The sequence below is a fragment of the Pongo abelii genome, chromosome X, assembly GCF_028885655.2.
Source record: "Pongo abelii isolate AG06213 chromosome X, NHGRI_mPonAbe1-v2.0_pri, whole genome shotgun sequence".
In the NCBI taxonomy this organism is placed as follows: domain Eukaryota; kingdom Metazoa; phylum Chordata; class Mammalia; order Primates; family Hominidae; genus Pongo; species Pongo abelii.
The window spans coordinates 72,245,212-72,533,569 of NC_072008.2; the positions used below are offsets into that span (position 1 = coordinate 72,245,212).

Below are 288,358 nucleotides of genomic sequence, written 5' to 3' on the forward strand. Positions count from 1 at the left end.
AGCACATTATAAGAAAGGAAAATTATAGAACAATATTTCTTGCAAACATACATGGAAAATTTCCAAACAAAATATTAGCATAATGGAATCAAAAATACATAAAAAGAATTGTATACCATGGTTAAGTGGGATTTATTCCAAGTATGCAATGTTGTCTCAAAATTTGAAAATCAATCAGTAAGTTCTACCATATCAACATGCTGAAGAAGAAAAATAATATGATCATATGAACTGATGCAGAAAAAGCATTTGATAAAATCTGATGTCTATTCATTAAAAAACCTTTCAGCAAACTAGGAACTTTCTCAACTTGATAAAAATAGGAACTAGAAAAGCAAGAGGAAACCAAACCCAAAAGAAGTAAAAATAATAAAGATCAGAGCAGAGATAAATGAATTTGAAATGATGAAAATAAACAGAAGATCAATGCAATAAAAAGTTGGTTTTCCAACCCCATAAAAAAATGGGTGAAGGATATAGACACTTCTCAAAAGAAAACATTTATGCAGCCAACAAACATGAAAAAATGCTCATCATCACCGGTCATTAGATAAATGCAAATCAAAACCACAATGAGATACCATCTCACGCCAGTTAGAATGGTGATCATCAAAAAGCCAGGAAAAAACAGATGCTGGAGAGGATGTGGATAAATAGGAATGCTTTTACACTTTTGGTGGCAGTGTAAATTAGTTCAACCATTGTGGAAGACAGTGTGAGGATTTCTCAAGGATCTAGAACCAGAAATACCATGTGACCCAGTGATACAATTACTGGGTATATACTCAAAGGATTATAAATCATTCTACTATAAAGACACATGCACACGTTTGTTTACTGAAGCACTATTCACAGTAGCAAAATCTTGGAACCAACCCAAATGCCCATCAATAATAGACTGGATTAAAAAAAAAAGTGGCACTTATACACCATGGAATAATATGCAGCCATATAAAAGGATGAGTTCAGGGGGGTGAAGCCAAGATGGCCCAATAGGAACAGCTCCGGTCTGCAGCTCCCAGCTTGAGTGACGCAGAAGATGGGTGACTTCTGCCTTTCCATCTGAGGTATCAGACCAGGCACAAGCCGAAGCAGGATGAGGCATTGCCTCACTCGGGAAGCACAAGGGGTCAGGGACTTCCCTTTCCTAGTCAAAGAAAGGGGTGACGGATGGCACCTGGGAAATTGGATCACTTTCACCCTAATACTGCACTTTTCCAACGGGCTTAAAAAATGGCACACCAGGAGATTATATCCCGCACCTGGCTCAGAGGGTCTTATGCCCACAGAGTCTCGCTGATTGCTAGCACAGCAGTCTGAGATCAAACTGCAATGCGGCAGTGAGGCTGGGGGAGGGGTCCTGCCATTGCCCAGGCTTGATTAGGTAAACAAAGCAGCCAGGAAGCTCGAACTGGGTGGAGCCGAACACAGCTCAAGGAGGCCTGCCTGCCTCTGTAGACTCCACCTCTGGGGGCAGGGCACAGACAAACAAAAAGACAGCAGTAACCTCTGCAGACTTAAATGTCCCTGTTTGACAGCTTTGAAGAGAGTAGTGCTTTCCCCAGCACACAGCTGGAGATCTGAGAATGGGCAGACTGCCTCCTCAAGTGGGTCCCTGAACCCCGACCAGCATAACCAGGAGGCACCCCCAAGTAGGGGCAGACTGACACCTCACACAGCCGGGTACTCCTCTGAGACAAAACTTCCAGAGGAACTATCAGGCAGCAGCATTCGTGAATTACCAATATCCGCTGTTCTACAGCCACTTCTGTTCTGCAGCCACCACTTCTGATACCCAGGCAAACAGGGTCTGGAGTGGACCTCTAGCAAACTCCAAAAGACCTGAAGCTGAGGGTCCTGTCTGTTAGAAGGAAAACTAACAAACAGAAAGGACATCCACACCAAAAATCCACCTGTACATCACCATCATCAAAAACCAAAAGTAGATAAAACCACAAAGATGGGGAAAAAAACAGAACAGAAAAACTGGAAACTCTAAAAAGCAGAACGCCTCTCCTCCTCCAAAGGAATGCAGCTCTTCACCAGCAATGGAACAAAGCTGGATGGACAATGACTTTGATGAGTTGAGAGAAGAGGGCTTCAGACAATCAAACTACTCCGAGCTATAGGAGGAAATTCAAACCAATGGCAAAGAAGTTAAAAACTTTGAAAAAAAAATTGACTAATGGATACCTAGAATAACCAATGCAGAGAAGCCCTTAAAGGACCTGAAGGAGCTGAAAGCGAAGGCTTGAGAACTATGTGAAGAATGCAGAAGCCTCAGGAGCCAATGCGATCAACTGGAAGAAAGGTTATCAGTGATGGAAGACGAAATGAATGAAATGAAGTGAGAAGGGAAGTTTAGAGAAAAAAGAATAAAAATAAAAGAACAAAGCCTCCAAGAAATATGGGACTATGTGAAAAGACCAAATCTAGGTCCCATTGGTGTACCTGAAACTCACAGGGAGAATGGAACCAAGTTGGAAAACACTCTGCAGGATATTATCCAGGAGAACATTCCCAATCTAGCAAGGCAGGCCAACATTCAGATTCAGGAAATACAGAGAACACCACAAAGATACTCCTCGAGAAGAGCAACTCCAAGACACATAATTGTCAGATTCACCAAAGTTGAAATGAAGGAAAAAATGTTAAGGGAAGCCAGAGAGAAAGGTTGGGTTCCCCCAAAAGGAAGCCCATCAGATTAACAGCAGAACTCTCGGCAGAAACTCTACAAGCCAGAAGAGAGAGGCGGGCCAATATTCAACATTCTTAAAGAAAAGAATTTTCAACCCAGAATCTCATATCCAGCCAAACTAAGCTTCATAAGTGAAGGAGAAATAAAATACTTTATAGACAAGCAAAGGCTGAGAGATTTTGTCACCACCAGGCCTGCCCTAAAAGAGCTCCTGAAGGAAGCACTAAACATGGAAAGGAACAACCAGTACCAGCTACTGCAAAAACATACCAAATTGTAAAGACTATTGATGCTATGAAGAAACTGCATCAATGAACGAGCAAAATAACCAGCGAACATCATAATGACAGGATCGAATTCACACATAACAATGTTAACTTTAAATGTAAATGGGCTGAATGCCTCAATTAAAAGACACAGACTGGCAAATTGGAAAAAGAGTCAAGACCCATCAGTGTGCTGTATTCAGGAAACTCATCTCACATGCAGAGACACACATAGGCTCAAAATAAAGGAATGGAGGAAGATCTACCAAGCAAATGTAAAACACAAAAAGGCAGGGGTTGCAATCCTAGTCTCTGATAAAACAGATTTTAAACCAACAATGATCAAAAGAGACAAAGAAGGCCATTATATAATGGTAAAGGGATCAATTCAACAAGAAGAGCTAACTATCCTAAATATACATGCACCCAATACAGGAGCACCCAGATTCATAAAGCAAGTCCTTAGTGACCTACAAAGAGACTTAGACTCCCACACAATAATAATGGGAGATGTTAACACCCCACTGTCAACATTAGACAGAACAACGAGACAGAAAGTTAACAAGGACACCCAGGAATTGAACTCAGCTCTGTACCCAGAGGACCTAATAGACATTTACAGAACTCTCCACCCCAAATCAACAGAATATACATTTTTCTCAGCACCTCACCTCATCTATTCCAAAATTGACCAGATAGTTGGAAGTAAAGCACTCCTCAGCAAATGTAAAAGAACAAAAATTATAACAAACTGTCTCTCAGACCACAGTGCAATCAAACTAGAACTCAGGATTCAGAAACTCACTCAAAACTGCTCAACTACATGGAAACTGAAGAACCTGCTCCTGAATGACTACTGGGTACATAAGGAAATGAAGGCAGAAATAAAGATGTTCTTTGAAACCAGAGAGAACAAAGACACAAAATACGAGAATCTCTGGGACACATTCAAAGCAGTGCATAGAGGGAAATTTATAGCACTAAATGCCCACAAGAGAAAGCAGGAAAGATCCAAAATTGACAACCTAACATCACAATTAAAAGAACTAGAAAAGCAAGAGCAAACACATTCAAAAGCTAGCAGAAGGCAAGAAATAGTTAACTAAGATCAGAGCAGAACTAAAGGAAATAGAGACGAAAAAAACCCTTCAAAAAATTAATGAATCTAGGAGCTGGTTTTTTGAAACGATCAACAAAATTGACAGACTTCTAGCAAGACTAATAAAGAAGAAAAGAGAGAAGAATCAAATAGATACAATAAAAAATGATAAAGGGGATACCACCACCGATCCCAGAGAAATACAAACTACCATCAGAGAATACTATAAACACCTCTATGCAAATAAATGAGAAGATCTAGAAGAAACGGATAAATTCCTTGACACAAACACCCTCCCAAGACTAAACCAGGAAGAAGTTGAATCTCTTAATAGACCAATAACAGGCTCTGAAATTGTGGCAATAATCAATAGCTTAGCAACCAAAAAAAGTCCAAGACTAGATGGATTCACAGCGAAATTCTACCAGAGGTACAAGGAGGAGCTGGTACCATTCCTTCTGAAACTATTCCAATCAATAGAAAAAGAGGGAACCCACCCTAACTCATTTTATGAGGCCAGCATCATCCTGATACCAAAGCCTGGCAGAAAAACAACAAACAAAAGAGAATTTTAGACCAATATCCTTGATGAACATTGATGCAAAAATCCTCAATAAAATACTGGCAAACTGAATCCAGCAGCACATCAAAAAGCTTACCCACCATGATCAAGTGGGCTTCATCCCCGGGATGCAAGGCTGGTTCAACATACGCAAATCAATAAATGCAATCCAGCATATAAACAGAACAAATGACAAAAACCACATGATTATTTCAATAGATGTAGAAAAGGCCTTTGACAAAATTCAACAATTCTTCATGCAAAAAACTGTCAATAAATTAGGTATTGTTGGGACGTATCTCAAAATCATAAGACCTGTCTATGACAAACCCACAGCCAATATCATACTGAATGGACAAAAACTGGAAGCATTCCCTTTGAAAACTGGCACAAGACAGGGATGCCCTCTCTCACCACTCCTATTCAACATAGTGTTGGAAGTTCTGGCCAGGGCAATTAGGCAGGAGAAGGAAATAAAGGGTATTCAATTAGGAAAAGAGGAAGTCAAATTGTCCCTGTTTGCAGATGACATGATTGTATATCTAGAAAACCCAATCGTCTCAGCCCAAAATCTCCTTAAGCTGATAAGCAACTTCAGCAAAGTCTCAGGATACAAAATCAATGTACAAAAATCACAAGCATTCTTATACACCAATAACAGACACACAGAGAGACAAACCATGAGTGAAATCCCATTCACAATTGCTTCAAAGAGAATAAAATACCTAGGAATCCAAATTACAAGGGACGTGAAGGACCTCTTCAAGGAGAACTACAAACCACTGCTCAATGAAATCAAAGAGGATACAAACAAATGGAAGAACATTCCATGTCCATGGATAGGAAGAATCAATATCGTGAAAATGGCCATACTGCCCAAGGTAATTTATAGATTCAATGCTATCCCCATCAAGCTACCAATTACTTTCTTCACAGAATTGGAAAAAATTACTTTAAAGTTTATATGGAACCAAAAAAGAGCCCACACTGCCAAGTCAATCCTAAGCCAAAAGAAGAAAGCTGGAGGCATCACTCTACCTGACTTCAAAGTATACTACAAGGCTACAGTAACCAAAACAGCATGGTACTGGTACCAAAACAGAGATATAGATTAATGGAACAGAACAGAGCCCCCAGAAATAATGCCACGTATCTACAACCATCTGATCTTTGACAAACCTGACAAAAACAAGAAATGGGGAAAGGATTCCCTATTTAACAAATGGTGCTAGGAAAACTGGCTAGCCATATGGAGAAAGCTGAAACTGAATCCCTTCCTTACACCTTATACAAAAATTAATTCAAGATAGATTAAAGACTTACACGTTAGACCTGAAACCATAAAAACCCTAGAAGACAACCTAGGCAATACCATTCAGGACATAGGCATGGGCAAGGACTTCATGTCTAAAATGCCAAAAGCAATGGCAACAAAAGCCAAAATTGACAAATGGGATCTAATTAAACTAAAGAGCTTCAGCACAGCAAAAGAAACTACCATCAGAGTGAACAGACAACTTATAAAATGGAAGAAAATTTTCATAACCTACTCATCTGACAAAGGGCCAATATCCAGAATCTAAAAAGAACTCAAGCAAATTTACAAGAAAAAAACAAACAACCCCATCAAAAAGTGGGTGAAGGACATGAACAGACACTTCTCAAAAGAAGACATTTATGCAGCCAAAAAGCACATGAAAAAATGCTCATCATCACTGGCCATCAGAGGAATGCAAATCAAAACCACAATGAGATACCATCTCACACCAGTTAGAATGGCAATCATTCAAAAGTCAGGAAACAACAGGTGCTGGAGAGGATGTGGAGAAATAGGAACACTTTTACACTGTTGGTGGGACTGTAAACTAGTTCAACCATTGTGGAAGTCAGTGTGGCGATTCCTCAGGGATCTAGAACTAGAAATACCATTCGACCCAGCCATCCCATTACTGGGTATATACCCAAAGGACTATAAATCATGCTGCTATAAAGACACATGCACACGTATGTTTATTGCGGCACTATTCACAATAGCAAAGACTTGGAACCAACCCAAATGTCCAACAATGATAGACTGGATTAGGAAAATGTGGCACATATACACCATGGAATACTATGCAGCCACCAAAAATGATGAGTTCATGTCCTTTGCAGGGACATGGATGAAATTGGAAATCATCATTCTCAGGAAACTATTGCAAGAACAAAAAACCAAACACCACGTATTCTCACTCATAGGTGGGAATTGAACAATGAGAACACATGGACACAGGAAGGGGAACATCACACTCTGGGGACTGTTGTGGGGTGGGAGGAGGGGGGAAGGATAGCAATAGGAGATATACCTAATGCTAAATGACAAGTTAATGGGTGCAGCACACCATCATGGCACATGTATACATATGTAACTAACCTGCACATTGTGCACATGTACCCTAAAATTTAAAGTATAATAATAATAAAACAAAAAAAAGAAAAAAAAAGAAAATGTGGCACATATACACCATGGAATACTATGCAGCCATTAAAAATGATGAGTTCATGTCGTTTGTAGGGACATGGATGAAATTGGAAACCATCATTCTCAGCAAACTATCGCAAGGACTAAAAATCAAACACTGCATGTTCTCACTCATAGGTGGGAATTGAACAATGAGAACACATGGACACAAGAAGGGGAACATCACACTCTGGAGTCTGTTGTGGGGTGGTGGGAGGTGGGAGGGATAGCATTAGGAGATATACCTAATGCTAAATGATGAGTTAATGGGTGCAGCACACCAACATGGCGCATGTATACATATGTAACTAACCTGCACATTGTGCACATGTACCCTAAAACTTAAAGTATAATAATAATAAAATTTTTTTAAAAAGAAATCTAAAAAAAAAAAGGATAAGTTCATGTCTTTTGCAGGGACACAGATGAAACTGGAAACCATCATTCTCAGCAAAGTAACACAAGAAGAGAAAACCAAACACCACAAGTTCTCACTCATAAGTGGGAGGTGAACAATGAGAACACATGGACACAGAGGGAGGAACATCACACACCAGGCCTGTTGGCGGGTGGGGGCCTAGGAGAGGGATAGCATTAGAAGAAATACCTAATGTAAATGACGAGTTGATAGGTGCAGCAAACCAACATGGCACATGTATACCTATGTAAGAAACCTGCACGTTGTGCACATGTGCCCCAGAACTTAAAGTATAATTTTTTTAAAAAGTTGGTTTTCTGTAGATAAACAAAATTGACAAATCTTTAGCCAGACTAAGAAAAAAAGGGAGAAGACTCAAATAAAAGCAGAGATAAAAAGGAGACATTAAAACTGATATTGCAGAAATTAAAAGAATCATTGGTGGCTGCTATGAGCAACTATATGCCAATACATCAGAAAACCTGGAATAAATGGATAAATTCCTAGACTCAACCTATCAAGGTTAAACCATGAAGAAATCCAAAACTTGAACAGACAAATAACAAGTAATGAAATCAAAGCCATAATAAAAAGTATTATAGAAAAGAAAAACCCAAGACCCTGATACAGTTTGACTCTGTGTCCCCACTCAAATCTCATCTCGAATTTTAATCTCCCATATGTTGAGGGAGGAACTTGGTGAGAGGTGATTGGATCATGGATGCAGTTTCCCTCATGGTGTTCTCATGATAGTGGGTTCTCACGATACCTGATGGCTTAAATGTTTCGCACTACCCCTTCACTCTCCCTCTCTCCTGCCACCATGTGAAGAATATGCTTGCTTCCCCTTCCCCTTCCCCTTCTGCCACGATTCCTAAGTTTCCTGAGGCCTCCCAAACCATGTGGAACTGTGAGTCAATTAAAGTATATTCCTTGATAAATTGCTAAGTCTCAGGCAGTTATTTATAGCAGTGTGAAAACAGACTAATACAGACCCCATGGCTTCATTCTAAATTCTACCAAACATTTAAAAAAGAACTAACACCAATCCTACTCAAATTATTGTGAAAAATGGAGGATGCAGGAATATTTCAAAACTTATTCTACGAAGCCAGCATTACCTTGATAAAAAGGACCAGAAAGGCCGGGTGCGGGGGCTCACGCCTGTAATTCCAGAACTTTGGGAGGCAGAGGCAGGTGGATCATGAGGTCAGGAGTTCAAGACAAGCCTGGACAAGATGGTGAAACCCCATTTCTACTAAAACTACAAAAATTAGCCAGACATGGTGGCAGGTGCCTGTAATCCCAGCTACTCAGGAGGCTGAGGCAGGAGAATGGCTTGAACCTGGGTGGCAGAGGTGGTAGTGAGCTGAGATCGTGCCACTGCACTCCAGCCTGGTTGACCAAGTGAGAGAAAAAAAAAGAGAGAGAGAAAGCAAGAAAGGAATAAGGAAGGAAGAAAGGAAGAAAGAAAAAGAAAGAAAGAAAGAAAGAAAGAAAGAAAGAAGAAAGGAAGGAAGAAAGGAAGAAAGGAAGGAAGGAAAGAAGGAAGGAAGGAAAGAAGGAAGGAAAGAAAGAAAGAAGAAAGAAAGAAAGAAAGAAAGAAAGAAAGAAAGAAAGAAAGAAAGAAAGAAAGAAAGAAAGAAAGAAAGGAAAGAAAGAAAGAAAGAAAGAAAACTACAGGCCAATACACCTGATGATTATTGATGCAAAAGTTCTCAACAAAATACTTGCAAACTGAACTCAACAACACATGAGAAAGATCATTCATCATGATCAGGTGGGATTTACACCTAGGATGCAAGGATGATACAACAAAGGCAAATCAAACAATGTGACATATTACAGCAACAAAATGAAGGATAAAAACCATACAATTATTTCAACTGATGCTGACAAAGTATTTGATAAAATTCAACATTGTTTCATGATAAAAATCCTCAAAAATTCAATTAGGAAAAGAGGAAGTCAAATTGTCCCTGTTTGCAGATGACATGATAGTATATCTAGAAAACCCCATTGTCTCAGCCCAAAATCTCCTTAAGCTGATAAGCAACTTCAGCAAAGTCTCAGGATACAAAATCAATGTGCAAAAATCACAAGCATTCTTATACATCAATAACAGACAAACAGAGAGCCAAATCATGAGTGAACTCCCATTCACAATTGCTTCAAAGAGAATCAAATACCTAGGAATCCAACTTACAAGGGATGTGAAAGACCTCTTCAAGGAGAACTACAAACCACTGCTCAGGGAAATAAAAGAGGATACAAACAAATGGAAGAACATTCCATGCTCATGGGTAGGAAGAATCAATATCATGAAAATGGCCATCCTTCCCAAGGTAATTTACAGATTCAATGCCATCCCCATCAAGCTACCAATGACTTTCTTCACAGAATTGGAAAAAACTACTTTAAAGTTCATATGGAACCAAAAAAGAGCCCGCATCGCCAAGTCAATCCTAAGCCAAAAGAACAAAGCTGGAGGCATCACACTACCTGACTTCAAACTATACTACAAGGCTACAGTAACCAAAACAGCATGGTACTGGTACCAAAACAGAGATATAGATCAATGGAACAGAACAGAGCCGTCAGAAATAATGCCACATATCTACAAGTATCTGATCTTTGACAAACCTGACAAAAACAAGAAATGGGGAAAGGATTCCCTATTTAATAAATGGTGCTGGGAAAACTGGCTAGCCATATGTAGAAAGCTGAAACTGGATCCCTTCCTTACACCTTATACAAAAATCAATTCAAGATGGATTAAAGACTTAAATGTTAGACCTAAAACCATAAAAACCCTAGAAGAAAACCTAGGCATTACCATTCAGGACATAGGCATGGGCAAGGACTTCATGTCTAAAACACCAAAAGCAATGGCAACAAAAGCCAAAATTGACAAATGGGATCTAATTAAACTAAAGAGCTTCTGCACAGCAAAAGAAACTACCATCAGAGTGAACAGGCAACCTACAAAATGGGAGAAAATTTTCGCAACCTACTCATCTGACAAAGGGCTAATATCCAGAATCTACAATGAACTCCAACAAATTTACAAGAAAAAAACAAACAACCCCATCAAAAAGTGGGCGAAGGACATGAACAGACACTTCTCAAAAGAAGACATTTATGCAGCCAAAAAACACATGAAAAAATGCTCACCATCACTGGCCATCAGAGAAATGCAAATCAAAACCGCAATGAGATACCATCTCACACCAGTTAGAATGGCGATCATTAAAAAGTCAGGAAACAACAGGTGCTGGAGAGGATGTGGAGAAATAGGAACACTTTTACACTGTTGGTGGGACTGTAAACTAGTTCAACCCTTGTGGAAGTCAGTGTGGCGATTCATCAGGGATCTAGAACTAGAAATTCCATTCGACCCAGCCATCCCATTACTGGGTATATACCCAAAGGACTATAAATCATGCTGCTATAAAGACACATGCACACGTATGTTTATTGCGGCATTATTCACAATAGCAAAGACTTGGAACCAACCCAAATGTCCAACAATGATAGACTGGATTAAGAAAATGTGGCACATATACACCATGGAATACTATGCAGCCATAAAAAATGATGAGTTCACGTCCTTTGTAGGGACATGGATGAAATTGGAAATCATCATTCTCAGTAAACTATCGCAAGAACAAAAAACCAAACATCGCATATTCTCACTCATAGGTGGGAATTAAACAATGAGAACACATGGACACAGGAAGGGGAACATCACACTCTGGGGACTGTTGTGGGGTGGGGGGAGGGGGGAGGGATAGCACTGGGAGATATACCTAATGCTAGATGACGAGTTGGTGGGTGCAGCGCACCAGCATGGCACATGTATACGTATGTAACTTACCTGCACATTGTGCACATGTACCATAAAACCTAAAGTATAATAATAATAATAATAAAAGAAAAAGAAAAAAAAAATTTATCTGAAAAATAAAATTAAATGTTGGTATAAAAAAAAAAAAAAAAAAAAAAAAAAAAAAAAAAAAAACCTGGGTATAGAAGGAACATACCTCAAAATAATAAAAGCCCTATATGACAGACCCACAGCTACTATCATGCTTAATGTAAGAAAACTGAAAACCTTCCTTTTAAGATTTGGAACACAAGGATGCACACTTTCACCACTGATATTCAGCATAGTACTGGAAATACTAGCTAAAGCAATCAGACAGGAGACAGAAATAAATGGCAGACATCTGAATTGGAAAGAAAGAAGTCAAATTATCCTTGTTTGCAGGTGATATAATCCTATATTTGGAAAAACCTAAAGACCACACCAAAAAATTATTAGAACTAATAAACAAATTAAGTAAAGTGGAAGGATACAAAATCAACATACAATAATCAGAAGCACCTTTATATGCCAACAGTGCACAATTGAAAAAGAAATTAAGAAATTCCATTTTAAATAACTTAAAATGAAATACCTAGAAACTAACTTAACCGAAATGAAAGATCTCCACAATGGAAACTATAAAACGCTAATGCAAGAAATTAAAGAGGACACAAAAGAATGGAAATATATTTCATGTTCATGGATTGAAAGAATCAATATTCTAAAAGTGCCCATGCTACCTAAAGCAATCTACATTTTAAATGCAATCCCTATTAAAATACCAATAACATTCTTCAATGAAATAGAAAAGAAATCCTATAATTTATATGGAACCACAAAAGATCCAGAATAGCCAAAGCTATTTTTAGCAAAAGAACACAACTGGTGGAATCACATTACCTGACTTCAAATTACACTACACAGTGATAATAAATAAAATGGCATGGTACTGGCATAAGGACAGATACCTAGACCAGAGGAAAAGAATAAAGAACCCAGAACCGAACCCAGAACCAAACCCATATATCCACAATGAACTCATTTTTGACAAAAGTGTCAAGAACGTACACTGGGGAAAAGATAGTTTCTTCAATAAATGGTCCTGGGAAAGCTGTGTATCCATAAGCAGATGAATGAAACTAGACCTCTATTTCTTGCCATATACAAAAATCAAATCAAAATGGATAAAGACTTTAATCTCAGATGTAAAACTATGAAACTACTACAAAAAATTTGGGGCAATTCTCCAGGTTATTTGGTTGGACAATGATTTCTTGAGTAATATCTCACAATCATAGCCAACCAAAGCAAAAATGGACAAAGGGAATCACCTCAAGTTAAAAACTTGTGCACAGTAAAGGAAACAATCAACAAAGTGAAGAGGCAACCCACAGAATGGGAGAAATTATTTGCAAACTATCTGTCGCACAAGGGATTAATAACCAGCATATATAAGGAGCTCAAACAACTCTACAGAAAAAAAAAACACCTAATAATTTGATCTAAAAATAGACAAAATATCAGAATAGATAGTTTTCAAAAGAAGACATACAAATGGCAAACAGACATATTAAAAGGTGCTCAACATCATTGAACATCAGAGAAATGCAAATCAAAACTACAATGAGATCTCATCTCATTCAAGTTAGAATGTTTTTTATCCAAAAGTGAGGCAATAACAAATGCTAGTGAGGATGTGGAGAAAAGGGAAGCATTGTATGCTGTTGGTGGGAATGTAAGTTAGTACAAGCACTAGGGAGAACAGTTTGGAGGTTCCTCAAAAAATTAAAAATAGAACTACCATATGATCCAGCAATCCCACTTCAGCATATGTACCCACAAGAAAGGAAATTAGTATATGGAAGAGCTACCTGTACTTCCATGTTTACTGCCATACTATTCACAATAGCCAAGATCTGGAAGCAAACTGATGTTCATCAATTAACAATGAATAAAGAAAATGTGCTACATATACATAAGGAAGTACTGTTCAGCCATGAAAAAAAAATCTTGTCATTTGCAACAACATTCATGGAACTGGAGAGCATTATGTTAAGTAAAATAAGCCAGGTACAGAGAGACAAGCTTTGCATGTTCTCACTTATTTCTGGGAGCTGAAAATTAAAACAATGAACTCGTGAAGACAGACTAGAAGGATGGTTGCCAGAGGCTGGAAAGGATAGTGGGGTGATAAGGGTAAGAGGCATTATTTAATGGGTACCAAAAGTGGTTAGAAATAATGAATAAGACCTAACATTTGCTAGCACAACATGGTGACTATGGTAAAAAATAATTTAATTGTACATTTTATAACTAAAAGAATATTATTGGATTGTTTTTAACACAAAGGTTTAAATACCTGGGATGGATACTTCATTTACCCTGATGTGATTTTAATGCATTGCATGCCTGTATCAAAATATTTCATGTAACATATAAATATATACACCTACTATGTTCCCAAAAAATTAAAAATAGAAACTTAAACATTAAAAAATAAAGAAAACCTGTTGTTAACACCATATTTAATGGTGAGAAACTGAGTGCTTTCCCTCTCGGATGAGGAAAAAAGCAAAAATGACTTCTCTCACTACTCCTATTTAACATTATACTGCATGTCCAAGCCAATGCAATAATGGAAGAAAAAAAATTAAAAGGTTCACAGATTAGGAAGGAAGAAATAAAACTGTTTTGCAGATGATATGATTACCTATGGAGAAAATCCCACAGAATCCAAAAAATAGGTAACAATTCCAAAAATTTCTTCTCAGTACATTAAATCAAGAGGTTCATGATGTCAATACTGGAGATGTTTACCTTGATCACTCAGTTGAATTGATGTCTAAAGGATTTATTCACTATATGGTTACCACATATCCCTTTGCAATTGATAAATATCTTGAGTAATGATACTTTGAGACTGTACAAGTTCTGTTTATCCTCAGACCTACTAATTTTAGCTTTCATTGGTGGACCTTGTCTGCAACACATTACTATGGTGGTTTCTAAATAATGATTGTCGTAGTCCATTTTGCACTACTATAAAGGAGTACCTGAGGCTTGGTAATTTATAAAGAAAATAGGTTTATTTGGCTCATGTTTCTGCAGGATATACAAGAAGCATGGTGCTTGCATCTGCTTCTAGTAAGGACTTCAGGAAACTTCCAGTTATGGCTGAAGGTAGAGGGGAGCAGACATCACATAGCAAAAGGAGAGAAGCAAGAGAGAGAAAAGAGAGGGAGGTACTAGGTTCTTCTTAACAATCAGTTCTCATTAGAATTAATAGATCAATAACTCTCTCATTACTCCAAAGATGGCACCAGCTATTCATGAAGAGTCCATCCCCATAATTCAAACACCTTTCACTAGGCCCCACTTCCAACATACTGAGGATAAAATTTCAACATGAAAGTTGGAGGGGACAAATACCCAAACTATATCATGGATGTTCTATTTCCTTCTTTAATTGGAATTTTACTCCAAGGAAGAGCTGTCTTTCCTACCCTATTTATTCAATTAGTTATTTATATATGTATGGAATAATGGAGATATATATTATATATATATATTCATATAATATAGTATATATATTACATGTAGTATATTATATATATTACATATATATGTAATATATATTATATGTAATAGAATATATGTAATATATTATATGTAATAGAATATATGTAATATATATTATATGTAATAGAATATATGTAATATATATTATATGTAATAGAATATATGTAATATATATTATATGTAATAGAATATATGTAATATATATTATATGTAATAGAATATATGTAATATATATTATATGTAATAGAATATATGTAATATATATTATATGTAATATAATATATATGGCTACCCATACTGATGTCCTCCAATAGTGGATAGTATGGAAAAGGAAAAAATGTAACTTGAGAAAATCTGGCATAAATCACCTCAAGGAGGTGATCAAAATTAACAGCATCAGTTAACAATATGTATCACTGGTATGATGTGTTGAGAAGGGCATTTCACCTATGTGGTCTTTCTTCCAAAATCCATACCCAAGTTTGACGACATGGACATAGAGAGGGAAATAATGGACACCAGGGGCCCCGAAAGGGGCGAGGTGGTAAAAGGAGAGAGAATTGAAAAATTATCTATTGGGTACAATATTCACTATTCAGGTGATGGCTATACTAGAAGCTCAAACCTCACCATTATGCAATATGCCAATGTAACACACCTGCACATAAACCCCCAGAATCTATAAAAATAAATTTTAAAAAAATTAAAGCAACATTGTTTTTCAAATCCAAATTGAGGGAAATTATAAAAATATGCAAATTATACTCCTCAAAATTGTCAAGGTCATCAAAAACAAAGAAAGTCCAAGAATCTGTCAAAGTCAGCTTTAGGAGACATGACATTGAATATAATAAGGTGTCCTCAATGAGATCATGGAACACAAAAAGTCATTACATAAAAATTAAGGAAATCTGATGAACTACAAATTTTAGTTAATAATAATGTAACAATACTTGTTCTTTGCTTGTAATAAATATAGCACACTAATATACGTTGTTAATAATAGTGGAAAGTGGGTGCAGGATATATGGAAGCTCTCTGTACTATCTTCAATTTTTCAGTAAATTTGAAACAGTTTTTAAAATAAAGTCTGTTAAGAAAAATCATAAGTTAACCTAAATCCATTAATAGGTCTTTCCCATGTAAATAGGTATTAAGTGCCTAGCATTTTTGAGGGCAGTAAGATACAATGCCTATCCTAAAGGAGCTCCCAAAATGGGATAGAAACCTGATTAATATATTAAGGCAGATTATAACAAGTTCTGGGAGCTCCCATGTTTGAGAGATAATATGCAGGCAGTTTGAGTTACACTGAACTTTAAAATATCTGTACCTCAAGAAACCAGAATAAGGCTAGCATCTTGCACAAAAAGAAATAAAACTAAGTAAGTGATGCCTGTTAAAATAAAACAAGACAAGTTAAACTAAACAAAATGAACAAAAACCTCTCCTTGAAAGAGCAAAAATTAAGTTGGAAATTTTATTTTTGCAAAGCAACTGTAGCATTATCTCTAGAATGGCTATTGGTAGTTTTTGTCTTAGTCATTTTTATTGCCAAAGTTATATCTAGAATAAGATGTTTTAGGAGGGAAGGAAATAAGTGAATATTCCCAAAATGGTGAGTAACAATTAGCATCTACAACTCAAGGTCTACAAAACCATCAGCCTACATTTGTGGTAGTTAATTGTCAAGGGCTTAATCCCAATGGTCTTGTGAGAAAGTGGTAACTCCAAGACAGTGGAGTCTTGTTTAAGCCAAGTATCAAGATTGAGAAATATCTGACCAGAGGTAATGAGCACTCTGGATCCTGGTTCTCTGTTCTAGCTAGCAGACTAAGTTATCTTCCCTGACACTCAGAACAAAACATAACAACCAAGTAAGAGAAATCTTCCAGTATACCAAACTGAGATACCTCAATTACTTAGCAGGCTTGACCCTGAAAAGCTCTTGGGGTAGTTCACAAACCTCCTCATTCAGACTAAGGAGAAAGAATGAGGAGAATAAGAAGTAGATTATCGAAATGGTATATGGAGATTTACAGAGTAGATTTGGTCACCTATGTTCATGCCATATACAGAAACCAGACTATTTATAAAAATTAAAAATGAGATTTAAAAGACAACAAATATTATTTCTTAAATAGTTTCAACTTTTTGATTTGGGGGGGTACATGTGCAAGTTTGTCACATGGGTACATTCTCTGGTGCTGAGGCTTAGGACACAACTGATCCCATCACCGAGGTTGCACATAGTATCCAATAGTTTTTCAACCTTTATTCCCTTCCCTTTCTCCCTCTTCTAGTAGTCCTCAGTGTCTATTGTTTCCATGTTTATGCCCATGATTACCCAACGTTTAGCCCCCACTTATAAGTGAGAATATGTAGTATCTGATTTCTTTTCCCTATGTTAATTCGCTTAGAATAGTAGCCTCCAGCTGCTTCCATGTTACTGCAAAGGACATAATTTTGTTCTTCTTCATGGCTGTGTAGTTGAATATAATTTTTTTAAAGTTCCATATGGAGCTAACAACTGAATTCACTGTACTCTTGTAACGATCCAAAGAAAAATATTTCAAATAAATATAGTTCATTATATATTAAGATTTATGTAATTCTGACATATTATTCATTTATAACATAGAAGTGGTACTATTTATCATCCTAACAAAATAATATTTTTAAAGGAAAAAACATTAACATAAAACCATAATCCTATGATCCCCAAATTTTAACTTTTTTTCCATATCTATTTTAGAGGGTTTTAATATTAGTGCATAACTTATTTTGTTTTACTTTTTTAAAAACCTAATGTCATATTGGAAGCATTTTCCTATGGTGTTGTAGTCTTCCTAATTAAAATTGTAATGGCTACATATTATTCCTTGGAGTTGGTATGCCATATGTTATTTATGTTGGGTATTTAGCTTATTTCTGATTCTTATAATTAGTAGTAGTAAAGAAGTAAGCAAAAATGAAGTTATTTCTCTGGTTAATTTAGTGAAACACACTCCATTATTCTGTCTTTCCCAGTGAATGCCACTGAAATTCCCATACAGTATGTACGAAAGAACTATCTGAGATTCTGCAAAGTAAATGGTAGCAGGTGAATTGTGAAAGAAAACTAAAATCTGAAGTACAGCCAATCCTCCAGAGTATTTGGCTTATTATTTTTCTTCTGTATCCCTTATCATGGACTAACAGGCAGTATAAAGTCCAAAACTGTGTAATGAATATTGACAAAAAGAACTCCAAGAGAAGCCCTACTTTTTTCAACCAAGGACAGGAAGGAGAATACCTATAGAGACAGAGGAAGCAGGAAAAATTTTCTGTTGTTTTGATTTTTATTTCTTTCTGACTCCAGCCTCAAGGCAAATCCATTCTCTAAGGTGTAAAATCTTCATGGTGACAACAGCAATGGTAGCTAAGCAGGAAACTAAAATTCTGAAAGGAGGTTTTTCTTTTTTCAATTTGAGCAAAGGAGTTCTAGTCTGAAGAATATGAGTGGAAACTATAAAAACTGAATTTTTTAAAAAAGAAAACCATAGATTTTCAAATCCAACTTGAGGGATATTATACAAAATGCCCAATAACACTCCTCAAAACTGTCAAGGTCATCAAAAGCAAAGAAAGTCTAAGAGTCTGTCAAAGTCAGCTTTTGGAGAAGTGACATTGAATTTAATGAGGATGGGATCTTGGAACAGAAAAAGACGTTACATTAAAAAAAGAAAATCTGATAAAGGGATCACATATGCAGGTTTTTCTTTTCTCTTACTAGTATGTTTTCCATGGCTTAGCTTGGAGGCAGGCCCAGTTCCAGGAAGTGCATGACATAGTGAGGAGAATAAAAAGCCCTGGATTTTTAACCAGAGGACCAAAAAGTGTGTCCCTTGAATCTGGAGAGTGCCAAGGTAACCACAAAGAGAAAGGAGTTTAAGGAAGGGATGCCATGAATTTGCTTGTGAATTTGTGAGTTTACTCTCAAGATGTACATGTGTGGATCCATCCCTAAAAAACACACAAAAGACATTGACAACTGAATTACAAAGTAGAATACTGCCTGGGTTCCAGACTGGATCCTGAGTGATGTACACATGGAAGAAATCTGAATAGCATTGCAAACGCTTTGAAAATTAAAATGACATTGGAATCACAGTCCACCAAATTGGGTTGGAAATTAGGAACTAAAGTCTGCAAAACAAACAAAAACTTATTAGCATTCTAAGAATTAGAACAAGACCTAAAATTTTATAATATATTTTAAATGTCCTGTCTACAATTAAAAAGTACTCAGCATATAAAGAACTAAGAAAATCTCAACCACTCACACTAAAAAGCAATCAACATGGCACATGTGTACATATGTAACAAACCTGCACATTGTGCACATGTACCCTAAAACTTAAAGTATAATGATAAAAAATAAATAAAAAGCAATCAAAATATGCCAACTCTAAGATGACCTAGATTTTACAATTACCAGAAAAATATTTAAGTAGTGATTATGACGAAGTAGAGAATAACACTCTGGAAATAAATGGAAAGATAGAAAGTCTTAGCAGAGAAATAGAAGCTATAAAATAGAATAAAGTAGAAATTTTAGACCTGAAAAATACAACAACTAAAACAAAACATTCACTGAAAGCACTCACATTAGAGATAACAGATAAATGTGTTAGTGAACTTAAAGATAGAGCAATATAAATCACCCAATCTGAAGAAAAAAGAGAAAAGTAAGCAGAGGCTCAGGTAATGTGGGACAATAGCAAAAGGTCTAAAATTTGTGTATCAGAGTTCCACAAGGGAAAAGAAAAGAGCAATGAGAAAAAATATATATCTGAATAAATAATGGCTGAAAACATCCCAAAATTGGTGGAAGACCTAAGCTTACAGATCCAATGAGCTCAGCCGAATATCAAATGAATAAACTTAAAAAATCGACATCCAGAAACATTATAATCAAATGGCTAAAAACCAAAGGTAAAGAAAAAATATTGAAAGCAGTCAGAGAAAAAAGATGCATTTCTTATGGGGTAACAAAAATTCAAAAGACTTCAAATTTCTCATCAGAAATCATGGAGGCAATGCAATATCATTAAAGTTATTAAATACTTGTCAACCTAGAATTCTATATTCAGTGAAAGTAAGCTTTAGGAATGAAGCTGAAATAAAGACATTCTCAGAAGAATGTCTAATAAAAGAATTATCACCAGAAGACTGGCTCTAAAAGAAATGATATAAAAAAATTCTTCACAGATAAGAAAAATAATTCCAGGGAGTAACTTGGGACATCAGGGATGGAAAAAAAGCAACAAAAATAAAAATATCTGTGTTAATATAATAAACTATTTTTCTGTTTTTAAGTTTATTAAAATATGTACTTTTTCTAGGTTTTTGAGGAACCTCCATACTGTTTTCCATGGTGGCTGCACTAATTTACATACCCACTAACAGTGTACAAGGTATATACAATGGACTATTATTCAGTCTGTTTTCATATTTTCACCAGCATCTATTTTGTTTGTCTTTTTGACAAAGTCCATTTTAACTAGAATGGGATAATAACTCATTGTATTTTTTATTTGTCATACCCTGATGATTACTAATGTTGAGAATGTTTTCATACACTTTTTGGCCATTTGTATGTCTTCTTTTAAGAAAATGTTTTTCAGATCTTTTGCCCATTTGATTTGTCCAAATTGATGACATGAATCACATAATTCTGGTTATTAATCATTATCAGATGAATAATTTGAAAATATTTTCTTGTAATCTGTAAGTTGTCTATTCACTTTATTGATTGCTTTCTTTGCTTCTCAGAAGCTTTTTAGCTTGATAAAATTCCACAAGTTTCTGTTTGTTTCTGTTGCCTGTGCTTTCAAGATTTTATGTGAAAAATCTTTGCCCAGACCAAACGTACTGAAGTGGTCTCTCAAAGTTTTCTCTCAGTAGTTTCATAGTTTCAGGTCTTCGGTTTAAGTATTTAATCCATTTTGATTTGATGTTTGTATATGGTGAGAGATAGATGTCTAATTTAATTCTTCTCTATATGCTTATTCAATTTTCATAGCACCATTTATTGAAGAGACTACTTTCCCCAATATATGTTCTTGGCACCTTTGTGAAAAGCCAGTTGGCTGTAAGTACGTAGATTTATTTCTTGGTTCTCTATTTTGTTCCATTGGATTATGTGTCTGTTTTTATGCCAGTACCATGATGTTTTGATTACTGTAGGTTTGTAGTATATGTTAAAGTCAGATAGTGTGATGCTTTCAGCTTAGTTCATTTTATTCAGGATTACTTTGGCTATTCAGAGTCTTTTTTGGTTCTCTACGAATTTTTTATTTTTTTTTCTTTTTCTATGAAGAATGTCATTGGTATTTTGATGGAGATTGTGTTGAATTTGTAAATTGCATTGGATAGTATGGCCATTTAAAAAATATTGTTTCAATCCATGAACATGGGATATCTTTTCATTTCTGTGTTCTCTTCAATTTATTATATCAATGTTTTATAATTTTTCTGCCAAAAATCTTTAACTTATTTGGTTAGATTCATTTCTGCTTTATTTATTTATTTATTTATTTATTTATTTTTAAGATGGAGTCTCATGCTGTTGCCTAGGCTTGGGTGCAGTGGTGCAATCTCAGCTCACTGCAATGTCTGCCTCCTGGGTTCAAGTGATTTTCCTGCCTCAGCCTCCTGAGTAGCTGGGATTACCAGCAAACACCACCACGCCTGGCTAATTTTTGTATTTTTAGTAAAGACAGGGCTTCACCATGTTGGCCAGGCTGGTCTCAAACTCCTGGCCTCAAGTGATCCACCAGCCTCGGCCTCACAAAGTGCTGGGATTACAGGCTTGCACCACTGCACCCAGCCAATTTATGGGTATTTTTTATTTATGTAGTTATTATAAATGGGATTTGGTTTTTGGTTTCTTTTTCAATATGTTAAGGATCAATATGTTAAAGATATATCAGAACTCTCATATTTGTTGCAGCACTATTCACAAAGCCAAGATATAAAATCAACCTAAATGTCCATCAATTAATGAATAAAGAAAATGTGGTATATATACACAATGGAATGTTATTGGGCCACAAAATAAAGAATGAAATCCTGTCATTTGCAGCAACATGGATGAAACTAGAGGTCATTATGTTAAGTGAAGTAAGGCACATAAAGACAAATATCACATATTCTTTCTCATATGTGAGAACTAAAAAAAGTGTATCTCGTGGAGGTAGAGAGTAGACTGATGGTTACCAAAGTCTGAGAAGGATTTGGACAGGTGGCGGAGTGAGGGAAGATGAAGAGAGGGTACAAAAATACAGTTAGATAGAAGAAATAAGATCTAGTGTTTGGTAGATCAATAGGGTGGCTATAATTAACAATAATTTATTTTATATTTCAAAATAGCTAGAAGAATTCAAATGTTCCCAACACAAGGAAAAGATAAGTGTTTGAGGTGATGAATATCCCAGTTACTCTGGTTAGATCATTACATCTTATATACTGGTGAGGGCTTTAGGCTGCTTTCACTCTTGGTGGAAGGCCAAGAGGAACTACCATGCAGAGATCACATGGTGAGAACAGAGAGAGAGAGCAGGGGGAGGTGCCAGGCTCTTTTCAACAACCAGCTCTCAGGGAACTATCCCAGGCACTAGTGTAGCAAGAATCCATTCATTACCACGAGGATGACACAAAACCATTAATGAGAGATTTTCCCACATTACATAAACACCTCCCATTAGGCTCTATCTCTAACACTGGAGATCACATTTCAACATGAGACTTAGCAGGGTCAAAAAAACATATATCCAAACCATAGCAGTGACCTTTTGAGACTGGCTTATTTTTTTACCCAGCATAATGCCTTTGAGATTTGTCCAAGTTGTTGTACGTATGCATAATTCATTTTTTTATTGCTGAGTGGTATTCTATTGTATGAATGTACCACAGTTGTTTATTTACTCACACATTGAAGGGCAGTATATTTACGCTTAACTTTTGCAGTCTGCTCAGAATTAAGATTTTACCACTTCGAATGCAATGTAGAAACCTCACCAACATATGAGTCTATATATCCTTCCTCTTTATGTTTCAGTTTTCATATATATTACGTATATATAATTCAAAACTCCACCGAATCATGTTATCATTTTTCCTTTCAATAATCATACATATTTTTATTGATACATAAAGGTTGTGTGTGTATATTTGGTAATACATGTGATCTCTGCATGCTGTCACTTTTTTGCCTTCCACTATGAGTGGAAGCATCCAGAAGCCCTCACTAAAAGCAAATGTCATGTCCATGATTCTTACACAGCCTGCAGAATCATGAGCCAAATAATCCTCTTTTCATTATACATTACCCAGCCTCAAGTATTGCCTTACAGCTGCATAAAAACTGATTAAGATGGTTACATACAGTATTATCCATTTACATAACACTCTTGAAATGACAAAATTATAGAGATAGAGGACAACTCAGTCATTCCCACATGGTGGCAATGGGGGGAAGGGTTGGGTGTGATTGTAAAGAGGTAACACAAAGGAGATCTTTACATTGATGAAATATTGAGTGCAATGATGTTTACACTAATCTACACATAATAAAATGACACAGAACTATATACATATATATGTGTTCTATCAATATCAAATTATTGGTTTTGATATTGTACTATAATTATGTAAGATGTAAACATTAGAGAGAACTGGATGAAGGGTACAGTCATTCTTGAAGAAACGTATCTTTGGAAGTGAATGTCTATCATAGTTTCAACATACACACACACATATAGGAAATCTAAAAAATATAAAATTAACATTAAATACATTAAAATATTGGGAGATCTGGCAAGATGGCCTAATAGGAGCAGCTCTGGTCTGCAACTCCCAATAAAACAAATGCGGAAGGCAGGTGACTTCTGCATTTCCAACAGAGGTACCCTGTTCATCTCATTGGGACTAGTTAGGCAATGGCTGCAGCCCAGGGAGGGTGAGCAGAAGCAGGGTGAGGTAACTTCATCTGGGAAGGGCAAGGAGTGGGGGGTCCTCTCTCCCCCAGCCAAGGGAAGCCATGAGGGACTGTCCTATCCAGTCCAGATACTACGCTTTTCCAAAGGATTTTGCAATCTGCATACCAGGAGATTCCCTCATGTGCCTACACCACCAAGGCCTTGGGTTTCAAGCAAAAAACTGGGTGGCTGTTTGGGCAGACACCGAGATAGCTGCAGGAGTATTTTATCATACCCCAGTGGTGCCTGGAACCCCAGTGAGACAGAACCGTTCACTCCACTGGAAAGAGGGCTGAAGCCAGGGAGCCAAGGGGTCTCGCTCAACGGGTCCCATTCCCATGGATACCAGCAAGCTAAGAACCACTGGCTTGAAATTCTCACTGCCAGCACAACAGTCTGAAGTTGACCTGGGATGATTGAACTTGGTGTGGGGAGGGACATCCACCATTACTGAGTCTTGAGTAGGTGGTTTTTCTCTGACAGTGCTAAGGAGGCCTGGAAGTTGGAAAAGGGTGGAACACAATACAGTGTGGCAAAGCAGCTGTGGCCAGACTGCGTCTCTAGATTCCTCCTCACTGGGCAGGGCATCTCTGAAAGAAAGGCAGCAGACCCAGTCAGAGGCTTATAGATAAAACCCCCTGTCTCCCTTGGACAGAGCACCTGGAGAGAGGGATGGCTGTGGGCGCAGCTTCAGAGGACTTAAACGTTCCTGCCTGCTGGCTCTGAAGACAGCAGCTGCTCCTGAGGAGGAGGGTTATCCCAGCACAGTGCTCCAGCTCTGCTAAAGAACAGACTGCCTCCTCAAGTGGGTCCCTGACCCCTGGGCCTCCTGACTAGGAGAGGCATCCTAACAGGGGTTGACAGACACCTCATACAGGGGAGCTCCAGCTGGTATCATGCCGGTGCTGTTCTGGGAGGAAGCTTCTGGAGGAAAGAGCAGGCAGCAATCTTTGCTGTTCTGCAGCCTCTGTTGGTGATTCCTAGGCAAACAGGGTCTGGAGTGGACCTCCAGCAAACTGCAGCAGACCTGCAGAAGAGAGGTCTGTTAGAACAAAAACTAAAAAACAGAAAGAAATAACATGAACATCAACAAAAATACCCTTCCACAAAAACCCCATCTTTGAGGTCATCAGCCTCAAAGATCAAAAGTAAATAAACCCATGAAGATGAGGAAAAATGAGCACAAAAATGCTGAAAATGCCAAAAACCAGAATGCATCCTCTCTTCCAAATAATCGCAACTCCTCTCTAGCAAGGGCAAAAAATGAAATGGAGAATGAGTTTGATGAATTCACAGAAGTAGGATTCAGAAAGTGGATAATAACAAACTCCTCTGAGCTAAAGGAGCATGTTCTAACCCAATGGAAGGAAGCTAAGAACCTTAACAAAAAGTTACAAGAACTGCTAACTAGAATAAGCAGTTTAGAGAAGAATATAAATGACCTGATGGAGCTGAAAAACACAGCACAAGAACTTCATGAAACGTACACAATCAATAATAGCCAAATCGGAAGAAAGGTTATTAGAGATTGAAAATCAACTTAATGAAACAAAGCATGAAGACAAAATTAGAGAAAAAAGAGAATGAAAAGGAATGAACAAAACCTCCGACAAATATGGAACTGTTTGAAAAGGCCAAAACTACATTTGGTTGGTGTACCTGAAAGTGACAGGGAGAATGGAACCATGTTAGAAAACACACTTCAGGATATTATCCCAGAGAACTTCCCCAACCTAGCAAGACAGGCCAATATTAAAATTCAGGAAATACAGAAGACACCAGTAAGATACTCCTCTAGGAAAGTAACCCCAAGATAAATAATTTTCAGATTCTCCAAGGTTAAAACAAAGGAAAAAATGTTAAGTTCAGCCAGAGAGAATGGTCAGGTTACCTACAAAGGGAAGCCCATCAGACTAAGAGCGGATCTCTCTGCAGAAACCCCACAAGCCGGAAGAGAGTGAGGGCCAATATTCAACATTCTTAAAAAAAAAAAAAAAAAAAAAAACAGAATTTTCAACCCAGAATTTCATATCCAGCCAAACTAAGCTTCAAAAGTAAAACAGACCTTTACAGAAAAGCAAATGCTAAGGGATTTTGTCACCATCAGGCCTGCCTTACATGAGCTCCTGAAAAAAGCACTAAATATGAAAAGGAAAAGCCAGTACCAGCCACTGCAAAAACACACCAAAATATAAAGACCAACCACACAGTGAAGAAATTGCATCAATTAATGTGCAAAATAACTAGCTAGCCTCATGATGATAGCATCAAATTCACACAAAACAATATTCACCTTGAATGTAAATGGGCTCCATCAATACCTGGTTTATTGAGAGTTTTTAGCATGAAGGGCTGTTGAAGTTTCTCGAAGGCCTTTTCTGCACCTACTGAGATAATCATGTGGTTTTTGTCGTTGGTTCTGTTTATGTGAGGGATTACATTTATTGATTTGCATATGTTGAACCAGCCTTGCATCTCAGGGATGAAGAAGACTTGATAGTGTTGGATAAGATTTTTGATGGGCAGCTGCATTTGGTTTGCCAGTATTATACTGAGGATTTCTGCATGATGTTCATCAGTGATATTGACCTAAAATTTTCTTTTTTTGTTCTGTCTCTACCAAGCTTTGGTATCAGGATGATGCTAGACTCATAAAATGCATTAGGGAGGGTTCCCTCTTTTTCTATTGATTGAAATAGTTTCACAAGGAACGGTACCAACTGCTTTTTGTACCTCTGGTGGAATTTGGCTGTGAAGTCATTTGTTCCTGGGCTTTTTTTGGTTGGTAGGCTATTAATACTGCCTCAATTTCAGAATCTGTTATTGGTCTATTCAGAGATTCAACTTCTTCCTGGTTTAGTCTTGAGAGGCAGTATGTGTTCAGGAATTTATCCATTTTGTCTCTATTTTCTAGTTTATGTGTGTAGAGATGTTTATAGTATTCTCTGATGGTAGTTTGTATTTCTGTGGGATCAGTGAGGTGATATCCCCTTTATCATTTTTATTGTGTCTCAAAATAATAAGAGCTATTTATGAAAAACCCACAGCCAATATCATACTGAATGGGTAAAAACTGGAAGCATTACCTTTGAAAACTGGCAAAAGACAAGGATGCCCTCTCTCACCACTCCTATTCAACGTAGTGTTGGAAGTTCTGGCTAGGGCAATCAGGCAAGAGGAAGAAAAAAAAGGGTATTCAATTAGGAAAATAGGAAGTCAAATTATCTGTTTGCAGATGACATGATTGCATATTTACAAAATCCCCGTCATCTCAGCCCAAAATCTCCTTAAGCTGATAAGCAAATTCAGCAAAGTCTCAGGATACAAAATCAATGTGCAGGTGGGAATTGAACAATGAGAACACATGGACACAGGAAGAGGAACATCACACACCGGTGACTGTTGTGGGGTTGGGGGAGGGGGGGAGGGATAGCATTAGGAGATATACCAAATGCTAAATGACGAGTTAATGGGTGCAGCACACCAACATGGCACATGTATACATATGTAACAAACCTGCACATTGTGCACATGTATCCTAAAACTTAAAGTATAATAATAATAAAAAAACACAAGCATTCATATACACAAATAATAGAGAAACAGAGAGCCAAATCACGAGTGAACTCCCATTCACAATTACTAAAAAGAGAATAAAATACCTAGGAATCCAACTTACAAGGGACGTGAAGGACCTCTTCAAGGAGAACTACAAACCACTGCTCAACGAAATAAAAGAGGACACAAACAAATGGAAGAACATTTCATGTGCATGGATAGGAAGAATCAATATCACGAAAATGGCCATACTGCCCAAAGTAATTTATAGATTCAATGCTATCCCCATCAAGCTACCACTGACTTTCTTCAAAGAATTAGAAAAAATTACTTTAAAGTTTGTATGGAACCAAAACAGAGCCTGCATAGCCAAGACAATCCTAAGCAAAAGGAACAAAGCTGGAGGCATCATGCTACCTGACTTCAAACTATACTACAAGGCTACAGTAACCAAAACAACATGGTACTGATACCAAAACAGATATATAGACCAATGGAAGAGAACAGAGGCCTCAGAAATAATGCCACATATCTACAACCATCTGATCTTTGACACACCTGACAAAAAAAGAAATGGGGAAAGGATTGCTTATTTAATTAATGATGCTGGGAAAACTGGCTAGCCATATGTAGAAACCTGAAACTGGATCCCTTCCTTACATGCTATACAAAAATTAACTCAAGATGGATTAAAGACTTAAATGTAAGACCTAACACTATAAAACCCCTAGAAGAAAACCTAGGCAATACCATTCAGGACATAGGCATGGGCAAAGACTTCATGACTGAAACACCAAAAGCAATGGGAACAAAAACCAAAATTGACAAATGGGATCTAATTAAACTAAACAACTTCTACTCAGCAAAAGAAACTATCATCAGACTGAACAGGCAACCTACAGAATGGGAGAAAATATTTGCAATCTACCCATCTGACAAAGGTCTAAGATCCAGAATCTACAAAGAACTTAAATTTACAAGAAAAAAACAAACAACCCCATCAAAAATTGGGCAAAGGATATGAACAAACACCTCTCAAAAGAAGAAATTTCTGCAGCCAACAGACATATGAAAAAAGGCACATCATTACTGGTCATCAGAGAAATGCATATGAAAACCACAATGAGATTCCATCTCACACTAGTTAGAATGGCAATCATTAAAAAGTCAGGAAACAACAGATGCTAGAGAGGATGTGGAGAAATAGGAATGCTTTTACACTGTTTGTGGGAGTGTAAATTAATTCAACCATTGTGGAAGACAGTGTGTCAATTCCTCAAGGATCTAGAATAGAAATACCATTTGACCCAGCAATCCCATTACTGTGTATACACCCAAAGGATTATAAATCATGCTACTATAAAGACACATACACATGTATGCTTATTGTGGCACTATTCACAATAGCAAAGACTTGGAACCAACCCAGTCCATCAATGATAGACTGGATTAAGAAAATGTGGCACATATACACCATGGAATACCATGCAGCCATAGAAAAGGATTAATTCATGTCCTTTGCAGGGACATGGATGAAGCAGGAAACCATCATTCTAAGCAAACTATCGCAAGGACAGAAAATGAAACACTGCATGTTCTCACTCATAGGTGGGATTTGAACAACATGAAAACATGGACACAGAGTGGGGAACATCACACACTGGAGCCTGTCAGGGAGGGGGGGCTGGGGGAGGGATAGCATTAGGAGAAATACCTAATGTAAATGACAAATTGATGAGTGCAGCAAATCAACACGGCACATTTATACCTATGTAACAAACCTGCATGTTGTGCACATGTACCCTAGAACTTAAAGTATAATAATAATAAAAAAAGAAAAGTCCACCCTCAGTGCAAATAAATCTAGAAAAAAAAGTAAATGGGCTAAATGCCCCAATTAAAAGACATAGACTGGCAAATCGGATAAAGTGTCAAGACACATTGGTGTGCTGTATCAGGAGACCCATCACACGTGCAAAGACACAGGCTCAAAATAAAGGGATGTAGAAATATTCACCAAGCAAGTAGAAAGCAAATAAAAGCAGGAGTTGCAAGCCTAGTCTCTGATAAAACAGACTTTAAACCAACAAAGATCAAAAAAGACAAACAAGGGCATTACATAATGGTAGAGGGATCAATGCAACAAAAAGAGCTATCATAAATATATATGCACCTAATACAGTAGCACCCAGACTCATAAAACAAGTTTTTACAGACCTGCAAAGGGTTATAGACTCCCACACAATAAGAGTGGGAGACTTCCAACACCCCACTGTCAATATTAGACAGATCAATGAGGCAGAAAATTAACAAGTATATTCAGGACTTGAACTCAGCTCTAGAACAAATGGACCTAATAGACATCTACAGAACTCTCCACCCCAAATCAACAGAATATATATTCTTATCAGCACCACATACCACTCATACTAAAACTGACCGCAAAATTTGAAGGAAAACACTCCTCAGTAAATGCAAAAGAAAGGAAATCATAACAAACCGTCTCTCAGACTACAGTGCAATCAAATTAGAACTCAGGATTAAGAAACTCACTCAAAAGTGCACAACTACAGGTAAATAAAACAGCCTGCTCCTGAATGACCGCTGGGTAAATTAAGGCAGAAATAATGAAGTTCTTTGAAACCAATGAGAAGAAAGAGACAATGTATCAGAATCTCTGGGACACAGTTAAAGCAGTGTTAAGGGGGAAATTTATAGCACTAAATGCCCACATCAGAAAGTGGGAAAGATCTAATATCAACACCCTAACATCACAATTAAAAGAACTAGAGAAGCAATAGCAAATAAATTCAAAAGCCAGCCGAAGACAAGAATTAACTAAGATCAGAACAGAACTGAAGGAGGTAGACACATGAAAAACGCTTCAAAAAACTCAATAAATCCAGAAGCTATTTTTTTTTAAAGATTAACAAGATAGACCACTAGCCTGACTAATAAAGAACAAAAGAGAGAAGATTCAAATAGACACAAAAATAATGATAAAAGGGATATCATCACTGATCTCACAGAAATAGAAACTACCATCAGAGAATACTATAAACACCTCTATGCACATAAACTAGAAAACCTAGACAAAATGGATAAATTCCTGGACACATACACTCTCCCAACCCTAAAGCAGGAAGAAGTCGAATCCGTGAATAGACCAATAACAAGTTCTGAAATTGAGGCAGTAATTAATAGCCTACCAACCAGAAAAGGCCCAGGAACAAATGAATTCACAGCCAAATTCTACCAGAGGTACAAAGAGGAGCTGGTACCACTCCTTCTGAAACTATTCCAAACAATAGAAAAAGAAGGATTCCTCCCTAACTCATTTTGTGAGGCCAGCATCATCCTGATACCAAAGCCTGGCAGAGACACAAAAAAGAAAATTTCAGGCCAGTATTCCTCATGAACATCCATGCAAAAATCCCAAATAAAATACAGGCAAACTGAATCCACCAGAATAGCAAAAACGTATCCACCACGATCAGGTCTGCTTCATCCCTGGGATGTAAGACTGGCTTAACATATGCAAATCAATAAACGTAATCCATCACATAAACAGAACCAATCACAAAAACCACATGGTTATCTCAACAGATGCAGGAAAGGACTTCTATAAAATTCAACACCCCTTCATGTTAAAACTCTCAATAAGCTAGGTAGTGATGGAACATATCTTAAAATAATAAGAGATATTTTTGACAAACCCATAGCCAATATCATACTGAATGGACAAGGGCTGAAGGCATTCCCTTTGAAAACCAGCACGAGACAAGGATGCCCTCTCTCACCACTCCTATTCACCATAGTATTGGAAGTTCTGACCAGAGCAATCAGGCGAGAGAAAGAAATAAATGGCATTTAAACAGGAAGAGAGGAAGTCAAATCATCTCTGTTTGCAGACGACATGATTGTATATTTAGAAAACCCCATCATCTCAGCCCCAAAACTCCTTAAGCTGATAACCAACTTCAGCAAAGTCTCAGGATACAAAATCAATGTGCAAAAATTACAAGTATTCCTATATAAAAATAATAGACAAGCAGAGAGCCAAATCATGAGTGAACTCTCATTCACAATTACTACAAGGAAAATAAAAAACCTAGGAATACAATTTACAAGTGACATGAACGACCTCTTCAGGGAGAACTATAAACCACTGCTCAAGGAAATAAGAGAGGACATGAGCAAATGGAAAAAAATTCCATGCTCATGAATAGGAAGAATCAATATCATGAAAATGGTCATACTCTCCAAAATAATTTATAGATTAAATGCTATCCTCATCAAGCTACCATTGACTTTCTTCACAGAATTAGAAAAAAAAAGCTACTTTAAATTTCATATGGAACCAAAAAAGAGCCTGTATAGCTAAGACAATCCTAAGCAAAAAGAAAAAGCTGGAGGCATCATGCGACCTGATTTCAAACTATACTACAAGGCTACAGTAACCAAAACATCATGGTACTGGTAGCAAATCAGGTATGTAGACCAATGGAACAGAGCAGAGGCCTCAGAAATAACACCACACATCTACGACCACCTGATTTTGACAAATCTGACAAAAGCAAGCAATGGGGAAAGGATTCCCTATTTAATAAATGGTGTTGAGGAAACTGGCTAGCCATATGCAGAAAACTGAAACTGGACCCCTTCCTTACACCTTATACAAAAATTAATTCAAGATGGATTAAAGACTTAAATGTTAGACCTAAAACCATAAAAACCCTAGAAGAAAACCTAGGCAATACCTTTCAGGACATAGGCATCGGCAAGGACTTCATGACTAAAACACCAAAAGCAATGGCAACAAAAGCCAAAATTCACAAATGGGATCTAATTAAACTAAAGACCTTCTGCACAGCAAAAGAAATTTTCATCAGTGTGAACAGGAAACCTACAGAATGGGAAAACATTTTTGTAATCTATCCATCTGACAAAGTCTAATATCCATAATATGCAATAAATTTAAATTTACAAGAACAAAAAACAACCCCATCAAAAAGTGGGAAAAGGGTATGAACAGACACTTCTCGAAAGAAGACATTTATGTGGCCAACAAACATACAAAACAACCGTGCCCCACTCCAATGTTAAAATGGGAATAAAGAGGTTCAGAGAGGGGAAGGGACTTGCTCAAAACCCCACAGTCAGTAAAATAATTGAATTCCATTTTTCTACCAATATTGCCTCAACTCTTTTTATATACACATTCTTGTTTTGTTTTTGTCTTTTCATTTTTCATTTCCATAGGTTTTTGGGGAATATGTTATATTTGGTTACATGAGTAAGTTATTTAGTGGTGATTTGCGAGATTTTGGTGCACCCATCTCCTGAGTATTACACAATGAAACAAAACTGTAGTCATTTATCATTCACCCTCTTCCCACCCTTTGCCCCTGAGTCCCCAATGTTCATTGTGTCATTCTTATCCCTTTGCATCTTCATAGCTTAACTCCCATTTATGAATGAGAACATGTGATGTTTGGTTTTCCATTCCTGAGTTACTTAGAATAATAGTCTCCAATCCCATCCATGTTGCTGCAAATGCCATTAATTCATTCCTTTATATGGCTGAGTACTATTCCATTATAAATATAAGTATAATGGAATGCTACTCAGTCATAAAAAGGCTTTATCCACTCACTGATTGACTGGCATTTGGGTTGGTTCCACATTTTTGCAATTGTAAATTGTGCTGCTATAATTATGCGTGAGCAAGTATCTTTTTCATATTATAACTTATTTTCCTCTGGGTATATACCCAGTAGTGGGATTGTTGGATCAAAGATAGTCCTACTTTTAGTTCTTTGAAGAATCTTCACACTGTTTTCCATAGTGGTTCTACTAGTTTACATTCCTACCAGCAGTGTAGAAGTGTTTTTATTCACTGTATCCATGCCAATATCTATTATTTTTTTATTTTTTTATTATGGCCATTCTTGCAGGAGTAAGATAGTATCTATTGCATTGCACTTTTGACTTACATTTCCCTGATCCTTAGTGATATTGAGCATTTTTTCATATTTTTGTTGGTTATTTGTATATCTTCTTTTGAGAATTGTCTATTTATGTCCTTAGCCAACTTTTCAATGTGATTGTTTATTTTTCTTGCTAATTTGTCTGAGTTCATTGGACATTCTGGATGTTAGTCCTTTGTCAGATGTACCAATTGTGAAGATTTTCTCCCACTCTGTGGTTTGTCTATTTACTCTGCTGACTGTTCCTTTTGCTGTGCAAAAGCTCTTTAGTTTAATTAAGTCTCAGCTACTTATCTCTGTTTTTAATGCATTTGCTTTTGGGTTCCTGGTCATGAAATCCTTGCCTAAGCCAATGTCTAGAAGAGTTTTTCTGATATTATATTCTAGAATTTTCATAGTTTCAGGTCTTAGATTTAAGTCCTTGATCCATCTTGTGTTGATTTTTGTGTAAGGTGAGAGATGAGGATCCAGTTTCATTCTCCTACATGTGGCTTTCCAATTATCCCAGCACCATTTGGTGAATAGGGTGTGCTTTCCCCACTTTATGTCTGTGTTTGCTTTGTTGAAGATCAGTTGGCTGTAACTGTTTGGGTTTATTTCTGGGTTTTCTATTCTGTTCCATCGGTCTCTGTGTCTATTTTTATACCAGTACCACACTGTTTTGGTTACTATGGCTTTATAGTATAGTTTGAAATAGATAATGTGATGCCTCCAGATTTTTTCTTTTACTTAGCCTTTCTTTGGCTATGTGGGCCTTTTTTGGTTCCGTGTGACTTTTAGGATTGTTTTTTCTAGTTCTGTGAGGAATTATTATGGCATTTTGATGGGAATTGCTTTGAATTTGTAAATTGCTTTTGGCAGTATGGTCATTTTCACAATATTGATTCTACCCATCCATGAGCATGGGATTTGTTTTCATTTATTTGTATTGTCTGTGATTATTTTCAGCAGTGTTTTGTAGTTTCCCTTGTAGAGGTCTTTCACCTCCTTGGTTAGGTATATTCCTAAGTATTGTATTTTACTGTATTGTATTGTATTGTATTATATTGTATTGTATTGTATTGTATTGTATTGTATTGTATTGTATTGTATTGTATTGTATTGTATTGTGTTGTATTGTATTGTATTGTATTGTATTTTTGCAGCTATTGTAACAGGAGTTGAGTTATTGATTTAATTCTCAGTTTGGTAGCTGTTGGTGTATAGGATAGCTACTGACAGTGGAATAAAATTAGAAATCCACTCCGAAAAGAACTTTCAAAACTATGCACATACATGGAAATTAAATAACCTACAACTGAATGATCACTGGGTCAACAATGAAATCAATATGAAAATTTAAAAATTCTTTGAGCTGAATGACAATAGTGACACAACCTATCAAAATCTCTGGGACAGAGCAAAGGCAGTGCTAAGAAGAAACTTCATAACCCTAAATGCCTATACCAAAAAGTTTGAAAGAGCACAAACAGACAATCTAAGGTCACACCTAAAGGAATTAGAGAAACAAGAACAAACCAAACTCAAACCCAGCAGAAGAAAGGAAATAACCGAGATCAGAGCAGAACTAAATGAAATTGAAACAAAAAAATACAAAAGAAATGCTAGCTAACAGAATCCAGCAATGTATCAAAAAGATAATTCATCTCGATCAAGTGGGTTTCATATCAACGAAGCAGGGATGGTTTAACATACACAAGTCAATACATGTGATATACCATGTAACAGAATTTAAAACAAAAATCACATGATCATCTCAAAAGATGCAGAAAAAGCATTTTACAAAATCCAGCATCCCTTTATGATTAAAACTCCTAGCAAAACCAGCATACAGGGGGCATACCTCAATGAAATAAAAGCCATCTATGACAATCCTACAGCCAACATAATACTGAATGGGGAAAAGTTGAAAGCATTCCCTCTGAGAATAAGATAAGGATGCCCACTCCATTTCTGTTCAACATAGTACTGGAAGTCCTAGCCAGAGCAATCAAGACAAGAGAAGGAAATAAAGGGCATCCAAATCTGTAAAGAGGAAGTCAAACTGCTGCTGTTTGCTGATGATATGATTGTATACCTAGAAAACCCAAAAGACTCCTCCAAAAAGCTCCTAGAACTGATAAAAGAATTCAGCAAAGTTTCCAAATACAAAATTATATACACATTCTTATATACTGACAGATTCTTTATATTTAGATGTTAATGGAATTCCCTGTTGCCTCAACCCCTTTTGTATACACATTTTTATATACTGACAGATTCTTTACATTTAAATGTTAATGGGATTCCCTGTTTAACCATTCTCTAACTTTAGCAAAAGATTTCCAGATGAGAACCAGAGACTCATAAAGGCAAAGTATCCTGTCCAAAATCTCACAATGAATTAGAGGTAGAGTTGAGACTAACTGCACAGTGTATTTGTAGAGAATGTCAAATGGTGACCTTTGGCCTAAGTGTGCCAAAAGAAAACCAGTAGCTCTCTGAGACCCACCAATATACCAAGTGAATGTCCATTTTTTACTTGATGTTAATGAACTACAGCTCTTAGTACTCAACCTGGCTTCTTGCCTCCTTTTGAGTATAGTAGCCAGGAACAGGTGGTTCCCAAGCCGCTTTTTCTACTAGGCATGAGTGAAACAGACAAGGCCTGATGACAATAGGAATTATGAGATGATACAAGATTACTACTGTTTCCTGTTTTTTCTAAAGCCAGGGATCCAGGCAAAATAAAAAGGCGTTTACAGAGTATCTGACACGTTTGTTTTGGGGCTTTGAGCAAGTCTGACCCTTCACTTTGTATTCCATTCTATGTGAACTTCTCACTCTGTCTCCATTTCATTTTTTTCTTTCTCTTTCTCTTTCTCTTTCTCTTTCTCTCTCTCTCACACACACGCACACACACACACAAACACACATACTCACACACAAGCTGTGCTGTCCTGAAGCCTTTATCTTTGCTGATGCTACACCTGCTCGTCCCACAATCCCGACCTGTACCCATCTTCTCCTGAGAAAATCTGCTCACTCTTCAATGTCAGAATGTCATCTCATAGTTTCCAGCTCCATGAAACCTTCCATGATTCTTTCAGCTGACAGCAAGCTCGTCCTCCTGTGATACTTCACAGCTCTTTCCTTGTATAATTCTTTAGCCTCAGTCCCTTTATGTTTAAGTTAGCATCTTGTACATTCAAGTATAAATATTTATTGAAAAAAACTAATGATCTTATTTGCTCAACACAACAGCTAATACTGTTACCCGAAAGAGGTCCCAATACAGACCACAAGAGAGGGTTCTCGGATCTCGTGCAAGAAAGAATTAGGGGCAAATCCATAGAGTAAAGTGAAAGCAAGTTTATTAAGAAGATAAAGGAATAAGAGAATGGCTACTCCATAGGTGGAGCAGCCCCGAGGCCTGCTGGTTGCCCATTTTTATGGTTATTTCTTGAGGATATGCTAAACAAGGGGTGGATTATTCATATCTCACCTTTTTAGGCCATATAGGGTAACTTCCTGATGTTGCCATGGCATTTGTAAAATGTCTTGGTGCTGGTGGGAGTGTAGCAGTGAGGACGACCAGAGGTTACTCTCATTGCCATCCTGGCTTTGGTGGGTTTTAGCCAACTTCTTTACTGTAATCTGCTTTATCAGCAAGGTCTTTATAACCTGTATCTTGTGCTGACCTCCTGTCTCATCCTGTGACTTAGGATGCCTAACTGATTTGGAATGCAGCCCAGTAGGTCTCAGCCTTATTTTACCTAGCCTCTATTCAAGATGAAGTTGCTCTAGTTTAAATGCCTTTGACAACACGGCAGGTAGAACAAGGATCAACATTCCCATTTGACAGATAATAAAGTTGAGGTTCTGAGAGGTGAAAGATCACATAGTTACTATACAAAAGACACTAGACACAAGTCTGGTCTTCTATTTCTTCCTTTCACTCTATCTGGAAGATCAACAGCTATAAGGTTTCTCTCTTCAATATAACTTTGTCAAGATGATCCCAAAGCACCAAACACACACTAGATCTCCTAAAATGTTGGAAATATGGCTTGGAACCCAAATAGAAAGACTTCGGTGTGGATTCAGGGACTTATGGAGCTGGGCTAAGCTTTCTCAGGATCATCATTTTCTATAGCTAGTAATCAGCATTGCATAGCCAGAAAAGACTCTCACATTTATCTAGGACAAGTGTGTAAATATAAAAACTGTAAGTTAAGACTAATTTTTAAAAATGAAAGCTGTGAAAGGCTTTAGGAGGCTGACTCTCCTCCCCTTCTCTTGTGCATAGACTAAAGTCTCTATTGTCCACTCCAAGGGAATAATGTTTTCAAACCTCCACAGCAGTTAATATTGTCATGCCCTTAGACCCTCATGCTGCTATTTTGTTACCCCAGGGAACGAGCCAAGTAGCACCAGTTTAATTGTCATGTTTAGAATGAGCATCCTCTGATGAAGAATTATTGGCCATCAAGAAGGCTTATGGTCAGGAACTAAACACTATGCAATTGGCTTCCCAGGGTCCTCTTTATTCTGAGGCTTGTTTGGAGTCAGAGCCGCATACTTCCCCAAAACAAATTTTGCAGCTGTCAGGAGCCAAGACAGCTGTGAAAGAGTGAGATGGATTGGGCTCTGCCTCCTGCACCACTCCGAATCTCTGCCAGCACCAGTTTCTAGAACCTTTCCCACTAATGAAAGTACAAAGGGGAAAAAGTCGCGTTTGCTTTTCACAGTGCTGGCAGGACCTGGAAGCTTGGCACTTAAGTACTTCTCCTTGTTTCAATGTGTACCCTGAGTAGTTCAAAATGGGAATGACTAGAGATTAAATATGAGGCACTGGGGTGGTTTGGCTTTTCACAGATCCTCATATCTGGCCATAACTTCCCTAAGCTGTATCTAAACTGAAATCATCAACACCTGTTCTCACTGCAGCACACGATCTGAGAGAAGAGTTTCATATTTGCAAGGTCTCAGACATGCCTTTAAAATTTCATAATACTTCTTCTTGTGTTCCCCATGCTTGATGGGGCTCAGAATTGACAGTGTACATTTTCAGTAATACAGAGATGAGAAGGGTCAGAGAGGAGGTAAAGTGGCTAGGACTGGCTATGTAAATTGCCAAGGGGTGCAGTTCAAATTAAAATGTGAGACCTCTAATATAAAATTATTAAAATTTCATGATGGGGATAATGGATCATGAAACTAATCGTGGGGCTTTGTGCGACACCACAGGTCACTTGCCTACAAAGCCATCCCTACTCCCTGCTTAAACAGACACAAGAACACATTGGTGATTCTCAAATGCAAACTGTCCCTTTACTGAAAACCTAATGAGTTTAATGCTTATTATACTATAGTCCCTTATGTGCTGATTACATTGTGGAATCTGCAGGGAGAAAAACAAATTCACCTAATGATGCTAAAGAACCATTAGGAAACTTTACTAGTTTAGGTCACAAGTGCCTAGAAGTACAGAAATGATCTTTGACCTTTCAACCATTTTTCAAAAGGACGCTATTTCTGTGATCCTCATTGACCTCTCCTGACAAAGTCCCAGATTTCCTTTGCCAAAGTTAACAACCCATCTTGGCTTCCTGCCATTTCTCATGTATTCACTAGATCAGTGCATGACTGCTGCTCTCAACCCACATGATGGGGCCAGAGCCTTCACTGGTTAATATTTATTAAAAAAAATACTTTGAAGATTAAATCCTTGGTCGGTAGAGGAAACACTAGACATGGATAGAACAAGAAATTGTGGGGTCTGGGCCTCCTCCCAGAACTGCCACCACCATACAATGTTATCTTTGACAGATTTGTGGTATCTGGGTGGCTGTACTTTTCTTTTGGTAAAATAGCAAAAGCCAAAAAAGGAGACTGTAACATCTGATGGGATTTTGCCCAGCTCCAATACTGAATTCCTGGGTTGCCTTAGAGGAAAGGTATTGACTGTTTCATCTCTTTGGCCCTCAGTATACTCCCCCAACCCAACTCCACCCCTCTGTCATACACACATCTTACTCTGGAAATGATTCTTAGCAGGAAAACATACTATTATGAGGAACATGCTTAGCAGTGCTCTCATAACCCTGCTGAGGGCTGGCATTTTGATTGTTTGCACACAGAAACCTGTTTGACTGAAATCTGAAAAAAAAAAAAAAAAAAGAAAGAAAAAAAAACAGACACGGGAGAAAAATAAAAATCACAATAGTTTTATATATACATTTGATTTCTAGGGCCAGATAACTGATTTTGTTACCATCTTCTATCCTGTTATTCTGGTGCTGTGAATGAACTAGCTAGAAGTAAAAGTTGTGGGGAAAGGAAGAAGTTGGTTCTGAGTTTATTTTCCCCAGGGTTTCTGAGGGAGTTCCACCCTCTCCCCTGAAAGGGAGTTGGAGCAAATCTATGTTTCTATTTCCACATCAGGTGTAACTATGGCCTGTTCAGAATATCCCTCTTTGAAACAGCACTTTGAGAACAGGGAGCTGCAGCAGTGCAAGACAGCTTGTGGTTGGCTTGGGACTTTAGCCTCAACCCAAGTTTGGGACTGGGAACATCTCCAGTCAGCTCTATGGCTAGTCTCACCTTCCTGATCAGCCACTTGGGCGGGCTGTAAGCCTGGCTAAACCAGGTCACCTCAACATTTGTGTCAGAGCAAAGAGTGGAGGAGAGAAGGTGTTTCTTCAACTCCTGGCTTTTAGCTGTACCTGGATGCCTGCATACTGTTAAAATTCAGCTGCCAGCCTTATCTTATCCGTAACCAGTTGAATTTATTAAGATAACCTGATTTTAGAAGCCCCTGAGGCATGGCTTGAGGTCCTATATTGACTTAGGCCCTTGGCTCTGAGGCATTAGAGTACTGAATTGATTTTAAAGAGGCATAGAAACATAGATGTCTACCAAAGGCTTCAAACTGGCCATCTCTCAGTCTATTTCAACATGCCCTACTGAGCCAATCACTCTGTGCCAAGCCAGTACTAAGAACTGGGGGGACAAAGTAGACTGAGTCTACTCCCTGCCCTTCAGAAGCTCAAAGGCTGTTTATGAAACCAGAGAAGGAAACAGATGCTTTCAATATAATGTGATTAATTATAGGCTAGAAATGAGATTGGATGCCTTGAAAGCACTGAGGGGGAGCATCCAACACAACCTAGGGACATCAGGGAAGACTTCCTGTAAAAGGGATTGCCAGGTAGGGTTAAAAGTAGTCAGGGGGAAAACAGTGAGAAATAAATGCCAAAGAAGAAGCAGAAAAAACAAAGGCAAGGAGGTCTCTTACAGCACTCTATGCTCAGGAAATTATAATGAGTCAGGGTAAGTAAACCTTAGAGTGCAAGGCTTGGAGGGATGGGAGATGAGGCTGGAGAGGAAGGTGGATGGGACCTAGCCATAGGAGTCTCAGATGCCACATTAAGAAGCTTAGCTTATATCTGAAGCTAATGGGGAGCTAGTTAGCAATTTTAAGCAGAGACAATTTGTCAGTTGAAAGATCTTTTGGAGTGCAGCAAGTACATCAATGAATAAACAAATCTATGTCACAATTTTACTTAAAAATGTGCAATGTTTTCCAGAAGGCTATGGAATAAAGCCAGAAGTCATTGGTTTGGTTCTCTACAAGCTGCTGTAACCTAAACTTTTCTTCTCAACTCACTCTCTGCTCTAGTCACACAAAACTCTTCACTCATTTAAAGCCCTAACCTTAACCCTAACCCTAACTCTAGTCACTTTGGCACTGGAGAAGTTTAATTGTTATCCAGTAGGAGGTATTAGAAAGAACACCAATCAGGGGTGAGGAGTGGAGGGGTGAGATAGGGCTTGGGATTTCAATCTATGTCCTGCTGTTGACATACTGCAGCCATCCTTTCCTGTTTCTGGATTTCAGTGACCCAAGCTATATATTAATCTAACCGATCTTCTAAAAGATTATCAATCTCTCTCCCATTTCAGATCCAGGTCTCTAGGATTATGTCAGTCATATGGTTCACATTCCTTGCCCTAGAAGGGTACAGAGGCTATGGCAAGGGAATTTATAAAGCATGTAGATATAGAAGAAATACCATGTCTCTGTGGTAGATGAATACTGCAAAAGGTATCTAAGAGACATTTCTGACTTCCTCATCCAGATTGAAAACACAGATCTTTCTCTATGTCTCTATTTCTCTGTATCTATCTCTGATTATATATGTGTGTGTGTCTATTTCTCTGTTTCTGTCTCTCTTTCTTTATATATAATATGTATTTATGATATATATGATGATAAAATAAATATTTATTTCGTATATACACATATATAATATACATACATATATAAATCGGTGTCTCTATTTGTCTCTATATATGTTACATATATAAACATATGAACATACACATTATTTATAAGCATGTATTTATAATCTATTATATAAATAATAAATATATATAAATATACATATTTCTCTGTCTTGGTTTCTATCTCTTTATTTGGAAAATAGAATATATATATATATTCTTTCTGTCTTCATATAGATACCGAGACAAATAGAGACACTTATAAATAGAAACACTTATTTATAGATGTATTTATATTATATATTTGTATATATGTATATTATATACATTTATATGTTATTATATCTAATATGTATATTACATATATATAATTTTTTTTCTAATTTGGGTATCCAAAGAATGGGGCAATAGGAGGACTACAGGGGCATTTTGGGTTGCATTGGTTTGAATTTGCCTAGCCTCAGTAATTCATGAAAGCCCATATAGAAGATTTCACAAAATGAGCCTTGTAAGTTAAACTCCATAGGATACATATTCATTCACTTCTAACTTTCATGTCCAAACAGATCTGCTGTATGATATTCTCCAGTCTAGGAAAGGTAGGTATTTTTCTGGATTTTTCTGTGAAACCAAAGTCACAATGGCACAAGCCAGGTAAGTAAAAGTATATATAGAGATATGGATAGGTATATGAATTAAAGATATTACCAGGACCTTTTCTAGCTGACTGGCAGCAAAAGGGAAAAGCTTAACAATGTTTGCAAAAGTGATGGCTAATAGAATATGTCAGTGAGTACTTAATTTGCATGTTTTTTATTTAATGTGAAAACAGAGCTTGGGTTCTTTTCTGACTCGTTTTTCAGTACCTTCAAATTTCTATAACCCTATCCCATTTTCCCTTCCAGGTTGGAAAAAACTGGATCAGCTAAGCCCAGAGAAATGAGTTGCAGGATTTCAGAGGAGAGTATGAAAATAAATAATAATGACTGTTTAAAATGATAGCATTTGCACAATGCTTTACTGTTCCAATCCTCTTTTGCATAAATCATCTTGATTCTTTTAATAACCATGCTCTAGTGCATTTCAGGGCCTTTACACATGCTATTCTTTTTGTTTTGAGAGTTTTTCCTACCTATCTTTGCCTAGTTCTACTAATGCCTCAAATCTTATCTCAGTGGTCATTTTTTTAGAGAAACCTCTAACTTCACTGTCCATAGCAAGCCTCCTTTTCATACACTAAGGGCACTGGTATCTTTCTTTGTTTCTCTTAACATAATTGCAATTTTATTATGAGTGGGCATGATTATTTAATTAGTACATCTCTATAATATAAAAATCCTTGCTGAGAAGTGAGGAGGCATGGCATATAATCAGTTTTTACCAATGCAATATGAAAAAAGTGATGTTTGTCACTTCCTGGCCACAGCACTTAAAAAGCAGGTGAACCTTTCTTATTCTCTCTTTGTTCTTCTCTTGCCTGGGTGTAGAAGCTTATGATACCACAGGACAGTAGTTATCAAACTGTGTTGAGACAGGTTCATTTATAAAGACAGCTTCATTATCTGGTGGGAGTCTGTCTCTGCTTCCAAGATGGCACCTTGAACACTGCATCCTCTGGAAAGGAGAAATGCTGTGGTCTCATATGGCAGAAGGCAGACAAGCAAGGAAAGGGGATGAACTCCCTCCATCAAGCCCTTTTATAAGGGTACCTAACCTAATGCGCAAGGACAAAGCCCTCAATCACCTCCCAAAGGGCACAGCTCCCAGTGTCTTTGCATTGGTGATTAAATTTCAACATAAATGTTAGACAGGACAAAAACATTCAAGCCATAATATTCACCCTATGAATTAAGTATTGATTCTCTATATGCAGCCATAAAAAGAGAATGAGATTATATCGTTTGCAGGGGCATTGATGGAGCTGGAAACCATTATCCTCAGCTAACTAATGCAGGAACAGAAAACCAAACACCGCATGTTCTCACTTATAAGTGGGAGCTGAACCATGAGAATACATGGACACATGAGGGGAATAACACACACTGGTGCCCGTTGTGGGGGTTGGGGGGAAGAATTCAGGAAGAATAGCTAATGGACGCTGGCCTTAATACCTAGGTGATGGGTTGATCTGTGCAGCACACCACCATGGCACACATTTACCTATGTAACAAATCCACACATCCTGCACATGTACCCTGGAACTTAAAATAAAAGGTGAAGAAAAAAAAAAGTGTTGATTCTGCATTTTACAAGGTATTTATTGGGGGTCTGCTACCTGCCAGGCACAGTGTAGGTAAGGTATTTCTAGCCTCTTTATAATGATGAGAAAACTGAAAAAAAAAATATATATATATATATATAGTAAGGTAAAGGGACTTAAGTTCACAGAGCTAAAAATGATTAATTTAGAGTTCCAACTCATGTCTATCATTCTACATTCAAGGTTCTCTCTATTACATGCTGTATGGAGTGAGCAATATGAGCAAGTGCAATATGAAAAAAAGTAAGCATTGTATAGTTTTTAATTGAAATAAATTTCATTTCCATACATTTGGAAAAATTCATGGTACATTACTGGGATCACTGGCAATATGATCAGCCAACATTTATTGAACACCAATTGTTTGCTGGATAGTAAGGATGTATACAAAATATTAATAATATTAGGCATACTCTGCTAAGTGCCAAGTGAGTGGTAGAAGTGTTCCAGGCCTTCTGAGAAGGACAAGAGCACTGTGAGTTGGAGTGGATCTGGTATGCTTCACAGAAAATGTAAACTTTGAGCTGAGCCTTGGAAGACAGGTAAGAGTCTAATAAAAGGAGCAGGAAGAGGAAGAAGGGCATTTCAAGGAGAAGAAATAATGTGAACAAAAGTTTCCCAAGGTGTTGAAAAACCAGGTCGGGCATCACTGGTTTTGGACCAATAGTCCAATACAAATACAAACTTCTGAACAAAATGTGGTAAGTGAAAACACAGCTGGTTTTAAGGATTTAAAAGAGTGATAAAAAGGCATAAGAGTGGGAGACGAAGGTCCTGAACTGAGTTACTGAAAGTGACAGCACTTTATAAAGTGGAAAGCACAATGCACATAGAAGTGATTAAAAAATTATTGTTGTTGTTGTTGTTGCTATCTACCACTGAGTAAATGATTTTATTTAATAATCATTGAGTTTCATCATTGAATGGTGGTTATTTCTATAACCCAATCAAAGGCATAACCTCTGTCCAGAAAGACTTTGAAAAAATATACAAATTAAAAACTTTCTTTCATTTCAGTTTATTAGAAGTTTAGAAGGGCCTGAGTCAGCAGGTGGGTGACTTGAGGCACTGTAAATCCTTCACACTTAAGGTGAGCTTCTTGGAGGAAATGGGTTTGGGAAAGGTAAATTTTTATCAAGGAAAAATAAAGTTTGACAGAATGAGCCAGCAATATTAATGATTGTCTCTCACTTTGGACAACATTTTGATCTCTTTGGTGACTTGTATGCATTCATTTTCCTCTCATTCTGACCCTGGGAAACTAGGGGAACTGATATTGCAATTCTATATGAATGCAGTCTTGAGGGCTATGGAGCCAAGATGCCTGGGTTCAAATATCAGCTCTGTAAGTTCCTAGCTGTGAGAAGCTACACCTCTCTGAACCTCAGAGAGAAAGAATAATCCCTACTTTGCAGAATTCTAATGAGGATTAAATAAAATATGTATATATAGAGCCTAAGGTGTTCCTCAAATATAATTTCTTGTTTGCTTCCCTGACAATATAGAGCATAAGTTTGAGAGTCAGAGAAGATGTGAGTCCAAGTGAAGAAAATTAATTTATTCATTCAACAAATCGCAATTGAGTTCCTCCTAAATGTCTAGCTTAGTGCAACGGGCCAGAGATAAGAGCAATAAACAAAGCACACAAGATCCTTATTTTGTAAAGTGAACAGGCTAGGTCTTTTTGACATATACCTGCTTTGTGCCTGTAATATTTAATTCAACTGATCCTCAGTTTCCTCGATGGAAGAATAGTCATTGCCCAACATACTTTATAGGAAAGTTGTGAAGATCAGATTAGATAACACACAGAAGAGTTCTTATGGACAGTATATTACTATACTGATGAAATTATTAGTAGCTGTGTTCCTATTTGATCCCAAGGGCAGGGGAGCTAAAAGGCATGGGTCGCTAACTATAGGTACCAGAGAGCATCTTATTACAGAATCCTGATCAGGAATCTGATAAGATTGAAGGATATGAGAATGTCATCAATAGCATTAGCCCAGTTGCTGGTGGTATCCAGGCACTTTGTACAGCCAGGAAGGTGTACCTCTGTAATGGTAAAGGAGAAAACCTTTGTCTTTTGAGCCTCCAGTCATTCCTTCTTGTTCTCAACTTTCCTGTTTTCCTTGACAGGAAGCCCACATTTTCATTGCCTTCCCAATGTTCTCCTTTTTCCCCCTCTCTAAGTCAATATGCTCTAAGGAAATGATCTGGTCAATTCATTCATATTGATGTGCCAACGACTGCAAAAACTTTATAGGTGACCACTCCTAAGGAAAGGGGCATTGAATTGAAGGCTTAGCCTTACAACAAACAGAAAACTAATGGTAGTATTCTGGAGAATATCAATAAAGCTCAGGTTCCTTGGAAATCATACCAGGTGGATGAAGGCTGTTGCCACTATAGGAGACTTACAATAGAAAAACCATAAAATGTCACAGCTTCTCATATTATGTCCCCTAGAACAGTAGTCATTCATCTATTTTTCTGTAAAGGAAGAAGATGACAAAGTGTTTATCAGTATCTCTGGAAATGCTGTTTAGCAGCCTCAAAGCATAGACATTTTATGGATCATTGATAGGGTTAAGAAAGAGCACAGATCTATTGATATACACAGAGAAACTCACCTCCAAATCTCACTAATAAGGTCCTCAGGCTGTAGTAGTTCTCAAAAATGTGTACTTTCTGACTCTGTAAATGAAATCTATTTATTTGATTGTCTTCTCAGAAAGTCCAGCTTAAGGAAACTATCCCTCAATTTTTCCAAAAGGAACCCCCTCATTTACATGGTTACTGAGGTCTAAGATGTTCCTACAATGAGATTCCACTCTATGGTGACAATTAATTGGCGAAAAGGTGGACATCTGATCCAAGCTTGTACAATAAGTCCTCACTTGGACTTTTGGACCAAGAGATTTCAGCTTACTTTGGTTCTTAATTTGAACTTTAGCAATGTTTGCAATGGTCATTTTCTCCCATGTGGACTTAGAATAAAGAAAGTGGTCAGTGGAGAGAAGACAAGACATGCCAAGAGGAGCAGAGAAAATGGAGGGAGAGAAAGAGTCCTGAGAGCATTGAGTCCCTATTCCAATGGCATCTGAAGCCCAGTAGAATTCTTGTTCTGTGAGACATCTTTGTAGGCTTACTTACAAACAGATCCATAGGCTAAGTTATGATATTTTTCTTTTTGCTTAAGCAAACTCAACTGGGCTTCTCTTGCAACCAGGATTCCTAACTAATAAAACTCCATATTTATGAAAACCAAAGACAAGTCATTAATGATCTTTTACATTCACACAATCTTGCTACTATACAAGTATTTTCTTTTTTGATTTGTGTTATTACTTGTTCACATATGATTTTCTAATGGCAGAAGTTGTAGGCCAGGTGCTATTTCCATCGTTAAGAAACCTGTAGAAACTGAGGCATGAAGCAATTCAAAGATTTATCAAGGATCAATATCAGACCTAAAACACATATCAAGGTATTATGATTTTCGACTGTTCATGACTTTTGTTGTCTCAGTCCAGTGTGGAACATCTTGACTGAGCTAGTAATTCTCACGGATAAAGACGGAAGGTTAAAGAAGACAAAATGTTTCCTCTAACCAACTAAAGCCAATGCCACAGTATTTGAGTATAGCCGTTCTGAGCCCAAGGTGGTTGAGACATTCATGCAATATGGCATACAGTAGTTCAGAGAGCACAAGCTGTAGAGTCAGAAGATATCTGAATCTTGAGCCGCGCACAGTGGCATGTGCCTGTAGCCCCAGCTACTTGGGAGGCTGAGGCAGGAAAATTGCTTGAGCCTAAAAGTTCGAGTCCAGGCTGGGCAATATAGCAAAACCCCATCTCTTAGAAAAAGTAAAAATAAATAATAAAGAAGATGGTTGAATCTTGTCTTTATCAATTTCAAACTGTGTGGAATTGAGCAAGCCATTTAAACTTCATGAGCCTCAGTTTCCTCATCTATGAAATGAGATTAAAAATACTTTCTTGGAGTGGCAGCAGTAGCTGCAGTTGCAAGTGTCCAGGCTCTGGGCTAGGGCAGTGGTGGCACCATCTTTTGTCCAGGCAGATAGGGAGGCCAGGATTGGGAATTGGAGGATGCAGTGGACTATGGGAACAACCTGGAGTCTGAGGAACTGGAGTTTGAGAGTTGCTGCTAAAGCCCAAGTCTGAACCAGACCCCAAAAGGGGGAGCCCTGGTCCTGGATCACGAACCTCTGGCAGCCAGGATGAGAAAGAGGAGCCAGGACTATTCGTGTATGACCTGGGGTATGGTAGCTTTGAGGACCCGGAGCTCAAGTAAGGAAGACAGAAGAAGATGAAAAGCTTCGGGAGCTACAGAATGAAGTAGACAAGCAGATGAATATAAGTCTACCTCTAGACAATGCTAGCCCAGTGATCATCCATTGAGGAGAAGATGAAGGCTGATGTCGCTTCCATCTATGTTGGCAACGTGAACTATGATGAAACAGCAGAAGTGCTGGAAGCACACTTTTATGGTTGTGGTTCAGTCAACAGCATTACCATACTCTTTGGCTAATTAGAGGCCATTCCAAGGGGTTTGTATATACAGAGTTCTGAAACAAAGAGTCAGAAAGGACTTCCTTGGACTTTCTATATAGAGAAAGAAAGATCAAGGTGATCCCCATATAAACCAACAGACCAGGCATCAGCACAACAGACAGGTTTTCCAGGAGTCCTGGTTCCTGGACTACAAACTACGACAGTTCCAGCTCTCAATTCTACAGTGGTTTTAGCAATCGGCCCTGAGGTTGAGCTACAGGGACAAGGCTAAAATAATATAATATTCCCCTTAGTGAAAATGAAGTGTATATTGGGAAAAAGAGAAAGGAAGGGAAAATGAATTAGAAAAATGAAAAGCAGATGAAAAAAGGAAAAACCTCCCAAGCTGAACTCATAAAGTGTATTAGGATTAGATGGGGGGCAAAAGCTTTGAAAAGTCTAAACTGCTGTACATGTACCAGTTGTTCTGATATTTCAACAAAATAGAAGTCTATTCCATGAATGTTGAAAAATGATGACTTTGGTTCTTCACTTTGTATTATGAGCTTCTTGAGAGCATGTTTAGCACATAGTAGGTGCATTTTGACTAAGAGAAAAGGCCCACACACGGCATACAAATATCATTTAGTAGTCAAGATAACGTAAGCTCTAGAGCCAAGTTCAGGGATTCCAATCCTGACTTTATTGTTTATTACCTGTATGACTTTCAACAAGTTACGATATTCTCTGAGCTTCTCTTTCCTCATCTGTAAAATAAAAATAATAATAGTACCTTTCTAATAGGATTGTTGTGAGGATTCAATTCATTCACATAAAGCAGTTATAAGAATGGCTGAGATCATGTTCATATTGAGTTAGTTCATGTGAGGCTCTTAGAAGAATGGCTAGGCTGGGCACGGTGGCTCACGCCCATAATCCCAGCACTTTGGGAGGCTGAGGCGGGTGGATCAGCTGAGGTCAGGAGTTCAAGACCTGTTTCGCCAACATAGTGAAACTCCATCTCTACTAAAAAGACAAAAATTAGCTAGGTGTGGTGGCACACGCCTGTAGTCCCAGCTACTCAGGAGGCTGAGCCAGGAGAATCATTTGAACATAGGAGGCAGAGGCTGCAATGAGACAAGATTGTGCCACTGCACTCCAGCAACCTGGGCTACAGAGTGAAACTCCATCTCAAAAACGAACAACCAAAAAAAAAAAAAAAAGAAAGAAAGAAAGAAAAGAAGAGAAATGGCTAGCACATAGTCAGTGTATAATAAATGTTAACTGCTATAATAGTCCATCACTTATATCCTATAATAGATAATAGAACCACAACCTAGTTATTCCTTGATAAGGCCCTTTCATTTCAATCTGAACACACAAGCTAAATGTCCTTGCAATATTGTACTCCTTTTGTGTCCATATCACTGTCCTGGTTTGCCATCTTTGACAGGAACTGCTTTTAACAGCTTTGCATCCAAGTTTTCTGGACACTGCCATAGTGCACACAATTACATTTTGGCCAGCATTGAAAAGCAGGTGACTAAGGGATGATAATGCTGAATGGGAGACAAAGGGGCTATTTCTGATAAGCTAGTATTTGATTGTTGTATCTGAATATGCTTTAGTCCCAGATTTCAGTTGATTCAGGAAATAATATAGCCAGAATTGGTATTCTATGAGAATGTAATCAGTTTTGGTCTGTTGAAAAATACTGTTTGTTTTTCTCTATGGCATTGATCATCATAATTCAAAATTTTAGTTTACAAAAGCTTGAATCATCTATCTAAATAAAGTAACAGATTTTCAACTGACAAATACCAAAGCACTGTTTGTGACTCATTAGGTATAGGAATTCCTACTGATAACCCTGTACTTTCCAAAATATGAGAGAATAACACCCTTTCTTTTTATTAACTTACATTTTTACTTGGCCAGAAATTAAGGAAACTTCCGACGTTCACAAGTTGATTCATGATATTCTAAGTAGTTATCTGCCCTGGATCAGAGTGAAACTAAGGGGGCTCGGGGCATTTCCTCAGGGGCTTCTGAGATATGTCATACTTCTCTGTTAGGCAAGTAGAGGAAAGCATTAGCAAGGAATTGTGGGATTCCACCTATAACACATCATCAGTGCTATTCCCTTGTGACTTCGCTGTCACCCATTCCCAGAAGCAACTGCCAGGAAATGAGTACAAAGAATTTGTCTTCAAGTCAAGATAGAGCCAGTCCAACCCTAACCAAAGTTTTCAGTTAGCAGCAACTAATTTGTATCTCTAGGGACCAGGGATCACTTGATGATTGGGGCTAATTTCTTAAAACCCTGGTGTGGAAGAAATAATTCTGACAAAGGAGAATGCGTGTCCCATATTTCTCTGCATCTGAATAGCTAAACGACCTTGGGTGAGTCACTTAAGCTTTCAGAGGCTCAGGTTCCCCTCCTGTGCAACAGAGATAATAGTGCATGCTGTGCTTAACTCCAAAAGTCTCTATGAAAGTTGACTGAGGTATTACATGCAAATGTTCTTTGTCTACCACAATGTCCTGTACAAAAGTCAGGTGGTATCACTGCTGCCAGAGAGTGAAGGTGCGAAGACAGGGTGAAGGCACCCCTCCTCATCATTTGTATTATTTCACCAGAGAAGTAATATGGATATGATAGCAATCATTTAGTACCTTTGAATTCTATAGCGAGGTTCTGTTACCGTGAAAGATAGCAGTAGCCGCAGTTGCATCTTTGGCCTCATTCTGATTTCCCCAGAATACTCCATTCTTAAAGGCCCAAAAGTGACATATATTCTTTGATTGGTGGTCATTTTCCCTTTTGGCAGCTACTGAGTCCCACCTCAGTACCTGGTGGAGCCTAAATGAATATGAGCCAAGATTCCCAGTATTTTGCCATCTACAAATATATGTTTTGCAGCAAAGAATGCTGCCAAGGACCTTTCTAGAGTAGACTGGGATAGGGCTTTTTTCCTGGGGAAGAGTGAAATGTGGGTAGGGAGGAAGAGGGACCTTGCTAAACTAATTTTCAACTGTTGACCTCTGCTTCACATGTTTTGAAATCTTTTAAATGTGGAGTTTAAACTTTGAATCCCAAATGTTATCCCTGGCACCTGAACTTGGGGTCAAATATCCTTAGGCATTTTGAAAAGCAAATAGCACTACACAAATGATACCAGTAATTAACTGTTGCCTAATGCCCGAGAAGTAACATGACAGTCAGTTTTGTGTCAAACAAACCAGGCTTCAACCTTTAACTCTGCCTCAATATTGTTACCTTTAAAATGGGAATAATAACAAACAATAATATTTCACTTGGAGAGATATTATAACAATTACACAATATACATGTTGTCACATAATAGATAATTAAAATAATCTTTATTATGCATTTTCTTTGCATTCATCATTTTACTAGGTTTTTCACAACAAATCATCAAGAAAGAAGTTATTATCTCCATTTTAGAAAAAAAGTAAAATGAGGTTTAAAGTGGTTAAGTGATTAAGACAGAGGTCACATGGCATATAAATAAGAATGGAAATTATTTTTATTTTTCATCAGATGTAGCTGTACAACTCTGTTACAAAATGCCTTGCTATAACAAAGATTCAATAATGTCCCTGCTTACCTAATGTCTGGTTGTTATATTATGGATGAACAGAGCACCACACTATAGCATCAGAGAGGTAGCTGAAGTAGAGTGGTAAGAGATCAGTTGCTTTCTAATAGAATACCTAGGTTCATAGTACTGGCCCTGCCTCTGATTAGCTGGCTGACCTTGGGCAAATTACCTAATATTTCTGAGTCTCAGTTAATCCCTCTATAAAGTAGGAATAAAACTGCTTGGTTTCTTATGCAAAAATATGTAAGTATCAGTGTTCTGCAATGCCAGTATATCACAGTGGGTTCCTAGTAAGTTATCATTAGGAGTAAAACAGCAGAAGTATAGACAAGCCCCTCTCTTTCTTATACTACTTTTGTAACATGTTTGAATTTAATTTTTTTTTTTGAGATGGAGTCTTGCTCTGTCACCCAAGCTGGAGTACAGTGGCATGATCTCTGCTCACTGCAACCTCCGCCTCCCGAGTTCAAGTGATTCTCCTGCCTCAGCTTCCCGAGTAGCTGGGATTACAGGCGTGCGCCACCATGCCCGACTAATTTTTGTATTTTTAGTAGAGATGGGGTTTCACCACGTTGGTCAGGCTGGTCTCGAACTCCTAATCTCATGATCAGCCCGCCTTGGCCTCCCAAAGTGCTGGGATTACAGGCGTGAGCCAATGAGCCTGGCCGCATTTAATATTGTATACCTGTGTTTTGGTTAAACAAAACATGTAGAGCTCTTAGTCCCAGTGTCTAGCAGAGTGCCTGGCATACAGTGAAAATTTCCACTTATTTGTTAACAAATTAGAAAAATGAAGGAATGGCAATGCACGAGGTGGGAGATACTGCCTGGTGGAGGAGAAAGATTTATTTCTATATCTATAGATCTCCATCTATAAAATTAGAATACATACTTGGTTGTGATAAGTATTTTAAAAGAGATAGAAATAAAGTACTATATAAATTAATTATGATTAATCAATCTAGAAAAGAATTCCCAATATTGAATCCCAAAGAATTCAACATTTGGGCTGTTGTTTGAAAGATAAGTTGAATTTGATCATGAAGGAGGTGAGGGGGGATAAAATTTCAGTAAAAGGTAACAGCAAGGTCCAAAGATAGTCAGGTCTTTAGTAGTATAGAGTATATTCAGAGGGAGCCCAAGATGTCTGATGTGGCTAAAAGGATTGGTGGTTGGTAGGAGGAAGAGGTGTGAGAAGAGACTGTAAAGAAAAATTGAAACTTGATTGTGATGGACTTTAAAGGCTAGGCTATGGGACTTGGACATGAATCTGCAGGCCAGTGTTTGCAGACTGGCAGCCCACAAACTGATTCTTATCAACAGACATGTGTTGTTTGGCCTGCAGAGGTTTGGCCTGCATGATGATTTTAAACCATCTGAATTAGTAGCCATCATTTTCAAAAATCAAGAGATGCCACATTAAAATATGGAATGCTGCTGTTCTTGAAAATAATGAAACATCTGGAACATTGAGGCCACGTTCCTGACTGACAGCAATCAGTTGGAGCTGCGTAGTGGCTGCCCACTTTACATGGAGCATCTGATCCCTAGTCGATTACAGCTGCCACCACTCCCCTTTATCTCTCTAATACCAAGCTCTTTTCACTCATTTTTGTTATTTAAGAGATATTTGGGTTTGAAACCCCTGATGCAGGTAATTGAGGGTTATAGAGCAGAGGACAGATGCTATCAGAGTTGTCTTTTAAGAAAGAACCCTCTGTTCTCATTTTGTTGAAGATAGCCTGGAAGAGGGCAGCCAAGGGAGAAGTTAGGGCTGGAGCTATGAGAAAGGATAAGATGAGATGATGGCTTCAACATTGAGGACAGAAAGAATATTGAGATGAGAACGTAGTCCTTTATAAGCATCTATGCAAAGGAAATAGCAGATGTCCACAAATCAGCAGAGGCAAGAATTCTGAAAGTTTATTCATAAGCCCCTCTTTTCATCTCCAATCCAGTTCAAATGTAATTATTTAACTTGTTCTTCACTCTCCACCTTGGATCATGAATGAGCTCCTTAAATGCAGGGTCCACAGTGTCCTATTCATCAGTGAATTCCAAGTGCCTAGCACAGAGCCTGGCAAATAGTAAATGCTTAACAAATATTCGTTCAGTGCATGGAGTGACTCTCTACTTTGCTCATAAGTTGAAAAAAGGTTTATTACATACCTAAATATGCTGAAATCACAGGGTATTTGGCAACCCCCCAAAACCAAACTCCCAGTTTGGAAACAGAATTTTAATTCTGCGGAAATAAAATCCATTCATTTATTCAAAATATATTTATTAAACAATGACCATGTCTCACACCAGGCTGAGTCCTAAGGATTCAATGATGAACAAAAACCAACATTCCTGCTCTTAGGAAACATACAGTTCAGTGAAGAAAACAGATTGTGAGAAGTCCTTCAACAGACAAATACTGGATGCTATTAAAATATATTAAAAGGTGAGTGGGTGAGGAACTTGAGCTAGCCTAGGTGGTTCAGGAAGTCTTCCTGGATGTGCTGATATGCACAGGCATTAACTAGATAAATAGAGAGAAGGATGAACCAACATTGCAGGTAGAGGGAACAGAATATGCAAAGGCAGGAAGGATTATGGAGTCATTGGAGGAACTGAATAAAGGCCAGTGTGAGTGGATCTCAGAAAACAGGAGGAAAGGTATATGAGGTGAGATCAGAGAGGCAGATCATGTGCGGTATGGTTAATGTTTTGGACTTTTCTATTAAGAGCAATGGGGAGACAGTGACAGGACTTAAATAGGGAAATAATAAGACCAGATTAAACCTTCTAAAAAACGCTCTGTGCAAATATATATTGAGAGTTAATTATTGACAAAGATTCAAAGGCAACAAAGTGGAGAGAGAATAGTACTTTCAAAAAATGGTGCCAAAACAATAGGACATCTATATTAAAAGTTGGGTATCTGTCTACAAAACTTTATTCAAAATGGATCACAGACCTAAATGTAAAACTGAAAGCTATACAACTTCTAGAGGAAAACACAGATGGGAATCTGTGTGATCTTGAGTTTGAAAATGATTTATTATATCTGACACCATAATCCGTAAGTTAACATAATTCATAAGTGAACAAAGTGATGAACTGGACTTCATCAGAATTTAAAATGTTTGTGCTTCAAAAAACACTGGTATGATAATGAAGACAAACTACAGATAACATATTGTTAAATCATATTTCTGATAAAGGAATTGTGTTCAGAATACATAACTCTAAAACCCCCATAATAAATTACAAGTAGCCCAATTTAAAAAAAAAAGAGAAAAAATTTGCAGTCTTCATCAAAGAAGGTATACAATTGTAAAATAAGCACCTGAAAAATGCTCTGCATCTTTATTCATGGGAGAAATAAAAATTAAATGGGAAAGACACCTCTAATTAGAATACTAAAATTAAAAAGACTGACCATACCAAGTATTGGTGAGGTGGAAATGTAAAATGATACAATCACTTAGGAAGATGATTTGGAAGTTTCTTACAAGAGTAGGTATATACCTACCCTGTGACTCACCCATTCCATGGCTAAGTATTTACCTGAGAGAAATGAAAGAATACATCCATACAAAGATGTTTATACAAATATTTACAGCAGTTTTATTTGTAGTAGCCCCAAACTGAAAAGAACCCAAATGTCCATCAAAAGTGAATGGATAAACAAAGCGTGGTACAGCAATGCAATAGAATACTACTTAGCAATAAAGAAGAATGAACTAGTGATATACATAACAGCTTAAATGTACATCAAAGGCATTGTGCTCAGTGAAAGATGTAAGTCAAAAAAAAGAGTACATACTGTATAGTTCCATTGACATAAAACTCTGGAAAGTGAAAAACAGTGTATACTGAAAGAAAGCAGATCATTGGTTGCCTGAGGAGGAGGAGTATGGGAGAGGTGGAGGGAAAATGTACAAAGTGGCACAATAAAAACTTTTGGAATCATAGATATGTTCACTATCTTGATTGAGTGATGGTTTCATGAGTGCACGCGTGTGTCAAAAATGATCAATTTATGCAACTTTAAATATGTGCAGTTTATTGTATATATCAATTATACCTCAGTACAGCTATTAAAAAGAAACCCTCTGGCTGCACAATGCAGAACTGATTCTAGGAAAGAGTGGAGGGAGGGTGACCATTTACAGCGCTCCTAGTGGAAGAGAACGGTGCCTTCTGGAAGTGAACTAGGTTGGCAACAGCAGAGATGAAATAAGTGGGCAGATGTGTGAGATACTTAGGAAATAAAACCCGATGGTCACCATTTTCCAAAGGTCAGCTCATCCTGGCTTTCCAGAGCAAAGAGCTAGGGAAGACTTCATTAATAAATCCCTCTTGAAGTTGCAGAGGAAGCTTATAGCAGAAACTTACTCTCAACCTGACTAATCTGAGAGAACACCTCTGGTTCCATTTGATTACTAAAAAACTGCAAAGAACAGGAGGAGAAAGAAGAAGAAAGCTGGTACAAACAGTGAACTTATATAATATTATTCAATAATTGTCTCTTGTTCTTAAAAGCAATGGGAAGAAAATGAGATTTGAGCTGGAAGATCAGAGTTCAAAATCCAAATAAAGTATACGGCCCTAATATGCTTATAATAGTTAACCTTTCCTGATAATGATATAATTGTTGACAGCACCATCTTTAAAAATAACATAGTAATCCTTCAGATTTGTAGAATGCTTTCCTGTTTACAAGTTTGTTCTATACACATTATGTCTTTTAAATGATACACTAGCCTTCTGAGGGTAACTTATATTGGCAACAGTTTTCAGTTGTGGAAACTGTGAAGACAATGTTGGTGATGTGGAAACAACATAAACTTTGGAGTCTTTCACACCCAGGTTTGAACGTCAGACTGCTTTTTATTCAGAGTAACTTCAGAGCATTATTTCTCACCTTAATTTTTTTTCAGGCCTCTTTGTGTCTATCTGTCTTCCTCACTCCTGTCCATTGTTCATTCAGTGATTTTTGCACCTTCCTTCACTGTTAATCTGTAGACAAATAGTTCTCCTGGCTCTGAGACTTATGTTAATTCCATTCTACCATCCTGCCAGCCCACTCAATTCCTATTGAGCAATGCTAGTTGAAAGTTGTGGTGGGATTAAATGTTGCAATGAGTATTCAAATAAGGTTGAAGTATCTATGCATTCTACTTACATATGGCTGAGGTATATTCAAGGAAGGCTGTAGCCATTAAAATCTCAGGAAATAATTTTTCACCTCCTCAAGTGAAAGGGTCTTCAGGCCTTTGTGTTCTGGAAGGTTCATTTATAGCCATTTCCCAAATGACAATGAGATTGATGAGTCTAGAGTCTAGCTCAAATAGCAATGGACTGGAAGACTAGTTTAGGTTTTACTAATGTGGAACATAGAACAAATTATGTCCTTGTTTCAGCCTGTTCATCTGTGAAATAGAGCCTATCATATCCAGTCTTCCTTGCCTTTAGGTTTGAGTTACCTTCTTTGGTCAAGGTAAGTAAATGCCTATGATGTTTGGCTGTGCACAAGATAAAGCTACAACAAAGCTACAACCCATCTTTTCTCTGTAGAAGACTGCAAAAAGCTAAAGAGATCCAGGCAAAAATCTCAGAATGACTTTTGGAACAGAGAGCCTCCCCAGAATCAGAAGTCAAAGGAATTTAAAACATAGGGAGGCCCAGGGTCTCTACTGACATAAAGGAAAGCTGTTTTCCTTATAGGTTTACTTTTACATTTTCTCTCTCTTTGCATTCCCACTTGCATCTCCACCTTTACACAGGGCTTATGGGACCTCCTCCACAAAAGAGCAGTTGCAGTAACCCACATCATCCTCCATGACTGGCTGTCCATCAAGAGGCGAAAAGCAGCCCTATATAGGTTCTATCCTTGGATAGTTCCAGTTGTAAAGTTTAAAATATGCAAAGGCAACTTGGAAAAGCAAGCGGCTGCATACAAAGCAAACGTTTGCAGAGCTCTGGACAAAATTGAGCGCCTATGTGTACATGGCAAGTGTTTTTAGTGTTTGTGTGTTTACCTGCTTGTCTGGGTGATTTTGCCTTTGAAAGTCTGGATGAGAAATGCATGGTTAAAGGCAATTCCAGACAGGAAGAAAGGCAGAGAAGAGGGTAGAAATGACCTCTGATTCTTGGGGCTGAGGGTTCCTAGAGCAAATGGCACAATGCCACGAGGCCCGATCTATCCCTATGACGGAATCTAAGGTTTCAGCAAGTATCTGCTGGCTTGGTCATGGCTTGCTCCTCAGTTTGTAGGAGACTCTCCCACTCTCCCATCTGCGCGCTCTTATCAGTCCTGAAAATAACCCCTGGCAGCCATTAGGAGCAGGTACTCCTATCGTCCTTTTCCTCCCTCCCTCGCCTCCACCCCGTTGGTTTTTTAGATTGGGCTTTGGAACCAAATTTGGTGAGTGCCGGCCTCCAGGAAATCTGGAGCCCTGGCGCCTAAACCTTGGTTTAGGAAAGCAGGAGCTATTCAAGAAGCAGGGGTCCTCCAGGGCTAGAGCTAGCCTCTCCTGCCCTCGCCCACGCTGCGCCAGCACTTGTTTCTCCAAAGCCACTAGGCAGGCGTTAGCGCGCGGTGAGGGGAGGGGAGAAAAGGAAAGGGGAGGGGAGGGAAAAGGAGGTGGGAAGGCAAGGAGGCCGGCCCGGCGGGGGCGGGACCCGACTCGCAAACTGTTGCATTTGCTCTCCACCTCCCAGTGCCCCCTCCGAGATCCCGGGGAGCCAGCTTGCTGGGAGAGCGGGACGGTCCGGAGCAAGCCCAGAGGCAGAGGAGGCGACAGAGGGAAAAAGGGCCGAGCTAGCCGCTCCAGTGCTGTACAGGAGCCGAAGGGACGCACCACGCCAGCCCCAGCCCGGCTCCAGCGACAGCCAACGCCTCTTGCAGCGCGGCGGCTTCGAAGCCGCCGCCCGGAGCTGCCCTTTCCTCTTCGGTGAAGTTTTTAAAAGCTGCTAAAGACTCGGAGGAAGCAAGGAAAGTGCCTGGTAGGACTGACGGCTGCCTTTGTCCTCCTCCTCTCCACCCCGCCTCCCCCCACCCTGCCTTCCCCCCTCCCCGTCTTCTCTCCCGCAGCTGCCTCAGTCGGCTACTCTCCGCCAACCCCCCTCACCACCCTTCTCCCCACCCCACCCCCGCCCCCGTCGGCCCAGCGCTGCCAGCCCGAGTTTGCAGAGAGGTAACTCCCTTTGGCTGCGAGCGGGCGAGCTAGCTGCACATTGCAAAGAAGGCTCTTAGGAGCCAGGCGACTGGGGAGCGGCTTCAGCACTGCAGCCACGACCCGCCTGGTTAAGGCTGCACGCGGAGAGAACCCTCTGTTTCCCCCCACTCTCTCTCCACCTCCTCCTGCCTTCCCCACCCCGAGTGCGGAGCCAGAGATCAAAAGATGAAAAGGCAGTCAGGGCTTCAGTAGCCAAAAAACAAAACAAACAAAAACAAAAAAGCCGAAATAAAAGAAAAAGATAATAACTCAGTTCTTATTTGCACCTACTTCAGTGGACACTGAATTTGGAAGGTGGAGGATTTTGTTTTTTCTTTTAAGATTTGGGCATCTTTTGAATCTACCCTTCAAGTATTAAGAGACAGACTGTGAGCCTAGCAGGGCAGATCTTGTCCACCGTGTGTCTTCTTCTGCACGAGACTTTGAGGCTGTCAGAGCGCTTTTTGCGTGGTTGCTCCCGCAAGTTTCCTTCTCTGGAGCTTCCCGCAGGTGGGCAGCTAGCTGCAGCGACTACCGCATCATCACAGCCTGTTGAACTCTTCTGAGCAAGAGAAGGGGAGGCGGGGTAAGGGAAGTAGGTGGAAGATTCAGCGAAGCTCAAGGATGGAGGTGCAGTTAGGGCTGGGGAGGGTCTACCCTCGGCCGCCGTCCAAGACCTACCGAGGAGCTTTCCAGAATCTGTTCCAGAGCGTGCGCGAAGTGATCCAGAACCCGGGCCCCAGGCACCCAGAGGCCGCGAGCGCAGCACCTCCCGGCGCCAGTTTGCAGCAGCAGCAGCAGCAGCAGCAGCAGCAGCAGCAGCAGCAAGAGACTAGCCCCAGGCAGCAGCAGCAGCAGGGTGAGAATGGTTCTCCCCAAGCCCATCGTAGAGGCCCCACAGGCTACTTGGTCCTGGATGAGGAACAGCAGCCTTCACAGCCGCAGTCGGCCCCGGAGTGCCACCCCGAGAGAGGTTGCGTCCCAGAGCCTGGAGCCGCCGTGGCCGCCAGCAAGGGGCTGCCGCAGCAGCTGCCAGCACCTCCGGACGAGAATGACTCAGCTGCCCCATCCACGTTGTCCCTGCTGGGCCCCACTTTCCCCGGCTTAAGCAGCTGCTCTGCCGACCTTAAAGACATCCTGAGCGAGGCCAGCACCATGCAACTCCTTCAGCAACCGCAGCAGGAAGCAGTATCCGAAGGCAGCAGCAGCGGGAGAGCGAGGGAGGCCTCGGGGGCTCCCACTTCCTCCAAGGACAATTACTTAGGGGGCACTTCGACCATTTCTGACAGCGCCAAGGAGTTGTGTAAGGCAGTGTCGGTGTCCATGGGCCTGGGTGTGGAGGCGTTGGAGCATCTGAGTCCAGGGGAACAGCTTCGGGGGGATTGCATGTACGCCCCACTTTTGGGAGTTCCACCCGCTGTGCGTCCCACTCCTTGTGCCCCATTGGCCGAATGCAAAGGTTCTCTGCTAGACGACAGCGCAGGCAAGAGCACTGAAGATACTGCTGAGTATTCCCCTTTCAAGGGAGGTTACACCAAAGGGCTAGAAGGCGAGAGCCTAGGCTGCTCTGGCAGCGCTGCAGCAGGGAGCTCCGGGACACTTGAACTGCCGTCCACCCTGTCTCTCTACAAGTCCGGAGCACTGGACGAGGCAGCTGCGTACCAGAGTCGCGACTACTACAACTTTCCACTGGCTCTGGCCGGGCCGCCGCCCCCTCCGCCGCCTCCCCATCCCCACGCTCGCATCAAGCTGGAGAACCCGCTGGACTACGGCAGCGCCTGGGCGGCTGCGGCGGCGCAGTGCCGCTATGGGGACCTGGCGAGCCTGCATGGCGCGGGTGCAGCGGGACCCGGCTCTGGGTCACCCTCAGCCGCCGCTTCCTCATCCTGGCACACACTCTTCACAGCCGAAGAAGGCCAGTTGTATGGACCGTGTGGTGGTGGTGGTGGTGGGGGCGGCGGCGGCGGCGGTGGCGGCGGCGGCGGCGGCGGCGGCGGCGGCGAGGCGGGAGCTGTAGCCCCCTACGGCTACACTCGGCCACCTCAGGGGCTGGCGGGCCAGGAAGGCGACTTCACCGCACCTGATGTGTGGTACCCTGGCGGCATGGTGAGCAGAGTGCCCTATCCCAGTCCCACTTGTGTCAAAAGCGAGATGGGCCCCTGGATGGATACCTACTCCGGACCTTACGGGGACATGCGGTAAGTTTTTCCTTCCAGAAATGTCGCCTTTCGGCCCAGGGCACAGAGTCGCTCTGTGTTCTCGGGTATCTAGCTGCTCCTACCTGCGCGAACACTCAGATTGCCCCTGGGAGAGCTCAGCAGGGTAAACCTCGAGCTCTCCCGTGGACTCCCGGCCTGCCAGAGGTTTAACCTGAGCTCTCCTAATTTCTGCTGCGTGCCCTGGGTGCTGATTCCTGCCCTACCATATTCTTCAACTCCCCCAACGGCCCCAAATTCTCACTACCTCCTGGTACTCGAGGTCCCAAACTGAAATCCTATTGTACGGGTCACCTTCAGAGATAAAGCTCCCAAGCCCTCCACTCCTCCTTTCCTCCTGTCCTCAAAGTCTGAGAACCTCGATCAGGAATTTGGGCAATTTCTCCTCTTCAGGTCTGTTAGGATTTCCCTTTCAGCCTGCGCAGATTAGAGTCAAAAAGACTGGCCCAAGAGCTTCTCAGCGGGTATCCTCCAGAGAGGTAAAGTGAAATTCTAGGTTAGGGAAAGAAAGTGGTCTCTGGGTGCTGAGGTCTGCTGTGTGAAGGGGTGAACTTCTTTCCCCGGAAGCAACTGGGAACTTGCTCCAGGGCTGGAGGTCAGTAGAGATAATCCAAACCGTCATGTTTAGAGTAGGCAGAGGGGCAACTTTCTTGGTAAAGGCTTCACAGGATTTGCACTCACAGTTTCTCAACGTTGGTTGACTATGTTGAAAGTAGTTGCTTGGGTCGGTTTTCTCTTGTAAAGTGTTAATTTTCTTTGTGGATTATAACAGATCCACAGCCCCCTACTTCAGGTTTGCATCAGATCTATAAAGAGGAGAATATTCTTTTAATGTACAATTTAATTAGGCTTGAGTCTGACTTACAAAAGTGTTGGAAAACATTTTTTTGTAAAGCATTTCCTGCTATTTCAGTGTGCTCCAAAATCTCCACTGGGGAGGGAGGAGTGAGGTTTTTTATTATATTCCTTCATTTTTAGGACATGTTTGCATTTTAGAATATGTGCTGTTAGCTCTAACAAATTGAATAAGAACTCTTAATGACCTATGAGCCATAATCTTACCCCAAAGTTTTAATTAGCATATGAGAAAAGTGGCAGGCAATTGCATCGTGCTTATTAAACATTATTCCTCACCGCAGTTGTTGAGCTTCTTGTAGACCATGCTGAAGATTTTCTCCCCCAGCAAATTAAGATATTAGTTTATCTGGTGAGGGAGGACAGACTGAATTGGGGAATTAACTCCTCAGGTAGGCCAGGTGCTGATGTCCCTGTCGACTTTTGTCTTATTCTTTGTTTCTATGGCTGTTTTCTTTTACCTGTGACTTCTCCAAAATTTGTTTGCCTTAACATCTTTGTTTGGGGACTTAAATCCAGCAATTTGCCTTCTTTCACTGATGCTTTCCTTCTTACAAGGTAGATAGCACAGTGTTAGTAAAGAAAGAAAGAGGAGGATAGGATTTCACATTATTTCGTGGGCTGTTGAAGAAACAGCTTCTTACCAGGCTTTACATTCCATTAGGTGTTTAATGTTTGACTTACAAGATTTTCAAAGGGTTCATTTGATATTGTCAAAGTCTTTTCCAGTTAATTTAGACTCTTTATTTTTGTAATGGGTTTATGCTATGGGATAAAAAAAAGCATTCTTCATTTTATAAGAACAAATTTACTTGGTAGGGTTAATTTTTTTCTAGGGCTGTCACTAGAGGGTGGAGCCCCTCTTCTACTGTAAACTTTTCTTGGGGGAAAATGTCTAAGGTGCATTTTGACCTGTCATGATACTAAACCCAGACATTGGAACCTTCCATCTTCTGCATGCCTCCCCCACAACTTACTTACTTAACAGGGAAAAAACTGGTGGTTCCACATATTTGCTAAAAAATGTGTGCCTTCAAAGACAAAACCAAAATTTTTAGGGAATAACCATAGAGAGCAAAATTTACTCCCATCAGGTAGACAACGAGCTTGGTGATTTTATTTCAGGTCTTAATGAAAAAAAGCTTCCTTATGAGGAAGATTACCATATCTTGGTGCCTCCTTGACAGTCTGCTTAAATTAATGACATAAACTAATGAGAATTTAGCAGTTCCTGCAGAAAGTACAAGATTTTTTTTTTTTCTGGTTTGTGATTGCTGCACTGATTATGAGGAGTCTAGTTAAAGGGAAAACTGGTGTTCCTGTCTTGTGAGTTGACGAAGACTTTCCATTTCTAGGATATAGAAAATCCTTAAGTCAGTTTATTGAAAATTAATCAATTTAATCAGAATGCCATCAATTCCAATCCAAAAGTTGATATTTTCTTTTTATTGAAAATTAATTTAATCAGAATACAATCAATTCCAATCCAAAAGTTGATATTTTCTTACTTTCTCTTTTTTTCCCTCATTTTGTAGGGGTACAATTTGGTGAAAAGCAGGAGATTTCTTAAGCCAAAGCAAGAGTGTCTTCCCTCTCTGTGTTGCATGTATTATGTGCCATTTTTGAGCTAAAAATCTCAAAATTGGGCAGGCTTCCAATGACCTGTTGGGTTCCTCCCTTTACCATTCATGTGTGTGTTTATGCACATAATTTTGTGGAGGGATTTTTTTAAACCTTAGTAACATCTGCACTCACTCTGTGTTCTTATACATTTACAATGTTTCTGCTGAGAGGAGGGGAGATGCAAAGGTGGTCTCTTTTACTTAATTTAGCATGTGGTTTGAACAGAAGGAAAAATAAAAAGTGATGGGGCTTGTGTGCAACCCTGATGATATTTTATGGAGCTGTCTGTCTTCTCTCTCTGAGATCAAACAGGACTACAACTTTGTTGATTGACCACTGGCTCCCTTGGCAGAAGTAAGGCTCCTTATATTCCAGCAAGCAGCACAATAATATGACAAAAATTTATTCTTGGGAGTTGGGTTCTAAGAGAGTGCATGCCAGAATTAGAGTTTGGGGTTTAGAGAAATTATCCAGATGCAAAAAGAACATTTTAATTTTTCTCTTGGTAATTTGTTCTGGTCTCCATAGTAGGTAGTATTTTAGTAGTGCTTTGATATTGACAAGTCTTGCTCCCTTTCTCTATTAGATTTTTCAAAATAAGGCATTTTATTAATTCCTGTTTCCTTCTCCTCTCTCCTCTCAGTTATCAAGCATTTTTATGATTATCTTACAAGGAACAGTTTGTCTTGTAAAGCAGAATTTTCCTTTGAAACCAAGACAGATTATTTCTGCCCATAGGCTTCAAGAACCAATATTTTGGCAAGAAGCATCTTTTCTTTGTGGTCAGCAAATAGGTGGTAAGTTCTGTCTGGATCCCAACAATCAACACCTGAGGACCAAATAGCCACACTGGGTGGCACCCCATTTGGAAGTATACACAGGAAGTAGCCCTCTTGCTTGTTCACAGCTCAAGACAGCCAAAGATTAACACTGGTGAGAGATATTTTCGAAGAAGTTTGCAGGCTTCCAATTGCAGGGTCATTTTGGGGTGCTTTCTTGCCTGTACTAATTTTATCTCATCAAGCTTCCATTCTTTGAGCTGTAAACTTTGAAATAATGTATTGGATTTGCTGGTACGTTTAATTTTCTTTGTTAAGTGTTTTCATTCCCATAGTAATTTTTCATCTAGTGTACATATATGCATTTAAAACAAAAATTCTTTGGTCTCCTTACACGTATATGCACTGTGGCTTGTACATGTACAAGCTACTTGGTGGGATTATGTGAATTGGAGTTAGAAATGTGGACAATTTTATTATGATTATTTTTAATGGTGATATCAAGATCACCAGTTTCATTCGGAACCTTGCATAAGCAGGGAGCAGAATGCGGACTGGGTGTGGCAAAGCAAGGGCTTATTTTATAGCCAAACCTGAAATCACAACTCTGAAAAATAAAAAAAAAAGCAAACAAAAAAATCAAGTTTTGTGAGCTTGGTCAGAGAAGGAAAAGGAAATCTCTCCCTACCCCCCACCTCTACCATTTTCTCTTTGTCTGCAGCTTCCTCAAGTGCTGCCTGTCCCCGATTTTCTTTTATTCCACTCCTTTCATGTTTTTGACATTGAAATACAGACTCTTCTTTCCACTTCTCAGGGTATTTTTCTCATTACACCTGTGGCATGCTCCTAAAGAATTTCTTTTTTAAAAAAAATCTGTAGAGTAGCAGATTAGATCAACCCCAGCATCTCTCCCTTAAGACTAGATGACATGAGGCGATTGCAAAATGAATAGCTGGGTTTTTTTTACCTTGAGGTTAAAGCCTGGTTCAACAGTTGCTGAGGGAGTTAACTAGATGGTTTGAGGACTTGGCAATTTCATAAAGTATTTTGTCTTATGCTGTCTCTGTCTCTGTCTCTGTCTTGATCTCTGTCTCTCTCTGTCTACTGTAATGTTGGCTACCTTCTCTCAGAGCCTGAGAGACAGCTTTGAGACCCTTCCCAGGTCTGTTCGGTTCAGACCTCAATAGCTGGATCACAAGCAGCACCTAATATGCATATGAGGGTGCGTGCTGCAAATGTCCGGCTGGACTAATCTGCTTAAGCTACATAAAAATTAATCATTTGAAAACAAAGAAAGATATTAAAGAAATTATTCTACCTCCGACTTCCCCTATCAGCATTCCATCAAATTCTGGGATGTTAAATTCAGAGAAAGTTAACCTTATCTTAAACACAAAGTTGACTTTTAAACAAAATTGCTTATAAAGTTCTGTACAGTTACCAGCATTGGTTGCCCTTTGTCATACGGAAGAGAATTATGAAATCTCATATTTACATAGCATTCTTCCGAAAAAAAGACACAGTGTTTTCCAGTTTATTCACTGCATTCGTGTGAGTTTGAGTAGGCCAGGAGGAGTGCTTAGTGATTACCCTTTTGCTAGGTAACAAAGTAGAAAGTTAGATTTTCTATGATGTTTGTTTACCACGTAGGGGAACCTCTCTAGAGCAATACTCCCAAGCTTTTTCTTCTTGAAATTTCCCACCTGACAGATAATACTTTAGATTGTTGCTCTTAAGGACTTCTCTCAGTAGCTGCTACATAGAGATGATTGTCCATGAATTATTGCTTGCACACTCATAGGTGATGCTACCCCCTCTCTCTCATGGCAATTCTTGCTGCCAACCTGCAGGCCACACCAGGATTGAGGGCAGCTCATCTTGATAAATTTATAGCATTAAAGTGCTGGGTCATTTGAGAATGTTGTCAATTTAGGTTACTTAGTACCTAAGTTTTATTTTTTAAATAACAGCTTCATTGAGATGTAATTTACAATCCATACAATTTGCTCATCTAAAGTGTACAGTTTCATGCTTTTTAGAATATTCAGAGTTGTGCAACCATTATTGCAATCAATTTTAGAACATTTTAATCACCCCCAAAGGAAACCGTATGCACCTTTGTGTTCATCCCCGTGTTCCCTCAGTCCTTAGCAACCAATAATCTACTTCTATCTATGGATGTGCTTATTCTAACATTTTGTATGAATGAAATCATGTAATATGTGGTCTTTTGTGACTAGCTTCTTTCACATAAAATATGTTTTCAAGGTCATCCATGTTGAAGCACGTATCAGTACTTCACTATTTTTTATAGCCTAATAATTTTCCACTGTATGGATATACCACATTTTATCTATCCATTTATCAGGTGATGAGCATTAGGGTTGTTTCCACCTTTTGGCTATTATGAATAATACTGCTGTGAACATTCATGTACAAGTTTATTGTGGACATATTCAGTCCACATATTTTGGACATTTTCAGTTCTTTTGGATACATACATAAGATTGAAATCTCTGAGTCATATGGTACCTCTGTGTTTATCCTTTTGAAGAACTGTCAAACTGTTTTCTAAAGTGTCTGCACTGTTTTACAATCCCATCAGCAATGTATGAGGGGTCCGTTTCTTCCACATCCTTGTCAACACTTGTTATTCTCTGTCTTTTTCATTATAGCTATATTAGTGGGTGTGAAGTGGTACCTCATTGTGGCTTTTATTTCTATTTCCTTAATAACGAATAATGTTCAGTTATCTATTCATGTTCTTATTGGCTATTTGTATATCTTCTTTTTTGAGAAATATCTATTTGGATCCTTTGCTCATTTTTTAGTTGGGTTTTTTATTATTGAGTTTTCAGATTTTTAAAAAATATATTCTGGTTACATGTCCTTTAATAGATTGTGATTTGTGGATATTTTTTCACATTCTGTGAGTTGTCTTTTTTACTTTCCTTTTTTTTTCTTTTTACGTTCTTAATGGTATCTAGATTGAAGCACAAAAATGTTTTTAAGTTTGATGAAGTCCAATTCATCTATTTTTTTTTCTGTTTTGGCTTATGATTTTGGCATCATATCTAAGAAGTCTTTGCCTAATCCAAGATCACAAAGATTTACATATGTTTCCTTCTAAGAGTTTTATAGTTTTTGCTGTTTACATTTAGGTCTTTCATCAGTTTTGATGTAATGTTTATATATGACTGAGGTAGGTAGGGGTCCAACTTCATTCTTTTGCACGTAGATACTCAGTTCTCACAATATTGTTGTTGAATCTTTCCTCACTTAACTGTCTTGGCACCCTTTGTGTAAAATCAGTTGACTGTAAATGTGAGGGTTTAATTGTGGATTCTCAACTATATTCAGTTGATCTATATGTTTATTCATATGCCAGTACCACATTATCTTGATTATTGTAGGTTTTTAGTGAGTTTTGAAATTAGGAATTTTGAACTCTTCAACTTTGGTCTTCTTTTTCAAGATTGCTTTGGCTCTTGTGGGTCCCTTGAACTTTCATATGAATTGGGATAAGCTTGTCAATTTCTACAAAGAAGTCAGCTGGGATTCTCACAGGAACTATATTAAATCTGTAAACCAATTTGGGGAGCATTGCCATCTCAACAACGTTAAGTTATTTTCATCCATAAATATGAGATGTCCTCCCATTTATTTAGGTCTTCCTTTTGTCAACAATTTTTATTGTTCTCAGATTATATGTTTTGCAGTTCTTTTTAAAATTTATTCCTAAGTGATTTATTTTTTGATACTATAAATTGAACTGTCTTATTGATTTTCTTTTCAGATTATTCACTGCCAATGTATGGAAATATAATTGTTTTGTATATTGATCTTGTATCCTGCAACCTTGCTGAAAATACCTGAGTTTTGAATACTTCTGGGACTTATGGGGAAGAGGGCTTCTGCTGCTGCACTGAAAGTTAAAGCTTACTTCGTTTCATCCTGTATGAAGGCTGCATGGGGACACTCTTCTCAGTTTTACTCAGCTATAAATTCGAACTGTTAATCCCATCCCCTTTCAGGATGAAGAGGAGAGTGTTTCTAAATGTTCGTCTCTTTAGAGAACAGCAGGAAAGAAGCCTAGTAAGGTTTGGGTAGTTTATAATCCCTTTCTTAGAATTTGGATTTGGGAACTATTAGCAAGGGAGTGAGTAATAATAATAATTTCTATATAGAAAACTAACATGTAGAGGTGACAGATGAAATCACTAGCTATATTTGGCTTATGTTTAGGTTCTTGGAAGCAGCTAAAATCATAATTTTATGTTTTTATATGTTGTCCTTTGGACAAAGTAAATTCCAATACTCCTTCTGATGTGCATTTCTAGATGGGGAAAAGATTCATTTACTCTCATATAATTTAAGCTTCTTTTTAGGGATGTACTCCATAGCCGTGAAGCAAAGATAAAATTCATCTATACAGAGATTGAACTTTGTCTTCATTAACACTCTAGGCTAAGGGTCATAGCTAATCAGCTACAACTGTAATGTCCTGATAATTGTGAATTAACTGCAGGGCACCCAGCAAAAGGTTTAGTTATAATCTAATAGCTGTCTGTAGAGATTACCCTGAAAAAGGAATTTTTTAAAAAAGAATCTGGCCGGGCATGTTGGCTCAATCCTGTAATCCCAGCACTTTGGGAGGCTGAGGTGGGTGGATCACCTGAGATCAGGAGTCCAAGACCAGCCTGGCCAACATGGTGAAACCCCATGTCTACTAAAAATACAAAAATTATCCAGGCGTTTTGGTGAGCACCCATAATCCCAGCTACTTGTGAGGCTGAGGCAGGAGGATCACTTGAGCCTAGGAGGCAGGGGTTGCAGTGAGCCGAGATCATGCCACTGCACTCCAGGCTCCGTCAAAAAAAAAAAAAATCTATCAATCAACCATTTTTCATTAAGCACCTGCTGTGTGCCCAGCATGTGCTAGGAAGAGATAAGGTGAAAGGGGACACAATTCAGACAGAATCTTCTTGAGGTAACTGCTTACAAGGAGCTTATAGCCACTAAAAACAAAAACAAACAAAAACCAAACAACCAAAAACCAAACAGAAATGCAGTATCATCATGCCATGATGCCTGTATGAGATCCTGGATTGTATGGTATGGATTTCTTAAAATGTAGATATTTTTAAAAAAAAAAAGAGAAATGAATCAATAGAGGCTGAAGTGGTCAGCAACGTTACCTGTGGCTGCTTTTAATCCTTCGTGGAAGTAAGTAGGAGCATGTCTAAACTCAAGCAATAGATTAAAGATCTTGATGTATATTTTAAATAACAGAAGTTAGTACTGCTGGAAAGAATGAACTGGAGGAATGGGTTGAAATCTATTTCTGCTTATTCAGTAGTGCACCCCAGTCAAGTTAGTTGCCAATTTCTTCTTCAGTTTCTTTGGCTATATCATTACACTTGGTGGGTACATGTTTTTGATGTCTTTATCTGAACAAGTCAGCAATAATATGAGTAATAAATTAAAATTGAAGGTGATTAATGGCTCTGAATTTGACATGAGTTGTTTTCCTGCCTTCTAAGTTTCCATTCATCCTGATGGATTGCACAGATCAAACAATTCGGGGAGTAAGGGGGCACATTACGATCTTATAAGAGCTTTGCTGTATTAGACAAGGTAACATTCTGAAATGGCCTACCACCTAACATGGGCTCTGTTCTCTGCAGGTTGAGTAGGTTCCTTGCTTGTGGAACTGTAGTCCCGCTATCTGGCCGCTAGGGGGACTGCAAGTGCCCCGTGGCAGGATTTCCCTGGGAATGGTGAGCCTCCATTGATGTTTTCAACACACAGCCAAGGCTCTATCGCAGGATAACTTGAACCAGAACTGCCTAGCACCAGACAATAAATAAGCTACTATGGTACTTACTGTTTGGGATGTTGTTTCTCGAAGTGGCAAGCATTTTTTTGTGATATTTTGACTTTTTAATACCTTTCTTTGCATATGGAGCAGAAAACAGTGACACTGGATATATTCAAGTAGCACTGTCCAGTTTATAGAGAAGTTTCATATTCCATTATTGCATTTCATTCTTGTTTCTACCTTTTACAAGTAACTAGAGTTTGGAGTATTATAATAGTATTCATACTATTACAGTACTATTATTCCCATTATAAAAATTATGCAAAGAGTGGTTAAGTTACACGTTTACAATCAAACAGCTTCAAAGTGACAGATCTGGAATTTCAGTCCCATTCTTTCTTCTCCAGGTCGTGTGTTCCCTGCTTTTATCTCACAGCTCTTTTTACCTTATAGATAGGAAACATGAGAGTCAGAGAGGCAAAAGAACCACAAGTGGTATCAGTACTAGAAATTTATGAATTTCTTAAGGCTTGTAGGTTTGTTACCCATCCACCAGACTGATGGATTTGGTTGTGTGAGAGTTCTGGGTGCCAATAACCTTGCCATTCTACTTTACAGACTGTATATATTCAATAAATGCTTATTAAGAATCTACTATATGACAAATTCTGTACTAGGCACCAATGATGTAGCCGCGAACAGAAAAGACAAAAATCTCTTCGTGGAGCAGACCATTTAATGAGAGGAGACATGTAGTATACATCTGAGCATGAAAAATGTCATGCAGAATAACTTCACAGAGTGTAGGGTATAGAGATTGATGGTGAGAGGGAATATTTTATATTTGCTGGCCAGGGAAAACCTTACTGGAAAGGTAAATTTTGAGTAGTGACCTGAAGGAAATTAGAAAATGAGCTGCTATTTGGACATCTGGAGTTAGAATATTCCAGGCCCTGGGAACCACAGGCGCAAAGGGCCTGAGGCAGGAGCACACTTGCTGTGATGGAGGACAAACAGGCCCATATGGCTGGTTTAAGTAAGTGAAGGATGGTAGACAATGAGATCAGAGTTAATGAGGTTGCATGGTAGGTCTTCCTTAGGACTTTGAATTTTACTCCTAAGCAGGGTGTATTGGAAGGTTTTGAGCAGAGTAACATGACCTGACTTACATTTTAACAGGCTCCCTCCTCTTCATAACATCTGTCACTCTGATATATTATACGTTTGTTTGTTTACTTACTGTATGTGTGGAGAAGAGACTGTGGGAGCAAGGGGGGAAGCAGGGAAACAAGTATACTGCAGTGATCTGGGTGAGAGGTGACCGTGTCTCAGACTAAGGTGGTATTGGTGGAGAAGGTGGGAAGTGGCTGAATTCTGGGTGAGTTTTGATGGTATAGCCAACGGCATTTACTGACAGATTGGATATTCACTGTGAAAAAAATAGAGGAGATGAGGATGATTGCCAAATTTTTGGTCTGAGTAACTGGAAAAATGAGATTGTCATTTACTGAAATGGTGAAGACTGTATGTAGAAGCAGGTGCATGGGCAGGGTAGAAATCAAGAGTTTGATTTTTGACTTATAAAGTTTGAGTTATCTGATGAACATCCTGATGGCTTCTTCTCAGTTAGTTTTCATGCAGTGCCCTCAGCTTTGCTGTTCTTCAAGAAAATTAAAAAGGAACTTAGAGATCGCCTAGGCTGTAGGTACCCTCTCCCCTCTTTCCTTTTACTTTATAGAGGTCTATAGAAGGGTAGGGACTTATCCAAGGTGAAACAGTGAGCTGGTGACAGAACTAGGGCACAAACCCAGTTCTCTTGAATTCTGACTCAGTAGATTTTTTTTTTTTAGTGTGAATCTGAGGACTCATTTGGGCAAGAGTGAGATTTTTGTTTTCGTTTTTTCTTTGTTTCTTTGCCCAAACCTAAAACCAGGTAATTAAACTAAATAGTGAATTAAACTGGAAAACTATACAAAATTGGTTGCTCTCCCTAATCAAACTGAAATATTATTATTAGGTTTTTACTGAACCACATACCAAAATATTTTTCCTGTAAAAACATAGTAAGTGGACTTTTAAAGGCAATTGAGCTTTTATCAAAGCTAGAATCTACAGAGGACCTGGACAGAAATGGCCTTAAATCCTAGGAAATTAGAGTTCATGGAACCTGGGAGACCATCTTGTCCAGCTAGCTCATTTTATGGGTGAGGTGCCTGAGGCACTGAGATGGAAAGGGACTTGGCTAAGCTCACATATCAAGCTAGTGCCTGAGCCTAGTCAGAGCCTGTTTTAAGGGTTAGTTGTATGTTGTTTTCTTGAAAAAAGTCTATATTGGAAAAGTGAAAATTCTTTGGTCCATACTGAGAACAAAGAATTATATATAATAATATATAATAATAATGATAGCGCTTACTGAATGTTTGCTGTGAATGTTTACACAGCATGAATTGATTCATTTAATTCTCATGTCAACTTTAGGAAGCAGGCCTAGAGAGGTTAAGGAACTTGTCCAAGGGTCACACAGCTAGGAAGTAGCAGAACTTGTGTGCACTCCCAGGAAGTCTGGCTTCTAACCACAAGGTTCTAACTACCGTGCAATACCAGCAGCTTCTCAGATTACCCTTCACCTTTACCATCCCAAATGACTGGTGACATAGGTGACTTCATTATGCACTGCCCCTATTATAGTCCACTGATTCTCACCAAATAGGTGGGTGGCCTAGAGGTTAAAGTAGAGGCAGAGTGGTGGAAAGGGGTGGTTAGAAGAAGTTGATAACTCATGATAGGGATTGGAAAACAGGACTGCAGTAATTATTGAAAAGGGCCTAGAGATCCCAAGGAGGTTGATCTCCGACTGCTACGAACCTGGGCAATTCAATGCCTGCTTAAATAGAGTTAAGGTAAGAAAAATAAAATTGCCAATTTTTACAGTCAGACATTGTTTTATTTATTTTACATGTATTAATTCATTTAATCCTCAAAATACTCCATGAGGTAGCTACAATGATCATTTCTATGTTGTAAATGAAGAAACACGCACAGAGCAATTAAGTAACATGCACAAGATTAGAGAACAAGTAAGTGGAAGTGCCAATATTAGAATCTAGGTAGTTCAGCTCCACAACTTATGTTATTTTCTACTACATTTATGGAACGAGGTAATTTTCATATAATAGAAAGTTTTTAAAATGCAAAAACATTGTGCCTGAACTTCAAACATTCAACAACTCATATCCTTAATATGCAACCAGTTTCTTTTAAGGACTCTTAAAAGGAAGGATACTTACCTAATGTCACGTGGTGAGTAAGTAGCAGAACCAGAACTTGAATTTGAGACTCCAGACTGCCAGACCTCTTTCCACTCTATCACTTGGGCTCCCTTCTAACATTGACTTGTCTCCCTCCATTCCTCCTCCATATTGTTCTGCCCTTCACCTTTTAATTACCTGTCTCCATCAACAAGATTGGACAGAGAATTGGGAGAGTGAGCTGAGTCAATTTCCTTCCAGAGACTGGACAAAAGGAACAAAATGTTAGGAAAAAAATGTCAGCATGTGGGATTTGTGGGATTTACACTAAATAAGAACAGACACTTCCCAGGACTGACAAGATGCTACCTCCATCCCTCTAGGCCCCAGTGTGTTGTGCAGAATCCCATAGGAAGTCATGAATGTGGTTGTCAGATAACCTTTTTGTTACTGTGGAACTGGAAGCAGGCTACTGCAAAAATCTGTCTCTCCAGGTTTTCTTTTAAAGAAGGTACAGTCTTGCTAAATGATAACTATTTCGGCATTTATTTGAAAATGGGCAGTGCAGGAGAGAAAGAATTTTTCCAAGCTTGTCACATTGGGCCACCTCTCTGAAGCATTGTCCAACTTCTAATTAGATGAGGAGACTGCATAAACCAAGAGTTGAGAGTAAAGATGGAAACACTTGATGTTTGGTGTTTGGGTGCAGAAAAGATTCCAAAACATGTTTTGGGTCTCTTTACTCTGCCCATCCCTCCTTCCCTTTCATCTTTGTTTAAAAACCATGGTTAGCAAATGTGTAGTCTGTTTGCAATTGTTCATCTGAAAAATTTGTTTGATCAGACTTTTGAATAAAAAAAGACCAAATTAGACTGAGATATTTCAGTCACCAACTATCTAATAATAGACCAAAAATTTTAACCATGCTCATACTTTCATATGGTGTGTAGTTTGCTTTAGACATTTTCTGGCTTCAGTGAGGTGCTAGATTAACTCAAAATATGGCAGGTCAGATGTGGAATTGAGCAGGGTGGACTCTTCTTTACCCTTCCAGATTCAGAGTTCCCCATCAAAGATGATCTCATAGTGTTTGAAAAACCAAGCTGAAGGCTTTGGGAATTAGGGTGGTGAAGGGATATGTTGTTTCCCAAAGCCTTCTCAGTCATTCCTTCTCCCCCCAGTTCAGATTCTTAACACCTCTTGCCAGGATTAGTGCAGTGATCCCACGTCCTTTCTCTGTAGCTCTCTCTGCTACTCTCTAATTCCTATTGTATTTGTGCCACCAGATCTTTCCAAAGTTTAGCTCCAATCTTGTCTGTATACTGCTTTAAATGTCTATTAGTCTTTAAGCTCCTTAAGGGTGGGAGTCCTGTCTTATGTTTTCCCTATTCTTCACACTTAATGCAAAGGAAGCCTTGCTGTATAGTTATGTAATGCATGATTACAATTTCAGCTTCTCCCCATTGGCTTATGGGTTGAAGTCCAAATTATTTAAATCTGGTGTTCAAGTCCTTTTATGATCTGCTTATTTTTCCAGCCTGAATTCCTGGAGTTCCCTTACAAAACTCTTAAAACCCAGCCAAATGGATCTAGTCACTGTCACTTTAAACCGTCCTCACTCTCTTGTTTTTTGAACATGTTATTTTTCTTATAATCCCTTTGACCTTGAAGGCTATCCCAATTTCAGTACTATCCATTCTTCTATGACAGCCCCCTACAAAATGAATATTCTCAACCTCCCAACCCAAGGAGAAGTGATCTATATGACACAATATGGTTGAAAGAATGTTGGCTTCACTTCTTTATCTGTAAACCCGGGGCTAGAAATCTCTAGTTTATAAGATTTTGTGGAGAGGGGATCATACGTGATTATGGATGTTAGGCACAAGTCAAGAGTGCATAAGACCTTTTGGATTTATCCCTTTTTTCTTTCTCCATCAATATGGTACTTAGTCCCTTAAATCATAAGTGCTTGTGTTAATGTCTGATAACATCTTTCTAAATATACTTCCAAACATCTGTCTCTTTTTAGGGCAAAGGTTGGATATATCTGCAAAGATTCTCTTTGGATATAAGATATCCACAGCACATAACTTAACAGTGGTGTACACAGTAGGTATTCCATAAGTATTTCTTTATTAAATGATTCAGAGCCAATAGTAGTAAGTGACTGCCGAAAACAACTGATGGATTGTAAGTTCCATTAACAGAAATACAGTCAGCCCTCCATATCCACGGGTTCCATATCCACAGATTTAAGCAACTGCAGATGGAAAATATATTTTAGAGACAGTAAAAATAACGATTCCACAGTAAAAAAATACAAATAAAAAAATTATGTAAAACAACTATTTACATAACACATTGTATTAGCTATTACAAGTAATCTAGATATAAATGAAATATATGGGGGATGTATATAGGTTAAATACAAATATGACACCATTTTATATGTTTTAGGTAAGGAACATGAATATTTTTGGATTTTGGTATTCATGGGAGTGGGGGAATGGAACCATGCCCCTTCAAATACCAAGGGACTATTATATGGGATACAGAATAAAGGAGTTGATTGTCTTGCTCTGTTAAATTCTGGTCAGACACATTTGCAATGTATTGTTCAGCCCCAGTATTCATGGAGCATCTCCTTTTGTAAAGCATGGAGGAGCTGTGAGAGAGACATGGAGCAGTGAACATAACTATTGTTTCAATGTACCTGAAGGATTATCATGGAATAAAGAAGTTACATGTTTTTCTGTAGTACCCCAAAGGACAAAAGCAATGAGGACAGATTACAGTTCAGTAAACGAAAGGGTTTTTTTGTTGTTGTTGTTTGTTTGTTTTTTTGTTTGTTCGTTTTTTGTTTTGTTTTTGTTTTTTTTGTTTTTTTTTTTTGAGATGGAGTCTTCACTCTTGTCACCCAGGCTGGAGTGCAATGGCGCAATCTTGGCTCACTGCAACCTCTGCCTCCCGGGTTCAAGCAATTCTCCTGCCTTAGCCTCTGGAGTAGCTGGGATTACAGGTGCACATCACCACTCCTGGGTAATTTTATTTATTTATTTATTTATTTATTTATTTATTTATTTATTTATTTTAGTGGAAACGGGGATTTCACCATGTTGGCCAAGCTGGTCTCAAACTCCTGACTGCAGGTGATCCGCCTGCCTCGGCCTCCCAAAGTGTTGAGATTACAGGCGTGAATCAATGTGCCTGGCCTGAAAGATATTTTCTTAGAATAGCTTCTTTCACCCTTCATCAGAAGTTGTCAACATGGACCATATGAGTTTTGTTTGGTCTATATGGTGTGTGTGTGTGTGTGTGTGTGTGTGTCTGTGTGTGTGTGTGTGTATGTGTGTGTGTTTATTGAATTACTTGCTAACATTTTACTTCAAAATTCAGATTTCCACCATAGGGAATGAAGATCTGGCAATACAGGACTTTCATTCCTACATAGTAATGACCAGCTATAGGTGAAAAGCAGCTGATCCTCTGAATGGGCCACGCACTTTGCAGTTTGCCCAGGCACCACTGACCCGCTTTATTCATTTAAGTTACCTGCTTGACTCTTCTAGTCATTCGAGTATGTCATCCCCATCAGATCAGAGACCTAAGCAAATCTTGGGTCCCTTGCTTACTCCAAGGGCTTTCACTCCTCATATAGGAGGAGCTAAAGAAATGTACAAGCAGCACCACAATAGGATCAGACCTGGCTTTCAATTCTAGCACGGCCACGTAACATAGTTGGATGACCTCAGGTCAGTAACATAACCCCTCTGAGCCTCTAGATCTTCATTATCTGTAGAACACTCTCCTTACAGAGTTATTGTAAGAATGAAATAAAACAACTAGGATAAAGGGCATGGCACTTAGTAGGTTCTGAAATATTAGTTCCCTTCTTCTAATTCACCACACCATATCTGTCTGTCTATTGGCCAAATCACATAAATAGTAAATTCACATTCACTGAAGACATTCAAGAAGAGTCTGGACCCTTTGGGAACCATGTATAGGGCAAAGGTTTGGACTCATAGTAGATGATTTTTACAGTCACTTTTTAACAATTTAAAAGCCTATAGATGACTCCAAAATGCCCAGTTGGATGATTTGAGGCATACTTTATGTAGTTAAGGATTTTAAATACATAACAGAGAGGCTGAAGGGCCTTTGGGAAAGAAGCTGGGGTAAGAGTCAAAGTGTAATATGTTGACCGATGTTCAGGAATAGGCTTTGGCATCTGACAGGTTTTGTTTTAAATACTGGCTCTGGGTCTTACTAGCTTCCAGTTCTGGGTCGCTTCACCTCTCTTGAGTTTCAGTTTCTTTATTTCTAAAATGAAGATACTAATGCTTCCTTTGTTGGGTTTTTGTGAATATAAGTGAGATAATAAATGCAAAATATCTAGCCCAGGGCCTGGTGCATAGTAAAAGCTTCATAAATTGTACCTATTATTATTAGTAGTAGTAGTAGTCCAGACAAACAGAGCTTGGGAAAACGCTAGACTCTGGCTGACATACATGGGCTTTTCCCCAGGCCACTGCTGCCTGGCTTCCCCTTCCACAAAGCTTTGAGTCTCCAAAATGCTTTGGCTGGAATGTAAGCGTGAGGTCATTGCAGATAACAGGGGAGCATGATTTGCTTCGGTAATGCAAGTTATTAAGTTACTTCCCTCAGCCCAGCTGAAATCTCTTATTGGTTGATGTGTGCTTCAAAGTGTGAGACAGAGCTAGTCTGAGGAGAGAGGGAGAGTGAGAAGATTCCTCTTCTTGGCCAGAGGTCATGGTCTTCCACAAGGAACAGAATGACTTAATACAAATTATGGGACCTCTTTGAGTTTGGGGCCCCTACATTTAAACTATTAACTCTGTTGCACATATTGGTACCCTTCCCCCAACAAAATTACTGGGCAGGAATTTTCTTGAATCCTTGCATGGCCTGGAATGATCTCCCTTCTCATCCTTGTGATCCACACAGCTGGCAAATGGCAGGCAGCAGAACAAAAACAAGCCTCTTAGCATACAGACAGAGAAAGAGTCACAGCAGTACTGAATTTGCTTGGGAACCTAAATGTTAACAAAGGACCTTCCTCTCAACACCCCAAACAGATTAAAACATTTTTTTAACAGCAAGTTGTGTCTCAGAGCAGCTCTTTGCTTGGGTATATTTAAAGATCTGCTGAGTCATTTAAGAGCAGGCTGGCATATCCTAAGAGGCAAGGACTATACCCCAGTCTATGGGGGAGTAAGTTGAGAGGTGAAATCTGTTTGGCTTTCTCCCATGGAAACAAACAAGGTGATCCACTTCCATCTCCCACGACTCTGGAGAGCATCTACTAAGGCTTCTTATTCTATCAACTTTGAACTCCTCAGTGTATAATAGAGTAAGGGTGAGAGGGAAGGAGCAGTTGTGCCAGTGGGTCTGCTGTCTGAAATTGTAATGCCCCTGCTATTGGTAGCTGAGAGTAGCATGGAAGTGTAGGTTGATGGGTTCATTTCATTCTTTTCTTTTCAGTTTCAGTCACATGCATTGTTACCATGGCATATGACAGTTGCTAGAAAGTGAAATAATTTTTTTCGTACTTTATTCTCCACTGCACTTCTAAATTTATTAGTGGAGAAATTAGCAGTTATCAACTGTTCATTATAGGTACACATTGGGGTTTCCTTAGAGCCAATTTTCCCCCTGGTTTTCATCTTGTAAATCTGTAGTCCTAAAAGTTAGCAAAACCTAGAGCTTCTCTTTGGTCCTGGCCTGTTTGAATCCTGTTCCACAGACCCCAATCTTCTTTCTTGTTTGAGACAACTATCCTTCTCTTTGCCCACCGCCATTTTCCTTCATCTACTATTCCCTTCTCTAGCACCTCAGACTGTCTTCCCACAGTGGCATAGCCTCCCACTCCACTTTCACTGTGCCATCTCCTTGCCATCAAAACCATCCTCACAGACCCTTACTTTGCTGAAACCGCTTCTAGGAAGGGAAATCACAGTGGATCCATGAAGGATGCTTTCTGGATGACTTTAAAAGATTGGTATTAAGATATTTTATCAGTGGTGGCAACACTGACTTATTCAGGCAGCCATGCCCCGGATCTATAAGAAATCACGTAAGCTAAAAGTTGCTTGAGCTGGCAGGAGACCTAGTTCTCTTTTTTCCTTTCCCTCATGCATTTTGTTTATTGATGGTTTTCAAAGGACTTAGAGGCTGGCTTTGTTATAGTTAGTTGGTAAGAGAAATGGTGGAGGACTGGAAAATGGGAGTGGAACGATTGAGCATGTTTGAGACTAAGTTATTACAATTCCTAGGATGTATAAATTGCTTGAAATCTACCAAGTACTTTCAGACACATTATCTTTTTTACTCTTCAAAATCAACTTGGAGGTAGGCACAACAGGGATCAAATCCTTAGTTCACAGATGAGTAAACTGAGACTGGAGGGAATTAAAGGACATTCCAAGGTAACTCAGACAATAAGCAACAGAACCAGGATTTGGTGAATTTTTTGGGGGGTGGGAGGTACAGAGTCTCACTCAGGCTGGAGTGCAGTGGCAAGGTCTCGTCTCACTGCAACCTCTGCCTCCTGAGTTCAAGTGATTCTCGTGCCTCAGCCTCCTGCATAGCTGGGATTACAGACATGTGCTACAATGCCTGGCTAATTTTTGTATTTTTAGTAGAGATGGGGTTTTGTCATGTTGCCCAGGCTGGTTCTGAATTCTTGGTCTCAAGTGATCTACCTCCATTGGCCTTCCAAAGTGCAGGGATTATAAGCATGAGCCACTGCTCCCAGCCCCAGACCATTAATTTTTGACGGTAAGTCCAACTTTTTTCAAGTTCACAGCTCAGATTTGCTATTGAATGAATGAGTATATATGTCATTTGGGAACATTATTTCCAACTTTTGGTTGAAGATTTGTTTTATCACTTGTGGAAAATTTTTTTCATTCTTAGCAATGTCAGTTTAGTTAAATGAACATTTCATTCGTGAATTCACTAATTAATTATTTTATTCATCAATACATTTCCTGAGTACCAACTTTCTATCAAACCCTGTGCTGGATTCTGAGGCTACAAAGAGAAAGAAGACACCATCTCAGGCCTCTAAAATCTCACAGACTGGGGACTGACATCTCAGTAGTAAACATATGAACAGCAACTTGTGAAATGCCATTAGCAAAATCTCAAGTTATATTCTTCAGTGACTATGGCCATCCTAAAAATGGGGTGTCTTTTATTTGGGGTAAATGAAGATGAAGCCTTATGAGAAATTGCCTTTTAATCTAATCTTGTCTTGCTAAGAACAGAAGTGAAACGTTTCAGCCTCTGTGTGTGTATTTGTGTGTGTGAAGGTTGAGTGTGTGATGATGGATGGGGCTGCGAGATTGCTAAGTAGGATCTATGGGGGGCCTTAAATGGTCCTGGTGAGTCCCAACTTTCTGGTTATGTATTTGAGTAGAGTATGGGGGTGACAAAGATTGTTGTTTAAGAGTTGATTTTAGATTTTTTCCAAGTAAATGGTCAGCTGACTTGGAGCATCATCATTCCACTTGCTTTGAAAACCTGCCACTTAAGGCTCCTTCCTGTCATAGGTTAACTCTTTCTGATCAAGTATTACTCTTTTTGAGCATTTACCTGTCAGTGACAGGTGCAATGTTAGATGTTGTCTCTCTGTTTTCTTGTTTAATCTTTACTTTGATCCTAGGTAGCTCTTATTAGTTCCACTTTGTAGGTAAGAAACTGAATTTCAGAGACTTTAATGACTTGTTCAAGATCACATAGTAAGTAACTTGGTAGTTTGGGACTTGAATTTTGATTGTTCATTTTTTTTTTTTTTGTTTCCTGGACTCTGCTGTTTTCACTATTCTACCCCACTTCAGCTTTATTTTTCATAGAGGCCATTAAATGTACCCTCCATCAGCCAAAGCCTCTTGCCTCCTTTCAACGTAACTCTTCTCTAGCGTGCTCTTAATAATCTTCTGAAAAGGTTTTACAGCCTTTCTGGGTACTGGGACGCAGAGTCTTAATCCAGGCTCTTAAGTGCCTTATTTAACTGTAATATGAAAAATCAAAGTCACAGCTAATTCAGGAAAAATGAGTTTGGGATGTGAATTTCCTGGGCAACTTGTCATCTCTTTTTTACTTCCTTAGCTTCATAAACTTACCCACAATGTTCCCTGAGGACTAAGAGTAATGGAGGGTGATGAGGAAAGGCTTTCCTCCCTTCCTTTCCAAGAGTCCTTTAGCCAAATGCCACACCTCCTCCTGTTTCCCTAGTCTCCATGCAGAGATGGAGGTGGGAGGTAGACATTGGTTCCTTTCAGCCCTGAGTTCATGCCAGGGTTTTCTTTCCCTCTAGCTAGACTGAGGTAGGAGGAGAGGTTGAATGTCTACCAAGAAGACCATGAGTGAAGAAGACTAAAGTACTTTAAAGAGCAGCAGACCTATGCTTAAAATACCAGGGTTTGTGTCCGGACTTTGTGGGTTACTACCTGTATAATTTTGGGCAAGTCAACAGTTCTGAGTCAGAGTTTCCTTATCAGCAGATTGGAAGATAAATTCTAATTATATAGATGAAACATTAAGTCTAGAAGTATTTTGTAAATTCAGAAAGGGCTTATAGATTTAAAGTGTAGCTGTTTTGATTACCACAAACTAAATCCTATACTTCAGGGATAAAATCTTCTCCTGTTTTTTCTAAAAGCCTGTGCATGTGTGGTGTAAGGGGTGGGTTTTCCCTTGTACCAGCAACTTAGCAATTGTAGTAACTGGGGACTGAGGGCAGTGGCCTGCTTCTTCATTGAGCAAGTGTGAAAGAGGGTTATGCATTCAGGGGTCAGCAGATGGCAGGCAGAGTAGCCCCTCCAAATCTCCCTCCCACACCACAAAGCCCTGTTATTTATTCAAACTTAACATTAGAAGCTCATTTCAAGTAGGCACGTCTGTGTCTGGGCGTCTATTTTCCTTCTTTGTGTATAGCAGGCATTTGTCAACTTGGTGAAAAGCATTACTCTTCTTTCCATTTCTGAGGGCTAATTGTGCTTCTTCGCTAGACACGAGTTCAAAACAGTGGGTTGAAAGAGGGCAAGTTTATGCTGAAGAATCAGAAATAGTCATAATTTAGAGAGAATTCTAGAGGTCAGTTCCCTTTTGTATGGATTGGGCAACTGAAACCCAGACAGGAAAGGGGATTAGACCAAGTTCACAAGCACAAACACTTTACTGGCACATTCAGATTGGAAATCAAGGGCTTCTGCTCCCAGGTCAGAACTAAATGCCCTTTCCAGCTAGGGTGTTCTTTGATCTCAGTGATTTTGACTCTTTCTACTACACTCTGGGGACAGTGGGTTCTGCGGTACCAACTCCAATTAAAGTGGGAATATGTACCAGCCCCTCCCCTTGGTTTTTTTTTTTTTTTTCAGAGGCCTGGCAGTCAGAGGGCTTGTGATCTCTATATGCAATATTTTCACACTACTGTACTTATTGAAATCACATTTGAATCTTGGCAATTAACAAGGCAGTAATTGGCATCAGGAGGGTATGTTCGTTTGCTTATTTGCCCCGTCCCTCCTCTTCCCAACCCACTGTGTATTGCAGAATGTTTTATCAGCTCTGATTTGCCAAGTTGCTCTCTTCTCCAGTAGGTGCTGCGAGCAGAGAAGGATTCCTCGGAGGTCATCTGTTCCATCTTCTTGCCTATGCAAATGCCTGCCTGAAGCTGCTGGAGGCTGGCTTTGTACCGGACTTTGTACAGGGAACCAGGGAAACGAATGCAGAGTGCTCCTGACATTGCCTGTCACTTTTTCCCATGATACTCTGGCTTCACAGGTGGGAGGTTCTTCAGTTGAAAACTTAGAACTCAGTTTCTAGGGTAGTGAGTGTTGTAAGGTTTGGACTGTGACCTAATATTATGCAGCCATGACATTATCTATTAGGCATCTAGACCAGCTTGTTTGAATATCTTAGCATGTTGACTAATTTGGGGCAGAATACAGTGTGGGTGGGGGATTGTGTGTGTGTGTTAGGGGGGTTGGGGGTTGAGCAATTCATTATTATTAAAATGCAAAAAGCACTTAATTCGCTGTGACAAGATTGCCTTTTTCATGCATATTGGCCTACCTGCAAGACCCCTAGAGATAGTAAGCAGCATACATGGTGTCTTCCAGTTTTCAGCCTTTGTGCAAGGAACAACTGTGGGTTTCTGCACATTTGTTGTGGTTTGATGTTTGTATGTGATTGTGTACCAGGGTATGTGTGTCTGTTATTGTGAGTTTATTTCTGAGCAGTTGTGACACACAGAGATCCAGAAACAGTGTCTTACCCTGTGTGCTTTGCTAGTGGGAACGTGTCTTTTCTTTTGTGCTCGTATCTCTGTGTAATAGAGTGTCTTGCTAAGTCAGTGTGCCTCTGTCTCTTTTTACCAGTTCTGTCTTTGTGTCTCTGTGCCTTCATGTATTTTTTCCCTGAGTTTGCACGTCTCTGTCTATGTGGATATCTCTCACTCCAGCCCACTGTATCACTGTGTCTGTATTACAGCTGTTTCTTTCTGTCGGTGTGTGGATTTCTATGTCTGTTTTCATCTTAATTTGTGTGTCTAAGCAAGACTGTTTTGGGGTGACTATTTCCGTTTATGTCATAGCCCTTCTTTGTGTGACTGCTTCTGGGTATGTCTTTTTCTATGCCCCTATTGTCCCCATCTCCATGTGTCTCTGTGTGTATATGTTCTAATGTATCTGCCTACTTATCTTAGTTCATATTTCTCTGGGCATATATCCCTCTCTTGCAGTTCTGGGCCTTTGCAGTTTTTGGCTTATGTTTTTGTATATATCCACTAGAAATGGCTTCTTATCTTTTTTGTGCATGTTTTAGTTTGCATGAGTGAGCATATCGAACTCTGTCTTTGAGAAGCAGAACTGTCTATGTTTGCAGTCAGTTGTGTTGGCTGTCCTTGTGTTTGTCCCTGTGTGTGCATTTCATTGTATGTGTATGCATCCATGTATCTTTCTGCTTCTCTGTGACCAGATATTTCTGTGTAGCTGTCTATGTATATTGGCTTCTGTCTGTGTCTGTGTTGTTGGCTATACATCTGTGCATATGCACCCACCGGGTTCATAAAAAGCTCACCTGCTCTCTAAGGAATCTACCAGATTATTTTGTGAAATAACTCAAGTCTCGTTTTTTACTTGCTTGGTTATCTTCTGGCTTGCCAGCTGCTATGGTACTTAAAAGTGTGTTGGTACATAGGTGTGCATAATTTATTCATGTAGGATGTCAAAAAGAGTCAGTTAAAAATTATACACAGTGTGTCTTTATTAACAGGAGAGTTGTGTGTAGAGAATCCTTGAGAAATGAGTGATTGGACGATAAATCTTTTCATATTAATTTCATGATGTCAGTGAAGTGAATTTGTAAGGTATGGGCTGCATAAGAACTATGTTCTTTTTAAAACTCAGCGTATTCATGGTGGAGAAAGCATTTATTTGTGCTGCAAAGTCAGAGAGATGGGCATATTCCTTATTTGAATGGAGTCAGCCAGGGGCTCAGGATGGAGTGCACAGGAAATGGAGAGGTGACGGTCATAGAGAGAAGCTTAGCAGGACGAGATCTTTCCTTGTCCTGGGCTGCTGTGACCATATAAGGAAGGCAGTAAGGGGAGGGGTAGGGATGAGGAAGAGACCAGCTCTCCTCTTTCTTTCTGATAGAAGGTTACCACCTCTATTTAAAACTTCTGTTCTTTTGGTTTCTCTTTCTTTCTTTGATTATATTATTTTCTGGACTTGTTCTGCCACAGCAAGAAGGAAATTCCACATGTGGCTCACTCATTTATTATACTTGTTTCTTTGCACGATATTAAAGAGAGCTTGTTAAGTGTCACTGCAAACATCATACACACTGATCCACTGATATGGGCAGGGGGGTCTTTATGCCAGTTCTGCTCTCTTCCCAGTGTATCTGTGGTGCTTAATGGGCACAACCATGATTTTGCTGATGTCAGTCTGTGATGTCAGTTGTCCAGTGTGTATGCAGGCTGCTTAAGAGTACATACAGTTCCTTCGCTATTGTGGTAGTCCCTGAGAAGGAAGTGGTCATTAATAAAAGACTAGGTTCAGTAGAAACATGTAAGTTGTCTAGGTGTTGGAAATTAATACAGTACTGTGCTAAGGGAACATATATCTAGAAGTTAACTGAATTATGCTCAATAAAAAAAGTACAAATGTTTTACAAATATTTAGACCTAATCCTCCTGTAAGATTAGGAGAGGGATATTTCAGATATTCAAATAATTTTTTTAATTGGCAAACACCTTAGACATACTATTTACATAAAATTGACATGATAAAATTAAGTCATTGTGTCTGTTTTATGATAAAACAGGCTCTTTTGGTTTAGTTAGAATTATTGAATGTAAAATAATGAAAATTTAAAAAAAACAGGAGGAATCTATCCTATTTTATAATTCAGACCGTTGAATTGAGTTTTTCTTTTGTTGTATTGATTTAAATGCAGAGAAGTCTAGGATGCTGGATTCCAGTCAGAAGATAAACATTTGTATCTGGGCTCTACATTGCAGCCAACCTTGGTAATTTCGAACCTCGATTTTCTCATCTGTATAATGGTAATAATAAAGCCTGTCTCAGTAGCTACCAAATGATTGCATATGACAAACTTCTCACTTATTTAAGGGAAAAAATAAGAAAAAGAAGGACAATAGGGTGGATTTTTCATATAGTAAAATTTATTCAGTTAGGATAAAATTCTGAGATTGTCTTCTGAAGCAAACCCTGCAAACCCTGGCCATTCTGTTTTGTTTAGGAAAGAATTCATCAGTTCTGATTCTGCCTTTTCTGGGGAGGGAGGCTGAGTATTGGATTGAAGAGGAGTCACTACTTTTCTGAGATGATATATCTATGGTAAAAATTATTAATGCTTTGCACATGCAACATACAGTGTTCAATTTTGTTAGTCAACAAATATTTAAGTGGCAGCTGTTATGACCTCAGGGGTGTAGTGACTTCCTTATTGTCCTTTAATTATTAAAAAAGAAATCTACATCAGAATATCAGGTAAACTCTTATTACATCAAATATTATAATAAATATACTTTTTATATTCTCTAAAAAAAGTGGAGATCTCAGATGTTGGTTCATTTATCAATATAATATTAGATTTGAAAATTCCAGTATACGAAAGGAAAAGGACAGCTTCTTAAAGTTTATAGTGATTTTCTATGAACTATCAATTCAGTTTTTTTCTGTTTTACTGGTATGATAGAAGCTAAATTTCGAGTTGTAAGTAGTAGATCATTAGACTGCAGGGTAAGCCTTGAGATTACTTCTTTTCAGGTAGGAAACTCTACTGTGTATTTGGCTAGTTCAACATATCATGGGTAGTCAAAAATAGTTACATATCCAAGTCAGCATTTTTTAAATTGTCCAGTTGTGCTTAAGATTGGTCCTTTCCAGGAACAGTCCAGCTTTATCAAAAAATTATTATGTACATGTAAAGTGTTCTGACATTTTAATGCTCACAATAGCTGAATGACATGGGTAAGAATCTTCGTCTTCATTTTATAGATGAAGAAATTAAGACACAGAGACATAAATTAACTGGGCCAAGGTACTACCACTAGGATGTGATAGATGATAATTTGAGCCCAGCACATAGTTATTTCCCTATAATACTTGTTTTATGATTGTATAGATGTCTGCTGACCAACCTTAATCTCTGCTCCCTAAGATTAACCATTCTACAAAGCAGAGACTGGAGGTTATTGAAATGAAAGCTCTACACTTTTAGAGGGCCATTAACAATGCTCAAGTTAAAGAAAAGCAATCAAAGACAACTAAAATACTGGTATCTTCAGACAGTACTTATGAATTATTTAACCTTAGATAATTTGGCTTTGAGTTAGAAAGACAGAGTAAGATGGAGGAACCAATTCATCCCTGGGTTGGTATTTATTTATCTTGCTCTTTTGAAGTCTAGGCCAATCGTCCTATTTGTTCTGAACGGCCCATTTATGTTTATCCATTTAGGGATGGCAGGTTTGGCACAAATGGATTGGTTTTCTGAGGTCTTATGTAGAGGGCTACACTGACTGACTTCTGAAAGTCCCCCCTAACCCTTCAAATCTCAGGATCATCTGTTCTCAAGCCTTCAATTATGAATACATTTCTATTGCCTTTTTGAGTAACAGCACAACACTGCAAGCTGACCCACTGGGTGGATGGAATGGGGCTCTTGCCCTACCACCCTTTGGCAAACAATTTGAGGGTGGCATTGGCACTACCTCATTGTATATAGGGTCTCTTGAGGCCCAGAATGGCAAAAGAATTTTCCCAGTGTCACACAGTGAGTTATTGTCAGAGTAAATATCAATTTTGAATTTGTTTACCATGTGGTTTTACCCCATCATTTCTGTTTATTATGAAAGTTTTAGAAATAATAATTAATTAGAAGTAGAAATAATGATTAAAATAAATGCATAACTACTAAAAAATAGTTTATTGCAGCACCACCTAAATTCATCTCACCACTCTACCAGTAGCATACATTTCACAATTGGGTTAACATTGCTCTGGATCTTATAGCTGTTGAAGAAGACAAAATTCTTTCCATTATCTAGCTTATATTTTCCCCATTTGTAAAACATAATGGAAGTGTACGGAAAATAGGAGTTGATAATTTTTAAGGCCCTTGCCAGCACATTAGCACATAGGATTCTTGTAAGTGGTGGTTTACTTCACTTCAACTATAGAAGGCCTATGCGACACCACCCATAGAGGGTAGTTTGAAAGAAAATGCTACTGACTACGTGTGTTTCCTTCCTGACATATTTTCTAGAAGGTGATGAGTTCCAGCATTTTTTCAGACTTGGATCTGGCTTTCATTCCCCTTCTCCTCCCATCCTCTAAAACAACAGAGGCAGCAACCATTTATACACTTTCCAGAAGTAAGTAAGTAAGACTCTATTCCAGAAACGCCCTATATCAAAATGGAAATATATTCAAGTGCCCCAATGACCCATTGGGCTAGTTTGAACGTGTGCAATCTCTGTGCTGCCCGTTTTAGCTTAAGCCTACTCCCTAACCTGTCATATGTCATCCAGCCATGGAGCCTAGGGCAATGACTGCCATCATATCTGACTTTGTGGCCTCTTAGCTTTCAATGACTAGCTTTGTAGCAGAAGTTTAGCCTCTCATCCCCAGAACTTCGGAAGTAGTGTTGACATAAAGAAAGGTTGAATTGAAGGTTGTGTTTTCTAGATTTCTTTCAATTGCTCCTTAGGCTTTAGAAGACAAATTCTCCCAAAAGAGAGGTGCTACAATTAATCCAAGCAAAGGGAAAGATGTCAGTAAAACTGCCCCTTTTCATAGAGGTGTGGCAACTGTTGGGAAGGAAGAAATTAGCCTGAGGCCATGTGATTACTAATAAAACGCAAAGCGGCATTTTTTTACTTCTCAATATGAGGTTGAAACTATAAGCTTAAATTGCTGACTTTCTGGCGGCACCAAACAGTAAGGAAACCACAAAGATAAACCCAAATAATAGAGCCAATTTTCTTTTTTTCCCGGGGGGGATGACTTCTAACTAGTGATATGAGGAAGGATAAGAAAATGTTTCTTTGTAGCACATATGATCTTTGCTAAGTGCACTGCATGTACGTAGAGGAGACAAGTCTACTGAGGGTATGAGAATTGGGCCAAGATTTAACACATTTTCAAAGCTCCATGAAGAAGCCTACTGAGCAGTGGGAGTGGGGCAGGTTGGGGATAGTGAAGTATTTGTAATTCATTTTTAAAAAGGAGAGGGAGAGAGAAAAGGAAAAACTGGGCCACCCATCCTTTGAAAAGAAACCTTGAAAGAGGTCCAAATATCCTTAGAAATCCTTGACTTCTTAAAAGTGATAAGTTTGTTTTTCCCCCTGACAATTATAGAGGTCAGAGAGTTTTTCTTTTCTATTACAAAATATTGAGAGTGTGTAGAAATAATTGTAGGTAGCTTAGCCTTGGCTGTAGTCAGAACTTTTGTACTGTGACTTTAGGATCTGTATGGAATTGTATGATATGCGGATATACCAAAAACTCTATGGGTTATCAAAATGGGATAGCATTAAAAGAAATAGTGCTTTTGTTTAGAAGAAGAAATGAAATGCTTGTGTCCAGATGCTTAAAGGAAGGCAGTGCAGACTTTCAGAAACTAGACTTTAAGAGCTATACTCAGATACTGAGAAGGGCTGATGGCTGAAGGAGGAACAATTTAAAAGAATAACCGTCTCTCCCCTCCTTGTAAATTAGACATAAAAGAATATCCCATTCATCTCAGAAATGTAATACAACAGTTTAGCTTGCTAGTAACTTCACATGCTATTTCCTTTACCTCTTATATTTGAGGTGTCTATTTGGAGTGGGCTGTGTTTCTAGCTATTCTGTTTATCTGATTTGTTTTTGTTTGCATAGGAAACTGGTGTAAATTTTATTTGGGTAAATATCACCTCAATTTTCAACTAAAGCTTTATTTAAGTTTCACATGAAAAAGACAAATGAGGCAAAGGAAGAGAAAAATGCATTGTCAGAATCAGAATTATGAGAAAAAAAGTCAAACAAACATATTTGAAATGTCCAGAAAACCTGTGAGTTTTTATGTATACTATACAGGAAAAATATTCTGTCATCTGGTTGCCAAACTATGGAGGGTGGGAGACTTAGAATTTTTGTCAAAAAGTATTCTTTCATTAGAAAGATACATGGGTGTGCTTCCATGTCAGCAACATGACTTCAGACCAGGAAGTCCTCATGGAGAGCTGGAATATGGGTATTTTGGACTCTTCTGGTTAGATGCGGCTTTTACTTCATATCCTCAGTGGTACTACTGTAAATTTTCATTTTCCTATGGAATACCCTATTTGGTTCCATTGTATATAGTTGACAACTAGAATTCGTTCGCTGTTGCTTGAGCCCAACTGTAACTTCTTGGCACTATATCTATCTTCTGATGTGCCTGTGGAAGAGCTACCATAATGAATGTGTACATGGACAAAAAAAAAAAAAAAAAAAAGAGAGAGAGAGAATTAAATCATGAGTTTGTGCCTTGGGAGCTACAGTTTAAACATTTGCTGTTTTTCTCACTTAATGAAAAATTTATTTGAAAATAACAGCACAGAAAGGAAGAAAGACAGGCTAGCAAGCATCCTCCTACTAATACACTTATCCACGTTTGGATACCTTGGTCTCAGCCTCAGAGGTCATATTTTTAGTAAAATGGCCACCAGAAGTAAAGGATTTTATTTTCCAGACTTTGGTGTTTGGAGCTGGTGTGCTGAGAGCTGGTAGAAAAAGCCCTACTCAGGTAGATGTACCAAAAGAGGATGGTTGCTGGTGGATATGGTGGAGTGCCTTTTATGTGGTTATCTCCTCCTTGTAATTCTTGGCTGCATAACCCTTATTTTCTTTTCTATTTTTATTCTCTCTCTTGGAAAAAAAAATTGGTGGCAAATTGTCATATGAGCCATATTGTCTTTTTAAATAGTTTTATTAATATAAAATGTACATACCATAAAGCATAAAAGCATACCCATTTAAACTGTAAACGTCAATGGGTTTCTCTCTCTCTCTCTCTTTTTTTTTTTTTTTTTTTGGATGCTCAGAGTTTTGCAACAATTATCAAAATCAATTTTGGAACAATTTCATTGCCCCAAAAGGAAACCCTCTGCCCATTAGCAGTTACTCCCCATTTCCCCCACCCCCTGTCCCCTTCAACCCCAGGCAAGCACAAATCTGCTTTCTGTCTCTATAAATTTAGCTGTTCTGGACATTTCATGTAAACAGAATCATGCAATATGTCACCCTTTGTATCTGGCTTCTTTCACTTAGCATGATGTTTCCAAGGTTCATCTGCATTGTAGCATCTGCGAGTACTTCATTCCTTATTTATGGCTGAATAATATTCCATTGTATTAATGTATCATATTTGTTTTTTCCAATCATCAGTTGATGGACATTTGGGTTGTTTTCATCTTTTTTTTAGCTATTTTAAATAATGCTGCTATGAACGTTCATGTACAAGTTTTTGTATGAACATCTGTTTTTATTTCTCCTTGGTATACACCTAGGAGTGGAATTGCTGGGTAATATGGTAGCTTAACATTTAACCTTTTGAGGAACTGCCAGATTTTTCCAAAGCAGCAGAATCATTTTACATTTTGACCAGAAGTATATGAGAGTTTTAGTTTCTCCACATCCTCAACAACACTCATTATTGTCATTGTCCTTTTCAGCTTTTTTGATAATAGTAATCTCAGTGGGTGTGAATTGGGACCCCATTATGCTTTTGATTTGCATTTCCTTGAAGACTAAGGATATTGATCATCTTTTCATGTGCTTATTGGTCGTTTGTATATTTTTTGATCCTTTGCTTATTTCCAAATTGGGTTATTTGTCTTTTCATTATTGAGTTGTAAGATTTTAAAATATATTTTGGATATGTTTGTCATTTTAGGGATGATACTTCACAGTTATATGATGTTTTCTAGCAAGCATTTGTGTTGTTCTACTGGTGTTACATATCTTAGCTGCATTAGCCACTTCGCTGGGTATGAATGCCAGCAGAATCTTAAGTGACCTTGGCTTTACTGCTGAGAATGCAACCCAAGAACAAAAATTTGTCAGAAATTTAGCACTGAAGCCCCCCCACTTCCCAAACTTATCTGGGACAAGGAGAATCTACATTTAAAGCTCTATATTTTGTGTTGTGATTTTTTTACTTTAGCTTGGTTGGGTTTAGGATCTTTTCTTTTTGTTTTGCCTTATGCATACCTAAGCGGAGGCAAGGGAGGAAAGGGATAGGAAACTGATAGAAAAGTAAGTAAGGTTTATTCAGATCAGCATATTCATCTTAATATGGTTCAATTGGCTGAAGAAGTGTTTCAACTAAAACTCTGGAATACTTTGAAGTACCAGCAATATGTACCAAATGTACATTTTATTTATGTTTCGTCTCTATGTACTTGTGTGTGAAACAATGAGCACAAATAATACCCTCCCTCTTTTTTAAGCAATTTATATTGGTGATTTAAAAATAAAATAAACTCAAGTGGGAAATCATGAAACCCCATGTAAAAACAATAGGAGCATGTTTTAAAATCCCACAGACTTTAGTTTCAAATAGTGGTTTTGCTATTTCTTAGCTGTGTGTTACTTTGCAAGTTACTTTGTTTCTCTGAGTCTTTATTGGTGATATATGTAAAAACCCACCTTCTCAAATTATTGTGAGGACAAAATGAAGTAATTAATGTAAAGTTCCTGGTTTATAATAAGTGCTCATATTTTGTATTTGAGCACAGGGCAACTGAGTTTTTGAAACTGCACATTAATGTTGCAGTCAAATCTGGCATGAAATTAGAGAGTGCATAGACAGAATGGGCTGGGAAAATGAAAGGACTTTGAACATTTATATTCTGCTTTATTTAGGCATAAGTGCTTAATAATTATTGATAGTTTCTTCTGGTTATCTGACATTTTGAAGAGACTATTACCTAGCAGTAATTTCTTGTAATAATAATCTCTTACACTTATATACTGTTTTATGCCTTTAGAAGTACTTAATGCTCTTTATTTCGCTATCTATTCATAAACATTCTCTGAAGCAAGCATATAGTCAGTATCAATTCAATTTTTCAGATGAGACAGCTGAGGCTGAAAGACATAGAGTTACTTGTCTCAGTTCATATAGTAAAGTGCCAGAGTTTGAACCAGAGCCCAGGTCTTCTCTCTCAACGTAGCTCTTTTTCTCTTTCATTATATCAGGCATAGTGGCAATGTATTCTTTTACTAGCTTTTTATCTTGAATATCCTTTTAGTGACTTGCCTTTGGTGTTAGTGTGCCTATAACATTGTCGTTGAATATCTTAATACATTTAGTGGTCTTGACAAGCAGTTTTGTTTTCAGAAGGACACTGAAATCTGTGGAAAGGACTGCAGAAGATTGGGTGGGCAGACACCTATCACTTTCGGGGCTGGTAGACTTTCTATTGAAGCAATTTGCAAGGCTACTTTATATTGTCTAAAAGCACTACTTCAGAAGAGGGTTGTGATGTCAAAATAGGCACTTTGAGTGAAGAAAGGGCTGTAAGCATGGGTGGAAAATGTGGTAGATGATTGTCTTGAGTTATTTTCTTTAATGTCAAGCAGGCAGTCCTTGGAATGCTACTTCAAAAAGTGTTGTATAATGTTGAAGATACAGTTACAGATTTCCAACACGAAGCTCATAAATCTGCAATTCCCTGTCCTCCTAGGCACATGAAGGAAAATTTATGAGCTTCAGGTTTCTATGCAGCTATTAAAGCATATTTAATCTGCTTTGAGCTCAAGCTCACTCTCGTTTGCTCTCTTCGTTTCTTCCTCTTACATGAGCAAACTGCCTTTCTTTTTGTTTAAAAGTAGTAAGTAGGTTTGTTTTCCTTGAGGTGTCATGAATGCAAACATTGTAATTTCTCATCTGTCAGTTCAGCCTTTTGCAAAACAAAATGGCAGCACCCAGGAGGTGGAAAGAGTTAAATTGTTCCCTTCTCTGAGTGGTACCATAAGTTGTTAGTCTACTACTCTTTCTCCCAGTTGGCACATGACCCTAACATCCAATCTCTAGTGGTGTGGCCATTTTTTTGTCTTATTTTGGCCTTTCCTCAGCCAACACTCATCAGTTCTCATGCATATTTGTCAGATCCTGCTTCCCCAACTCCACAGTTCTTAGTTCATCTTAAGCAAATGGCTGTCTTTTCTCTAAAGATCCTCAAGGAAAAAAAAAGCATCTCCAGGGGGGATTTACTGTCTCATAGCCCTGACAGAGATTTCTGACCAAACCCTAACCAAAAAATTTCTTCCCTCCATTTGTCTTTCATTGTTTTTACAGGGGAGATATGTAACATAATAACAATTATATTGCATATAATAATTACTTCTACTAATAATAATCTGTTGTCAAAAATATACACAGCTTTGGATTTCCTTATTACGGCCCTTCATTAAGTTGTGGTTTAAGAATAGCTATGATTATTACTTTTGTGATAATTATATTCCATAATATAGAAACTTATAAAACTACCTTTAAAGTGTTACTATTATTCTGGCCACAGGATGGAAAGTTGTTCGCTAGTTACTCATTTGTAACCTGAATGTACTTTTTACTGAATCTAAAGGTATCATCTTTGCTTGGCAATTCCCATGACTTGTCTTTCTGACTCTTCAGATCTCAGCTTAAAAGCTCTCCCTTCAAAGAAGCCTTCCCTGACCACTCTGGTTTTTTCTTCTTTTTTTACCTCTACTCCTTTTCCCATTACTTGCTGTCATAGCATTCTGTTTGTTTCCTTTGAAGTGCCTATTCCAATTTGTCATTATGAATGAGTTTTTTTGTTCTGTTGCTTATTATCCATTTTCCCCACTAGATTGTCAACTCTGTGAGGGCAGAGACCATGATACTTTGTTCACTCCTATATACATTCCCAGCACTATCAGACTTTTTGGCACATAGAAGATACTCAGTAAATATTTGCTGAATGAATGTCATAAAGAAGATTTTATATTTTAACTCTTAGTTGAATAATCTAAGACAAGAATTATCAACCTAGGTTGGACGTGAGAATCACTAATGAATCTTTAAAACAATGACAAGGCAATCTATTCATTAATTATCTCCAGGTCTAAACTTTAGCACGTATATACATTTTAAAAGCCCATAAGTGATTCTTATGCATAGCCAGTGCTATCTGTCTCTTCTCCTGTCCTTTCCCCTCCTCTCCTTACTCCTCTCTCATAGTTTTAGGATTAGCATAGCCCCACAACAAATCTTTAATTCACATGGCAATTTCTAGGGTTTATCATGGAAAATGAGCCAAATTGCCTTCAAGAAGTTTTTACGTACCTCTTATACAGAATGTGATATTTTATATGTACCTCTTATAGAATGTGAGCTTTTAAGAGGCATATCTTGTTGCAAAAAATTTCAATGTTAAAAAAATATTGAATATTTATAAAGTCAAAAATACAAACTTTTATATGATTCTCAAACCTATGAAGTTATGTCATGTTCAGGCCTTCTTTCCAGCATGCGGCTCTCAGCCCTGGTACTGTCCTTAACGATAAACCTCATTTTTGCCCTCTATAGGGAGAGGTTTATGGTTATAATTACTCATTTTAAATAATGTATATTAGTAATGTGCATTATTTGTATATTTGTTGAGTACCTCCTATACGCCAACCACTATGCTAGAAATTTTGCAATATTCTTCACGATATTCAAGATATTAACATATCCCCATTTTATAAATGAGGAAACTGCTCTCAAAGAGGTTAGTTTACACAGCCAGTAAGCTGATAAGCCTAGATTGGATGGAAGGTATGTGAGAAAAAAAGCAGCATCCGTAAGGTTTTCATTCTCCTACCCTGTACGACAGAGGTAATGGAAATTATTAGTTAAAGAAATAATAGAACTTTACAAGACTCTAGGAAGGGAGAATGTGAAGGATACAATTCTCAGTTACTGGAATGAGTGCCAGAGTACCAGTATATGGCTTGCCTTGGGGTTTGGACTACCTATCTTAACTCCTTTGCTCCTCCCAATCTTGATCTCATTTGTTTGAAAGATCATCTGCCCGACATAAAAATGCATTTCTAATTCTATAATTTAAGTCAGTGGCAAGATCAGATTCAGTTAAGGTTTACTTTCCTGACAACTTTTTAGGATCATATCTATTTTGCAAAACTCTAGTGATAAATGTATGCACATTTACACATACAGTATCTCTTCTGATTCTGACTAAGATATTACTGGGTTGTGTAGAAGTGATGGGCTCTTTAGAAGAAAGGTTTGATATACTACTAATCTAAGGACTGAATTTTCTCATCTTTGTCTTTGCACCTTTTGACTGATGACCAGAGCAGCAGCACATAACATTCTTTTGTGCTAACAGTATCTCTGCATCACATTGATCAGGAGAATTGGCATCTCCAGAGCCCTGGGATGGTAACTTCTCTGTTGATTTTCAGGAAAGATTAGGTGATACTTTCTCCATAGGAAGAGGATGTTTGATGTGTGTTGGCTTTAGCAAAAGGAAGCTTGTGGAGTCAACTGTAAGTAGATAGAATTGCCTTTGACTTAATCTGTTTCAGTCATTGTTCATACTCAGGTCCTCCAGAGGGCCTTTAAGCATTTTTATTGACTTTGTGGTCTATTACACAAAACTAAAGATACTGATTCTCAGTCATGAGTCTGCTCCAAAATTGCCTAGGGAATCAAAAATAATTGTACCAGTTCCTATTCCTGGACATTATGATTCATTTGGTCTGGTATGAAGGCCAGGAATCTGTATTTTTAAAATTCACTCAAGCAATTTTCATATATAGCTGTAATTGAAAATCTCTGGCTGAACTTGTCCACTCCCGTATCCCCTGCAATACTTCCCCAAGGTGGCATTTAAGATAGGCCTAGAAGGTTATATAAGATTTGAATATTAAAACATGGATTAAAAGTGAAGACTTTTCACATGGAGATAATTTGGAAGAAAAACTTGCAAAAATGTGAGAGCATTGAGAACTTTTCTTTCCCAAGGAAAGAAGTGGCAGCTTCATTTTTGGTCATTGCAAACAGCAATGCCATACATGAAAGGAAAGTGGTGGTGCTCATCAACTTTGAATAACTTTGTACAGAACCCTTGAGACTCCTCTCTGCTTATAAAGAAAGAGTGTCAACTATAAAGTTGATTTATTTATGAACCATAGGCTACTACGAAATCTCTGTTCCCAGCTAGAGGCCTGGGAGAGTAAGAGAACTACTTGTTTATTCCAAGGAGCCACTTATTAGCATTTTCTATAGCACATACCTCAAATGAAGCATTTCAATAAAAGAACCACATTCTATTCACATGCTTCATTTTATTCTGATTTATGTAAAAATTCCCAAACTCCTCAAGCAGTGTTTCTTTGTAAGGCAATAATCTTCAGTTCTGTTGCAAAGGTCAGGAGTGATAGAATGAAAATGGTACTAGATACAACAGCTCTTTGGTATTTGCATGGCCATTACATTGCCATGGGGCTGCAAGACTTGTGAGTGCTTGATATTTTGCTTGTTGTTGAATGAGTCTGTGTTTGTGCTAATGGAGTGATTTGAGAGGTAGTTCTCCACTGTCAGTCAAGAGGTTGGTTTTGAAAGCTGATTGCTAATGGTCATTCTGCTAACCACTCTGGTTCTCCTTTAGATAGAGACTTATTCAGATTCAAGTCTTCATGTACTTTGTGGCATAAACATTGTACACACCAGATGTATTGAACAACCACAAAGAAAACAATTAGGACTCAAGTAGTATGTCAGAGTGTAGTCATTGATGATATATAATTCTCCACTACCAAGAAGATGGAAGCACACTGTTGAGTAGCTACATCCTACATATGTTGGCCAGAATTTAGGAATACACATGTGATCTATACATTTTGAGGTATTGTCTGACCCCTATACAATCCTGGTGAAGTTCTTCTGGTGTCAGTTTGGTCTTAATGTTTAGGAAATGCCCACAGACTACTCCTGCTTTCTGCTTATTCACATAGTAAATGCAAAGCACAGGACTAGTTTGTCATCTGGATCAAGGAGAAATGAGTTAGCAGATATAAAATAAATCAGAAAGGAGGTAGTTCTCAAATATTTACCCCATGAATAGTTGCTGGATGTTCATTAACTCTATAGCATTTGTTACTACTTATTGGGGATCCTGGAAAGAAAATATATTGTCTATATCCACTGTTCACTGAGGCCCCCTCCCTACCCAGAAACTCCCTGTCTCCATCACTCAGTCTCCACATTCATTGACCCAGGGGAACAGTTCATGGATGAGTGAGAACTTGAGCTCTATCTTAAAGGATGGAGTTGGATTTCAAGGCAAGAGGTATAAGAGAAAGTTCAGAGACAATACTGGCTATGGTCTTTGTGAAGAAAAGTGAATTGAATAGGCTCCTGTGGAGATCTTAAGTAAGTACTTCTGGAGATAAGGTTGAGGAAAAGTAGGTTTGAATCTTCATCCAGAGGTAGCCCCTAAATGTGTTGACTCTATTGAAAGAGTACTTGACTTGGATTCAGACAGATCTGCATTTGACTTCTGTTTTGCCATTTATAAGAATTTGAGTAATTATTGTTTCTAAATAAGAGTTTATTGAGCCTAGCACTCAGTAAACGTCTGAATGGGAAAATTAACTGCCCTGTTTTTCTATTGTCAGATGCTCCTCTCCGATGGAAAGCTTGGTAACTGTTGATAACCTTTTCTCAGGAATCAGAAGGTAGAAAGGTTGGGAAAATATAAGAAACAAAAAGGCGTATTCCTATTTTTATTTTCATATTGTCTTCCAACTCTCCCAGGCTTCTTCATTTGCAAGGCTGACTTTTCTAATACTTTTTGGGTAGAGCAGGTCCTTCTTTGGTTTGGGGTTAAACTGTGAGTAACCTTATTTTCTAGTTCTCAGCCAACTTTGAAGGGCATGAACTCACAGTAGCCTCACTAGGATCACTTCAGCAGTGAGAATTTATCTTTCCTGTATAAAAGCATAAGAGTTGATGGCAGCCAGGCGCAGTGGCTCACGCCAGTAATCCCAGCACTTTAGGAGGTTGAGATGGGTGGATCACCTGAGGTCAGGAGTTCAAGACCAGCCTGACCAACATGGTGAAACCCCGTGTCTACTAGAAATACAAAAATTAGTTGGGCATGGTGGCACACGCCTGTAATCCCAGCTACTCAGGAGGCTGAGACAGAAGAATTGCTTGAACCCAGAAAGCAGAGGTTGGAGGTTGCAGTGAGCCGAGATTGCGCCACTGCACTCCAGCCTGGGTGACAGAGTGAGACTGTCAAAAAAAAAAAAAAAAAAAAGAGTTGATAGCAAAATAACTATCTGTATCATAAACCTCAATATTCTTTATCATTCAGTATCAACATTATTACTGAAAACAATAAGCAATATGGACTGAGTTTCTGTGGGGTGGAAATGTGAAGTGGATCATGGCATGATATAACTTGTCATTTGGCTTCCTTTATAAACATTATCAACTACCTCAGCTCTATCAATCACTTGGCAGTCCATAGTGAACATTATAACTCAAATGACTAGTCGGGTCTGTTCATTGCCTATGTAAAGGCATATACCTGAAGTGAGAAGTCTGAGGTAACTTAGCAATAAGTTTGCAGTGCAGTGTTTAGTGAAGCCGGGGAATTCAAGGATTTGAATCATGCCAGATTGGTCCATAACCATAGCCTGTCTCTGTCACAAGTAAGAAGGTTTAAAAATCACCATACCATTATTGGTCACAACGTTTGGAGACAGGGAAGAGTTTGTGGATGGATCATGGCAGTGCATGGACAGTGATTAGCCCATAACACAACCAGTGAACACTGTTGTACCCAAAGCATGTAAATCACCACATATACTATTAATATATTTATGGATGACAACAGACACTATAATTTTATGTCAGTGCTTTCTGCTGTGAAAAACGAAGAAAGTTAAGGGTACCTTTTGTATATTTGCATCTTATCTCCAGACCTTTTCCTTTGTCTCCTTCTTGCAAGCTCTTCTTTCTTTCAGCTGACTATCCGCAGTTCCTGCTATGGCTCCCAGTGGCTTTTCAAGAGGGTACTTGTTTTTTAAGAGAAGACCCTTGAAGGACAGAGAAAGCCTGAATCATTCAAAATAATGAATTACTCAGGATGAAATTTCAATAATTTGCAAGTTTGTGGAGATAGATATTTTGGGGAAGCATAATTTTCTATGTCCCCCTCAAATCGTGGCTGGAGATGACAGCCTCTTCCACCTCCATATAAGACCATTTCATTTCCTTCTACTTTCTTCTCCCTTCTTCCCCCAAACACACAAACATACACATATCCTGTGCTTCAGTCACACAGAACTTCTTACTATTTCTTTTCAATTCTCTGTGGCTTTGCATGTTCTGCTCCTTCTGCCTAGAATGCTCCTTTCCTTATTTCACCTGGAAACATCCCAATTCAAATGTCACCTTCCTTATTTATACCAACTTTGTCTGTAACTCCTTTATCACACTTCTTCCTGTGATTAGTCTATTCACTTGTCTGCTGTTACACCTCTATGAGAGATGAAAATTCTTTCTCCATCTCTGGAACTCATGGCCTTAGCATATAGTAGGCAATCTGTAAATGTTTGAAGGTTGGGTGAATTAATGAATGACCTTCAACCTTTCAGGCTTCCAATTTTCTCTCTGAAAAGGACAGCCAAATGAAAACTCATAATTTTAGAAGATGAGGTTAGACGGTTGGTAGGTGCATGCAAAGACCAGCTGTTATTTAGGTATTGTGGAAGTTTATAGTTCTTGTATGTTGAGTTCAGTGTAAGAGTGGCCCCAAACATAGTTAGTGCCCACTCCAGACCCAGTTGTTATAGAGTTGGCCCCAGCTGTATTTCTTCTATTTAAGACTAGAATAAGAAATGACACTTTCCTATTTTTTTACCTTATTGAAAGGGTAGAGGCTCACTGTTATCAATCTCAGTTCACTTGTTGATTGCACTGGCTTGCCAAGTGAGAATATTAGCACCTCTGCACATTTCTATAGCTCTGCCACTTATGAGATCTTTCCTTCCCATTGTCATATTTAATAATCAGGATAGCCCTGTAAAATATGCATTCTCATTTCCCAGATGAGGATACTAAGGCTCAAGTAGGAGAACTTACTTGTTTAGTAAGATCATACAGCTAGGAAGTGGGAGAGGCAAGAGTTGAACCCAGATCTTCCTAGCTTCTAGTCCATTGCTCTGTCTACTGGGTCACACTGGAGCAGCCAGGAGGCAGGAAAATCAGCTGGGGAATGTGGTGCCAACATGTGATGTTTGCCTAAATGTGTGCATCCTTGCTGGAAGTCAGCCATGATTCATGCTGCATAAGTATTCATTAATGTTCATTTCATTTATTTGGCTATCCATATGATTTCCAGGGTGAAGGCAAGCTAGGACAAGGGCAGACAAGCAGCCTTAAAGTTTGGGTGCTTTCCTTCAAAGTTGAGCTGCCTGTTTGAAAATCACACTTTTTGGTGATAGAAGATGGTTCCAGTACAGATTTTATTTATTACTGCATCTATATGGATAGACGTTTTCCAAAGCATAGCTGAAAATATGTGTAAGTCCCAGAATATTTTCTGATTTAGACACAGACTTTGAGCATGATAACCACGTTTAGCATGCTAGGAAATTCTGTCAGAATGCTTCTGGAAAGGCTACCTTTCCAGAGTGAAATGAAAAAAGAAAAGGATGGACTTTGAAACTGGCTAGATTTGGGTTATACTTCCTCATAGTGTGACCCTAGCAAATGATTTAACTTCTCCGAATTTCACTTTTCTTATTCTTTGAAGTGAAATTTTAAAATGCCATCTTGCCTGATTTTTGTGAGAATGAAAATGAGATCCCACACCAGGAATTTAGAAGCTACTCAGTAAATATTGCTTCTCTCCTTTCCCCTTCCCCAGTCCTGTTCCACCAGACATTCATTAGTTATTCACAGGCATGCATTCTGAAGTCTGCCTACTGCTCCATGTTGAAATGCACTGCTCTTGCAAGGACTGATTATCTATTTTTCTGTCTTCCAAGGCCCCCTGTGTTCCACTCCACCCTCCCAATTCTGGGGGCTTCCAAAGTGGGCAGGTACAGAATGTTCTGTGGAGCATTGGAGGCTGTTACTCAATATCTTGGCCAGCACTCTCAACTGCTCTTTGCACACACTCCATATGAAGGCAAACTCCAGATCTTGGAGCCCATGTGTGTGTCATGCATTGCACTGCTTCTTGTACCCAAATCCATCTCAAGGGTGAGTAGACCATGCTCAGACTTGTCCTGGGAGCAGATTTCTCAAGCTGCCCATGTCCCCACACTGTTTGATTAAAAGGAGGTGCTTCAAACTCTTTGGCTTTATATAGACTAGAATCAGAATGATTGGTGGTGCCTGTGTTCTCAAGGTATCCCAAAGCACTTTGTAAGGAAATATGACAAGCGCTGAGGCCATGCAGGCCAATACAATAGCCGCCACCCAGCACTTCACAATTAGTCATGCCCAGCCTGGGATCATCAAGCCTGTTTTTATTGGAAGAGCAAGAGAGGGAGAGAATGCTAGCTGGCAATTTCCCCGGGTACCCTTTAAGAAAGTGCCCTTGGCTCTTCCAATTTCATCTGAATAACCAGCTCAGGCAAATTTTCCTCTATCAAAAAGGAGAATGTGATAGTGACAAGCTGATGCCCGGCTGATGCCCCAGGACATTGACTAAATAGGCTTGGCCTCACAATTGGTTTTTATTCTCCAACTCCATTCTTCCCTTTTGTTCTTTTTCTATGTTTCTTTCCCCATTGCCATCCGCAGAGTGTCCTCATTCAGAAGTCAGCTGTGGGGTGGACAGTTTGTCATTTTAAGATCATCCCTATTCTGTCTACCTTTCTTATCCCTCATATCATTGCTTTTAGAGCAAGGACACTTCTGGAAGTGAAACTAAAATAACACTCTGGGCTCCTTTCCCTCTAGTAGTACTCAACACACTTGTAATTACACGTTCAAATTTGTCTTTCTTATTTCTACTTAGGTTCATGAAGACAAGGGACATGCCTGTGTTGCTTACTTTCTCTTGGCAGGCACATACAGCAAGTCTTCAAAAAATGCTTGTTAACTACAAATTAAGTGTTTAAGAAGTCCATTGTTAGTATCTTTTCCCCTGCCTTGTTTGTAAGCAACTGGCCCCTTCTATTTGTAAGTTACCTTGTTTTCATTTCCATATGCCCCAAAGCAAACTTTAGCTCACTGCCTTACAGAGTGTGTATGTTAGTATGTTAAAATGAAATCAACTCTCCTCTCCCAGGCCTTCTAATTGACATGAATTTGGGAGTAGACTTGCATTGGCCTTTGTCCTGACAGCCAACAGAGTCCTCTTCTGTTGTATTCACTGTTGCCTTCCATGAGGATCCCATGGAGAAAGTTTGTCATTGACATGCATTTTGAGGGCAGACTCAACCTGAGTAGACCTGATTGAGCTTTCCCCATCTGCCTCCCAGAGATCACTGCCTGTGCTTTGTTAAAAAGAGAATTATAGGAGTCCTCTCAAGGCAGAGAGGCCTAAAATTAGACTTGGCAGCCATGCCTTTGGTGTGCATGGGACTGGGATACAGGCAGCCAGTTTCCCCTCTGTTTTCTCCCTTGCTTACACAGCCAAGGAGTAGGAGCCAAGCCTCAAGGGGAGGAGCTGTATACTCGAGCATGCCCTGTGGTTCCTGGCCCTGACTGAGTGACTATTTTGTATATCCCAATAGAGAAGCGTAGAAGACATCTAGGTTGCCACTGTCATTTGAAATTGGATATTTTTAAAAGAGAAACCTGAAGACTTGAAGAAAGCTTTCTTTTGCCTCCCCTTACAGTTGATTTTTGAGCTTCTTAAAGCTACCTAGTCCAAAGTACCCACACTCTTATTCTGTCTTTCCTACTGGTTTTATTTTATTTTTTTTCATCTTCCCAGGTGTTTGATGATCACTAAGAGCTTCAACATTGCTCACCCTGACCAGGTATGAAGCCAAGAGTTTGGTTTAGGGCATAAAAGAATGTCGGAACTCAAGGACTAGGTTGAGGTGGGGAAGGGGGATGAAGGCTTCTTTTTTTCTTGGATTAAGCAGAAATAACTTAGATCTCAGAGTGAAAGCCTTGAATTGTCACATATATCACTGGAAAAGACTAGTTCTTTGCTATGATAACAATTGTTCATCTTCTCTCCCCTGAGGATTTGGGGTCAAGGCCTGGCTACACCTTTTAATGATCTCAGTCATGTGACTTAACCTCTTTAAACTTGGATTTTCTTCATCTGTACAATGGAAATGATGACAATAATTACTACCTCACAGATATTGATAATAATGATATCTCACTAGGAAGAGAATTAAGTAATATGAGGGATAAAAAGGCATTTGTAAATGGTAAAATGAGATTATGATTTTAAAAGCTATTATTATTTTCCTTTCACTGTCTATTATCTCAACACTTCTATTTTCTTGCCTTTTGTACAGCATGGATAATTTAGATGTGACTCTGGACAGAGGGATGGATCAGATGACTTCTTAAGTTCTCTTCCAGTTTAGGAGTTCGTAAACTATACTTTCTCCCCTTCCAGACTATCCAAGTAAGAAAATTATCTTTTAAGACAGAGTAGAAATCTGGAATTCATCAGTTTTGATAATGTTTCTTAAAGTGTAATCTAAGATAGTGCTCCTGTATTAAGTTCTGATGTCTGACCATTGTACAAATAAAGAGTAAAATGCAAATGACAGGAAATTGGCTGCATTCTGAATCCTATTTTTATTTGGGATAACAATAAGCCTGTATGGTCACTGTGACCTTTGATTTGCTGTTTCTGCAACCACACACTTGTCCCAGGATTCTTCTTCTACTTCTGCACTTTATATTGGGTTTCTTCCAGGCATCAGATTAAACTTTAAGCCAGCTATGTGTATATGCATGGGCTGTGGGCCTGAAAAAAATTAGCCCGAGAGAGAAAAAAATTTAAGTAGTGGGCTAGAAGTAAGCATGCTACTAGAAACAGAATTTGGGAACACAGCTCTGGGCCTAGAAAAGCGACCTGGCAACTTGTTACAGTTAACATCAATAAGTATAGGATGGGTTTGGTGGAAAATTATGCTGACCAGCAGGGTGGGAGAGAATAGGGTCAGAATGTATATCTCTGTAAGGTTGAGAAAAAAAGAAGTGAAAAAAAAGAAATGCATGAGAGAAAAAGGAGTTTAGAGGTAACATGTAAAAGTGTGAGAAATAAACTGGAGAGCTTGACTTCTCTTGAATATATTTTTAAATAAAGTACTCCTTTCAACTCCAAATGCAGTATGCTTGGTTCCCTTCTCCTACCTCCATTGCGGATGAAAGCTTAATCTTTAAGATGGGCTTGGGTTGGTAGAGTATGCCCCTTGGTGAGCACTGTGCTCCCTGCAACCCCAATAAGGCCCAACAGGGCTCTCCAAGGAGGCAAAATTCTGATGACACATTTCTGTTTAGTGGAAAATGGGTAGGGAAAATTATGTCTTAGAATCAATTAACCAAACATAAAATCCTCCAAGGGGCTTGGTAGGATGCCTAGGGAAGAGCCACGAAATAAAAACTCCAGGCTGGAAGGGCATTGTTGCAGCACTGTCATTCTCCAGTTTCTCTTGGAGTTGTCACCACCCTCTCCTTTGTTTTCACTGCTGACATCGTTTGTAAAATAATTTCTTCCCTTAAATAAACAAGACATACAATCCTCTAAATGACTAAAGGGCAGTTACCCAGAAGAAACCTTAGTGGAAAGTATTTTCTTCACCTAACAGATGATTGTCTTTACGGAGGTGGAGTAAAGGATGTGCGAGGAAGCATAATCAAGCTAAGAGATGCATGCTGACTTAAAAGGCATGATGTATGTGAAACTAAGATAATGTGTTCAAGAGTGATGCTTTGTTGATGCAGAACCACTGAATTCCTTACTATTATGTTTGACTGACTATCAGCTTCTTAATAAAGAACTTGCGATTTGAGTGTTCATTGACATTAGCCATATTAGGTTTATGTGGGGATGTGAGGATCTATGTCTACCAATTGCAGCCTCTGCTGCAAATTGGAGACAGAAATCTGGGCTGAACAATAGGTAAGAGTGTCAACTCTACAGATCTCTCACATGCTAAGCAAGCACAATCTAGGGCAATCCAGGTTTACACAAAGGATTAATTTGGGAACAATTATCCTCATTTTCACTTCCTTAAAAGATTTTGAATAAGGTGTCTTTTAAGTAAGAAGCTCCCTGAATGCATTTAAAATATGGTTTGATTATGTACATTTAAGATTTTTCTACCTTTCTAGGAGTATCTTTGTTGTATAAAAACACAAAATTCTGGAACTTTTGAAAGGAAGATGTGCCTCTCTTCATATATTTGTCATTCTTGAAAGATTGTAAAATGAAGTGACTGCATATCACATCATGTTCCCTATTGATTTCTTTTCTCATTTTAGGAATATTCCCAGAAAAAAAAAAACATTTTTTTTTTAAATCTACTAAGCATGCTAGGTAAGACTGAAGAGGAATCTATTTAAGTTATGTCAATATCTATTTATAAAGATTTTTGTGATATTCTTTTCACTGTAGAACTTCAAGCATATCCTAAAAGGAATGGTTAGATACCTCTACAAACTGTGGCAATGACTTACTGAGTAATTGCTAGCAACTGATTTTTGGTGCGTCTTGTTTTGATAGTATAACAGTGCGAGTAGGTTTCAGAAGAGCAAAACTAAGAAAATCCAGGGAAATGCCATTTGAGAATTTCTAACTTTAAAAAACAAGTAAAATATTGCCAAGAAAAAATATTACCTAACTAACCCCAAAGTCTAACCCTATCTACTTCAGTCCTTTCCCACCCAGCTGGTTTAGGAATCAAATTCCCAATGTTTCATCACTGTTAACATTACTGTTTTACTCTTCACTTTAGTTCTTAAATGGCATAGTGTCTTAAATTCCCTCAGCCTCTTTCACATTTGATTTCTTTGGAAACTTTTTACCTTTTCATTGAAGCCCATATGATCTTTTCTGAAACAGACCCTTATCTTTACCTTCTTCTTTGGAGTCTTTCTCCTACTTGAATTTCTGAACTTCTTAAAATGGCCGCTTTGGGTTGGTGTCAGTAATTCAGTAATAAGTTTTCTTTTCTTTCTTTTTTTTTTTTTTTTTTTTGAGACAGAGTCTTGCTCTGTCACCAGGCTGCAGGCTGTAGTGCAGTGGAGTGATCTTGGCTCACTGCAACCTCCGCCTCCCGGGTTCAAGCAATTCCCCTGCCTCAGACTCCCAAGTAGCAGCACCATGCCCAGCTAATGTTTGTATTTTTAGTAGAGTCGGGGTTTCACCATGTTGGCCAGGATGGTCTCAATCTCTTGACCTCATGATCTGCCCGCCTCGCCCTCCCAAAGTGCTGGGATTACAGGCGTGTGCCACTATGCCCGGCCAGTAATAAGTTTTCTTAAGTGCTTTCTTAATATTCTGATATTTTTAAAAAAGATCTGGACTATTTTGTCATACAGGCAACAGAATGTTAAACCTTTTCGTAAAACAATGACAAATATACATGAATTTTTCATCAGTCATAAATGCATTTCCTTTATAACATTGAACATGTTTTTGCAACTGAAATAAGTATGGTTTTCATTTTTAGAAGGCACATGATAAAGTTAAGGCAGTGGTTAATTTTTTCAGATTAATTTTTCAGAAAAATGACTGTTTCTGTCTCTTCACTTAACCCCAGGCATCAAAGGACTTTAATCAAAAAGAACCGAGGAATAATTTGGTTATTTTAGTGCCTTTTTTTGAGACAAAGTCTTATTCTGTCACCCAGGCTGGAGTGCAGTAGTGTGCTCATGGCTCACTACAGCCTCGATCTCCTGGTTCAAGTGATCCTCCAACTTCACTTTCCCAGCTAACTGGGCCCACAGGTGGGCACCACACTCTCTGCTAATTTTTTTTTAATTTTTCATAGAAATGGGGTCTCCCTATGTTGCCCTGGCTGGTCTCAAAATCCTAGGTTCAAGCAATCCTTCCACCTCAGCCTCCTAAAGTGCTGTGATTTCAGGCATAAGCCACTACACTCACCCTATTTTAGAGCTGTGTCAAGCTTTGGAAAGAGAACCATTTATAATATAATAGATAAATTATGGATATTTGAGGCAGTTTTTATCATAATATATGTGGTAAACCACAGCCCCCCTTTATAATATTTGTATTTAATAAAAATGGAAATATTACTTTTATGTTGAACAACAAACATAAGTTTTAACAAAGCAAACATATGTAGATTAGCACTAATTAAAACAAAAACCTTTATAATGATAGCTGTTTTTTATATGATTACAAAAAATTTACTATACAAATTTTTATCCTAATCATTGTGAAAAACTGCAAGTATTAGATTATAGGGCCAACTCAGTCTTCAGAGTCCTCTTCCTACCTACTACTGCTAATAAGCCAATGAAAAACTCTCTGATGTGTGTGGTGGCTCAGGACTGTAATCCCAGCACTTTGGGAGGCCAAGGTGGGTGGATCGCTTGCACTCAGGAGTTTAAGAACAGCCTGGGCAACATGGTGAAACCCTGTCTCTACTAAAAATACAAAAAATTAGCTAGTCGTTGTGGTACGCACTTGTAGTCCCAGCTACTCAGGAGATTGAGGTGGGAGGATCGCTTGAGCCCAGGAGGTCGAGGTTGCAGTGAGCCAAGATCACAGGACTGCACTCCAGCCTGAGCTACAAAGTGAAACCTTGTCAAAAAGAAAGAAAGAAACGAGAGAGAGAGAGAGAGAGAGAGACAGGCTTCTCTGCTTTTTCAGTTCCTAAATAATTTTCCAATCTAGAATGCAAAAGATTCTGAAGAAAGACAGTTACCATTTCAGATCGGCAGAAGTTGTGGCTTTAATCTAGACTCGAATATGTTTTACATCAAAGGGTTGCCTCAACAGTGCTCAAACCTGCCTCTCTGAAAACATGCTGAGCGCAAAGGTTACTTGAAGTCTTGGCTTGAGTACTTAAGAGAATGCTATGGAGGGATTGTTGATGAGAGCTGTGTCATAGCTAATTCTTCTTTAGTAATTAAAGGTTTGTAAAAATCTTACACTGTATATTGACAAATTTAGCAACAAAATGAGCTTGAGAAAAAAATCAAGACCTGCCATGGCATCTTTGTTTGTTTTTTTCTTAAAAAAAAAAAAACTTTTTAGAAAGATTATGTGACTATATTATCTATAACTACTGCAATGGTGTAAATCCTGATGTATAATTGGCTTTTTAAAGCTATCTTTACTTCAGTACAACTTAGATTAAATTTATTTTAAATTTAAATGATATTTTTCTCTTTGTTTATTATTTTATAATGTTTCCCATAGAATTCACAAAATTCATTAGAAAGATTTTTTTTTTACTTCCTTAGGTCATTAAGATTCTGATTTGTCAATGGATTTCACATAAACCCTGTCTTTCCAAAAATATACCAAAAAAAAAAAAAATAGCCAGGCGTCATGATGCGTGCCTATAGTCCCAGCTACTCAGAAGGCCGAGTTGAGAGGATTGCTTGAGTCCAGGAAGTTATGGCTGCAGTGAGCTATGGTCACACCACTGCACTCCAGCCTGGGCAACAAAGCGAGACCCTGTCTCCAATAAATAAATAAACAAATAAGTAAATAATTTTTCACCTTGAAAAGCTTATAAACATATGAAATCACCATGAGGGTCTCTGATATAGTTTGGATGTGTGTCCCCGCCCAAATTTGGTTTTGAATTGTAATCCCCAGTATTGGAGATGGGGCCTGGAGGGAGGTGATTGGATCATGAGGGCAGTTTTTTCATGAGTGGCTTAGCACCATCCCCTTGGTGCTGTTGTCGTGATAGTGACTGAGTTCTCATGAGATCTGGTTGTATAGCACCTCCCCCCTTGCTCTCTTGTTCCTGCTTTCACCATGTGACATGCCTGCTCCCCCTTCACCTTTTGCCATAATTTTAAGTTGCCTGAGGCCTCCCCAGAAGCCGAGCAGATGCCAGCACCATGCTTTCTGTACAGCTTGCATAACCGTGAGCCAATTAAACCTCTTTTTTTTTCTATAAATTACCCAGTCTCAAGTATTCTTTATAGCAAGGCAAGAATGGACTTACACAGTCTCTTTTGTATCAGGGAGAGGGTCTCCTTGGTGACTCCACTTCTTTTCTTTGTTTATGTATCCTTCCAGATGATGTATTTATTTCCTTTGTTTTTCAATTGATATTACTCTTAAATTAAACTAATTATTTTAAAAAGCATTTTAAAGTCTCATTTTAGATTGTTTTGACTATCTGATTTTTAAAATGGTTTAAAAAATCTACCTTGGCCTCCATATGCAATCAAACAAGAAACACATTTTAAGCATATTATTTGCCTTGTGGATTCTGCCTTCCTCGGTGTGTTCAGTCTGTGTATATTCATTTCTCCCACACTGTAAGAAGCTAGTCAGATGTATAATTGGATTATCATGCTACATAATCTTAGCACACTCATTTTAAGCATACATAGACTAGTGAGCACCACTCATTACATGTCATTTCTCTAGAGAAACTAGTTGGGCCATGGCTGCAGGACTCTCACTTGAAAAGACACGTGTGGTGATGTTTTCTCAGGCAGTTAAGCAATAAAGTGTACCCTGATTTGCACTGAAAATAAAGATTCCTTTAAAGGGAGCAGTTCTAGTTATCTCTCTCTTTAGATACCATATGCTGAACGTTTTTCTATGCACTAAAACAGCAACTAGGTTTTATACTCTGCCTTACAGCCTACTTCACACCCATTTCACAGGGAGAGGAACAGAGAGGTAAGTGATTTGCCCCAAATTACATAACTAGGAAGTTATTTGCTCAGTGTGGAAACTTGTTCAGAAGGTCATTTCATTGAAATGTAGGAAGAGTTTCTGGCACTTCTCTTGAGCAGGAGTCAAAAACCTTTTTTTTGTACTAGCCCAGATAGTAAACATTTTAGGTTTTGTGGGCCATATAGTCTCTGTCAAAACTCCTCTACTTCGTTGTTGTAGTGCAAAAGCAGCTATACACAATCCTGAAATGAATGGGTGTGGCCGTATTCCAGTACAACCTTACAGAAAAGGCGATAGGCTGGATTTGGCTCTGAGACTGTAGTTCGCTGACCTCAGCTCTTGAACTGAGCTCTTTAACTGACCTCAGCTCTTGAACTATGGTACAAGATCCCATGGTCCTGTTTGGTACCTCCATTTGCCCTCCTTTTCACTCTCTGGGAGCATAGCTAAGTTCAAAATTGAATTAGGTACTTGTAGTAAGAGCATACTTATAATCCTGGGATCTACGTGTTGCCAGATATTAACCTCTTGAAGTTTTTCACCACAACCTGGGCACTTTTCTGATTTGCTCACTTCTAGCCCCACCTTTGGGCCCCTTCACAAGCAAACATGCAGGTTTTCCAGATAGCTGTATGCTACTGAATGCAGAAAATTTGGCTCATACTGGCCTATGGACTATCTGCTCACTGCCCTGATAACTATTTTCCAAGGGAGTGGGTGCCCTACCTTTCCTACAGAGTTTTTCGCTAGTCTTGCCCTAAAAATTCTAGGTATCCCTTGCTTTTAGGATAAATATGTTTCACTGGGACCAGCTGGAAAATGAAAAATAGAACTATCCAACTACCACTTTAAAATTGGACAAAGATTTTTGTTGTTGTTGTTGTTGGAGGGGGTGGTAAACATCATTTTAGCAGACCAAATATACTTTTGGTGAAAGGCAGCCTGTTGCAAAGACACAACACTTGGACAAGATTTTGAAGCCCTGGTTGCCTTTACTACTGACTTAACTACAGTATTTGTGGACTTGGGCAAGTCACTTCCCTTCTGTGAGCCTCAGGTTATTCATCTTTGAAATGAGTATAATACCTGTGATTATAATTACTTATCTGGATTCTGCAGAGAACTGAAGGAGATAATGGGTGTAAAAGTACTTTAGCGCCCAGCGCTGCTCCTTATGAAAATGAGGAAATAATTGAGATGAATGAGCCATTGAGGCAACAGTACAAAAAGTGCTGAAAACTCACTGCTTAAATAAGCACCTCTTACTGCTTTTGTGGCACTTTGTAGCAATGTTTTTTTTTTTTTTTTGAGACGGAGTCTTGCCCAGGCTGGAGTGCAGTGGCATGATCATGGCTCACTGCAACCTCCGCCTCCCAGGTTCAAGCATTCTCCGGCTTCAGCCTCCTGAATAGCTGGGATTACAGGTGCGTGCCACCACACCCAGCTAATTTTTGTATTTTTAGTAGAGACGGGTTTCACCATGTTGGTCAGGCTGGTCTCGAACTCCTGACCTCATGATCTGCCCGCCTCGGCCTCCCAAAATGCTAGGATTACAGGCGTGAGCCACCGCACCCCGCCTCAGCAATGTGTTTTTATTCTGATTAGAAAAGTAATGTTTGGTTTTGTTTGGCTCTTTGCTTAATATACCTGTAATAAGGGCACCTATTTGCCCTTGGACCATTAGTTCAAATATTATTGTATTAATATGGAATAACTGGGCTCCAGAAGCCACAGTCTTCTTAGCTGCTCCCTATCCCCACTCTCACCTCAATTTTTTTTTCACTTTTGTTTTTCTTCTCAGGGAAAGGTTTGAGGCAAAGAATGTCTTCTTATGATCCAAAACCAAGCATGGTGGTGATTTATTCACCAACAGATTCCTAATTACCTGTGTGATGGACGTGGTAGAATCTTTGTCCTGAGGGAGCTGTCTAGATCCATTCCTTCTGATATGCAGCCAGTAGCCACTTGTGGTAATGGAGCAATAGAAACATCACTAGTTCAAGCGGAAACGTGAGATGAGAAGTAGGAGGTGGAGAGAACTAACCAGAAGAGGGTACCCAAATAAACCAGAAATATGTATGTGTTAGAGAAGGGGCCTATTGAGTGGGTGGCAGTGGTATGTGTGGCATTACTTGCTCCTGTATTCTCTGCTTTTTACTTAGTTGTGGCTTTGGTGGCATAGTCTCAAATCTAAGTTATGTAGGTAATATTCTTATGTATCATGTTTTGGCAATGTAGACTAAATACTTGCTCATAAGAGTACAGGACAATGAGGATAGTTTGGTTTTGTTTACTGCATGGAAAGTGCAGGTTGTTTAGTAAATAGATTCATGGCGTAGTGAGTTCACCACTAAAATCAGACTCTGAGAATGGGTTTGATTTAAATGGCTAGTTTAGAAGACTGAATTCAGGCCACTTGATTGAGAAAGGCCATTTTGGGTAATTATAAACCACCAACATTGTGTTTTGAATGTTAAAGCTTATATTTGTCTTCCAGTTACCAGAATGTAAGCTTCTTGAGGAGGGAGAGAGGAGTTTTATTAATCTCTGAACCTATACCTGTCTTTCTTCTGTGCCTAGCCCAGTGTCTGGCACCAAACAGGTGCTCAATCAATGTTGATTCTATGCTACCAACAAAAATGAGTCCATGATGTTTACTATTCAACAAATGAATACAATTTTGAAGTAAATTTTTACTACTTACACTACATGCAGATTTTCTTTTTAGAGATTTCACAATGCTGATTTATTTCAAAATAAGCTTGAAGCTAAGTGACAAAGCTGAATGATGATTTGTTTTTTATTTATTTTTAATTCCAAACTTACAATTTTACATGTCATTGACAGAAAAGTCATTAAATAAATTATGATATGTGCTTATGGAATACTTTGCAACCATTAAATCAACCATTAAATACTAAGCAATCATTAAATCAACCATTAAATATGTTGGTATATGCAAATGTGCATATACCAACATATTATATAGTTGAGTGAGAAAAGCTAGTTTCAAATGAGTATGTTAATATCCTCTGACTCTTGCAAAAGGAAAACCATACATTTGAATGTACATATATGCATATGTTTTTATGTGCATAGAAAAAGCTATGAGGAGATATACCTCAAGTTGCTAAAAGTGGCTCCACCTGGAGAGGGACATGGAAAGGAGTTGGCTAAAACCTGAGGTTTGTTATGTTATACACCCCTGCACAGTTTGATTTTTTAAAAACTGATAATAAATTACTTTTATTATATATAAAAATATTATTTAAAATTTTGGTACTAAAAACAGAGCTCCATCAACACATCAATGGATAAAGAAAATGTGGTACATATATACAACGGAGTACTATTCAGCCATAAAAAGATGAGACCCTGTCATTTTTGCAACAAAATGGATGGAACTGGAAATTATTATATTAAGTGAAATAAGGCAGGCACAGAAAGGCAAACATTGCATGTTCTCATTTAATCTGTGGAATCTAAAAATCAAAACAATTGAACTAATGGATATAGAGAGTAGAAGGATGGTAACCAAAGGCTAGAAAGGATAGTTGGTGGGGCAGGCGAGGGTGAGGTGAGCATGTTTAATGGGCACAAAAAAATAGAAAGAATGAATAAGACCTACTATGTGATAGCACAATAAGGTGACTACAGTTAATAATAATTTAATTGTACATTTTAAAATAACTAAAGGGGTATAATAGGATTGATTGTAACACAAAGAATAAATGCTTGAGGGATGTATACCTATTCTCTATAATGTGATTAGTACACATTGCATGCTTTTATCAAAAATTTTCATGTACCCCATAAATATATACATCCATTGTATACTCACAAAATTTAAAAAAACTGTGCATTAAAGAAAAACAAAAATAAAAACCATAGTTCAAGTTATAAACAAAATAAAAGTAATTTGGAGGAAAACTATCTTCAGTTATATTGGATATTTGGGGAACATTTTTGTATGTTAGTTAGCAAAGATCACTTGAAAAAGAAGATTCTTCCTTCTATGATTCAAGGGAGCCTAGCAAAAAATAAATGAAATGAAATAAAATAATACAAACAGAAAAGATTATTCCATAAATTCTGCTTACTTATTTCTGGCAAACTTGTTGACAGCACATTTGACCTTTTGGTAAAAAGACATATTTTTATGTTTTTAGTTAAGTTTCAAATATAAATTGTTTGTGTTTTTAAAATAAATTCAATGGATGATTTCTGCCAGATCATTGTGAAAACACATGAGATATTGGGTTATGCAATGACTAACAGTGTGTACCTTTTCTTGATATTTATTCATAAACTGGGGAATAAAAATACATTTTGGCCCATTTACTCCTTAAATAATTTTATGTCTCCCAAGGAGAGTTGTAAGTTGCTTGATAGTAAATACTATGTATTTTGTACCTTAGTGTATATATGGGATTTCAGCGTTAGAAGAGCTCTTAAATGCCGTGTTCATAGTCCAACCTGTCTTCTGATGCTTGAAATCCCCTTACAGTAGGAAATGCAAAGTAGAGAGTAGACACTCAATAATGTAGTTATTGAATTATTTAGAAAGAGGCATTTTGAGCCCATGGTGTATAATAGGTACTTCTAGATTTATTATTTTATTCTTTGCAGACCTGCAGAAAACTGTAAGAAAAAAGTTTATTTCAGATTCATGTGTTTATTGGATTAATCTCTTCATAGGTTTCATTTTTCAGCTCCTGTCAGAAAATACAGGTTCTTATAAGGTTCACCTTTTACCCATAAGAATAATAGTATAAAGGGGATAATGTGAAGTACAATCACTTCACAGACTGTTTCAATTAAATAAGAGCTTGTAGATAATTCAGTCCACCACACCCCATTTTACAGATGTTGAAATTGAAGCCCCCACCAAAAGGAAAAGACTTGCTCAAAGTCACACAGCAAGTCAGTAGTGAACCTAATTAGGCCCCCTGCCTTCCGTTTTAGTGAGATTCCTGTGCTGATAGTCATACCCATGTCAAATCCTCTTTGGCAGTTATGGCTTGCCCACAGTAATGTGTCCTGAAAAATATGACAATAAATTAAGTTGGAGACAGAACCATAACCTCTTTATAAAAATTTTCTGGAAAGTTTACATGACAGTAAGTAATATATAATTAGAAAGGATAATTCTTATTTTATATTTATCTTTTTGTTTCAGAATAATAAACTAAGCTATCTCTAACTCAGTCCATTTTAATACAAAAATATTTTTTTATTATTTAAAAAATAATAAAAACCCAGATTGAGCTTTTATGCTTTTTAGGAACTTTTTGTCTGCCTCACTTAGTTAAAATCCTAGCTGCACTAATCACTTACTGTGGTAGGCAGAATTCTAGAATGACCCTGAATACCTTGTCCTTGTATGATTCCTTCCTCTTTAAGTAAGGATAAAAACTGTAAATATGATATCACTCCCTTGATTAGGCTTTGTTGTATGGCACAGTTAACTTTAAGAAAGGACTGATCACACAAGCCGTTTGAAAGCAGAGGGTTTGGGTATTTTTTAACTGGTGGCAGAAAGCCACACAGAGATTTGAACGTTGAGGGGAATTTGAATTTGATATGCCAGTACTAACTTGAAGATAGAGGAGGCTGCATGGAAAGTGGCCTTTAGGAGTGATCCCTGGCTGATAGCCAGTAAGAAAATGAGGGCCTCAGACCTACAGCCATAAAGAATTCTGTCAATGAACTTGAACTTGGAAGTGGATTCTTCCTCTAGAACTTCCATATAAGAGTCCAGCCTGATTGACACCTTGATTTTGGCCTTGTGATACCCTGAGCAGAGAATCCAGTTGACTTCTGACCTAAAAAAAAAAAGTAAGATAATCAATAAGTATTGTTTTAAACTGCTAATTTTGTGATAATATGTTATGCAGCAATAAAAAACTAATATATTTACCATGCAAGGCAAGGCATTTATCCTCTCATGATTCAGTTTCTTTTTACCTGACATAATGGAATTAATTTATACTGCTGTGAAGTTGTAGTTGAGAAACATGACTTCCAAAGTAATAGAGGACATGTATTATTAATTTTAGTAGTATTAATAGTAATGATACTGATTCTCCCATGCCTATACAAATCCTTTGATACACAAATGAATAGTAAAGGAACATAAATTGTCTCTACGTAGACTTTCCCATAATGCAGTTTTAGGATACGGAGGTCACATGCCTGTTATTCTACTATGGCAGAGAAAATATGGAGCCTGGAAAACTGTTCATTTGCATCACATACATCTTGGGAGCTCACTCTGAACCTCGTACCATAATAAGCTCTGTAGACAGTATAAAGAGGAAAGGAATCAGACGTGGTGTCTGACCTCAAGTGTCTCATAACGTAGTAGAAGAGGTAAAATATGGGTCACACTAACTCTACTGCAAAGTAGGAAGTTCTTGTCGCCTTGAGATTGACAAAATTTGGTAAGAGTTCAGAGGAGATTGTCTGTGAACTGGGCCTTGAAGAATAGTTAGGATTTGAATAGGAGAAGGTGAAGAAGGAAGACATTCCAGCTAGAGAGAAGAGCACAAGCAAAAACATAGATAACCTTGAAAGTCATCATACGGGATAATTCAATAGTTCAGTATAATGGAAGTATAAGATGCATAAAAATAAGTGTAGTAGGAAACAAGTTTAAAAGTATAGATTGGGGTTAGTCATAGAAGGCCTTGAATTTCAGGCTAAGGAGTTTAGACATTAACATTTGTTTTTGAACAAAGGGGTGAACTGATCACATCTGTGATTTAGAAAGAAAATTCTAGCAATAGTGTAGATAAGGGTTGATGGTAAAGTTTGGAAGGTGGTGAGGCAGAGACTGGAGACAGGGAGCTCATTTAGGATAGAAAGATGATAAAGAGATGATTTAGAAGAGTTGTTTTGGAAAAGGACAAGACAGAAAATGTTTTAGAGGTGTCATAGAGATAAAGTGGGCATGGCATGGTGCAAGGAGGTAAAAGCCCAATAGCTTTTTAAGGTGCTGAGATAGATTGAAATCACAGAGTTAGGAAGTTTTAGAGTCAGGATTAGTACCAAGACAGCTTGGCTCTAGATCTCATACTTAACCCTTATGGTATAATTCTGAGAGGGTGGGTGACAGCAATAGTCAGAGGAAAGAACCCTTTTATACATGACAGTACGGGAACAGCACTGTCTTCCAACCCCACAGCTGCTCTTTAACAGAAGGTCAGAAGCTGGGGAGAAATATGTGTGTGTGTGTGTGTGTGTGTGTATGTGCCATTTCTGGGACTAAGGATGGGAAGTAGATTAGATGAGGCCACTGCAGTGGGGTCTGCAAGTTGCTAGCACTCACCCATCCCAAGAGGCCTTAAAGGTGTTGATCTGTTCCCTGGGCATCACTACATTCCATAAATTTATGTTCCTCTGAGAGGATAGGGTGATTCAATTTCACTGTGCCTGAAGGTTACTTTTGGGGTTCATGTTTGTTCTAAGTCTATGCTAATGATCTGCCAACTGTCTGTTTGTCACTTTCTCTAACCCTTAGCATGTATAAACTGATCTGTTGGGAAATGTGTAGCATTTATAGGATGGTAGGATTTGTAACATGCGATCACAGGACTGTTTATATAGAGTCCCTGGGAAGGGGAGAGAAAGAGAAGAGTATTTCTGTTACAAATGTGGATTCTTAGGCCCCTCCTCAAACTTACTGAGGTTTAAGAATTGACATTTATAATAAGCACATATCCATTTTCAATAAACATGAAAGTTTCATACCCTCTTTTAATGTTTGAAATCCTCAAATAAATTAGTCATTGGTGCCAGAGTATCAAATAATTATGGTATAGAATGTATTTCTCTGAATGACACCTTCTCCCAGAGATTCTGATATATATTCCTCTGCACTCACCCTGTTTGATAATTACCAGTATATGGACCATTTACCTGAAGAATAAGAGTAGGGTTTCCTACTGTTGTTGAACATTTTCTTGACTCTTAACAACTTGTGTGTGACTGTAACAAGATCACACAGGGTAAACAATATTAGCTTATTCAACCACTGGCTGAAGAAATTTAGGAAAGTGAACACATTTTTCTTTACATTTCTCTTTGTTCTGTGAGCCTTTTATGCTGGAATAGTTTTCACTGCAGGCTGTTATTGTCTGCCTCCAGAGGAGGGAGTTGACCTAGCAGTGGTAACTGGAGAGTGTTTTTTGAAACCTCTTTCCAAGGTTAGTTGCCAATGGCATCTTTGGAACAGTGTCCTTCACTTTAGTCCCTCAGGGACCAGTGTGAGAATGGGAACTTTATGATCTGGAGCTGGTTAAGTCCAAAAATAATTAGGAAAGTGTTTCCTTCCCTGGGAATGAGTTCAGTAGGAATCTCAATGTATTGTAGAGCACAAAGGACTCAGCCTCAGGCATTTGCAAAGGATTCTTCCAGTTGCCTGTGTTACAGAGGACACAGTTGGCATTTCCTTTTAGTGTTGAGGGGAGATGTGTACATGGTTGTGAGATGACTCACCCTTTTTGCTTAGATAGTTCCACTTTCATTGTGGACAGACTCTTTGGAGGGCCAGTTTGGCATGCACGTGTGTGTTCATTCCATCCTGGAGCATTCTTTATGAGAAAGCCATTTGTTGAGTGGTTTGCCATTTTGTTTTACAGCCACTCTGTGGGCTATGAAATGGTCATCCGGCTGCTTTGTTTGTCCCTAAAAAAAGCAGTTTTTCCCTTTCTTATCTTCATGGCTGCCAAGCAGCAGAAAGAGTAACTCAGGGAAGCCATGTGATAGCCTTTTATCTGTCTGTTCAGAAACTGATGATGTACTGTATTTGATAATTCATCAAATCTGAGGTTTACTGGTTTGTATTTGCCTCAAAATGGGCATATAATATTTTGTCAGGTAACATAATAGACAGATCATTGGCATTGCTTTATTGAAGTGAATTAATTCAATAAACCTGTAAGTGCCTGACATGTGCCAGGCACTGTGTTAGGCATTCTGTTAACAGATGAGACAAATCTCTTTTAGGTGTTTTCAATCTAACAGGGGAGACAAATATATGAGCAAATTGCTATTTTTTTTTAATTTCATAGTGTACATGAGTATAAGGTGCTGAATATGTGATTGATTCTGAGGGAAAAGAGGGATAAGGGAAAGTTCTCAGAGAAAGTCAAGCTGAGGGAAGAAAAGCACCCCAGACAGAGGGACTAGCATAGAGCTATACTAGTACATTGAGTTTAAGGGAATGGCATATACTTCACTGTTGCTTCAGCAGAGAGCAGGCCTGTTAGGTTACAAAGGGCCTTGGATGACATGCTGAGGGGTTTTAAAATTTTATTTAATTTTTAATTGACAAAATATAATTGCATATTTCTGTGGGGTACAATGTGATGTTATGATATATGTATGCAATGTAGAATGATTAAATCAAGCTAATTTGCATATCTATCACTTCACATACTTATTTTTTGGTTAGAACATTTAAAATTTATTCTCAACGATTTTGAAATAGACAACGCATTATTATCAGCTGTAGTCACCGTGTTGTGCAGATCTCAAAAACTTCTAACAAAAACTTTTTACCCTTTGAAGATATTGAACTTTGTCTTATGAACACAGTCTTAGAAGGATTTAAAAAATAATTTGCTATTCACCGAGTACTTCTTACGTACACCATGCATGAAGTGAGTATTACTTTTTCTAATATTAGTTTTCTTGATTGAGGTTTGGCAATTATTAGTTTGTATGCCGTTAGAAGGATCATAAGTAGAGGCTTATCCCAGTAGGATTTGCATTTTAGAATGATGACTTTGGGAGTAAAATACAGAGACGTGAAACCAGAGGTAGTGGGATCATTCTGGAGTCTGTTGCCTACACTGAACAGTAGTTGAGTGAAAAAGGATGGGCAGAATCTGTTGGTTCTGGGTATTGCAAATTCATGGCACTTGAGTGAAAAAGTTTAAGCCTTCTATTGGCTCTTTGTGCATATCTTCAACATGCATGACTACAAATAGACCACATGGTTTTGTTGTTGTTGTTGTGTTTTTTTGTTTGTTTTTTTTTTGTTTGTTTGTTTGAGATGGAGTTTTGCTCTTCTTGCCCAGGCTGGAGTGCAATGGCACGAATTTGGCTCAGCACAACCTCCGCCTCCCAGGTTCAAGCGATTCTCCTGCCTCAGCCTCCTGCGTAGCTGGGATTAGAATCATGCATCACCACACCCAGCTAATTTTGTATTTTTAGTAGAAACGGGGTTTCTCCATGTTGGTCAGGCTGGTCTTGAACTCCCAACCTCAGATGATCCTCCCACCTCAGCCTCCCAAAGTACTGGGATTACAGGCATGAGCCACCGCACCCGGCCCACACGGTATTTTTGAAAGAACAGTGAGCTTGGATTAGAACATTAGTGTCCAGGCCCTGGTCCTACTACATAAGTAATTATGAATCCATAGCCATCTTGTTGCTCTTCTTCTCTGAGCCTTGGTTTCTTTAGCTATAAAATGGGAAGTTGAAACTTTCTAGCTACTTCTTTGAGTTATGAGTAACAAGTTAGGTAACACACTTAAAAGAGAATGTGCTATACAAATACTGGTTCTTAAGACAGCTGTTGTTAATGTACTGAGTATTATGCTTACCTCACAGGGTTGTTGTGAGCATCAAATGGGATAATGGATTTGTAAGCATTTTGTTTAAAGTGTGATTCAAATGTTAAGAATTAGTAAAAATAGTAAAAGAGAACAATTCATTCTCCATCCAGATGTTCTGTCCCCACTGTGACTTATGTGCTCATTCAGAGTTGTACAGAAAAACCTCCACTTAATTTTCACAAGCTGGAGTTCCACATGTAACAGAATCATATGGGACCAAAAAATTCTCTGTATTGGCTTCTTCCCTGCCATGTTTTGGCTCTGGGACCAACAAGACACCCATTTTGCATGAGCTGCCTGCCACCAACTTTGCGCTCACATCTAGTTCTGTTGCCCATGTGCATGCTGAATTTCGGCCCGGGCCCCCAGATCTAACATGAAACTCAAGTTTCCTTCTGTTCAAACTGTCCAGGCATAATAGTCTTAAAGTCCAATGCCCAGCAGAGCCGTAGATTTTTCACTGGCCAAAAATCAACATGAAACCAGATGTATCTGTAAATCTAGTTTCATAACACTTTGTAGTCAATGGAAATACAGTAGCAGGCAGACCAGACCAGAGTTTACTATTTGCAGTGGAATTAATAACCACATGGAAACTTTGCCTTTGGTATCTGCGAGATGGGAGATAAAGGTGAGAATTCAAAGTAGTTCCCACCTTACCCTCTAAATTCCAACATAAAGAGGCCTTGAAAATCCTTCTATCTTATTGTATATTTCATTAACAGAAGTATGTTCCTAGCTACTTAGTCATTCTATCTCTATTCTCTTTTGTTTTAACTTCAGTGGTGCCAGCTTAGGATGCTCTGGCTTTCAGCTTTCATGGAGCATGTCATGTTTTTAAACTTATTTTTAAGGACAGAAATGTTAGGAAGATCCTAGTTCCTCATCTCTTTGCTCCTGACAAGGAAATTTAGAATTGCCTAAAGAAAGGGTGTATCGGCCAACCTAATAATAAATCAATATTAGTGAATCTAAAGCATATTTGAAAACTTTGTAACATCAGTTGAAATTCAGACCTGCAATGAAGTGTTTTTAAAAGATTTAAAATCGAAATAATATAAAAGAATGTTAAAAACAAGTAAAACATATCACTAGTTAATCACTCTACCAAAATTCATTTTTATGTTTGCATATTTAACCATTTTTATTTTCTATATTTGTCCATGAACGTGTGTTTTTATATATTGTTCATATTAAACATGGTTTTAATCGTGGCTTATTTCTTTTATGTTTTACTTCTTTTCCTTTGACATAAAATATTGAATTTTTTAAATTTTAATTCCTTCTTGGCATACCATTCCAATATTGGTGGCTATATAGACTGAAGTTAAAACTAATTACAATCAGATAAAATTAACAATTCATCCCTTCAATCTCATTAGTCACAAGTTAAATACTCAGTAGCCACATGTATCTAGTTGCTACTGTTTTGAATAGTACAGATATAAGACATTTTCATCAACACAGAAAATTCAATTGGAAAGCATTGCCCTGGAGTAAATGTGCCAGACTGTACTAGATCATTTTTCTCTTGTTGGACATCTAAGTTATTTCTTATTTTTTAAATATTTTATATAACTTGACGGTGAATATATCTATGTACATAGCTATTTGCTTTGGCTGAATTATTTCTTAGAATCAGTTTCAAAAGTGGAGTTATTAGATCAAAGAGCATGAGAAGATTTTTTGGAACCTGTAGTGTATTGCCATAGTCCTCTCAAAAAAGTTTATGTCAACTTAAAGTACTTCTAGCAGCATATGATTGTACTAATTTCGCTGCAATCTCAACAACACTGGACATTATAAGTTTTTATTCTACCCTATTTTCGATTAAAAGATAGCTTATGCTTGATTGACTTTGCATTTTATTTTATTATTAATAATAATGTGGTTTCCTTTTTTCTAGATTTTATTTTTATTTAAGGCATCCTTTGATTTTAACCTGATTTTTTTCTCTAAAAATTATTCTAAGAAAAGACAAAGGCAATACGAAATATATCCTGAGTTTTTATTTTTTCTTGCATGGGATTTGTATATTTGCACCTTTGCCCATTTATACTATGATTTCTTAGTGTCTTCCCTAACAATTTTAATGAAGACTTCATGTATATCAATTTTTCCACAAATATAATCTCTTTTAAAATAGGTTTTTTCCACAATATAATTCTGATGTATTCTCCGAAATGTTGGAAAAACTTAAGTAGGCATCAAAGCGTTTGAAGATTTGTTTAAAGGTTGTTTTTATACCAGTTTTAAATGGTAATTTAAGGGTCATAAAAATAGGTGAAAATTGAATCATTTTTCAGTAAGGGGGCAAGACCACTTAACTCTTGGAAAATATAGGAAACATGTAGATTTCTAGAGGCCAAGAAGGAGGTAGGGATTATTTTGCAACTGCCTCCAACCTTCTAACTTGTAATGAAACAACGACTGAAGGCCCTTAAACATTTTTAGGCTTAATTGGCTGTCCTTGTACTTAGGGCATATCTAAAAATCCTGAGGCAACCACTCAAGAGAACATGCTTTTGTTAATTCACAGGGAGCTGTCCTAGAGTGTCCAGAATCCTCTGTAGTCTTGGGCCTGGTGCTTGAGAGACCCAAAGGAAACGTCAATGGAATTGCAGCTTAGTGTTAGAGCTTTCATGCATCACACTAATTAATTAATGTCACAAAGGTCTCTCTCCTGTTATGGGAAAAAGCAGCAAATAGGAACTTCTGGTAGGGTGCTTAAAGTTGGTTTGATATTTGTATTAGTATTTTTAACTAATACAAGTAATACATGCTTATGGTAGAATGATAAAACTGAACGAAAAGGTATGAAAATGTAGAAGTTCTCCTACTCATGACCTCACCCCTTCTTTGCACTCCCAGTTTCACTCCTCAGAGGGTAACCACAGTGACTAGCTTCTTGTGTTTGGTTCTTGAGATTTTCTATGTATATATATTGTTAGATATATGCATATTATGTTTTCAAAATTCCTATTACAGTATAATTACTGTTCTATAACTTAATTTCTTCACTTAATTAATAGACCTTATATATGCTTTTCCATATCAGTATATATAGATCTATATAAGTTTTCTTAAAGGTTGCACAACTTTCAATTGTATGGCTGTCTTGTAATTTATTTTTTGTTTCCCCTACTAATGGATATTTCATGTTTTCCTAACTCTTTTGATATTAAAAGTAGTGCTGCAATTAACATCCTTGACAGGCAGTATATATGGTGTTTAAGATGAATGGCTCTGGAGCCAGACTACTTTGGATTGAATATTGGTGCCACCAATTCCTTGCTGTATGACCTTAGGCAAGTTGCTTAATTTCTTTGCCTCAGTGTCCTTGTATGAAAAAATGGAGGCAATAATGGTCACTATCCAGTAGGGCTTTTATGAGGATTTAATAAGTTAATAATGCACATTAAGAACTTAGTTATTTTTAGATTAAGTAGTGAAGGACTACATAATTGTTAGTTAGTATAATTGTATACCTTTATTATCATTTGCATGTATAGCAATAAGACGAATTCTTAGCTGTTTAACCATTGGACATAAGGAATGTACACATTTTAAGTACTGGTAGATATTACCTTTTCCCTGCCAAAAATTGCAAATATTGGATATTAACTTTTTAAATCTTAGTAAATCTGATAAGTATAAATAACAGTTTATCATCATTTTAAGTTGCCTGTCTTAATTTTGTGTGAAAATGAGTATCTTTTCACATGTTTTTTGGCCATTTATGTTTCTTTCCATGTGAACTAACTGTTCTTGGCCGTTGCCTATTTGTTGTTGCTGTTACTATATGGCTTTTCATCTGTTTCTTATTGGTTTATGGAGCTCTTTGTATATAAAGGAATTTAGCCTCTTGTTATATGTGTGACAAATACTTTTTCCAATTTATCTTTCAAATTTGTTTATGTTTTCCTATTCATCAGTCTAAAATTATGTAGTTAAATTCATCATTGTTTTTTCTTATGACTTTAGAGTTTGGAGATCATGCTTCAAAGGTCTTTCTAGGTAGGGTTGATTTAAATCATGTACTGGAAGTATTTTTGCCAAAAAGACTCATGAATTATGGATGTTAGAGCTAAAAGGGACCTTAGAGATTTCCTAGTTCAACCTCCTTTTCTTCATACCTTTTTAATTTTTCTCTGCAGATGAAAAGAAGTTTAGTCCTAAAGAAAGAAAAGAGTCTAAAGGTTCTCCAGTAAGCTAATGGCAAAAATGTAGACTGGAACTTCTAGCTCCTGATGTGTATTTCAGTGATCATTCAATTTAACCAGATGGTTTCACAAAAAGAGCTTTCTACTAAAAAATAAAATACATATTTAAGCAACTCAGAGAAATTTTTTTTTATTTTTCAGATTAATTTTCGCTTAGAGATTCATCAGCATATGTACTATACATGTACAAATCACCTATGTGTTTTGGATATTTAGTTAAACAAATGTGCAAATATCTTAACCAAAGGAGCATATTCATTTGTGTTTTACTTTCTTAATGGTTTTCGTTATGAATGTGAAATGTGTATTTACCTTAACAGAAATTAAGTAGATTTTTGGTCTGACATATATGAGAACTGAAAAGCATTGGCTTGGCTGCTAACTGCATTCTCATCTTTCTTTCTCTGCTTTGGCAAAGTCTGGGATTAAATCTAATACCTTTTAAACTGTTTGGGACTTCAGCCAGAGTGACCTGTCTTGAATTCAGAACTGCGCAGATCATTCCCCATTCTAAGGCCCTCTCATGCCTCTTCATTGCCTGTAGGATGAGATCCAAGTACCTTAGCGTAGCTTACGCACTGTAGTCACTTGACCTCTAGCACCTATGCAGTCTTCCAGTCTTATTTACACATTCCTTTGCACATGCTGTTTCCCCGTGTGGGGCAACTTTTTTCTTGCCTGTCTGCCTGCCTAAGCCAACTTAAATAAACATCATTTCTGTAACTTCTGTGAAGCCTTTTCCAGTCTCTCCAATCCAAGACGAAGGTGTTTCTATAGGCATGACTTCTGGAACGGCAGATCAAGGATCTGGTGGACCCTCTACTCAGTGAAACAACCATTTAACTGGTAAAATGATCAAGCAACCATTTAAAATCTTCAGAAAATATCCTAAGGGCACATAGCAAAAAGAGAAACATTTATTCAAGAAAAGCTATTAAGCCTCAGTAAAAACAGCAAGAGTCTATGGCATTTGAGTCATGACCTGTTCCTATTCCTTCCCTTATCTCCATTCTTCAGGCAAGTGCAACCAAGAAGATGGAGGCTTCCTCTCTCTCAAAATCTTACTCCATAGTTACAATTTCACCCACAATGGGGCAGGCCACAAGCATCTCTTTTTTTTCCCCTAGCCCTATATTATAGAATCACTGTTCTAGGAAGGCATAGCTGAGCGGATTGGAGATTCCTTCTTCACCCACTTTCTACGTATGAGGGCTTTGCCCCAGGGATGGTAAGTCAAGAATACAGGGATCCTGCTTGTGCCTGCCTCAGCTCATATATAAGGTAAAGCTTCCACACTAGGAAAGGCAAATTGAGAGGACTAGGGAATATACCATTATCCCCAGGGTCCACTTGTAGAACAGGGGTGTCATTCTGGGAGAAGCAGGTCACTGCCCCACTTGTGGAACAGGGGAGTCACTCGTCACTGTCCCTGGTTCCAATTCTATTGCAGTGACAGAGGTTCTGTCCCAGGGAAAGGCAGGTTGTTAGGATGGAGAACTCCACAGTTCTCCCTGAGGTGACTGACTTTGTTAGGAACAGAGCATGAAGAAGTTCATTCCTAAGGACACTGTCAAAAATAATGGAGATCTTGGTGGTGAGCAATTAAGAGTGGATTGGTAGCTCCATGATGCTAGTAGCAACAAGCAAAACAGCAGACCAACATGGAGGATACCAGAGAACCAGACAAAGGAATCACTAAGAAGAGCCCTTGTGGAATTACACTCACTGCTGGGTGTGTGGAAAGTTATGCATGTGTGCTTTACTGTACCCTCTCAAAAGCAACCTAAACCGGATGTGGGGTAGGCTCTAAAGCATTCGTCAAGCCACACATGGATCCATCAGTAAAATGTGGAGGGCTTAAGGATAAAAATGCTTAAGTAAAATCTCTGGCCCTACATTTTCTAAATGTTATGCCACACTGACCAAGGGGCAACTCCTACAAAGCCAGGCAAAATAATAAAATCGTATTTGTCTCTAGTGGAATGGATAACTATGCCTAAAACTGTGCCCTTTGAAAAGCAACTAGAGAGATAATTTCTGAAGTGTTTGTCCCTACCTGAATGTGTGGCAAAATTCTAAACTCCCTGAAGTGTGAAAGTGGTTTCCAAGCCACATGCACATCCAGTAGTGATAAAGGGTAAAAATCTAACTGGCTAAGAGGGCTTCATAGCAACATTAACCAAAAAGTGGTTTATGTAATCTTTGCCTACCTCATAATTCCCTAGGCATTCTATGCTATTCTGTACTCAGAAGGCTTAAAGTCAGGTTAGGGAAAGGAGGCCCATGAGGTTACTGTGCAGAGGCAGTGCTGGGAAATGAATCAAGTTAAATAAATTTAGGCCATCATGGTTTAAAGAATGGATTATGGAGATAGGAAGGATAAAAGAAACCCAGAGTCAAGAAAAATAAAGCTTTTCATTGGTGCCATGCCAACCCATATCCGAGCCTGAGGCAAAAGGAAAAATGTGCTCCCCGATATACACTTATACAAAATAACAACTAATTTTATTTGTTGGACTGAATAGAAAAGTCAACAAAAATTAAAAATAAAAAAATCATGACTATATTTTTAATAAGTGGTTTATGTAAACCCAGAGTTGACCAGTGGGATGCCAGTCTCAACCATAAAAACAAACAAAAAATTGTGAGTAGCAACACCGGAAGTCTCAAAGTGTCAGGAAAACCAATTTCACAGAAGCAGTTCAGCCAAGTCACTAAACAAACAAACGACTAAGCAAAAAACAAGAATGAGTCTCAGAAAGGGTTAAGTCAGTATCCAGAGTTGTTACAATATAGTATCTAAAATATTGTTTTGAACTAAAAATTTTGAGACATGCAAAGAATGAGGAAAGTATGACTCATACATGGTATTATATGAAAAAATCAACAAAAAACTATCCATGAGGAAACAAAGATGTTGAAATTAACTAGAGAAAGACTTTAAAAATCAGCTATTTAAATATATTCAAAGAACTGAAGGAACTATGTCTAAAATACTAAAATAAAGTATAATAACAATTTCTCATCAAGTAGAGAATGCCAATAAAGAGATAGAAGTTATAAGAAAAGAAGAAAATGGAAAATCTGGAGTTGAAAAGTATAATAACTGAAAGGAAAAATTCACTAGAAAAGGTCACAAGAAGATATAACTTGGCAGAAGAAACAATCAGCAAATTAGAACATAGATCAATATAGATTATTCATTTTGAAGGATTGAAAGAAAAAAAGAATGAAGAAAACTGAAGATTCCCAAAGAAATGTAGGACATCTTAAAGGCACATCATTAGGAAAAGAAAAGAAGGGAAAGAAAAGAGCAGAAAGAATATTTTTTAAAAAATGGATAAAATCTTCCAAAATTTAATGAAAAACATCAACCTACACATCAAAGAAAATTTTTTTAAAACTTCAAGCAGGAAAATGTAAAGATATTGATACTTAGATACAATAGTCAAAATATTGGAGTCAAATATAGAGAGAAAATTTTGAAATTAGCAAGAGAAAAATGAAATGGAATCACAATAAGATTAACAGCTGATTCTCATCAGAAATAACAGAGAGCAGAAGGCAGTGCAATCCCATATTCTAAACGTTGAAAGAATAAAAAACTGTCAGCCAAGAATCATATATTCAACAAAACTATCTTTAAAGGTAAAAATGAAATGAAGACATTCCTAGGTAAACAAAGGCTGAGAGAATTTTTCGTTAGCTGACATGCCTTGCAAGAAATACTAAAAGCTTCCTAGACAGTAGCTTTAATCTGTGTGAAAAAAATTCCAATAAAGGGAAATTTGTAAATAATAAAAATATATCATTATATATTCTTTTCCACTTAACTTATTTAAAATCAATTTCTTAAAGCACTATCTGTAAAATTGTATTGTTATTTGACAATAAAATGTAAAAGAGGGGAGTGGGAATTAAGCTAAATTGGAGTAAGGAAATGGTATCACATGGTAAATTGAATTTACAGAAAGAAATGAAAAAATTAAGTGGCAAATATGAAGAATAACATTAAAAACTTCTATAAATTGTGTCCTCCTTTCTTCCCTTAGCTTCTGTAAAAGACACAAGACTATTAAAAATGACAATAGTTATAAACACATTGTTTTATTAGTAATAAACGTAGACAAATTATCTACAACAATTATTATTATACAAGGAGAGGGAATGGAGCTATAGAGGAGTAAAGTTTTTATAACCTACTGGAACTAAGTCAGTATAAATATGATGTCGATTCTGTTAATTTGAGATATATGTTAGAAGCCCCAAAGTAATCACTGAGAAAATGATGCAAAAATACAGTTTTAAAAAGTTAAAAACATAGTTTAGCTTATGTATGCCTAGTACTCCATTATTTTTTTTTATTATATTTTAAGTTCTGGGGTACATGTGCAGAATGTGCAGGTTTGTTACATAGGCATACATATGCCATGGTGGTTTGCTGCACCCATCAATCCGTCATCTACATTAGGTATTTCTCCTAATGCTATCCCTCCCCCTGTCCCCTAACCCCCCAACAGGCCCTGGTGTGTGATGTTCCCCTCCCTGTGTCCATGTGTTCTCATTGTTCAACTCCCACTTATGAGTGAGAACATGCGGTGTTTCGTTTTCTGTTCTTGTGATATTTTGCTGAGAATGATGGTTTCCAGCTTCATCCATGTCCTTGCAGAGGACATGAACTCATCCTTTTTTATGGCTGCGTAGTAGTCCATGGTGTATATGTGCCACATTTTCTTTCTGCTTGTTCCCAGGAGAAAGTGGCTGAAGCTTCCAGAGAGAAGCCGAGTGTAGTTTAATTCTTTTTGTCATAAACACGACAACCCATTTTTCTGCAAGCTGTGTTAGTTTGCTTTCTCCTTGGTTCATTCATTCATTTATTCATAGCTTCCATAAATATTTAACAAACACTAATTAGGGGCAAAGCCATGTGCTAGGCACAGGGGATAAAACTGTGAACAAAACAAGCCCCAGCTACTCTTAAGGAACTGATAGACAAATGGACCAGCAAACACGCTAGTCCTGTTTTGAAGGCAAAGCGCCTGGTGCTCCTGATCTCATGAGCACAGAGCATTTAGCCTAAGTCTCATCCTCCTAAGGCCTCAGAAATAAGGCCTTATTTTAATAAGTGCCAGTCAGTCATTTGAAGACTAAATCATAGAATCCTAGAAAACTAGTACCGGGAGCAAGGCAAAAGAATGGGATGAGCATGAAACATATATTCAGAAGTTGTGGTGTTTAGGTGTATAAGCCAAGCTCTTTTCTTCACTTGCTTGCTAAGTCACTTAGTTCTTCTGCCTTTTTCTTTGCTCTGTCTGGAAATGGAGTTAATGAAATATATCTACATGATAGGGATATTGAGACGATTAAATAAGATGCTGCTGTCACCCAGTATGCCCTTACCCTGCTGTAATTAGAGGTGTCTGAAATTCATTTTCTAAACTTTTTGTATGAGTGTTTCCTGCATGCCCACCACCATGGAAGCTACCTTAAGACAGTGAGGGACTTTGTTTAACTTGTTTGTACTACATCCTCAGTCTAATGGTGTCTGGCTTATGGTAGGCACCAAATACAATTTTATTGACAGAAAGGATGATAATGAATGTGAAGGCATTTTTAAGTTTATGAAGTGTTGTGCATATTGTTGTTAACTTTAAGCTGTTAAGTTAAAGAACCCCTAATCCAACTCTCTTGAGTTTTATAGATATCATAGAAGATACATCTTCCCTTGACATAGAAGCTTCCCTTGAAGGTTCCCTTGACTCATATATTTGCCTCACAGAGTGATTGTGCAGATCCCACAAGATAAATTTATGTGAATGTGTTTTATGTGCTTGAAGTGCTCCACAAATATGGGTTTTATAAGATGAGAAAATAGAGTCATATTTCAATATGAGAAATATGAGTCACATTTCAATAGAGAAAATAGAGAAAGGTGACTGATCCAAGGTCATGCAACGAGTTAGTGTCAGAATTTATAATGGAATTTCAGGCTCCCAACTCCCACTCCAGTATACAAAGGCAGATTCCAGAGAAGAAACAGTGGAGAGCAGGCACTGATGAGGGACAAAGAAAAGCAGGCTCCGTCTGGCTGCAACTTGTCTCTTCATGGCAGAAAGAAACTAGGAAAGTACTATGCCAGAGACCACATGATAACTTTGCAGAATGGAAAGAGCTTGTTTACCAAATTGAATACTTTATCCGTGTTTATCTAACAATGACAGTTCCACCAGCTCTTTACCACTTGACTTTTGCCTAATTCAAAAATATACCAACTATGAAACATTTTCCTTCTCAGTTTTTATTCTAGATTACATTTTGTTCAACTTTATCTTAATGTGTAGTATAGAAAGAGTAAGGTAAGAGTATAGCAAGTGGCTATTTTCCATTTCTACTGAGGACAGAGAAATAGTCTAAGGGATTTGTATTAGAGATGAAGAAGTTCATGGCCAGGACATGAGAGATACTGTGATAGAATGGATATTGTGAAGTCTTTGGTAGTTTTTCAGGGGAAAAAAGAGAAGTTTTTTCTTTGTCTGATATAGTTTAGCAACGTCTTAATTTAGGATTCAAAAGTTGTTCAGGGTCCATCTTGGCCTTCAAATTAAGATGCCCTTTGAGAGATAACGCTGTTGTTTTCAAACTCTGTTCTGCGACTTAAGAATGAGAGGAGGAGGAAGAAAAGAGGAGAAAATTTGAGGGAAAAGTACCCAAGCAGCGTCAAGGCTAGACACTGGAAATTTATCAATGAAAGCCACATGGTGGATGGGAATCAGATATGTGTATCAATTATTTGTGTTCCAATCCATATAGAAGTACCATATAATGCACCAAGATAATAGGTGCTTTGAAAGAAGACCATACAAGTGGAGATGTGTTCCTAGTCTATCTAGGGATAGAGTCAGGAAGGGCTTCATTGAATAAGTGGTAGCCTCTTGGGCTGAGACCTGAGTTATGAGATGATGTAGCAAAGGAGGCAGATAGCTGGGGGCAAGGTGGGGTCATTGAAGTTGGAGGCAGTAGCAATATAAGCAAAGCTACAGGGGCATGAAAAAGCAAGGTTAGATTAGTGAATTGCAACAGGGTGGTACTGCTGGAAGGTCACATGGAAAAGATTGTGAGGGTATTGAGATAAGAAGCTAGAAATAAGCTTTGAATGCCATCCTAGTACTTTGAATTTGCATGCTGTAAGCCAAGTGGTTTTCACTTGGTCATTTAATAAAATTACAGATTCTCAGGTCTCACCTGTAACTTCAGATTCAGAAGAGTCTGCTAACTGAAGGTGGAATCAGTGTTCCACATTGCTAATTAGCTCCTCAGAGGATTCTAATATATCAGTGAGTTATGACCACTGCTGTAAGCCATAGGTAGTTATTGAAAGCTGCTAGGGAGAGGAGCCACAGAAGCAGATGTTTTAGATAGGATTCCTCCGGGGTCCTGTGTAATTTATGGACTGGACTGGAGAGGATCAGACAGGAAGCAGAAAGACTTGAATAAGACAGTTGCAGTTATTTTGGAGGCAAAGATTCTCTCTCTCTCTCTCTCTCTCTCTCTCTCTCTGTGTGTGTTTGTGTGTGTAATTGTAGGAACTATTTAGGCCGTAAAATTAACAGATATTAGTCACTGATTGACTGATTGGATGGCAGTGATAGGTGGGGTGCGTTGAGGGAAGTGTATTACATTAAGTCCAGGATGACTCATGGTTTTCTAAGTTGAGTCATTGGGGATTGCCATCCAATGTGAGAAACTACATAGTCTTATCATAGTTGATCTTGGAGTTAGACTTGAATTAAAATCTTGAAGCCATCAATTGCTGTATGTGGGTCTTGGGCAGAACACTTAAGGTTTCTGGACCTCAGTTATTTCTTCTATAAAATGAGGATAATAATGCATGCCTCATGCATTTGTTGTAAAGACTAAATGAGGTTAAAGTATGTAGAGTGTAGTATAGTAACTGGGACATACAGTGATCCAGTAAACGTCAGTTGTTATTATTGTGCTATATGTTGTGATGTGTACTGGAGTGAGATGGGGTAGGGGATTTTTTAGTCTCTGCCAATGACTCCTCTCCCCATGATCAAAATCAGAAATCAGTCTCTTATGTGTTGAGGAGTGAGACACTTCTCCCAAGTGTTTAAGGCTAATACCTTGCCTTGTTTTGCCTTGGGCCAGACCTCACTACACATCTGTTTAAGAGATCAGGGTAAGCTCTGTTCTTGGTGAGTATGTCAATGGGGCTGTTTTTCTAGTTCTTGTAGTTTCTTTGGGCCAACATGAAATGTCTAACTTTGGCTTCTTGGTTGTGGATTCTCATCAACATTTCACTGCTACCCAAGTTGTGTCTGCTCACATGATGCTATCTTCCTTCTTTTGGGTTTCTGAAGCCCTCAGACACTTGGCTGAACATTTTTCACATTTCTTAAGCTATATCATCTGTGTTTTCCCTGCCACAGACAAAGTCACAAAAGGACTTTAAGATAGGTTTTTTTTTTCCCCAGGGTTTTTATACATTTTGGGTAAGGACAAGTGGTAAGTGCTGCTTTTCTGCCTTAACCAGTAGTGTCTGACAGAGGAGGCAGCATGATGATTGCAGAGCTCACTGGACTGAAAGTCAGATGCTTTACCCACCTAGACTCTAGTACCAAGGGGAAGATGGAGTGGGATGGGGAAAATGGGGAGAAATTACCATTTATTTTGAGTGTGCCAGGCCTTTTCTCATATATTGTCTAATGCATTTGTCACAATTCTCTTTGGGTTTGAAATGTGGTTTTCTTCATTTTATAGATAAGGAAACTTATGGGAAGGGAGGTTACGTTCATCTTGTGCCCAACTTTACATGGCTAGTGATCAATACTAGTGAGATTCAAACTCAGATTTCTCTGCCCCAAAGCCTTTGCTTTTTCCTCTTTTGACACTGTAACTAATGAGAAGATGTCTTTAACTCTGAGTCTCATTTGCCTGAACTGTAAAATGGAGCTCTGTAACCCTTGCTCTGTATGACAGTAAATCTCCTCAGGCCAGACTTATGATAGGGGATAAGGATATTTGTATCTTTGGGCCCCTAATGTATTGAAAATGCCTCTAAGTGCCTGGCACATAGAAGGGCACTCAATAAATATTTACCACGTTTTCCAGAAAGAGGGTAGCTCCATAATGGGTGAGATTCATTTTGGTGGCTGCTGTAGTGTTTAATGCTTTTACCATCTGTTAAAATGATTTTGGAGCATAGCTGGATAACTGAAGATGGTTGTTATATAGATTTTTTCATAGGTTGCCTGTTCCAAATTCTATGCCCTGGAAGAAGTTAAATATCCAGAATTTGACAGGAAATATTATTCTGCAACAGATCCCTGGCGTAAGAATGATAACACCTGTGTTCTGGTCTCAGACTTGCCTCTGAATAACTGTTTCTCCTGGTCAATTCTCTGTCTCTATCTAGGCTTGAAATTTCCCCCTGAATGATGAAGGAGTTGGACTAGTTTAGTGGGGTTCAGCCTCGAGTGGCCATTAAAATTATTTGGGGATCTTTGAAAACAAATTGGATGCCCAGATTTTTGTTATTGTTGTTTTGTTGTTTTTGTTTGTTTGTTTTTTAATTATACTTTAAGTTCTGGGATACATGTGCAGAACATGCAGGTTTGTCACATAGGTATACACGTGCCATGGTGGTTTGCTGCACCCATCAACCCGTCATCTACATTAGGTATTTCTCCTAGTCCCTAGGACTAGGACCTCCCTAGTCCCTTACCCCCAGACAGGCCCTGGTGTGTGATGTTCCCCTCCCTGTGTCTATGTGTTCTCATTGTTCAGCTCCCACTTATGAGTGAGAACGTGCGGTGTTTGGTTTTCTGTTCCTGTGTTAGTTTGCTGAGAATGATGGTTTCCAGTTTCATCCATGTTCTTTCAAAGGACATGAACCCATCCTTTTTTATGGCTGCCTAATATTCCATGGTGTATTGAACTGCTCACTCCAGTTCAATTAAATCAGAATACAGAATGTTGAGAGGAGCATCAGTATTTTAAGAAGGCCCCCTAGTGAAGTTCAATGTGCAGCCAAGGGTGAGAAACACTGGACTAGATGATTGATAAAGGCCATCCAACTTTGATACTCAACAAGAGACAATGCTATAGAGTACGGTGGGCAGAGCATGGGCTTTAGAGTTAGCCAGGTATGCATTCAGACCTTGGCTGTGTTACTTACTAGTTGTGTGATCTTGAAGAAATCAAAATGGAGATACACTATGTACCTGGCAGTAATAGTTGTGGGGATTAAGCACCTTCACCAGAGCTTAGGACATAATAAGCCCCCAGTAAATAGCTTCTTTAGTATCAGAAGTTCAGATGGAAGACGTGAGAAAAATATTGGTTCAGTAAGATTTAACAGGTAAATTAAAATCAAGTATTTGAAAAAATTTTCCTGTTTCTTTAGCAATGGATTCCAGAAACATAATGTGGAAATAGCTCTCAGTCCTTAGATTTGATGACATTGCAGAAAGAAATCTGGCTAGTCGTCCCATGGCTGATTGGCTATGATGGCTAGGAAGCCATTGGAAAAAAAAATGGCTCACAGAAGACAGCAGATGTGGCTTGGGAAATGCAAGGACATGACTGTAATAAGGATTTGTCTATCCAGCCCCATTTATGAGAGTGATTCCAGGAGAAAAGGACAGATTTGTATTGTCAGTGGGATACGCTGTTAAAAAACACTTTTGCCACCACCACTCCAGCTGTCTTGGCATGTTTGTTGGTGATGTAAGCTACAGAAAATGGAAATCACCAATAGGGCTATAGCAACCTGATGCATAGTGACAAGTAATTGTTCTATTCATGTTTATATGTTGTACAGAGCACTTGCTGCATGTCAGGTTTGAGGCTTGCATATGCATTAGGGCCATGGACACCCCCATCTTATCTCTAAGTAGATTTCAAAGTAAATATTTGATGAGTATGTAAAATATTTAGTTTGGTCAGTCATAGGGCTGAGAACATGGTGGGAGTTACCTCCTAGTATCTGCAGGCAAAAAAAGCTTTTTCTTCCTATAGCAATTGCCATCTCAGCCCCTTTTGCAGCATTTCTTTTGCTACACTTTGCATTAACCACTTGTGCACTTGTCTTAGCCTCAAACAGGCCATGAAAGCTCCTTGAGGATAGGGGCTATGTCTTTTTCATCTTTATATATGCATCATTTAGCAGAGCTGTCCCTTTATAATGTACTAATTACTGAATGAAGGGATGCATAGATGAATAAATGAATGAAAAGTAGGAGTGACCTGTCTTCTCTCTTTCTTCATGATGGGGATTAGTGTGTGTGTATAAGGGGATAATTTTTGTGTCACATAAAATATAACCTTACTTAGAAGGCAAGACTTCCAGAATGGTGGAATGAGAACCACCCCCCCGCCCCCATAAATCCGCCCTTTCATGAAAGCAGTGAAAACACTAGCAAACGTTGTGAAAATTAACTTTTCCAGAACTCTGGAAAGGAAACAGAGGCTTCCAACAATCTGAGAAGAATGTATTCAAGAAAAACTTCGGTAAGTTCTCTGATCACAGTGGAAATAATAAACAATTAGTAATAGAAGGATATTTGGGAAATTCACCATTTGTGGGATATGAACAGCGGATCAAAGAAGAAATCATAAGGGAAATGAGAAGACACTTTGAGATTAATGAAAATGAAAATACATTGTACCAAAACTTACAGGATACAGCCAAGCTAAAGCAGTACTTAAAGGGAAATTTATAACTGCGAATGCCTATATCAACAAAGACAAATGATCTCAAATCAAGAACCTAACCTTCCACCTTAGGAGACTAGGAAAGGAACAGTAAACTACAAAGAAAGCAGGAAGAAAGATTAATAAAGACTAAAAGGGAAATAAATGAAATATAGAGTAGAAAAACACTAGAATCAATGAAATTAAAAATTGATTCTTTGAAGAGATCAACAAAATTGAAAAAAACTTTAGTCAGATTGAATAAGAAAAAAGAGAGAAAATTCAAATTATCAAAATGAGCAATGAAAATGGGGCCATCACTACCTACCTTAAAAAGAATTTTCAAAGGATTAAAAGAAAATACCATTGCATTAGTTCATTCTCACACAGCTATAAAAAAGCTACCTGAGACTGGGTAGTTTATGAAGAAAAGCGCTTTAATTGACTCACAGTTCCACAGTCTGTACAGGAGGCATGGATCATGAGGCCTTAGAAAATTTACATCAGATGAAAGGCTAAGGGGCATGGCAGACATGTCTTCACACGGCAGCAGGAGAGAGAGCAAAGAGGGAAGTGCCACACACTTTTAAACCATCAGCTCTCATGACAACTCACTCACTATCATGAGAACAGCAAGGGGAAAATATGCCCTCATGATCCAATTACTTCCTACCAGGTCCCTTCCCCAACACTGGAAATTACAGTTCAACGTGAGATTTGGATGGTGACACAGAGCAAAACCATATCAACCATATGCCAAAAAATTAGATGACCTAGGTGAAATGGACAAATACTCAGAAAAACACAAACTATCTAAAGTGACCAGTGAAGAAACAGAAAATCTGAGTAGTCCTGTAACAAAACTGGATTAGTAATTAAGAAACTTCCCACAAAGAAAAGCCCAGGTTCAGATGTCTTCACTGGTGAATACTATCAAATATTTAAGGAATATTTAATCCTTCGCAAATTATTTCAAAAATTGGAAGAGGCTGGAACCCTTTCCAACTAATTCTGCAAAGTCAGCATTACCCTGATGCCGAAACCAAAGATATGACACAAAAATAAAACTGCAGGCTAATATCACATTTGAATATAGATAACTTTCTAAAAATCTCAACAAAATGCTAGCAAACTGAATTCAGCAACAAATAAAAAGGGTTATAAAGGGTGACCAAGTAGGATTTATCTCTGGAATGTAAATTAACATTCAAAAACCTAAGAATAAGAGGAAACTTTCTTAACTTTGTAATGGACATCTCTGAAAAACACACAGCTAACATCATACTTAATAGGGAAAGATTGAAATTTTTCCTTGTAAGATCAGGAACAAGACAAGGATGACTGTTCTCACCATTTCAATTTACCGTTGTATTGCAGATTCAAGTCAAGGCAATTAGGCAAAAAAAAAAAAAAAAAAAAAAAAAGAGGTAAAAGGCACCCATATTGAAAAGGAAGAGGTGAAATTATCTATATTCACAGATGACATGATCTTATACAAAGAAAACCCTAAGGAATCCATGATAAACTATTAAAACGAGTAAATGAGTTCAGCAAGGTTTCAGAATACAAGATTAATGTGCAAAAATCAATTGTATTTCTGTACACTAGCAATGAACAATCTGAAAATGAAATTAAGAAAACAGTTCACTCACAATATCATCAAAATACCTGAATACTTAAAAATAAATTTAACAAAAGAAGCGTAAGACTTGTATGCTGCAAACCACAAAACCCTGTGGAAAGTAATTAAAAATCTAAATAAATAGAAAAGCATCCCTTGTTCATGTGCTAGAGGGCTTAATATTGTCAAGATGGAAATACTCCCCAAAGATTGAAGGAAATCCCTATCAAAATCCTGGCTGTTTTCTTAGCAGAAAATGAAAATCTGACCCTAAAATTAATATTTAAATACATGGAACCTAGGATAACCAAAATAATATTGAGAAAGAAAAACAAAGTCGGCGTACCCATGCTTCCTGATTCCAAACCTTACTACAAAGCAGTGGTAATCAAGAGTGTATGGTGTTGGCATAAGGATAAACAGATCAATAAATGGAATACTATTGAGAATCCAAAAATTAACTCTTACATTTAAGGCCAATTGATTTTCAAAAGTGTTGCTAAGACAATTCAATGAGGAAAGAATAGTTTTTTCAATAAATTGTACTGGAAAAATTGGATATTCACATGAAAATAAAAGATTTTAGACCACTTCAAACCTGCAAAAAAAAAAATGATCTCACGGTGTATCATGGATCTAAATGCTATAGAACTAAGATGATAAATCTCAGAAGAAAATAGCAGAGTAAATCTTTATGACCTTGAAGTAGGCAATGGTTTTTTGGCTATAACACCAAAAGCACAAGCAATAAGAGAAAAAAATTGATAAATTGGACTTCATCAAATTTGAAATTTTTGTGCTGCAAATGATACCATCAAGAAAGTGAAAATCTCACCCACAGAATGAGAGAAACTATTTGCAAATCATATATCTGATAAGGGTATTGAATTTAGAATATATAAAGAACTCTTGCAACTCAATATAAAAAGACAACCCAATTTTAAAATGGGCAAAGTATTTGAATAGAAATTTCTTGATAGAAGATATACAAATTTAAAAATGCTCAACATCATTAGTCATTAGGGAAATGCAGATCAAAACCAAATTGAGATACCAGTTTACACCTACTAGGATGGCTATAGTAAAAAAGAACAAATAACAAGTATTGGCTTTAATGTGGAGGAGCCAGAACCCTTATATATTGCTGGTAAAATGTAAAGTCATGCAGCCTTTTGAAAAACAGTCTGAAAGTCTTTAAAAAAATTACTATTTGTTATTTAGTTTTTCTTCGCTTTTAATTTAGGTTCAGAGGTACATATGCAGGTTTGCTATATAGCTAAATTGTGTGTCACAGGAGTTTAGTGTACACATTATTTCATCACCCAGGTAATAAGCATGGTACCCAATAGGTAGTTTTTCTATCCTCACCCTCCTCCTACCCTCCACCATCAAGTAGGCCCTGGTGCCTCTTGTTCTTTTCTTTGTGTTCATATGTACTCAGTATTTAGCTTCCACTTATCAGTGAGAACATGCGGTATTTGGTTTTCTGTTCCTGCTTTAGTTTGCTTAGTTTGCTTAGGAGAATACTCCAGATTCATCCACGTTGCTGCAAAGGACATGATCTCATTCTTTTTGCATAGTATACTATGGTGTACATGTATCAAAAATGTTACTGTTTGACCTAGTAATTCTATTCCAAGATAAATACTCAAGAGAAATGAAAACATGTCCACACAAATACTTGTACACAAATGTTCATTGCAGCATTATTTATAATAGCCAAAGAGTGGACGACAAATGTCTTCCAAATGTGGGCTCCAAATGTCCATCAACTGATAAATGGAAAAACAAAATGTGCTATATCCATGCCATGGTTTATCTGTCAATAATAAGGAATGAAGTACTCATACATACTCCAACATGGATGAACCTTGAAAACATTATGCTAGGTGAAAAAAGCAACTCGCAACTCACAAAAGACCACACTGTATGATTTTATTTATATTAAATGTCCATAAAAGAAAAATATTTAGAGATAGAAAGGAAATTAGTTTTTCCAGGGTCTGGGAGGAGGCAGTATGAGGAGTGGCTGCTAATGGGTACAGGATTTCTTTTTGGAGTGATATAATTGCTCTAAAATTAGTTTGCGGTAATAGATGTGAATATGCTAAAATGGGTGAATTTTATAGTATGTGAAATATAACTCAGTAAGCCCATTAAAAACAACCTAGTTAAATTAAAACCAAGCTATAACAGAAATATTATATGGCCTTGGCAGTTTAGGATAGTGGGAAAATATGGAGTAGGGGCGGGGAAATAGTCCCAAGTATAATTCTGGTTTTGTCACTACTAGTGTATGGACTTGGACAAGTCATTTGCTTTCTCTAAGTCTCAGTTTGCATATATGCAAAATAGGGGTAATGATACCTACCTCAGTGGTACCTTTTCAAAACCTTGTTCTTCCTCATCTCTCCTCTACAACTTTCTCATAAGATTATTACAGTAATAACCATTTATTAAGCACTGTGTCAGCAATGGTGTGGGGCTGCTTTACCTCCACAACTTCATTGAATCCTCACTGCAGTCTTGTGGGATCTATATTTCTTTGCCTATTTTATATGTAAAGAAATTGAAGTCAAGTGAGTTGTTCAAGGTCCTTCTGTTAGCAAGTGGCAGAGATGGACATGAAAACTAGATCTTCTACCTACGTGTCTTTCCACTTCAACTAAAGAATTTATTAAAGAGAATTGAAAAGCTATGAACTAAATTTGGGTAATATTTTTAATAGTAAACATTGCTGCCCTCGTGAATGAACACACACTAAATTTCAAATCTCACGGTGGCAGAGAATAAAGATGCCACCTATCTTAAGCCATTACTTCACCAACTTCTCCACAAAAATATTCCTTGTAACCACAAATAAGTAAGCACAATAGATCTATAAGGAGAGAATAATTGTGAACTGATTTTATCTTAAAAAGTCATGTAGGGATGTCATGTTCCATAATGTGATTAATAAAATATATTTTGTTACTAAACACAAGGAAAAATATTATGTTCCATAAAGAAGTTTGGTGGTTGCCTCAACCTCTTTTAGTTTGAAAAGTAGGTATGTAGGAGAAAGATATGTGTTTACATGTCTACCCTTGCCCTCTCTCTGTCTCTTCCCCTCTCTCCCCCTCCTTCCCCACCCCCTATGCCCTACACTCCCCAACCCCCACATGTATTTACCTTTCTCTAAAAGCTCTGCATAGCCAAGAAAAATGCTCTTTTTTATTTTTAGGATATTAGATATTTCATTTTCTTATGGTAAGACAAAAGATTAAGGCAACCAAGACTTACAATATGCCTACTGTGTGGCAGGCACAGAGGCAAGGGCTTTTACATGTGTTATTTAATGTAATTGTAATTCTCACAAAAGCTGTCTAAAGTTGAAAATATTTCCAACTCTAAATGAGGCAAATGGAGCACAGAGAGCCTTAATTATTTCACCCAAAGTTCAGTGGTAGAGGCAGGATTCCAGCCCAGGTCTGGTGGGCTCCAAATCCTTGTTGGGTTGCCATTCCTCTCGCTAACAAATAAAACTGGTCTGTGACTTTTGCATTTCACCCCACTTCCACAGTCACTGGTGGGACTTATTTAAATTAATCAGATTCTTCAAAGTATCCCCAAGTCCTCCTTTGAAAAGAAAGTTGGGGGGCAGGGGGAGGAGCAGAGGAGAGGAGATAAAAAGGAAAGGAGTCAGGGAGAGAGAGAGACAGACCTGGCGATCTCAGCTGGGTGCCAAGGTTTCCTAAGCCCAAGTTCCTCATGGTTGAGCCTGTATTGGCAGGCCAACAGCTTCTAGTAATCCACTTTTATTTAATTAATAGTGAAACTGTTGAAGAATTGCAAGTGGTGTTCTGGTTCAGAAACCTTCCATTCTATGGGGCACTGCTTTTGCTTCAGACTAATAAAACCGAATGCCCTGCCTCAAGATAATAAGTGAACATGTAACCCACGAGGTAAGAAAAAACACAATGTCACATGCAAATTCTGCACTTGTTCTCAAAGCAAACCTCTCCTGTGTTTGCAATTAGGATGTTATCTAGGAGCATATTCAAAGCTTTTGAGGTTTTCATTTTAGTTTTTCTTTCATTATGTGCTGTTTTAGTAATATCAAAGAATACATGTAATATATGTTATATGGTATAACAATAAAATTAATGTTGATGAGCCCAGATTAAAGAATCAACAACATTAACATCATCATTGCATTAACTCTATTAGAATGGAAGCTCTCTGAAGGCATGGATTTTTGTCCATTTTGTTCACTGCTATATCCCCAGGACCTAGAAGAGTGTCAGCCACATAATGGGAGCTTAGTCAATATTTTAAAAATAAGAGCATAAACCTACTTATATCCTCTTTCCTCTTACCATCACTCCCAGCCTCCCCTCAGAGGTAACCACTATCCTATATTTGGGCTTTATTATTCCCTTGCATTTTGATAAGTTTTCACGTGTATATTCCCAAATAATATATTGCTTGCTTTTGCTTCTTTTTGAACTTTATATAATAGAATCATATTGTATGTATCCTATTGTGAATTATGTCTTTTACACAACATTAGTATTTGAGATTCAACTATGTGTAGCTCGATTCCATTCCTTTTCATTGCTGATTGTATTTTATTGGATATGTGTGCCATAAATTATTTTTCTCCTGTCAGTTAATGTTTATCATTTATGCGTTAATAAACAAAACTGCTATGACTGTTCCTGAATGTGCCTCCTAGTACATATGTGCCCAACTTTCTCTAGGCTATAAGCCTGAGAGAGGGACTGCAGTTGGAATTTTCATTTCCAAAGCCCAAAGTTTAGCTCATGAGTCAGAGCTGCAATGTGCCCTTTGTCCACACTAGGTCAGGATCAGTGGGAGTGCTACCCAAAATATTTTGCTAGCTGGGGAGTCGGGGAGAGGCAGAGACTGACCTAGTGAGGCCAGGAGGTACTATCTCAGGTCTCTAGTCAAAATGGGTTGCAATTAGTAAAAGTCCAGATTCTGAATCCCCTTCACTATTTATCTTCCTCTTCCTCCTTTACAGTTATTTTTGTTCAAGGTGCGCTTTATTAAACTCATGCCTAACAAACAAAACTCTAATGAATATTTTGTCTTTCATTGATTGTAAATTCGATTAATTAGATTCTTTGAAAAATTTTTAACTGTATTTTCACTTTAGTATGGATGAAAATTTCGATTTCTTTGAAAAACATTTTTTAATAATAACACAACATAAGGTCTACCCTCATAACAAAATTTAAGGGCACAACACCATATTTTTTTAAATTTTATTATTATTATACTTTAAGTTTTAGAGTACATGTGCACAACATGCAGGTTTGTTACGTATGTATACATGTGCCATGTTGGTGTTCTGCACCCATTAACTCGTCATTTAGCATTAGGTATATCTCCTAAGGCTATCCCTCCTCCCTCCCCCCACCCCACAACAGTCCCCGGTGTGTGATGTTCCCCTTCCTGTGTCCATGTGTTCTCATTGTTCAATTCCCACCTATGAGTGAGAACATGCGGTGTTTGGTTTTTTGTCCTTGTGATAGTTTGCTGAGAATGATGGTTTCCAGTTTCATCCATGTCCCTACAAAGGACATGAACTCATCATTTTTTATGGCTGCATAGTATTCCATGGTGTATATATGCCACATTTTCTGAATCCAGACTATCATTTTTGGACATTTGGGTTGGTTCCAAGTCTTTGCTATTGTGAATAGTGCTGCAATAAACATACGTGTGAATGACAACACCATATTGTTAACTACAGGCACAATGTTGTACAGCAGATGTCTAGAACCTTTTCTTCAGGCTTAACTGAAACTTTATAGCCATTGAACAGCAACACTCCATTTCTGTTTCTTAAAGGTCCTTTACAAAATGAGTTTTCTGCATGTTTCCATTTTGTTTATCTGATAATTTTTTTTCTTTTTTTATTATACTTTAAGTTCTGGGGTACATGTGCAGAATGTACAGGTTTGTTACAAAGGTACACACGTGCCAGGGTGGTTTGCTGCACCTATCAACCCGTCATCTACATTAGACATTTCTCCTAATGCTATCCCCTCCCTTGCCCCTCACCCCTCACTGGCCCCAGTGTGTGATGTTCCCTAGCCTGTGTCCAAGTGTTCTCATTGTTCACCTCCCACTTTTGAGTGAGAACATGCAGTGTTCCACTGTTCTGTTCCACTGGTCTATATATCTGTTTTGGTACCAGTACCATGCTATTTTGGGTACTGTAACCTTGTAGTATAGTTTGAAGTCAGATAGCATGATGCCTCCAGCTTTGTGCTTTTTGCTTAGAATTGTCTTGGCTATGCAGGCTCTTTATTGGTTCCATATGAAATTTAAAGTAGTTTTTTATAATTCTGTGAAGAAAGTCATTGGTAGCTTGATGGGATTAACACTGAATCTGTAAATCACTTTGGGCAGTTTGGCGATTTTCATGATAATGATTCTTCCTATGCATGAGCACGGAATGGTTTTCAATTTATTTTTGTCTTCTCTTATTTCCTTGAGCGGTGGTTTGTAATTCTCCTTGAAGAGGTCCTTCACATCCCTTGTAAGTTGTATTCCTACATATTTTATTCTGTTTGTAGCAATTGTGAATGGGAGTTCACTCATGATTTGGCTCTCTGTTTGTCTGTTATTGGTGTATAGGAATGCTTGTGATTTTCGCACACTGATTTTGTATCCTGAGACTTTGCTGAAGTTGCTTGTCAGCTTAAGGTGATTTGGGGCTGAGACAATGGGGTTTTCTGAATATACATTCATGTCATCTGCAAACAGAGACAATTTGACTTCCTGTCTTCCTATTTGAATATCCTTTATTGCTTTCTCTTTCCTGATTGCCCTGGCTGGAACTTCCAATACTATGTTGAATAGGTGTGGTGAGAGACGGCATCCTTGTCTTGTGCTGGTTTTCAAAGGGAATGCTTCCAGTTTTGACCATTCAGTATGATATTGGGTGTGGGTTTGTCATAAATAGCTCTTATTATTTTGAGATATATTCCATCAATACCTAGTTTATTGAGAGTTTTAGCATGAAGCGGTGTTGAATTTTGTCAAAGGCCTTTTCTGCATCTATTGAGATAATTGTATGGTTTTGTCATTGGTTCTGTTGATGTGATGGCTTATGTTTATTCATTTGCATATGTTGAACCAGCCTTGCATCCCAGGGATGAAGTGGACTTGATCGTGGTGGATAAGCTTTTGGATGTGCTGCTGGATTCGGTTTGCCAGTATTTTTTTATTGAGGATTTTTGCACTGATGTTCATCAGGGTTAGTGGCCTGACATTTTCTTTTTTTGTTGTGTCTCTGCCAGGTTTTGGTATCAGGATGATGCTGGCCCATAAAATGAGTTAGGGAGGATTCCTTCTTTTTCTATTGTTTGGAATAGTTTCAGAAGGAATGGTACCAGCTCCTCTTTGTACATCTGGTAGAATTCGTCTGTGAATCCTTCTGGTTCTGGACTTTTTTTGGTTGGTAGGCTATTAATTACTACCTCAATTTCAGAACTTGTTATTGTTCTATTCAGGTATTCGACTTCTTCCTGCTTTAGGCTTGGGAGGGTCTATGTGTTCAGGAATTTATCTATTTCTTCTAGATTTTCTATTTTATTTGCCCCACAGGTGTTTATAGTATTCTCTGATGGTAATTTGTATTTCTGTGGGATCCGTGGTGATATCCCTTTATTATTTTTTATTGCATCTATGATTCTTCTCTCTTTTCTTCTTTAGTAGTCTGGCTAGTGGTCTATCTACAAAATAGGTAGACTGTTTATCTGATATTTATTTTGTAATTATCTAATAATAACCATCATTATCATCATCAACATCATCATTATCATCTCCTTTACCCATACATATATTTGTGTCTTTCAAATAATAATCCCATCTTTGAAGTGCATCCTCATCTTTAGCAGTCTGCACTCTGCTTTCTTATATCATTTACTATCTTATGATTATTTATTTCCCGTCCTTCTTCTCTGACAGATAGTCATTTTTTAGGGCCAAGGAAATATCTCGATCACCACTATATCCCCAGCACCTACCCCTGTGCCTGGTCCATAGGGCCAGATGCTAAGAGTTGAGTTGAACCAGTCTACCTAATCTTAACCTTCATTAGCACAACATGGTTTGTCAGTGGTTAAGAATCTACACTTTGGAGTCAGACTCACCCAGGATGGAATCCTGGCATTGCCACTTATTATTAATAGATGCGTGATCTTGGACAAGTTTACTTAATTGTTCTGAGCATCAGTTTCCTCTTCTGCAATATAGGGATGACACACAGCTACCTGGTAAGTTGTTGGGAAAATTAAATGGGATGATATGTATGAAATGGCCTGGCACATAGAGTACCTAAATACATGTTCTTCTGATTTTATTTGGACTGTTTGTGTTAGTAACAGAAGTCAAAAAGGTGGAGAAAGGAGAAAGGTACTTGTGAAAATTTTCTTTCTTCTCCATGTTTCATTCAGGACTGAGGAAGGGGGCACAGTTTTTACCCAAGGAAATGACATTTTTAGCGAAAAGAATTATGATCTTAGCGTTTAGCTGAATTGTATTTTGGAAGTAAGCTCCTTCCCTGTGGAACTTATGGCCTTGCTAGCCTTGGTTTGTTGGAAGTGCTCTTGCTGGCTTTCTAGTTAGGGTAGGGAAAGGAAGGCTTCTGGGGAGTGAAGATAGGCCATGATATCAAGCCACTGGGTTTGCATATCAGTATAATTTTTTATTGCTTTCTGTTGTACTTGGGACTTGAATAAAGGCTGATATTTGTGTCTTGCTGGTAAAGTGCTTGTAAAGTGAGTGAAAGTTTTCTTTGCTCTTGTCCTGCCAGAGCTGTTCACTTGGGGTTGAGGGGAAGATAACCTTTCATGTTTTTTTTTTTTTTTATTCTGATGACTGTGATGAGCATTCGAACCAAAAGGCCACTGGTGGAAAGTAAAGGTGAGTGGTGAGAAGACAATAGGATAATGGAAACTGTGTTAGACTTGTAGTCAAATTGTCCTGCACTTCCCCTCTCCAAGTCTTAGGTTTTTCATCTGTACAATGGATATTAAAATGAGAAAAGAAGCTTGTCTTCGCAGAGTTATCGTTAGGTGTTGGCACAGCAAACAGGCTCCCATTAGGGCTCATTTTCCTTCATTCCTTAGTAAGGAAGAAGTACTTATAAAATATAGCAGTTGTGCTCTTGTGAATGATAGCATGGGCAGTTGTCATCTCTCTGAAGCAGATGTAACCCAGAATGTCACTTGAGTTTTGTTTAATGCTTAGGCATAAGACATAGGAAAGACAAAAGTTGACCTTTGGGTAGTGAGAACAATGTTCCATTTTGTTCAAACTTGAATTTTTTACTATAGGAGACTCAGAATTAACCTTCCATGAAGGTTTTAGGATTGGCTTTCTGGCCCTTCTTCTTCATATCCACCTGAAAGAGCTTGGGCACAGATGTTCTTGGAGAAAGGCAGTTAGACAAGGTGACTTCTGAAGCTCCAGTGGCCAAGTATTTTGATGGTAGCCTAAAAGATGTCCAGAATCACTGTACATCATTTTTTCAACAGAAGCTTCAGGCATAGGGATTATGCTTGGTACTTTATGTTGTGGAATGGAATCCAGCGGATGTCCATGTGATCTAGAGAAACACCTAAGGAAGGTGAAGAAATGAGGAAAAAAAAAAGAACAAGACTTGTATGATAATACTAATCACGATCTTTGTGTATTTATTCCAATGGCATTTTATCCATTATCTGATTTATATTACCACTCACAGCAGCAGCTCAATAGGATGGGAGATATTATCTCTATTTTATAGATGAGATTTGAGGCTCACGGAGCTAAAGCAAGGAACATCAAATCGTTTTGATATTTGGTCTGGTTTTGTTATAGGTCTCCCTTTGGATGAGGTAAAGTCACAAAGCTGGGTTCATATCATTTAATTAGTCTGAAAATGTTGCCTGAACACCACCTTCAGTTAGATATCTTAACCTCAGGTTTCCTGCCTTCATTGCTCCCTCATATAGACATAGACTATGAGATTGGCTAATCCCAGGGAACTTCCCTAATCCCTCGGCAAGATCCAAAAAAGCTCAGTCACACCCTACGACCATCATCTTTAGGAGAAGTCTCAGAAAATTCAGCTTCACACTAACTCACTTGAGCAATGAATAATAGTAATTTATGCATGCAGGTTAATCCTGAAGACCTCAGACTTCACTTGCCTATTTCTGCCATTCAATTACATGTGTTGCATTGGTTTTTTGTGTCTTTCCAGTTTGGAGACTGCCAGGGACCATGTTTTGCCCATTGACTATTACTTTCCACCCCAGAAGACCTGCCTGATCTGTGGAGATGAAGCTTCTGGGTGTCACTATGGAGCTCTCACATGTGGAAGCTGCAAGGTCTTCTTCAAAAGAGCCGCTGAAGGTAAAGGGTCTTGCACATGCACTTCTCTTTCCCTTTCTCCTTTACCTTCCAGAGAGAGACACTAACCTTTCAGGGCCCAGGATTTTATCATCTCAGAAAAAGTCATTGGCAAGGCCCTATCAAATAACTTAGGAGCCTAAGGAAGCAAATTTTTGTACTTGCTAGTTCCCTGGTTTCAGCAGCCTTGTTTGTACAGGCAATGTAGGCAGTGAAGGTGGTCCCAGCTGGGGCTTGGGGCTCAGTGGGTCCTAGAAATGAAAGAAAAATTAATGATTTGAAAAGATTTAATTTCCTTCCTTCTTGTTTTCTACTCTGCTGGCTAGTAAAGGAAAAATTTGTCCTTATTAGAGAGGTTAGAAGTGGAGAAACCCCAACTGAGTCCCCAGCCTGTTCCTTGGGATGAATATGAGACTGTTCCTTAGCAAAGGCTTCCTGGCCTCGGCCCCAGAAAGGGAGTGTTCTCACTCTTCAGCAGACTATCAGTCTCTGCACCTGCTCCCTCCTGTTGTGGCCTCCTTGGGACCTGTCTTTGCGTTAATAGTTCCTAGGTAGGTAAGAACTCAGAGTGAAGAAACACATTTATTCTCCTCTCCAGAGACCTGATCTCAAAGCCTGTCCATTAGTCCCTAACCTTAATCTAAGGTAGCATCTTATATCTGGCTAAATTGGCTCAAGCCCTAGCTCCTTAGTTTTATTTAGCTTAGAACAACTCATGTCTGCTCAGCCTCTAGAGGTGCTCAGCCCACATTCTGCAGTAGAAACTCCCATTTTCAGGCCTCTTATATATGGTAATGTCTCCTTCCTCTAACCACCCAGGGCTTAAGCTTCCTGCTTATCCACTTCACCCTGTATTGAGGGCTTTCTTCTCAAAGGGACATTGATGAGGAGCCCCTAGAGAGAGATGCTGTGCTCTGGGACCAGACCCATTGTTAAACGCCAGTATTCACCTCTGCCCCGACTTTCCCCAAAGAGGTACTTCCTGCCAAGGCCTTTCTCTTTCCTCTCACTGGCTGGAAGTGTTGAGTTCCACTTCAGAACCAGAAAAGAGAACCTTTCCTTCTATAAGAGCTATAAACATTGAGAACAGTCTTAAAAGATAGGTATGTAGGCCACACCATTCACCAGGAATGTACTGATACTCATCAGAATATGAAAGAAGCACCAGAGAGTTTGAAGCATCTAGAGAAAAGGTAGAAAGAGAATGCCCTTTAACTGACCTCCTCAATGATAGCCAATCACAATGATGAGTGTTGATTCATCATTTTGGCTAGGTGGCAGAATTATCTATAAAACAGAAGCTGCCATGTTGTTTTCTTCCAGTCCTCAGGGCCTACAAGAAGGCAGCTATCATTTGGTATTACTGAAAACATGCCCCATGTTCAGCTCATACCCCCAAATTACCCAATGCTACTGTTTATACTGGGCTAATATGAAGCCCAGCGCCCTAATGTCTAGGTCTAGGCAGTAAGGCCTAGAGCAGTGCCTAAAGAGCCTGAGAGCAGTGCCTTCCTTTCTTCAGAGTACTCATGAAAGGATGGCTGTCAGAAAAGGAAGTGAGGAGGGGCTCCAGAGACTTCAGACCACCCGAACTTCCCCAGTGAGACCCTGGCACTTCCCCATACCCTCTCACCCAGCGGGTCCTGTCTATAGAGCAGAGAATGAAACAAAGCACTCATCTAGAGGTAGTGTGTCAGCAAGCCCAGGCACTGCACCACAGTAATGGCAGCCACGTCAGATGGGAAAGGAGTTCAAGTGAACAAACAAGCAAATTCAATATTCAGATAGATTAGATTATGCTTGATGCTTCCTCTGGGTTTTACAAATATGGGTCACTAAATTGTTATTTTCAGAAAACAGGGGAAATGCTCAATCACATTGTGAAAGGGAAGATTTTGCTGTCATATCATACATCCCACATGGGAGCTTTCTGCAGAAGTTAGAGCTGAAGGAGAGAGGCAGGCAGAAGGGCAGCTGGCACGGCTGCCTGGGAGGAGCTCTGCAATGAGGTGGATCCTGTGCCATTTGAGAACAGGGAAGAAAAGGAATGAGGTTGTGGGGAGGGAATCACCCAACTCACAGAACACATAGAAATCCAGCAATGTTTCAAAACTCTCTACACCTTTGAGTCTGTTAAGTTAGGGAAACTCTGTGAGCTCATAGGGCCAAATGTACTTGCCTGTTTGAAATATGAAAAATCAGCAATGGATTCCTTGAAAAACCGTTAAAAGGGAACCTTCTGAGCCCCTTGGTTATTTTGAAATATGGACCATAGATTTCAGTCCTGAGCCCTTTGAAGGTAGGAGAAGGTGGTTTAGAAAACGCACACACACACACACACAAACACACACCAGAATGAAGCAAAAGAAAAATTATTGGTGTTTTCTTTCTCCTCCCATCTGTAAAGCTGTGGGATTGATTTTACTGCCATCATTATCTCTGTTTGAAGGCAGGGGGCTGTCTTATTACCCAAAGAGGACATTTATTGATTTGGTTTTCTTTTTCCATTTTTACAATGCATCTTTATCGCCCATGTGGCCTTTCTGGAGGTGGTTCTCAGTCTGGCTTGTTGAAACGTCAAATTATACCTGTCTTAGAGAAAATAGAAACAAAAATATTTCTCTTCCTCACTTGCTTGTTGTAGTCAGTTAACTCGGACTGAGTATTCAGTGTCTTGATTATCACTTAATTCATAGTTTCAGAAATCTCTGGAATGGGGATAGGTACAGGACTTAAACGCCTGGCACCTCAGACAGAAATATATTTTTAGCTTTGGTGGTTTATAACACATGGGACTTTCAGGCTGTTATTGGTGCAGAGCTCAGCACAGAGTCAATTGTAATCTGGACAGGTTTTGTTGCTGAGGAAGAGTGGGAAGAGGGAGTCCTACATTTTCTCCTTGTCAGTAATGTTGGAGAATTGGGGTGAGGGTGAGGCTGGGCAGGGAAGGATCTGCATAGAAAAAAGGGTCTGATGAGAAAAAATAATGCTACTAAGCCATGAGGGTAAAATGACCAAATTCTGGTTGAGAGAAACTTGGTCAAAGTGTGTATGGGGAGAGAAAGTTTGTCAAAGTCTTTGTCTGAGTGCTTGGTGGGATGAACTCTGGGTTAGAAACAGGCATGGAGGGAAATAGTTGGTTTACGGAGTGGGTAGGATGAGTGGGGTGGTGAAAGGGAAGGCATTTTGGATGCTAAGAGACCAGGAAGTCAAAGCAAGGCAATACACATAAACAGAGGTAAGGGCTCAGAGAGGTTTTAGTTGTATAGACTTGGATAAGAAATTTCCCTTTTGGACCTCAGTTTTCCTTGTTTGTAAAACAACGGACTTGAACTAGATATTTTTAAATGTGCTTCCGGCTTAGACATTTTGTGACCGTTCTACAAATTACAAACATAATCGTCATCATTTCAGCAAACTCACATGCATTTATACCTGCATAAGTTTTTGGTCTTGCTTTCCTAGAAGATGACTAATCCCAGATCCTAATCAATTAAAGAAGCAATCTTCAGATGTGGATAGAGCCAGCTGAGAGAGTGTACTATGGATGGAGTGAGTTAAAACTCAGGACTCAGATTTTTTCCTTGTGATCATTGCTGGGTAACTTCTTTCTTTTCTATTTTCTCATCTGGAAAATCAGGATATGAATCCCCATCTCTACCTCATTATGTTTCAAAGAGGGTTAATTAATCCATCATGTGCATTATGTGCTCAAGAATTTACTATTTTTCAGACATTTTCTAGTAAAACATTGAAGATTATATGTCCATTTGTTTTGTACACATGGAGTGCTGTTTGGTACACATCATAAAATTGAAACTGTAGTTTACATTCTGAACTCAAAGAATTACACCATCCTCACTGATGTTTACAATAGGTCCCAATTTAGTTTCTTTGGCAAATTTTATGTAAGTATGGCTTTGATTTTCTGTCTCACTCCAGGTTTTTGTTAGAGAAGAAATGCAAGTGAACCCTCATTGAACTCTTTCTGTCCTTTAAATCCATTCTTTCCCACCTCAACTCATGTGGAATTGAATGTTGCCTCTAGTTTGGAGTCTAGCAGAGAGTTTTTGGTGCATATCAGTGTCCCCTTCACTCCTTGACTTTTCAAGTAACATTTCCCAGAGGCAAATTAACTCTGCTAAGAGGATCTGCTTGCAGCTTCAACAGAGCCTTCATCAGGTATCTTTGGCCAAAGAGTTGACTGATCCTGACTTTGCGAGTCCTAGAGATCTTTTCACAAAGCTCCTCTCATGTTTCTGCCTCTGATTTTCTTAAATGTCACAGACAGACTTTAGATTTAGGGGTTGGTTAACTTTTTTTGTCAAGGGTCTTGTAGTAAATATTTTAGGCTTTGTAGATCATATGGTCTCTGTGTCAACTACTCAACTCTGCCTTTGTAGGATGAAAGCAGCCATAGACAATACTGGAACTAACGGGAGTAGCTGTGTTCCAATAAAACTTTATGGGCACTGAAATTTGAATTTCACTTAATTTTCACATGTCATTTAATATTATTTTTCTTTTTTACCATTTAAAAATTTAGAAATCATTCTTAGCTCTTTGGGCCTCACAAAAACAGATGGTAGAGTGGATTTGGTTTATGGGCTGCAGTTTGTTGACCTCAGCTTTAGATAATCACTTCTGTACTTATAAATCTACATAGGTTTTATGTTTTCCCATCTCTTGGTATCTTAGTAGCTCTCTAGATTATCTAATTTAAAAAAATTTTCCAAGTAGGCCAGTCAAAGTTTGAACATCTTGTTAGCACAGAATTCCTGGCCTAGTGGCTTCTTGGTCCTGAGCTTATTTACTAAAGAGAAAAAACAAATAAGTCTAGAAATGCTAGAAGAGGATACTTTTTTGTTTTAATGCTCTAGTAGATCACTCCTCCTTGCAATACCCAGAGGAGAAACTGAAAATATTCCAAACATTTTCTAGACTTCTGTGTTGTAAACGTGTGGATAACTATGAACTACATATGAATGAACTTTTCTGGATGACACATATATTCCAGATGGCAAAAAGGAAGGGCTTTGGGGACTCTCTGGTACCAAGTGTCATGGAAAAACTGTGTGTCTCATAGAAAGTAGATCCCAGGAGGCCAGCTGAGTTGTGGATCTGCCATATATTACCTCATGATTCTGTCTTCGCACACTCACCGGCTTAATTCTGGGCCTCCCCATAACACGACTAGACCACAGGCTTGCAGAAGAAATAATTTAGCTCTGTAACTCATTGCAGTTGGTGCCCACCCAAGTCTCTGTCAGTGCCCAATTCGGGAGCCATGCCAAGAATTTGCCATTGCTGCTTCATAGTGGCCCTGTGCCTGCTTATTTATAGCCTGTGCATTTTGTGAAACAGGGATTAAGAAGAAGTTGCCATAGCACTTGCACCATTTTGTAAATATCTGTAATGCTTACATAACTTTTGTGACTTGCAAGATCTTTTGAGTCCATTGCCTTCTGCTACCATGCCTTACCAATTTCCTAGTCCCTTATTATTATTTTTTTTTTCAAAATTACCCATTACCCAAGTTTATTAATAGTAATAGTAAGACATCAAATGTATAGTTGGTCTCCTTACCTCCCCAGTTTAGGGAGTTTCAATGATCCCTGAAGGCACATGAACTTACTGTGCTAAGTAATAGTCTCAAAATTCAGAGACTCCCTCTCACAGCCCATCTTGACTACTAACTCACTGCATAATTTGCTAAAACCAAGTTGTTCACTCACTGAGATGGATTAAAAGAAATAACATTCCTAATTTTTAAAGCTGTGAGAAGACAACCATGCTATCTGGGCAAAACACACAAAAAAATGCTTTACAGACATAAGCAGTTTAGTTTTGCTAATTCATTATATTTAACTTCTGTGATACACGTTCAGAATGTGCAGGTTTCTTATATAGGTATACACATGCCGTGGTGGTGTGCTGCAACCAACAACCCGTCATCTACATTAGGTATTTCTCCTAATGCTATCCCTCCCCTAGCCCACCACCCCCTAATAGGCCCCAGTGTGTGATGTTCCCCTCCCTGTGTCCATGTGTTCTCATTGTTCAACTCCTACTTATGAGTGAGAACATGCAGTGTTTGGTTTTCTGTTCCTGTGTTTGTTTTCTGAGAATGATGGTTTCCAGCTTCATCCATGTCCCTGCAAAGGACATGAACTCATCCTTTTTGATGGCTGCATAGTATTCCATGGTGTATATGTGCCACATTTTCTTTATACAGTCTATCACTGATGGGCATTTTGGTTGGTTCCAAGTCTGCGCTATTGTGAATAGTGCTGCAATAAACATACGTATGCATGTGTCTTTATAGAAGAATAACTTATAATCCTTTGGGTGTATACCCAGTAATGGGATTGTTGGGTCAAATGTCATTTCAGGTTCTAGTTCCTTGAGGAATCTCCACACTGTCTTCCACAATGGTTGAACTAATTTACACCCCCACCAACAATGTAAAAGCGTTTCTATTTCACCACATCCTCTCCAGCATCTGTTGTTTCCTGACTTTTTAATGATCACCATTCTAACTGGCATTGACATGGTATCTCATTGTGGTTTTGATTTGCATTTCTCTAATGACCAGTGATGATGAGCTCTTTTTCATATGTTTGTTGGCCGCATAAATGTCTTCTTTTGAGAAGTGTCTGTTCATATCCTTCACCCACTTTCTGGTGTGATTGGTTGTTTTTTTCTTGTAAATTTGTTTAAGTTCCTTGTAGATTCTGGATATTAGCCCTTTGTCAGATGGATAGATTGCAAAAATTTTCTCTCATTCTGTAGGCTGGTTGTTCACTCTGATGATAGTTTCTTTTGCTGTGCAGAAGCTCTTTGGTTTAATTAGATTTCATTTGTCAGTTTTGGCTTTTGTTGCCATTGCTTTTGGTGTTTTAGCCATGAAGACTTTGCCCATTCACAATTGCTACAAAGAGAATAAAATACCTAGGAATACAACTCACAAGGGATGTGAAGGACCTCTTCAAGGAGAACTACAAACCACTGCTCAAGGCAATAAGAGAGGACACAAACAAATGGAAAAACATTCCATGCTCATGGATAGGAAGAATCAATATCGTGAAAATTGCCATACTGCCCAAAGTAAATTATAGATTCAATGCTATCCCCATTAAGCTACCATTGACTTTCTTCACAGAATTAGAAAATACTACTTTAAATTTCATATGGAACCAAAAAGAGCCCATATACCCAAGACAATTCTAAGCAAAAAGAATAAAGCTGGAGGTATCAAGCTACCTGACTTCAAACTATACTACAAGGCTACAGCAACCCTTATCAATTTTTTATGTGCCTGTCCGTATTCTGCAGTCAGAAGCGTCTTCAGTCCTTTCAGGGAATTGCTGGGTGACTATCAAACTCTGGTCGTTCATTTTTGCAATTGGCTACTGTTGTGAGGATAAGTGTTAAACTCACTTTCTCTTCAGAGATAGAAATTATGTATTAATTCTCTGGGTTCTAGACCCACAGCAAGGAGCATACTGCTCCTCAAAATAACTGAATTCTGCAAGAAGCCATCATTGTAAAACAACAATATCTTCAGTTATAGTAGCCAAGTGTGCAACTTCTGGAAACTTTTTCAGATTTTCATGTTCCTTCCCTGTGTCTTCATAGCTAGACAGCTGCTTTCAGCCTTGTACAGATGCTAGTGAGCTTTGTACCTACAAACCTGCAGGAAATTTAACTGAGATTTGGAGGTGAATGACTCTTCATAAAGGGAGCAAGGTTTAGAATTCTCAGTCCCTTTGCTCCCAGGCTGTGTTGTGACTACTGAGGCACTCCAGTGAAATCACTATTCCTCCTATCTAGACTAATGCCTGTCTCCGCAGAGCACCTCATAAGAACAGGCCTGGTAGTAATATCCCCATGCATTCAGTCAGTAAATATTTACAGAGTGCTTACTACATATAGGGTATTGGGCTGACATATGCAAGATACAGGGCCTGCTTCCAGGAGGTTATAGCTTATTGATCATAAATGTGGCAATTTTTTTTTTTTTTTGAGACAGAGTCTTGCTCTGTCGCCCAGGCTGGAGTGCAGTGGCACGATCTCGGCTCACTGCAACCTCCGCCTCCCAGGTTCATGTGATTTTCCTGCCTCACCCTCCTGAGCAGCTGAGACTACAGGGGCACACCACCACACCCAGCTTTTATTCTTTTTTTTTTTTTTTTTTTGTATTTTTAGTAGAGACAGGATTTCACCATATTGGCCAGGTGGGTCTCGAACTCCTGACCTGGTGATCCACCCACCTCAGCCTCCCAAAGTGCTGGGATTACAGGCGTGAAAATGTGGCAGTCTTTAAAGCTCTTCAGTGGATGAAAGCTGTCCTTTTGAACTTGGATGAAAGCAAAAGGACCCTATCTGCTGTCCTTTTGAACTGCTGAAAGTGGATGAAAGCAAAAGGACCCTATCTGCTGTCCTTTTGAACTTCGCAACTCTCTTGGTACAGAGTGAGAGGTTATTCTCTTGGTTTTCCATATGAGTAAACTGAGGCTTTGCCAGTTCATCAACAGGTAGTAAATAATATATTTGGAATTTGAACCCAGTTCTTCTGGGGTCAAAGGCAGCATTCACTCTGCTCTGTCACAGCAGCTCCTCAAATAAGCCAACATAGAAACCAAGTATTATGCCTAGGCAACAAGAAAGGCAGCAATGAAGAGCAACAGCAGAGTCAAATATGAGAGAAGGAAGTTAAGAAAGATGTTAAGTACTGTGGGAAGTAACCGAGAAACCACCAAGTATCGCTAACATCACAGGGAACTTGTCTTCCAAAGAAAATTCCAAGCACTTAAAACCGCTGGTAGTTCATCAGCAACTCTCTTCATTAGATGTGCGAGGGACATGTGGGCCATAGTCTTTCTACTAACTTATATTCTTCAGGGGGAAAGTTCTGATTCTGATGAGACCCAGCATGGTAGCTCTTAATTCACTGTTGTCACACGACTATAGAACAGGAAGCACAACTTAACACCTGTGCTCATGAGAATTTTGCTCCTTATGACCATGCTAAAGAAAGAGCTTAGACAGGATGTGTGGATATAAATGTAGATTCATGGTTCCTTGGCTCTTTGGTTTGAGCCTTCTCAGCAGAGCATCCCACAGAGTGTTTTCCATGGGGCCACGAGCAAGAGAAATCCATTTCCCTCCTCCTCAATGTCAGAAAATAGAGAATATTGTCTTTCAGGATAGAATTAAAAAGTCATAGAGGCGGCAACTTGTTTTCCTATATTAGGGTTTTAAAATTCTGTTTTTCCTTCCTCTCCTGGGTTACATCATTGTGTGGATGGACCTTGATTTCACTGTGGTATCTGGATGTGGGCCCTGAAGACCATGGACTTCTAACAGTTCCTTAAGTTACGTAAGCACATTCCTACAGGTCACAAGCTCATTTACTTACAGGATGGTTGATTTGGTCACAGGTTATTTCATGAAAATACTTAAAAGATTTGCAGTGTTCAAAACTGCAGTATCTTTAAACACTAAAACTTGAAGGAAGGGAACTTAGAAATCAAAAAATCTGGTCAAACCATTTCATGGAAAAGGAAAGTGAGGCTCAGAGAGAGGAAATTACTTTCCTGGGTTTGTGTAGCCTATAAATGGCAGAAATGAGAGCCTCCCTGCCATTTCTAGTTTTCTGTCTGAGAGACCCTCCTGCCTAATAGCTAATTAGCAGAGTCACAGAGGTCATTACCTTGCAATTCTCAAGAATTATGTGAGGCAGCATAGTAAGCATTTATGGCCCTTGGTTCCTAGAAGGAGCTTAGTCCCTGATAGTCATCTCTGCCTTTGCCATTGTGTGAGACCATCTTCTGTAACTGTATGTCTTCCTCCCTAGTAAGTTAATGAGTAATAAAGGTATTCTATAGTGAGAGGACTCTGTAAGACATTTCTTGGTGTGAGGATTGTTGCAAGGTTGTTTTGTGTGTATGTGCATGTATAAACTTTTTTAGGGAGCATATTCGTAGCTTTTACATGGATCTCAGAGGCTCTATAGCCCAGAGAAGATTACAGAATACCAGTCTTGTCTTTGGTAAGGATTTTATAGACCCATCCTGACTACAGTGATATCCAACATGGCTATTTAATGACTGGCACTTTCCCCACATAACGTATGTTTATTCCACACTCAGTGCCTACTGTGTACATGAGACCTATACCAGGCACTGGGATAAGAGACATGAAATAATAGCTAAAACTGTTTATTGAGCAGTCAATATGCATTAGATGCTTTGTAGGCATTTTCTTATTCAATCTGTATACCCTCAATTTACAAATGAGGGAACTGAGGCACAGAAGAGTTGAGTGATTTGCCCAAAGTCATACAAATAGTCAGTGGCTATGTGATGAATAGTTACCAACATAAAAGGGTGAGATTACTGCTGTACTAAAAGTAGGTACATAATCCCCTGAGCAGACAGTATGAGAGAATGATTTATTTTACCTGGAAAGTTTAGGAAGGCTTCACAGAGGAGTTAAGGGTTGATCTGGGTCTTGAGGGATGGATAAGAATTTGCCAGATACAAAAAGGTAGGAAGAGAACTTCAGGAGGAGGGAACAGGCTGAGCAAAGACACGGTGATGTGAAAGCGGGAGGCTTGTTTGGGGAGGATTATGGAATCTGGAGGTCATTGTGGGGAATCTCATCAGATGCAGCAAGCTGCTTGACAGGCCTTCAGTTGGCTCTTTGTACCTTGCTCCCTCCCCATGCTGAGCTGTCCATAGCTGCCCTAGGCGGGTGTCTGGGATTTTCGGAAGAAGGTTACTATCCAGGTAGTGTAACAAGATGCAGTGCAAGAGCACCAGATTGGGGCTCTGGCTCAGCTACTGACTTACCACCTGGCCTTAAGCATGTCTAGTTCCCTCTTTGTACATTAAAATCTCCATTGGAACAGTAACATGGTTGTATTAAATGATCTTGAAGATTTTACCTGCACGTTTTGCACATGTACCCTAAAACTTAAAGTATAATAAAAAAATAAAAAAAATAACAATATAAATCTTTAATAATAATTTTAGTAGTTAATCTCTAAAATTTTACAGATAATCCAGATGCATCCATTGGTCAATGGTTCACTTTGTATGCGTAATGTTTGGGAAACAGGCAGACCCAATTTCAATCCTTAGTTGTAAGACAATACATATGTGACCTAGAGCAAATCACTTTTGTATGCCTCTATAAGGATAACAATAGCTCACAGAACTATTGTAAGAACTAAATGATGTGTAATAAAGCTACTGGTACTCAGTAAGTTTTGTATCTTTTTTCTAGAGTGAGTCTTGGTCATAGGCACGCGAATACTTGCAGCGTCCCTGGGTAGGCAGAAAGAGCAAATAAGAGATGGTATCTGTGGTATTCCCCAGGTAAAGGAGGCCTTGGGTTGGCGTAAGATTTCACTTCTCTTTAGAGTTACTTAATTAGGGACCAGAAAGGCCATCAGCATTTGTATGAGAATATAACAAAGGTCAATCTCTTCCTCTTTACTTTTTACCTCCCAGTACACTGTGAGTAACATTCCCCAGCCAGCCCAGTCAGCACGTGTTCATTGCCTCTCTTGACTTCCAGACTTTGGACTTGAAGGTGTCAGAGCTCTCTGTGTATCTTTGTCCCCAACAAGATAAGTCTGACCTCCCCAGCAAATTCAAGTCCTAAGCCACTGTCCAGGAGAAAAGCTAGCAAGGTCATAAATTATTCTCCATAATTTCCAGCCATTGGTTTCCCTTGTCCAGCCAGAGGTGTGTCTCAAAGTATGCTGAGGCCAGATTCAATAGAAACCTGAGCCAGCACCTGTGTAAATAATTTTTAAAGCTCCTTTTCCTGAAGCTGGAAGAATATTTTTAAAAACTAAGCTGGATTATCTTTTATCTAGCATGCCGTCTCCTACATTCCTAGTGCTACGGACCTCTTGGAGGAATGTGGTTTGGTTATAGTGGTATTTTCTTGTCTGTTGTGGGGGAGGGGGACATTTCTTTCAAAAACAAGGTAATGCTTTGGTCTGGCCTATGACTCTATTTTGTTTAAAATGAAACTATGGCAGTATAGTGGTATTCATTCTGCTTCCCATAGGTTAACTTTACATCCCTCTGTCTTCACCCACTCTTCAGTTCTGATCCTTTTAAAAAGCAGCCAACCAAAACCAGCAAGTACATACTGCTTATCTCTGACTTCCACCAGAATCAACTTCAGATCTTGTCCAAAGCTCCATCTAAAGAGAGGGGAATAGCACCCAGCCAAGAGCCCTCAGGGCCCATCAGTAAGTAGACATCCTGTCCTTGAGGTCCCTTAACTCTGCTCAGCTTCAGAATACAGAAGGGGTTGGTTCTTCATTTGTGTTGTTTATAACTAAAAGCCTCCTACTTCCCACTTTTTTGCACAGCTTCTTCTGCCATCCCACCTGTGTAGCCTCTTCAACTCCCCCAAAACTCCTCTGTAGCCCATGTCACTTGGGAAGAGTTTTCTTTGTCTCTTTTGCAACTTGACAATGACTAGCCAGCAAGTTTAAGTTCAAATTATTGTTCCATGAGAGTAGAGATAGATATAGGAAACAAAAAAAGGGATATGGAGGTATAGAGTGATTTCCCACCTACCTAGTGAGCACTACTGAGATATTCAAGTGCTCTCTACCCAAGAATTCTATTGATATAAAGGTAAAAACTTGATCTTAGGTCTAATATCCGTTAGTAGTGTGACCTTGGGAAAATGATACCACCCCCAAAGGCTTAGTTTTCTTAACTGTAAAATAGGAATACTGATGACCACCACCAGAGGATTCATAAGGATAACATGAGATAAGGCAACTTGAAATTTCCTAGCATAGTGATAGACTTTTGAAAATAAAATGAACCAAACACTGATAACAGTACTTCCTAGTACACAAATGAGAAATCAGTCCCTCATCAAATTACAGCACATTTCCAATGCTCCAATTATGTCACTGTAGAAATGCTAATGTGGGTTAAATAATTTGTCTGTTGCTATTTATATGGATAATTTGATAGTAATTATTTTTGGACATGGATAGTTTTGAAGCCTTACAGATGAGTCCATCCCCAAGTACCCAAAACTAAAGAAAATTGGCTAGAGTGATGACAAGGTGCAGCACAGAGCTCCCTGGGTTCTGGGCCCTGTCTCCTAGCTAGAGAGATCTCCAGGCTATAAGCATTTGTATTCTCATAGTCCAATGGCAGGGAAGAAGGGCTGGAGGTGAGTAGTTTTCACTCATTTATTTTTTCAACAAGCATGTATGGTATCAGGCCTTGTATGCATCCAGAGACAAATGTGAGCTAGCCGTGTCCTCAAGGAGATTCCAGTCTGGTGGGCCTGCCTTCTAAGGTCAGTTGCAGCTTTAGCACTATAAAGAGCATCTACCTGCGGCAGATACAATGTGATGGGACATGGCAGAGAAAAATTCTATAAGCAGAGCCTCCCCATTCCCAGGCATTGAAACAATCCTAACCAAGGCTGGCATAGTACAATGAGCCTGTCCCTATCAGCAGGTTTGGAAGCCTTAATAACAACAACAAAAACAATAATAATGGTGATGATAATCATAGTGCCTAATGTTACCAAACATTTTCCGTGTGTTAAGTACTATACTAAGTGCATACTTAATCCTCACAACAACTCTATAAGATAGTAGATACTCTTACTACTACCCTGATTTTACAAATGTGGAAACTGAGGCACAGAAGACTAAGAGAACAGGAATACACCTAATTCACCTCAGTTCAACAAACATCAAGCATCTGTTTTATGTCAGGCCTCATGCTGGATGCCAGGGAGAGAGAGATGAGTAAAGCATAGTTTCAGTCCAGTGGGAGCAAATGACAGCACACAGTGGGGCAGGTATATTGTAGCCCTTCTGCTTGATGCTAAGAACTCAGTGTCAGTGATGAATGAAACATAGTCATTCTCTGAAAGATCTTAAAGGTTGGTAAGAGATATCTGTGTGGAAACAAAAATTAAATACTGCTGTGATAAGTGTCATAAGAGATAAGTGGAAAATGAGAGAGAGATCACGGTAGCAATTGATTGGTTTAAATCAAAGCCCCCCAAAAAAAATGTTATTGAGAATTATAGAACAACTAATTGATTTAAATCAAAGCCCAAACAGAACAGTGTTTGCTAATTTTATTTCAATTTGGTTGATAATTTGGTTGAAATGAATTTATTTCATTTTTTATTCCATCCTTACAATAGAAGATTGGTGCTTGTTTCCCACCCAAGGATACCAGGATATTTCAGGGGCTGTATTACAATATAGTTAAATTATTCATTTATCTCAAAGCACATCCACACTTTCCCCTATCCTTACCTTTACTCAGGATATCTCTTCTGCCTCAGGTGCTTTTTCTCCACATTTCCATATTCTTAAGTCCTACCTTCCTTCAAGGCCTCACTCAAATGCCTCCTCCTCCATGAAGCATCCACCCCACTGAAAGGTACCCAGCCCTCTCCTGTACTACACATCACTTCATGGGTGTCTCCACTTCCTGCTTTATCTTTCAGTAATGCACTTACAGTTCTCTTTCCTCCACTAGACTGAGCTCTTCAGAGGAAGATTCACTTGGCTGAAACCATGATTTTACTTTAAACACATTGAAAACCTCTACTGGAGTGCATTGTGTCTGGTGGGCTTCAACCTTAATTCTTAAGTATGTGAAAATACATCACCTATCTGGAGGTTTACACTTTCTGCTAATGACTTTATTTTTAAGCCCACCACCCTAACACAACAAATACTTAAAACTTATCTTCATTTCCTTTAGGTCTGGCCTTCATGCATGCATATAATTTATAGAGTCACTGTTTTGCTCGGTTGTCCTCATGCCTCTATATTATTGGAGGTTTAGATTGTTTCCATACACTCAGGTTGTATTCATCTACTTTTTTTCTTTTCAAATTTCCTTAGCATCCATTTCCACCATTGGAAATTCAGGGTCAAAACAGGGGTTGGGGATTGGAGCATGTGTATCACAGATAACCAATCATGTGTTATGACTTAAGAATTTATGAAAGGGCCCTCTACCTGAAGATATCTTGCTACTGATGCTGTCTCACAGTGTCTGAAACTCCCATCATATGTGGAATTGTTTTGGAAGGCTTTGCCTCCTGGGACACCTTCAGCCATAATCAAGAAATAGTATTGAGCATTAGACTGTCAGTATGTCCATTAGCAAGACTGTGGATGAATGGAATCACCAATATTATATTTTATAGGTGATACAGAATACAAGAGAAGTTCTGAAGAGAAAATGCTTATGTAGAATAGGAAGACTTAGATACAGCATGAAAGCTGCAGGCTTTGAGGAGCCAGAGGTCAAATGAAAGCATTGAGTATTTGTTTAGATGAAAGAACAGAAAGGGAAAAGAGAAGCAGAGGAAGGGTTAGTAGAGAGAAATGTGTAAGTTTTACCCATTTAACTTGGAATTGTGTTTGGCTATGGGCACAACAGAAGCAGTGAGATCACTTTATTTTATTTTATTCTTTATAGACAGGGTCTTGCTATGTTGCCCAGGCTGGAGTGTGCAGCTCTTCACAGGTGTGATCATAGTGTACTACACCATCAAACTCCTGGACTCAAGCAATCCTCCCACCTCAGCCTCCTGAGTAGCTGGGACTACAAGTGCACACCACCACGCCCAGTGAGATCACTTGAAACTAGAGAGAGATGTGTGAGTTCTGGGCAACCAGTAGTTGGCTTTACATAGAATTGTAGGGGTCAAGGCCTAAGGGGACATCCTGTTCCAAGTCAGCTTCTTTGGACATTAGAAAACCACGAAGGGTTTGGAAATCAGAAAACCAGCAGAGGCAGGAAAACTCAGGGCAGCATGGCAGATTCAGTATATACAAGAAGGTTCACACCAGTCATCAGACAGAATTGTAATTGCTGATGTGGAGTAGAGGCTAGCTTTGTCTGCTGTGTGATACCCAAACCTTTAAGAATAGTAGGTGTATATGGGGAATTGGAGGGAGACAGGTGGCTGTGTTTACTAATTGGTTGACTTCACTGAGATGGTTTGGGGATTGTGGCTTCCAGATGCTCAGATTTTCTTTTTTGGGTAGAGACTCCAACATCATTACAGAACTATAAATTGCATATGGAAAAGAAAGGCCTGCTATGTTAGAATAGAAAATAAAACGCTGTGGGGTTGAAGAACAGAGGGGCTGTCTAGGAAGTCAGATAGCATTTTCCAGTTCTGTCCTTCAGAGATCCTTGTCCCCATTGTGACTCAATTTCTCTTACTTTGTTTTTGTTTTCTTTTTTATACTTTAAGTTTTAGGGTACATGTGCACAACGTGCAGGTTTGTTACATATGTATATATGTGCCATGTTGGTATGTTGGTGTGTTGCACCCATTAACTTCTCATTTAACATTAGGTATATCTCCTAATGCTATCCCTTCCCCTTCCCTGCTCCCCACCACAGACCCCGGTGTGTGATGTTCCCCTTCCTGTGTCCATGTGTTCTCATTGTTCAATTCCCACCTATGAGTGAGAACATGCGGTGCTTGGTTTTTTGTCCTTGTGATAGTTTGCTGAGAATGATGGTTTCCAGCTTCATCCATGTCCCTACAAAGGACATGAACTCATCATTTTTTGTGGCTGCATAGTATTCCATGGTATATATGTGCCACATTTTCTTAATCCAGTCTATCATTGTTCAACATTCGGCTTGGTTCCAAGCCTTTGCTATTGTGAATAGTGCCGCGATAAACATACGTGTGCGTGTGTCTTTATAGCAGCATGTTTTATAATCCTTTGGGTATATACCCAGTAATGGGATAGCTGGGTAAAATGGTATTTCTTGTTCTAGATCCCTGAGGAATCGCCACACTGACTTCCACAGTGGTTGAACTAGTTTACAGTCCCACCAACAGTGTAAAAGTGTTCCTATTTCTCCAAATCCTCTCCAGCACCTGTTGTTTCCTGACTTTTTAATGATAACCATTCTAACTGGTGTGAGATGGTATCTCATTGTGGTTTTGATTTGCCTTTCTCTGATGGCCAGTGATGATGAGCATTTTTTCATGTGCCTTTTGGCTGCATAAATGTCTTCTTTGAGACATGTCTGTTCATATCCTTCACCCATTTTTTGATGGGGTTGTTTGTTTTTTTCTTGTAAATTTGTTTGAGTTCTTTGTAGATTCTGGATATTAGCCCTTTGTCAGATGAGTAGATTGCAAAAATTTTCTCCCATTCTGTAGGTTGCCTGTTCACTCTGATGGTAGTTTCTTTTGCTGTGTAGAAGCTCTTTAGTTTAATTAGATCCCATTTGTCAAGTTTGGCTTTTGTTGTCATTGCTTTTGGTGTTTTAGATGTGAAGTCCTTGCCCATGCCTATGTCCTGAATGGTATTGCCTAGGTTTTCTTCTAGGGTTTTTATGGTTTTAGGTCTAACATGTAAGTCTTTAATCCATCTTGAATTAATTTTTGTGTAAGGTGTAAGGAAGGGATCCAGTTTCAGCTTTCTACATGTGGCTAGCCAGTTTTCCTAGCACCATTTATTAAATAGGGAATCCTTTCCCCATTTCTTGTTTTTGTCAGGTTTGTCAAAGATCAGATGGTTGTAGATATGCGGCATTATTTCTGAGGGCTCTGTTCTGTTCCATTGGTCTATATCTCTGTTTTGGTACCAGTACCATGCTGTTTTGGGTACTGTAGCCTTGTAGTATAGTTTGAAGTCAGGTAGCATGATGCCTCCAGCTTTGTTCTTTTGGCTTAGGATTGACTTGGCGATGTGGGCTCTTTTTTGGTTCCATATGAACTTTAAAGTAGTTTTTTCCAATTCTGTGAAGAAAGTCATTGGTAGCTTGATGGGGATGGCATTGAATCTATAGATTACCTTGGGCAGTATGGCCATTTTCACAATAATGATTCTTCCTACCCATGAGCATGGAATGTTCTTCCATTTGTTTGTATCCTCTTTTATTTCATTGAGCAGTGGTTTGTAGTTCTCCTTGAAGAGGTCCTTCACATCCCTTGTAAGTTGGATTCCTAGGTATTTTATTCTCTTTGAAGCAATTGTGAATGGGAATTCACTCATGATTTGGCTCTCTGTGTGTCTGTTATTGGTGTATAAGAATGCTTGTGATTTTTGTACATTGATTTTTTATCCTGAGACTTTGCTGAAGTTGCTTATCAGCTTAAGGAGATTTTGGGCTGAGACAATGGGGTTTTCTAGATATACAATCATGTCATCTGCCAACAGGGACAATTTGACTTCCTTTTTTCCTAACTGAATACCCTTTATTTCCTTCTCCTGCCTAATTGCCCTGGCCAGAACTTCCAACACTATGTTGAATAGGAGTGGTGAGAGAGGGCATCCCTGTCTTGTGTCAGTTTTCAAAGGGAATGCTTCCAGTTTTTGCCCATTCAGTATGGTATTGGCTGTGGGTTTGTCATAGATAGCTCTTATTATTTTGAAATATGTCCCATCAATACCTAATTTATTGAGAGTTTTTAGCCTGAAGGTGGTTGAGTTTTGTCAAAGGACTTTTCTGCATCTATTGAGATAATCATGTGGTTGTCTTTGGTTCTGTTTATATGCTGGATTACATTTATTGATTTGCGTATATTGAACCAGCCTTGCATCCCAGGGATGAAGCTCACTTGATCATGGTGGATAAGCTTTTTGATGTGCTGCTGGACTCGGTTTGCCAGTATTTTATTGAGGATTTTTGCATCAATGTTCATCAAGGATATTGGTCTAAAATTCTCTTTTTTGTGTGTGTCTCTGCCCGGCTTTGGTATCAGGATGATGTTGGCCTCATAAAATGAGTTAGGGAGGATTCCCTCTTTTTCTTTTCATTGGAATAGTTTCAGAAGGAATGGTACCAGCTCCTGTTTGTATCTCTGTTAGAATTCAGCCGTGAATCCATCTGGTCCTTCAGAGCCTGTTATTGGTCTATTCAGAGATTCAACTTCTTCCTGGTTCAGTCTTGGGAGGGTGTATGTGTCGAGGAATTTATCCATTTCTTCTAGATTTTCTAGTTTATTTGCGTAGAGGTGTTTATAGTATTCTCTGATGGTAGTTTGTAGTTCTGTGGGATTGGTGATGGTATCCCCTTTATCATTTTTTATTGCGTCTATTTGATTTTTCTCCCTTTTCTTCTTTCTTAGTCTTGCTAGAGGTCTATCAATTTTGTTGATCTTTTCAAAAAAACAGCTCCTGGATTCATTGATTTTTTGAAGGGTTTTTTGCTCTCTATTTCCTTCAGTTCTGCTCTGATCTTAGTTATTTCTTGCCTTCTGCTAGCTTTTGAATGTGTTTGCTCTTGCTTCTCTAGTTCTTTTAATTGTGATGTTAGGGTGTCAATTTTAGATCTTTCCTGCTTTCTCTTGTGGGCATTTAGTGCTATAAACTTCCCTCTACACACTGCTTTAAATGTGTCCCAGAGATTCTGGTATGTTGTGTCTTTTTCTCATTGGTTTCAAAGAACATCTTTATTTCTGCCTTCATTTCGTTATGTACCCAGTAGTCATTCGAGAGCAGGTTGTTCGGTTTCCATGTAGTTGAGCGGTTTTGAGTGAGTTTCTTAATCCTGAGTTCTAGTTTGATTGCACTGTGGTCTGAGAGACAGTTTGTTATAATTTCTGTTCTTTTACATTTGCTGAGGAGTGCTTTACTTCCAAGTATGTGGTGAATTTTGGAATAGGTGTGGTGTGGTGCTGAAAAGAATGTGTATTCTGTTGATTTGGGGTGGAGAGTTCTATAGATGTCTGTTAGGTCTGCTTGATAGTGGGGTGTTAAAGTCTCCCATTATTATTGTGTGGGAGTCTAAGTCTCTTTGTAGGTCACTAAGGACTTGCTTTATGAATCTGGGTGCTCCTGTATTGGGTGCATATATATTTAGGATAGTTAGCTCTTCTTATTGAATTGATCCCTTTACCATTATGTAATGGCCTTCTTTGTCTCTTTTGATCTTTGTTGGTTTAAAGTCTGTTTTATCTGAGACTAGGATTGCAATCCCTGCCTTTTTTTGTTTTCCATTTGCTTGTTAGATCTTCCTCCTTCCGTTTATTTTGAGCCTATATGTGTCTCTGCACGTGAGATGGGTTTCCTGAATACAGCACTCTGATGGGTCTTGACTCTTTATCCAATTTGCCAGTCTGTGTCTTTTAATTGGAGCATTTAGCCCATTTACATTTAAGGTTAATATTGTTATGTGTGAATTTGATCCTGTCATTATGATGGTAGCTGGTTATTTTGCTCGTTAGTTGATGCAGATTCTTCCTAGCCTCGATGGTCTTTACAATTTGGCATGTTTTTGCAGTGGCTGGTACCCGTTGTTCCTTTCCATGTTTAGTGCTTCCTTCAGGAGCTCTTGTAGTGCAGGCCTGGTGGTGACAAAATCTCTCAGCATTTGCTTGTCTGTAAAGTATTTTATTTCTCCTTCACTTATGAAGCTTAGTTTGGCTGGATATGAAATTCTGGGTTGAAAATTCTTTTCTTTAAGAATGTTGAATATTGACCCCCACTCCCTTTTGGCTTGTAGAGTTTCTGCTGAGAGATCAGCTCTTAGTCTGTTGGGCTTCCCTTTGTGGGTAACCCGACCTTTCTCTCTGGCTGCCCTTAACATTTTTTCCTTCATTTCAACTTTGGTGAATCTGACAATTATGTGTCTTGGAGTTGCTCTTCTCAAAGAGTATCTTTGTGATTTTCCCTGTATTTCCTGAATTTGAATATTGGCCTGCCTTGCTAGATTGGGGAAGTTCTCCTGGAGAATATCCTGCAGAGTGTTTTCCAACTTGGTTCCATTCTCCCTGTCACTTTCAGGTACACCAGTCAGACATAGATTTGGTCTTTTCACATAGTCCCATATTTCTTGGAGGCTTTGTTCATTTCTTTTTATTCTTTTTTCTCTAAACTTCTCTTCTCGTTTCATTTCATTCATTTGATCTTCAATCACTGATACCCTTTCTTCCAGTTGATCAAATCAGCTACTGAGGTTTCTCCATTCATCACGTAGTTCTTGTGCCGTGGTTTTCAGCTCCATCAGGTCCTTTAAGGACTTCTCTGCATTGGTTATTCTCGTTAGCCATTTGTCTATTTTTTTTTCAAGGTTTTTAACTTCTTTGCCATGGGTTTGAACTTCCTCCTTTAGCTCTGAGTAGTTTGATCTTCTGAAGCCTTCTTGTCTCAACTCGTCAAAGTCATTCTCCGTCCACCTTTGTTCCATTGCTGGTGAGGAGCTGCATTCCTTTAGAGGAGGAGAGGCGCTCTGATTTTTAGAGTTTCCAGTTTTTCTGCTCTGTTTTTTCCCCATCTTTGTGGTTTCATCTCCCTTTGGTCTTTGATGATGGTGACGTACAGATGGGGTTTTGGTGTGGATGTCCTTTCTGTTTGTTAGTTTTCCTTCTAACTGTCAGGACCCTCAGCTGCAGGTCTGTTGGAGTTTGCTGGAGGTCCACTCCAGACCCTGTTTGCCTGGGTATCAGCAGCGGAGGCTGCAGAACAGTGGATATTGGTGAACAGAAAATGTTGCTGCCTGATCATTCCTCTGGAAGTTTTGTCTCAGAGGAATACCCGGCTGTGTGAGGTGTCAGTCTGCCCCTACTGGAGTGTGCCTCCCAGTTAGGCTACTCGGGGGTCAGGGACCCACTTGAGGAGGCAGTCTGTCCGTTCTCAGATCTCCAGCTGCGTACTGAGAAAACCATTACTCTCTTCAAAGCTGTCAGACAGGGACATTTAAGTCTGCAGAGGTTTCTGCTGCCTTTTGTTCGGCTATGCACTGCCCCCAGAGGTGGAGTCTAGAGAGGCAGGCAGGCCTCCTTGAGCTGTGGTGGGCTCCACCCAGTTCGAGCTTCCCAGCTGCTTTGTTTACCTACTCAAGCCTCAGCAATGGTGGACGCCCCTCCCCCAGCCTCACTGCCGCCTTGCAGTTTGATCTCAGACTGCTGTACTAGCAATGAGTGAGGCTCCGTGGGCATAGGACCCTCCGAGCCAGGCACAGGATGTAATCTCCTGCTGTGCCATTTGTGAAGACCATTGGAAATGCGCAGTATTATGGTGGTAGTGACCTAATTTTCCAGGTGCCATCTGTCACCCCTTTCTTTGACTAGGAAAGGGAATTCTCTGATCCCTTGTGCTTCCTGGGTGAGGCGATGTCTCGCCCTGCTTTGGCTCATGCTCAGTACGCTGCACCCACTGTCCTGCACCCACTGTTCGACACTCCCCAGTGAGATGAACCCGGTACCTCAGTTGGAAATGCAGAAATCACCCGTCTTCTGCGTTGCTCACGCTGGGAGCTGTAGACTGGAGCTGTTCCTTTTCGGCCATCTTCACAAAAATCTTACTTTGGTTTCTAGTGTTACCACCCACTGTTCTTTCTCGTCTCAACCCTGAGTATAAGTACAGATCACATTCCTTGGGTTCTTAGAAAATAATAGAAATGAACTCTCATTCATCAACATGCCCATTAGTAAATACTGAGGGAGAACAAACTAGAAATCCAGTATAGAAAATAAAAATAGGATTATATTCCTTGGAATCTCAGAAAAAAAACAATGAAGAGCTTTCTTTGGGCATTAGACGCTTTCCCATAAGTTGGCTGACTCTCTTTTAGTCATGTCAGCTTGGCCCAATCTTCACTTGGTAGCCCGTCTTTCTTGTTCTTTAACCCATCTCCTATGCTCCTATGGGGTCCTAGAGAAATGCCCATCATGTACACGCATATCCGATAACACAAAGATCACTCTCAACTAGCAAGCCCTTTTATGATGCTGTGAGCATTTGACACCGTTGTTGCTAGTAACATCAGTGAGTGACCTGACCCATTTTTGGAACAGAATATGATCAGTATGTTGCCTCAAGGAGGCCCTCACTGTTCTAGGAAATATAATTCCAGAGTTTGCTGACTCACACCATGGAATATGTGCAGAAAATGGATCCTGCAAATAAGCCTTTCTCTAACTAGTTTCAGAAATTTTTTTCTGGGTAATTTTAAAATTATTTTTCATTTTTTGTGGGTACAAAGTAGGTGTATATATGTATGAGGTACCTGAGGCATTTTGATACAAGCATACAGTGTGTAATAATCACCGCAGTAAATGGGGTATGCCTCACCACAAGCATTTATCCTTTCTTTGTGATACAAACAATCTAATTATATTCTTTTAGTTATTTTAAGATGTACAATAAATTATTGTTGACTGCAGTCACCCTGTTGAGCTATCAAATACTAGATCTTATTCATTCTAACTATACTTTTGTACCCAGTAGCCATCCCACTTCCTCCCCTCCCACTACCCTTCCCAGACTCTGATAACCATCATTCCACTCTATCTCTATGAGCTCAATTGTTTTAAGTTTTAGCTCCCACAAATATGTGAGAAAATGCCAAGTTTGTCTTTCTGTGCCTGGCTTATTTCACATAATATAATGTCCTCTAGTTCCATCCATGTTATTGCAAATGACAGGATATCTTTCTTTTTTATGGCTTAATAGTACTTTATTGTACGTATGTACCACATTTTCTTCATCCATTTGTCTGTTGATGGACAAGAGTTGCTTCCAAATATTGACTATTGTGAATAGTGCTGCAATAAACGTGGGAATGCAGATATATCTTGGATATACTGATTTTCTTTCTTTAAGGTGTATACCCAGCAGTGGGATTGCTGGGTTATATGATAGGTCTATTTTTAGTATTTTGTGGAACCTCACATCTATTCTACATAATGGTTTTACTGACTTACATATCCACCAACAGTGTATGAGGATACTCTTTTCTCCACATCCTCACCAGCATTCATTACTGCCTGTTCTTTGGATGAAAGCCATTTTAACTGTGGTGAAATGAGATCTCATTGTTGTTTTGATGTGCACTTCTCTGATGATCAGTGAGGTTGAGGACCTTGTCATATATCTGTTTGTCATTCGTATGTTTTATTTTGAGAGATGTCTACCCAGATGTTTTGCCCATTTTTTAATCAGATTGTTAGATTTTTTTTTTTTTCCTACAGAGTGCTTGAGCTCTTTATATACCCTAGTTATTAGTCCCTGGTCAGATGGGTAATTTCTCAACTAGTTTCTCTCATTCTGTGGGTTGTCTCTTCACTTTGTTGATTGAATCACTTGCTGTGCAGAAGGTTTTTAACTTGATGTGACCTCATTTGTCCATTTTTAGTTGCCTGTGCTGGTGTGGTATTACTCAAGAAATTTTTGCCCAGATTAATGTTCTGGAGAGTTTCCCCAATGTTTTCTTGAAGTAGTTTCATGGACTGATGTCTTAGATTTAAGTCTTTAATATGTTTTGATTTTATTTTTGTATTTGCTGAGGGATAGGGCTCTAGTTTCCTTCTGCATATGAGTATCCAGTTTTTCTAGCACCATTTGTTGAAGAGACTATCCATTCTCTAATATACGTTCTTGGCACCTTTGTTGAAAATAAGTTCACTGTAGATGTATGGACTTGTTTCTGGGTTCTCTGTTCTTTTCCATTGGTCTATGTGTCTGCTTTTATGTGAATACTATATTGTTTTGGTTACAAAAGCTCTGTAGTATAATTTGAAGTCAGGTAATGTGATTCTTCCAGTTTTGCTCTCTTCTTTTTCCTCAAGAAAGCTTTGCCTATCCTGGGTCTCTTGTGGTTCTATATAAATTTTAGGATTATTTTTTATATTTATGTCAAGAATGTCATTGATATTTTGATATAAATTGCATTGAATCTGTAGATAGCTTCAGGTAGTGTGGACATTTTAACAATATCAGTTCTTGAAATCCACGAGCATGGAATATCCTTCTATTATTTGGATGTCTTCTTCAATTTCTTATATTAATTTTTTTTTAGTTTTCGTTGTAGAGATATTTCATTTATTTGACTAAGTTTATTGCTAGGTATTTTATTTTATTTTTACCTATTGACAATGGGACTGCTTTCTTGATTTCTTTTTTAGATTGTTCACTGTTGGCATACAGAAATGCTACTGATTTTTAAGTGATGATTTTGTATCCCGCAACTTTACTGAATTTATTTATCAGTTCTAATAGGCTTTTGGTGCAGACTTTGGGTTTTTCCAAATATAAGATCATATCATCTGCAAACAAGAATAATTTGACTTCTTTCTTTTCAATTTGGATGCCCTTCATGTCTTTCTCTTGTCTGATTGCTCTAACTAGGACTTCCAGTACTCTGTTGAATAACAGTGGGGAAAGTTAACATCCTTGTTTTGTTTCAGATCTTATAGCCAAGACCTTCAGTTTTTCTGAATTTAGTATGATACTAGCTATGGGTCTGTCATATATGGCTTTTATTATGTTGAAGTATGCTCCCTAGTTTTTTGAAGGTTTTTATCTTTTAAGGAAGATAAAAATTGAACGTTATCGAATGCTTTTTATGCAACAGTTGAAATGATCAAGTGCTTTTTGTCCTTCATTCTGTTGATATGATGTATCACATTGATTGACTTGTGTATTTAGAACCATCCTTGCATCCCTTGGTAAATCCCACTTAGTCATGGTGAATGAACTTTTTAATGTGTTGTTGAATTCAGTTTGCTAGTATTTTGTTGGGGATTTTTGCATCAATGTTTATCAGGGATATTGGCCTATTGTTTTCCTTTTTTTATGTGTCTTTTGGGTTTTGTTATCAGGGTAATACTGGCCTTGTAGAATGAGTTTGGAATGATTCTCTCCTCTATTTTTTGAAATACTTTGAATAGGATTGATGTTACTTCTTCTTTAAATGTTTGGTAAAATTCTGCACTGAAGCCATTGGGTCCTGGGCTTTTTACTGCTGGGGAGACTTTTCGTTACAGCTTCAATCTTATTCCTTGTTATTGGTCTCTTCAGGCTTTAGATTTTTTCATGATTCAATCTTCACAAGTTGTCTGTTTCTCAAAATTTATCGATTTCTTCTAGGTTTTCCAATGTATTGTCATACAGTTGCTCATAATGGCCTCTAATGAGCCCTTGAATTTTTGCAGTAACCACTGTAATGTTTCCTTTTTTAATCTCTGATTTTATTTGAGCCTTCTCTTTTTTTCTTAGTCTAGCTAAATATTTGTCAATGTTATTTGTTCATCCACAAAACCAACTTTTCATTTCACTGATCTTTTGTATTATTTTTTCCTTTTAATTTTATTTATTTCTATTCTGGTATTTATCATTTCATTTCTTCCAGTTATTTGAGTTTGGTTTGCTCTTGCTTTTCTAGTTCTTTAAGATGCATTGTTAGGTTATTTAATTGAACTTTTTTGATATAGGTGCATATTGCTATAAACTTTCACCATAATATTGCTTTTGCTGTATCCCATAGGTTTTAGTATGTTGTTTAGTATGTTTCCAATTTGGTACATTTCAATAAATTTTTTAATTTTTTTCTTTATTTATTGACATAGTCATTCCAGAGTATACTGTTTAATTTCCATGTGGTTTGTATAGTTTCCAAAATTCCTTTTGTTATTGATTTCTAGTTTTATTCCATTGTGGTCAGAGAAGAAGCTTGATATGAATGCAATTGTTAATAATTTTTTAAAAATTTGTTTTGTGGCCTAAGATATGATCTGTCATTGAGAATGATCCATATGCTGAGGAAAGAATGTATATTCTGCAGCCATTGGATAAAATGGTCTTTAAATATCTATTAGATCCATTTAAGACATAATGCAGATTAAAGCCGATGTTTCATTGTTCATTTTTCTGTCTGGATGATCTCTTCAATGCTGAAAGTGGGGTGTTAAAATCTCCAAATATTATTGTTTTGGGATCTTTCTCTTCTTTCAACTCTGATAATATTTGCTTTAGATACTTGGGTGCTCCAGTGTTGGGTGCATATATACTTAAAATTGTTGTATCCTCCTGATGAATTGACCCCTTTATCATTATATAATGACCTTCTTTTTCTCTTTGTGTAGTGTTTGTCTTGAAATCTATTTTGTCTGATATTAGTATAGCTGCTAATTTTTTTGGTTTCCATTTGCATGAAATATCTTTTTCATTCCTTTATTTTCAGGAAGCGTGTTTCTTTATATTTAATAGGTGAAATATGTTTCTTGTAAATAAAAATTATTATTTTAAAATATTTTTAAAAATGTTATTTTTTAATAAGAATTATTATTTTTAAAAAAATTTCATTAGTTTTGGGGGTGCAAGTGGATTTTGGTTAAGTGGGTGAGTTCTTTAGTAGTGGATTTTGAGATTTTAGTGCAGCAGTCACCTGAGAAGTGTACATTACCCATATATTATATATATAGTATATATATATATACTATATATATACACTATATATATTGTGTATATATACTATATATACACAACTATATATGGGTAATATATTACCCATATATTATATATATATAGTATATATATATATATACTATATATATTGTGTATATATAATATATATACAACTACATATTGGGTAATGTACACTTCTCAGGTGACTGCTGCACTAAAATCTCAAAATCCACTACTAAAGAACTCACCCATTTAACCAAAATCCACTTGTGCCCCCAAAACTAATGAAATTTTTTTAAAAAATAATTCTTCTTATTAAAAAATAATATTTTAAAAATATTTTAAAATAATAATTTTTATTTACAAGAAACATATTTCACCTATTAAATATAAAGAAACACGCTGCCTGAAAAAAAAGGAATGAAAAAGATATTTCATGCAAATGGAAACCAAAAAAATTAGCAGCTATACTAATATATATATACTACATATATGCTTTATATATTATATATAATATATATTATATCTATAATATATAAAGCATATATGTAGTATATATATAATACATATATAAAGCATATATATAGTATGTAGATAATATATGTATAGATACTTTAAGTTCTGGGATACATGTGCAAAACATGCAGGTTTCTTACATAGGTATACTCGTGCCATGGTGGTTTGCTGCACCCATCAACCTGCCATATACATTAAGTATTTCTTTTAATGCTATCCCTCCCCTAGCCCTACCCCACTCCCTGACAGGCCCAGTGTATGATGTTCCCCTCCCTGTGTCCATGTGTTCTCATTGTTCAACTGCCACTTATGAGTGAGAACATGTGGTGTTTCGTTTTCTGTTCTTGTGTTTTAGTTTGCTGAGAATGATGGTTTCCAGCTTCATCCATGTCCCTGCAAAGGACATGAACTCATCCTTTTTGATGGCTGCATAGTATTCCATGGTGTATATGTGCCACATTTTCTTTATCCAGTACATCATTGCTGGGCATGTTGGTTGGTTCCAAGTCTTTGCTTTTGTGAATAGTGCTGCAATAAACATATGTGTGCATTTGTCTTTATAGAAGAATGATTTATAATCTTTTGGGTATATACCCAGTAATAGGATTGCTGAGTCAAATGATATTTCTGGTTCTAGATCCTTAATGAATTGCCACACTGTCTTCCACAATGGTTGAACTAATTTATGCTCCCACCAACAGTGTAAAAGCGTTCCTATTTCTTCAAATCCTCACCAGCATCTGTTGTTTCTTGACTTTTTAATCGCCATTCTAACAGGCATGAGATGGTATCTCATTGTGGTTTTGATTTGCATTTCTCTAATGACCAGTAATGATGAGCTCTTTTTCATGTTTGTTGGCAGCATAAATGTCTTCTTTTGAGAAGTGTCTGTTCATATTCTTCACCCACTTTTTGATGGGGTTGTTTTTCTTCTTGTAAATTTGTTTAAGTTCCTTGTCAATTCTGGATATTAGCTCTTTGTCAGATGGATAGATTGCAAAAATTTTCTCCCATTCTGTAGGTTGCCTGTTCACTTTGCTGATAGTTTCTTCTGCTGTGCAGAAGCTCTTTAGTTTAATTAGATCCCATTTGTCAATTTTGGCTTTTGTTGCCATTGCTTTTGGTGTTTTAGTCATGAAGTCTCTATCCATGCCTATGTCCTGAATGGTACTGCCTTGGTTTTCTTCTACGGTTTTTATGGTTTTAGGTCTTGCATTTAAATCTTTAATCCATCTTGAGTTAATTTTGTATAACGTGTAAGGAGGAGGTCCAGTTTCAGTTTTCTGCATGAGGCTAGCGAGTTTCCCCAACACCATTTATTAAATAGGGAATCCTTTCCCCATTGTTTGTTTTTGTCAAGTTTGTCAAAGATGAGGTGATTGTAGATGTGTGGTGTTATTTCTGAGGCCTCTGCTCTGTTACACTTGTCTATATCTCTGTTTTGGTACCAGTACCATGCTGTTTTGGGTACTGTACCACTTGATTGGTGAGAGAGGGAATCCTTGTCTTGCACTGATTTTCAAAGGGAATGCTTCAGCTTTTGCCTATTCGGTACGACCAGTATGTAGTCTTTTATTCCTCACCCTTTCTCAACACCCCACACGCATGGAGTCCTCAAGGACCATTATATCACTCTGTATGTTTTTGCATCCTCATAGCTTAGCTCCCACTTATAAATGAGAAAATACAGTATTTGGTTTTCCATTCTTTGGTTACTTAATTAGAATAATGGCCTCCAGCTCCATCCAGGTGTCTTGTTTTTCATCCATTCAGCCAGTCTATATCTTTTGCTTGGAGAGTTTCATCCATTTAGATTCAGCGTTATGATTGATAACTAAGGACTTACTCCTGCCATTTGGTTGTTTTCTGGTTATTCTGTGGTCGTCTCTTCCTTTTTCCCTTCTTTCCTGTCTCCCTTTTAGTGAAAGTGGTTTTCTCTGGTGGTGTATTTTATTTTCTTCCTTTTTATTTTTTTTTGTGTGTATTTGTTGCATGTTATTGATTTGAGGTTACCATGAGGCTTGTACATAATATTTTCTAACTCATTATTTCAAACTGATGACAACTTAACACTCTATCGCATAAAAAAAATGGAAAGAGAAAACTAATAAAAACTCTACATTTTAACTTCATCTCTCTGCTTGTTATCACTTTGTTGTTTCTATTTACTTCTTATTATACTGTTTATGTCTTGAAAAGTAGTTTGTTATTACTTTTGATTGGTTCATCTCATAGTCTTTCTACTCAAAATATGAGTAGTTCACACACCACAATTACAGTGTTACAATATTCTATGCTTTTCTGTGTACTTTCAATTACCAGTGAGTTTTGTATTTTCGGATAATTTGTTATTGCTCACTAACATCCTATTCTTTCAGATTAAAGAGCTCCCTTTAGCATTTCTTGTAGGAAAAGTCTGGTGTTAATGAATTCCTTCAGCTTTTGTTTGTCTGTGAAAGTCTTTATTTTTCCTTCATGTTTCAAGGATATTTTCACTGGATATTCTGTTCTAGGGTAAAAGTTTTTTTTCTTCAGCCCTTTAGGTATGTCATACCACTCTCTCCTGGCCTATAAGGCTACCACTGAAAAGTCTGCTGCCAGACATATATGAGCTCCATTTTATGTTACTTGTTTCTTTTCTCTTGTTACTTTTAGGATCCTTTCTTTATCCTTGACCTTTGGGAGTTTGATTATTAAATGCCTTGAGGTGGTCTTTTTTGGATTAAATCTTCTTGGTGTTCTGTAACCTTCTTGTACTTGGATATTAATATCTTTCTCCAGGTTTGGGAAGTTCTCTGTTATTATCCCTTTGAATAAACTTTCTACCAAGATCTCTCTCTCTCTCTCTGTCTCTCTCTCTCTCCTTAAGGCCAATAACTCTTAGATTTGCCCTTTTGAGGCTATTTTCTAGATCTCGTAGGTGTGCTTCACTGTTTGTTATTCTTTTTTTTTTTTTTTTTTGTCTCTTCTGACTACGTTTTCAAATAGCCTGTTTTAAAACTCACTAATTCTTTCTTTTGCCTGGTCAATTATGCTGTTAAGAGACTCTGAGGCATTCTTCAGTGTGTCAGTTATATTTTTCAGCACCAGAATGTCTGCTTATTTTTTTTAGATTATTTCCATCTCTTTGTTAAATATATCTGATAGAATTCTGAATTCCTTCTTAGTGTCATCTTTAATTTCCTTGAATTTCTTCAACATAACTATTTTGAATTATCTGTCTGAAAGGTCACATATCTCTATTTTTCCGGGATTGCTATCTGGTGCTTTATTTAGTTCATTTTGTGAGGTCATGTGTTCCTGGATGGTGTTAATGCTAGTAGATATTTTTCAGTGTCTGAGCATTGAAAAGTTAGGTGTTTATTGTAGTTTTCACAGTCTGGGCTTGTTTATACCTGTCCTTCCTGGGAGACTTTCCAAGTATTCGAAGGGATTTGGATGCTGTGATCTTAGTCTTTGGTCACTGCAGCCATATCTGCTTTATGGAGCATCCCATGCTCAGTAATGCTGTGGCTCCTTCAGACTCATAGAGTTACTGCCTGCATGCTCTTGGGTAAGAGCCAGGAAAATTCCCTGGATTACCAAGCAGAGACTCTTGTTCTCTTCTCTTACTTTCCCCCAAACAAATAGTCTCTCTCTCTCTCTCTCTCTCTCCCTCCCTCTCATTCTCTGCCGACCTGCCTGAATCTGGGGTAGGGATGACACAATCACATTTGTAGTCAACACCATTGGGACTGCTAGGTCAGACCCAAAGCCAGCACGGCACTGAGTCTCGCCCAAAGCCCACAGAGACCACTCCCTGGGTACTGTCTGTGTTTGCTCAAGGCCCAAGGGCTATACAATCAGTGAGTGATGAAGCCAGACTGTCTTATGTCCTTCCCTTCAGGGTGATGAGTTCCTCAAGCAGGTCCAGGGATGGTGTCCAGGAGCCAAGGCCTCGAGCTGCGACTGAGCTGGCACCCAATGTATAAGACAAAGATTTTTTCCACATTTTCCTTCCTTGTCCTCAAGCAAAGGAGTCTCTCCCTGTGGCCATCACCACCCCCATGTTCATGGCAAGTATTGTCTGGCTACCACCAATCTTCACTCAAGGCCCAGGGGTTCTTTAGTTAGATTATGGTGAATGCTATCAGGGCTGAGTCCCTCCCTTCAAGGAAGTGGGCTCCTCTCTGGCCCAGGGCAGGTCCGGAAATACTATCCAAGAGCCAAGGCCTGGAATCAGGTTCCCCAAGAGCCCATCTGGTGCTCTACCCCCACTGTGGCAGAACCAGTACCCAAGCTGCAAGACAAAGTCCTCTTTACTCTTCCTTCTCCTTTACAGAGACTCTCCCTATAGCCACCACAGCTGGGAATATGCTGGGTCACTCTTGAAGCAAGAACAGCTCTGAGTCTCACTCAAAACTCCTGGCAAGTACTGCCTGGCTACCACACTGATTATTCAGGGCCCAAGGGCTCTTTAGTCAGCAGGAGATGAATCCTGCCAGTACTGGTTCCTTCCCTTCAAGGCAGCCGGTTTCTTTCTGGCCCAGTGTGTATCTAGAAATATCATTTGGGAGCTAGGGCCTGGCATGGTGACCTCAGGACTCTGCCTGGTGCCCTGTTCTACTGTGGCTGGTGTAGTATCCAAATTGCAAGACCAAGTCCTCTTTACTCTCCCCTCTCCTGTCTTCAAGCAGAAGGAATGAGTCCGCCCTGGAGTTGGGAGCTGCATTGCCTGGGATTGGAGGAAGGGTGGCACAAGCACTCTCTTGGTCACCCCAGCTGGTGTCTCACTAGGTCGCATGTTCCCCAAGCCCACTGGCTCTGAGCCTAGCACACCAAGATTTGACCAAGAATTGCAATTCTTGTGGCTTACACTGCCTTTCAAGTTTATTTGAGACCCCAGAGCACTTTAGCCCACAGTGACAGGGCTTGCCAGAATTTAGTTTCTGACTGCTGAGATGGGCAATTTGCCTCTGATTGGGGCTGGTCTAAGTGCTCCTTCCGTGGGCACTGGCTGAGTTCTGCTCCATGTTGCTTTCTGCTGTGACAGGGCAACAATGAGTTCCAATGCAAGTCCCACAGTCACTGCAATCTTCCTCTCCCAAGCCTGCTCTGAACACCATGTGGTTGCTGCTGGGGGCGGGGGGAGGGATGTTGTAGGCAATTCAAGAAAGTCTTTCCTACCCTTTTCAGTGCTTCTTTCCTTGGTATGATATTAAAACCAGTTACTGTGATTGCTCACCTGATTTTTGGTTCTTATGAAGGTGCTTTTTTGTGTGGATCACTGTTCAATTTGTTGTGCCTGCAGGCAGGGGTGGGGGACAATTGCTGGAGGCTTCTCTTTGGCCATCTTGCTCCACCTCTTCCCTAGTATTAGAAATTGCAAAGCAATTAGGATGGAGGTAGAAGGAAAGGGCACTTGGAATCAGAAAATTCATGTCTTAACTTTGAGCCTTAGGAAATCCATTTGACCCTTGTAAGCCTCAGTCGCTTCATCTGTAAAAGAGAAATAATATAATGGCTGAAAAGATCAAAGGTGATAATGCTTTTGAAAACACTATAGAAAATGACAAAATATCACATGAGTATTATTTTCTAGTTTCTAGGAGTCTCCTTACCATTGTACAGGACAACCATGTCTATTTTTAAATAAATTATTATTTGCCTCTGAGCACCCCTGCAAAGGGTTGCCTATAGGAGAAACAGCTTTACTTGCAAGTCACTCCACTGTTTTCTTTGTGCACAGCTTATTAATACATAAGGCATATGTCCTCCAGCCTGCAGTAACATTGGAATGATTACCTCTTTGGAGTACCTACCAGGGCTTCTCAAAGTGAATTTTGTATATCACCACCAAAAATAGTCTGTTGCAGAGATAACCTCCAAATTCAATGACAATATTTCCAATCACTTTTGCATGATGCAAAAATAGATAAATATATAATTTTGCTTATAGAGATAATTATTGTATCCCAACAAGTGATTAGTAGTCAGAAAATGGCCAAGAAATACCATGGGGTGTGCCTTCCCATAACAGCTTATCTTTGGGTTTTAGTTGCAAGGTTACTAAAAGCCTGTGCAGGGTTTATGGCAAAAGTAAAACTCGCTCCGGGAGCAAGCCCTTGTTTCATTGTCTAATGTTCTTAATCCCCAGCAGACAGGATTTGGATCTGGCATTTGGCAATAGGGCAGTTTCCAAAGTTGCTGTACGCAACTTGAGGAAGAGAGGTGATATTATTGGAATGAATTTATTTGTTGTAAGTTATAAATATATGGGCTTTTCCAGTCCCATAACCCTTAAAACTTTACTTGTTTTCTGCAGTGAGGGTGTCTCCCTTGTCTTTAATATGCTTGCTTTGAGTTCATGGATGAACATTCCTGCCTGGCTGACATGTGGACTCTCTGAAATTGTTATAAGGACTTTTTCTTTGTTTTTTTCTTGATGCCCAAGCTGCCAAGGATAGTACTGGCAGTGGTGGGCAGACAAGGAGGTGATAGCAAACTTTGTCCTCTGGCCTCCCTTGACCCATTCCATTCATTATCTAAGGGACTCCAAGCCAGCATTCCACAGAGTGGCCTCACCAAACTCCCTAAGACTGAAGGGGAACCAGGATTCCAAACAGCCATTATGAAAGGAAAGAGAGAGAGACTTAGGGTTTGCAAAATAAGATACTCTGTTGATTCTTTTTATTCCATTCAGATACTACTATTCTTTGGGAAAACGTTAAAATCACATGATCTTCCAGGACATGGGATGCTTCTATTTTTTTTTTTTTAATTATTGTTATACTTTAAGTTTTAGGGTACATGTGCACAATGTGCAGGTTAGTTACATATGTATACATGTGCCATGCTGGTGTGCTGCACCCATTAACTCATCATTTAGCATTAGGTATATCTCCTAATGCTATCCCTCCCCCCTCCCCCCACCCCACAACAGTCCCCAGAGTGTGATGTTCCCCTTCCTGTGTCCATGTGTTCTCATTGTTCAATTCCCACCTATGAGTGAGAATACACGGTGTTTGGTTTTTTGTTCTTGTGATAGTTTCCTGAGAATGATGATTTCCAATTTCATCCATGTCCCTACAAAGGACATGAACTCATCATTTTTTGTGGCTGCATAGTATTCCATGGTGTATATGTGCCACATTTTCTTAATCCAGTCTATCATTTTTCGACATTTGGCTTGGTTCCAAGTCTTTGCTATTGTGAATAGTGCCTCAATAAACATACGTGTGCATATGTCTTTATAGCAGCATGATTTATAGTCCTTTGGGTATATACCCAGTAATGGGATGGCTGGGTCAAATGGTATTTCTAGTTCTAGATCCCTGAGGAATCGCCACACTGACTTCCACAATGGTTGAACTAGTTTACAGTCCCACCAACAGTGTAAAAGTGTTCCTATTTCTCCACATCCTCTCCAGCACCTGTTGTTTCCTGACTTTTTAATGATTGCCATTCTAACTGGTGTGAGATGGTATCTCATTGTGGTTTTGATTTGCATTCCTCTGATGGCCAGTGATGATGAGCATTTTTTCATGTGTTTTTTGGCTGCATACATGTCTTCTTTTGAGAAGTGTCTGTTCATGTCCTTCGCCCACTTTTTGATGGGGTTGTTTGTTTTTTCTTGTAAATTTGCTTGAGTTCTTTGTAGATTCTGGATATTAGCCCTTTGTCAGATGAGTAGGTTGCGAAAATTTTCTCCCATTTTGTAGGTTGCCTGTTCACTCTGATGTTGTTTTCTTTTGCTGTGCAGAAGCTGTTTAGATTAATTAGATCCCATTTTTCAATTTTGGCTTTTGTTGCCATTGCTTTTGGTGTTTTAGACATGAAGTCCTTGCCCATGCCTATGTCCTGAATGGTAATGCCTAGGTTTTCTTCTAGGGTTTTTATGGTTTTAGGTCTAACATTTAAGTCTTTAATCTGTCTTGAATTAATTTTTGTATAAGGTGTAAGGAAGGGATCCAGTTTCAGCTTTCTACATATGGCTAGCCAGTTTTCCCAGCACCATTTATTAAATAGGGAATCCTTTCCCCATTGCTTGTTGTTCTCAGGTTTGTCAAAGATCAGATAGTTGTACATATGCAGCGTTATTTCTGAGGGCTCTGTTCTGTTCTATTGATCTATATCTCTGTTTTGGTACCAGTACCATGCTGTTTTGGTTACTGTAGCCTTGTAGTATAGTTTGAAGTCAGGTAGCGTGATGCCTCCAGCTTTGTTCTTTTGGCTTAGGATTGACTTGGCGATATGGGCTCTTTTTTGGTTCCATATGAACTTTAAAGTAGTTTTTTCCAATTCTGTGAAGAAAGTCATTGGTAGCTTGATGGGGATGGCACTGAATCTATAAATTACCTTGGGCAGTATGGCCATTTTCACAATATTGCTTCTTCCTACCCATGAGCATGGAATGTTCTTCCATTTGTTTGTATCCTCTTTTATTTCATTGAGCAGTGGTTTGTAGTTCTCCTTGAAGAGGTCTTTCACATCCCTTGTAAGTTGGATTCCTAGGTATTTTATTCTCTTTGAAGCAATTGTGAATGGGAGTTCACTCATGATTTGGCTCTCTGTTTGTCTGTTATTGGTGTATAAGAATGCTTGTGATTTTTGTACATTGATTTTTTATCCTGAGACTTTGCTGAAGTTGCTTATCAGCTTAAGGAGATTTTGGGCTGAGACAATGGGGTTTTCTAGATATACAATCATGTCATCTGCAAACAGGGACAATTTGACTTCTCTTTTCCTAATTGAATACCCTTGATTTCCTTCTCCTGCCTAATTGCCCTGGCCAGAACTTCCAACACTATGTTGAATAGGAGTGGTGAGAGAGGGCATCCCTGTCTTGTGCCAGTTTTCAAAGGGAATGCTTCCAGATTTTGCCCATGCAGTATGATATTGGCTGTGGGTTTGTCATAGATAGCTCTTATTATTTTGAGATACGTCCCATCAATGCCTAATTTATTGAGAGTTTTTAGCCTGAAGGGTGGTTGAGTTTTGTCAAAGGCCTTTTCTGCATCTATTGAGATAATCATGTGGTTTTTGTCTTTGGTTCTGTTTATACGCTGGATTACATTTATTGATTTGCGTATATTGAACCAGCCTTGCATCCCAGGGATGAAGCCCACTTGATCATGGTGGTTAAGCTTTTTGATATGCTGCTGGATTCTGTTTGCCAGTATTTTATTGAGGATTTTTGAATCAATGTTCATCAAGGATATTGATGCAAAAATCCAAGTTTCCTATGCCAACCCCAGGCAGATTAGGTTTAATTTTATCTGTTTTATATACAGAGTTTCTATGTAATGTTTTATTCGTAAAAATAGTTTACTATAAAAAACTAAACTAGTTTGATTTTTAAAGATTGCACATATAAGTGAGATCATGCAGTCAATATTTGTCTTTCTATGCCTGGCTTATTTCACTTAGCATAATGTCCTCCAGCATCATCTATGTTGCTGCAAATGACAGACTTTTCTTTTCATTAAAGGCTATATAGTATTCCATTGTGTATGTACACCACATTTTCTCTTTTGTAACTTTCATTTTAGGTTCAGGGGTTCATGTGCATGTTTGATATATAGGTAAACTGCATGTCAGAGAGGTTTCTTGTACAGATTATTTCATCACCCATGTAATAAGCATAGTACCTAATCGATTTTTTTTCTGATCCTCTCCCTTCTCCCACCCTACAACCTCAGTTAGGCCCTGGTGTCTATTGTTCCCCTCTTTGTGTCCATTACACCACATTTTCTTTATCCACTTATGCATCCATGGACACTTAGTTTGCTTCCATATGTTGGCTATTGTGAATAATGCTGAAAAAAGTCAAACTCATAGAAGCAGAGAGTAGAATGGTGGTTACCAGGGACTGGGAGGTAGTTGAGTGAACTCGGAAAAGAGAGATAATAAAAGGGTACAATGTGTCAGTTATATAGAAAGAATAAGTTGTATTGAACTATTGCACAGCATGGTGACCATAGTTAATAATAATGTATTATATGTCTCAGTATTGCTAAAAGAGCAGATTTTAAATATTCTAACCACAAAAAATTGTAAGTAGGCAAGGTGATGGATATGTTAATTTGCTTGATTTAATCTTTCTAGAATGCATACTTATATCAAAACATCCCACTGTACCCCATAAATATATACAATTATTATTTGTCAATTTAAAAATTTAAAAACTTGATTTAGATGAGCTCTAAGGCCTTAAGTATTAAAGTATTAAGTATTAAAGTGATATGTAACCAAGTATATTGTTTGGTAACTTCATTTTTGTTATTATTTTAACAAACCCATATATTGTGAATATACTTCCAAGTGAAAAGAAAAAAGACATTGCAATCATCACTAATAACTGCAAAACATTCCTTTGCAAGAATATGGAATAATTCATTTAATCATTCCCCTAATGTGAAACATTCAAATGTTTCCAGCTTTTTCTATTTAAATAATGCTACAATAAACTTCTATTTTGTGCTTATTGTATTATTTTCTTATAACACATCCCTAGAAGTGGAATTCCTAGAAGTTTATACACATTCCCAATTTTTTTCCAAATATATGGCAAGCTTTCTCTCTAAAGTATTTATATGCCTACCAGAAATACCTCTTCACCAACACATAGTATTTAATCTGTACCAATCTGGCTTGAAACAATGATATTTAATTTGTATTTCTGTGATTTCTAGCTAAATTAAATAAACTTCATATGCTTATTGGTCATTTGTACTTCTAATTGCTTTTTCCTGTCTGTTACCCATTTTTCTATTGTGCTGTTTATTTTTATGTATCAAATATATTGACCATTGGTTTTACACACTTGATGCTAATAATTATTCTTAGTTTATGGTTTTTCTTTGAGTTTTATAATGGTGTTTATTTCACATAAGAAATTATAAATGTTTTCTAATGAAATTTATCAAGTCTGTCTTCACTTATGTTTTCTTCATTGTCAATAACTTAAGATGCCCTTTTCTACCTTTAAAAATTTTGAAATTTTCCTCTGTATTGTCTAATAGTACTTACATGATTTCCTTTTTTAAATTGACATATTGAATCCATTTGGAATTTATTTTGATTTTAACTAGTAATTTAACTTTATTTTCTTCTCCAAATGATTCACTAGTTGTTCTGACATTATTTAGTGAATAATTCATCCTTTCTTCACTGAATTGGAATGGCATATTCCTTATACTGTGTCTGGTTTTGGCTTTTCTGATCTCTTCCACTGATCAACCTAAGCTGGAGCCAGTATCAAACTGTTGTAATCATTATGCCTTCAGATACTTTAAATGTATGGCAGGGAATGTCTTATTACTCTTATTTTTCACAAATATCTTGGCATTGTCTCATGTTTTATTCCTTCAGATAAATTTTGGGATTATTTTGTCAAGATTTTGTTTGAGTTGTTTTAAATTTTTAGATTTCATTGGGGAAGAACTGAAATCCTTGAAATATTGCTTCTTCTTAGCCAGGAATATGGTACAACTTTGCATTTAATTCAGGTCTTTCCTTAAATACCATCATGAAGTTTTTTGTTTTGTTCATTTAGGTCCTGCATTAACACTGTATATATAAAGTGTGAGAAATACTACATTCTTCTGGCTTCTCTATAGGTTAACAATGAAGATGATGACTCAACCCTTTCTTTGTTTGCATAATGTGATGCCACTAATAGTGGGTAACTTCTCTGCCTTACCTCCTCTGTTCCAAACAGGATTTTTCAGAAAGAACAAATTAAAAGAATCATAATCAGACACTAACCCCAAGCCATACTGCATGGCAGCACCAATGGGACTGACAGAAAACAACAGAAATAGGAAGGAAGCCTACAGAGAAACAAACTTGAAAGCTGTCTCATGGCCTTTGAATCATACTTAAGTTTTATGATGGAAGAATAGGACTATGAAGAAAGACACAGAGCAACATCAGACAGTCAAAAATTTCAGAGCCAGCTGGCATGCAGTGGACCTCATGCCAGCCCATTTTATGACTATTTAGGTAGTCAAGGGTTTAAGATTTTTCTAATAAGACAGTTATTATGCATTTCAATGAGTGATTTCTTTGCAGCTCTAGAGTGTGGCCTTACCTACTTCAACATGAGAAGATTTTTGTATTTTGTCAGTCATTTCACAATGATTTTTAGTGAGCCCTTCATTATAGACTGTGGATACAACTTTGCTGTTGGAAATTAGCAGTGTCAAACAACTGGGTATAATGTTTGTAGTATCTGAGGAGGGGGAGCTGGCTAGGAAGTTGTATTCCCTGTGTTAATTTTTCAATCTCTTAGGTTATAGAGGACCTTCTAGAACCACCTTACAGCAGGACTAGATCCCATTTACACACTTCTTCTGTCACTTGAATACAGAGAAGGGATCCACAAGGCCATATGCTTCCTAGACAAAGAGAAAAGATTTCTGCCTCACTCAGAAGTCTTTGTCTTCAGACTGTAATCACCCACACCATATTTCCTTTGGATCCACTTTCCAGATTTTTGTGCTGGCACTAACACCAACTTGCTGTGGCTTGGGGCATGTAATTTCAATACTTTGTGCCCATTTTCATAAGTGAAGTGTCAGGCGTCACTTTGGGCGTTTTAAGTTTCTTTACAGCCCAATGATTCTGTGTTTCAAATTAGGCCCAGTGGATTAGAGCTAAAAGGAAACAGAGAGTTTCCTGGAAGGAAAGGACATATAACACAGTCCAGAGATAAAATGGGCTGTATTCAAGAAAAGATGGGGCAATACTTTGCGGGGATGCTACAGAGAGGATTCAAGCTTTGTATGGAGGAATGGATGTGATACAACCAAAAAGTCTTTAAAAATTCTTTCCAACTAATCTGGGATTCGTAACCTTATGGACTGTGATTTGCAGCAAACCAAGGATGTGATAAAGACTAGTATTGTTTCTAGAATGCAAGGATGGTTCAACATATGCAAATCAATAATATTAACAGAATGAAGGACAAAAGCTATATGATCATCTCAATAGATGGAGAAAAATAATTTGTCAAAATTCAACATCATTTTATGATAAAATCTTTCAAGAAATTGGGTATTAGAAGGAATGTTTCTCGACACAATAAAGGCCATATCAGACAAGCCCACAGCTAACATTATATTCAATGACCAGGAATGAGATAAGGATGCTCACTCTCACCACTTCTGTTTAACATAGTACTGGAAGTCCTAGCCAATTTCATATTAATGAGCCTAATTTTCTTCATCATAGAATGAAGTGTATAATAATCTCTGTTATACTTACTTTGCACAGATTATTATTATTATTTAATTATTATTTTGAGACAGGGTCTCACTCTGTCACCCAGGCTGGAGTGCAGTACCACAATCACAGCTTACTTCAGCCACGACCTCCCAGGCACAAAGGATCCTAGCCCCTCAGCCTCCTGAGTAGCTGGGAATACAGGTGCACACCACCACACCTAGCTAATTTTTTTTTCATTTTTTTTATAGAGACAGAGTCTCACTATGTTGCCCAGGCTGTTCTCAAACTCCTGTGCTCAAGCGATCTTTCCACCTTGGCCTTCCAAAGTGCTGGGATTACAGGAGTGAGCCACTGCACCTGGCCTTGCAGATTATTATTAAACTTTGCAAACTAATCAAATGAGAGTGATTATTGTTACTGTTAAGAACTCTGATAGCCTCATCCATATATTTGGAGAAATTGAATAAATAGGAAAGAAATAATAGCAGCCCAATGATTTTACCTTGGCTCTACCATCATTTGGGGAAGTGATAATTCAGATAGGAGAAGTGACTTGGAAGCAGTCTTGAGAGATTGCCTGTTCCATCCCTATCTTTGTCCTTAAACCAAATTGTACAGATAAATAAGGTCTTATTTTTAGGACTTACAGAAAAAAAGATTCCTTTCATATCCATCTTTGCAATCCTCAACCACTTTTGTCACTATTAAGTGTCATTTCAAACATTAAATTCCTCATTCTGCTTTGAAGGAACACATGTGTCATGTGTACCTATTTGTATGTTTTGGTGTGTTTTATGCTTTATGTGATCACCCACATGTGCACAGATAATTCCAAAATCCAGTGTGTGGGTGTTGTATTCCCTGTGTTAATTATTCAGTCACACTCACTCAAACACCTATGCACTCACACATACATGAATACACACATGTACATTAGCATGTTTATGCCTATGTTGCATGTAACTGGCAACATCAGTGCCTTTCTAAGGCAATATTAACCACCTTGAGTTTTGGGAGAGCTTTAGAAAACAAAAATAAGAGACTAAATGATTCTAGATGTAAGAGACAATGTTGCAATAAGTTACTATCCTAAAAAGACAGACTACAGGGACATAAGCCTATTATTTTGGATAGTTTCTTGCTTACCAGTAATACTTAAGTCCTTTACATTTAAAAAAAAACTCTCTACATATATTGCAGAAGAAATCCAGATGTCCTTCAAGATTCTTAGAGCTGGAAAAGATTTTAATGACTTTCCAGTCCAATCTATCTCATGTAATCAATGGGGCCCAGAGAGGCAAAAGGACTTGTCCAAGGTCATATAGTGAGTTAGTGATAAGGCTGAACAAGGATTCAGATGTTGGGGCTTTCAGCCCACTGCTCTTTCTCTCATCTGGCACTTGTGTATTTTTGTTCATTAGAGATTTTCCTCTGTAACCTCAATACCCAATGCAGGGCCTGGCACATAATAGATTATCAGTAAATGTTAAATTAATATGTCATGGCTTTGGTTGTACTGGGCTTTTGCACTTACTCCTGAGTAAATTGTAAAGAATATCTATGTTTTAGGTCGCCTTGTTTTAGACCAAGAGGTACCCAGAGAAAAGGTGTGAGCTATGCTAAGAAAATTATCTGAGTTCCAAATTGAAAAAAAAAAATTCATGCTTTTCCACTATAACCTCTCTCATTCACAGAGTGATTCTCTTTCAGAAGGGCAATCTAGAACTATTCTGGGAGCCATATTCCATTGGCTGTGCAACCATTTCTTGACAAACTGGGGTCCAGGAAAGTATTTTCCTGGGGAAGACGAGATTTCTCAAAGAAGTCATGCACTTTCTAACCTAAGCTTATTTCAGTAATCAGTGTAACAAGCTGGTCTTGAGGATTGCAGCAGTACCAATACTGTGGGAGTGTACCAGTTCTAGAACAGCTACAACATTGGAATTGAACGCACTAGAATTGGATACAGGACCTGTTTTTGAGGAGCTAATACCCAAAGGCTGAACAGCACTCATAGCACCGTCCTTTCTGTGCACATATCGTAGTCCTCAGTTTGCAACAGAAAAAAAGCTGTTAGCAAATTATGTGTTCTATTTATGCAAATAAAATCCTGTAGTATGCTAGAAAGAGCACTGGCCTAGAGACCTTAGTTTTCTCATATGTTAAAAACCCCTAACACAGGCCTAGTTCATAGTAGACACCCAATAAATAGTAGTTTTCTTCCTTTGGGGGCCTCTGATTCAGTGTGCTTCTTCAGGTAAGTCACTTCCCTGGAACTCCTACTTGGAATGAGAGTTGTACTGTTGTGATTTTTAACATTTCCTTCAAGCCAAGCATTTTGGAATCCTTTCCTAAAGGGAGAAAAGAAGGAAAGAAGAAAGGAAAATTAAAGGAAAAAAAGGAAATAAAACGTTAAAAAGGAGGAAAGGAAAAAGGATCCTTTACTACAATAAAACTAATCTTATGTTCTTGCAAGTAGCACTTTATGTAAAAGAAGTTCTTTGCTGACCTGGTTACTACTGAACCTACTACATAAAATAGCCTACTATAATAGATGTATTTCTGTGCCTAATCTTCACTTTTTAGGCTTAGTAAAGGGAGAGGAAGGCTGATGTATAGTTAAATTTATGTTTTTAGTTGTTTTTTTTTTTCTACGCTCAAATATCAATCACTCGTTAGTTTCTCTTTCTTTTTCCGACCACAAGCATTCTTCCTCTGCTTAAAGAAGCTTCCCTAAAATCCCAGTCTATCCAGTAAGTCAAAGCACAGCAATAAATTTGAGGAAAAAATACCAGGGACTTAGAGACAGAAAGGAGTGAGGGGGTGCAGAAGCTGAAGCTGGAGCAGGGTTGTAAGCATGAGAAGTTCTGCGTGTTTCAGAGCAGCCAAGGATGTATTTTTGCCTATTCCTACTGGTGACTGTGTGTCATTGCATCCATCTGCTGTATTTACATGTTTAGTCAGTCAATCCACGTTTGTTGAGAGCCTGCTGTGTGCCAGGATTGTGCTAGCATAAAGGAGCAAAGTATTGAGCAAAATATGTTTGAACAGCTGTAATTCTGAGGATCTCTAGGTCTGAGCATGTGTATGTGTGTGCGCTTCTGTGTATCTGTGACAACTCCAGGTGTGCATGACAGTGATCTTTGTTACTCTGTTGGCTTCATCGAACTTCCTTTTACTTGCTGTGATTCACTACGTAGAGTGGGCTTTATCTCTGATTTTTATAACCTGCAAGACTGGGGGTATGATCACCAGCAATCTAAAAACAGTTAGAAATCCCATGGAGTTATCTTTTATAGAAGTTTTCCTGTGCTGATATTATGAAAAATAAGCATCTTATTAGCTCGAGTGTAATTCTATGCATGATTACAGGTATCAATAGGAAGAAACATTGACTGAGTTCAAATCTCTTCTACGCCATGCTAAAGGGGTGACAAGTTCCACAATGGATCATTTTCTCATGGGCATTTCTGGCTTTTGGTAAAAGTAGAGCATCTTATTTTAAAAACCATTGAGTAGTCCTAATAATGGAGATATCATCAGGATCTGAATTGTTCATCCCTAAGAAAAACACCAATGGAAATCAAACAATATAGTGCCAAATTAAACTGTTTTAATATTTAGGTTCTGTATGATCAAATTGTTTGGTGCCATACTCTGTCCACTTTTTTTCATGTGGTAGGATATAATTTCATATCTTTTCTGTTCTAGAAATACCCGAAGAAAGAGACTCTGCAAACTCATTAACAGGTCTATCAACTCTTGTATTTGTTCTCCCAGGGAAACAGAAGTACCTGTGTGCCAGCAGAAATGATTGCACTATTGATAAATTCCGAAGGAAAAATTGTCCATCTTGTCGTCTTCGGAAATGTTATGAAGCAGGGATGACTCTGGGAGGTAAGATACTTTTCTTTCTCTTCCTCCTCCTTCCTCTCTCCCCCTTTCCTCCCTCATTTTCTAGTCTCTCTTTAAACCAGATTTTCTTCTTTGATGCTTCCAAGGGGACCAGCCATGCTCTAGACACAGGCTGACCCTTTCATAGCCAATGTGGCCATCACCCAGCTGGGGCCATTTTTTTAATCCTTACCTATACCAATCCCCATTCCGGGGCTCAGCATTAGAGCAGGTGATGTGAAGCAGGGATCAGGAGCCAACAGAGGGTGAGTGAGGATGCATCTCACTGGGCAGGGCACCCAGGGGACTTAATGATACTGGCCTGATGTTGTTCAATAGTAGCTAGGATGAGAGAACTAAGAAATCCAGAACAGTCAGAGGTGCAGGATGACCCAGGCATAGGCGCAGGATGACCCAGGCACAGGCTGATCCTGAACACCTGGGAATATCCCTTAGCTAACTGCTGCCTATGTTGTAGGGCCAGCCACCTCGAATGAGAAGCTACTCCTCTTTGGAGCCTGTGACTAGGCTGCCACACAGAGCCAATTTCCTATCCTATCTCTCCCAAAGATGAACAGGTGTTTTAATAATTTCCTTTTCTTTGCAAAGCTATTGATCATTTCCAAAAGCATTTTTTTCAGTAGCACAGTAACGTGATAGAAGGAAGATACAGCTCTTTCAAGGGCGTTCCTCTATCATAAGGCTCTCTGTCCCACAAACTTGTCTACCATGAGTGTTGTCACCATTCCAGAAAGGCTTGACATCAGTTGATTGACACTTATATTTTCCCTCTCCAAACTCCCCCATCTCTTCATGTTTACATCTGCCCAATGCCAGGGTCCTCGCTGCTGCCTGCTACTTCCAGAAAGATGTGTCTTTCATGAGAAAAACAAGATCATTAATCTACTTCGATTTGGAAATGGAATTTGAAGAAAGGCAAGCCTATTTCTGAGTGCCTGCAACTGTAGCCTCATACCTAATTATTCATTATTAGCCTGGAAAACCCAAGTGCCTAGAATCCAACCCTCTCCCTACTCCTCTTAAGGCTAATTTAGACCAGTTGTCCCTCTCTGGCTTTCTGTGAGGTGTTCAGTACCTTGTCTGCCTATGTGCACATTTATAGACAACAACTAGTTCTCTTATCCTGGAGCAGGGCCATGTGTGGATCTTCATATAGATAACTATATCCTCCCCATCCTCACAGGGCAGTAGTATTATTTAAACAGAACAAAGTATCTCACATGAATTGACCCAGGCTGGATGAGAGACAATTTCAAAAGAATCATCTCAAGTAGCATCCAGTACTCCCAAACATCACAGGTAGATGTTCTGTGAGTGGCTTTCCAAGCATCCCCATCAAATGAGACTCAGATATCTGAGAAAACTCAACCTTGTTTTGGTTTGCTTGGTGCACCCCCAAAGAAATCCAACAATTGAGGTCTACAGTGGAGAAGAAGTAGGACTGGGGTCAGGGAGTACAGAGGCAAAGGCAGGAAGGGTGACAAAGTGATTGACAAGAGAAAATGTTCTCCATATGAATGTTGCAGCCCCATGTTGAGGGTTCTTATACACTCAACTGTCAATTATTTAGCCTTCTGTGAATTATGTATAGGATAAAAGATAGGGACTCTCAAGTAGGGACCTCTTGGCTTGCCATCTGGCAATATGAATTGCAAGTCCACTTTGATGCAGGTAAAGTTTAATGGTAACAAAAGTCCTCATAACATTTGGATGCAAATCTTAACATTAATTCCATGTCTCAGCCAACATTCTCCATTATAAAGCAGCCTGTGACATGATTATAGTGAACCACTTTTGAAAAGAAGCCTGTGTATAACAGATAATTTCACTACACTATATAGCAGTCAGATGCAGGTTTGTAAATTAATTTATTGTTGACAATGGTTCAGTACATTTTCAAATTGATTCATTGGTATAGTACTCAAATTTGAGTGGGCTTGGTGAACACAATGAAGACAAGCTGAGAAGTGCTGTGTCTGGCCTTCATTTCAGTTGCAGGCCCATGATATTTTGAGTGTCTTCCATGTACAAGGCACCATGCTAGGCATTAGAGCTTGAGGCTGGCAAACTTCAGGAAGTGTTCACAAGATACCAGGATTCTTGATGTTGTGTAAATGGCCTTGCTTTTAGAGTCAGGCAGATCTAGTTTAAAGGCTCAGCTCCTTTATTTACTGTGTGCCCCTCTGAGCCTCAATTTCTTCGTCTCTGATTTAGAAATACCATCCTCATAGAGTTATAATGAGGATCAGATGACATGAAGAATGTGAACATCTTTGATAAATAGCAAAATGCTAGACAAATATGGGGGCTTAATATGACATTGAGGTCACTAGTAATTTAGCTGGAAAGTCTGTAACAGAGCACTTCCCAATGGCTTTTACCCTAAGTAACTTGGTATGCCATATAATATGTAACAGCACCAACAGGCAGAGAATCGCCAGAAAACACTCTTGATTACCTCAAACCAAAAAGTACAACCAGGATCCTGTTCAGAAGCTAATTTTAGTAATTAAGGGAATCATGTGCTATGTTCAAATACCATGCCAGTAAAAACCCAATTGTTTACCTTCTTAAATCACTGCTTGAAGAGCAAATCTTTCCATTTTGCTGAATGAACTTATCTCCACGTTCCCTGCCCTACTGACACAACCCCCTCCCAAGTTTATTGTTAACTTACACATTCAATGCACAGCACACCTTTACTGAAACAATGGAAAAGAAAGAAAGTGTCAATACAAAGTGGCCCTTGTCTCTTCCTTAAGGAGTAGACTTCCATTTTCATCAGATTTGGATTTAGCATAGACATATTGATTACCTTGAAGAAGAATTCATATAATTTTATCTTCTGATTCCCATCACTCAAATCAAAATTATATAATATATTCCAAAATGGCAACTAGGAATGTGGCCTTGGGCAAGTCCCTTCTCTCCTCTGATGCTTGGTTCTCCCATCATAGAACTGGAATTGTGGGCTTCACCAAGGACCTTTCTGGTGCTAACATTTTGTGATTCTATGTAAAAAGCCACACAGAAAAGATTGTTTTTCAGCCCTTTCTTAGATTGTCTGTTCCCTGCTCCCAGAAGTATAGATAGTGAGACTTGAGTGCTTTGATACATCGTAATTGTATGTACCTCCATTCACACCTACTTAAGATATCTGTCTAAAAGTAGACTAGACCTATTATTGAGGGAGTGGAGGGCAGAAGGGCTGTCTCTGTATCTTAAAGAAGCTGGCACTCTTCAGCTGATGGTTGCTTGGTCTTGAGGCCTCAAGATCTCTAATCTGGCTTTCTCTATAGTGTTTCATTCACTGTTTGGTGATGGAATCTCTTCAGCTCAGAGATACTTAATAGATACAGCTTTTTCTTTCCTGCTTCCAGGCCTACCTACCTGTTCCTTGCTTTTTTTTCTAGCAGCTGTTGTTGTTTCTGAAAGAATCTTGAAGGTGGTTGGAGTCTCAGAATGGCTTCCTTAAAGACTACCTTCAGACTCTCAGCTGCTCAACCACAACAGAGATCAGCCTTTCTTTGTAGATGATTCATTCCTGGCTGCATTTGAAAACCACATATTGTTAATTGCTTGAAGAATTTAAATCCCTTGACTACTTTTCATTTCAGAAAACACTTACAAAAAAAGTCCAAATGAGGACCTTCCCTCCAGTGAATTAGCTGTGGCTTTCTCACAGTCCATAGTTAGGATAAATTTAAAGCCATCTCTCATTTTTCTCCGCACTTTCCAAGGGTACACTCCTTGTTTCCAAGATGGAATGAGAAAGAAAGAAGTGCCCTTCCTGCCATCTTCTCCCCGACTCTTTCCTCCTTCCCACTTTCCCTCCTATTCCTCCACAAACATGATTTATTTCTGTGTTTTGCAACTCTTGAGTTCTCAGCATTTAGTAAATGGTGTTGGTCCCTGTTGATTCCTTCCTCTCCTGGACCATGGAAGGTAGTAGGCCTTTCAGAGATTTCAGGTAGCAGCCAAATCCCGGAAGAAGAGAAGGAACATGGAGTCCTAGACCATGTGAGAACCTGAGGTGTGCAGCATTTCCTTCACAGATTCGTCTAGCATATTTGAGAAGTATCTTTCCTACTAGGAGACTGAACATATTGCATCTGGGAATAAAAACTTAACATATCTACAGGTTTTGACAACCTCTATGAATTATCTAGTTGAGAGGATGGCTCAAGGAGCCTATGGCCATGGTCTGATGTCGTTATGGACGCTATGAACATCCTTGCAGTTTCCATTGTTGAAGACAGCCCTGATGCCAGCTGTCTCATCATTCCCCATGTTCAAGAGCATCCCAGCATTGCTACCTCAGGATCCCATGTCCTGAATGCAACAGAGTGATTTCACTGCTGAATTACTATTCATGGCATGGTTCTTCACAGCATTTATTCATCCATGTATCTATCCATCCATCCTTCCAGCCAGCCAAGAAGCTCATGCTTTCATCTTTTCATCCATTTACTCATTTATTTATTCATTTAGCAAATATTTATTGAGTACCAACTATGTGCCAGACACTCTGCTAGGCATTTTGGGGAAGCAGAACTGAATAAGATATTATTCCTTTCCTCAAAAATTTAAGCAAGAGGAGAAAGGCAGTAATGAGGAATATACCTTAGCCATAAAGGAAAAATAAGAAATCACTTGAAGAAGTTTAGTGAAATGGAAGGAAAAGGACATCCAAGGCAAAGGGTATAGTTTGAATGAAGGCACAGAGACATGAACAAAATGCATTGAGGGTTTGAGGAACAGCAATTGGTTTAACATGGCCAGAGCTGGGGAAATGGTAAGGGCAAGTTGAAACCACATTGAAAGCAAACTTGGTTATTATACTAGGTAGTTTAGACTTCAAGCAGTTGAAAATCTGTGAGCATGGGATAGGCATGATGACATATTATTTTGTTTATTTGCATGTTTCTTTAAGGAAAACTGGCAGCAGCACAAATGTTTTGTTGATGAGGGCTTAAATTTTAGAAAGTGAGACAATTTTAGAAAGGCCAGCTAGAGAGAAATTTCCAGGATCAAATTTTGCTAAACACCTAGGATTTGTTCCTGGGGCTAGTTACTTCCATTTGGGTTGTTACCTGCAAGTACTGACCACGTATATGAAGAAGTACTGGTTTAGACCAAGGCAATTGGCTTGTATAAGAGGCCTACCCTCATACCAAAAGCCAGTTTCCTTGGTCTAGGCCAGTGTTTACTGGTATGTGTTCTGAGAAAACTAGTTCCATGACATGTTCCATGAAAAATATGATTTCTATTGTCAAATAAGTGAGGGAAACTTGCATATTATGGTCCTGCTCAGGAAGATTTACAATCCTTATTAGCATATCGCAGGTCCTGGTGAATACTGCAGTAAAGTAACCGAGGAACTTTGTTACTCAGGATTCCCGAAGTTGATTCAACCACAGGACCTCATTTATTCGCATAACACCTGTTATCCTACAAAACCACTGTTCTCTGGAATACACTTTCGAAAACTTGAGTATAGATAAAAACTCTATCCTATAGGCAGAGAATACCTCTAGCTCAGGTCATCATTTTGCAGATGTGTGTGTCATTAAGAATCAGTCAATAATGCATTAATGATCAAAAGCAGAGCATCCTTACCACATGGTACATAAGATTATGCTATTATGCTATTAGCTACTAAGGCCACTAAACTTAATCATGTTGGGTCTGTAACATTGTTGTCATACACAAAGGATAGGATGCAAAACTGTCCTAGGCCAAAGCATGGTTATTGCCCAAGTTATCTAATGTCTGCAGGTACATATTCCTGACCTAAGGATTGTGCTAAAGAAGTTATTTCTAAGAAATATAGTGACTTCCAGCATCATGCAGAATGATCATTTAATATTTTGAATATCTAGACATTCTGCTGTAGAATTGAATAGTCCTTTTATACACTGTCTGACCAACATTTTGACATTTACTCAGAACCCCATCACAGTGCTACCACATAACGTCATTGCTAAAGTAGGAGGCCTAGAAATCACAGATTTGTAGAAACCATCCAATGATTGAATCCCCTCTACCTCCTGTTCAGCAGGCAGCAGAGTGTCATAAAGAATTAACAATGTGGAACTCAGTTACTGGGATTTCTTCCATTCTCCTTTGACTCTCTAGACTAGAATTCTAAAGACCCTCAGGCTGGTGATGCAAGTGGTAAGTCTCATTTCTGAGAAGTGCTGCTTCCTACACACAATTCTTTGATAGCTGAGTGCTTTGGCTGATCTGCATAACTGAGGTGTGCACCAAGGAGCAGAATTAATCTATAAATTTTGGCATCAACATGTGCAACGTGTGACTCAGCACTTTGAAACTCTGGGGATTTTTTGTTTGGTTGGTTTTTGTTTTAAGACGTCCTGTGGCATAGTGGAAATAGTACAATAGACTCAGATAACAGAGAGGCCTTGTTTCTAGTCTTAGTTCTGTCACTTACTATCTTGATGACCTTGGGCAAATCACCAGACCTCTCTGAGCCTCAGTTTCTCCAACCACACTGTGGGAATAATAAAATCTTTTTTACGGCGTTGTAGGTATGTAGAGAAACTGGTACACAGTAGGCACACAATCAATGTCACCGTACCCTTCAGCCCTTCTTTTGTGGATGAAACATGGTCTTTGTTTGTGCTCCCAGTCACCACTGGGGTCTGTTCTCTCTCTCTGCTGTTACAGTGTGGCTTTTGGTTCTTGTTTCTTTGTTCTTTGGTCTGTAAATTACCCTTGAAACAACCCTTGAAATTTCCAGTCGTAGACCTAAATCGTCATCCCTAAATTGGTTACATACATATTTGGTGACACTTTGGAGGGGAAAAGCTTTATGTCTCTCTAACTGTAGTTCTTAAGGGAATTTGCATATGGAAAAAACAGAGACTCCATCTCTTAATTCCTCCAAACCATATTATCTGGGATAGCACATATATGTTGTACTCTGTCTCTGAGCATTTGCTCTTAGAGAACTATGGTTAGAGAGAAGTAAATTTTTCTAATCATAAAAATTAATGATACCGCATATCTGATACTTGAATGAGTGCCTCCTTGTAAAATTTCTACTTAAATCCTTGAGTTTTTAAAGTGTAATAGCAATAGAAAGATTTTATTGTTGTTTGCTTTTATTGTGAGTGCTCCAAAATCCCTCAGTTGCTCTTGAGAGAGCAAGATGATGTCATAGGCAATATTTTCTGAAGGTAGTAGGCAGAAAACTGAGTACACAGCACACAATAGGCCATATATACAAAAGCAAGTATTTTACAAATATAATAATTCATGAAAAAAGCTTCACTTTCGTTGGTAACCTGTTTGTTTAAAACCATTTTATTATTTATGATTTAAAAAGAGTGTCACTTGTTACAAATTGTGGGATGTGTTCCTTAAGATCACAAAAATATAAAATATTTTCTTTTTATACTGAACACATACATAGACAACTTACCTGAGCAAGCTGCTTTTTACAGACATTTGCACATCTTTTGGGATCACGTTGTTAAGAAGTAGAACTAAGGGAAAAACACACAGCCACCCAGAAATCGGTAGAGCCTTCAGCTCATCTGTTAATTAATATTTCTATGACAACAGATATCTAGGAAGTAAACAGGAAATTGCATCGCTATCCTGCATCACCTTTTTTGGAATCAGGTTCCATTCTTCTCAGTCCAGTTCAACCTTGTGATACTTTTTAGATCTCAACCAAGGCATAGAAATATATTTTCCCTTGCTTAATACCCCATGGAACCAATGCCCCTGTGGCTGAAGTAAAAATTGATTGTTGAGGGACATTTCAGCCCTCTAGCAGTCAACAATTAAAAACGTGTAAGCACCGAGCACCTGCAGAAAACTTGGACTGGCATTTGGATCTAAGAAGAAAATCTGCATCTTGACCAAGATGAAAAGTCACCAGCCCAAGCTTGTGCAGTGAAGTGTCATGTTGGCCACAATGAAACCGAAAGAGACTGATGACTCTCTTCAGGGTGGAAAATGAGGCATGGAAGCTTTGATTAGTGAGCTGTTAGGCACACAGACATTAATTTCAAAGCATTCTCATCTCCAGTCTGAATAATAATGCTTGTAGTATTATGCAGTTGTTTGGCTGCTGCAAGAAATTCAGCAGACTCCAACAAGTAGTCTTTCTTGGTCTCTGAGTGACTGTAACTTAAATTCTACCTCCCTTCTCTTCTCCTACATCTTCTCACTCCCCACCCCACCTCCCCCCACACACAACTCTTGTCCACTGTGTTCAGAGAGATGCACACACACATATATATGTATATATATATAGTATATTTGTCAATAAAGCAGAAAAGAAGAAAAAACTCCAAGTAAACAATTTTCCATTTCCCCATCTCACCTCTGTCTTATAAGATAGGAAAAGAGAAACCCCCAATAAAAAATGGCAACCACCCACCTCCCCAACTTTACATGCTGCTTCCTATGTTAGAGGACCCGGCTTAGGCATCTGATTATGGAGCCTGCTAGATACAAGCCCATATTTAGACTGCTACAGTCAACAATGTCTCTCTTTCATACTAGAAAAATTCCGGGTTGGCAACTGCAAGCATCTCAAAATGACCAGACCCTGAAGAAAGGCTGACTTGCCTCATTCAAAATGAGGGCTCTAGAGGGCTCTAGTGGATAGTCTGGAGAAACCTGGAGTCTGAGGCTTAGGAGCTTAGGTTTTTGCTCCTCAACACAGACTTTGACGTTGGAGTTGGGGGCTACTCTCTTGATTGCTGACTCCCTCCAAAGGGACCAATAGTGTTTTCCTACCTCACAGGGATGTTGTGAGGACGGGCTGTAGAAGTAATAGTGGTTACCATTCATGTAGTTGTGAGTATCGTGATTATTGTTTCCTGTAATGTGGCTTGGCATTGGCAAAGTGCTTTTTGATTGTTCTTGATCACATATGATGGGGGCCAGGCACTGACTCAGGCGGATGCAGTGAAGCTCTGGCTCAGTCGCTTGCTTTTCGTGGTGTGCTGCCAGGAAGAAACTTTGCTGATGGGACTCAAGGTGTCACCTTGGACAAGAAGCAACTGTGTCTGTCTGAGGTTCCTGTGGCCATCTTTATTTGTGTATTAGGCAATTCGTATTTCCCCCTTAGGTTCTAGCCTTCTGGATCCCTGCCAATGACCTAGATCTTAGCCTCAGGCCCTGTCACTGAGCTGAAGGTAGTAGCTGATCCACAGAAGTTCAGTAAACAAGGACCAGATTTCTGCTTCTCCAGGAGAAGAAGCCAGCCAACCCCTCTCTTCAAACACACTGAGAGACTAGAGTCAGACTTTCCCTTTTACATCTAGCCTTACTGTAGCCACACTCCTTGATTGCTCTCTCACATCACATGCTTCTCTTTGTCAGTTGTGAGGCCTCTCATTCTTCTCCCAAGCCAGACTCAAACATTGTATTAATGTCAAAGAAGAATCACTTAGAGTTTGGAATATCTTGTTCTCTCTCTGCTCCATAGCTTCCATATTGACACCAGTTTCTTTCTAGTGGAGAAGTGGAGTCTGTGAAGCCAGGGAAAGAGACATATGAGAGTCAGAAGCACTCTCCCTGACTTGCCTGGGGCCTGTCTTTCCCACCTTCTTCTCTAGTCTGTCTAAACACACACACACACACACACACACACACACACACACACACTCTCTCTCTCTCTCTCTCTCTCACACACACACACACACACACACACACTTCTTTCTCTTTCCCCTGACTCAGCAACATTCTGGAGAAAAGCCAAGGAAGGACTTCAGGAGGGGAGTTTCCCCTTTCTCAGGGCAGAATTTTAATCTCCAGACCAACAAGAAGTTCCCTAATGTGGATTGAAAGGCTAAAGAGGTTTATTTTTAACTGCTTTCTATTTGTTTGAATGTTGCATATTTCTGCTAGTGAAATTTTCCCTTAATAAAGCCATTAATACACCAATCGTATTTTCTTATTTACAACAGACTGAGAGAATTAATGCTGTTAACATTGGATCTTTTTTCTTTTTTTTTTTTTTTCCTTTTTTTTTCTCTCTCGTTTGCTTTCCAGGTCATGCTGACCTGTTCAGCTTGGACTGTTTCACATTTGTTTTTAATGTCAGTTTAAATGTAATTGTAAAAGCATGTATGCTCTAAAATCATGTAGTTACTTTTTTCAGTGGAAAAGCCTGGTATTCAAAAGCATTTCCAGGCTCTACAATTTCATATGAGCAGGTTTTTGGTAAAATCTTTTGTCCCTCACTCAGGATGGTATCTGGACAGTGAGCCCCTTTCTTCTGGCTCAGTAGTCAGAGAGCAAACTTGGAGACAGTTTCTGCCGGATCTTGTGCTTTGGCAAGGATGTGCAGCATTGCATATCATTCTATCATTAATTATGTTTACTCCTCCATGAACTAAAAACCATTAGACTAAATAGTCCAACATAAACCTTGAAAGATAAAATTTGATATTCTTTTGCCTTGCCATTTCTCTGACCCAGAATTGGGGCTGGGAGGGGAATGGAGGCTTGGGGGAAAGAATCAAGGAGGCTTCTTGCCTGGGGGAATTTGGCATGCACTTATTAATCCCATTTGGTTGCACTCCCTACTAATCCCTCACTCCATACCTGCCAAGGATTGGCTCTGCTCCCTGCTTCTCATCCCTGTCCTAGTTCTTCCTCACCAATCTCCATTTCCCACCACTGATCCTTCTCTCCAGTAAGATGCTATTCAACCCGATGAAATATAAAGAGTAGCACCACCCTGGAAGTCAGGATACCTTAGTTTTAGCTCCTGCTCTACCATTATCTAGCTGTGTGACCTTGGGCATGACTTAACCTTTGCTCTTCAGTCTGAACAGTCTTTAAGAATTGGTTTGGAGGGGAAAGGAAGGGATAGACAAGATCCAAGGCCTTTGAACTCTTTTTTGGAAATGGATCCTTTTCTTGAAACAAAATTTGATGCAGAGTCCCAAATATATGTACAGAATAAAATGCTGCTGTTCTTGTTTGAAAGGAAGTGGGGTGCTTGGAGCCACATGCTCAGGCCCACTTTGCCCCCTCTCAGGAACCCTTGAAAAAACTTATAGGACTTATAGGACTCTTGGGGCTCTGCCAAGTCTCTCTTAGTTACATTTCAGTCCTTGTGAAACTCTATATGTTTCATCAGTTCACTTTTTCAGAAAGTTCACCTGCTTGGGGTAAAGGTCATGAAGTGGAGAATGTGGGGCTCAGTAACTAGCCATAGTAAAAAACATCATTGATTGGCTTACAGAATTTACTCTGTTCTAAGCATCTTACACACATACTCATCTGAAAAATCACAACAACCTTGTGAGGTAGATCTGTTATTATCTTAAGATTCTGAAACCTGCCAGCTTGACTCTCAACCTTTGACTTGAGACCAGTTGCCCAAGATGGAAAGTTATACTTTTCACAGTTTACCACCATAAGCAGTCTTTCAGAGTGATTTCTAGCTAGAGATCCATTCTTAGAAAAAGTCAGAACCTGCCCATTAGCATACACTGTCACAGGGTGCAGAGTACCTTCACTGGGTTCATCTCATTTCCTCCTAAAAATAGTCCTATGCAGCAGTCCAGTCATATAATCACCATTATATAGATGAGGAAAACTGAGGTGTAGGAGAAATCAAGAGATCTGTTCAAGGTCACACATACCATAAGACTCTGAATACCACCATCAAGAATAGTAAGCCTTTTATGTGAAAAACATTTTAGAACTTCAGTGTCATTATTGCATTCTGCCTCCTGGAGTTCAGTGCACTTTTTCACCATGCCTTTAATCTTGGAGTCCTGGTGGTACAGAATCTGCCTTCTACTCTCAGACAACACCACAGTGTCTTTATCCCTCATAACAAACTTATGAATTAAGTAATGATATTATCCCCATTTTACAAATTAGTTAACTGAGATACCGAGAGGCTAAGTCTTGCCCGAAGTCACACAGCTAGTCAGCGATAGAGCCGGAGTTACAAATGAGGCAGCCTGACTCCAGAATATTTGCTCTTAACTACTACTCTTTATACATATGTAAGGAAACTAAAAGCCAAATAGGGAAAGATGTCCCTGAGATCCCACAGTGAGCTCCCCTGACTCACAATCCAGTATTCCTCTGACCTTCTAATCCTAAAGTTATACAGTAAGGTCCCTTGACTCTAATCCTAGTAGATGGAAAGATGGCTGGCATGATTTAAACTAGAGGCCACAAACTGGCTTTCCCAGAGCCAGAATTCACCTGCAGAATTCTGTTTGTCCAGCACAGTGTTTGTTTAGAAAATTGACATAGACTGCCCCTAGGCAGGGCATCAATCACTGTCATTGTCCCCAGCCCTCCCTATTTATGTTTGCCAGGCTTTTTTACTCATTTATGTGTCTGCCTGACTTGTGAAGGCATTTGAGTTTATGACTTTTAGATTTAAGCATTGCAATATATAAGCACTGCACACATGCATTCACAAAAGTATAGCCTAGTCTAGCTTCACAAAGAATTTGTAGGCCTACACCAAACACACCTTTATGTTTACTTAGTGTTTAGAATTAGATTTAAGATCAGAATTTAGTTTCACAGGCATTCATGTGTGGAAGAACCTCAGTTGTTTTTTGTTTCATACTGTCTCATCCTTGCTTTCCCTGCTGTGTCTGGACCCGTCAATCCTGCTTTCTGCCATTCTTCATGCCTGAGTTAGGGCCCCTGCAAGCCATTCACTGGTTAGTCTTTAGGAATGGATGGAGAGTGGATACCAGTTTGGAGGGTTCACTATGTCCCAAGCATCCTCTCATTTAGTTCTCATAAGTGTCCTAAGAGATAGGTGGCAGCACATTCATTTTATAAATGAGGAAACTAAATCTCAGAGAAGCTAAACAAAGACCTCAAAGTCATTAAGGTAGTAATTAACGGAGCTGGGATTTGAATGCAAGATTGTTGGACTCCAGAGCCTATTCTTTTGCCCTACACCACAGTTCCTTACAAGGAAGATGTATTCGTTTTCTATTACTGCATAACACATTGCCACAAATTTAGCAGCTTCAAACATTTATCACCTCACTGTTTTGTAAGTCAGAAGTCTGGCACAGCATGGCTAGATTCTTAGTTCAGGGTCTCTGAAGGATGAAACTGGTGTGTTTACCAGGATGCATTCTAATCTGAAGCTCAGAGTTCTTTTCCAAGCTCAAGTAATTATTGCAGGATTCAGTTATTTGTGGTTGTAGGACTAAGGCTCCCATTTCCTTTCTGGCTACCAGCCAAGGGCCATTCTCAGCGCCTGGAGGCTGCCCTCTTTCCTTGTCATGTGGACCCCAACACCTTCAAAGCCAGCAACAGAGACTCTTCCTTGTGTTGAATGTTTCTCACTCTATGGATGTCTTTCCTGGAGGATCCCAGTCCCGTAAGGGCTCACCTGATGAGGTCAGGTACATCAAGAATAACCACCCTTCAAATTCAACTGAATTAGCACCTTCATTACATCTACCTAGTCTTTTTACAACAGCATCTAGGTTAGTGCTTGACTGAATGACTGGAAGGAAGGATGTGTAAGCTATGGTCTCAGAATCTCGGGGACCGTCTTAGAAGTCAGCCTACTACAGATGTTGATTCTTTCATGTGTCAAATTTCATAGTGAGATAGGGAGAACAGAAACATCACATCCCTGACCTTAGGTAGAGGGATTCAAACTTTCTAAGACTTTGGAAACTTCACGCCACTTTCACCTTTCCCTTGATCGTGGTTGAGAAGGCCTATATCTTGGAGTGGCCAGGAGTGAGACTGGAACAGTACCTAAAGGTTAAGGACGCTAAAGAAGTTACAGATTGGTTACATCTGCTCCTCCCTAGGAATGATCCATGGAACCTGATTTGAAATTTTTTTCTCTGGTGCTATAGAGATAGCTCCCACAGGGGTCTAATGCCCCAGGGCTGAAAAGTTAGTTCCCCATAGGATCCAGGCATGATATCAGGCCAGGTGTTACAATCTCCTAAAGAGGAGGTATGGACTGGAAAGCCCCTTGCCAATGGCCCTTTCTTGTCACTGCTCTGACCCAAGACTAACAGGGCAGAGATAGTGAACAACTCACATACTATTAAAACTATCCACTTATACTGCCCCCTTTCTTCTTGCTTTAGCACTCCATTTAAGTAAGCCAATGAGTCTCTGCCTTGACACAGTGGCAAGCTGACCTGTATCTTATATGAAAGAATTAGATTTGACTCTGGGGCTCAGGTGCAGAGGGCAGGAGGGGCATAGGGGTGGCCTTCATGGAAGAAAACAAGTCCTTCGATACTGAGTAACAGCTGAGACTAGCAAGCCTCATTGTCCAGGATTCCAAGTCGTCTAGCAACATCCTGGTCTTTGCTGCAGAGAGAACAGAGGATCCCCCCGGCAGAATGAATGGAGTCTGATTTCAATTACGTTCAGTATAGTCACTCTCTTTAGGCAGAGAAGCCAGAACACCTGGTGCAGCTAGGGCCACTGTGGTCACAGGGACAAGCACACTACCTGGGTCCTGGAGGCAAGTGGGAATGCAGCTTCTCTTCCTTAAGCAGATGCCATATAGGCCTGGGGAGGAGGATGTGAGAATACCAGCCAAGTTCTCATTGGCACTATACGGAGAAAGGGGAATTATTTCATCTTGATGGATTCTCCCCACAGTCTCTGCACATATTGATCTTACTTGTAATGAGTTTGCTTAGGTTCACAAGTCATCATCCCAGGGAGAGCTGAGTTATTGGTGGGAAAGTCGAGGTGACAGATTATATCTCACTGATCTCACTGTCACCAATTGCTCCGTGTGTCCCTCCACCTTTTGAAAAAGTCCATGGATTCATTTGTGTATAATTCATTTGGGTTTATTTCTTCTTTATCAACAGCTTTAGTGGGATATTGCAAATGGAAAAGTTGCCCCAGAGAACAGTGTACACTCACAGCATTATTCAATAGAACTTTCTGAGATGATGAAAATCTTCTATATCTTATGTTGTCCAATATAATACAGCCGCTAACCACATGTAGCTTTTGAACACTGGAAATGTGGCTAGTGAGACCGAGGGATTATATTTTTAATTTTTTAATGTAATTAATTTAATGTTTTAAAAACTTTGCTTTCTATTTTATAGTTTAATAATTAAACTAAACTTAAGTAGCCCACATGTGGCTAGTTGGCTACTATACTGGACAGTACAAGTCTAGAAGGATCTCAGAGAGACACATGCCGAGATACAGCAGGAATAAGTTAGTCAAAAAGAGAGCCAATGTAACATAGGGAATTCTGGATTGGGAATTAGAGCCCTGGCTCTAATCTCAGCTCTGCCACTAGGTGACCTTGCCCTCTCTGGCTTCAGCCTCCCCATCTTTAACTTGAAAGTTTAAACTAACTAACGTCGAAAGTCCCAAAATGGTGGCTATGGACTGAATTCAATTTTGGGATACACAAGTTTCAGGAATTTTTTTAAAATCTATTAATGCTTTCTAGGTGTGTGTATGCACGCTTGCAGGCATGTGTCCATGCACAAGCATGGGAAGGCAGTAAGGCATTCATTTCAATTCACCAGTGTACTAACCATTCACACACACACACACACACACACACACATGCACACACACCCTACTGTATTGCCTATGTAGACCCTGAAGGTCTTTGAATCTGTCACCATTGGATAAGATAATTTCTAAGAACCCTTCCTGTTTTGTCATGCTGAAAATCTTTAAGCCACTATAGTGTCCCAAATCTATTTCAGTTTGGGCAGATGACTGGAGTGTTCTCATAGCCTCCTGTCTATTCCCTTCTGGATTTGATACTAGTTATGAAGTTTGGAGTCAAGGGTGAAGAAGGGAGGCAGGGATGATATAACCCCAGCCACACTCCTCAACTCTGCTTTTGAGTTAGAAGTAGGGTTCAGGGCTTCAGATTCCTTGGGGAGGCAGTAGAGAGAATATGGGCTTTATAATCAGAAGATTAGGTTCAGATGATTGGGTTCTCACCTTTTTGATAGCTGTGTTACCTCAGTTTATTCATTTGTAAAATAGGGATAAGAAATATCTTTAACCTCCTAAGATCATGTGGAATTAAGTGATGTAATGTGATGAAGCGAGGCATGTAGAAGGCCCTGAAAAAATTAGTAGTTACCCTTAAGGGGACTAAATGGTCTGGCAACTCCTGAGCTCAAAGCTAGAAAGGTCCAGTAATGGGGAAGACGGGGTCTTTCTGTAGGAACTGTAGCAGGGGAGCAGATCCTGTAGGCCACCAGTCTGTGGAGCTGTGTCCAAGAACTCATGTTTGCAATAAGTTCACCAAATGACAAGTTCTTGTGGGGTCCAGGCCTCTAACTCAAGAAGATGGTCTTGGCCCAGATCATACCTTGCAGCCTGTGCCTTTGGTGGGATGTGGGTGTTGGCAGTGGCTATGCATATCTCCTTATTACTGGCTGTGCCGAAGCCCTGCAAAAATGATTGTTGGACAAAGTCATCTTGCACTCAGGGCTGGTTTTCCAGGCTTCCTCGTTATTTTCCCCTGAGTTCTTCTGTGTTCCTCTTGCAACACCAACCCCACCATTTTCCTCTTCCCTACGCTAGTTGTTGGTCCAAACATGTAATCCATTCTTGCAGTGATTTATTGAGTGACACCATGACTGGAGTTTATATTGAAGGACTTCTTTTTCTAATTAGAACTAAAAGTCAGTTCCAGGCTGGGTGTGGTGGCTCATGCCTGTAATCCCAGCACTTTGGGAGACTGAGATGGGAGGACTGCTTAAGGCCAGGAGTTTGAGTCCAGCCTGGACAACATAGTGAGATCCCATCTCTACAAAAAGTGTTAACCAGGAGTGGTAGTGTACACCTCTGGTCCCAGCTACTTGGGAGACTGAGGAGGGAGAATTGCTTGAGCCCAGGAAGTTGAGACTACAGTGAGCTTTGATCATGCCACTGCTCTCCAGCTTGGGTGACAGAGGAAGATCCTCCTTCAAAAAATAAATAAAAACTAAAAAAAAATGTCAGTTCCAGGTTGTATCTTTTTTCACAGGAGCCAGACACAGATGAGCAGTAGGTTTTGTTGTATTTATCCATTTAAACTGAGCAATAAAATTCTCTCTTTGATTTCTACCTTTCTTATTTATTATTATTATGTTAAAGGGATTAAAGTGGTTTATGGTCTTTCTCGGTGCAACTGCTTATGCTAGACCTCAGAATTATGACTTTTTCAATTATTTATGTTTCTATCTATATAAATACTGGAAAAAATAGTACAAAGTAAACATCGGGATGCCTAAGGACCTCTAAATTGTGTGTGTGAGCACATGGGGAAGATGGTTCTTAAGGTTTGAGTTTTGGATTATTGTGGTTGTCTTCAATAATGTTATTTCTATCATTCTTTCCAATGGCTGTCTCCTAGCATGGTTCCCATTTTACAGATTCATGGTAGATGCAGAAAGATTCCCTCACTTCTTTGATACTATTGAGGATTTCAGCCTTTCACTGCTCCTCTCCCCTTTGCTAAAAAAGAAAAAAAATCAATATGTATGTTATAGTGCATTTTTTAAAATATTTTTTATTATACTTTAAGTTCTAGGATACATATGCACAACATGCAGGTTGTTACATATGTATACAAGTGCCAAGTTGGTGTGCTGCACCCATTAACTCCTTATTTGCATTAAGTATATCTCCTAATGCTATCCCTCCACCCTTCCCCGACCCCACAACAGGCCCCAGTGTGTGATGTTCCCCTTCCTGTGTCCAGGTGTTCTCATTGTTCAATTCCCACCTGTGAGTCAGAACATGCGGTGTTTGGCTTTTTGTCCTTGAGAAAGTTTGCTGAGAATGATGGTTTCCAGCTTCATCCATGTCCTTACAAAGGACATGAACTCATCCTTTTTTATAGCTGCATAGTATTCCATGGTGTATATATGCCACATTTTCTTAATCCAGTCTATCACTGATGGACATTTGGGTTGGTTCCAAGGCTTTGCTATTGTGAATAGTGCCACAATAAACATATGTGTGCATGTATCTTTATAGCAGCATGACATATAATCCTTTGGGTATATACCCAGTAATGGGATGGCTGGGTCAAATGGTATTTCTAGTTCTAGATCCCTGAGGAATCGCCACACTGTCTTCTACAATGGTTGAACTAGTTTACAGTCCCACCAACAGTGTAAAAGTGTTCCTATTTCTCCACATCCTCTCCAGCACCTGTTGTTTCCTGACTTTTTAATGATAACCATTCTAACTGGTGTGAGATGGTATCTCATTGTGGTTTTGATTTGCATTTCTCTGATGGCCAGAGATGATGAGCATTTTTTCATATGTCTGTTGGCTGCATAAATGTCTTTTTTTGAGAAGTATCTGTTCATATCCTTTGCCCACTTTTTGATGGGGTTGTTTGTTTTTTTTCTTGTAAATTTGCTTGAGTTCATTGTAGATTCTGGATATTAGCCCTTTGTCAGATGAGTAGATGGCAAAAATTTTCTCCTATTCTGTGGGTTGCCTGTTCATTCTGATGGTAGTTTCTTTTGCTGTGCAGAAGCTCTTTAGTTTAATTAGATCCCATTTTCAATTTTGGCTTTTGTTGTCATTGCTTTTGGTGTTTTAGACATGAAGTCCTTGCCCATGCCTATGTCCTGAATGGTATTGCCTAGGTTTTCTTCTAGGGTTTTATGGTTTTAGGTCTAACATGTAAGTCTTCAATCCATCTTGAATTAATTTTTGTATAAGGTGTAAGGAAGGGATCCAGTTTCAGCTTTCCACATATGGCTAGCCAGTTTTCCCAGCACCATTTATTAAATAGGGAAACCTTTCCCCATTTCTTGTTTTTCTCAGGTTTGTCAAAGATCAGATGGTTGCAGATATGTGGCATTATTTCTGAGGGCTCTATTCTGTTCCATTGGTCTATATCTCTGTTTTGATACCAGTACCATGCTGTTTTGGTTACTGTAGCCTTGTAGTATAGTTTGAAGTCAGGTAGCGTAATGCCTCCAGCTTTGTTCTTTTGGCTTAGGATTGTCTTGGCGATGCGGGCTCTTTTTTGGTTCCATATGAACTTTAAAGTAGTTTTTTCCAGTTCTGTGAAGAAAGTCATTGGTAGCTTGATGGGGATGGCATTGAATCTATAAATTACCTTGGGCAGTATGGCCATTTTCACGATATTGATTCTTCCTACCCATGAGCATGGAATGTTCTTCCATTTGTTTGTATCCTCTTTTATTTCATTGAGCAGTGGTTTGTAGTTCTCCTTGAAGAGGTCCTTCACATCCCTTGTAAGTTGGATTCCTAGGTATTTTATTCTCTTTGAAGCAATTGTGAATAGGAGTTCACTCATGATTTGGCTCTCTGTGTGTCTGTTATTGGTGTATAAGAATGCTTGTGATTTTTGCACATTGATTTTGTATCCTGAGACTTTGCTGAAGTTGCTTATCAGCTTAAGGAGATTTTGGGCTGAGACCATGGGATTTTCTAGATATACAATCATGTCATCTGCAAACAGAGACAATTTGACTTCCTCTTTTCCTAATTGAATACCTTTTATTTCTTTCTCCTGCCTAATCGCCCTGGCCAGAACTTCCAACACTATGTTGAATAGGAGTGGTGAGAGAGGGCATCCCTGTCTTGTGCCAGTTTTCAAAGGGAATGCTTCCAGTTTTTGCCTATTCAGTATGATATTGGTTTTGGGTTTGTCATAAATACCTCTTATTATTTTGAGATACGTCTCATCAATACCTAATTTATTGAAAGTTTTTAGCATGAAGGGCTGTTGAATTTTGTCACAGTCCCTTTCTGTGTCTATTGAGATAATCATGTGGTTTTTGTCTTTGGTTCTGTTTGTATGCTGGATTACATTTATTGATTTGAGTATGTGGAACCAGCCTTGCATTCCGGGGATGAAGCCCACTTGATCATGGTGGATAAGCTTTTTGATGTGCTGCTGGATTCGGTTTGCCAGTATTTTATTGAGGATTTTTGCATTGATATTCATCAGGGATATTGGTCTAAAACTCTCTTTTTTTGTTGTTTCTCTGCCAAGCTTTGGTATCAGGATGATGCTGGCCTCATAAAATGAGTTAGGCAGGATTCCCTCTTTTTCTAGAGATTGGAATAGTTTCAGAAGGAATGGTACCAGCTCCTCCTTGTACCTCTGGTAGAATTCGGCCGTGAAATCCATCTGGTCCTGGACTTTTTTTGGTTGGTAAGCTATTAATTATTGCCGAAATTTCACAGCCTGTTATTGGTCTATTAAAAGATTCAACTTCCTCCCGGTTTAGTCTTGGGAGGGTGTATGTGTTGAGGAATTTATCCATTTCTTCTAGATTTTCTAGTTTATTTGCATAGAGGTATTTCAGTATTCTCTGATGCTAGTTTGTATTTCTGTGGGATCGGTGATGATCTCCCCTTTATCATTTTTTATTGCATCTATTTGATTCTTCTCTCTTTTCTTCTTTATTAGTCTTGCCAGCAGTCTATCAATTTTGTTGATCTTTTCAAAAAACCAGCTCCTGGATTCATTGATTTTTTGAAGGGTTTTTCGTGTCTCTATCCCCTTCAGTTCTGCTCTGATCTTGGTTATTTCTTGCCTTCTGCTAGCTTTTGAATGTGTTTGCTTTTCCTTCTCTGGTTCTTTTAATTGTGATGTTAGGGTGTCAATTTTAGATCTTTCTTGCTTTCTCTGGTGGGAATTTGGTGCTATAAATTTCCCTCTACACACTGCTTTAAATGTGTCCCAGAGATTCTGGTATGTTGTGTCTTTGTTCTCATTGGTTTCAAGGAACACCTTTATTTCTGCCTTCATTTCATTATGTACCCAGTAGTCATTCAGGAGCAGGTTGTTCAGTTTCCATGTAGTAGAGTGGTTTTGAGTGAGTTTCTTAATCCTGAGTTCTAGTTTGATTGCACTGTGGTCTGAGAGACAGTTTGTTATAATTTCTGTTGTTTTACATTTGCTGAGGAGTGCTTTACTTCCAACTAAGTGGTCAATTTTGGAATAAGTGCAATATGGTGCTGAGAAGAATGTATATTCTGTTGATTTGGGGTGGAGAGTTCTGTAGATGTCTATTAGGTCCACTTGGTGCAGAGCTGAGTTCAATTCCTGGATATCCTTGTTAACTTTCTGTCTTGTTTATCTGTCTAATGTTGACAGTGGGGTGTTAAAGTCTCCCATTATTATTTTGTGGGAGTCTAAATCTCTTTGTAGGTCTCTAAGTACTCGCTTTATGAATCTGGTTGCTCCTGTATTGGTGCATACATATTTAGGATAGTTAGTTCTTCTTGTTGAATTGATGCCTTTACCATCATGTAATGGCCTTCTATGTCTCTTTGATCTTTGTTGGTTTAAAGTCTGTTTTATCTGAGACTAGGATTGCAACCCCTGCCTTTTTTTGTTTTCCATTTGCTTGCTAGATCTTCCTCCATCCCTTTATTTTGAGCCTATATGTGTCTCTGCACATGAGATGGGTTTCCTGAATACAGCACACTGATGGGTCTTGACTCTTTATCCAATTTTCCAGTCTGTGTCTTTTAATTGGAGCATTTAGCCCATTTACATTTAAGGTTAATATCATTATGTTTGAATTTGATCCTGTCATTGTGATGTTAGCTGGTTATTTTGCTCATTGGCTGATGCAGTTTCTTCCTAGCATCGATGGTCTTTACAATTTGGCATGTTTTTGCAGTGGCTGGTACCACTTGTTCCTTTCCATGTTTAGTGCTTCCTTCAGAAAGCCTATAGTGCAGGCCTGGTGGTGGCAAAATCTCTCAGCATTTGCTTTTTTGTAAAGTATTTTATTTCTCCTTCACTTATGAAGCTTAGTTTGGCTGGATATGAAATTCTGGGTTGTAAATTCTTTTCTTTAAGAATGTTGAATACTGGCCCCCACTCTCTTCTGGCTTGTAGAGTTTCTGCCGAGAGATCTGCTGTTAGTCTGATGGGCTTCCCTTTGTGGGGAACCCGACCTTTCTCTCTGGCTGCCCTTAACAGTGTTTCCTTCATTTCAACTTTGGCGAATCTGATAATTATGTGTCTTGGAGTTGCTCTTCTCGAGGAGTATCTTTGTGGCGTTCTCTGTATTTCCTGCATTTGAATGTTGGCCTGCCTTGCTAGGTTGGGAAAGTTCTCCTGGATAATATCCTGCAGAGTGTTTTCCAACTTGGTTCCATTCTCCCTGTCACTTTCAGGTACACCAATCAGACGTAGATTTGGTCTTTTCACATAGTCCCATATTTCTTGGAGGCTTTGTTCATTTCTTTTTACTCTTTTTTCTCTAAACTTCTCTTCTCGTTTCATTTCTTTCATTTGATCTTCAATCACCGATACCCTTTCTTCCAGTTGATCGAGTCAACTACTGAAGCTTGTGTATTCGTCATATAGTTCTCGTGCCATGGTTTTCAGCTCCATCAGGTCATTTAGGACCTTCTCTCCATTGGTTATTCTAGTTATCCATTCCTCTAATCTTTTTTCAAGGTTTTTAACTTCTTTGCGATGGGTTCGAACTTCCTCCTTTAGCTTGGAGAAGTTTGGTCGTCTGAAGCCTTCTTCTCTCAACTCATCAAAGTCATCCTCCAGCTTTTTTCTGTTGCTGGTGAGGAGCTGTGTTCCTTTGGAGGAGGAGAGGGGCTCTGATTTTTAGAATGTTTCAGTTTTTCTGCTCTGTTTTTTCCCCATCTTTGTGGTTTTATCTCCCTTTGGTCTTTGATGATGGTGACATACAGATGGGATTTTGGTGTGGATGTCCTTTCTTTTTGTTAGTTTTCCTTCTAACAGTCAGGACTCTCAGCTGCAGGTCTGTTGGAGTCTGCTGGAGGTCCACTCCAGACCCTGTTTGCCTAGATGTCAGCAGTGGAGGCTGCAGAAAGGTGAATATTGCTGAACAGCAAATGTTGCTGCCTACTCATTCCTCTGGAAGTTTCATCTCAGAGGGGTACCTAGCCATGTGAGGTATCAATCTGCCCTTACTGGTGGGTGTCTCCCAGTTAGGCTACTCAGGGGTCAGAGAGCCACTTGAGGAGGCAGTCTGTCCATTCTCAGATCTCCAGCTGTGTGCTGGGAGAACCACTACTCTCTTCAAAGCTGTCAGACAGGGACATTTAAGTCTGCAGACGTTTCTGCTGCCTTTTGTTCGGCTATGCCCTGCCCCCAGAGGTGGAGTCTACAGAGGCATGCAGGCCTCCTTTAGTTGCAGTGGGCTCCACCCAGTTCGAGCTTCCTGGCCCCTTTGTTTACTTACTCAAGCCTCAGCAATGGCAGGCACCCCTCCCCCAGCCTCACTGCCGCCCTACAGTTTGATCTCAGACTGCTGTGCTAGCAATGAGTGAGGCTCCATTGGCATGGGACCCTCCGAGCCAGGCATGGGATATAATCTCCTGGTGTGCCATTTGCTAAGACCATTGGAAAAGTGCAGTATTATGGTGGGAGTGACCCAATTTTCCAGGTGCCGTCTGTCACAGCTTTGCTTGGCTAGGAAAGGGAATTTCCTGACCCTTTGCACTTCCCAGGTGAGGTGATGCCTCGCCCTGCTTCGGCTCACACTTGGTGCGCTGCACCCACTGTCCTGCACCCACTGTCCAACAAGCCCCAGTGAGATGAACCCGGTACCTCAGTCGGAAATGCAGAAATCACTCATCTTCTGCGTCGCTCTCGCTGGGAGCTGTAGACTGGAGCTGTTCCTATTCGGCCATCTTATGAATTGTGCATGTTCAGCTGTGGGCAACTATGTGTGTTCAGTGGGAAATGGAATACCATAAAATTACCATATGTTGAGCCCAAAATGATAGGATAGAATTTGATAGTCTGAGGATGGAAAGGACCTTCAAGGCCACTTTTAAAAACCCCATTCCCATATGATGCTCGAATTCTTAACCACTGTGCATCTAGTATTTTCTCATTTCCAGTGGTATGTGTGCCTGCCAACTTTTCCGCCTCCAAGAGCTTTAACTATCAAAATGTATGTGTGTGTTTGTGTGTGTGCATGTGTGTGTGAGTGTGCGTGTGTGTGTGTGTTGAGAGAGAGAGAGAGAGAGACAGAAAGAGAAGGAGAGATTAAAATCCAATTCACTGTTCTTTCTGGGACCCAAAGAACAAGTCTAGTCATTCTCCATTTCTAGTCTCTTTCCCTAGCAATCGGCTAGACATGCTAGACATAGGAACATGTACATCACTCCTTTGATTTACGACATTCAGTATTTGTCTATCACTGATATGATAAAACGCACTTAGTTTTTATTTTTATTTTTTTAGAGACAGTGTTTTACTATGTCGCCCAGGCTAGAGCATCAGTGGCACAATCATAGCCCACTGCAGCCTGGAACCCCTGGGCTCAAGCAATCCTTCCACCTCTGCCTCCTGAGTAGCAGAGACTACAGATGTGCACCACCAGACCCAGCTAATTTGTTTTTTTACTATTTTTTGTGGAGATGGTGTATTGTCTTGTGGTGTTGCTCAGGCTGATCTTGAGCTCCTGGCCTCAAGCACTCCTCCCATCTCAGCCTCCCAAAATGCTGGGATTACAGGCATGAACCACGTTACCCAGCCAAATTTCTTAATATGATATACATGCTTCTTTAAAATCAAGCACCATCTTTGCTTTCAACCTCATTATTAACCACTTTTCCATATATATGCAACATATGTTTCAGCCATACTAGTGTCTAGTTGTTCCCTGAACACTCCTCGGTGCTTTTGTTTATGCCCTTTCTGCCCACCTTTGCCTGGTGAAATCCTCATCAATCTTCAAATTCTAAGTCAAATACTATCTTCCATATAAAGCATTTTCTAAACCCACCTATGTAAAAAGATTGGTGTTTTCCTATTTTGTTGATGCCTCTATTGTAGCATTTTCCAGTCCGACATTTTCTAGAATTGATTGTGGCCAGGCTACCAGACTGGACCAGGGCCTGTGTCTTTTCTGTCACCCAGAAGCAAAGGTCTAACAATGGATATCTGCTGAATGAATGAACGAAAATGAATCATTAATATATTAGTAAATGAGTTAATTAAAGTTCCAGGTATGAACACTGAAGGCTGCATTCAGGCAGAGCTGAATCCAAGGATATGCTAGGTTGGCCTGGCACAAGAATCAGAGTTTTCCTCTGCAAGCTATGAAAAATTTGGGTTTAGCAGGTATTTGGGATGATGAATTATACATTTAACCAGTGTTGAATGAGCACTTGTCCTTAAGGAGTTTAGAGTCCGTGACCAGGGAGAATGATGATTTTCTTAGCTAGGGCAGTTTTTCTAAAAATGTAGTTGCATTGTGTGTTTTTGACCACTGATGATAAATTCAAGTTTTTCTTCCTTCCCAATAGCCCGAAAGCTGAAGAAACTTGGTAATCTGAAACTACAGGAGGAAGGAGAGGCTTCCAGCACCACCAGCCCCACTGAGGAGACAACCCAGAAGCTGACAGTGTCACACATTGAAGGCTATGAATGTCAGCCCATCTTTCTGAATGTCCTGGAAGCCATTGAGCCAGGTGTAGTGTGTGCTGGACACGACAACAACCAGCCCGACTCCTTTGCAGCCTTGCTCTCTAGCCTCAATGAACTGGGAGAGAGACAGCTTGTACACGTGGTCAAGTGGGCCAAGGCCTTGCCTGGTAAGGAAAAGGGAAGTGGGAGCAGGAGATAAGGGGGATCATATTTAGTGAACGCTCCTATAGACCAGCCACCATGTCTGGTGCTTTTCTGCCCATTAACTCAGGCAGTCTTCATCATAACCCTGTGGGAGAGGGACTGTTACAAGTCTCACTTTAAACATACAGGGATCGAGACTCAGAAAGCAAAGAGAAAGATAGTATTATAGGGTGTCTTATGTGGCCCACATTGATGCACAGTCATGCTTTCACATTCAACTCACAAAAATGGTCAGCAAATTTTCCATTAATCACAAATCACATACCCATATATGCCTTAGGATGCTCTTCTATATTTGCACACACAGGCTCACCCCAAAGATAATCTCTAGCTTGACTGACATTCTGTCATCAATGTCATCTTTAGGAGCTATATCATGGGAACTCTCATAATATGGTATGGTGGAAAGAACATGAGGTTGGGAATCAGAACACTTCGGGTCTACTCTTAGCTCTGCTAGTAACTTATTGTGTGATCCCTTCCCCTTCTGGGTCTCAATTTCTCTATCTGTATAATGTATAAAGCGTGGTTTGTATCAAATTGATGGTTTTCAGTTGTTGCTTCAAGGAATGCTTTTTGCACCTTAAACTACCTAAGGTATCATAATGGGAGAAAAGATTAGGTAATAGTGAAAGAATTACCAAGTGTTGGTCTAACAGAAGTTGGATAACAGAAGTTCCTCAGTGATGGGGAACTCACTTCTTTCTTATGTCATCTGTTGTTTAAACAAGTCTGGTTATTAAAATATTACAGCTTAAGGAATTCTTAGAGATCTTCTATCCAATGATTCACAAACCTTCCTTTAGCAGCCAAGTGCTTTATTTCTCAAAAGAATTGTACACAGATACAAGTGGAGCTAGTTTATTTAAAGCCAGAGCCTATAGCTTGGGCCTCACCAGTTCAGCCTCTCTCTCTATCCCTGGGAAGCCGTAGGTCACTCTTGCAAAATCTTAGGGCTCCAAGGAACACAGTTTGAAAACCAGTGAAGTATATGCCCTTTAAAAGTTCTCCTAATCCTGCAATTATGATTCAAAGACTCTTTTGAAATAACAACAACCAAACCTTCTCTTGTGGAGTCAAAGATTAACCTGCCTTTCAATAATAACTGCCATTCAGGTAGAAATTTATAGTGAACAGAGCAATTTTGTATGTATTACCTGAATTGATTCTTATAGGAATCCCATAAAATGAGATTCTTTCTCTTATTTTACAGACCAAATAGGGAAGCTGTGAGAATGATGTGACTGGCCTGTAGTTACATAGTCAGAAAATAGCAGGACCAGAACTTGAGCCCAGGTTCTCTCCTGATTCCAAATTCTCTCTTTATTCCACTCCACCTGTAGGCTGTAGCACCACTGCAGTTCTGTAGCTCTGGGCTTTACAGTGAGGGGCCAAGGCTTCATTGAAGGCCACTTGGGTCATACTGTGGCCTTGTTGCATTTGAAGACATTACATGTTGGCTGTTAAGTCTTAGATTTGTATTTCCAACTTACAGGGCCTCGTCACAGCCCTAACCATCTCTTATACCTTCTCAGCTTAGGAAGCTGAGGTTGACTAGCCAATAAGAACACTGGGAAGGAAACCCAAGGACTCTGACTGGATATGCTCTGTGCCAAAACAGAGGGTTCACACAGAGAGGAAAAATATAAAAAAGAAAAAGAAGAAGATTGCTTTAATTCTTATCACTTTTTCATCTGGATATTTTGATATCATGTGTTTGACAGAGATTCAAAGTTTAATCTTCCCAAGTAGTTTCCAAACACTTATCTCATTTTATAGGCTACAGAGCTTTTTCATATATATGATCTCACTTAATCTTCACAACAATTCTATGAATCACAGAGACTATTATTTCCATTTTACATGCCAAGGCTCAAAGAGGTTAACTAACTTGCTCCATTTGGTCACTTAACACATGGAACCAGAACTTGACCTAGACCTTCGGGTTTCTAAATTGGTTATCTTGACAATAACCTAGTGCTAAACACTATAGCAGAATTTGTATGACTTGGGATCACTGGGGCTTTCCTTGGCCCAACCGCCAAGATGGAAAGCCCCCTCCCCTTACATTAACAAATCTGCAAGCCAATATCTGTTCACCATCTAGCTTGCCAGACTAGATGATCTCTGACCCCAAGTCTTTTAAAAGAATAGCTTCAAAAGAAATCCAATTACCACATTCACAAGAACTGTTCTTCATATTATCTATAATTTCCTACAAGTTCAAGTAATTCGCTAATTCAATAGATTGAGTTCTTGACCTGTAAGATGAACTGTGCTAGGCCCCTAATAAGATAAATTTTGTTGTAAGTTTTCTGTGACAGCAATGATGTATGAAAATTGCCTAGTAGAGTACCTGGCACATTAATAAATGATAACTGTTAATTTGGAGTGGGTGAGTAGACTGGGTGTGCACAATATATTTAGAATCAAATTTATCTGGTTTGGAATCCTAGCTATGGACTAGTTCTGTGACCTTGAGCAAATCACATGTCTTCTCTGTGCTTCTGTGTCCTCATTTGTAAGATGATAGAATAATCGCTACCTTTCAAATTGTTGTCAACAAAAAGATTATGTATAAAGAGCACCTAGTAAGGTAGCCTGAAACATAGTCGATGCTCTGTAAATGGTGGTTTATTATTATGAGACTTGAATGCTAAGCCACTGCTTTCACGAAACTCAATTTTAGCTACCACTTGCCTTGCCTAGAAGCTCATGCATGGACCCCAAGGTGAAACTGTCTTCTCTGAAGACCTCGGCTGGCAGATGTACTACAGCAGCAAAGATTTCCAAACTGGCCTTTCTTTGAGCCCATTCTCCCAGACTAGACAGGAGACTACAAGTTTCTGCTGCACATGAAAAAAATATGATGTCAATTGGATTCTAGTGAGAAAACAGAGTCTCAAAGAAACTGCTTCTGCTCCCTAGCCTGTTTAATGTGTTTCAAAACCTGAGAATGACTCCTCTCTGTTTCTACAGAACAGCCTAACACAGTGGCAAATGGGTGTTGAGTGAATGCATACTTAAGGAAATCTGTAGGGTTGCAGCTACTCTTTCCTCAAGTAATCCCTTGATAGTCATGTAGGCTACTTCAGAGATTGGGCATTAGAGAACAGAGTCAGGTATTATAATCAGATTAGACTCTAGGGAGATTAGCCAGCCATATTGCTGATATGTGCACAGTTACTGGGTTTGAGTGCTAAGCAGCTCTCATTAAGGATGGTTAATTAATATTATGGCCAAATTAAGCTTTCCCTTTTCTCTCTTCTTTGTTAGTTTGGTGGCATTTTAGGGAGAAAAAAATAAGCATCAGTATTGACAATTTGCTTGATACCTGTACAATTTAATTCTCATCCTTCCATGTGCCTTCACATTCACACATTCCACCAGAAGACCAAGGTTCACCAGCAAAAAGCTTTTCTTGCTCCCCACTGCCTCTTACCCAAGATATTCAGGGTTCAACCTCCCAGGCCTCTTCTCTAAGAGATCCTTGGTTGCTACATGCTTAGAGCCTGCTTCTTATTTCCTACTGAGAAGGGTCAGTCCAAGGTATTCTGTGCTACGGAAGGGTTCCAGGCAGGAACTACTCTGGGATCTGAGGCTCCAGCCGGTCTGTCAGCGTGTCATTACAGTGAAGGTGGGAAGCATAGGCCTGCGAGTTAAGACTGCTAAGATGAGGGACTCTAGAATCCCTGATACCTGGAAGGCCTGGGATCTAAAAGAAAAGAACAGGGAAATGGGGCTATATGAGTAGGCAGGGACCAACCAAGCAGAACAATGTGTCTGGATAATGTAGACTTCAGACCTGATCCTACGGCTGACAAAAGCTGGTGACCTTGGTAGTTCCTGAGCTGTAACCTTCAGCAGTGGAGTAGAAAAAACACTGGAGAAGAGAATCAGAACACCTGGGTTCTAGTATTAGTTCAGCCACATGTAAACCATATGACCTTGCGTAAGTCAGTTTATTTCTCTGGCCCTCATGTTCCTTGTTGGTAAAATAAGTGTCACATCACCTAACCTCTGGGATTATTGTGAGAGTTAAATTAGGTCATCAACAGGAAAGTGAGAAGTTTGATCTAAATTTGGGGAAGCATTCCTAATGATGTATGATGACAAAATTTCAGATAATTCTGGATTTGTTGGTGAGAAGAGAGAGTGTTGGTAGGGACGAGCTCTGAGGTGATGCCTTTATAACTTTAAGCATCCAACTGTTTCAAAACCTCCAGGAGAACATGGCCATGTCTGTTCTACCTGTGTATTATTGTAGAGGTAGCATCTGGGAGCCTCTGCTCCCTGAGCTTAAGGGAGGTAATTTGGAGATCATTTAATTCTCATTTTACAGAAGGAAAAAAAAATTGAGGGTCTTTAGGCCATTTGTTTAGGTAATATTTCTTAAGTGCCCACTCAAATATGTGGACTGTACTAAATACTAGGGAGGTAAAGATAAATACGAAGATATGGTCCCTGTCTTCAAGAAGCTCCAAGTCTTGTGGGGGAGACAGACATGTATATACATAGATTTCAATGCTGTGTAATGAGTGCTATAATTGGGTGAGGCTACACAAAGTGCAATGAGAATGTAAAAGAAGAATCTTTAAGCCTTCTTCTTGGATGAGTTGGAAAAGGCTTCACAGAAGAGGTAGCCTTTGAGTGAAGACTTGAAAGATGAGTAGTGTTTACCGGATGAAAGGCCTGAGAAGGAGGAATGCATTCTAGGCAAAAGTAACAGCCTGTGCAGAGATAACAGAGATATAGAGGCATGTGAGAGGGCAAGTGGCAAGAGATCAGTCTAGGTAGGCAGGTCATAAAGGGCCTATTCATGTATAATGATGGCAGTAAGATGGGGATGGCAGTAGGGTGGGAAACTAGTAGGGCCAGGGTCCCTATTGAGTAGAAAAGAATGGAGAGGAAGTGCCAGGCAGAAAGAGGGATGGACACAAGAGAGGGAACATGAAAGTGGTGAACAGAAGGCAGTGGCTGTCAAGACATCTCTCCATACACTGTACACTGTATGTAATATCCATCTCCCAGGGTTGTTAGAAGGGTCAAACCAGATCATAGCTGGAAAACAGCTTTGTGAAGTGAAAACTGCTGTTTATGTCGGAGAAATGATTGTTAAACCGCATCTTCGGAAAGGTGGAGTGATCAAGAGCACAGACCTTGGAATCTGACTGCTTTGCTTTGTAACTTGGTCTGCCAATTACTAGCTGTATGATCTTGGACAAGTTCCTTAACCTCTCTCTGACTCACTTGTACTGGTTCACAGAATGGAGATAATAATAGTACCTACTTTACTCATTGTTGTGAATGTTAAATGAGATAATATAAGTAAAGTGCTTAGAAAAGAGTTAAATGTACCCCATAAATACATACAACTATCATGTACCCAAAATAATGTTTAATTTTTTTAAAAAGAGCCATCCAATAGAAATCAAAAGAAAAAAGGAGTTCGCTCATATAAGCAGTCAATAAGTGTTAGATTATTTTTCTCTTACAACTGACAATGCCCTTTTTGTCTCCATCATCATCTCATTTGAGCAGCTCAGTGAAGTAGGGAGGATAAGGAATATTATCCTCACCAAATAGTTTGTGCTTTTCCCCACCACCCCTTAGTGGCCAGCCTGGATGGTCCCTGGGGATCCTTAGGGGATGCCCGAATGCCAGAGCATCTCTGCCCAACAGGGGCTCAGACTTAGCTCAGCCCGTCAGTACCCAGACTGACCACTGCCTCTGCCTCTTCTCCAGGCTTCCGCAACTTACACGTGGACGACCAGATGGCTGTCATTCAGTACTCCTGGATGGGACTCATGGTGTTTGCCATGGGCTGGCGATCCTTCACCAATGTCAACTCCAGGATGCTCTACTTCGCCCCTGATCTGGTTTTCAATGAGTAAGTGCTCCTGGGGCCCAGACCTCATTAAAATACAGCAGCTTGGCCAGACCCGGTTGGTGGTGATGCTGATGGGGTGACAGTGAAGCTTAGCTCATTTGACCTGCAGTTGTCGCAGTGGATACCCCAGCCATCCAATCCAGTATGAGGCGGCTTTGCCCTGACTTTCAGCCAACTGGTAGGAGCCCAGGAGGATGGTGCTGAGACCACCCCTTTCACACCCAAGAACCAATCCTGGTCACGTTTCTGGTCTGCTTTGCAGCTTATCTCAGAACCACATGGAAAGATTCCTCCCCTTCACATATAAAAGAGGCAGAAAGACTCTGGCTTTAAGGGCTGAAGTTTCTTGGGTTCTTTTGCTACCACCAAAGGCTAATGCTAGTCACCATTTGCTGAGCAACTAGTTTGTGCCAAGACTATGCTAGATACTTTCTAAATCCTATCTCATTGAGTCCTCATGGTGACCTGACCTCCCCTTTTTATAGATAACACTATTTTTTTATGGATGGGGAAAGTCAGGCTCAGCAAAATAAAGTGACTCACCCAAAGTCACAGAGCTAGTGCCTGTTGGAGACAAGATTCAAACGTATGTCTCTGTCAATCTCAGCTCTTCTGCGTCATGGTGGTAACTGATGGGAAGGAGTACCTCTACTGCTCTCTGGCTGTGTGATCTTGGTACTGCCATTTTCCTTCCCTTAAACAGCTTTAATTAATACCTGCCCTGCCACCAGCTCTATATAACATCATGAATTTGGCCAGCGGCTCAGATTTTGGAATTACATTTTTCTCCACTAAAATCTCAGTTCTACTATTTTCTTAATCAGCATCTTTGGGAAAGACACTTAACTTTTCCGACCCTCAATTTCTTCATCCATTAATGATAACAGAACCTTCATAAGTAATTTCTTATGATAACTAAATGGGAACTGACAGATGTGGAATGTCTGGCCCATAGTAGGCAAGAAGAAAAAAAAAGTCCCTTTCTTTTTTTTTTTTTTTTTTTTAAATTTAAACAGAAAATTTTAATTATCTTACCATAAAAACTATCCTAAACATAAAAGAGAATTGAAAAAATGTAACATAGGACAAGATTCACCCTTTCCCTAATAGTGATACTTTTTTTCCCCGAGATGGGGTTTTGCTCTGCCACCCAGGCTGAAGGGCAGTGGCACAATGATCTCGGCCCACTGCAACCTCCACCTCCCTGGTTCAAGCAATTCTCCTGCCTCAGCTTCCCGAGTAGCTGGGATTATAGATGCCCGCCACCGTGTCCAGCTAATTTTTGTATTTTTGGTAGAGACGGGATTTCACCATGTTAGCCAGGCTGGTCTCAAACTCCTGACCTCATGATCTGCCCGCTTCAGCCGGGCATGATAATCTTTTCTATGTCTGCTGTATGAGGTCCCTCGATGGCATTGTGAATGGAGCTGGCCAGAGAAATCTTCCCAAGGACCTTGAGCTAGTCTCACCACAGAGAATCCTTCCAGTCAGGACAGGAATTGACCTTCCCCCCTCTTCAGCCCTCTAACCCAGAAGAGTCTTAAAATAAAATCTACAGGCCAGTGGTTCCTTCCAGTACAGCACTGCAATGCGAGGGAGAGTGAGCGTCCCTAGCTGCCCTCTCCCAACCCTGCCAGCCTGGTAGCCAAAAGCTAAGAATAACCACTAGGCTTTTGGCACAAACTGCTTTGTGGTTTTCAGACCTCCGCAAAGTTGCCTATGATGCCATCTTCTGGGGCAGGCCTTGAAAAGCCCCCTAACTGTTCATCTCCCATCCTTAAACCCCTGCTGCCCTTAAGCAGTTGAATCAACTCTATGAGCACCTGCTCTACCTTCCCCAGAGCCCTGAGACCTTGGGAGCTTTGAAAAGTGATAATTGGTTGTTCTTTAAATCCTCATTTCCTTCTCTACCTGTGAGTAAGCATGTGGCATCTCACCTCAGCTTCCTGGTCCAGTCTTGTTCATCTTATAAAAAGGCCTCCCTACAGGGTCAGAGGCCTAGACTCATCAAACCCAGGGCTCCTGAAACAATAGGACCCCTATTCCTCCTGTAGGAAGCCACTATGTTAGAGCCGTCAGGGTGTCTACAAACATCTAGATAAGTGTTTCTCAACATGGATTCTGTTGACATATTGGGAAAAATAATTTTGTCATTATGTAGAATATGGTTAACATACCTGGCACCAGCCTACTCTATACCAAATAGGATTCCAGTCATTCTGACAGCCCAAACTGCTCCCACATATTTCTGACACCCAGTGAAGAGGCAGTACTCTCCAGTTGAGAGTGACTAATCCCTGCCAGCCTCCCTAAGCTGCTAATGGGGAGCCTCAGACCCAAAGAGAGAGATAAGAACTTGTCCAATGTAGGTCAACCCATTTGCTGATCTCTTCAACACCAAACTCTATTATCAGCCCCGTTTTTTTTCTTTCTTTCTCTCTTTGTAGAGATCACATGTTGTGAGGATAATGAGCTTGAACCTTAGCTGTGTGACCTTGGGCAAATTACTGAACTTCTATGTGCCGCAAATTTTATCTGGAGACTGCTGAAGAGTATTATAATAGCACCTTTCTACATGTCATTTATTGAACACCTGCTATGTGTCAGGCACTGTGCTCAGTGTTTTCCAATCTTCATTTCTCCTCTTATTTTCTCTCTTGCACTCCCACCAACCCTGCTCTCTTCCTAAATTCCATTCCTGCCTCATTTTTCTACCGTCCATTCTCCTCTCTCTTCCTTCCTTTAACTGTCTCCCTAGTATTTTTTCCCCTTTTCCCCCTTTCTTTTCCCCTTCCCCTATAAATTTCTTCCCTTTCCTTTCCCCTTCTCTTTCCTCCATTCCCCACTTTTTCTGCCCCTGAGGCCTGCAGCAATGTTAAAGGAATCCTCATTCCAGCATTGTGATTTCAATGGTAAAAAAGATTGCAGCATTGTCATCAACAGAGGTGGGAAAGTACATTGGAGACTGGAGCAGGGCCAGACCTCAGGGTCAGCCAATCTTACTAAAAAATTCTCTGCAGTGAAAGAGCTTGGAGCAACACTGTTCTGCTCAATTGATTTGTGATACCATCTAAACACTTCCTCTTTCTAGTTGGGCTTCAGCCTGAGTTGAATAATTCTACACCATCTGCCCCCTTCTCTCTTTCTCCAGGACAGCCAAGATCTCTCTGAGATAGGATGCTGAGCTTCCACTAAGACAATACCAGGCCTGCTCATCCTATGGAGCAGGCTAGTGGCTTGGAAACCAAAATGTCAAACCATAGCCTTTAGGCTCCATCTGGGAGGTCTTTGTCCTCACCACTTAAGTGGGTGTCAAATTTCCTTCCCTTTCTGCACATGCTGCACAATCAATTTCTGTCTTACACACACACACACACACACACACACACACACACACACGATTTTTGAAGTGCTGAAAACTGGAAGGCTTATTAGCACGAGGATGCTCTGTCTTCCCTTAGAGGTATGCCATGGTCAGCCATGGAACCGAGAGGTTGCTTTTCCTTGAAAAGCTGGCCAAGCATTGGCCACTTCCCCATATAATTTATAGGTGATAATGTGGTGATCTGTTCAGAAGTGACTATAATAAATGCAACTCACATATGTCTACAGTTTCCAAACTGTGGTAAGGAGCAGCCAGCATATGAGGGAATGGGCTCCCCTTCAGCAGCGGATATTTAAATTAGACATTCAAAAACACTCTCCGGCAGATTTAACATTGGAACTCGTTTTGAAAGAACAATGTGGAATCTCCTTCACTGGGAGTTTTTGAATAAATATTAAATTTCTAGTATTCCAGGCCAGAGGCAAAGGGGTCAACAGGATGACCAAACACTTCGGGGTCATTTGCAAATCTTGATGTCCTGATGTTAAGAGCTGACTACTGGAGCTTCTCCTAAAAATCCTTCATGTTGAGCTGCCTGGAAGGCAGGTTCTCATTCTGGCTGTAGCTGAGATATTAGAACTGTAGTCAGGGTGACCATGTGCCTGCCCCATTGTGTACATTTGGTTAGGCTTTCCTGTCCCTGACTCAGAAAACAGAAGGGGCACAGAGACCTGGAAATTCCATGTGCTAACCCATATCCTGGCCAGAGAAGATGAGTAGTTATCAGGATGTCAGGATTTTGGAAAAGAGAGAGAGAGAGAAAAAAAAAACAGACAAACAAACAAACAAAAAAACCTTTTCCTGGTCCCTGGAGCACCAGCAGGAGAAACAGCAAGCTCTTCTTGGAAAACCTGGAGAGGGAGGGCAATCAGAGACATTCCCTCTGGGCTTATTGTAAGCTTCCCCTCATTCCTTTTTCCTCTGTGTATCTCCTTCCCAGGTACCGCATGCACAAGTCCCGGATGTACAGCCAGTGTGTCCGAATGAGGCACCTCTCTCAAGAGTTTGGATGGCTCCAAATCACCCCCCAGGAATTCCTGTGCATGAAAGCACTGCTACTCTTCAGCATTAGTAAGTGCCTAGAAGTGCAGGGAATGCCCCTGAGGGCACAGAGATTCAGAGAAGACCACTTTTGCCATTAAAACGTTATTAGGGAAAAGCCAGCTTCTGGACATTTCCCTTCTTCATTCCCCCTCCCTATCCCCACTCTACTCTCTCTCAGCATTATTTTCCTAACAAGAAACAATTTCATGACTAGAAGCCAATTTATTTGCTAGAAGTCAACCTCCATCAGATTCCCCACCTATCCCCAGTCTGTCTTTGGGACAAGGCCTTTTTGACTGGTTACAGCAGGTCTCTGAATTTTTCCATAGCTTCTGCTATAGAAACAGACATGGGCCACCTTGTATTCCTTGCAGGGCAGTAGAGCAGGAGGCATTTCCTCCTGGAAAGATTTCCTCTTCTGCCAACAGGAGGAGATCTATGTAAGCAACTCAGATAGGATTTGTATGGCAGCCAAGGAACTTTTCTTTAACATCTTTTCTAAGAAGAGCCCTCTCTTAGCCCCTACAGAGGGAGAAGGGCAAAATTTGATATTCAAAGCTATGTGTTTTAGTTGTCTAAATTAGGGTTTGACTGTGAATGACATAAAAGCTTAGTTCCTAAAAAATGAGTATCTGAGAAGAGTAGAAAAAGACAAGGTTCAGGAAATTTGATTTACTTGACTCCTTTCAGATCGGATCCAGCTATCCTTTCCCCTGAGATCTCCCTGACAGACTGAAGGCCCCAAGCACATAGACTTCAACTAACAGGAAGCCAAATAGATGGTTCCCTGTGGGGGTGGGGGTCAAGTCTGTGGTCAGAAAATTTGGTGCTTTGTCTAATGCTCCTTCGTGGGCATGCTTCCCCTCCCCATTCTGTCTTCATCCCACATCAGTTCCAGTGGATGGGCTGAAAAATCAAAAATTCTTTGATGAACTTCGAATGAACTACATCAAGGAACTCGATCGTATCATTGCATGCAAAAGAAAAAATCCCACATCCTGCTCAAGACGCTTCTACCAGCTCACCAAGCTCCTGGACTCCGTGCAGCCTGTAAGCAAACGATGGAGGGTGCTTTATCAGGGAGAACAGCCTGATACAGCCAATGATAATATGCTTCTCTAGAGTCTGGCACCACCTGTTGGGAGGTGCTTCCATTCCCCTCTGGCTTTGAGTGTGGTCCAGGAAGAAAATGTGGTGAAGAAAAGAACACGGGTCACAGTGTCCCAGCTGGATATTGTGAAAGGGGTGGAGGAGTTGAGAACAGAGCAGTTGGGACTCAGGGAAGGGACTTGCAGCAGATGAATTCTCTAGGCAGACAAAACAGACCTGGATGTTTTTCCCCTCTTCTTTGAGTCATGTTCATGTGAGTTTGTCTGTGTGTGTGTGTGTGTGTGTGTGTGTGTGTGTCAGAGAGAGAGAGAGAGAGAGATGGAGTGCAGAGGCTGGGGTGAGAGCACAAGCTGGAGAAGTCTTGAGTCAGAGAGCTTACAATGGTATAAGACATCTCTTGGGAGCCCTCAGTGACTCCATGGAGACCATTTTTCTCTCTCTCTCACTCTCTCTCTCTCTCTCTCTCACACACACACACACACACACACACACGACCTCATGGGGGAGGACCAAGGAAGGACAGGGAAGGGGGAGGAAACAAAAGGCTGAAAGACCAAAAATCAGAGGTTGGGGAAGAGGCTAGCAGAGGCCACCTCCTTGTCAACCCTGTTTTTCTCCCTCTTATTGTTCCCTACAGATTGCGAGAGAGCTGCATCAGTTCACTTTTGACCTGCTAATCAAGTCACACATGGTGAGCGTGGACTTTCCGGAAATGATGGCAGAGATCATCTCTGTGCAAGTGCCCAAGATCCTTTCTGGGAAAGTCAAGCCCATCTATTTCCACACCCAGTGAAGCATTGGAAACCCCTATTTCCCCACCCCAGCCCATGCCCCCTTTCAGATGTCTTCTGCCTGTTATAACTCTGCACTACTCCTCTGCAGTGCCTTGGGGAATTTCCTCTATTGATGTACAGTCTGTCATGAACATGTTCCTGAATTCTATTTTCTGGGCTTTTTTTTCTCTTTCTCTCCTTTCTTTTTCTTCTTCCCTCCCTATCTAACCCTCCCATGGCACCTTCAGACTTTGCTTCCCATTGTGGCTCCTATCTGTGTTTTGAATGGTGTCGTATGCCTTTAAATCTGTGATGATCCTCATGTGGCCCAGTGTCAAGTTGTGCTTGTTTACAGCACTACTCTGTGCCAGCCACACAAACGTTTACTTATCTTATGCCACGGGAAGTTTAGAGAGCTAAGATTATCTGGGGAAATCAAAACAAAAACACGCAAACAAAAAAAAGGCAAAAACAAAACAAAAAATAAGCCAAAAAATCTTGCTAATGTTTTTTCCTCAAAAATAAATAAATAAACAAATACGTACATACATACACACATACATACAAACATAAGAAATCCCCAAAGAGGCCAATAGTGACGAGAAGGTGAAAATTGCAGGCCCATGGGGAGTTACTGATTTTTTCATCTCCTCCCTCCACGGGAGACTTTATTTTCTGCCAATGGCTATTGCCATTAGAGGGCAGAGTGACCCCAGAGCTGAGTTGGGCAGGGGGGTGGACAGACAGGAGAGGACAAGGAGGGCAATGGAGCATCAGTACCTGCCCACAGCCTTGGTCCCTGGGGGCTAGACTGCTCAACTGTGGAGCAATTCATTATACTGAATATGTGCTTGTTGTTGAAAATTTGTCTGCATGTTAATGCCTCACCCCCAAACCCTTTTCTCTCTCACTGTCTGCCTCCAACTTCAGATTGACTTTCAATAGTTTTTCTAAGACCTTTGAACTGAATGTTCTCTTTAGCCAAAACTTGGCGACTTCCACAGAAAAGTCTGACCACTGAGAAGAAGGAGAGCAGAGATTTAACCCTTTGTAAGGCCCCATTTGGACCCAGGTCTGCTTTCTCATGTGTGAGTCAGGGAGGAGCTGGAGCCAGAGGAGAAGGAAATGATAGCTTGGCTGTTCTCCTGCTTAGGACACTGACTGAATAGTTAAACTCTCACTGCCACTACCTTTTCCCCACCTTTAAAAGACCTGAATGAAGTTTTCTGCCAAACTCCGTGAAGCCACAAGCACCTTATGTCCTCCCTTCAGTGTTTTGTGGGCCTGAATTTCATCACACTGCATTTCAGCCATGGTCATCAAGCCTGTTTGCTTCTTTTGGGCATGTTCACAGATTCTCTGTTAAGAGCCCCCACCACCAAGAAGGTTAGCAGGCCAACAGCTCTGACATCTATCTGTAGATGCCAGTAGTCACAAAGAGTTCTTACCAACTGTCAGATCGCTGGAGCCCTTAGACAAACTGGAAAGAAGGCATCAAAGGGATCAGACAAGCTGGGCGTCTTGCTCTTGTCCCCCAGAGATGATATCCTCCCAGCAAGTGAAGAAGTTATCACTTCCTTCTTTAGAGCAGCTAAAGGGGCTACCCAGATCAGGGTTGAAGAGAAAACTCAATTACCAGGGTGGGAAGAATGAAGGCACTAGAACCAGAAACCCTGCAAATGCTCCTCTTGCCACCCAGCATATCCACCTGCAGAAGTCATGAGAAGAGAGAAGGAACAAAGAGGAGACTCTGACTACTGAATTAAAATCTTCAGCGGCAAAGCCTAAAGCCAGATGGACACCATCTGGTGAGTTTACTCATCATCCTCCTCTGCTGCTGATTCTGGGCTCTGACATTGCCCATACTCACTCAGATTCCCCACCTTTGTTGCTGCCTCTTAGTCAGAGGGAGGCCGAACCATTGAGACTTTCTACAGAACCATGGCTTCTTTCGGAAAGGTCTGGTTGGTGTGGCTCCAATACGTTACCACCCATGAACTCAGGGTGTGCCCTGGGACACTGGTTTTATATAGTCTTTTGGCACGTCTGTGTTCTGTTGACTTCGTTCTCCAACCCCAAGTGCAAGGGAAAATGTCCACCTACTTTCTCATCTTGGCCACTGCCTCCTTACTTAGCTCGTAATCTCATCTGTTGAACTCAAGAAATCAAGGACCAGTCATCAAGCTGCCCATTTTAATTGGTTCACTCTGTTTGTTGAGAGAATAGTTTCTGAGTGACATGATATGATCCACAAGGGTTTCCTTCCCTGATTTCTGCATTGATATTAATAGCCAAACGAACTTCAAAACAGCTTCTTTAAATAACAAGGGAGAGGGGAACCTAAGATGAGTAATATGCCAATCCAAGACTGCTGGACAAAACTAAAGCTGACAGGATCCCTTTCTGGGGTGGGATAGACACGTTCTGGTTTTCTTTATTACTACACAATCTGGCTCATGTACAGGATCACTTTTAGCTATTTTAAACAGAAAAAAAATCCACCACTCTTTTCAGTTACACTAGGTTACATTTTAATAGGTCCTTTACATCTGTTTTGGAATGATTTTCATCTTTTGTGATACACGGATTGAATTATATCATTCTCATATCTCTCCTTGTAAATACTAGAAGCTCTCCTTTACATTTCTCTATCAAATTTTTCATCTTTATGGGTTTCCCAATTGTGACTCTTGTCTTTATGAATATATGTTTTTCATTTGCAAAAGCCAAAAATCAGTGAAACAGCAGTGTAATTAAAAGCAACAACTGGATTACTCCGAATTTCCAAATGACAAGACTAGGGAAAAATAGCCTACACAAGGCTTTAGGCCTACTCTTTCTGTGCTTGGGTTTGAGTGAACAAAGGAGATTTTAGCTTGGCTCTGTTCTCCCATGGATGAAAGGAGGAGGATTTTGTTTTTCTTTTGGCCATTGATGTTCTAGCCAATGTAATTGACAGAAGTCTCATTTTGCATGCACTCTGCTCTACAAACAGAGTTGGTATGGTTGGTATACTGTACTCACCTGTGAGGGACTGGCCACTCAGACCCACTTACCTGGTGAGCTAGTAGATGAGGATCACTCACTGGAAAAGTCACGAGGACCATCTCCAAACAAGTTGGCAGTGCTTGATGTGGACGAAGAGTGAGGAAGAGAAAAAGAAGGAGCACCAGGGAGAAGGCCCCGTCTGTGCTGGGCAGCAGACAGCTGCCAGGATCACGAACTCTGTAGTCAAAGAAAAGAGTCGTGTGGCAGTTTCAGCTCTCGTTCATTGGGCAGCTCGCCTAGGCCCAGCCTCTGAGCTGACATGGGAGTTGTTGGATTCTTTGTTTCATAGCTTTTTCTATGCCATAGGCAATATTGTTGTTCTTGGAAAGTTTATTATTTTTTTAACTCCCTTACTCTGAGAAAGGGATATTTTGAAGGACTGTCATATATCTTTGAAAAAAGAAAATCTGTAATACATATATTTTTATGTATGTTCACTGGCACTAAAAAATATAGAGAGCTTCATTCTGTCCTTTGGGTAGTTGCTGAGGTAATTGTCCAGGTTGAAAAATAATGTGCTGATGCTAGAGTCCCTCTCTGTCCATACTCCAGTTCTAAATACATATAGGCATACATAGCAAGTTTTATTTGACTTGTACTTTAAGAGAAAATATGTCCACCATCCACATGGAACACAAATGAGCTAACATTGAGCTTCAAGTAGCTTCTAAGTGTTTGTTTCATTAGGCACAGCACAGATGTGGCCTTTCCCCTCTTCTCTCCCTTGATATCTGGCAGGGCATAAAGGCCCAGGCCACTTCCTCTGCCCCTTCCCAGCCCTGCACCAAAGCTGCATTTCAGGAGACTCTCTCCAGACAGCCCACTAACTACCCGAGCATGGCCCCTGCATAGCCCTGGAAAAATAAGGGGCTGGCTGTCTACGAATTATCTTGTGCCAGTTGCCCAGGTGAGAGGGCACTGGGCCAAGGGAGTGGTTTTCATGTTTGACCCACTAGAGGGGGTCATGGGAATCAGGAATGCCAAAGCACCAGATCAAATCCAAAACTTAAAGTCAAAATAAGCCATTCAGCATGTTCAGTTTCTTGGAAAAGGAAGTTTCTACCCCTGATGCCTTTGTAGGCAGATCTGTTCTCACCATTAATCTTTTTGAAAATCTTTTAAAGTAGTTTTTAAAAAGACAGATGAAAGCATCACATTATATAACCAAAGATTACATTGTATCTGCTAAGATACCAAAATCCATAAGGGCAGGGGGGGAGCAAGCATTAGTGCCTCTTTGATAAGCTGTCCAAAGACAGACTAAAGGACTTTGCTGGTGACTGACTTATAAGAGCTTTGTGGGTTTTTTTTTTTTCCCTAATAATATACATGTTTAGAAGAGTTGAAAATAATTTTGGGAAAATGGGATTATGGGTCCTTCACTAAGTGATTTTATAAGCAGAACTGGCTTTCCTTTTCTCTAGTAGTTGCTGAGCAAATTCTTGAAGCTCCATCATTGCATGGTTGGAAATGGAGCTGTTCTTAGCCACTGTGTTTGCTAGTGCCCATGTTAGCTTATCTGAAGATGTGAAACCCTTGCTGATAAGGGAGCATTTAAAGTACTAGATTTTGCACTAGAGGGACAGCAGGCAGAAATCCTTATTTCTGCCCACTTTGGACGGCACAAAAAGTTATCTGCAGTTGAAGGCAGAAAGTTGAAATATATTGTAAATGAATATTTGTATCCATGTTTCCAAATTGAAATATATATATATATATATATATATATATATATATATATAGTGTGTGTGTGTGTGTGTGTGTGTGTGTGTTCTGATAGCTTTAACTTTGTCTGCATCTTTATATTTGGTTCCAGATCACACCTGATGCCATGTACTTGTGAGAGAGGATGCAGTTTTGTTTTGGAAGCTCTCTCAGAACAGACAAGACACCTGGATTGATCAGATAACTAAAAGTTTTCTCCCCTATTGGGTTTGACCCACAGGTCCTGTGAAGGAGCAGAGGGATAAAATGATACATTGTACTTTACTAGTTCAAGACAGATGAATGTGGAAAGCGTAAAAACTCAATGGAACTGACTGAGATTTACCACAGGGAAGGCCCAAACTTGGAGCCAAAAGCCTACTCAAGTGATTGGCCAGTGGCCCCCTAATGGGACCTGAGCTGTTGGAAGAAGAGAACTGTTCCTTGGTCTTCACCATCCTTGTGAGAGAAGGGCAGTTTCCTGCATTGGAACCTGGAGCAAGCGCTCCATCTTTCACACAAATTCCCTCACCTGCGATTGAGGTGCTCTTGTTACTGGGTGTCTGTGTGCTGTAATTCTGGTTTTGGATATGTTCTGTAAAGATTTTGACAAATGAAAATGTGTTTTTCTCTGTTAAAACTTGTCAGAGTGCTAGAAGTTGTATCTCTGTAGGTGCAGGTCTATTTCTGCCCACAGGTAGGGTGTTTTTCTTTGACTAAGAGATTGACACTGGGTTCTGTTGCCCAGGACCTCCCAACTCAACCATTTCTAGGTGAAGGCAGAAAAATCCACATTAGTCACTCCTCTTCAGACATTTCAGCTGAGATAACAAATCATTTGGAATTTTTGCACCCATAGAAAGAGTGGTAGATATTTGAATTTAGCAGGTGGAGTTTCATAGTAAAAACAGCTTTTGACTCAGCTTTGATTTATCCTCATTTGATTTGGCCAGAAAGTAGGTAATATGCATCGATTGGCTTCTGATTCCAATTCAGTATAGCAGGGTGCCGGGTTTTTCCTTTCCCCACCTGTCTCTTAGCCTAGGGAATTAAATGAGAAGCCTTAGAATGGGTGGCCCTTGTGACCTGAAACACTTCCCACATAAGCTACTTAACAAGATTGTCATGTAGCTGCAGATTCCATTGCCCACCAAAGACTAGAACACACACATATCCATAAACCAAAGGAAAGACAATTCTGAAATGCTGTTTCTCTGGTGGTTCCCTCTCTGACTGCTGCCTCACAGTATGGGAACCTGTACTCTGCAGAGGTGACAGGCCAGATTTGCATTCTCTCACAACCTTAGCCCTTGGTGCGAACTGTCCTACAGTGAAGTGCCTGGGGGGTTGTCCTATCCCATAAGCCACTTGGATGCTGACAGCAGCCACCATCAGAATGACCCACGCCAAAAAAAAAAAAATTAAAAAGTCCCCTCACAACCCAGTGACACCTTTCTGCTTTCCTCTAGACTGGAACATTGATTAGGGAGTGCCTCAGACATGACATTCTTGTGCTGTCCTTGGAATTAATGTGGCAGCAGGAGGGAGCAGACTATGTAAACAGAGATAAGAATTAATTTTCAATGTTGAAGGAAAAAAAGAAAAAAGAAGAGAGAGAGAAAGAAAGCATCACACAAAGATTTTCTTAAAAGAAACAATTTTGCTTGAAATTTCTTTAGATGGGGCTCAGTTCTCACAGTGGCACTTGGCCTCCACTGGGCAGCAGGACCAGCTCCAAGCGCTAGTGTTCTGTTCTCTTTTTGTAATCTTGGAATCTTTTGTTGCTCTAAATACAATTAAAAATGGCAGAAACTTGTTTGTTGGACTACATGTGTGACTTTGGGTCTGTCTCTGCCTCTGCTTTCAGAAATGTCTTGTGTAAAATATTGGCTTACTGGTCTGCCAGCTAAAACTTGGCCACATCCCCTGTTATGGCTGCAGGATCGAGTTATTGTTAACAAAGAGACCCAAGAAAAGCTGCTAATGTCCTCTTATCATTGTTGTTAATTTGTTAAAACATAAAGAAATCTAAAATTTCAGATGAATGTCATCAGAGTTCTTTTAATTAGCTCTTTTTATTGGCTGTTTTTATTGAAGTCAAGAGTTGGTATCATGCCCAGTTGCATTTTATGCTATTTTGATTTTCATATATTTTTAAAAATCTTTGCACAAGGCTTACAAATTTGCCCTGTGGTGGCCTTAGCATAAGCTGACCTGGGACCACCAAAATAACAAGGAATTTGGGCTAGAAAGCATAGATGGACACTGGTGGCCCATCACAACTTCTCTTGAAAAACCCCAAACTTGTCAGCTGGGGAAAAGCCACACAAAGCCCAGCTGCCCACCTTGACATCCTTATCCTTGTAGGAGCATAAAATGGTGGCATCACTGCCCAGTTCTAACCAAGCTTCAGTTAAAGAATGGGCACCTTCACATCCTCACTATTTTTCAGGGGCCTTACCATCCTCAACCACCCAAGTAAAATATAAATCAGCCTTCTTTTGGGTTCTTCAGTTCAAGCAAGGCCTCTTCTTGTGGCCTCTCAGTATGAATACTTATGCGGTTCCAGATTGAATTTTTGGGCCAGAGATACAAGCCATCAATGAGGTGTGACAAAGCATGTCAACGAATAATAAGAAAATTATCTATTCTTCCATATCCTCCCCTGTAATAAGGGTTGTCAGAATGCCTTCTTTCTGGGCTGGGTTGAGGATTCAGTGAGAACATATGTGACACAGCTGGTGAGCTATTAAGCTCTGGCTTTGCTCCCTGTTAAAATGCCAGAACCCTTGAGAGGGATCCCACATTGAGTCATGTTTATCATTGACCACCTTAGAGTGGATGGATTTCTCAGATTTTTCCTGAGATCAATGCTTGTTGGAGAGGAGAGGAGAACAATAGATTCTTGGGATGTGTGTTATGCATGTGTTTAAGTAGGAGACAGAGAGTATGTTTATTTGCAGGTTGTGTGTGTAAAGTCAGAGCCTGCCTCCAGAGGATCTTCTCTAACCACCATTACTTAGGTCCTGTTCGTTCGCATCTACAGCGAATGACCTTACAGCCATCCAACTTGGCTTCACTCACCACTCAGCCCCTGCCTGAAGAGACAAGGTGGTTAGCATCCACCATAGGTTTTCCAAGGAGTAGCAAAGCACAAAGGACACCTATTGGGTTGAAAAGAGACTAGAGGCATGAGTCCTGTATGTGACTTGTTCATAGTCATGCAGCTAGTGTGTAGCTAGGATTCTCCCCTGCTGATTTACTATATGACACTAGGCAGCAATCTGCCCTTGCTGGACCTCGGTTTTCTAATCTGTAAAATGTGTGGAGTAAAACTACATGAGATGGGAAGTCCCTTCTAGTGTGGATGCCATGGTTATTGAAAACTGCAGCAACATCTTTCTTAATCATAAGGGGAAAGAAAAAGACCATTTACTACTCCTAGAACAGTTTTGGAGCTAGAATATTCACATTTGCACTCAACAATTATTTACAAAACAACTAGTGCGGAGAGGGTCAAAACAACAGCTGAGTCCTGTGTAATAGATATTGTCAACCCTTTGATGGATGAGGAAGGGGCTCAAAAGGGAAATAGTTTCCTATTGAGATTATCTCATAAATGGCAGAGATAAGTAGGAGTTAAGCCCCAGTCCATGCACTGTCTGTGCCTTCAGTGAGTTTACAGTCTATTAAATGCCTTTGCCAGACCACTCTGGAACTTCAACCTATAACACCCAACCCCAGTCCTCCCACATCACTCTCTCCAAAGAGATTGGGCTAACCTCTAATTTAGAATTCCTGCCTGTAGAACTAGAAAGGATCTTAGACATCATCTAGCTCTAACTTCTTATTCTTCACATGAGGGAGCTGTGCAAAAAATTTGAATGTTATTGTGAACTAGGGCCTGTGTCAAGGGACCAGCCCTACAACACCCAGCTCGTGGTCCCTTCATGTGCCTGCAGGCAGCATACCAAAGTAATAGGGCACCTGAGAACTTGTACCATCCGTTTGCATATGGGTTCAGAGCCCTAGTGAGAGAGCTTCCACCACTTGTCTAGCTCCTACATATACAGACCCAGGATCTCTACACCAACTACAGCATCTACTTCACCTACCACCCACTCCTAGGGATTTTCTTCATGCCACTCTAGGGGAGGGTGAAAGAAGGAGAAAACTGTTGGGGGAGCTGGAATAGGGACTACAGAGGCAATGAGAACAATTTAACAGACACGAAGTATGAGAAATTTCTGAATTAACAGGAAGATGCAGATGGTTCAAATCCTCATATTATCCCGCCACCAATTCTTTTTCAAGCCACAACTTCCCTGCTTCCCTTAGCTTCTTCCTCACAGGCTTCAAGCAAGGAGAAGGTCATTAGGGGAACTGCATATGGCTGTCAACCACAAGGCTTCATGCTAAACAAGGTGGTTTACTCCAAACTCTATGCAACTAGCCCTCCCCACACCCCCATTAGAGTACTTTGGATCTCAGACCAGAAAACAGCCCAGCAGAGTAAGCAGATGCTGTGTGAGGCACAACACTCACTATCTGAGCAGCAACACTTGTTTCCAAAGGAAGCAGGCCTTTTTGATGTGTGTGCACAGTGCCACGGGTGGCTAATGTCTGTGTTGGACTATATTGTGGGACAATTCCACTGCCTCAAAAGACTGCAAGAATCCCTCACAGGGACATAGTATTCAGTGTTCCCCTCATTTATTTGTTCTTTCCTTTATTCAACATCTATTTATTTGACACAATTGTAATATAATGTAATGGATGTTATGTTGAGGGAAGTTGGGGATTTTGCTAGGGTACAGAGGAAGGAGGCCTAGCCCAGTATAGTAGAAAGGTCAAGGAAGGGCTCTTAGAGAAGTCTAGGCTGTGAAACAAGTTGCATGAAGATAGGGCTGGGTGTGGAGAAAGGGGCATTCTAACTCAGGCAAGAGACAGTAGCCTAGTAAGGGAAACTGTGATCAGTTTAGCCTGAGGGAAGGGTTTGAAGAAGAATATGGTTTTGAGAGATGAAGATAAAGAAGGAGGCACAAGCAAAGCCAGCAATGGCCTATATGTCACACTAAAGAGTGACATATAGGCCTTTATCCCAAGGATGAAGGGGAGCCATAGAAGCCTTTGCCACCATTTCAATTCCTAAAGCACTGTCAGACACATAATCTCATCTAAACCTCATAACATCATGAAGAGGCAGGGGGGTCAGGGATCAGGCCCATTTTGCAGAAAGGAAAACTGGTTCATCAAGATGAAGTGATTTGCCCAATGGCTGCTCCCAAATAACTGATAGCACTAAGTCTAAAGTGGAAGCCCCAATTCTCCTGATTTTCAGTCTCAGTCTATTCACATTACACCAATCTATCAAAGGACCTGGCAGTGCAATTCTTGGAATGTGTTTACATGACTCTGTAGTGAGAGCAGGCATTGCCTACTATCCCATGTGCAACAAGCATGGCCTTCCTGAGGTGACATTCAATGGCGCAGGGTTCCCAAAATGGCAGACAGGTGACCCCAGAGAAAAGCAGTAGCATCATCTTAAGGGGTAGTGCAGTCTATGGAAAGCCAGCCAAATTGCTGCTCAATGGGTATTGGGAATCATTCATTCATCCAAACAGGAAGTAAGAAAAAAATGATGAAAGACAAGAGAAAACTTTTCACCTTCCTAGAGGAGGTAACATTTGCCACCAGCCTTGAACAACGAGATGAAATTTCATAACAGGAAAAGGTAGCTGGGCAGGCAACCAAAGAAGGAACAGATGGACAAATTCACAAGAAGCAGAAAAGAGTATGCCTTCTGTTTGGGAACGAGTGGGGAGTAAGAATTGGAGATGAGTCTGGTCTAGGACCCATTGTGAAATGTCTCAAGTCCCCTGTTAAGAGGTAGGTTTTCTTCTGTAGGCTAGTTATTCTCAGTTGCCACATGTGAAAGATAATGGCCACATGTGGCATACTCTCAAGGGAGCCACTAGGGCTGTATTCAACTCCTGACACACTTAGTTCCTTTTTCTCACACTTAAGAAAGCAAATATGAGTGCAAGTGAGACTGACAGTATTGAAAGGAAAAATCTGAAACTATTACAGTATGTTTAAATTATCCTCCAACTTCAATGTTTAAAATATTATCAACAAATTATTTGCCACACCTCACATCTGATTACAGAACACTAGTTGAGATAACCAAGGATTTTTGAGCAAAACTGTAACATAATGAGTTTCGGTAGATGGAAACTATGCTAAAATTTATTGTGTGAGAATATGATAGAATATGAATAGAGACTGATTCCAAAGCAAATTAACAACAACAACAACAATAATAAAATGTACTGAGTACTTACTATGTGCCAGAAAATGCTAATGCAAAGTTCTTTACACCATATATGTTCTATAATCCTCACATCAATCCTATGAGTTGAGAAGTTACCTTCATTATATAAATAAGGAAACTGAGGCTCTGACTCAACATTATTGCTGATCCAGACCGAAGGTTACTTTTAAGTAATAAAGCCTAAACTTAAACTCAAGTATATTTGTAACCAAATCCTGAAATTTTGACCACTACATTATATTTTATTTCTTGAAAGTCTGGTTTATTTTCTCAAAATCTTTCCAAAGAGCCCAAAGAACTCAAAAGCAGGCAGCATTATAAACAGGAATAAAGAAGAAGCTATGTCAATGGAATTCTTTATAACCACCCACTCTGAGAATGACAGTTATACCTGGTGTATAAGAGCTCAGGATTTCCACAGAGCAGCTGCCTCTTCCCCAAACTTCAAGTGGATTTTATTGGGAGAATGAATGCCCTACCATCTCCCAAGTGTCTTACTGTGGCTTTGGCTCCCCCTTCCTGTCTCTGGTTACAGGTACCTGTGGTGCAGGAGTTCACTGGGTATCCGAAGAACCTATGAGCATATTTGTCTATAAAGGCAGGCAGAGAGTAAGAACATTGAACCAGGAATCAGTATTTCAGCTGCTGCCACTAACCAGCTTAACTTAAGTAGGTCCTTTTCCCTTTCTGGACCTCAGTCTCCCCATCTGTAGAGCAAGAGATAAAGGACTCATTTTTTTCTTCCAGCTATAATATGCTTTCTTAGACTCTGAAATTGTTGGGTAAAATCAGAATTTTGTCAATCTGGGAATCTCTCACTTTGTCTCACTCCAATGCCTATAATCTTATCCCCACATTTTAGAATCCTTTATCCCAGAAAAGACCAATGACAGTGTTTTCCACACTTGCAAATGTCCAGCCATCAGCCTTCTGACTACACGCCCAATAACGTATTGTTTGTTGTTCCACAGCAGTCTCCACCTTATAGTACACCATCCTGCCTGCTACTCAGACACACCTGTCAATCTTAGTGGGAATATATTTCTACAAATGCCCCTTTGGCTGTTCTGTATACTTATTTTGATATGGGCCAAAGACTCTGCCAGACATATCTCCCATTCAGAATAAATGTGGGCAACTGTGACTGCTTGAGGAGTTTCTGAGGTGAAGGTGATACGTTCTTACTGGAACCAGAATATAGGCAATGCCATTGGATAAGCATTAGTGGGCAAGAGACCAGACCAGAGGCTTCCTTTTGGGAATAGGACAATACATCTTATCAGCCCTTTTTTCATGTGGTTCTCTCCATATGAAATGCCCTCCCCCATTTCTGCCAGACAAAATTTTTCCTCCCCATTAAGGCTCAGATTAAAAACTAGCTCCAAGATGTTTTATCTGATTTCTCCAACTGGAAATGAGCTCTCTATCCTTTGAACTTGGAATCTCCATTCTCTTAGCCCAAACCACTAGTTTGGCTTGCAGTTAGTATAATAGCAACCCACTGCTATATAAATAATGCTTTATACCTTATAGCACTATGTCGTTGAAGACACACTGGAATCCTAAAGGAAAGCAGAGCAGAAATTAATGTCTCACTTAAATGTGTGACAGAAAATAAGCATTGTTATTTTAGAAGTTGGCTAGAGACTTCTATTTCTAGCAGTATGTCTTACTGGATACTGTGAGTGACCCTCCCAATAAAAACTATTAAAATGCTAAGTGAAATATAAAAATAATATTTTAAAATTCATTGTAGTGCTAGTGTGATAGTAAGGAATCCACAGAGGCTAAAAGAGAAATGAAAGCAGGAACCCTGGAGGTAAATTAGTGTCAAAGACAGATTTTGCCCTTAGAATCTTACCAGACCCTGGGAGATTCTGAGTTTCTACTTTGATGGCTGTAAAATGTTAGAGAAACAGGAGGTAAAGACTGTGCCAGCCCAAGATGCAGAGACTTATAGGAGACTTCCACATAAAGCTGGTACCCTAAAGGACCATAATCTCAGTGTAAGAGTAGATAAGAATTAAATCCATCTCACAGAAGAGAATAGCAAGGAAACCTGCTTTGCTTGAGTTTGACCCCAGGTGAAGTGGCGAAATAAACCTCTCATGAGAATTTGTAACCACAGGTGGTCCTCATATAATTTTGTAGTCCTAATTCAAGATACTTATGAGGTGTGAAAAATCAAAAACTGAGATCCCAGATCAGCAATTCTCATGGGTGATTAGCAAAGGCAAATCCTCTATGGAGAATGCAACTTTCATCCAGCCTCAAAAATTTCTACAGATAAAAGTCCAAAGAAAATGAGCATCTCACAGTCAAAAGTTACAAAATGCACAAAGAAACATAACACTTTGAGTAAAAGCACACAGTAACAAGAAACATCAGAATCAGACCCACAGACTTCAGAATGTAGAACCATCACACATAGAATATAAAGTTAATTTTATTGAAAGTAGTTAAAGATATTTTTTTAAAATGATAGAAATATGAGAAAGGAACAGGAGACTATAAAGGACAACCAATTGTATTTGAAAAAGGACAAAATAGAATGTCCAGAACTAAAAAGTAGAAAAGGGGACTCAAACATACATTGACAGATTAAAGAACAGAATATATACAACTCAAGAGAGAATTAGGGAAGTGGAAGATAGATGCAAATAAAATATTCATAGCACTTTCTGTAGCACTGAAAGGCAATGAAATGAAAAATAAAAGAGGTTAAGAGGCATAAAGGCAGAGAAGGTAGATCAATTTACATCTAACCAGAGTACCAGAGCAGTTATAGAGTAGAAAAGAGGTGATATTCAAAGATTTAATGCCTGAGAATTTTTCAGCATTGTTACAAGACATTCATCTTTAAAGTCTAGAATTCTGAAAAATCCCAAGCTAGGCAATTTTTTAAAAAATCCACACTAGACAACATCATAGTGTTTTTACAGAACACCAAAGAAAAAGATAATATTAGAAAAGCAGCCAGTGAGAAGAGGGAAATGAGAACAAAACAGATCAGGTACAAAAATAATAGCCATTAAAGATGAACTTACCTATAATAATAATGGCTGCCAAAGACAGTGGAAAATACCTGTAATGTACTAAGATAATTGTGTACCTAGCAGAATTATCTTTAAAGAAAGTTAAAATAAGAAAAATTTTAACCAGATCCATGCTAAAGAAAGATCTAAGTTATGTACTTCAGATGAAAAGAGAATAATTCTGGATGGGAAGTTTGAGATGCAAGAGGTAAGAGCAAGCAAAGACATTGGCAAACATGGGAGTAAATCTCAATACACATTAACTATTAAAAACAACAGTGTTGTCTAATTGTGGGAAAATAGAGTAGGGAGTCATTAGAGTTAAAAAATTCTAAGATCTTTAAGTTGTTGAGGATGAAGATAAAGATACTCATTAACTTTAGACTTTACTAAGTATCTACATTAAAATTACTAAGATAACCAGAAAGTTTGAAAGTCAAAAAAATGGAAAAATTTATACTAGGCAATACTAACCAAAGAAAGCTTATGTATTTATATTAATAGCAGACAAACTTTATGACAAAACATTACTATAAATAGAGAATAATTTCATAATGTTGAAAGTCCAGTTTATCAGGAAGTTAACACCATTTTAAATGTGTATGCATCTCATAACAAAGCCTCAAAATATATAAAGCAAAGTGTGACATTACATTAAAAAGTTAACAAACTCAATATTATAGTGAAAGATTTCTAACATACTTCATTTGGGAATTGATAGATTAAAGGAAACAAAATATCAGTAAGGATATAGAAGATTTATACAGCAAAATTAAGCAAGCTTAATTTTTTGGTCATATGTAGAGTTTTATACCCAACACAGGAGAGTGCATATTCTTCTCAAACACATGTAGAATGTTTATGAAAATAGTCCATGTCCTAGGCCAGGAGTTGGCCCTTGGGTGAAATACATCCTGCTGCTTGTTTTTCACTTTATTTTTTTAAACAGCTGTATTTAGATATAATTCACATACCATACGTTTCACTCATTTAGAGTGTATAGTTCAGTGACTTTTAGTATACTCACTGATTTGTGCATCCACTGCCAAAATTAGCTAAAGAACACTTTCATTACCTCAAAAGGAAACCCCACACCTCTTAACTGTCACTCTCCAATCCCTCCATAACCCACCCCTATCCCCCAGCCCTAGATGGTGACTAGTCTACTTTCTGTCTCCACAGATTTGCCTATTCTGGACATTTCATATAAGTAGAATCATACAGCCTGTTATCCTTTGTGACTTGCTTCTCTCACTTAGCCTAACATCTTCAAGGTTCATCCATGTTGTAACACATATTGGTATGTCATTTCCTTTTATCTCCAATTGATATCCATTGTATACATACATAACTTTGTTTTTATCCACTTATCATTTGGTGGACATTTGGGTTGTTTCTTCTTTTTGGCTATGATGAATAATGATACTATGAGCAGTTGTGTACAAGATTTTGTGTTGACATCTGTTTTCTTTTTTTTTTTTTCCACCTAGGAGTGGAATTGTTGGGTCATATGTGGTAACTCTTAAGTTAACTTTTTGAGGAACTGCTAGTCTGTTTTGACAGGGCCTGAAACAGTTTATTTTCCCACCAAGTATGTGAGGGTTCCAATTTCTCCACATCCTCAACAACATTTGTTACTATCTGTCTTCTGGTCATCACCATTTCAGTGGGTGTGAAGTGGTATTCCATTGTGGTTTTTATTTGTATTTCCTTGATGGCTAATATTGTGGAGCATATTTTCATGTGCCTATTGGCACTTTGTATATCTTCTTTGGAGAAATTCCCATTCAGATAATTCGCCCATTTCCAAAGTGGGTTATTTATCTTTTTATTATCAAGTTTAGCATCTTTTTATATTCAAGAAAGAAGATCATTATGTGATTTGAAAAAAATTTCCTCCATTCTGTAGGATATCTTTTCACTTTCTTCATGATGTCCTTTGAAGTACAAAGTTTTTCATTTTGATAATGTTTTCTTTGTTATTATGTTTTGCTGCTTTTGCCTTTGGAGTCATAGCTAAGAAACCATTGCTAATCTAAGGTCACAGAAATTGACAGCTATGTTTTCTTGTAAGAATTTTTCGCTTTTAGCTGTTTACATTTAGTCTTTGACCCATTTTGAATTAATTTTTATATATTGTGTAAAATAGAGGTCCAACTTTATTCTTTTGCATGTGGATGTCAAGTTGTCTCAGCATTATGTGTTGAAAGATTATTCTATCTCCCACTGAATTTTCTTAGCAAACATGTCAAAAACCAATTGACACTCAGTGTAAGAATTTAGTTTTAGATTCAATTCTATTCCATTCTTCTTTATGTCTATCACTACTCCAGTCCCACATTCTCTTGATTGCTGTAGCTTTGTGGTAAGATTTGGAATTGGAAATTGTGAGTCCTCCATCGTTGTTCTTTTTTCAATATTGTTTTGGCTATTTTGGATCCCTCATAATTCCATATGAATTTTAGAATAAGCCTATCAATTTCAAGAAAAATGACAGCTTGGATTTTGAGATTGCCCTAAATGTGTAGCTCAATGTAGGAGGTATTACCATCTTAACAACATTAAGTCTAACAATCCATGAACACGTAATGTGTTTGCATTTATTTAGGTCTTCTTTAGCTTCTTTCAACAGTATTTTGTAGTTTTCAGTGTACACTCCTTGCACCTCCTTGGTTAAATTTATTCCTAAGTATTTTATTATTTTTGATACTATTCTAAATAGAATCACAGTTTGAATTTTGTCATTTGCCTCCTCACAGCATAGTTTAACAAGCTTCTCTGACCTTTGTAGGTCAGAGAAATTGCAAATTGGTAGGTGGAATTTGTGGTTTGATCAAATTCAGCTTTTTTTTTTTTGGTAAAACGATTTCTATTTCATAGGTGTACCTATCTTAATGCACAAAATATTTGATTGTCTCTGCTGTGGCAAAAGCCATTGATGATCATTGCCTAGATTCACTAATTAAATAGGGAATGTAAAATAATGGTATTCTAATTCCATCACTCTTCATTAACTAGCTGGAATAATTCTATAAGGAAAATTTTCTTGATCTACTATTGAATTACTCAATGGGGCAGTCTATATAGGAAATTACTCTATTTTAATATTTAGGTATTAAATGAAATAATTACTTCCCACAGGCTGAAGGAATTAGAGGACATTCAGGTGGAAGACACTCGGATTATCAACAGGAGAAAATGTATACTTGTTCAAAGCCACACTAAAACCACTATATGGCTTAAATCTGAAACTGAAATCCAAGTCTTCAACTTCTAAATTTCATACTCTTCTAATTCACTATGTTCATATACAAGTGCTTATCTTGCCAAGTTTCCCAACTCTGTATCCTCCACAATATACAGTTTAGTACCCAGATCAAAGTAGGATAACATATTTTCACCAATGTGTGTATTTATTCAATAGATATTTATTGAGTGCCTACTTCAAGATAAGGAGTGAAAGTATCCACTGGCTCTAGCAATCCAGATATCTTTGCTAATGACTATAAGACAATTCCACTGGAAAGTTTGAATACCTACAGTACGTTAAACACTATGTTTGGTGCCTTCAAATATTTTTTTCATTACATTTAATAGATAATCAATGTGTATGATTGATTCATGTCCTTTGATTAAAATAGGTAGAATCTGGCCAGGCGCGGTGGCTCAAGCCTGTAATCTCAACACTTTGGGAAGCCAAGGCGGGTGGATCACCTGAGGTCAGGAGTTCGAGACCAGCCTGGCCAACATGGTGAAAGCCCGTCTCTACTAAAAATACAAAAAATTAGTCAGGCGTGGTGGCGAGCGCCTGTAATCCCAGCTACTTGGGACGCTGAGGCAGGAGAATCGCTTGAACTGGAGAGGCAGAGGTTGCAATGTGCCGAGATCACACCACTGCACTCCAACCTGGGCAACAAGAGCAAAACTCCATCTCAACAACAACAACAAAAAAAATGTAGAATTTGTTATTATTAGTAATGAATGTTATATTTTGAATTAAAATTAAATACATAAAGTAATGAAGTCAGTGTCTCTTATACAACTCCTCAACTTAGAAGTTATTTTGAAAATTAAAATGGTACCCCCTTTGCCTATATGCTATTTCATTAGATATGAGAGACCTATAGCCAAAGTGAGACCATTCATTTACTCATTCATACATCACAGAAATCTTCAACAAGATCAGCTGTGTCTCAAGCTTTGTGATGGCTACTGAGGAGGCAGAAGATATGAGATATGGCTTTGAGAAGTTCATAGTTCTAGTAAACAGATAACAGCAGTACAATGTAGTCAAGGATGCAACAAAGAAAAACACAAAGTTTATGAAGAAGAAATTGGAGGGAGAAAATCACCAAGGTGAGAAGAAGAGGATCTAAATGATGTATCACACCTGCACACTGGGCCTTTCTGATTTGGAGTCCACAGACAGTTTAGTCAAGAAGATAGGATGTTCAATAGGTCAAAAGGAAAGAAAGGTCTAGAGCCTATATGCTCCCCAGGTATTGCACAGGGGAACTATCTATACTGCTAAAGAAAAGTCTAGCTGCCTATCACTGAGCAAGAGCTGCCTAATGACTTCTCTACCTCCAGGACATGCTCACCTTGATTCTCTTGCACATGATCTGTTAATGTGTCAGGTTATGGCTGCGAAAATGAACAAGACTCTGACATTTTTTAGGATGTCAGTAGGAGGCAAACTGCAAATGCCAGTGTCTGTTTTCTTCCTCATGGTTAGACTAGCACTAAGGGAGGGAGGGCTAGAAGATTTGGGGGAGAAATTTTCCTCCTATCCCATTATACCAGCGGACAGATAGGAACCTACAATTTACCTTCTGTCAAAATTCCCTTTATGACTCACTTTCCAGCCCACTCTTCTTCCAGTCTCAGAGTAGGATATAGCCCAGTGGCAACTGAATTGGGTTGATCCCAATATCACATTCATTTTTTTCTCCTTCATTCTGTCTCACTTTTCTTTCATTCTGTCTCTGCCTCTCTCTCTCTCCTTTCCTATCTCTTTCCTCTTCTCTCTCACTTGCTCTGTCTTTCTCTTCCTCTCATATTTCTTTCTTCTTCTTTCATTCCTTCTATCCATATTTTTTTAATCTCTCTACTGCTTCCCTTCTCTTAGCGTTCTTGTTCTTTCTCATTTCTACTGCCCTATCCCTCTCTCCCAGCTTAGTCTCTTTCATTCTCCATCCAATATCAATCTTCCTCTCCTCTCTTCTAATCTTCTGCTCTCAGATTTCACAAGTTCTGTTTTTTTGAAGCTCTGCCCAATACCTGCTAAGTGCCTGTACAAAACCACCCAAGGAATGCAATTAACTTTGAATTGTACTAGGGCCAAACGTTGCCTCAAATAGATCCCAAACTTTGCCTCAAATATTCCAATTTGACAGATATTTATAGAATAATCTCTAGGTACCAGACATTATGCTTGATTTTATTATTCATAATTTCATAGACTCTTCACAACAACCTTGCGAAGAAAGAAAGGGCTATGATTCCCATTTTACAAACAAAGAAACTGAACTGAGCGGTGAGGATCAGAGAGAAAAGGGGGCATGAGTAAAATCACATACTAAGAAGATGCAGGATTAAGTTTTGTGTCTGGCTCCAAAGCCTATTAAATTCTTAATTTACCTGCCTGGGAATGATTAATACCTACACCAGGAACTGAGACAGACAGCAGAGGTGAATGATAGGCGTGAGGAGGAAATGGAACAAGAGGAATGGCCAGGTGATATAAACCCCAACTTCCCCTCTGCACAATTTTCCAACCCAAATTTGCTACACTATTGACTTCCTTCTCAGCCAGGTAAAGTGGCCCAGTTCCTAAGTAAGTCTTGACTACAACAGAGATAATCTTGAATTTTTAGCCCCTTCAGCCAATGCAACCTGGAAAGAAAGTGTACTCCTCAGAAGTGGGGTCTAACAGTGGGTTACTATGCTGTGCATCCCACTTCCCCCAAGTCTCCTTTGCTGATGATTGAATCTGATACCCAGTGGGCAACGAGTAAGACATGGGCATCAGTGTACCCTCAAGTTTCGCTGTTCTGTCCCCTAGTGACTTGTCCTGCCCTGCCTAGGCTGCTTGCATCTACTGGGTCCTATCATTGCAGTCAAAATAGTCTTCCCCTGGATATTTGGTTCCCACCAGGCCCATGTCACCAAGATCTTGAAGACCCTGGGAGTCCTATAAATGAATAATGAAAAAAACAGAGTTTAACTCAAAGAAATGCCTGAGTTTTGCATCCTCCCCCATAACATTATCTTGCTTCTACAGCTACAATCCAGACTGGAATTAATTAGGTAGTACACATTTCTCAGGTACAGCATAACCTTTCCATGGGGAGCTCTGACTGACAGTTTCTAATTTATAAGCTTTATTCTGGTGCATAGACAAACACTGCCATGCTCAGACTGTATCTTTTGAAGGTTATAGCATTTAGACCCCAAAGCTCTTAATTTTATTGGAAATGGGAGAAAAAATGTCATACAAATATTTCATTTTGAAGCATAATGATCCCAACACACACCTCTTACTGCAATAATTACCACCCACTCAGTTTCACCATAGTCTGAGAATCAGCCACAGGAGGGCCCAGCTCCCTGCTATGTCTGTTTTTGGGGTCCCCAGGCAGCAGAAGTGTGCTTTTTCTTCCCCCTGGTGGTTTATAGACTATCATCTTTATATAACATATGAACTGGAGCCAGAGAGGGGATTTTGGCTTCAAGTTTAGTATTTTAGTATGTTCAGTGTAAATACAGAAGCGTCCTTCCAAATATAATGGTGCCATTGAGACATATTCCTAGCCCAGAGTTCCCTAGTGGGCAGGTTGGCAGAAGTACCTGATCATCCAAGCCTAGATTGAGTAAATGTTGCCTGGAAGGAAAAGAAGGAAGAGAAACCAAAAACCAGAGGAGCATACAGAATTTGGTACCAAGAGAGATGAGGGGAGAGAAATGGAAATCCCAAGAGAACCACTGGGCAGTGCTTCAACAAGAAAGGCTGAAGAGTAATCTCAGGGGAAAGGACTATGTTGATTAAAGCAAGGGTGAGATGATTAAAAAAATGGGAAATTGTGTAAGGAAGGTGCCTGGGAAGAGAAACACTTGTGTATGGGGACGGGAGAGGATACTATCCAACTCAGAGGTGACAGAGTTACCTGAGGGCCAGTTGTAGCCAGGACCCTAGTGGTGGCAGCCAAACCTACTAGAAGGAACCATGTTTCTTTGAGGATAAAAGAAGAAAAGGAAGCCCAAATGGACAACGGTCTAGAGATAGGGGGAATGAGAAAGCAGACTTGCCTGGGTCATGAATAACAGCCAGAGGTTTGGCTTGGACTCTCTATTGGAGCGTTTACCTGTGTGTGGGTCACTGCAAGAGGAGAATTTGTCTTTCTCAGTGCAAGAGCCTCTGGCTTTGTCTACCAAAACCTTGTCCAAAGAGGAGGTTACGAATAAGGACTTAGGGATCCAGGTGTTGAAGAGAAAAGGGTTGGTGAGGCCTTGGCCTTTTCCACATTGTAATTCCATATGGAGCCTTTTTTTCAGGGACTCCCCCAGAAATCTTCATACCTGAGCTCTAGTCCTGGTTCTATCACCAGGTGGCCGTAGGTGAGTCACTTCATGTCTATAATTCTTAGTTTCCCCTTCTGTAAATTTAAGATAATAATCTTAATCTCATATTTCATTGTTGAAGTGTTGAAGTGTCTCGATAAGTCTTAAGCGAATTTAATGCAGCTGTGACTCTGTCTTGCTATCCACAAGAAGGCAGATACAGGAAATCCCAAGGTTGTAACACCACTTGCCTTTTGCTCTTGGATGGGCTGGGCCTTGGGCAGGAGTGGAGCAGGAGTCTGGTGACACCTGCAAGATTGAAGATAGGATGGATATCAGGGTAGGGACAAATTGCCAGAATTAAGGTTATTCTCAGAGGACTGAGAGGAAATGGCAGCTACAAGAATGCCCAGTGCAGATGGAAAGTCACCTCTCACCAGCTCCTCATCTTCATTACTACACTGAAATAGAAAGTGCCCTTGACCTCAATTAGTGGAAGCTGTTTCTCTCTAAGTCATCTGGATTTTCTGACACGTGGTTTAAGTCCCTCCACTCTCCCTTTCTCCCTCCTTTCCTCTTCCCTGCCTCTACTTTCATTCACCAGAATAGCTATGAGAACTATCCTCTCTGGGGCTCTGCCCACCTCCAGATTTCCATTCTCGGTGCGAATATTTATGGCTATGTTTCAGAGAATACATAGCCCCAAATCTCTCCACTTGTCCTTTCAGCCTTATACAGCCTTTAGTAAATGTGTGTGGGGGCAGTGGGGGTGGTAGGCACCAGAATTTGTTGAGTGCTAAGTATATGCTGGACACATTGTCAAACACATTGCATTTGTTTTCTCATTTAATCCGAACAAAGGTCGTATGATCACTTTACAAATGAGAAAACTAAGGCTAGGGGGAAAGTCATAAACTTATGCAAGGTTGCATAGTGAAAAAGCAGCAAAGTCAAGACTGTGGTTTTCCAACTCCAAATCCAATGCCCTTGCCACTAGGCATCCCTCTGTGAAAGCCTGGCCTTCTGCCTTCACCTCAATCATGTTTATGTGGCAAAGGGTCCCCTTCTGGTTTTACATACATGTGGACCATCATACATAGTGGAGACAGGAAGCCATTTACAGGTGACCTCCACTCGCACTCACACTGGGCATTCTTTCAGTTGTCACTCCTCACCCCCAGATAATCAGCAGGCAGATATTGATGACTCTGTTCATCATTAACACCTTACAGGTCCTCAGAGCCTCCCAGAATTTGCCTAAACAAGGTGCCTTCCATGGCCTGGACCAGATGTCAGGGACCTGACCCTCTTTTCCTTATTCCTATCCTGATGCCATTACCCCCTGGTAGGTTTAGCTCTCACCATTATTCTTAGCACAGAGTCCCTTGGTGGGCAGACTGGCAGAGGCACCCTGATCTTTCTAGTCTGGATGGAGTAAATGCTGCCTGGAAGGAAAGCAACCTCAGTTTTGCATCCATGAATCTCACAAGTGGAGCCTTAAGGTCCACCTCTGTGCCCTTCATTGTCTTTTTCTGTACAAAGCTAATCAAAGTTTCAAATCAGATAGGCCACCAAAGTTAGCTAATTTCTTCCATTTGGCAGTGATCTGCCACAAACTTGTACCTTGGAAGGATAGTGAACCATCCAGGCCCAAGAGCTCAGCCACAGCTGCTCTGGGAACCCACAGAGTGTGCCTGGCCCATTCTCTAGCCCTGCAGTTTTATTAGCTTCATTTTCTATGTGCGTTTTAACTCTCTGAATGCAGCCAAAATCAACATCAAATAACATCAAGGAACATAAGGTCATGACTTCCCCCCGACAGCGCTCAGCCCCCCAAATCATTTAGAGGCAGTGTGAACAGAATACACCACACTTTTTTCCCTGCCTGTCTTTTCAGAGGGCGGCAAAGACTGTTTCTGCTCTGTGAGCTATTCTCAGACATTGCTGCATCAGAACTCACTGTGAGAGATGTTTCAGGTCACCATAACCCAAAAAGCAAAAGAAGGGGAAAAATGGAGGGGTATGGGAGAAAGAAAATACAGCCAGTAATCGATCTTCAGATCTCTGCCTCCCTGAGGCCATGAGTACTGGGCCCAGTGGTCCTGGCCAGTGCCTTCTGGGAGGGACAGTTGGAGGAACCAACCTCCTGCTTTTCTGCCTCATTGTCTCCCTCCTCTCTTCTTCCTCCTTTCCTTCCTTATCTCCATCCAGGGCCAGCTAGGAACAAGCATTCCAACAGGTCCCCCACATGGGCTGCTAATCCCAGCCACCCCAAAGGATTCACCAGTACCTTCCCTTGAATGTTTAGGTAGGAAAGTCAAGAGCCCCAGACAGGCCTGGGAAGTTTCTCAGCACTGAAAACTCGGCACTGGGCCTGAAACCAGATGTGGGAGCCAAGCCACCCAAGCTGAAGGAGTTCTCCATTCTAGAGAAATTTAGAAAATCAGTTCAGATTACAGTTTTCCTGACCCATACTGCTGGGAGGTAGAGAAAGAACTCTAAGATTGGCTGGATAGAGCCTTAGCTTTTCAGTCAGGAGCCAAGGGTTCTAGGCCTGACTGTGAGTCCTTAAGAAGTCATTTTCCTCTCTTGGTCTCAGAATCCCCCAGAAACATAGCAACCACTCCTTCAAATGGATTTTCTCAAAGTGGAACTTTTTTACTTTTTAAAAACAGATAATATGTTTACATTTTGGATGGTAAGTCTTTAATGAAGAGATCTTAGTGCTAGCAGTATGAAAGGAACACCACGTGACAAAGAGAAGCTAATTCTTAAACTTTTGTTACATGCTTGCCCTCCCTTAGAAAACAAGGGCTCAGGCCCTTCTACTATTCCCACACTCTTTTCCAACCTTTCTCCCTCTGTTAGAATCTGGTCAGCTCTCTAATGTCTACATCTGTAATGTGGCCAGTGAGTCTCTAGATACCCTACCACTCTAACATCCTATTATTATCTAGCCTCTGAGTTTTCTTCCCCGCCCTTCTTGATGAAAACATTTGAGAGTTTAATAACTTTTCCTTAGTGGATAGTTTTGACTCTCTCTCTATAGAACTTACCTTTACCTCTACTTATCTACCTATATCTGTCTACTTATCTACCTACCTATCTACCTACATACCTCCCTATGTTGAGTATAGCATTTAGAGCATTAGAGTTTCTTGTGCCAGTGAAAAACAAGATCAATGGTAATTCCTTTTATAAATGTAATCTATTTTTCTGTGGATCTTTTTCTTATCAAATGAGCTCAAAATATAAATTAATGAGTTTATTTTGTCCATTGGTAACAAGAACAGATCAATAACATCTCTCTCCTTCAAATGGGGAGCTATCACTAAAATGGAGTACATAAAGCTATTTTATTATGGCCTATAAAAAATCCTACACCCAAATTAGAAACTACAATAGATACTTGGGGTTCCAGTCAAAGACAGTTTTTCTTCTGCAGACAGGTAAGGTTAAAAAATGCTTCCCCAACACTTCCCCCTAACAACTGTCCATCTCTCAGGCAGTGAGGGGTTAGAGAAAAGGAAGGAAAAACTGCAAGAAAGCTCTAGGCAGTCTTACGACCTCTATTCCAGAACAGGGAGATGGGTGAAAGCAGAAACATTTAGGTCACCTTCCTCATCCATTTCTCTTGGTTTATCGGGTTATATCAGAAGTTCTTAAGCTTTCTTGGTTGCCAATGTCCTTAGCATCTCATTAATTCACAGTGCCTCTAGGCCAAAATAAATATCTAACAGTTTCATTTATTCAGAAGTTAAGTTCACAAAACTTAATAAGTATTTATACCCTTAATAACTTAATAGCCATTTAAAATCATAATACACATAAATTAAAAGAAAAATATTAATATGCATATTAATGGAGAAAAATATTTTTATTTTACCTTAAATAGATACCTTTCAGGCAGTGCACATCTTCTCATATCTTGAAATCAGATTGGACACCACCACCTGCATTTCCTGCTCCACGTGGATTTTCACAAAGCACTTGATTTTTGTCACAGCAGCCATCAAAAGGAATGTAGTACAATCTAATGTTGAAATTGTGAACTGACACAAGCTAGTAGCTTGTGGAATGTCTGACAGATGTCTACTATCATTGTGTTCCCCTCAGAAATGTAAAATATCCCACGAAGGCCCTGTGAGTTCACAGTTGTGCCCTGGGAAACCTCAGCTCATAATCTGGGAAACCTAGGGTTAGATCAACAAATTCCTGGCCATTCTTAGACATAACTTCCTTCCTTCTCCCTTCACTGGCTGAAATGTATTTTCTTAGTTCTATTTCCCCAGAATACCCTTTGCTGTAATAGTAATCTGAAATAAAATAAAAAGTATGTCTACATCCTCCATAAAATTGCCATTGAAAGTATGTTGTACTCTTTCCTCTTACAAGACATATTTCTTACTGTAGTTAGAGAGATCTTTTAAAAAATGCACATCAGACACACCCATCAGATTGGAAAACATTTGGAAGACTGGCAATAGCAAGTGGTGGTGAAGATGTAGAATAATGGGAGCCCTCATATATTGTTGATGGCAGTGTAAATTGGAAAGCCACTTAGTAAAAATATCTGACATTATCTACTAAAGTTAGACATATCTGTACTCTACAATCCAGATATTCTACAACTGTTATGACCTGAAAACTAACATACTTATGCATCATAATACATATATCAGAATGATCATGATAGTATTGTTTATAATAGCACCAATTTTGAAGCAACCTAAATGTTTATGTAGAGTAGAATGAATATGTAGATTGTAGTGTATTTGTACAATGGAATATTATATGGTAATGGAAACAAAGGAACTATAGTTACATGCAAGCAACAACATGTATTGAACTTACAAGCATAATGTTGAGCAAAAGAAATAAAAATAACATTTACTATATGATTCCATTAATATAAGGTTTGTAAAAAGGAAAAATCTACCTATAATTTTGTAGATTTATATGCGGGTATAAAACTATATTTAAAAAGACATACTTTTAGAACTCCCAGATAGCTGCAGACATGGAGATTTCTAAAGGGTAACGCACCCAGGGAGGGCATGCAGCTCCACACCCCTTCCCTCATACCTCACCGTATGCATTCCTTTGTCTGTGTCATTTATAATATTGTTATAATAAACTGGTAAACATTTAAAGAAGACATATTTCTGGTTCTGCCAAGATGATATAGCCCCAATGGGACTGGGGTTGAACCTCCACAATCACCTGACAGCAATAAATGCGTATGAGGCAATGCAAAGCAGAGCTAGTTGGCACTTATTCCCTCTCCTCTCACTTTCTCCTATGTCAGCAGGGTCTAGTGGAAGCTGAGCTTTCACCCCCATCTCACAGCAACACAGCAATTTGAATCAGCTCTCTTTGGGGGTGGGGAGGCAGTGGAACCAGTGAGGAGTTGATTTTACACGTCCACTTGGAGGCAACAAGAGAGTACCCTGCTTTCACTGGGAAGGCGTCAGAGGAGTGAGGAGTGGAGGGAGAGGCTAAATGTCTACCTTTTCCATATGCAGTGAAGCAGTACAAGTTAGTGCACCGCTTTGACAGAAGAGGCATCAGCAGGGCTCAGTGACAATTTGAACAAACATATCCACCTGATCCTTGCACAATATCTCAATAGGGGAGAGTGCCTTCTTTAAAAAAATATAAAACAAAATAAAATATTTAAATGAGACTCACTGAGAATATCATAACACAATATCCAACAAATCCAGAGTCCAATAAAAACATCAACTACTATATCAACCATGAAAATCACAACTTCAATGAGAAAAACAATCAAATGACACCAACAATGAGAGGTTGAAAATTTCTAACAAGGCTTTTAAAGCAGCTATCAGAAAATGATTCAACAAGCAATTACAAATTTTCTTGAATCAAATGAAAAGAATTAGAAACTCTCAGCAAAGAAAGAGAAGTTATAAAAAAAAAAAAAACTAACTGGCAATCCAATGCCAGAAAAAAATTCTCACTAGTTGATCTAAATAGTGAAGTGGAGATGACAGAGGATAGAATAAAAAAATTGAGGCCATAACAATAGAATTCACACAATCTGAATAACAGAGAAAATAGACGGAAAAAAATGAACAGAGCACGGGATATCTATTAGAGAATAACGAAAGATCTACTATTTGGATCATTACAGTTCAAGAAATAGAAAACAGAAGGTGTTGACACATTTTTCAACCACTAAAAGAAAAAACTGTCACATTTTCTTCATCCAGTCTATTATTGATGGACATTTGGGTTGGTTCCAAGTCTTTGCTACTGTGAATAGTGCCGCAATAAACATATGTGTGAACGTGTCTTTATAGCAGCATGGTTTATAATCCTTTGGGTATATACCCATGCACGTTGTGCACAAGTACCCTAAAACTTAAAGAATAATAAAACAAAAAAAAGAAAAACCTGTCAACCCAGTATTCTATATCCAGCTAAAATAAACTTCATGAATGATGGCAAAAATGAAGACATTCTCAAACTAAGTACAATTAAGAGAATTTGTTTCAGCATACTTACCCTAAACAAATGACTAAAAGAAGTTTTTAAATCAAAATAAATGATAACAGAAGAAAGCTTGGAACTTTTGAAAAGAAAGAACATTGCCATGAGTAAAAATAGGGGTGAATATAGTAGAATATCTTACTTCTCTTGAGTTTCTTAAATCAATATTTGGAGATTGATGTAAAAATTATAAAACTGTCTAATGTCATACCCCATGAATACAGAAGAAATACATAACAAACTATATTTTTAAGTAGGAAGGATAAAGAGACCTAAAGAAAATGAGGTTTCTACAACTCACTCAAAATAGTAAAACATTGATACCAGCAAACTACGGTGAGTTATGTATGTATATTGCAATATCTGGAGCAATTGCTAAGAAAATGGTGCAAAGCAATATACTCAAAAACACTAAAAATAAATTAAGATGGAATCCTTAAAAATGATCAAATAACATAGAAGAATATAAAAAAGATAACAAAGGAACAAGAAACAGATAAATTAAACAGGAAAAAAAAATAGTACAGACTAACATGACATTTACCTTAAATATAAATGGGCTAAATATAAGTAAAAGAGCTTTCAAAAGTAGAAAAAAAATTGATTCAATGATATGCTGTCTACAAGAAACCTACTTCAAATACAATAGCATTGCTATGTTAAAAGTAAAAAGATGGAAAAAGAGATACCATGAAAATATTAATTTAAAAAGCAGGAATATCTATATTGATATAAAATAAAGCCTACATTAGGGCAAAAAATACTATGGATGAAAAGGGATATCACATAATAATATAAAGATCAGTCCACTGGAAGGACATATAATTCTAAATGTGTATGCACCAAAAACTGATACTCAGATAACAATGAAAAAAATGGTAGAGTTGAAAAGAGAAATAGACAAATACAAAACTGTAGTTGAGAACTTCAACATTCTACTCTCAGAGATTCATAGAACCACTCAACAGAAAATCAACAAAACAGTATATAGAAACACTGAACCATGCAATCAACCCAAATGACTTACTATATATATCCAACCAAAAAACTATTATCTATAAGAATTCTCAAAACTCAAAAGTAAACAATCTAGTTAACAAATGGGTGAAAGAAAGAGAAGACATTTCACTGAAGAGAATATACAGTTGACAAGCACATAAACAGAGATTCAACATAATTGTACATTAGTGAAATGCAAATTAAAACAACATCACTAAGAAACATCACTACACATCTATCAAAATGGCTAAAACTAAAGACAATGGCAACACCAAATGCCGGTGAGAACATGAACAAACTGGATAATGTACATTTCTAGTGACAATTTGAAATGGTACAACTACCTTGGAAAATAATTTATCAGTATCTTAAAAATTTAAACATGTACAATCCAGCAATTGCACTCTTGGGCATTTATCCCAAAGAAATTAAAACTTATGGTCACACAAAAATCTATACACTAATGTTTACAATATCTTTATTCTTAATAGTCCAAAGCTGGAAACAATCCAATGTGCTTCAACAGGTGAATAGTTAAGCAAACTGTGCTAAATCTATACCATGGAATACTACTTAGCAATAAAAAGGAATGAATTAGTGATAAATGCAACTATTTGGGAGAATCTCCAGGGAATTATGCTGAGTGAAAAAAGCCATTCCAAAAAGGCCACATACTGTGTATATGTGATCATTTATATAACATTCTGGAAATGAAAAAATTAGAGAAATGGAAAATATGGAGAACAGATTAGTAGTTCCTAGGGTTCAGGAATGAGTGGGGTAGGGGAAAAGGAAGCAAAAGACATGTATGGCTGTAAAAAGACAACCAGAGGGACTATTGTGGTGTTTTCTATCTTGACTGTATTAATGTCAATATCCTGGTTGCAATATTGTACAATAAATTTGCTAGATATTATTACTGAGGAAAACTTGGTAAAGAGTACAGGGATCTCTCTATATCATTTCTTACAACTGCATATGAATCTATAATTACCATAAAATAGAAAGTTTATCTTACAAAAATAAAAAATAAAATAAAAAAAAATGGGCCCTACAAAAGTCAGGATAGTGATTACCTTTAAGGGAAGGAAGAGGGTTATGATCAAGTCACATAAGTGTTTCTGTGGTCTTAGCAATGTGTTATTGCAAATTTATTGACTTGAGAGATGGCTACACAGATATCATTGTATAAATATTTATTGCATTGTGTAAACAAGTCTTATGCACCTTTCTGCATATGTGTCATATATCATAGTGGAAAAATATTTTTTTAAATACACATTGGATAATTTCATTTCTTTGCTTAAAATTCTCCAATGGCTTCTTTTGCTCATAGCATAAAAATCCAAACTCCTCATTGAGGCCTACAGAGCCTTCTTCACCAATCATTCCCCTCATGCTCTGTGTTCCTGACATACTCACCTTTTAACAGGTCCTCCTTTGTTAGAGTTTTTGCACACACTTTTCCATCAACCCAGAATGTTTGATTACTGTCTACCTCTCTTCACCTATAGATTTCAACTAAAATCTCCAGGAGTTCATCAAATCCCCTCTGTGATATGCTTTCTTGGCTCCCTGTATTTCACCTTACTACCACCTTCATAGTTTACAATAGTATATTTTGAGTAATTTGAGTAATAATTTGAGTACTGCCTGTGTCCTCTTTGATTCCTAGGCCTCCAGACCTACGGCTTAAGCTCCATAAGTGCAAGAATCCTCTCTGTCTTGTTTCACACAGTGCCTAGAGCAGTTCCTCCTAGAACATAACAAGAACTCAATATATATTTGTGGAATAAGTTGATTGAAATTCCATTATGTCATTCTGTGTTACTTTTGGAGGCCACATAGTATGTTGAAAAGGTTCTTTAGATTAAAATTGATCCAATCTTGGTCAAATCTTGACTGTATCATATCCTAGATGTTGACCTTGGGCAGGATTATTTATCACTCTGATATTTAATTTCACCATCTTCAAAATAAATCTTATCTAACGTGGTTGTTGCAAAGTCGAAAGGAAATAATTCATGTTCTCTTTTCATATAATTCAAAAAATCTTTGTTTAGCATAAATAACTTGTTTTCTTTTCTCAAGCATAGAAATTATGTAGCCCACCATATTTCCCTTTTTTACTCTAGCCTGTATGAAGCTCAAACACTAAACTTATCAGAGCAAGCAGTCTCAGTGCCTTAGTTGCATTAGGTGAGATCTAAGAACCTTGTTGATGGCTATTGTTTTTGGGTCTTTCTAGGGTAGTGCTCAGGATAGATAGAAGAGTACTCACTGAATGAGCCCTTAAGGACTGAAACATTCTTCCAACCATTGGCTTTTGCACGTATGAAGCAAGTAGTTGACTACTTAGCATGCTCTGATAAGCCTAAGCAGAGTTGCAAATAAATATAATTTTTGTTATTCTAATGCTTACTCATTGCCAGAGGATACTGCCAGGCAGTATCTTAGTGCTGTAGAAGAAAGTGGTATGATTAATTAGTGATTCGTGCACAGGCACAGGAAGGGGGAATGGTGGCATCTTTATTACATGACTATCATTCCAGATCTTAGAATATATTTCCCTATCACCTGACCCAATGCATGAAATTCCACCACTGGTGCTTTATGCCTCTAGGAAGGCGAAGGGAACAGCCTGTGATCTGTTAGTAGGCCTCATAGAAAAAACTGGTTGAGAGACAGCTTGGACCTTGGACCTGATGGTAATGGCACATAGTACAAAAATGGCTGCTGAAAGCTCAGAGCATGGAGGAAAAATAAAACTTCCTAGGTGAAGGCTGTATTCAGTGCTTGTCTGAGCCTCCTGGGCTCTCTACACCCTTTAGAAGCCACCACACAGAAGTGATAATGCTAGAGTTGACACTCACCTGGGTCCTTTAAATTATGTTGTATTCTTAGATAAGTTACCTGAAGCCTGTGGGGCTCCAAAACTGAAAGTCTGTAGAGAAGTATGTATAGATAACTCAGTTTCCACAGACCAGCTAGGAAGACTTCCCTCTCTCCCTCACTCCTCTTGTCCACCCCTTCGTTTCCTCCTTCCCTCCTTTCTAACCTCTTCCCTCTTGCTCCCAGTTGTCTCCCCAAATTCTTTCACGCTACTTCCTGTCAAAATTCCCAGCTGTGTCCCCTCTGTGTCATCAGGGTGTGTCCCCTACCCTGGATCCCTTTAGGAGCCTTGATTCAGAAACACTTATGGACTGCAGATGCCAAGTTATTATTCATTAAAAAGAAGCTATTTATCCACTGAGGCTAGCAAATATAAGCTGAAAGTGTGGTTTCCAGTGGAAATCTTTGGAGTAACATCATGGGCAGCATCTAGGGGACACAGAGAGCACAAGATAGGCCACTCCCTGGTCTTTCTCCTCCTCTACAATTCTGAGAGCAGCCTGACTGTGCCAGGCTAAACATCCCATTACCTTCTGGATTTACACACACATGTGCACACATGCACACATGCACACACAGGCCACACATCCCCAGACTCAGGGAAGATTAGTGTGATCTTCCTTCCTTCCTCCCTTAAAACAGGAGCTCTATGAGGAAAAGATGGTGTTTAGCTCACATAGGGCCTAGCGTTGAGGATGTAACCATTTGGGGACTGACTGAATGAATGCACTGGAAGAACTTTTAAGTCCGCTAATGGAAGCTCCTGGTTTACATTTTATTACATACTATATTGCAAATATGGAACCTGGTTTCAGGAGGGGAAAGGCTACAGAGTGACTTAAGGACAGAGCTAGGGCTTAAATCCAATCATTTGGATCTTCAGACAAAAGTTCTCCCTGCTATATAGAGCTAGAATTCATGAATTTGAACTTTGGCTCTGACACTTCCTAGCTGTGGTAACTTGGGCTACCCTCTGTGCCTCAGTTTCTTTGTATATAAAATGAAGATAATAATAGTACGTAACTCATTGATGCCTTGTGAGGATTAAATAGGTTCATCCATTTTTAGCACTTAGAATATTCCCGGTCCATAGAAAAATGTTTAATAAATATTAGGTATTATTATTTTGCCTGGCTAACCACTCACTCCTCTCCCTTCTTCATGTATTTCCATAGCTCACCCAAACCTATTGGTCTTCTTTTACTCCCTTCAACTTTCTCCCCGCTACTTATTAGTCTTGTGACCTTGGGCAAGTGACTTAACTTCTCTGAGCCTCATAAGCCTGGCATACAATAGGTGCTTCCTAGACCTCAAGTCCTTTCTACCTCTTCCTACCTTCTTTAGTGCTCTCTTTCATGCAGGAACTTTGGTCTCAAACTCTTTGCTATTTGTTGTGATCTCCAGTACATGGACTTCCTACTGCCCCACCTTTATTGTATGTGTGCATGCATACACAGAGAGAGAGAGAGAGAGAGGAAAAAAAAGAAAGAAAGAAAGAAAGAAAGGAGAGAGAGAGAAAGAGAGAGAGAGAGAGAAAGAAAGAAAGAAAGAAAGAAAGAAAGAAAGAAAGAAAGAAAGAAAGAAAGAAAGAAAGAAAGAAAGAAAGAAAGAAAATAGAACAAATCAGCTTATATTCAGTATATTTTTACTATTTTCTATGTGTCGGCTCTCTGAGGGGCACTGAGACTATAAAGATGAACATGACATGGTCTCCACCCTCAAAGGGATCACTTTCTAGCACAGGAGACATTCACACACACTAGCTATTTATTCCATACCCAGAGCATATGGGAGTTAAGACAGAGAGAAAATATGGATTCTAACCTTATTTAGAAGGAATGAGAACATGGGAAGGAAGGAGAGTCAAGGAAGGAAATAAAGAGGTGTATAGGTCAGAGTTGCAGGGAACAGAGCAGTGTAGAGAAGAGAAGAGAGTGCTTCTGGTGGAGCAAGTAGAAAATGTTCAACACAGATGAGGATTATTGGCAGGGGATGAGATTTGGAATGTACCTCGAGTGTGAAGTGCCTGTGGGCTCTCCAGGTGGAGATAGCAGTTATGGTTAGCTAATACCGATCTAGAGTTTAAGAATGAAGTTAGGGGTGAAGAGCTGGATTGAGGAAAGATTAACACAGAAGTAAGACTTGAGGCCCTGAGAAGAGGAAACCAGATGGTTAAAGTAATTAGGCAGGGAAGACCCAGTTCTCAGAGGCCCTTCTTTTGGAGCTATGACTGTGGCCTAGCCCAGAGAAGCTTCTAGAATATTTCTTTCAAGAAGAGCTCTTAGAATCTCATCAATGCTCCCCTACTCTGTACAATGTGAATTAGAAAAAGATACCTTCTTTGGGCAGACCAAGTACACAAAGATGTCCCTTCTGGGTGGGTACAGAATTATGAGCAGCCATTTGGCAAGTAGGACAAGTCTGCCTTTTAGTCTTTGCTTGCCTTCTCAGGTTTTGTTGTGTAAGGTATAAGTAGTGCCACCCTACAATGTGGTCTTGAGTACCACGACCAGGTGGCTGAATGCAGGTGGAGAAAGTCATCAGTGTTAGCCTGGCTTTCTCTGAGGGAAAGCTACCTAGGTTCTCATACAAGGAACAGGGCCTCAAGTCTTCTGCTTTGGCTGGAAAAAAATATTTTTTCCAGAATTTTCATGGTTGTTATCCATGGTTGTTATCCACAAGTTTTGGTATTTCAGGAACTTAAACAGGAATAAGTTTTCATGATATAATTATAGAGCAGTTAAACAAAGACTTTTGGTTTGGGGTCTTGTCCTAAAAACTGCCCATCAAAAGAGTCTTAGTTGGCTTTACTGAGAAGGTACAAGTACTAAGCCCTCAGCAGATGTTTATCTGTCTCCCTCACTCCCTCAACCTTTTGTAGCTGGATGAGAAGCCCTCACAGTAGCCCCGGAGTCCAGCTACTCAGAGATGAAGTCAGATTCCCTAGATCCAGGCCTTATAAACCTGCTGCTAGTTAGGCTCATAATCACTGACCTGGGGTGTGGGTGAGGGGCTGGCTTTAGGGGACTGAAGGCACAAGATAGGCAACCCAGGCAGAAACTCAGATTTGGGGCCCCAGGACAGTACCATAACAGTAGCAAAAGGAAGACAAGTAGGACTGGTTTGGGGCTGGTACTACAGGCCCAGTCCAAGCCAGGTTGGGTTAACTGATTAGGTCCAAAGGGCCCTAAGCTATTCTTGGAGGAAGGAGGCAGATGTTGGAATCCAGGTAGGATCTGACAAGAGAAACTCAGATGCCTTGTTGTCTATAGCTGCTCTCATTAGTCCATAAGCCACCTCTTTCTTGCTCAAGCCAGAGAGTTGGTTTGAGGGACACCTATGCATGTGGGTTGCATTCCTCTTCCCTGCCCTTGTCTTAGCTTAGATGAGCATGTAACTAGACACTGAAGCTGTCAGCAGAAGAACAGGTTGCTTATGACTAGGCATGTCAAAAACAGGAGGCTGATTAAAGTCTGGCCAATCATCCCATGAGCTAGGCCCCAAATGCTGGTACTTAGTGCCAGCTCTGGCCTATGGGGCTTACTATGCCTCTGGGAGTAAGCTCTGTGTTGCCACAATTTCTCTTGGCAGGAAAGATCCCTAGAATTTAAGTCAAGAGCCTCAGGTTCTACCTCTGGCTCCATGACACATTTGAAATATGACTTGGGGCAAATCTCTTCTTTCTCTTTGTCTCAGTTTCTCCATATGTAGCATGACAGATTCAGACTCTTCTAGTTCTGTTACTTTGTAGCTTTTCAGAGACCTTGACCTGACTTCTTCTTCCATCAGTTCTTTCCCTCTCTTTTCTCCCTCCTTCCCTTCTCCTTTCATCTGCATATTCTCTGAGGGACACTCTGGCCTTAACTTGTGACATTAACTATATCAGGAAAAATCTGTATACTTCAAGAAGGGCTTTAAGGAGGTTACATCTTAAACCAGTATTTTTCAAACTGTGGGTCACAACTCACTAGTAAATAATGGAATCAATCTGGTAGATAAGAACAGGCACTTTTTAAAAGTGAAATAAAATAAAATAGAAAATATCAATGTGACTGCATATATTAAGGGTATTTTTTAGTGAAAGTTTTGTTTTTATATTAGGTTGAACAATATATAGAATTGCCAATATGTATGTATACACATATGTACGTATATATTTGTGTATGTACACATACACACACAGTGAAAGCATTTACTAGTTTATACTATAAAATGTGTACCTTACTATGAGTCACAGTAAAAAATGTTTAAAAGTCACAGTCCTAAGAAGGAGATAGCCAGTGGTGAGCTATGTGGAGATACTGAAAGAGGCAACTATGCAGGGGCCTTTTGGGACCCATCACTTCTCAAATATAGGTAGAGACCTTCTCTATTATCTATATAATCATCCAATTCTGTTTATACACCAAGTCTGGTGCATCTTTGGTAGTGTGTCCTCCTCATCAAGACAATAGAGTGTGTGCAGGGGACCTTTTCTGCAGAACCATCCATAAGAGGGGAAAAGAGTAACAAGGCCTTCTGAGAGTGGTGATTTGGGGCCTCCATCATTGGTCTTCTGTGTTTGCTGGGCCAGTGGGCTTCCACTCACCCTGATGTGCCCCCCGGCACAAGTAGGGATGCACCACGTGGGGCTTTACGGCACCTCCTGTAGCTGCCTGTTCTCTCAACATGGATTCTTTTTTGGACAGGAGGGGCTCTTGTACTCCCAGAAGAGGATAAAACATCAACTCTGTTCCCAGTGTTATATGCAACAGAATTCTCATCAGCTCCTCGACAGGTTGGGGAGTGCCAGGGACATGGTTAGAAAGCAGAATGAAGAGTATTGGCATGCAAGTCTGTTCTGAAGGGAATGAATAAAAGTGGCCAGCCAGCTGTTGCAGTTCCTAATCCTCTCAAGACTTGATTCACTGGCAGTTGTTTCCCCTTCTTGGCCTCCCTATGTGAAGAGGACATTGACCACTGTTAAGATGACAAGGTCTTTCTGGCACTGAGTCTCCCACTTTCTCCAATAATTTCTCAAGAAAGAACCCCTTAGGAGAATAAAACAAATCAAAGCTCAGATGCCTGACTTGTAATGTGAGTTTAATGAAAGAGAATGGCCAATAAGCTCTCACTCCTTGTCAGGCACTGAATAACCCTTCTTGTTTATCATCATAGGTTTCCATGTAAAGAAGGGTAAGCAATGGCTGGGCTAGAAATCATGGGAAATTTACATAAGGAAATCTTAATCTCTTAATATCTATATCCCCTGCCTTCAGGGTTTCAACGTTTCGGTCTTCTGTCCTGACCTCTGTGTGTTTAAATCCTTCAAGATCCACCTAACTTCTACATCTTCTGTTAAAATTTCCTTCCCCCACCCTAAATTGGCGTTGTGATTCTCCATACTGCCATAACATTTTTTCTGCCCTTTTATAATTCTCATACTTTCTGACTTATGTGTGTCCATGTTCTAGCCTTCAGAGTCAGACAGAATTGAATTCAAATACAAGCCCCACTACTTACTTCGTGATGTTGGGCAAATTCCTTAACATCTCTGGGCCTCCATTTTTCATCTGGAAAATTATTGTGGCAATAATATCCACCTCATAAGGCTGATCTGTTGACCAAAAAAACAAAAAAAAGCATATTTAAAATGCTTTCCCAGACTTCCAGTTTCATATCTTATATCAATCCTATCATAACAAAAAGGAAAGTCCGGAACAAACTGAATACCAATGACTTTTCTTGGACCCATCAGAGAACTGGCAATGCAGAGCAAGCCATCATTCCAAAATCTGGTGAAACAGGTGAATTATGAGACTCGTAGCCATGATTTCTAGAGCAGAAGTCCCTGGAGCCATAAAATCATAAGAACATTTAAATGATAATTTTGACAAATTACAGTAGGCTGAGTGTGAATTAGTGTGAAAGTGGGAGCCACAGGTTTTTTTGGGGAGGAGCACAATTTTGTGGAGTGTATCTTCAGGAATCCCATCAGTTTATCATGGTGAGGAGTCAAGAAAAGTCTCCTGATGGCTCTGGCAGGAGGAAGGAAAAAGTAACCATCATTTTTAAGTGCACCCAGAGCATTCTCCATAACAAAGGCCTACTTTCCAGGGCAAAAGGCTTGACAAGAGAATTCCATATCCAGTAAAATTATCCTTCAAAAGTGAATAATAAATAAAGATTATCTCAGAAAAACAAGAACTGCAGGAATTTGTTGTTAGCAGACTTGCTCTGCAAGAAATGTAAAAAGTTCTTCAAGGAAAAGCAAAATGATATAGATGAAAAACCAGGATGCACATAAAGAAAGAAAGAGCATTGTAGAATAAATAAATGAAGGTAAAAGAAAATATTTTAATTTCTTATTCTTAATTGATCTAAAACTGTCCATTTAAAGTGATACTAGTAACAATGTACTGTACAATTACAGAATATGAATAAGTGAAATGAATAATAGCAATATTATAAGGGAAGGGAGGAAGGAATTATGACTACTCTAAGGTACTGCACTACACATCACATAAAAGTGGTATAAAATTATTTGAAAGTGGACTTAGATAAGTTGGACTTAGGTAATATTTCAAACCCTAACATAATCACTAAATTTTTTAAAAGTACAATTGATGTGTTAAGAAAGGAAAAAAATGGAATCGTATAAAATGCTCAATTAAAACCAGAAAAGGCAGAAAATGAGGAGAAGAAAAAAATAAAAAGCATGTACAACAAACAGAAAACTATTACAAGCATGATATATATTAATTCAACTATATCAATAATCACTTTAAATGTGAATGGTCCAAGTACAGCAATTAAAGGACAGAGATAGTCAGAATGGATTAAAATAACAAGACCCAACTGTGTGAGTTGGGTCTACAAGAAACCTACCTTAATTCTAAAAACTCAGATAAATTAAAAGTAAAGGGATGGGCTAGATGCAGTGGCTCACACCTGTAACCCCAGCACTTTGGGAGACAGAAGCAAGAGGATCGCTTGAAGCCAGGAGTCCAAGATCAGCCTGGGTAACATAGCGAGACCTTGTCTCTACAAAAAATAAAAAAAAAATAGCCAGGCATGGTAGCACATGCCTGTAGTCCCAGCTACTTGGTAGGCTGAGGCAGGAGAATCACTTGAGCCCAAGCATGAACTATGATTTTACTACTGCACTCCAGCCTGGGTGAAAGAGCAAGACCCTGTCTCAAAGGAAAAAGTAAAGAAATGAAGTAAAAAGCAAAAGGAATTGAGAAAGATATATATTAATATAATGATAAAATACTTTCACATAGTAAGAGTTCAGTGAATGATTCTTATAATTGTTGTTTTTGTTGCTGTTGTTATTGGACTTAGAGCTCCTAGATAACTGGGGCCTAATCTGCTTCATCACTGCCTCCCCAGCACCTGACACAGAGCAAATGGGAAGAAACGGAAGTCAAATCAATTCATATAAAGTGGATTAAGTGCCTACACTATGCCAGGCCCTGTTTCGGGGAAAGAGGTCATTTAAATGCCAATTCTGTTATTGAGTAGCTCACGGTGAAATGGAGAAGATAAACTTTCACTCTTTCAACAAATACTTATCTGTAAATCAATAATGACAAGTACAGTGTGGTCAGTGTTTTACATTTTGACATCTCTGAAATCAGGAGGCATCTTGAGACCAATGATTTCTTAGCAATGTGCCGTCATTTCATTGACAGCATTTTTTTTAGTGTTACATAAAATGATGGTGTAATTTCAATCAATGGCATCTTAGATTTGAGGAAATTTGGTAATAAATTATGGCCTTCAGCAACCTTGGGCCATGGATTTCACTGATGAGAAAAACCAAGGTTTAGGAAGGTTAAATAATTGTTCAAGATAACAAAGCTGGTAAGTAGCAGGTCCTTGTGACTCTAAAATACATGCTTTGTCTTTCACTGCAACACTTCAAGAATTGAGTAGGCACTCAGTATCAGTTTGAGCATTTAAATGAATAAACGAATAAATGAGTAACAGTAAATGTCAGCCTTTGAAATAAAGTGTTTCATGACGTTTTGTTGCTGTCCAATAGAAATATGTGAGCTTCATATGTAATTTTAAATTTCCTAGTGACTACATTTTTAAAGTTTTTTTAAAAAAGGGAATTAATTTTAATAATGTATTTATTTCATCTACTATGCCAAAATGTTATAATTTCAACATGCAATTCAATTTAAAAAAATGTTAATGAGATAATTTACATTTCGTTTTTCATACTAACTCTTTGAAATCTAGTATATATTTCATACTTACAACACATCTCAATTTGCAATAGCTACATCTCAAGTGTTCAGTAGCCACATGTAGGTAGTGGCTACCTCATTGGACAGTGCAGGACTAGAGCATCAAGAAGATGTTACTGCCTCTCTTCCTGGCTCACTGATGCCAACAAGTTTGCCTCTAGAACTTTCTTCATTTGGCTATTAAATGACTCTCTTCTTTCCCTCTCCACGGTGCTTTAGTAATCATCATACATCAGTGTTAAGGAACTTTTTTCCTGTTTCTATTTTTTACATTTTACTTGTTAACTTATTATTATAAAAAATTTCTGACACATAAAAAAGTAGAGAGAACAGAATAATAAACTCCCATGTACTTAACCTTTTGCCCATCTCGTTTCATTTTCCATACTCTGCTGTCTTTCCATGCATTTTCCTCTCAGGGTATTTTAAAGTAAATCATTTAGTCCCTAAGTGTTTCAGAATGCTTTTTTAACAGAAAATGTTTCTATTTTAAACATAGCCTCAATTTTGTTTTAAACATAAGCCCAGTACTCAATGTCGTTATTAGAGTCTTTTTGAATTATTACCCACATATTTCCCTGTAATCTGTGCAAGGCCCTGGCAGGTGGGATGGGAGATGAAGATGCAGTGATCTTGGCTAGTCACTTTACCTCTCCGAAACTTCAGTTTCTGTAAAATGGAGATAAAATAGCTACCACACTGGATTGTAGTGATTATTCTGTGAGATACCCCAGGTATAGCTCTAAGCCTAATGCCTGACAGATAATGGAAGCTTAATAAGAGAAAGGTTCATGGTAAAAGGGAAGTCTTAACCAATATAGACTAAAGCAGATTGATACCCTTCATTGTTCCGGGTATCATGCTTTTATCAATGCATCCTGTCACTTTCCTAGCTTTTGTCACAGTCATATCCCATTACTGAGCCAAGGATGTTGTTGTTAATTAAAACCCCTTTGTCATTTTCACAGTTGCTGCTATTGAGCCCTGACTTTGCATCTTGTGATTGTCCCTGCACTTTTACCCTCTCACAAATCTGTCCCTCCTCGCTCAGCTCCTCATTGTCTCACATTGGGATAATCTTAATTGTCTCCTAACAAGTCTCCTTGCCACTATTTTAGTCCCATCCGATTCTACTGGCTTTGAGGTTTCAACTCAGAGAGAAGGACCAATTGTTTCCCAGCTCCTTCGGGGATCTGGAACAGGAAGGATAGGAGACAGGGTCTCCTAATTGCTTTTCCTACTTTCACATGTTCCTTTCCAACTCATCCTTCTTTAGCTACCAGAATGATCTTTCTAACACAGAGATCCACATGCCACTCTCCTTCTCAAAACCATTCATAGGGCGGGTGTGGTGGCTCACACCTATAATCCCAGCACTTTGGGAGGCCGAGGTGGGTGGATCACCTGAGGTGAGGAGTTCAACACCAGCCTGGCCAACATAGTGAAACCCTGTCTCTATTAAAAATACAAAAATTAGTCAGTCGTGGTGGTAGGTGCCTGTAGTCCCAACTACTCGGGAGACTGAGGCAGGAGAATCACTTGAACCTGGGAAGCGGCAGCTGCAGTGAGCCAAGATCATGCTGTTGCACTCCAGCCTGGGCAACAGAATGAGACTTCGTCTCAAAACAACAACAATAGCAACAACCACCACCACCACCACCACCACAACAAACATTCAAAGGCTCCTCTTATTCTCTAGAATAAAGTCTAACTGTTGAACAAAGCATTCAGGTTCCTCTAAGTTCTGATCATAACCTCCAGTGGCTTCCCACTTCATTCAGAATAAAAGCTGAAATTCTTATTGTGGCTTACAAGACCCTACATGCTCCGCCTCCCACCTTGCCCTATAATCCTAACCTCTCTGACCTTGTGTCCTACTACTCATCCTTGCTCACTCTGCCTCAGGGACACCAGTCTTCCAACTTATTCCTTGAACATAAGAAGTATGTTCCCACCTTGGGATCTTTGTACTTATCACTCCCTCTGCCTGGAACTCTCTACTCCAGATACTCACATGGCTCATTTGCAATTTTTTTCAGCTTTTTATTCAAATGTCACCTTCTCAGTCATTGTACCTCATTTAAAATTACGGCCCCAGCAAGCCCTCACATCCCATCCTTTTATCTGCTTTACTTTCCACCATACCACTTAATATGAGTATATAATATTTTTGTATTTACTGTGTAAATTCCTATACTAAAAATTAAGCTGCATGAAGGCAGCAATTTTTGTTTGTTGTTCACTGTCATATTCCTGACACTACCTTCACCTTCCCATCTGGATGTATTCTTCACGCATCTTAATGTAGTGCTCCCACAGTGTTATATATTCATCCCTATGGTAGCACTAATCACTCTGGACAATATCTTTCTATTTCTTTTTCTATTTCCCTCACTAGTTCTAGAGCTTCCTGTGGTATTTTCATGGAGTCAGTGTCTATTATTTCATTGACTTTTTTTAAGTTTCATTTTGTTTTTAATTGACACTACAGCTAGATTTTAGAGCTGAGGTACAGGACTTTGCACTTGAATAAGATTAATACATCTTGTCAGCTGTGGTCTGGAACCCAGGTCTACATGCACCCTCCTTGGACTGAGGATATTACCCTGGGCTCTTGTTTCCTGACCCTACCCATTTACAGCCTGTTTGCATTTGTAACTTTGATTGGAATGTTCTCTAGCCCTCAACAAAGCAATTGGTAAAATTATTGGGCAAAATGTTAAGATAGGGTTGGGGAGGGAATGCTTTGTGTCAAACTACCAAAGATGTCATCTGCAAGGACTCTACCATTCATGCAGTCACCTCCACACATATCAGCCTGAGCTATTCTCTGCATGAGTTTTTTATATTTTCTTAGATTGCTCACAGAAGGCAAAGAGGCCTGAACCACCCCATAAACACACCCTCTGGGCTCCAACACTGATGTTTCAATTTTGCGGGATGCTCAGAGGCCTGAGGAGCTCCAACATCAAGGCACTTCAGTTAATTGGATAGTGTCAGAGGCCTTCTCTCTCCCAGGTCCTGTGAGTAGTAGTCTGAGAGATCTTGAGGGCAGGCATCTTATCTTTCATTTCCATATCCCTGTAACCTGGTAAGGCCTTAGTGCAAAGTAGGCACTTATCCTGTGATTAATGATGAATAGATGAATGACCAAATAAACTAACAAATAAAATCGTCCATAATCTAGAATACCAGAGGGAAAAAGAAAACTATTTCTTAGGGCTATCTAGCAAAAAGCATCAGGTGCTACAAGCCAAAGACCAAAATGAGAAAACAATGGTAAGAGTCTAGAGGCCATGTAACTTCCTCACTCTTGTATTCTAGGTTATCCACTTCCATTTTCCTGAAGAAATTATTAAGAAACCTCTCAAAGTTCAAAGGAAATCTATGTTCATGAGAATATAGGAAAATGAGAAACCTTGTCTTCTACTGAGAAGCATATAAATTGCTCTGGAAAGCAGCCTTGATGCAGCAATTCCACCCCTAGGAGCTAAACCTAAGGAGACAGACAGACTATTAGACTACAAGCTCCAGCACGGCAGGAAATTAACATGTTTTACCCACCATATTTCCCCTGAGCCTAGCACAATAAGTACCTGTAAGCATTCAATCAATCTTTCCTGAATAAGTACATTTTAAAACATGTATTTTATACACAAGAATATTTTTTAATTTTTAAGTGTTAATATAATCCAATTCATCATTTTTTCCTTTTTTTAATGATTCATGCTTTTTGCGTCCTAAGAACACCTCGAACAACCCAGTGGTTCTCAACCTGGGGGTTAGTCATTTTGTAGGGGACATTTGGCAATGTCTAGAGATTTTCTTTCTGTTTTTTATTTTTGGAAATGGAGTCTCCTTATGTCACCCAAGCTGGAGTATGTTGGCTATTCACAGGCATGATCATATAATAGCACACTGTGACCTCGAACTTCTGGTTTCTTGTGATCCTCCCACCTCAGCCACCAGTGTAGCTGGGAGTACAAGTGCCCACCATCACACCTGGCTACACAAGAGTATTTATTATGATGTTTGTACTACTGAAAAATTATCACTGGGACGGAGCTCCCAGGGAGAGGGGCAGGCTGCCATCTTTGCTGTTTGGCCAACTTAGCCTTTCTTTGTTGCTTTCAGTCTTTGCAGAGTCTGAAGCGACTAGGGGCTGCAGTGGCCTCCCAGGACAGCACAGCTGCTCTACAAAAATGTGGCCAGACTGCTTTTATATTGGGTCCTGGATCCATTTCTCCTCACTTGGCAGGACCTCCCAACTGGGGTCTCCAGCCTTCTTCCTACAGGTGCATTCAGGCTGGCAACAGGTCCATACCTCCCTGTGATGGAGCTCCCAGAGGGAGAGGCAGGCCCCCATCTTTGCTGTTTTGCAGATTTCACTGTTGGTGCTTTCAGGTACTGGAAAATTCAAAGTGACTAGGGACTGGAGCAGAACCCCATCATACTGCAACAGCCTTGTGGAAAAGTGTCCAGACTGTTACATAGGTGTCCATTCCTATATTTCCTCCCTGGGTGAGTCTTCCAGGCGTGGGCCTTCAGCCAACCCCCACCAGGGTTATTGAACCAGTAGCAACTCTGCAGCTCCCTGGACAGAGCTCCCAGTGGGAAGGGTGAGTTGCCATCTTTGCTGTCTTTCAGCCCTTTCCCTTGCTGTCTCCAGGCTTGGAAGAGTCTGTGGGGACAAAGGGCTGGTTTGGAACCCCAGCACAGAGCAACCACTTCACAGAAAAGTGGCCAGACTGTTCTCCATGCAGGTCGTGGTCCTCACTTCTTCTCAATGGGCAGAGCCACCCAAACTGAGACTCCAGCACAACCAACCTGCCCTTACCTGATCACCGCAATCAGAGGCAGGCCAGCATTTCTCTGAGGAGGAAATCCCAGAGTCAATGCACAACCACTCCACCACTACAGTTGCAGTAGTACAGCCATAACAGCCCTCAGACTTCAGAATAGGGAAGGAACAAAAGGTCTAGTCATTACACTGGCACTTCCAGCACACCACAGACACCATACAAAGTGTGGAGCACAACCTCTCTTCCCTGGAAACCTACACTGCCCACTCTTCACCAGGCAGGAGCCCTGGCTCATGAATGCAGAACAGCCACCCTACCCATGGATGAGCATGCCCACTGGTAGTGGCCCAGATTTTCCCCAGGGAGAGGCTATCAGAAGCATATGACAGCCCCTCCATCACTGCCATACTAACAGTTCTATCCCTGCTGCCCTTCATCTGGAGAAGAAACAAAGAGCTTGAGGGCTACATGCAAGCTTACAGCATGCCACCGGTACCATACAGAGAGGAGAACAATCTCCTCCCTGTGAGCCTTCTGCCCCTAGCTCCCCAACAAGTGGAACCCCAAGCTCACAACAGCAATGCAGCCTCCCCACTCCAGTGGCTGAACAACCCCAATAACAGTGGCTCTGTGTTTCTTGGAGGCAGAGCTCCCACAGGCAACTGAAAGCTTCTCTGCCACTGCTTCTGCAGTGGAACTGTTCTTGCTACCCTTAGATTAATGCAGGAACAAATACCCTAAGTACCTTATCTACACCTCCAACAAGCTGCAGTCAACCCAAAGAGAGGAGGCTAGTCCATCTCCCATGGGTTCCACTTACTTCCTTGCAGATCACCATACAGAGAATCCTTGAATTAGGCCCAGAGCACAGGCCTTCCAGCCTGGGCTAATTGTACTGAGCAATTGCTGACCTGCAGCTCTCTGTGGTAGAACCCCCAGGAGGCAAGCAAAGGACTCTTGGCCACAGCCACTACTAAGATCCCTTCCTCTGCTGCCTCCAAATTGGAGGAAGGGGGACATAAACCCAGAGATCACACTAGAGCTGTGGTGGACAGCCCAAGAATGCCCAGCCACAATCTATGGCCAGCACTCAAGTGGGAGAGGAGCCCACACTTTCAGACCATTGAGAGGGAGCACAGCTGCAACTGTGAGGAAATATAGGGGAGCCATGTGACTGGGGAAGAGTCTACCAACTAACCAATATGCCTAAGCACCACCTATAGAACACGCCCCAAAGCTTCAATACAAAAAAAAAAAAAAAAACATACCTCACTAACATACACCCCTCTGAAACCAAAGGCAAGAAGTAAGCTGCAAATAAGGACCCTGCACAAAGCCTCAGCCCTGTGAAAACATTCAGAAAAGAAGTCCATCAACTGTACTCAATCTACAATGCCATTAAAGGAACACTCACAGGCAGAGATGAGAAAGAACCAACACAAGAACTCTGGAAGTGCAAATGGCCAGAGTGCTGTACATCCTCCAATCAACCACAACAGTTCTCCAACAAGGGTTCTTAACCAGGCTCAGCTGGCTGAAATGACAGAAATAGAATTCAGAATATGAATAGGAATGAAGATAATCGAGATTCAGGAGAACGGCAAAACCCAATGCAAGGAAACTAAGAATCACAATAAAATGATACAAAAGCTGAAAGATGAAATAGCCAGTATAAAAAAGAACCTAACAAATCTTACAGAGCTGGGAAACACACTAAAAGCATTTCACAATGCCATCACCAGTATTAACAGCAGAATAGACCAAGCTGAGGAAAGAATCTCAGAAACTGAAGACTGGCTCTCTGAAATAGGACAATCAAACAAAAATGAAGACAAAAGAATGAAAAGAAATCAACAATACCTCCAAGAAATATGGGATTACGTAAAGAGGCCAAATCTATGAATCAGTGGCATCCCTGAAAAGGATGAAGAGAAAGCAAACAACTTAGAAAACATATTTCAGGATATTGTCCATGAAAACCTCCCCAACTTTGCTAGAGGGGCCAACAGTGAAATTCAGGAAATACAGAGAACCACTGCAAGATTCTACACAGCAAGATCATCCTCAAGACACAAAATGATCAGAGTTTCCAAGGTTGAAATGAAAGACAGAATATTAAAGGCAGCTAGACAGAAAAGGCAGGTCACCTACAAAAGGGATACCACAGGCTAACAGCAGACCTCTCAGCTGAAACCCTACAACCCAGAACAGATTGGGGCCTATATTCAACATTCTTATAGAAAAAAAAATTCCTCAAGCAAGAATTTCATATCCAGCCAAGCAAAGCTTTCTAAGTAAAGGAGAAAGAAGATCCTTTCCAAATAAACAAATGTTGAGGGAGTTTACTAACACAAGACCTGCCCTTGGCTCACGCCTGTAATCCCAGCACTTTGGGAGGCTGAGGCATGTGGATCACAAGGTCAGGAGATCGAGACCATCCTGGCTAACATGGTGAAACCCCATCTCTACTAAAAATACAAAAAATTAGCCGGGTGTGGTGGCAGGCGCCTATGGTCCCAGCTACTCGGGAGGCTGAGGCAGGAGAATGGCATGAACCCAGGAGGCGGAGCTTGCAGTGAGCCAAGATTGAGCCACTGCACTCCAGCCTGGGCAACAGAGCAAGACTCCATCAAAAAAAAAAAAAAAAAAAAAAAGACCTGCCTTACCAGAGATCTTGAAAGAAGCACTAAATATAGAAAGGAAAGACTGCTACCAGCTAGTATAAAAACACACTTAAATACACAGACCAGTGACACTATAAAGCAATCACACAATCTGGCATAATAACCAGCTAACAACACAATGACAGGATCAAATCCACACATATCAATACTAACCTTGAATGTAAATGAGCTAAATGTCCCAATTAAAAAGCACAGAGTGGCAAGCTGGATAAAAAAGCAAGACCTAATGGCATGCTGTCTTCAAGAGAAACATCTAACATGGAATGAAACCCATAGGCTCAAAATAAAGGGATGGAGAAAAATCTACCAAGTAAATGGAAATCAGAAAAAAAGCAGGGGTTGCAATCCCAATTTCAAATAAAACAGACTTTAAACCAACAAAGATCAAAAAAGACAAAGAAGAGCAATATATAATGGTAAAGGGTTCAATTCAACAAGAAGACATAACTATCCTAAACATATATGCACCCAACAAAGGAGCACCCAGATTTATAAAGCAAGTTGTGAGGACCTACAAAGAGACTTAGACTCCCACACAATAATAGTAGGCTACTTTAACACCTCATTGACTGTACTAGACAGATCATCAAGGCAGAAAATTAACAAAGATATTTAGAACCTGAATTTAACATTGGATGTAATGGATCTAATAAATCTCTGCAGAGCTCTCTACCCAAAAACAGCAGAATATACATTCTTCTCATCACCACATGACACATCCTCTTAAATAAACCACATAATTGGATATAAAACAATCCTCAGCAGATGCAAATGAAATGAAATCATACCAAACACACTCTGAGGTCATAACACAATAAAATAGTAGTTCAGATGTTTAAAATAACTCAAAACTATGCCATTACATGGTAATTAAACAACATGTTCCTGAATGACTTTTGGATAAATAATTAAATTAAGGCAGAAATCAAGAAGTTCTTTGAAACTAAGGCGAACAAAGATACAACATACCAGAATTTTTGGGACACAGCTAAGGCAGTGTTAAGGGAGAAATTCACAGCACTAAATGCCCACATCAAAAAGTTAGAAAGATCTTACATTAACAAGATAACATCATAACTGAAAGAATTAGAGAAACAAGAGCAAACCAATTTCAAAGCTAGCAGAAAACAACAACAACCAAAATTAAGGCTAAACTGAAGGAAATTGAGACAGGAAAATGATTCAATAGATCAATGAATACAGGAGTTGGTTTTTTTGAAGAAATTAATATGATAGGCCACTAGTTAGAATAATAAAGAAGAAAACAGAAAAGATCCAAATAAACACAACCAGAAATGACAGAAGGTGTTACCACTGACCCCACTGAAATAAAAATAACCACTAGAAACTGCCATGAACACCTCTATGCATACAAACTAGAAAACCTAGAAGAGAGGAATAAACTCCTGGACACATACACCCTCCCAAGACTGAACCAGGAAAAGATTGATTCCCTGAACAGACCAATAATAAGCTCTGAAATTGAATCATAAATAAATAGCCTACCAACAAAAAAAGTCCAGAACCAGATGGATTCACAACTGAATTCTAACAGATATACAAAGAAGGGTTGGCACCATTCCTACTGAAACTATTCCAAAAAATCAAGAAGGAGGGCACTCCTCTCCAGTGCATTCCATGAGATCAGCATCATCCTGATAACAACACCTGGTAAAACACAACAACAACAAAAAAAGAAAAAGTCAGGCCAATATCATTGATGAACATTGTAGCAAAAATCCTCAACAAAATACTTGCAAACCAAATTCAGCAGGAAATTAAAAAAACTAATCCACCGTGATCAAGTAGGCATCATCCCCAGAATGCAAGGTTGGTTCAACAAACACAAATTAATAAATGAGATTCATGACATAAACAAAACTAAAGACAAAAAACACATGATTATCTCAATATATGCAGAAAAGGCTTTCAACAAAATTCAAAGCCCCTTCATGTTAAAATTTATCAATAAACTATGTATTGAAAGAACATAGCTCAAAATACTAAGAGCCATCTATGACAAAACCACAGCAAACATCATACTGAATGGGCAAAAGCTGGAAGCATTCCCATTGAAAACCAGCACAAGACAAGGATACTGTCTCTCACCACTCCTATTTTAACATAGCATTGAAAGTCCTGGCCAAAGCAAACAAGCAAGATAAAGAAATAAAGGGCATCTAAATAGAAAGAGAGGAAGTCAAACTATCCCTGTTTACAGACAACATAATTCTGTATCTGGAAAACTCCATACTCTCTGCCCAAAAGCTCCTTCACCTGATAAACAACTTCAGAAAGCTCTCAAGATAGAAAATCAATGTCCCAAAATCACTAGCATTCCTATACACCAACAATACCTAAGCTGACAGCCAAATCAGGAACAAAAATCTCATTCACAATTGCCACAAAAAGAATAAAATACATAGGGATACACCTAACCAGGAAGGTGAAAGATTTCTATAATGAAAATTAAGCACAAAGAAATCAGAGATGAAACCAAAAAATGGAAAAACATTCCATCCTCATTGATAAGAAGAATCAATATCATTAAAATGGCCATACTAGCTGAAGCACTTTATAGATTCAATGCTATTCCTATCAAACTATCAATGACATTCTTCACAGAACTAGAAAAACTATTTAAAATTCATACAGAACCAACAAAGAGCCCAAATAGCCAAGACAATCCTAAGCAAAAAGAACAAAGCTGGAGGTTTCCCGTTACCTGACTTCAAACTCTTCTGCAAGGCTACAGTAACCAAAGCAGCATGGTACTGGTACAAAACAAACACATAGACCCAGGGAATGGAATAGAGAGCCCAGAAATAAGGCCGGACACCTACAACCATTAACAATAACAAGCAATAGGTAAAGGACTCTCTATTCAATAAATGGTCCTGGAATAACTGACTAGCCATATGCAGAAGATTGAAACTGAACCCCTTCCTGCACCATATACAAAAATCAATTCAAGATTGGTTAAAGACGTAAATGTAAAACCCCAAACTATAAAAACCCTGGAAGGCAATCTAGACAATACCATTCAGGACAAAGGAACGGGCAAAGATTTCATGATGAAGACACCAAAGTAATCGCAACAAAAGCAAAAGTTGACAAATGGAATGTAAAATTAAGACCTTCTGTGCAGCAAAAGCAACTATCAGATTAAACAGAAAACCTACAGAATGGGAGAAAATTTTTGCAAACTATCCATCTGACAAAGGTCTAATATCCAGCACGTATAAAGAACTTGCAAATTTATGAGAAAATAAACAAACAAACCCATTAAAAAGTGGGCAAGAAACATGAACAGACACTTTTCAAAAGAAGACACAGAGGCTGGGTGCCGTGGCTCATGCCTGTAATCCCAGCACTTTGGGAGGCTGAGGCAGGTGGATCACCTGAGGTCAGGAGTTCAAGACCAGCCTGGCTAACATGGTGAAACCCTGTCTCTACCAAAAATACAAAAAATAGCCACGCATGGTGGTGCATGTCTGTAATCCCAGCTATTCGAGAGGCTGAGGCAGAAGAATCACTTGAACCCAGGAGGCGGAGGTTGCAGTGAGCCGAGATTGTGCCACTGCACTCCAGCCTGTACAATAGAGTAAGACTCTGTCTGAAGAAGAAAAAGAAGAAGAAGAAGGAGGAGGAGGAGGAGGAGGAGGAAACCCACATGTGACCAACAAGCATATAAAAAAAGCTCAATGTCACTGATAACTAGAGAAATTCAAATCAAAACCACTATGAGATACCATCTCACATATCAGAAAGGCTATTATTAAAGTCAAAAAATAACTGATGGGGATGAGGTTCCAGAGAAAAGGGAATGCTTATACATCATTGATGGAAGTGTAAATTAGGTCAATCATTGTCAAAGCAGTGTGGCAATTCCTCAAAGAGCTAAAAACAGAAGTATCATTCTACCTAGCAATCCTATGACTGGGTACACACCCAGGGAAATATAAATGGTTCTTTTATACAGATACATGCACATGAATGTTCATCGCAGCACTATTCACAATGGCAAAGACATGAAATCAACCTAAATGCCCATCAATGATAGTCTGGATAAAGAAAATGTGACACATATATGGCATGGAATACTATCCAGCCATAAAGGAGAACGAGATTGTGTCTTTCACAGGAATATGAGTGGAGCTGAAGGCAATTACCCTTAGCAAACTAATGCAGGAACAGAAAATCGAATACTGAATGTTCTTCTGATAAGTAGGAGATAAATGGTGAAAACTCATGGACACAAAGAATCAATAAACACTGGGGCCTACTTGAGGGTGGAGAGTGGGAGAAGAGAGAGCACCAGAAAAAATAACTATTGTTGCTAGGCTTAGCACGTGGGTGTAAAATATCTGTACAACAAACCCATGACACAAATTTACCTATATGACAAATGTGCACATGAACCCTTGAACCTGAAATAAAAGCTAAAAAGAAAGAAAAATTAGAAGCAACCTAAATATCTCCCAAGAGAAGTACCTATGAGATATTATGTCATTAGCAATGATGCTTTAGATCTGAATGTTTTGCCAATGCATATTTTCAATAGCATAACGTTGCATTATACACACACACACGTGCGCGCGCACGTGTGTGTGTGTGTTTGCCAATATAAGATTTTCAACAAAATGTCAAATAATGGTTTATGCCTGAATAGTGGGATTGTAAGAATCTTGAACTTCCCTTCCTTTTTTTAAATATTTTACCATGTATATGTATTCTTCTAAAATAAAGTGTTAACATAAAAAGATACAAGCTGTTAAGGGGACTGGTAAGAAGGAGGCTCTTGGAATATTACAGCCCTTTTTGCCATCAGTCTTTTCTCCAAGACTGTCAGGAATACGGCCAGTTTTAAAGAGTTGAGTGCTAACAGTCAATATTGGAATCAGGCCAGCCCTCCAAGGATGAAGAAGGGGTTGTGACATAAATGACTAGAGGCCCATTGATCCTGAAAACTTCTGAGCCATCAGAGGAATCAGGTTGATGTGCTGATGTGCCCTTGCTTGGCCTGACATCCCAGGGCTTCATCTCTGGCAGCCAGCTGGAAATCTTACTTTATCCACATCTGAATGAGCCAGCCAGTGTGTGGGGTTCTCCCTGGCAGAGGCCCAGGTAGGCTGAGGGAGATGTTGCTATTGGAGCTGCCTTCTCCACTGAGCAGCAGTGAGCTGCTGGTGCTCACTGATCAAGGTCGTTTTCATACCACAGGCCTTGAGAACTGCCCCCAGGAGCACCCAGAGAAGGTGGCCCCTACCCTCCTGAAGGAATGAATGAGGGACTTGATGTCTCAACAAAATAGCAAAACAGGCTCATGTAGAGAGAAGAGAGGAAATTATTACTAAAGTTTGAAAGCTGAAAAGGAGGGAGGAATATTTCAGGCCATGGAGTCAGGATCCAAAAAGATGTCAACAGGCTGAAGTAAGTGGTTGAACCTGACCAGATGATTGACAGTTACAAATGGAGAGGCCTGCAATTGAGTGCAGAAAACCAACTGACTATTCACAGGATGGAATAGACTGTCCTATACACAGTTTGCAGAAAAGGAACTTGAGACTTTCCCTTATAGGCATCATCACTGAGATGATAAAGCCCAAAAAATCTAATGGGAACTTAGGCTGCAATAACATATGTATAGTGTTTAGATCAAGGGAAGCAACAGTCCCTTTCCACTCTGTAGTGGTTAGACCCTTACTGAGGGACTTCCTTTTGGTTCGGACTACCATACATTAAGTGGGTCATATGTAGGATGCGTACAGAAGGGAGTGAACAGACAAGGGTGGGGCTGAAAGAATTTGGAGCTGTGGCCATTTATGCTAGTGTTTTAGTCCATTTTGTGTTGCTATAAAGGAATACCTGAGACTAGGTAATTTATGAAGAAAATAGGTTAATTGGCTCATGGTTCTGCAGGCTGCATAAGCATAGTGCTGCTGTCTGCTTGAATCCTGGTGAGGCCACAGGAAGTTTACAATCATGGCGGAGGAAGAAGAGGAAGCAAGAGAGTGAAGAGGGGTCTTGGACCTTTTTAAACCACCAGATCTTTCATGAACTAACTGAGCGAGAACTCACTCATCACCAAGGAACTAGTGCTAAGCCATTCATGAGGGATTTGACCCCAGGATCCAATACTTCCCACTAGGCTCCACTTCCAACATTGGAAGCCACATTTCAATATGAAATTTGGAGGAGACAAACATCCAAATCATATCAGCTGGAGAAGAGAAGACTTAAGAGAAGTGCTCTTTTTGTAGACCTCTATAAGATATTGTCAGGAACAGAGAGAGCAGATGGAGTCTGAGAAGCTTCAGAAGGCAGAAATGAGACCCTTGGATGGGAATTTCAGCTCAACACAAGGAAGGACTTTTTAACTGAGCAGCCTATAAATGAAACAGGTTGTCATTAGACGGAGTGAACTCTTTATAATAGGAGATATGTAGGAGGGGCCTAGACAAGTGTTTTTCCAAGATATTGCAGAGAAGAATCATATCTAGATAGTTAGATAGGTAGATAGATAGATAGATAGATAGATAGATAGATAGATAGATAGATCTTTTAAAGGGAGCAGAGGTAGTCTAGGTAATCTCTTAGTTTTATATGTATGTTGTTTTCTAGATTCTGTGCAGCTGAGAATTCCCCCTGTACAGGCCCAAGCATAATCTCTTTGGTAGTGTCTCACAGCTCACAGAGACTTAGATAACAATTCCTGCCTCAAAAGATTCTATTAGGTGATCCATGGCCTTTCCTCTGGAAATTCAGAAACTTATTTGCTGACTTATCTGCCAGCAGAACTGCTTTACCACTTCTAATTATCAAGAGAATCTTTTACAGCTTACTTCTCAAGATGAGGGTTGAGAACCAGACAAAGACAGAGGAAAAAGATAGGCAGATGTCATAATTCGATAACCCAGAAAGAGCAGGATGAGAGGAGACACAAGGAATGGTCTGAGAGACAGGCAGACAGACAGACAGACAAGACACAACTTTCAGGAAGGTGAGGGCAGATGAGGGAAGAAGTGGGGAGTGGGCAGAAGAGGCCAGACTGCCTTAAATATACATTCACTGGAACTCTCATTACAATGACAAAGCTCTCATCATAGTGACCTTAGTAGTTAAACAATCTTTGGATTTCTAAGTGCTTCCTAAATGCTGATTATTCTTTTAATTGATTCCACCCAAAAGGTACTAAATTGTCCAGTAAATCATTCATGTCTTTCTTGGGAGTTAGGTATTTGTTTTACACAAGGAGAGAGCACAGCACCTGTGTAAGTATCTCACCATCCAGGGAAGACAGCTACGAATCTAGACTGGAATAGCCTTCTGACTCCCCACACCAGCTCCCAGCCTGCCTTTGGGACACAATCTCCAACCCTGCAACAAGGAGTGCTACAATATCACCTTGGTATGCAGTGCAAAGAGCAGGCAGCAGCTGTGAAGGCAGGCCAAGGAGGGGGAAAGTACTTAGCTAACCAGCACACTTGCCAGGATCAGCACCTAGAAAGACCAAAAGAACTCTCAAGATGAGAGTTTCCTGTTAACTGGACACTCCCCTATTCATTCTCTTATTTAATCCTCACTCATTCATTAAACAGCTTTTCACTGAGTACGCACTATATGTCAAGCACTGTTCTAGGCACTGGGCGTGCAGAAGTGAATAAAGCAATCAAAGATCCCTGCCCTCATGGAGCTGACATTTCAATTGGAAAGACAATAAGTAAATAAATTATAAGGTATACAAGAAAGTAATAAATGCTATGAAAATACGTAAAGCTGCATAAAGGGAATTAAAAGCACCCAGTGAGGTTCTCTCCCTGTTTTACAGATTTAAAAACCTGAGTTTTGAGAAGAGAAATGAGCTTGCCCGGTATAGTAACCCAGTCTGTGGGACTTTTTCTATTTTGCCA

At 39.2% G+C, this 288,358-nt stretch overlaps 1 protein-coding gene and 1 pseudogene across 2 annotated transcripts; both read left to right on the forward strand.

The window, feature by feature from the left end:
- Window positions 1–15,480: 15,480 nt before the first annotated feature.
- Window positions 15,481–48,873, forward strand: LOC100436893 (polyadenylate-binding protein 2-like; annotated as a pseudogene).
- Window positions 48,874–58,897: 10,024 nt separating this feature from the next.
- On the forward strand, window positions 58,898–239,199 carry AR (androgen receptor). Of its 2 annotated transcripts, XM_009234939.4 has the most exons (8): window positions 58,898–61,644; window positions 149,851–150,002; window positions 194,707–194,823; window positions 220,105–220,392; window positions 226,175–226,319; window positions 230,645–230,775; window positions 231,641–231,798; window positions 232,496–239,199. In XM_009234939.4, exons 1-8 carry the CDS (start codon window positions 60,071–60,073, stop codon window positions 232,649–232,651), a joined length of 2,721 nt encoding a protein of 906 aa, XP_009233214.2. In that variant the 5' UTR covers window positions 58,898–60,070; the 3' UTR covers window positions 232,652–239,199. The 2 variants fall into 2 exon arrangements, with proteins under 2 accessions (XP_009233214.2, XP_024096027.2); XM_024240259.3 differs by lacking the exons at window positions 220,105–220,392; window positions 226,175–226,319; window positions 230,645–230,775; window positions 231,641–231,798; window positions 232,496–239,199 and adding an exon at window positions 198,255–198,486.
- The last annotated feature ends 49,159 nt before the right edge of the window (window positions 239,200–288,358 follow it).

Bases quoted from the DNA above. Each gene is read 5' to 3' on its own strand.
- AR (XM_009234939.4), top strand. From the start codon at position 60,071: ATGGAGGTGCAGTTAGGGCTGGGGAGGGTCTACCCTCGGCCGCCGTCC. The intron at 61,645-149,850 runs GTAAGTTTTTCC...GTGTCTTTCCAG, and splicing joins GGACCTTACGGGGACATGCG to TTTGGAGACTGCCAGGGACC. The intron at 230,776-231,640 runs GTAAGTGCCTAG...ATCCCACATCAG, and splicing joins ACTGCTACTCTTCAGCATTA to TTCCAGTGGATGGGCTGAAA.